Source organism: Furipterus horrens, unplaced genomic scaffold (genome assembly GCF_987537825.1).
Source record: "Furipterus horrens unplaced genomic scaffold, mFurHor1.1.pri manual_scaffold_2, whole genome shotgun sequence".
NCBI lineage: Eukaryota > Metazoa > Chordata > Mammalia > Chiroptera > Furipteridae > Furipterus > Furipterus horrens.
The window spans coordinates 169,651,582-169,939,939 of record NW_028327172.1 but is presented as its reverse complement, the minus strand read 5'-3'; the positions used below and the strand labels follow the sequence as shown (position 1 = coordinate 169,939,939).

The 288,358-nt window shown below is 39.2% G+C and overlaps 5 protein-coding genes and 4 pseudogenes across 6 annotated transcripts; 2 read left to right on the top strand and 7 right to left on the bottom strand.

Moving 5' to 3' along the window:
• Positions 1-10,712: 10,712 nt before the first annotated feature.
• On the top strand, positions 10,713-11,813 carry LOC150019954 (uncharacterized; annotated as a pseudogene).
• A 17,603-nt stretch (positions 11,814-29,416) lies between these two features.
• Positions 29,417-112,451, top strand: USO1 (USO1 vesicle transport factor). Of its 2 annotated transcripts, XM_090266745.1 has the most exons (25): positions 29,417-29,664; positions 43,402-43,488; positions 43,563-43,627; positions 52,963-53,039; positions 61,320-61,420; positions 61,982-62,084; positions 62,235-62,290; positions 79,647-79,767; positions 89,300-89,478; positions 90,903-91,043; positions 92,559-92,647; positions 92,947-93,101; positions 93,501-93,712; positions 95,106-95,126; positions 100,723-100,833; positions 101,115-101,233; positions 101,367-101,548; positions 101,781-101,902; positions 104,842-104,980; positions 106,571-106,734; positions 107,420-107,500; positions 108,026-108,124; positions 109,724-109,831; positions 110,757-110,972; positions 111,459-112,451. In XM_090266745.1, exons 1-25 carry the CDS (start codon positions 29,599-29,601, stop codon positions 111,546-111,548), a joined length of 2,904 nt encoding a protein of 967 aa, XP_090122871.1. In that variant the 5' UTR covers positions 29,417-29,598; the 3' UTR covers positions 111,549-112,451. The 2 variants fall into 2 exon arrangements, with proteins under 2 accessions (XP_090122871.1, XP_090122872.1); XM_090266746.1 differs by lacking the exon at positions 95,106-95,126.
• Positions 112,452-133,123: 20,672 nt separating this feature from the next.
• LOC150019952 (uncharacterized) lies at positions 133,124-143,017 on the bottom strand. The gene is made up of 4 exons (XM_090268102.1): positions 142,976-143,017; positions 138,810-138,875; positions 134,908-134,988; positions 133,124-133,558 (listed from the first exon to the last, which is right to left on the bottom strand). The coding sequence occupies exons 1-4, from the start codon at positions 143,015-143,017 to the stop codon at positions 133,124-133,126; spliced, it is 624 nt and encodes a 207-aa protein (XP_090124228.1).
• Positions 143,018-168,186: 25,169 nt separating this feature from the next.
• LOC150019951 (peptidyl-prolyl cis-trans isomerase A pseudogene) lies at positions 168,187-168,860 on the bottom strand (annotated as a pseudogene).
• Positions 168,861-169,126: 266 nt separating this feature from the next.
• PPEF2 (protein phosphatase with EF-hand domain 2) lies at positions 169,127-205,694 on the bottom strand. The gene is made up of 17 exons (XM_090267382.1): positions 205,587-205,694; positions 201,042-201,130; positions 200,236-200,440; positions 200,025-200,082; positions 198,803-198,978; positions 197,282-197,396; positions 196,062-196,108; positions 195,091-195,257; positions 194,592-194,628; positions 194,350-194,499; positions 182,396-182,779; positions 180,322-180,507; positions 178,520-178,662; positions 176,054-176,160; positions 172,009-172,172; positions 171,179-171,266; positions 169,127-169,665 (listed from the first exon to the last, which is right to left on the bottom strand). Exons 1-17 carry the CDS (start codon positions 205,692-205,694, stop codon positions 169,412-169,414), a joined length of 2,478 nt encoding a protein of 825 aa, XP_090123508.1. The 3' UTR covers positions 169,127-169,411.
• Positions 205,695-217,728: 12,034 nt separating this feature from the next.
• NAAA (N-acylethanolamine acid amidase) lies at positions 217,729-238,074 on the bottom strand. The gene is made up of 11 exons (XM_090266744.1): positions 237,831-238,074; positions 237,025-237,189; positions 233,428-233,554; positions 232,134-232,224; positions 227,623-227,699; positions 223,911-224,083; positions 223,704-223,766; positions 222,906-222,972; positions 222,476-222,504; positions 218,860-218,975; positions 217,729-218,264 (listed from the first exon to the last, which is right to left on the bottom strand). The coding sequence occupies exons 1-10, from the start codon at positions 238,037-238,039 to the stop codon at positions 218,900-218,902; spliced, it is 1,077 nt and encodes a 358-aa protein (XP_090122870.1). The 5' UTR covers positions 238,040-238,074; the 3' UTR covers positions 217,729-218,264; positions 218,860-218,899.
• A 5,402-nt stretch (positions 238,075-243,476) lies between these two features.
• LOC150019948 (dr1-associated corepressor pseudogene) lies at positions 243,477-244,185 on the bottom strand (annotated as a pseudogene).
• Positions 244,186-253,154: 8,969 nt separating this feature from the next.
• SDAD1 (SDA1 domain containing 1) lies at positions 253,155-284,836 on the bottom strand. The gene is made up of 22 exons (XM_090266742.1): positions 284,614-284,836; positions 281,795-281,899; positions 281,239-281,337; positions 279,273-279,383; positions 277,272-277,343; positions 277,096-277,196; positions 276,292-276,349; positions 275,595-275,669; positions 274,427-274,528; positions 273,781-273,850; positions 272,703-272,806; positions 270,501-270,558; positions 267,686-267,744; positions 266,994-267,070; positions 265,733-265,830; positions 265,548-265,624; positions 264,361-264,490; positions 261,888-261,982; positions 261,562-261,752; positions 261,370-261,454; positions 260,305-260,466; positions 253,155-256,492 (listed from the first exon to the last, which is right to left on the bottom strand). The coding sequence occupies exons 1-22, from the start codon at positions 284,701-284,703 to the stop codon at positions 256,445-256,447; spliced, it is 2,067 nt and encodes a 688-aa protein (XP_090122868.1). The 5' UTR covers positions 284,704-284,836; the 3' UTR covers positions 253,155-256,444.
• On the bottom strand, positions 261,991-264,012 carry LOC150019947 (mitochondrial import inner membrane translocase subunit TIM14 pseudogene; annotated as a pseudogene).
• Positions 284,837-288,358: the final 3,522 nt, after the last annotated feature.

The window sequence follows — 288,358 nt, the reverse complement described above, 5'->3', positions numbered from 1 at the left end:
TGCTTCAAAATAATAAAGAATTTAGGGGAAGTGGGTACAGATATAGATAAAGATTAGCCTTAAATTGATAATGATTTAAGTTTGATTAACATATTAAATCTCTACTTTTATTTGTTTTTTTAATAGGTTTAATTTTATTGATTTTATTGATTTTATAGAGAGAAAGGAAAGGAGAAAGAAACATTGACTTGTTGCTCCACTGGTTTATGCATTCATTGGTTGGTTCTTGTATGTGCCCTTCGCGTATCAGATTGACGCTCTAGGCAGCTGAGCCATACCTGGCCAGGACTACTTTAATTTGTTTGACATTTCCCATTATTTAAAGTTTTAAAAAATAATGTATTTTTGTAAGTTAGAGAATACCTTATAAACAAAATTGAAAGGCAAGCAATAAACTGGGGGAAATATGCAATAGGCTGCACCGTTAGGGTTTACAGCCTTAAGAGACAAAGAGTTCTTACAAACGAATTATACAGCCTCACAGCTAATAGAAAAAGTATGTCATGAATGGGCAATTCACAGAAGAAATGCCAAGAGCTAATAATCATCTGAAAACATATTCAGCTTCACTTATTATGGGAGACAAAATAATGCCCCCCCTCCCAAAGATATCCATGTCCTAATGGGCACACATGTGAATATTGTTACTTTGCATAGCAAAAGGAATTTTGCAGATGTGATTTTTGGAATGGGAATATTATCTCAATGATCCCGGTGGACCCAAAGGAATCACAAGGGCCTTCATGAGAGGGAGGCAAGAGGGATAATGTTAGAGAGAAAGCGATGTGACAAAGGAAGCAGTCAGTGAAGTAAACTCAACAAGGCTATGTTACTGACTTTGAAGATGGAAGAAGGGACAGTGAGCCAAGAAATGCAGGTGGCCTGCAGAAACTGGCATAGGCAAGGAAACTGATGCTCCCCTGGAGCCTCCAGAAGGAAGCAGCCCTGCTGACACCTTGATTTTAGCCCAATCACCATGTCTGGAGGAAAACATAAAACAAAGCTATCTGACCTCACTTTAAATTCTTGCCTGCTGATTTCCAGAGACTCTACCTCCACCCTCACCATCGCAACTACCTGCCCAACATTTCCTATCAATTTACTCTCCTAGATGAGTAGGTCACTGTTTCTCTGCTCTCCTTAAATTTCGCAATTTACTTCTCCCTACTTACCTTCCCAATGCATTCCTTTGTTGTGCTGTTTGCTGGAGGGAGAGACTTAATCCCACAGCAGAGTTAAGAGCAATCAAGACACTTTCAAATTCTCCCACCTCTACCCATACCAGCAGCTGCACCTACCCACTCCTCTGTCCTACCCATTGCTTCCCACACTGTGCTCCTACTGTGTTCCTACCTAAACCCAATCCTCCCCTCTCACTTACTCAAAAACATCACTCCTGCAGTTCTTCAACATCAACAAATTTTCTCTCTCCACTGGATCATTAATATCAGCACATAAATGTACTTTAAAACAATAACAGATTTCCCCTGTAGCAACAACCCCATTTCTCTGCTCCTCCTTAAGAGTAAAACTCCTCAAAAGTTGTCTACTTGCTTTCTGTAATTCCTCTTCCACCCTTTTGGAACCCACTTGTTTGCCTGTTAATCCATTCTCAGCACAGATCTGAGCGGTGGGGATCATTAATCCCATTAACAAAAAAGCAAACTAAGCCTCAGAGAAGTTGGGCAACTTGTTCAAAACCACACATCAGTTAGCAGCTGAGACTAAAACCTCCCCTTATGATTGCTGCTTCAGCCTGGCTCTCTTGTTTTCTACTGTAAATTGGACAGCACAGCCAGCCTCCTATAATATTAGTCTTGTTTACATGTCATACAAAGTGTTTATGAGATTCTACTAACATTGATTATTTTAAAGTTGTTTTTCTTTTTTTAACTGATTTTTAGAGAGAGAGAAAGAAAAAAACATCGATTTGTTGTTCCACTTATTTAGGCATTCACTGGGTGACTCTTGTATGTGCCCTGATGGGGGATTGAACCCACAATCTTGATGTATAGGAATGACACTAACTAACTGAGCTACCCAGCTAGGGCAACATATTGATTTTTGAAACTAATATATTTCTGATTTTATCTTTCTGTGTCATGTCTTACATTGAGATAATGTTTCTTCTTGTAGTTACTGATTTTAGGAAAAATTCCATGAATATTTTCCTAAATTATGCAGCTACTTTACTGTAACTTATCACTTATTCATATATTTGTTATTTTCATTTTAAGTAATACCACATCAATATAAAACTGTAGAAAATGGGAAGCAAAATTATATCAGCCATAATTATGCACCAAATACAAATATTGTTAGCACTTAATTTCCTTTTATGTTTTCATATGTGTTTTTTTTTCTAGTTATAATCACAGCAAATATGGAAAAATAATCTTGAGTTATCTATTAAAATATGCAAGGAAATCAACATAAATAAAAACACAAGTATTTAAGAACAAATGAATGTTTAATTCAGCTTAGAAAAAAGCAGAAAATGACTTACATGTCCATCAATAAAAGAGTAGTTACATAATTTGCTTCCTCTTCTGTAAAGTTGGAATAATACTAGTACTCCATTGGATTGTTCTAAGAATTAAATTAGAAAAGTATGGAAAGCATAGAGTATATTAAATGACAACTGCTCAGACAGCATATTATTTTTACAACAGCTTATCTCCTCAACCCTATAGTATCTCAATTCAGCCCTTTCCAACTTAGGTCAAAGTTCTCTAACCTGGAACCAATATTCTATAAAGTCTCATTATTCTTTCAGTTTCTTCCAAAGATATGAGATTATTCTGTCAACCCAACACATACCAAGGAAATTTATTCTATGTCCTACTTCCCACATAGATAAGTTCCACTGCATTGTTTTGAATTTGTCTCACAGGTGAACCTAAATAATTTCTCCAGCTTCAGCCGTAATTCATCAACTCTAATGTTTCAAGAGTTAGGGCTGCTTGGCCTACGTCCCTGGTTTTTTCCTTTCTCTTTTGATGGCTACTTCATCAGAGTTTTCATTGTGCTGAACATATACTTATAAGAGTTTATTAGTGTCACCCTTAAATGGGAAAAGATTAATAAAATTGCACTAATAATTTTAACCATCTGGTTTCATTAAAATCTTTTCTTATCCCCGTTAATTTGTTAAAAGAAATCTTGTTGAGTAAGCAATATTTTACACTTGGAACAAGAGTCTCACTTAGACCCAGTAAATAATTTCCTAGTCATTGTATTTGTTTATATTTGTTTTATATTCTAGCCACTTGTTTGAAGGTTTTGGGCTCAAATGCAAATGCTGATATAATTTTGGAGAACAATTTCATCCAATTATCTGCTACATACTGGGATACTCTAGAGCAGCAGTTCTCAACCTGTGAGTCGCGACCCCTTTGGGGGTCAAACGACCCTTTCACAGGGGTCACCTAAGACCATCAGAAAACACATATATAATTACATATTGTTTTTGTGATTAATCACTATGCTTTAATTATGTTCAATTTGTAACAATGAAAATGCATCCTGCATATCAGATATTTACATTACGATTCATAACAGTAGCAAAATTATAGTTATGAAGTAGCAATGAAAACAATTTTATGGTTGGGGGTCAAGTCACCACAACATGAGGAACTGTATTAAAGGATCGCGGCAGTAGAAAGGTTGAGAATCACTGCTCTAGAGTATAAAGATAGACCATGAAGGGGTCCAGAACCTGCCTCTATAAAAATTATTTTGCGCAGGGGCACTTAAGTTCCTGCAATCGCTTATCTGCCTAAAAGCAGAGCCTTCCAAAAAAACTCAAAAGAATCCAATTGTCATAAATCAACAAGGGAAGATTGGTCCTTACCACCACAGATCTGAAAAGTCTCCACATCCCACTAAACAGGCATTGTCACAAAAACTATCATTTATACTTCTAAGGACCCACTTATCTTTGAAAAACCTAATTTTCTCCCCATAAATGCCCTTTCTCTCCCTCCCTTCCTTTTAAATTAATCTTTCATTTTTCTGTAAGCACCCTTCTCCCTATCTCCTCTCCCTATTAAGATTAAGATGGTATCTAACTGCCCCTTTGGGTACGTATGTACAAACATTAATAAAAATATGTGACTCAATTCCGTCTTTTCACTTGCAAATTCTTCTTTTGTCAGTTTTAATTTAAAGCCCCCCCAACAACTGAATCAAAAAGAGCAGAGGAAATTTTTTCCACCCTGGCAACCTTATGATCAAGTATTTCCAATACTTCTTTGCAAATGCTGAATTTTAGAGCTTCATCATGTGCCCCTGTGAGAGTACGCATGTATGGTTATTATATTAGCAGCACTATATTTGGAAGCTACAGGCAAGGTAATTACTGCCCTGGCTGACCCTGCCCACTCCACCCACAATGGAATTTAGAAATAAGATTGGAAACAGACACAGCAGAGATATGTCAAGTGACCCAGAAGAGACTTCCAAACGCTTCTATGAGGTAAACCTGGACCATAACCAGACTGAACATGTAGTATAGCTACAGAATAAGGAGTCTGAGAAGGTCAGTTGGTCAAACTTGAAAGAAAAAAAAAAGCAAGTCCAGGGCACAATCTTCGGGAAATTCCTGCATTATCCAGGGTCAGGGTCAATTGGCCACTTCGCTGGAACAGTATGGTCTCCCCAGCAGGGAGGAGCAGAGTCTCCTAAACTTCCTCAGCTGAAGACAGTCCTTAAAATCACATTCTTGTGTTCCAGCACTGAAGAGGCACTCAATAAATAAATGCATATGCTGCATGAAGGCAGAAAAGAACAAGGTTCCCACATGTAACCTTCTGATTGTGATCTGGCTTCCCTGTAACTTCCTGTGGGAGAGAAAGTGCTGACAAGGAGCCTCTTCCTCCCACAGTTAACATTTCTTTTTACATATTAACAAATGAGCAGAGGATGGTGCAAGGCTGGGTTCACAGAAGCTGGTTTCCCAGGGTTCCAAGAAATGTATAGATCAATTATGAGGACCAGGCTCTGACAGCACTCAGTGACCAGACAAGGTGACACGGTATGAGGGAGCAGCCAGCAGCCCCAAGACTCCACCTCTCAGTCCTCCCATCCACAGCGCTTACCAATCATGCAACTTCCACTGGTCTCCCAACACCTGCCCCATCCATTCCTTCATCAGTATTTACTAGGTGTATACAAGGGCCAAACACTAAACTGTGTGCAGGCCTGTTAAAAAGGGTCCTTGGCCTCCTGAAGATTGAGGTCTGTTTATCTGGGTACACAGATTAGCAAAGAGGTGAGATTAACACAGTGGGATAAAATCTATGGGAAAGGCATATGGGAGCCCAGATTCTGGTGGATGGGGGAGGTGTTTTCTAAATTAAAAACTGAAGAACAGTAAGAGCCAACTTTGTGGATGGGAGGTGGCCCAGGTGGAGGGTAAACAGAGGCAAACCCCTAGAAGTAAGAATATTTAGGAACTGAAAGATGTTTAGTGAAGCTAGACCTTAAAACAGGCAGCGGGGAAAGAGCAGGGGAACTGAAGGGAGGAAAGGAAGAAGACAAATTATGAAGTCTGAAAGGCCATTGTAAATCAAACATTTTCAATTTTATTCTGAGGGCAATAGGTGTGTTAGTCCAAGAGAGAAACCAGATGAGGGTTTCCTCTTAAAAATGTCACACAGGCTACAGCAAGAACAAAGTAGGGACAGGAGGAAGACAGATGGCAAGGAGCACTTTCAGTATCTTAGGCAGCTGGCATAATACCTTTCATTCATTATTTCCTCCCTCTTTTGCTAACCTTTTGATTCATAAGATGTTCTCAAGATCATTTCATTTTCTTATTATGACTTTAATTAAAAGGTCATTTTAACCTAAATGTAATTTCACATTATGGCAACATCTGTTGTCCATGTCAGAGGAAATGTTTCTCTCTCTCTCTTTTTTCTTCCTTTATTAAAAAAAAAAAACAAAAAACTGATTCTAGAAAGAGGGGAAAGGAGGGAGAAAGACAGGGAGAGAAACATTGATGTGAGAGAGAAACATCAATCAGATGCCTCTTGCACGCACCCTGACTGGGGACTGAACCTGCAACCCAGGCACATTCCATGACCTGGAATCACACCCGCGACCTTTCAGTTTGCAGGACGACGTCCAACCCACTAAGTCATATCAGTCAGGGCGTAAATGCTTTTCTTAATAAGTTTTGGATCTTGGGCAAAAATGCAAAGCCCTGTGTAATTTTTCTATACATTTTTATTTTTTTTACTTCTAGGCCTGCCCGGATATCTCCTAAAGTCAGAGCCAAATTCAGAAAGGAAATGTTCGGAGGGGATAATCCCCAGGGAGGGGGTCTCAAGTACACTTAACTGCCTGATGTCCCACCTGGAGTTCCTCAGAGATGCAAAGTACCCACTGGAGGAAAGAGAACAACCACAAAAGCCTGGGCTGCACCTTCAAGCTACCTAGGACCCAACCAGAGAAAGCAAGAGGCGGAAGCCTAAGGGAAATTGTTTTTATTCTCCAAAGTAAAAATACAAAGGTAGAAGCAACTGGGAATTCCACATTACCATTTCAACAGAAGTCAGGGATTATAGACAGGAGCCAAATTATGTCAATTCTGTACTTTCTTATGCATTTTTCTGAGATTTCCAGTTTCCCTGTAGTGATTAGCTACAAAGCTTATTTAAAAAACAAAAGGCCTGTGCTGGTCACACAGCCAGGCTGGAGAGCCAAAGAGTGTTTTCCACTTTCAAGCACTAAGCCGGAGGGACAGGTGTGGCCCTGAGAAATAGTAGAGGAGAGTCTGGGCAGAGGAGGCTGAGAGGCTAAGGAGTGAAAAGGCCCTGGACCCAGAAATGGTTCTACAGCCACTTAAGAGGCTCCTAAATGAGCATCGGCAGGGTCCTAAAAAGTGAAGTTCTGTTGAAGAGGGCTATGAAGAAGGAATGAGTATAAAAATTTCTCAGTATCTACAGACCATTCGATATCAGAAAGTATTACTGTGAAAACTCATAGATAATAGTTATGATATCTATCACTTATTGAACACAGGAATAGTGTTTAGAATAATGAGCACTTGCTAGATGGCAGGCACTGTTTAAAGTTTTATACACACAGAGACACGTGGATGAGAGGTGGACAGGTATATACAAAAATGCACACACATCACTACTCACATATTTAATCCTCATTAATCTTCACAGAAGTCCTAATCAGGTCAGTTCTATTATTATTATTTCCACCTTATAGATGAAGAAACAGACTCAGACAGGTTATATATGTAACAAGATATGATTCACATTTGAGTCCTTTGGAAATTCTAAGATTCTACTTACTCTTTTTTTTTTAAAAAAATACTTTATTAATTTACTTCTAGAGAGGGGAAGGGAGGGAGAGATACATCAATGTGTGAGAGATACACCTATTAGCTGCCTCTCACACGCCCCCAACTGGGAATCAAACCAGTGACCCTTTGGTTCTCAGGCCAGCACTCAATCCACTAAGCCACACCAGCCAGGGCTAAGGCAATACCTTTAACCAAGCCCAACTAGGACCCTAATGGGAATGGCCTTCTTTCTTAGAGCATTATAAGAGGTGCATCCCTGAGGGAATGAGGAAAGGAGTCCCTAAGCAGAAAAGACTGAATTGGGTGCAGGCAGTGCAACAAAAGCCCACAGAGGATCCCTCTGAATTTCTTGAAAGAATCTACCAGGTCAATAGAAAATATACTGATTTGGATCCACAAGCCCCTGAAAATATTAGAATGGTGAATATGAGCTTTATCTCTCAAAGTGCCCCTGACATCAGAAAGAAACTCCAGAAGTTAGAGGGAGGGATAGGCATGAATCCTTCACAATTAGTAGACATTGCTTTCAAAGTTTATAATAGCAGAGAGCAGAAGGCCCACGCAGCCACCATTTTCTTGGAACAGGCTTCAGGGCAATTCTATCAGTGGGCAAGAGGCACCCAGCCCTAGTCTAAACACTTGCCACCAATTAGTGTGCATACAGCAAAGAAAAGGGGCACTGGAAAAATGAGTGTCCCAAGCAAGAGAAGAAGGGGCCAGAGCCTGAGAACTTGAGAGTTATGCTGGGAAAAGGAAATTATTCCAATGATGACTGATAGTGCCCAGAGGTTCTCCCATTACAACGACCTATTAAAGTCACCCCCCAGGAACCTCGGGTAAGACTAACAGTGGAGGGACAAACTGTAGACTTTTTTTGATTGATACTGGAGCAACATATTCTGTGGTCAATAAACCTCTGAGTCCTTGCGTCAGGCTGTAATTACAACCGCAATTTCTGGAAGCACTAAAACCCAATTTTTCTTGAAATCCATGAAATGTGCCATGGAAGATACAGTTTTAACTCATAATTTCTTATATATTCCTGCGTGTCCGATAACTCTTCTGGGAAGGGACTTGCTGTCAAAAACTTCGCACCCAGATCACTTTTGCTCCAGAGGAACAACAGCTTCACTTGCTGGTCCCTCCAGAGCATACATGGCAATTCCTCATGCGATCATGCAGGGAGCAGGGAGAAGCACATCCTTGGCTGGAAGAAATCAGAAATCAAGAACCAGCCTATCACCATTTATGCACCCCACCAAGTGTTGAGCCTGCTGGGGCAAAAGGGAAATTTGTGGCTCACAGCTGGAGGAATGGGCAGGTACCAAGCAATTCCTGACAATCCTAACGTCTCCCTCAAAATTGTAGGTAAATTAAATCCTGCCTCCCTTCTCCCAGAGCCTGACTTGGCTGCACTAATACATGACTGTGCTGAGATAATTGATGAGGTTTATCTTAACAAAACTAATTTATAGGACCACCCTCTAGAAGAGGCAGACTGGACTCTATATGCAGATGGAAGCAGTTATATGGACAAAGGAAACGGAAAGGCTGGCTATGCAGTCGTGACTCTTGAAGGAGTAGTGGAGGCCAAGGCTTTGCCACCAGGAACCTCTGCCCAGAAAGCTAAACTGATTGCATTGACGAGGACACTGGAATTACTGCACGAAAGGAGAGTGAATGTGTATACTGACTCAAGGTACACTTTCCAATTTTGCATGCACATGGTTCAATCTGGAAGGAAAGAGGACTATTAACCTCCAATAAAAAAGGAGATTAAGCCCTGGCTGGTATGGCTCAGTAAATTGAGCGCCAGCCTGCAAGTGAAAAGGTCACTGGTTTGATTCCTGGTCAGGGCACATGTCTGGGTTGTGGGCCAGGCCCCCAGTTGGCACGCGTATGAAAGGCAACTCTCACACATCAATGTTTCTTGTCCTCTCTTTCTCCCTCCTTTTCCCTCTAAGAATAAATAAATAAAATATTTTTTAAAACGAGACTAAGCATGCAGCAGAAATTTTAGAATTATTAGAAGCTGTTCAGGTACCTTTACAGATGGCAGTTACGCACCGCCCCAGACACCAGACAGAGGACACTGCAATGGCTAGAGAAAATAATATGGCTGATCAAGGAGTGAAAGAGGCTGCTAAAAGAACACTTATAATGCCTTTGGTCCCTATTCTGGACTTGTCATAATTTGACCCTGAATGTTCAACTGCAGACTTAGAGAAAGCTAAGAGTTGGTGTTTTGATGGAGAAGGTGCTGACAGTGTATGGGGAAAGAATGAGAAAGGAGTTACACTGCTTCCTGAACATTTAGTAGAGCCAGTCGTGAAGCATTTGCAAGAGGCCACTCACTAGGGAAGAGACTCATTAACCACCTATATCAAGCTGTGGTTCACAGGATGTGGAATTTCTAAAGCCATACAAAAAATAATTGCTTGATGTGTTTTGTGCCAGAAGACCAACCCAGGGACAGATCCCCACCAAAAGAAAGAAGGGAAACAATACCAAGGGCCATGTCCAACTGAGGACTAGCAAATAGATTTGACCCGGATGCCAAGGGTCTAAGGGTAGAAATATTTGTTAGTCTTTGTTGACACCTTTTCAGGATGGGTAGAAGCCTATCCCACTCGAACGAAGAAATCCTCGGAGGTAGTGAAAGCCTTACTGAAGGAAATAATCCCTCACTTTGGCCTCTCTGGCAGCAGACAGAGAGATAATGGACCTGCTTTTGTTTCAGAAATTACATGGAAGGTTAGTAAATTTTTAGGAGTCAAGTGGAGATTCCCCAGGGCATGGAGACCTCAGGTTTCTGGGAAGGTAGAGGAGAAGAATCACATCTTGATGAAAAATATAGCTAAGCTGTGTCAAGAAGCTCATCTCCATTGGGATCAAACTATACCTATTGCCCTGCTCAGGATAAGAGTGGTTCCTTGAAGTGGGATTCAATTGGGTCCTTACGAAATTGTGTATGGGTGACCATTTCAGGCTATGATTAGGGTGGAGGATATCTATATAGATCAAGAAGTGAAGGTAAAGAAATATGTACAACAGTTAAGTCAAACCTTAGCTGTACCTAATGACCTTGCTTGTATTAGGGACCTCTCCCTCACAGGTTCACTACATTCCTTTGGGCCTGGAAACAAGGTTCTACTCAAAACATGGAAGACAGGATCTCCAGAGAGCCAAATGCAAGAAAAGTGGACTGGACTTTGGGATACACTCCTCCCTCCCCAACCAGGGTGAAATTAGCAGGAATAAAACCTTGGATTCATCACACCAAAGAAAGCACCAGAGGAACAATGGACCACTGAACCAAAAGAAGACCGGATAGTCATCTCTCGAAAACAATGACTTATGTTCTTTTCATTACTTTTTGTTTAACCCCATGTTATGGACAGCTCACCCTTTCAAACAAAATGAAAATGTTTGGGTATATTTAGCAAAATATATTCTAAACATTTCTGACTTTTGTCTTGAAGGAGGAACTTATGCTGAACAAGCTTTCACTTCATGTCTTGTAAGTGTTTATACTCTTTTGGAAAGCCTTTGAAATTATACTGTGAGCATATCAATAAGAAAATGACCTACTCTGGTATTTATAACTGGGGATCTGTGATAATTCTAAAGGACAGGGAAATGTTTTATTTAAAGCTCGCTAATGTAGCCCCAGATAGTGTGGAACTTTTGTCAACTGCACTAAAAACTGTTTTGTGCTTTCAGCAGATGTGAAGATAAATTGCACCACAACCACAAATGTATCTTGTACTTCTGCTCACGTTAAATTGCCTGAAGGATGGTTTCTAATATGTTGAAGAACTGCCTTTTTCTATGTTCCAGCAAACAGGTCTGGGGGGCTATGCTCTCTGGGAAGAATGACCGTGTTTATGCCTCAGAAGCCCCATCCCACCCAGGCTTTATGAGAACTATCCCTTGCACTTGATTGTAACAGTGATTTATACCTTTTTAGCACTGCTGATTATGTGTCTTTCACTGTATTTGCAATGCCAGCCACAATAACCTATCTGAATGTAGAAATAAGTAGATTAGCTTGTGCTACGGCAAAAACTTTGAATGCCACCTCACAAGCCATCAGTGCCATTAGTCAAGAACTAGGACAAGTTAGAGAACCAGTATTAAGAGAATCATGCTGCTATAGACTACCTCCTTTTAAGATATAATCATGGATATGAAGAAGTTAAAGGCTCTGCTGTTTCAACCTGACTGGTAATTCACAGCTCACAAAGCATAAAATAAAAAAAGTAAATGTAGTCATATCCAACATAAAACAAAGAGAGGAATTCTTTGGTGTTGATTTGTCTAACTAACCTCCTGGTTGCCTAGTATTACTGGTCTTAGAGAGGTATTTGTTGCTGTTTTTGTTTGTTTCATTTTTTTCAGAATTGTAGTTTACAGTATTGTTGCTGTTTACAATGTGCCCCCTTCTGCAATTAAATGTATTCCTAAGCCCCCCTACCAGATTGCCTAATGCTAAAATACATGCTCAACAGCAAAGTGAGTACTTCCATATGAAACTGATCTCATAGAAATAGGATAGTTTAAACTGAAAGGATGGGGGACTCAAATATTGGAAAATTTTTAAGTTGCAAGTAATAGCTAATAAACTTAGTAATCAATGTATATAAAAAGCTAATGTTTCATGAACTGAAGGTGTGACCCACCTTGACTCCAGAAGACCATAGCAGTTCCACCTTTGTGCCTCAGGAGGACTGCAGGCAATCAAGATGGTATCTGAGCCACTGTGCTCCAGGGTGAGGCTACCACCCCCAGGACACAGATAAAGCACAGATAAGATCATGCCCAAAACACAGATGAAAGAATACTGCACCTTTTATCTGATTAACTTTTTCCCTGAATTCCAACCTGTTTACCTAATCTTTTCTTCTCCTTATAAAAAGGTTCTATTTATAATGGAATTTAAGACGGTCTGTTAGGGTACAAACCTGCCTTCTTCTCAGATTGCTGGCCATCTGAATGAAGCGCCCATAAAGATTCGGTTCCTGTCTCTGCTTATTGGGTCTGGCAGATGACAGGCAGCACGAACACTGGCTTTTCCAGTTGCCTGAAGGGAAGTATCCTAAATTTCAAACCAGAAAACCAGGCACTGTGCCAGTGGGTCTGAGGAAGGTTGTCAGGACCTATCCCTTGCCCTGCTTCTCAGCCTGGTCTTGAGCAATCTAGGTGACTACTCCTCTCCCTCACTGGGCTTGTTTCTGAGACGGGACCTTCCATTTTATTCTGCCCCAGCCCCTAGCACCAAGCCTGGTAAATGATTCCTGGATGTTGGGAGGAAAGAGGGTCTAATCTGCATCAAGAGTCCAAAAGCTAGGGAGACAGGATGCCCAGTGAGCTGCAAGGTGGGACTCAGTATACTTTTCTTTTAAACCAGATTATCTAGATTCACATCACTCTCACTCTCTGTGTTTATTTCTCTGTGGTATCTCACAGATAGAACCCAGCTTTAGTTAGGCTGAGCCATAGACTTGATTGACAGCCATTAGTGAATGGTCCATAGCCTTGGAGAGGAAACAGTGCCCCCTAGAGGCCAACATGCTGGAGGTGGCAGTAATTTGTGAGAGATTTAAGAAGGCACATCTTTTGGAGAACAGAATATTACGATTCAGTTGATCCTCTCTATGGGAATCTTCTTAAGTTTAAAGATTCATTTTTATTTTAAAAGTTTCCTTATTTTAACAGATTCATATATTCCAAGGGTTGCTAACCTGTTAAATCATGATTACTTTTAACTCCACTAACTCACCTTCAACTCTTAAGTTGGTGCAATAGTCTGAACATTTGTGTCCCCCCAAAATTTATATTTTGAACCCTAACACCCAATGTGATGGTACTTTCAGAGGGAGCCTTTAGGAGGTTATTAGGTCACAAAGTCTCCAAATGGGATTAGTGCCCTTATATGGGAGGCCCAAGAAACCTCTCCTGTCCCTTCTGCCATGTGAGGACACATCTTCCCACCAAGAAGATGATAGTCTATGAACCAGGAAGTGGGTTCTCACCAAACACAGAATCTGCCTGCACATTGATCATAAGCCTCCAGTAACCAGGCTATCAGAAATAAATTTCTGTTGTTTATAAGACACCCAGTCTATGGTATTCTGTCATAGTGGCTCAAGTGGACAAAGACACTTGGGTAATAACAAAACAGCTCTAATGACTGTTGGCTTCGATTTTATGAGAGGATATGGCTAAAGTTGGCTATTAGGTTTAATGGAAAAACAAAACCTTAAAGCTTGTTGAACATCCCACTACTGAAACAGGTATTGAGCCAGGCGCTAAGCACTAAGCTATTATGGAACATTAATGATAGTTTATATAAATGGCAAAGTGCTTGGACCACTTCCTGATGGATGGTGCATAATTCAACGTAAGAAACCAAGATGGCAGCCTCTCCTTTTCTGCATATGTTCAGGCAAGATCACAGCTTTGTCACAGACTAGAAGCAACTGGAAAACACTGTTACTGGGTAGATCTCTGTAACCCATTCACTTTTCTCAAATTAAGTACTTCAAAGTGGGACAACTTAGCTGCGAAAAATAAGAACCAGGGAAAAGCTATGGCAGGTATCAGAAGCAGCCAATAATATGACTATGGATTGGTGTGGGGAAAAGCAGGAGAGGGCACAGCTCTCAGAAATCTCAGATCAAATCCCAGTAACTGAGCTTGTGACCTTGACAAGTTACTTAACTACTCCCCTTCAATATTTTCCTTTTACATTAAGGGGATGAAAGTAGGAAGGTTGAGAGAGTTAATGGAGATGATAAATGTAAAGCGCTTAGCACAAAAATCTGTCGGTAGTAATTATTGTTATTAAATAATACCAACTACCACTACAGTCAGGTAAAATAGAATATTACAAAGGATCTCACAACAGGATTCACCAAATCGCCTGTCCTTCCACCCCTCTTACACTCTGTAAGTCAAAATAAAGAGGAACACAGGCAATAATAATGAGGTACCACTTATTAAGCACAGCTCCTAACTGGACCAGGATGGACACCTGACCCGAGCTGAGCCAATTAGATTCCCAGAGTTGTCCTGAGTCAGTTACCACGAGCTGAGCTGTGAGGTTATGTTGCATTTAGGCTGGGGTCTGGGCAGTGACAAGCCAAAGCCACTTTCAAGCTTGGCAGCAGAGAGGCTGTGAATCGGCAGAGAAAGCAGGTCACAGAGAGAAGCAAGAGAATGAAACAAACTCATGAAAAAGCAAAGACAAGAGACTATGAAATGCCTCTCTCTCTCTCTCTCTCTCTCTCTCTCTCTCTCTCTCTCTCTCAGACACACACACACACACACACACACACACACACACACACACACACCATACCTGCATGTAACTCAGTTTTCATGAGGCTGGGCTGTACCTCCTGAAGATTTCCTTGAAGATTCCCCTGTGTCTTTACAATAGACCCTTCTTTCCCTGAGTTATTTTGTAAGATTCTGTTTCTTTAAACAAGAGGCCCTAGACTCTCACAGAATTTCTTCACAGCCTTAAGTAATGTAATTTCAGAATAAAAGAAATAAGAGGCAGCATTGTGGTTAAAGTGAAGGGTGAACCCGAGGGAGGATGAGGATATAGACATGCAAATACAAATGATGGTAAAACCTCAGCATCTACGTATTTTAAATTTTATTTTCAGAGAGCCAGAGGTCTCTGACAGATAGTGAACCAGCAATTAAAAATGTGATCAAGAGGCAAGCTACTGAGTAAACAGAGGACCTGCATTGACATCTCAATGGAATCGTTATTAATTTTTTCTTACTATTTATTTTTCTATTTGTATGTATGTATACATTTATGTATTTATATCTTGTACATTATGTGAGAGAGATGGCACACTCTAGGAGTATTTGACAATGTGAGGGACCTGGGAAAGTCACAGATATATCTCTCAGGAATGTCCTGGTTCTAAGGTATTCTTTCAAAAAACCTTGGCTATGAAAGGAAGGAGGAAGAGTGGTACCTAAACCACAAAAGACTTCTGGATCTTTCCCCAAGACAAAGTCACACGTTAAGGGTAAAATTTACCCCCAGAACCCTACCACTCCTATTTTTCTTTTTTTCTTTTCTTTTTTTTTTTTTTTTGCCCTTCTTAAGTTACTTCTTGCCACAGGACCCTCCTACTGCCAACTCTGAAATCCACTCAAGTCTACCCCTTCTGGATAGTACCTAATGGTCCTCTCTTCAATTAAAATGTTTATTCTTGCAAGCGTGGCTCTCATTTAGCTCCTGGGCTATGTGAGATAATTAATGATGATGCACTCTTTCCACTGATATCTGCATTTTAAAACAAGATGTTGTCAACTCAAAAAAGCTAAATTAGGCCTTTAGGGCATAATTTTAAGTATTGTAACTGATCCCGGGGTCTTTCCAGGACCTCCTAAAATCACACTGGTCTTCCCTCACTAGAATGTAAGTTTCACAAAGGCGATTTAAAAAAATCATTGCTGAGCCTCCAGTGCCGAAGACAGTGCATAGGATAGCTGCTCAATTAATATTTGTTCAATGACCAGGTCTGTCTGGCTCTAAAGTGCAATCTTCTTTCTACTATACAAAACTCTCTCTTTCTTATAATCTTTTCACCTACCTTACAGTAAGAAGAAAAAAAGAGAAAAGAAATAAAGAGAAGAAAGAATGAAAGGGAGGGAGGAAAATAACTGGCACCAAAGTAACGAAATGAAGTTCAGGCTCAGGCATCAGCTGCAAGCAATATGGAGCCTGTTGGGCCTCTCCTCCCAAGCACACTAATAGTTTTGTCAGGGCTCCAGACACTTCTCTTCCAAAACTGTTTCTATCTAATATCTTTCCTAAGTTTATTATTTGTGATTTTTTTAAAGGCATGCTTGTTAAAAAATTATCCAGTGTTAATTATGGAACAGTTGAAAGAAAATATCATCCAGATCCTTCCACCTAAATGTAAACACTCTGCACATCTTACTACATTTCCTTCTAGGCTTCTTTCTATGCATATATTTTAACCTTAACTATGATCATTTGGTATATATAATTTTGTATCCTGATTTATCACTTTTCTACCATGATTTTTAATTTCTGTCATGTATGATATTATTCTATGATGTCCAGGGTAAAATTCTTAGTTAAATGAAGTGAGATTTTACTGCCAATTGTTATTAAAATTGTTTTTTTATGCTGACTCTGTGACAAGGAAATTTTAAAATTTCAATTCCTGTCATTGGCATGAGACAAAAGATTTCTATAATTCTTTCCTCTCTGTCTGTTGTCTTTTTTAAAGTGCAAATAATCAATAAAACATGCAGTTGTGTTTATTTATAAGGCTGAGTAATCACCATCATTCTCTGAACATATTCCCCTCCCAGATCTTTCCAGATCATGATCCCTTGGGGGAATTAATAGTCATTGCCCAAAAAGAGAACTGTCTTGGACTATAAGGAAGTGAGCATGCCCGAATATAAAGAAATTTGAATCAAGTATAGAGAGATGATAGATGGATAGATATAGACGGATAGATACAATGCGGGCTTTACCTAGTAAATATGACCATTCTACAAATTGATGTGTAGATTTTTACAGTATAGAAGTAGTTATACTTGTACAGCTCAAAACATGCAAAAAGTTTTAAGAGATTACACAGAATTTCTAAAACCAGCAGAGGAAACTATGGTGTAGTGACTAGCCTAGGGTTTACAGACCTGTTTTGTCATTTACTAGCTATGTGACCACAAGTGATCAAAAATAAATAAATAAATAAATAAATAAATAAAGTAAAATAAAATAAACAAAATCCAGTTCCCACAGGCTGGGGAGGGATATTTTTACATAACCATGTTAAGGCTCCTCGGTAGATGTTTTACAAACATTATTTAATTTAATCCTTAAAACGATACTTTTGGGTTGGCAAGTTGCTTACCCAGTTTAATTTACTTCTCTTTACTAAAAGATCTCCAGTTTTCTTGGGGATAGCAATATGCCCATTCCAAAACAAAACAATACAATAGCACATTTGACAAGCTCTCTTGCAGCTAAGGCTGGACACGATGCTTAACAAAACAAGTGGAAGTCAAAAGATGAAGCTTCCTGGAAAGCTTTTTATACAAAGGCAGACTGGCAACCACCAATTATTCAGGCAAGAATATCAATGGAAGCTAAAACAGGAAGTGATAGTTTGATGAGAAACAGGATATTTATCATTATTAAAGCAGGCCCCGAAATAATCGTTATTAATTACAAACTGTACAATGGAGAAGTTTGGCAGATAACACCTTAAACAAATGATCAAAATTAATATAATTAATAATGAGACAAAAATGTTATCTATCTCCTGAGATGATGCACTGTGAGAACAGCACATCTGTGCTATTCCTGCCAGAGATGTCAGAGATAAACAATCTGAACCGAATCATGAAGCAAGATCAGGCCAACCCCAACTGAGGGATGCTCTACGAAGTAACTGATCTATCTTGTACTCTCCAAAATATCAAAACCATGAAAGACAAAAAAAGACAGAGGAACTGTTCTAGATTAAAGGCAACTGAAGAAATCTAACATCTAAATGCAATGTGTAATCTTGGATTTGATACTGGACCAAAAAATTGTTTTTCCCAAAAAGGAAATTAGTGGGACTACTGGCAAGATTTGAATAAAGTCTGTAGATTAGATAACTGCAATGTTTTCAGTGTTAATTTCCTGGTTTTGATCATTGCACTACATTATTTAAGAAAATGTTTTTGCTGTTAGGAATAAAACACAAGTATTTGAGGGGCAAAAGGGAGCTCATGCCTATCAATTCTTCTCCAGATGGTTCAGGAGGAAAATGTATATATTTAAGAAAAAAAAAATGATTAAGTAACTGGGCAAAACACTTGAAAAATCTGGATGAAGAGTGTATGAAAATTCTTTATACAATTTTTGCAACCTTTCTGTAATTCTGACATTAGTTCAATATAAAAGAGTGGGGGATGGGTATCAGTTGATGACAACTTCGCTCTTCACCTTTGCGCTTCTTCCTTTCCAGAATAAGGATGAAATGCTAGAGATGAAGCAGCTGGCTTGTAACCACAAAGATGAAAGCCTGAAGCCAACGATGGCTGAGCAGAAAGATTCCAACTTAGATCCTAGTTGGCAAATTAGAACCTCTGTATCAGTCTTGCACTGCCTAGTTCCTGGTTTGTTTAAGACACTCTGGTTTTCTGTTGCAAGGCATGAAAATCACAACTGACACAGCCAAGGGCTACATAGTCCAAAAACGGCAGAACTAGAATGAAGACCCATGTCTGTCTAGGTTTGCAAACAAAACATGCCTTTCTGTTCTATAGCATGCTGAAGCCCAGGCCTCTCTCTTTAAAATAATAAGAATTTCTAGCACTCCAGAATGAGATTACACCTGAGAGAGTACCTATAGCAGACAGAGCCTGGCACAGAGGACACAGGTTCAAATGTTTGCTGAATCAGTAGTTCAAGAAACCAACTACATCTGTTTTCAGTATTCTGCTATACTGAGCTATTTTTAAGTACCGGAAAAAAAACCCAAAAACTATATTAATGTGGGTGTAACACTCTAGAGCTGCAGATATTAGTCAGCAGTTTCATTCAGTTTCTTGTCTCTCTCTGCCACTCTCTCCCCTTCTCCTCTTTTGCCTCTTCTTTATTTCACATAAGTCCTAAAACCTTCTCTTTAATTTATCAGCTCCTATAACTCTATCTAACCCCCAATCTCCCCACCTACTAAACACAGATGCTGTTAGAGGGGCCCTGACCGGTGTGGCTCAGTTGTTTGAGCGTCATCCCGTAAACCAAAAGGTTGCTGGTTCACATCCTGGTCAGAGCACAAGCCTGGGTTGTGGGCCAGGTCCCCAGGTGGGGGCATTCGAGAGGGAACCCACGGATGTTTCTCTCTCACATTGATGTTTCTCTCCCCACTCTCTTTCTCCCACCATTTCCCTCTCTCTAAGAATAAATAAAGAAAACTTAAAGAGAAAACAAAAAAAGAAAAGTTCTCTGTGAGCAAAGTGGCTCATTCTGCTCGGGCAGGCAGGAGTTAGCCAACAGAAAAGACCATCCTTCCCAGATAGGTAGGGAAAAATAGAAAACAGGGAGCCCTAGCCTCTGGCCAGAGCTGAGCAGCTTACCTAGAGTCCAAGGTTCTAAAAAGCTCCAGGCAGAAGAGCTGAAGGTGCAGGAAGGCACTGAATCTGGGCTGACCAAACCCATCAAACAGTCCTTACCCATGTAGCTTCATTGGTTGGGCATTGTCATGCAAAGCAAAAGGTCACAGGTTCGATTCCTGGTCAGGGCATATATCTGGGTTGCAGGTTCAGTTTCTGGTCGGGGCACATACAAGAAGCAACCAATTGGTGTTTCTCTTTCACATTGATGTTTCACTCCCTCTCTTTCTACCTCCCTTACCCCCGCTCTAAAAATAAATAAATAAAACCTTAAAAAAAAAAACATCAGACGTGCAACTCTTCTGAAGCTAAAGGACGCAGAATTTGAAATGGCTAATTTCTATTAAAATGAAATGTGTTTAATATGGAGTATCACTGATTTGTTTTAAATGATATTAATTCTGAGCTTTTAAAAGTAAAAGATCTTGGTATTTATTATACCATGAAATCAGTACCAAAACACCAATATAGTAATTTTGCTCTGATCCAGACACTAGAACCAGACCTAGATGGCAATACTCCCCAGGAAGGAGACAGTCTGTGACAAGACCCATTGAGGTGTTGGATGCTGAGCTATTTAGGAGTCAACTACTTTGGGTCTCAAAGATGGTGGCCCTGCCCTGGAAAGGCCATGTGTGCATGTGGGTATTAGAAGGAGGGAAAGGGTGGTGGGGAGAGCAGGCTGGAGCTCTTCTAGGTCTATTTTTTTTTTAAAGATTTTATTTATCTTTAAAGAGAGGGGAAGGAGGGGGAGAAAGGGAGAGAAACATCAATACGCAAGAGAAACATCCATTAGTTGCCAAGTACCCCCCCTCAAATGGTAACCCAGGCATGGGCCCTGCCCAAGATTCAAACCGGCAACCTTTTGGTTCTCAGGCCAACACTCAACCCACTGAGCCACACCAGCCAGAGCTCTTTTAGCTCTTTATACTACCCACAACTAGTGTGATGTTTGTGAGGTCCTTCTTGGGCAAGGCAGCATCAAAAAACAGAGCAAAAGGAAGATTGCTTTGCCTCTCTGAGCTCATGATTTTCATATCTTCCATTCCTCTGCCCATGGACTCTTGAGCTGCTGGCAGAGAATTATGTCTACATTCAATTCCCTCTTCTTTCCTCAAGCCACCTGCCTATGCCAGTTCTAGACACTCTACCTAATAGCTGCAAGTTACTGAGCCCATCCCAATTATCTGGGTAGTGTGTTCACAATCACAGGCCACTGGCACTTTATAGTCAACTTCACTGAAGACCTAGAATTGGGAAGTGAGGGGTTCCATGGAAGTGTGGGCTGACTTTGAAAGTTCTGGTCCAGGTCTGCTACCATCCTGCTGGCCATGAAGCCTGATCTACCTTGATCTCAAGAGACAGACTACAGAGTTCCCTGTCACCTCATCGCCCCACCCATAGTCACTTGGGCGACTGACTCAGGCAAATGAAACAGATCAGCTACCACTTGTTTCGGGACCATGGATTACTGGTAAAAGTGGCAATGACTCCATAATAAATCATCTTCAGCTTCCATGGAATCTTGGCATCAGCCAGTAAAGTGAACTTCAAAGGATTTGGTCTCGCTTTGGAACAGGACAGTAAAAACTCCAATCCCGTTCTGGCTATTCGGGACTTGCCTGTTCAGCTAGCTGAGGGGGGAGGAGAAGGACAGTGGGTGTAGAGAGGTGACAGTCAAATTCTCCACAGAGGGCGAGAGTGTCAGAGCCTACATCTGATAAATCTGTCTCAGTAGAGTTTTATAAAAAGTTCTTTGAAACTGAAAATTGGATTTCCTAATAGAAGTGTTTCATAAGTAAGCAATTCTGTTTATTGTGTTTTCTCAAGAATAAAAACACAACTGGACTGTACTTTCTTAAAAAGGGTGTAGATACAGCTTTGCTTGCAGATATAAATATGAAGCGATATAAAAGTACTTCTATTAAATACTGCAACATGATCTTTTGAACCTTTTGCAGAGCAACAGAACTGATGCCAGCAATATGCTAGTAACACGGCTAGAAAAATATTTTTCAAAAAAATTGGCCAGCAATCAAGTCCATTAGGGGATAAAGCGAGCATCTTTTATTTTTTTCTATCCTGATAAACTTTCTCTTGGCAGAATATTACGGCTTTTTTATGGAGAAAGTCCCTGTTTCCATTTTTATGCCACATTCTTTGAGATGAGGAGAGTATTCCCACTCCTTGCTTTAGAGGTGGGCGTGTGAATCAAAGCCAATCAGAGCATCTCACACACTGGACTACAGAAATTGGCCCAACACAGGACAAAAGATCTAATCGGATCCAATAAATAAGGAGACTTTAGCTGGGATTCTAAGGAGAGAGGTTAGGTTTTCTTAATGAACTTGGATCTAGAAGATTACAGGTCTGCAGGTACTGACAGCAGCCATTTTGTCCTTATATGGAGCCTGAGAAAGAAACCAATAAAAAGAGTAGAGCCTAAAAACAGAGAAAGCCCAGATCCTGAGGAGATTGTCTTGATGTCCTAGATTAAGCCATACTAAAGTAATAGACTTTTCAGTAACATGAGCCAATGAAGTTTGAGTTGAGTACCGTTATGGGGTGATTTTTTTTTTAAGACTTTTATTATTTACTTTTAGAGAAAGGGGAAGGGAGTGAGAAAGAGAGGGAGAGAAACATGTGAGAAATACAGCGATAAGTTGCCTCTCACATGCCCACAACTGGGTGCCTGGTCCGCAACCCAGGCATGTGCCCTGACTAGGAATCAAACCAGCAACCTTTTGATTCACAGGCCAGCATTCAATCCACTGAGCCACACCAGCCAGGAAATGGGGTAATATTTTTAAATAGTTGTTAAGAAATTAATGATACACACTAAAGATGATCTGGGCCTCCATTGCAACTGTAATGGGGCAGGGGTGTGATCCCCAAAGTATCCACAGCTCATGGTTTTGGAAAGGAGATAGTACAGCTTTTAAGGTACTTTGCATATCTCTGGCACGCTGGTAGCTAGATAATAGCTGTACTATGGCCCAGGTAAAAGGCCGGTAAATGGTTTAAGATACTCTACATACCAATGACAGCCGAGCCTTTCTTGAAGGGAAGTAATGCTGTCACCTGAGTAAGAGGGCGGATGGTACAGCTTAAAAAACTTTCCGTAACAATGAGGTATGGTGCTCCGGGTGAGCATTTAAAAATGGGGGAGCCATGAGGAAGGGAACCGTGCTGTTTGAAAGGATGAAGGGCCCCTGTTTGCCACAAGAAGCATTATGGAAGCAGCATGTTAGAGGAGCATGATGGAGCAGCAGGTTGTAGCGGCCATGTGAGAAGCAGCCATTGCAGTTTTAGTCAGGATTCACCCATGCAGCCTAGGCTAGTAAGAAAGCAGGCATGCTGCTGCTTTGATTGTGCCTGCTCCAGCTGACTCCAAAGTCACCAAGGACTCTGTCTCACAGACCCAGACTCCATCTGGACTCTTGGGACTCAGGATACAAAGAGAGGGCACTCTCTTAGGACTTGTGCCCTTCCTGGACTTCACCATGATCCAGTGTAACACAGCACATTCTTTCCTGGACTAGTATACAGAGGCTGAAGACAGTGTACCCCAGATCCTGAAGGAGAGAGCTGATAGATAAGGAACAGGAAACTATTGGGCTTGGTTCTGTTTTATAGCCTTTTGCGGAGCAAGGGAAGTGCTGGGTGTTGTGGGAGAACAGGGCTCTCAGCTAAAGTGCTCCCAGTACTGCCAAAGTTGGAATAATGTAAATAAAGACCTGTTTTTTCTCAACACTAATTGTGGGTCTTACACCAAGGCACCATGTGAACGAGCCCTGCTTTGCTCAGTAACATAACCTTTAGTGCATACTTAACTATGTTTCATGTACTAAAGTGCTAAGCACACTAAAGATATCATCTAACAAAATCCTAACAATAACCACAAGAAAGTACTATTATTGTTCTCTTCAAAACAGGTAGAGCAGGAGTTTGAACCCTGGACTCTACAGCATATGAGAGACTTGCCTTTTCCAAGTCCTTGCCTTGGCCACATTTCATATCTCCTAAGACAGGTGGCTAACATTTTAGCCTCTGAATCTTCTCAAATGAAATAGGAAGTATAAACAAATGAAGCCAATCAAATGGAGCAGGATGGAGAGGGGCAGAACCCTCTTTCTTGCACCCTCCTCTCCCAAGGAACACCTAGGGCTTTAAAACATATTTTGGGAAAAAATGGTGATGGATGGAGACTTGTCTTGGGTGGTGAACACACAATACAGTGTACAGATGATGTGTTGTGGAATTGTGCACCTGAAACCTGTATAATTTTGTTAACCATTGTCACTCCAATAAATTCAATAAAAAAAACTTGAAAAGCACTTCATGGAACAGAACAAGAAAGGATAAGAAATACCTCTTTTGGTATGGAACAATTTTCAAGATATATTAAATACGAAAAAGTAAGGTGTAGAACTGTGTGAGCAATGTGCTACATTTATTTGTTTCTTTAAAGAGCTCATTTATTATATTTATATAATACATTATTTTAAATTATTTTCAGTTACAATCTAGAAACTATTAAATGAAGAAATATAAAAACATAAAGAATAAAAATTTCTTTTCAAATAGTAGAAATGGATATTGCTAAAAAATTCAACCAAAAAAAGTCTTTAACACTAATTGTCTTCAATAGGTGGTTTTGCAAAACATTTGTAACAGTCATCGCAAACAATCTGCTATGCTCAAGGCAGGAATACTTTTCACAATACTTGCAAAAATATTTTGATAAGTGACTCATTTTGGATGCACAGCACCTGACACATCTTTTTTTTTTCTGCTTGTCAAGGGAGCTGTATTGTGTCTTCATTAGAATTTTCCTTTAGTTTGTGTTTGAAATTAATGAAGTTGCACATCTGTAGAGATTTCTGAATGCCTTTTTATTTGTTCTGACACTAACTGCATTACGAGATTTCTAATAAATATTCTGTGCCTTATTTTCACATTGCTGTTCAGCATATAAATAATCTGAGCATTTATTCCTGCAATATTCAGAATTTTGTAGAATATAACCAGAGGCCGTCTTCTGGTGTTCTTGGCCACATTATATGTAACTATCATTTGGTCCACCGTGCCAACTTCTGACTTTGTTTGGTTGTAATATTATATTATCGCATGTGTTATAACCAAATTGATGGTTTAAAGGCTACGGTTTAACATTAGTCACATACAAACACGCAGCTAGTCATGACCTTGAACCTATGTACTCAGTAATGTATACATAACAATATTTAAGAAAAGTTTGTTAGTATCCCTCAGATCAGCTGCAACCTCCACAGGTCTAGAGATCAGACAGAAAAGTACCTCAGTGTACAGCCTTTGGAGTCAAACCACCAATTTATGTCTCAGCTCTGCTACTTCCTAGCAGTCTGACATTGGCCAGGTTATTCTGAGTACCTTTTTCACCACCTGTAAAATGGAACTGATAACACCATCTCTTAAAGTTGTTGTGAGGATTAAGTAAATTACTTTATGTAAAGTACTTGGAATAAGTAGAGGCTAGCATATATGAAGCACAAATATGTATTTGATATTGTTATTATTTAGTTATGAATTTCAATTGCTGCTTCAACTTTATTAACTTATTTTGCTATGTGCTGTTTGCTTAATGGATAGTAATGCATAATTGTATTGACTATATTTTTGGATTTCCAGTAACTAGTCTTTAAAATGGCCCTGGCTGGTTTAGCTCTGTGGATTGAGCGTCGGCCTGCAAGCTAAGTGTCGCTGGTTCGATCTTCCAGTCAGGGTACATCAGAGAAGGAAAACTCTGACTCCAAAAAACCTCCGCTGCCTTGCGGCATACCTCTTCAGGGGAAAGGCTAAGGGAGTAAACCCTGACAGAAAATCCGGAGCCGGAGTCCCTAAGGCGGTTTGACGTTGTAGTCAACACCGGCAACTCCTGCGGCGCACCTGAAGCCAAGCTGTATTGACTCCGTCTTTCCCTTGGACCCTTCAGCTGCGAAGAGAGGGGGGGTCTGCTGCATGGGCAACAGCAGACCCTCCATATCACCCTGCCCAGGCTGTGTAGCTTCAGCGTCATCGCAAGATGTCGATTCAACACGGGAGGAGACAGATACGATGTCACTCACGAGTTGGACTGCACAGCCATTCTCGGCGGTGCAGATAGACTCTTAAGAAGCTACATCATCGTCTCTCGAGACGGACGGCTGCCGACGAGTCTTTAAAAACCTGTATGTGGCTATTTACAAGAAACTCACTTCAGATCAAAAGACACAGACAGACTGAAAGTAAAGGGTTGAAAAAAAGATATTTCATGACAATAAAATGAAGAAAACAAAAAGCCTGTGTAACAATACTTACACCAGACAAAATAGACTTTAAAACAAAGGCTATAAACAGAATAAATCAGGCTGAAAATTATACCTAAGATAAACTTTGAATGTGGCTATTAGCACATGGAACTAATTGCAATCAAAGCTAAGAAGCCTACTAGGTTTTGGGAGAAATATTTAGCTGAACATGAAATAAAAAGCCTTTTATTGTTTAAAAAAAAAAGACAAAGAGACTAAGAAGGACCCAGCGATTCCACTTCTGGGTATTTATTCAAAGAAACAGAAAACACTATTTTGAAAAGATATACAAGCATGCATCCATATGTTCATTGCAGCATTATTTACAATAGCTAAGATATAAGAGCAACCTAAGTATCCATCAATAGATGGATAAAGAAATGATGCATATGTACAATGAATATGATTTAGCCATAAAAATTGAAATCTTGCCATTGTTATTGTTGAGTTTGTTATTATAAAGTAAGAAAGGATGGGGAAAGTGGGCGACTGAAGACAGCCACTGAACTAGGGGATTGTAAGGAAACAATTTAAAAAATGAATTTAAAACCAAAGGCTGTCCCTGGCTCAGTGGATTGAGCGTCGGCCAGCGAGCCAAGTGTCGCTGGTTCGATTCCCAGTCAGGGCACAGAACTAGGTTGCACGTCAGGTCCCCAGTTGGGGGCATGCGTAAGAGGCAACCACACAGTGACGTTTCTCTCCCTCTCTTTCTCCTTTCCCCTCTCTCTAAAAATAAATAAATAAATAAACAAAACTAACAAATAAATAATTTAAAAATAAAAATAAAAAAATAAAACCAAAGGCTTTTGCTAGTTCTCTGTTGCCAGGTTTAGTTTAGGAAAAGAAAAATCATTTTTACTTATCTAAGTTAAAATTTTGGATTATGTGTATTTTTATGATCCATGGCATTCTTATCCTAAGTGTTTAGATTTATGAAAGTCAGAAGTATAATGGTGTTAGTCAAGCAGTCACAATTTTTTCATATTTTTCCTCCTTTGTTTAACAAATGGTTCTTAAGCATCTATCATGATAAAGGAATTATGCTAGATGATTAAAGAGTACAAATAGAAACAGGAAATGGTCCCTGACTTTTCTCTATAAAATCAGTGGAAGTGAATTCTCTTAAATAAGGAGTCCATTTCACAGCTGTTCCGCAGTGATGATGCCTCTGCTCCCCTTTCAGACCCCCAAATGAGGGACAAATTAGCCACTGTATCTTCTCTGCCTCCTCTTGAGCCTAGAAGTAATGGGCAGGTCCACCCTTTCCCAGACATCAGGAGAAAGACAAGACTAAGAGGTCAGGAGGAAATCTAGGGGCTCTACCTCATCTCCTCTGCACCCAGTTCTCCATCCTTTCTGCCCACAGTCCCTCCCACCCAGCGAATGCTGTTAGGAAAGAACACAGTCAAATGAAGGGAAAACTCATAGTGACCTACTATATTCACCAAATTTAAAACAAAGCAGGGCATTTTGAAAAGGCCAGTGCCATTAAACAATTTTGCTAAAATGTAAAAGCACTGCTTTTTATTACCAAATAATAGATAGAGTAGACATCCAATGAGCCCCATTCCATCTTAGAGCTTTATTCCTGATGATGGGGTAGAGTGGAACAGAGGGAAGAGGTAAGGAGATGCTCAGGAAGGGATAGGCTTAGAGACTGGGTGAAGTTCTTTGCACACATTACTTGATAATAAAATTGCTGAGCATTGATTGGTTCCTTTTTTAGGATGCAATAGAATGCCCCTATGGAAAATGTCTGATGCTAAATGTCAAGTGTCTAGTTTTAAAGCAGTGGACAATGCTTAGTGCACAATATTTTTGGCAGCATGACCCCCACCATTATCTTAGCCACCCAGGATTAAAACCTTGACACTATAAAAGGAACTTTTACGATAGCCTTTGTGATACCTTACACATGAAAAAAGGACCCTCCTCCTCAGCATAATATTCATATATCCTTTAATGTTTTCTTCAGTTATCCATCAATATCACCTCTTATGAGATAGTGCTAAGCCACAGAGATACAAAATAACATAATCTTGCCCTTAACATAAGCATTTATTGAGTTTACCACATACTAACAACTGCAAAGTGCATATCTGTAGATTTTAGGGAAAGCTTTCAGAAGATGCCAGAGTTAAGTCTTAAGGAACTAGCAGGAGTTTCCTTGATGAAGAGGAGAAAGGGAAGGGTATATATATATCAAGACTATGTGGGGAAGGCAGGAGCTGTAAAGATAAGCAGGAGACAGAACATAACAGGCCTGTATAGCAAGCTAAGGAGTTTGGATTTCATTACGAAGAGAATGGGCAACCACTGGAGGATTTTAATACAAGGACTGTCATGGACAGATGTTTTGCCATGGCTTGCTAGGCTCACCGGAGCGTGAACTGGAGAATCGAATGGAGGGAAGTCAGGGTCTGAATAATGACAAACTATTTAAGAAACTATTGCCGTAATCTTGGAGAAAAATGATAACAACATAAACTATCTCAGAGGCAGAGAGATGGAGAGCACAGGACCTATTGCAGGAATACTGTAAACAGACATGACAGAACTTGACTACTAGACATGTGGGGGTGAAATCCAGAGTTTAAGGGTCTTCCCAGCTTCCTCCTTCTAGCTTAGGCAATTATTTGACTAGTGGTACTATTGATCATGGCAGGGCACAGGAAGCATATTGATTTTTTTCTTTAAGGGAGGTTGGGAAATATGAAACCTGTGGGTCATCCTAGTGGAGAGGTATATGAATCAGTTGGCTAACTAGACCCTGCGCTTTTATGCTCAAGAAATCTACAAGACTACTCCAGAAACATGTGTACCTGGCAATCTCATTTTGAAAGGAACAAGGCATACCGATTTGAAAATATTATATTTTTCATGCTATAAAGCCACTGTAATTCAGGGGTTGACAGTTAATAATAAAACATTATGCTATTGGCTGCCAAACTGACACTACAGATCAATGTATTTTCTCTCGTAAGCTAAATGCAGAGTTCGACTGGTTTCCTCCTCACACCACTTGAAAATAGCAGTGTACCTGTTAGCGGGTTTGAGGAGCAAGATTTGAGAAATGCGCCCTCCCGTGGCAGTGGAATAAGGGGGCTCTAGCGTCCTCTTTACCACCAAACAAAGCCCCGTAAAGAAACACAATTTACGGGGATCAGAAGGCCACAACGCTCGTACTGCTAACCGCAAAATCAAATAAACCCTCCCAGCGGCCGGGATCCCTTACCTGTCACGTTGGCCGAAGGAAAATCGCACTTTCGACTCAACAAAATGCGACCCCAGATTTGACAGGTTGCAGTAAGTGCAGCTCGGCGACAACCGAACACTGCAAGCCCAAACACGCACACTCTCGGGATCCTCTGTAGCCTGCAGGGCCGGGCTTCGACCACGTGGATGATTAGGGTCAGCGGTAGCGACCTACGAGGGGCGGGAGTAGGAGGCGTGTCCCTGCGGAGGAAGGCGGTGCCTGAGCAGTGGGCGGGGCTTGGGCGGACCCGGCCTGAGGGCCTCCTCCTGTCTTCTCGCCCCCTTTACCTTCGCCCTTCGAGCCGCCACGTAATGCCACGTCTTCGCGCGTGCGCATCGCGACTGCTGGTGTTTCCGGACTTAGGGGGCTGGAGCGGCCGCCGAGGAGGTGGTGGTCACGGCGGCCGCCAAGTGTCGAGTGCGGGCTTAGGGACCAGTCCCTGCAGAGAGCAGGAGAAGTTATTCTTTCTTTTCTGAAGGGGCCGGTATAGCCAGTAGCTGAACGACAAGATGAATTTCCTCCGCGGGGTAATGGGGGGTCAGAGTGCCGGACCCCAGCACACAGAAGCCGAGACGGTGAGAGGAGCGGCCGGTCCGGGACTTGGGAAGGGTCCGGACAGGAAGGGGGACGGCGGACTCCCACGCCCCACCGTGGGGTCACATGCTTTTGCCTCCCTCTTTCTCCTGAAACCCCCGAGTTATTTCCTGATGCCCCCAGCGCAGTCCCCACGGCGGCGGCTCGGCCCTGCTAACCACAGCCGTGTCCCCAAGCTCCGCAGGCCTGGCGAGGAGGGTGGGCCGTGGATGGTACCGGCCAGGAAGGGATCGATCCAGGGCAGAGGTGGCCTGACCAGTCTTCCACGCCCCTCGAGGCCAAGGGCCTCTCCCTCTTTCCCTTAAGCGGGTGTCTCCCTGGCCGAGAAGAACCTGAAGTCCTGCTCCCTCTCGCCGTCTGGAATGGGGCATTGGGAAGACTGAGTTTAAAACTCAGCTGTGAAGGGAGAGCATGTTGCTAGGAATAAAAAGATAGTTTAGGGTACAGAGCCACCTGCTCCTGAAATGCCATTTGGGAAATATTTGGAAGTTGTAGGGATCTTCAGCACTCCAACCTCTTTGGGGGACACATCCCCCGCTTTCCCTTCCACTCCCCTCATTAAGAAGTCTGAATTCGTGGTAACAGGATTTGCGGCGTCACGTTAGAAAAATTGTTAGCCACAGAAAACAGTCTGATAGATGGTTCAATTTAAGTTTACGATAAACTTTGTGAAGTTTGGTTAGTGTCTGTTAGAAATAAGTGTGTATGACTTTTTAGCAATAAACTGTCTTAGGTCTGCAGAAAAGTGACAGTATGACATTTTAAAGGCAAACTTTGGGTAGTGTTCATACACATAACTGGAATGTCTGTGAGCATAGATACCACGTTCTGTGTTACTAGGATCCTGAAGGGTAATAATAACTTATTGCCAAGCTCTGACCTTCCCTAACCACCGTGTAAGATGGGTGATAGTATCCTCACTTTACAAATGAAAAAATGAGGTTGAGAAAGGTAAAGTAACTTGACCAAGGTCACACAACGGAGTAGTATAGCCAAAATTCAACCAAGGTTTGCTTTATTCAGAGCCTAGGCTTTACTTCTGGTGCCATATTTTAAACTTATCTGGGAATTTTGGAAATCTATAGAATATTAAAAGTAACTTCACAGATCTGGGTTAGAACTGTTCAAAGCAGAAGTTCAAAGGTAATGAATCTTTTCCTCATCTGAAAATCAAGAGAATTCACACACTAACATACAACTGATGATACTTGGCTTCTCTTGTTGGTTCCCACATGGCTACAAGGCAACTGAGCTGGGCTATTAGAAGATCTATCGTGCTTCTTCAGATTACCATAGTCATAGTCACAGCCCACCTCTTTAGCTTTTCTTTTTCCTTTGTGTGTGATATTTTTTGTTTGGGGTACCAACTTTTAAATTGTGGTTTACTGCCACTTGCTTTGGAGTTGGACTTTGATTTATACTTGTCTTCCACCCCTAAATGGATTGCACAGATAAAAGATGGCTTATACCCTATGAGTAAAAGAAGGAAAATGCCTCTTCTTGTAAGTTTAATGAGGATTAGGTGAAAGAAGAAATAGAGCCTGACACTTAGTGTGTGCCCAATAAAGGGTAGTTTTTATTACATGTTTTTAGGGGAAGGATACTCTTTTGTTGTTTTTGTTATAGTTGGAAGATGGTCCATAATTGAGTATAGGATTTTAAAGCTGGAAGATCCTTTGCAGCTCTTGCAAGTTTAACGCCCCCCTCATTTTTCAAGTTAGGAAACTGAGGAACAGAGCACTAAAACGCTTGCACAGTATTGCAGGACTGAGACAACACTTTGATCTCACCGTAGTAAATGGAACAACATGCTTTTTATATCATGATTTCAAAACAAATTTCATCCACATCAAACCTTTCACATTTTAGAGTCAAAAACTTTTAATTTTTATTTCTTTTTAATTTTGGTAGAGAAAGGCACTGATTTCTGATGCTTAAAGCCTCCTAACCCTTGACATTCTTTGCTGGGTACAAATTATTTTTACTAATTATAGAAAAGTGCTACTCATTTTTTGAATGTTTGCACAGGCTTAATTTTCCATCTACCTTCCAACTAATGTCTTTTTAAAAGCTAGTTTTTTGAAAATCCCAGGGCAGGTGTTAACACATTTAATGATAAATCACAGGGAAGCTTTCCCTTGACTAGTTATATCCCAAGGCATGAAAGTTGGCTGAAGTCTGAAAGTATGCAGAGTTAACATGCTGTTAGGGCATCTCTTTTTAGATCAAACTTTGATCAGCTGGCTTCAAAAGGAAAAGGGCTAACAATATAGACACAGCTGTACTTTCTTTTAATAAAAACTTGAGTGTGCATTTAAATTTAGACATAGTTTTGGTTTTGTCAAGCACATTTTCTACCAGTGTCATAACTGGTATGTGTTTTCTCTCTTGACTCTTGCAGTAAATGTCAGAGAATAATGATTTGTGTTTCATCACTTTTATATCCAACCAAAGATGTCTCTTATATTTTTAAATAGTTTCTTTTGAAAACTACATGGCTTTTATAGAAATTTAATTAGATTAATTAGGGTGTTTCTAAAAAACTAGAATCATTTAAATTTTACATACCTCAGCTTTATCAAAGTATGTTCCAAAGAAAGTGAGTAGAGGTACTGGAAGGAATTTTGTTAACAAAGAAGTGTTCTGTGTGATGATAAAAAAAATGAAACAAAAACCTAACATTTATACAATATTTTATTAAGCAAGCACCATGTTATGTTTTCAAGTATTTTCAAGATGGAGATATAAGGTTGTGTTTGCCAAATTTATTTGAACAGACTCTTTCCTTCCCTCCTCCCCCAGAAAACTTTATGGATCTAGTGTTCTGATGCACATGCTTAGGGAAGAATTGTCCTAGAGGATATGTTTTTAAAGGAATGCTGTATTTTAGAAGTCCTTAATTGTTGTCAGATTATGGAGTTCATGAAGTATTTCCCTTTGAATACCTAAAAAAATTTTATAAAATAAGTCCTGGTACTTTATGATTTGATAAATAATGGTAATCACTCTTGAATCTGATTATCTTTTAGGAGAGAATCGAAGCATTTCTTTTATAAATTGTTAATAGCAAATGCCATTTCTCTCTTTTTATTTATTTATCTCCTGTTACTTATACTGCTTTGTCTGTTTGTTGCTTGTCATGGACAGAAGGCATCCTTATTTTCTATACTTCAGGAAGAAATGCCGTAAATTTTTTTTGCATAAGAAGTTACCCTTAATTTGAAAACTTGTAGTATTAGACTTTGAGATGCAGCATTTGTAATAGGTTGTTTGGTAGACAAGTTTCATTATTATGCCTTACTTAAAAGGATGTCCTTTTGGAAAGCATCATTCATTTCTTAGAGAAATAAATGAAGCAGTATGTTACCTGTTTGACTTATTGGTAATTGTAATGAAAATAGATTGTGTTAGATTCATGGTATTGATCTCCAAAGAGGCTGGTGTTTGACTTTGTAATGTTCTCACTTTTTTTTTTTTTTTTAATACAGATGTCTATTTTATTTAAGACGTTACAAACAGGTGGACTGCAGAATCATTCTACAAAATGACAAGAATGAAATCTATTGGAAAAATTTTACTTTTACAAATCTTTATAGGGCATTGTTCAATGTTTGTATTTGTTATTTGAGACTTTTTACCTCTCATTGATAAAGTTATAGTACATTAGATCCATGATAATAGGCTATATGATTTTTTTTTGCAGAGCCGTACTATAATGATTTGAACAACTAAACAAATGCCATAGTAAAAGACAACACATATATTGCACTTAATATTAATTTATTTCCCTAATAAGCAACTTGACATGCAATCTGTTGAGGAAGCTAAAATAACTTTTGGTCCTTTTTTTTTTTAATGTGCTCACTTTTTTTTTAAGATTATAATAATTTAGGTCAACTGGAAGATGACTTGCTTTTACTTTTGTGTGTGTGTGTCAAATCTCAGTTATATAGTTCAATTTTAAACAAATTAAATCTCTGGCTCTTTCTTGTATCCTAAAACAGTAATATTTATTATCCATTTAAACAATATAAATGAATATACTGTAGGTCAACATGAATTATTTTAGTCCTATAAGGAACCAGTCATGGATGGGAAAGTTCTCTCCAAGGAAGGTGAAACTATATGTTAAGTTTCATAAAGGCAAAGTTATATCATCAAATAAGTTGGTATTAAGGTTTGATAAATATTGGTTGAATAAATGACTGAGCTCTGGCCAGGTAGCTTCATTTGGTTAGAGCATCATCCTAATACACCAAGGTAGCGGGTTTGATTCCTGGTCAGGGCACATACAAAAAGCAACCAATGAATGTATAAATAGATGGAACAACAAATTGATGTTTCCCTTTCTCTCTCTTTCCCTTCCTCTCTCTCTCTAAAATCAATAAACTGAATAAATGACTGGATGGTTGACTTAAATTTCCATTTTTATATTTTATTTTATTATTGTTCAATTATAGTTGTCCCAGTTTTACCCCTGTTGCTCTCCTCTGCCTCTACCCCGCTCCCACAGTGAATTAAATTTCTTAAATTAAAATTCCTGCCCTTCATTTTTACATATCAGTCAAATAGTTACTGAATACTAAAATAAATATGTATTTATATTAGGAATTGTAAACAATTACTGCGAACTATATTATGTCAGTGTTTGTTAAAATTTTTTTTTAAGATTTTACTTATTTTCAGAGAGAGTTCAGGAAGGGTGGGAGAGAGAGAAAGAGAGAAACATCAGTCACTTTCCTCTTATAAGTGCCCTGACCAGGAATCAAACCAGCAGACTTTTGCTTTGCTGGATGATGCCCAACCAACTGACTCACACCAATCAGGGCAGTGTCTGTTAAATTTTAAATATTCCTTCAACATACTAGTTTTATGTCACTTTCTCTTTTTTTTCTTTTTACTTTTCAGTGGTTTTTCATTTTCACATTCCTCATCTCACTTTTTGCTTTTCCTAGCCTCTCCTATTCCCATTTTGGTCTCCCTTGTGTATCACTTTTTCTTTTAAATTTAATCTTTATTGTATTTTTTTCCCCATTACCATTTAGTCCCCTTAGACACCCTTCCCCCCATCTGTGTATCACTTATAAAAAAATAAGTGGCACCATTGGGTAGCAAAACAAACAAACATTAAAGTCAGGTTATTAGTTTGTAATTTTGGTTGTTAGTGGGATTATTTGCCCTTTTCGTTTTTCTTGGTAAGTGGAATTGTGAATCTTATATGACAATTACTGAAAATAGAGAAGAGTTTTAATACATAACCACTTGCATCTGCTGCATGATGTTATTTGATTAATAAGACTTCATTTTTTTAATTATATAAAATGGCAAATAATACTAGTAAAGTTTAAGTCGTCTTTGACTACTACCTCCAATTTCAGTTGTCTTTCAAAAAATAACCACTATTCTTTGTTGGGAATAAATCCTTTATGTATAATCATGCATTTGTGCAATATGGAATTATATATTTGTATGAGGATATGTATCTTTTTTTCATAAATGATATAGTGCTATATGAGGAGGGTGAGCTGGGTAGAGGGGGATGAAGGGGGGAATGGGACAATTGTAATAGCATAAGCAAAACATAAAGAAAGAAAGAAAGAAAGAAAGAAAGAAAGAAAGAAAGAAAGCTCACCCTCAATATAGTTTTCTGTAGCATATCTTTTTCATTGGTTGATATGTCTTAGAGAACTTTGCATGTTAAAACATAGTTACTTTCTTAGAAATTATTTGAAATACTAGATTTTTGATTTTGTTAATTATACTACACTGTCTTCTAATAGACTATAAAAGCATCTTTATAAAAGGTTCCATGTCTAATTCATCATTGTTTTTATCTCTCAGAGCACTTTATACCTAGTTAGCATAATATGAATTAGTTGAAGAACAGCTGTCTTTTTTCTTTTTTAATCCTCACCCAAGGATATGTTTATTGATTTTAGAGAGAGGAAGTGGGGGAAAGAGAGAGAGAGATGGAAACATTGATCTGAGAGAGAAACATTGATCTATTGCCTCCGCAAGCGCCCCAGCTGGAGATAAAACCCACAACCTTTTGGTGTATAGGATGATGCTCCTACCAACTGAGCCACCCGGCTGGCGCTGGTTGAAGAACTGCTTATCTCTTGAGTTTTCCTTGTTATCCCTTTCTGGTCCCTCTAAGTAAAACTAACTCTGGATTAAATTTTACTCAAAAATACTTTTTTCTCTTTAAAACTGCTTTTTGTTCATACATAGTATTGTATTGCTTAATGCAAGAGTCACAAACTCAAATTCTAACACTATCAGTTGGGTAACATCATGTTCAATGAAGCAGGTTGGATTAGAGAAGAGAGCAGAGGTCTGGGATCAAACTGGAGCCTGCATATCCTGACTTGAAAGTGTAGCTTTCAATGCCATCCCACTACTTGCTAGTTTCGTGAACTTGGACAAGTCACCCACTGTGACTGTTTCTCAGATCTAAAATGCAGATAGTAAAATAGTGTCTTTTTTGTTAAAAATACAAAGAACTTAAGACCACAGCTGGCATGTAAGTACTATATATTACAGATTATAATGATTCTGAGATGCACATTAGCATTTAAACATCTCTAAAATCAGGTTGTATCTTATAATTGGCATTATTTCTTGGTGATACGTTAAAAAATGGTGACTCTTAAAATTGATGGCTTTTTAAATTGTTTGAAATACAGTGTGAGCTATTAGCAAGCTGATAATTTTTTTCAAGAAAAGTGGAAATCTTTCTATTTCTATGAAATCTTTAGATTTTGAAATGTTGGCTTAAAAATTATTTTAAACACTGCACTACTATGTTCCTCTACTTACCAAAAACATTTTGCAGTCTCTGTGTAGTTTGCAACAGGACTCAGACCAACATTTCTCTGCATGGGAAGCAATGTAGGATAGTAGAAAAAATGTGGGCTTTGGAGTGATACATCTGAAGCTCAGTTAGAATTGAACTGTGCCACCAAATAGGCAGTGCATTTTTGGGTTCATTGTTTCTTTCTTTCTTTCTTTCTTTCCTTCCTTCCTTCCTTCCTTCCTTCCTTCCTTCCTTCCTTCCTTCCTTCCTTTCTTAATGTTTTGCTTATGCTATTACAATTGTCCCATTCCCCCCCTTCACCCCCTTTCACCCCCCTCCACCCAGCTCACCCTCCTCATTGCGTATTTCTGAGCCTAGTTTCATCTTCGGTAAAATTAGTTTATTAGTTCAGGTATTGGATTAGCCGCTAGAACTGAGGCCAGAAAACAGAGGTCTAACCAAGACAAAAGTCTGGCTTTCTCCACTAAAAGGCTGATTAGAAGGTGATCCATAGGGTAGGGTAGTTCTGCTCGTAGTTGCCTCTTATACATGCCCTGACCTGGAAGCAAACCCACAACCTAGACATGTGCTCTGACTGGGAATTGAACCAGCAACCTTTGCTTTTGCAGTATGACACTCCAACCAACTAAGCCACACCGACCAGGGAATTGTGTTTGTGTAATTACCTAAAGAAAGAAAAAATTGTGATCAATCATCATTCCCAGAAATAACAGGCATTTGAAATTATTATAAAAGGAAATGCTAATATTTGCCTGTGCAGGCTCCTGTAGCTAGAGACCATATCTCTATTTTGCATAGCACAAGAACAAATGTACATGTGTGGTCAATGTGTTTGACTAATACCTGTATATTATAACCTTAAAAATTTGTGCTTTTTCCTGTAAGCAACAAGGAACAAATTAAAGATTCTTTTTGTTATGGTAGTTTATTTTTATCAATTAAGAGCTGATTTTATACTCTTGGTCAGTAGAGTGAAAATAAGATCTTTAAAAGATAGATTTAGTTGTGAATATATCATAGAAATTCCAATAAAATATAAACCATTTCACTTTATTTCATTATTGCTCTTTTCTGCTTATAAAGGTAATACTTTTTATTATCAAAATTCAAACATCGGAAGTAATGTAGAAAATGAACATTTCCAACAACCCACTAAAAGATAGTGTGGTACATAGTCTTAATTTTTCAATATATATTCTAGTGGGTTGTTATTAATGTAGTTTTAAATCAAAATGAGCTCATGTTAAGCATAGTATTCATAGTTTTCTTTTTCAAGTGAATATATCTTGAACATCTTGTTAGTATACATGAATCTGCTTCATTCATATAGTGTACAGGGTGGGGCAAAAGCATGTTTATTGTTATGAGTACACAAAAAGTTTATTCTTGTATTATTATTTACTAATTATTGTATTATTTTAAGTATCTTTTATTGATTATGCTATTACAGTTGTCCCAGTTTTTTTCCCCTTTGCTCCCCTCTGCCCATTACCCTCTTCCTTCAGCAATTCCCATCCCCCTCCTTAATTCATGTCCATGGGTTGTGCATATAAGTTCTTTGGCTTCTCCATTTCCTTTACTATTCTTAATGTCTCCCTGTCTATTCTGTATCTATCACTTATGCTGCCTCTTTTTTTTTTTTTTTTTTTTTTAGATTTTATTTATTTACTTTTAGAGAGAGGGGAAGGGAGGGAAAAAGAGAGGGAGAGATACATCCATTGGTTGCCTCTTGCATGCCTCAAACTGGGGACTTGGTCTGCAACCCAGGCAGTGTGCCCTGACTGGGAATTGAACTAGCAACCTTTCAGTTCACAGACCGGTGCTCAGTTCACTGAGCCACACCAGCTTCTTGATCCCTGTACCTTTTCCCCATTCTCCCCTTACCCCTTCTTTCTGATAACTCTCCATATGATCTCCGTATCTGTGGTTCTGTTCCTGTTCTAGTTGGTTACTTAGTTTGTTTTTGTTTTTTAGATTCATTTGTTGATAGTTATGAGTTTTGTTTTGAGGTAGTTGTAATCCTTATGGTTGTGCAAGAAGCTGAAGCGTGTCTTAGCCACCATCTTAGCCATGTTGTATTACTTTTTATACAAACAATTGTAAACCTACTTTTGCCCCACCCTGGATATGTACCATGTGTTAGTTCACTGTTCTTTGGCTGATAGATTAACCTTTAGTGTTTTGTGTTTTTGATTTTAGAGAGGGTGTGTGTGTGTGTGTGTGTGTGTGTGTGTGTGTTTTAAAATAAACAGCAGAAATGTATTGCTCAGAGTTCTGGACGCTGCAAATCTGAGATCAGGGTGCCAGTATGGTCAGGTTAGGGCCCTCTTCCCTGTAGCAGACATTATTATATCCTTACAGGGTGTAAGGCAGATTTCCTTTTTAGCTATTAAAAATATTGCTACAAAGAACATTCTTGTATATAGTATGGTGTAGTTGTGGCCATATTTTTAAAGGATAAATTCCTAGAAATAGGAATGCCTGGCTGAAAGGGTCTGAACATTTTAAATTGTAATATTTTTGTCAAATTGCCACTTCTTTAGGTTACATTTCTTCTTGAAGAATATAAGCAGGTTCACTAATTTATATCTTTGTCCTGGATAGTTCTATTATAAAAATTTTATTGATGTAGATAGAAATGTGCACATGTCATATATGTAAACCTCAGCCCAGATAGCCATCACCCAGATCAATAGGAACAGAACATTGCTAGCACCCTTGAAGTCCACTTTGTGCTTCATTCAGTTCACTGCATGCCCCATGAGTAATCACTATCCTGACTTCTAATAGCATAGATTAGTTTTGCCTATTTTTTATTTCATAGCAATGGAATCATTTGGTATGTGCTACTTTATTTTAATTTTAATTTTGTGAGTCTGTTAGGTAAAAATAACCTCATTGCCATTTTATTTATCTTCATAATAACTGAGATTACTATCTTTGTGTATATTTCAAAGCTTAAAAAACAACTGACCATGCAGCTCAGTTAGTTAGAGCATCATCCCGATAGGCCAAGGTTGTGGGTTTAATCCCTGGTCAGGACACATACAAGAATCAACCAATGAATGCATGAATAAGTGGAACAACAAATCAATGCTTCTCTCTTTCTCTTTCCCATCCCCTCTCTCTCTCTTTCTGTCTCTCTCTCTCTCTCTCTCAGCAATAACTAAATGTTCAAATTTATTTTAAAAAATTTTAAGTATAAAACTAACTGCTGAAATGTTAGCATGTTAAAACACAAAATAAATGACTGAAAATAAAAACAAAGCAAATACTGACCCATCCAGTGTGGCTCAACTGATTGGGCATTGTCCCATAAAATGCAAAGTCAGTGGTTCTGTTCCTGGTCAGTGCACATGTCTGGGTTGCACATTCAGCCCCTGGTCAGGGCACGTACAGAAGGACTCAACCAATGCTTCTCTCTCAAATTTATGTTTATCTCCCTCTCTTCTTCCCTCCCTTACCCTCTCTCTAACATAAAAAATAAAAATAAAATTTAAAAAATGTTTTTTTTAAAAAGGAAACCCCTATACTCTAGGGTTATGATCATCTTCCTCCAGTATTCCTAAAGCTAAGTTTCTCCACCACCATTAAATAACTTTCACATTTCCACATTCAACAAACAATGATTGAAGAGCTTCTACACATGGAAGTTCATATTTTGACATAAGACTTTATACATCAACCAAAGATGGGGCTGAGGCTGGAGTTCAAGTCCTGCATTAGTATTAGGAGTAAGTATTGAAACGATGGTGGAAATCCCAGATCTAGAGCAAGTCTGTGCTTGAGGTTGAGGGTTGGGAAAAAGTAGGGACGCCTACAAAAGATTTCCCAGTCATAGTATCAGCTGTAAACTACCTAGAAAAAAATAATTAAAGATGTACAAGATCCAAGTAGAGGAAATTACAATCATGCTTATTAGAACTGTTTTGGCCTAAGAAACTTTTTAACCTGGGTGACAAGGTTTGTTTTCAAAAGATAATCTTGTAGTTTTTCTAATGGTTAAAAAAAAAATTATACTAGGAAAAGTATCAGCCAATTATTTAATAAAGAGAAAGTTTTATTATTTCCATTTTGGGGAGTCAGTATAATTATGAAAATAAATACAGTTTACGATAAAAATGATTTCTAAATGTGAGCAGTTAGAATGAATAAAATTTAAAAAGTAAAGCTAGGCTTGGTTATGATCCTGTTATCTGCTGTATGAAGAGATGCAAATCAGCATAGTAAAGACTTAGAAATCCTACAGTGCAGAAACCTATTTACTTTTCTATAACCTTGTGTTTCCCACTGGTTCTGTGGTCATAGGAAATCTATTAATATCTTCTGGACACTAGAAATCTGCAGAACATAATTTTGAAAATACTATTAATTCAGATACATACAGTACAAAAAATTGAGTGATATGCCAAAATCTTATTTATAAAATCTTAATAAGAACTGTCATTTAAAAATTAATAACTTCTAATAAAATAGTAACTGTTAGCACTATAAAGGATCCGAGTGTAGTGGTTTTAAAAACTTTTTTATCAGATGTTTTCCAAGTATTTTCATCCAGTCTGTGGCTTATCTTTTCATTCTCTTAACAGTATATTTTTAAGAGCAGAAGTGAAAAAGCCCAATTTATTATCTTTTTCTTTTTGGATTGCTTTCTTAATATATACCTGAGAAATCTTAATTAAAGGTCACAAATATTTTCTCCTATGCTTTCTTATAGAAATTTTATAGTTTTAATATTCCAAATTTAAAAAATGTTTAACTTACTGATTTTTAAAAATCTTTTATTGTATTTTTTCCGTTACATTTGTCCTCTTTATACCCTCTTCCACCTCCACCCACCCCCATTCCCTAGCAGTTACCACACTGTTGTCCATATCCATTTCCTTTTTCCTTTTTTGCTCAATCCCTCCACCCCCTAATCCCCATCACCAGAGCTATCATCCTGCTCTCTATTCTGAGTCTGTTTCTATTTTGCTTCTTAGTTCAATTTATTCGTTAGATTCCATATATGAGTGAAATCATATGGTACTTGTCTTTCTCTGACTAGCTCATTTCACTTAGCATAATGTTCTCCAGGTCCATCCATGCTATCACAAAGAGTAAAATTTTCTTCTTTTTTACAGCCAAGTAGTATTCCAGTGTGTAAATGTCCCATAATTGTTTTATCCACTCATCTACTGATGGACACTTGGGCTGCTTCCATATTTTGGCAATTGTAAATGACACTACAATGAACATAGGGGTACTTAAATACTTTCAAGTTAGTGTTTTGGGTTTTTTCAGATAAATTCCCAGAAGTGGAATCACTAGATCATAAAGCAATTTTATTTTTAAATTTTTGAGGTATTTCCATACTGCTTTCCACAGTGGCTGCACCAGTCTCCATTCCCACCAACAGTGTAGAAGGGCTCCCCTTTCTCCAGAACTTTGCCAGCACTTGTTGTTTGTTGATTTATTGATGATGGCCATTCTGATATGTGTGAGGTGATACCTCATTGTGCTTTTAATTTGCATGTCTCTGATGATTAGTGACATTGGGCATCTTTTCATATGTCTATAGGCCATCTGTATGTGCTCTTTGAAGAAGTGTCTGTTCAGGTCCTTTGCCCGTTTTTTAATTGGATTATTTGTTTTTTGGTGTTGAGTTTTATAAGTTCTTTATGAATTTCGGATATTAATCCCCTATTAGATATATCAGAGAATATGTCCTCCCATTCAGTGGGTTGTCTTTTTAGTTTATTGATGGTTTCCTTTGCTGTGCAAAATCTTTTTAGTTTGATGTAGTCCCATTTGTTTAATTTTTTGTGTGTTTTCCTTGCCTGAGGAGATATATCAGAAAAAATATTACTACGAGCAGTGTCCAAGATGTTATTGCCTATGTTTTTCCTTCTAGGGTTTTTATGGTTTCGGGTCTAATGTTTTAAGTCTTTAATCCATTTGAGTTTATTCTTGTGTGTGGCTTTAGAAAGTGATCTAGTTTCATTTTTCTGCATGTATCTGTACAATTTTCCCAACACCATTTATTGAATAAACTATCTTTAGTCCATTGCATGTGCTTGCTTCCTGAACTAGGCTCTCTACTCTGTTCCATTGATCTGTGTGTCTGTCTCCAATTTTTTCTTTTTTTAGTGAAAATTTACATACACATACAGTTCAATACTTTTGCTTCAGTAGGTTCACTATTTATATATAGTTTTACAGCTTCCTTTTACTTCACTATTTTTAAATCATAGTATTTTCATGTCAGTTCAGTTAATTCTTTTGAGTAGCTGCGTAGTATTCCACCAAAGAATGTACCACAATTTATTTAGTTTTTCTTCTTTTGCTGGACAGTTCAGTTCTTTTCAGTTTTTTTTTCGTTGTAAATAATGCTCAACGTTTATTTTAAAATCAATTTGAATTTTAATTCTTGTAAATTTATTAAAAGCTTTTATAATAGAAATATTTTTATCCTTGTAGATTATGAGGTACACTCAAAACTTACAGTTCTGTCTTTTCTTGTTCAAATATAGGGTGATTTTATGATATAAACAAGTATTGTTTACAAGTTTTTAGAAATAACTTTCCATCTTCTACCATAACCCTAATGGATTATGCTCTCCTCTCAGTTCATAGGCATGTTTAGAGAACTCTGGTTCTACTAATGATTTTTCTTAATTTCTCAATTTGTATGATTTATTTTATTTGACTTCTCTTTCACTACTTTTGTTTTTCAACTTTTTGTGAAAAATGTTTGATCTCTGTAATGAGATTATCTAGTTATTTAGATTTGTGTAAGGTCATTCTCATGACATCCCATTTGTTGGTTTTTTTTTTTTTAATTAGGTGGTATAAATTTGGGGAAAACTATGTTTTTGTTTGTTTTTTCTGTTCTGTTAATGCTTTTATTTTTTCTTGACAGATTCAAAAGCTTTGTGACAGAGTAGCTTCATCTACTTTACTTGATGATCGAAGAAATGCCGTGCGTGCCCTCAAATCATTATCTAAGGTCTGTAACACTTTACTAGTTATTAAGTTTATTAAATTGGATATTAGTTTCTTTAACATTTTTCTTTTGTGCAGAAATATCGCTTGGAAGTGGGTATTCAAGCTATGGAACATCTCATCCATGTGTTACAAACAGATCGGTAAGTCTCTTCAATGATTTTTCTCCCTAATTTTTCTTGAAACTTCAATTAATTTGTTTTAGAGTATCTATTCAAGGAATGCTGCATATATTACAGCTATTAATTATTACTTTTAGTTATTTCAATAAATATTTATTGGTGCAAACCACCATGCTAAGCATTAGGACAAACAATGTCAGCCCTCAAGGGTTGAAAACTTTCCATTATATAAAAATGGAATGAAGTATCTGCTAATTAAAGACTAAGCTCTTGAATTTGAATGGGCAAATGGATATTTTGAAAGACTAAGCTCTTGAATTTGAATGGGCAAATGGATATTTTGATATTCTTAGATATACTATAATGTACTGTTCTATAATGTATACATATTATGGTATATCAGTTATCCAGATTTGCTTTTTCTGAAGAAATAAACTGTACTAATAGAAGTGTTAAACCTGAACATGTCTTCACAAAAATATTACTCAGCTTATTTTTAGCTCTTTCAATTTCTCTTTTAAGAGATTATATGTGCATCTGGTTTTAATTAATAACTGCGTATGGATACCTTTCAAATTTTACCTCTAGTTAAATGTGTTTTATAAGCTTTAGCTGCACAATGGACATTTTTACCATATCAAAATCTCTCACAAGGATCTCAAATTCAAAATATTCAAAATTAATTTATCTCTAGTTGCCCATCTGCTAATTGCCTTCCCTCCACCCCATGCATCCCCTTCAACTTCTTTCGACGCAAGTTCATTCCAATTGATAGCACCTTACACTCAAGGAAGAAACTGGAGAACTTGTGCTGAACTGATTCTTCTTCTTAACCCATTATGTCCATCAAGCCCAAAAACCAGCTGGAATCCATGAACTTTTCTTAATTTCCTTTGTTGGTCTTACTTCTGGCTCTTAATATCAATCACTTAAATCATTTTCATAGCTTCTGTATTGGTTATCTTTTGCTGCATAGCAAATTACTTCAAAACTTAGTGGCTCCAAAAAAAAATATCCCACAGTTTCTGTGGATTGGAAATTCAGAAGTAGCTTATCTAGGTGATTCAGGTTCAGGGTCTCTCGTGAGATTTCAGTCAAGATGTCAGCTAGGAATGCAGTCATCTGAAGGCTTGCCTGGGACTGGAAGATAGTAATGTGAAGGTTCATTCACATTACTATTGGCAGGAGGCCTTAGTACCTCACCATGTTTCTCTGTAGGGCTGTTTGAGCATCCTCATGATACAGCAGTTGGCTTCTACAAGAGCAGGCAATCCTGGAGAGAGAACTAAAGGGAAGCCACAATGCCTTTTATAGAATTTAGTCTCAGAAGTCACATAACATCATTTCCACCACACTGTATCAATATTTGTTACAAGGATGTTAATAAATAAAGCCTACACTTAAGAGGAGGAGAATTAGGCTTTATCTTTTGAAGGGAGGTGTACCAAAGAGTTTTTGGAAATAGTTTAAAATCACCACCATCTTCAAACTGTAATCTTTGCCACTGATCTCTTTGACCTTCCATTCACTCTATATATTGTGAGAATTATCTGTCTAAAATGTTAATCTACTACCACTCACTTATTTAATGCATTTCACCAGCTCAGTGCAGTGTGGAGCCCAAGTTTCTCAAACAAAGCAAAGCATATAAGTTTTTAAAGAATTTTTTAAAAATATGCTTTATTGATTATGCTGTTGCAGTTGTCCCAATTTCTTTTCCTTTTGTTCCCCTCCACCTAGTGACCTCACTCCCTCCAGTTGCCCCCCCCCCTTAGTCCATGCCCATTGGTTGTGCATATAGTTCTTCTCAACATCTTCCTGTCTACTCCACTCCCTCCTACTATGCTTAATTCCTGCATCATCTCCCTCCCTTTCCCCCCTTCCCCCTCCCAGCTGACCTCCCCGCAATATGTTCCCCATACCTATAGTTCTTTTTCCCCTCTCGTTACTTACTTAGTTTGCCTTTGTTTCAATTCCCTAGCCTCTGTTCTTGGTTGTTGTGATACAGTTTTTATTTTAATGTTCATAGTTTTGATCCTCTTTCTCCTAAACAATTCCCTTTAACATTTCATATAACAGTAGTTTGGATCTGATTAACTCCTTCAGTTTTACTTTGTCCTGGAAGCACTTTCTCTGCCCTTCTATTCTGGATGACAGCTTCGCTGGATAGAATAATCATGGTTGTAGGTTTTTGCTTTTCATTACTTTGAATACTTCTTGTCAATTCCTTCTTGCCTGCAGGGTTTCTTCTGAGAAATCAGCTGATAGTCTAATTGGGACCCCTTTGTACATAGTTCTCTTCTCTCTTGTTCCTTTTAAGATCCTCTCTTTATCCTTAATTTTTGACATCTTGATTATAATGTGTCTTGGTGTGTTTCTCCCTGGGTCCAGTTTATTTGGAACTCTCTGTGCTTCCTGGACCTGTAAGTCTATTTCCTTCCCCGAGTTAGGGAAGTTCTGCTTCATTACTTTTTCACATAATTTTTCAATCTCTAGTTCTTCTTCACCTTCTGGCAACCCTATGATTTGGATGTTGGCCTGCTTATAGCTGTCCCATAGGTTTCTGAGCCTCTCCTCATTTTCCTCCCTTTTTGTTTCTTCTTTCTGCACTGGTTGACTGTTTGTTCCTTTCCTATGTTCTGATTTGTTGATTTGATCCCTGGTTTTCCTTCCCTCACCACTTATTTCGTATGTATTTTCATTCATTTCAGCAGGACTAGCCTTCATTCCTTCCCTGTCTTGTTTAAGATCTGCTGTTAGATCTGTAAGCTTTCTTATAACCAGAGCTCCGAACTGTGCCTCAGAAAGATTTCCTATCTGCTGGTCTCGTCGGCAGCCGTCCGTCTCGAGAGACGATGGTGTAGCTTCTTAAGAGTCTATCTGCACCGCCGAGAATGGCTGTGCAGTCCGACTCGGGAGTGACACGGTATCTGTCTTACGATGACGCTGGAGTGTCCTCTCCAGTGAAGCTGAAGCTACAGAGCCTGGGCAGGGTGATATGGAGGGTGTGCTGTTGCCCATGCAGCAGACCCCCCCTCTCTTTGCAGCTGAAGGGTCTAAGGGAAAGACGGAGTCAATACAGCTTGGCTTCAGGTGCGCCGCAGGAGTTGCCGGTGTTGACTACAACGTCAAACCGCCTTAGGGACTCCAGCTCCGGATTTTCTGTTGGGGTTTACTCCCTTAGCCTTTCCCCTGAAGAGGTATGCCGCAAGGCAGCGGAGGTTTCTTGGAGTCAGGGTTTTCCTTCTCTGATGTGCCCTGACTGGTAGATCGAACCAGCGACACTTAGCTCGCAGGCCGACGCTCAATCCACTGAGCCAAACCAGCCAGGGCTTCTGCTGGTCTAATAGATCATATATTTCCTGACTGGTCAGCTGTGTGATTGGGATCTCTGTCATGATCCCTGCCATCCTGACAGTTTGTGTTTACCTTTGTTTCCTGGGTGTGGCTGTCACATCTCCTGCCCTATAGGGGGCGGGGCCCCATGCACTCATCACTACCAAGCAACCCTTCTCACCACACTGTGGTGTTTTGTGTGGGGGCCGGTGTCCCAGATGGATTTCTGCCGTTCTCTCTCCACTGAGAAACTGGAAGCCGCCTCCTCCAGCCCCACGCCCTCTGGCCCTCACAGTCCAAGGCAATGGGGGTCTGCCTACCCCGGTGTTGGAATCACAAGCTGATGGGTTTGGTCTGCAGCCAGGGGTGCTCCCCAGGCGCTTTTCGCCTTCCCTTAAATACAGGTGTCTGTGCTTACCACCGTCCTGCCACCATCCTGTTGCCATCACCAGCACAGCTTGATCTCTCTGCCCCAGCTTCGCCCCTCCTACCCGTCTGGACAAGCACTACTTCTTTATAACTTCATATTTTTGGACTTCCATGTAGCTTTATTTTCTGGAACTTCTGGTTATTTCTGGTTTTGCAGTAGTTGTAGTCCTTCTTAGTTGTGGAGGGAGACGGACTGTGTCAGTCTAGGCCTCCATCTTGGTCGGACGTCTCAGTTTTTTAAAGAATTTAATACTACCTGTCTGTCTAACCTGATAGCCTCTCTTTCAGTTATATTTCAGGAATGCCAAGCTGATTGTTCATATCAGTTAGAACCTTTTCTCCACAAGAAGTATAAACCACATGGGTTACCTTTCAAAGCCAACTGGTTCTAATGTATTTGAATAAATGCATTGGATGTCTCAGGACTGTGTTATTAACACCTAAGTAGATAACTGTGGCAGGCAGAATAATGCCCCTCCCGCCCAAAGATGTTCAGATCATAATCACCACAGCGTATGAATGTTACCTTAGATGGCAAAAGGAGCTTTGCCTATGTGATTAAATTAAGGACTTTGATATAGGGAGATAGTGCTGCATTATGCAGGTAGGCCCAGTGTATATAATCACAATGCTCCTTAGAAGTGGAGAAGGAATGCAAAAGAGGAGGTCAGAATGAGGTGATCTGAAGTGATCTCCACCTGATTTTGCTGGCTTTGAAGATGAAGCAAGCCAGCTTCTAGAGCTGTAAAAGGCAAGGAAATGGATCCTCCCTGCCCCCTCCCCTCACCCAGCCTACAGAAAGAAAGGTAGCCCTGTTGAGACCTTGATTTTAGCCCAGTGAGACTCATTTCAGACTTCTGACTTCTGCTGTGAGATGATACATTTGTATTGTTTACATCACTAAGTTTGTGGTAATTTGTTACAGCATCAAAACTAATACAGCCCTGGCTGGTGTGCGAAGAATCGAAAGGCCACTAGTTCGATTCCCAGTCAGGGAACGTGCCTGAGTTGCATGCCAGGTCCCCAGTTGGGGACTTGTGAGACGCAGCCTATCAATGTATCTATTGCATGTTTCTCTCCCTCTTTCTTACTTCCTTCCCCTCTCTTTGAAAGTAAATAAATAAAATCTTTTAAAAAATAATAATGTATTAACCTAAGTTAGTTAGCTCTTAAACAGTATTCCAGGTTAGAGAAAATGGATCCTACTTCAAAAAAAGAAAATACAAAACACTTTAGTGTGATTATTATACATGCATATGATCTTTCTTTTTCATTCCCTGTATCTTTATGTGTCATGTTCTTACTGAGTCTTATAAAGTTAGTAATGAAATGACTAATATCTCAATATGAAAAATAGAATGCAACCTCTTACATAAAGTAGCACTTATCATTTTAGTGCACAGCAAAAAATAAATGTGCAGATACTTTTGATACAAAGGTTAAGAAATACATTTTTAAAAATATTTATTTCACATTTACTGTGTCCCAGGCACATATTTAGAAGTAGATAAATATACCATACAGTGTTGTGAATGTATGAACTAATAACTGTATCATGTTAAAGGTGGCGGGATGTTTTGTAGCTCCTCGTAGACAACAAACAATGCCAAACTTCTCTGAGCCCTCTTGTGTTTCATTCTCTTTCTTGTGCTAAATTTCTTTTTCCATTTGCCTCCCATACTTGTCCATTGTCTTCTGTTTTCAAAGTGTTTTGTGACTTTTTTAACTTCATTCAGTGCAGAGGTCTATGTTCTGTAGCCATCTCCTTGCACTTCTCATCTTCATTACTGTTCTGTGCTCCTCCTGGCCTGTCCAGCTAACACACTGTGATCCCCTTCACCACTGGTGCTGCCTCACAGGGAGCTATGTCTCCTTTCTTGGCATGGCTTAAAATTTTCTGTGGGTCTATGTGTCTGCTTCCCTTACGGCCACCTTGAGAAGAGCTATTTATTCTCCTAAGTCACACATTCAGGGCTTGAAAATTGTCTACTTCTCATTGCTGTTTCCAAAGCATGACACCTCAATGGTTTTTTTAAGACTGAGATATAATTTATATAACCATAAATGTCACCTTTTTTAAATGTTCACATCAGTGGGTTTAGTATCTAGACAAATTCATGCATCATTACTATCTAATTCCTGAACATTTTCATCACTTCAGAAGAAATCAGGTATCCATTAGTTGTCATTCCCTATTCCTTCATCCCTCAGTGCCTGGCAACTACTAATCCTTTTTCTGTCTATATATTTGATTATCTTGGACATTTTATATAGATGGAATCATACAATATGTGGCTTTTCTGTTTGGCTTTTTTCACTTAACATATCAACATTCATCGATGTTGTAACATATATTAGTATTTCATCATTTTTTATGGCAGAATAATATTCCATTTGTGGATATACCACATTTTGTTTTTCTGTTCATTTGTTAATAGACATTTGGGCTGTTTCTATTTTTTGGCTATTATGAATGATGCAGCTATGAACATTTATATACTAGTTTTTGTGTTGACATGTTTTATACCTAGGAATGCAATTGTAGGGTCATGTGTTAGCTCTGTGCTTAACTTTGAGGAATGACCAAACTCTTCCACAGAGGCTGCACCATTTCACAATACTACTAGCAGTGTATGAAGGTCCAAATTCTCTTCACCAACACTTGTTATTGCCCTTTTTTTTTTAAATTACCATTCTAAAGGGTATAGCTAGGTATCTCACTGTGATTTTGATTTGCATTTCCCTAATAACTAACGATGTTGCGCATCTTTTCATGCACTTATTGATCCATTTGTCTATGTGTTTTGGAGAAATGTCTATTCAAATCTTTGCCCAGTTTTAATTGGGTTATTTGTCTTTTTATTGTTGATTTGTGTTTATATTCTGGATACAAGACCCATTCTTTGAGTTACCTTTTCACTTTCTTGATAGTGTTCTTTGAATACAAAAGTTTTTAATTTTGACAAAGTCCAATTTATCTGTTTGATCATTTTCTTTTGCTTTTGGTGTCATATCTAAAAGATCATTGCCTAATTTCAAGGTTTTGAAGATTTATGCCTATTCTAAGAGTTTTATAGCTTTAGCTCATGTTTGGGTCTTATACCCATTTTGAGTTAATTTTTGCATATGGTTTGAAGTAGGGGTCCGACTTTTATCATTTGGCATGTAGATGTGTATTTGTCCCAGCACCATTGGTTGAAGAGACCATTTCCCCCCATCGAATGGTCTTTACATCCTTGCCAAAAATCAATTGAAATAAAAGGCCTTATTTTAGACTTTATTCTATTGATCTATATGTCTGTCCTTATGCCAGTGCCACATAGTGGTGATTGTTATTTCGTAGTAAGTTTTGAAATAGGGAAAAATGAGTTCTTCAACTTTGTTTTCTTTTTAATTGTTTTTAGCTATTCTGGATCCCTTGCATTCTCATACGTATTATATGATCAGTTTGTCAATTTCTGCACAAATAACAGCTAGGACGTTTATAGGGGTGTGTAAATCTGTGAATCAAGTTGGAGTATATTACCATCTTAACAATATTATATCTTCCTATCCATAAACACAATGTTTTTTCACTTAGTTTTGAGTTTTTTATATTGAGTATGTCACCTTCAACTTTGCTGAATTTATATACTAGTTCAAATAGTTTTTTAGTGGATTCTATAGGATTTTCTATATACAAGAATGTCATTTGTGATTAGGTGTAGTTTTACTTCTTACTTTCCAGTCTGTGTGTCTTTTATTTGCTCTTCTTGCCCAGTTGCTCTAGCTAGAAGCTACAGTTCAGTATTGGGTAGAGGTGGTTAGAGGGGACATTTCTATCTTGTCCTGATCTTAGGGGTAAAACATTTAGTTTCTCAGCATTGCATTTTCATAGATTCCCTTTGTCATTTCAAGGATGTTCCCTTCTATGCCTAGTTTCTCAAAAGGTTTATAAAAGATGTCCCACGAATTTCTCAAAAACAAAATGATAAATAATAATAATTTTAAAACCCACATTGTTGGAGATTTACATCCCCTCATTATGAACCCCTTTGTCCCTCATCTGTGCTTTCATCTATCACTCCTAATCACTTCTTTGTATTTGCTGAATCTTTGTGACTGGTATCTGATTCTTGTTTTTCATTCTAAATGCCATCATCATCCATCTTGCATTTATCAATGACTACAAAATATTATACTTCCTCTTGTTATAAATAGTACATGTTTACTGTAAGGTATTTTTATTTTTTTTAGAAAATAAAGTATGAAACAGGGAAACAAACTCTAGTAGTTCAACTGGAGATAACACTATTATGTTTATATAAATATTATGTATATCTGTCACAAAACATAGATGTAAATGTAACACACCCATAGCATTTCCTGGGTTGAACTAATTTTACTGGTTTAAAGTGTATTTAAACCCTGGCTGCTGTGGCTCAGTGGATTGAGCATCGGCATGCGAGCCAAGTGTCACTGGTACGATTCCCAGTCAGGGCACATAACTAGGTTGCACATCAGGTCCCCAGTTGGGGGCGCAAGTGAGAGGCAACCACACAGTGATATTTCTCCCTCTCTTTCTCCTTTCCCCTCTCTCTAAAAAAATAAATAAACAAACAATAAAGTGGATTTATTTTACAAATTTATGATTTTTTTTCAATATATAAAGACATAAATGTATATGTTTTGCTAGATGGGATCATTCTGTATGTTAATTTTTATATTCAGTATTTTCCTACTGGCATTATATCAAGGATGTTTTCAGTAAACATCCTTTGAAGTACATTTTTTATTGCTGTTATATGTATGGTTTTACCGTACTGTTTTTGTTGCTATTGTTATTGGACATTTAACTATTTAGCTTGCTTCTACTTTTTCACTATTATGAATAAACCTTTACCTACACCACTGTTGATGTTATCTATCATGTCATGAATGTGGTGGCCATCAGCATTGCAGCCCACAGACTGGGCAGTCCTCAAGATCTCTTTAATGGTTCTAGAGAGTTCTCTAGCTAAAGACCAGTGCCACATCTGTCGGGCAATGTTGACAATCTCATCAAAAGTGCTATTTCCACTTTCCTTAATTTAATTTTATTTTTATTTTTTGCTTCTTTCTGTTTTGTGGTGGTTCTTTGAGGGCTCTGATGCTTAGGGAAGAGGCAGAAGGCACTACATCAATCTGGGCTTGTCTGTTCTGATTGGTCAGTTTCACTGTAATCCTCAGACTCTTAAAATCACTGGTTGTTTTGGCGATAGCTATGTCATCACCAACATTTTTGGGAGACAGGCCCACGGGGCCGATCTGGAGGCTAGGGGAAATCTGGCAGCAACTACCCCGCCAATGTACCTCAGGTATATGACTTTGATCTCGTTGGGGTCTAATTTCGGCGGCATGGTGGAGGCGGCCGGTGTCTGATGAACCCGGATTCGTGTTCGAGACCACCAAAGAAGTTTGCACTTCGTCTGCTCGGAGCTGAAAGCAGGATAAATGTTTAGAAATGAAATTAGTGTTTTATAAAATTTTGCTAAATTACTGTCTTAACAATGGTCATAACAGTCCACACTCTTATCTAGCAATGTATAAATGTAATAATTTCTTTTTTCCAGTTCGGATTCTGAAATAATAGGTTATGCTTTGGACACACTATATAATATAATATCTAATGATGAAGAAGAAGAAGTTGGTAAGTTTTTTACTATGTTTTTTGTACATAAAGTTAACTATTGTACCAGTTGTTCTGGTTTTAAAAGTTGAATTTATTTTACAAATTTATTTGTGTTTCTCTTTTTTTTTAATCAGTAAAGGAAAGATATATGCTTAGTTCCAGAAAAGTATCTTTAAAATGATTGCTTTGTATTTAATTTGGAGATGGAATTAGATTCTACTCTTTTAAAAAAAAATATTTGGGTATTTAGTTTCAGGTAAACGTATGAATGTTAGTAATCTCTGAATTAAATAATCATTTTTGGCTATTGATTGAAAATCAGACAGTTTTTTTTATGTTATCTGGTGAGCAGCCTGAAGAATTTTTCCATAATAAATACTTAAACTTTTACCATAGGACTCATGTTAATTTATAAAGAATAGCAATTTGCTAATTTTAGAAAGTTTGGTATGACATGATATATATGAATCATTTTGAAATTCACACATTGCTTTGTACATCCTTTCTTTCCTTTTATTTTTCAAGTTACTTGCATACTTAAAATGAGGTAGTCTGTCATTAACTTTATTTTATTGTCAGTATGTGAAACATTTGACTGGAAATCTGTACATTCTGTTTATATATTGTAAAAAAAAAACATATGCATTGAATAACATTTCACAATGCTATTGAGGAATGCATTCCTCATAGCAGATTGGCTGTTGCAGTGGGACATAGTGGGTTTTTCATTATTCTAGGCGGTCAGAATGATGGACGTGTGCATGCATTTTATAAGTAATTTATACTGCAATTATAGGATCTTTTAAAAATACTTTATTTATTTATTTATTTATTTATTTATTTATTTATTTATTTGGAGAGGGAAGGGGAGGAAGAAAGGAGAGAAACATCAGTGTGTGAGAGAAACATCACTCTTGTCCGCCCCCAACCAGGCACCTGGCTGGCAACCCAGGCATGTGCCCTGACTGGGAATTGAACTGGCAACCTTTCAGTTCACAGGCTGGCACTCAATCCACTGAGCTATGCAAGCCAGGACTGAAATTATAGGATATTTTAAAATTCTGCATAAATGAGTCAGAAAGAAATGTAGATGATACTGAGTTTGCAGTTTCTTTTTTTTGTTTAATAAAAGGAGAACACTAATACATGGAGCTATTAACTTCTCAGAATATCAGTAATAGGAGCATTTGAAACTGGGTTGTGTTAAATAGTCAAAATTTCTTAGACGTAGATATCCTTTTTCTTAAACCTCATTCATTTGTGATATCTAGCTTGGAATTAACTTTATTAATTTCTCAGGGGTGAGAAATCTTTAGTAAATACAATTTGCTACCAATGGAAAAAGAAGCTGTCAGTCACATGACAGTACTTAAATACAGTACACACAAGAACATACTTTGAAGAAAAAGGTACTTATTTTGTCTAGTTATTTCTCTAAGAATATTAGGTGCAACACACTGTTATAACACATTAAAGAGCTTTTTTTTTGCTGTTTCAGATTAGAAATTATCTCTTTTTCTAGTTAGTGTATAGCAGGTGATTTTTCTGTTTAAAAAATCATATAGCAGTAATAATTTTAGTTAGGTGGTTTTCTTTGGTTATAAATTTATAACATAATCATATTCAGAGTTCAGTTTTTAGTTTCTCTTTATGTATTTTGGCTCTTTATTTTTAATTCAACATCCAAAAATGATCCTTGTGGAGAAACAGTACTAGAATCACTTACTTTAAGGAAAATTAAAATGGGAACTTAAATTTTTATCAGAAGGTAATTCTTACCTGACATAATGAATTTTATTTAAGAGTCATTTACCTTAGAAATATTTATTGGAAAAAATCTGTCTCATCATCCTGAATATATAGTATATGCTACATATCTTTAGCTATTGAGTAAAGTGAAGATGAGTCTCTTCTGTCAAGAGATTATATTGCTTATTTTACATTTTAAGCTTTTATTTATTTTATTGATAATTCTGCTACATAAGAAACTATTTTCATCATCATCCTTATTTATTTATTTATTTCTGTCTACCTTTTCAGATGATGTTGAAGGTAAAAGATTTCATTTGCATATGCATGATGCTTTAGGCATAAATTCTGGTAATACAAAAGGACACTGTCAAGTGATGTTTCTTCTGGCTGGTAGATTGAGATTTGTTTCACTGTATAAAAGTTCCTTTGTTTCACTATGTAAGAGTTCCTTGATTAAAGAGGAATATCGGATAATCTTACATTGCTGTTTTTTATTTTTGTGACTATTAAAATCTGTTGTCAGAACACAGAAAGTAGTCTCATGCCTCTAAAATAAAGCCATTTCTCTTGTAGAATAATCTATTTGACTTATTTTTTTTGTACTTCCTGGGAAAATTTGAGACAATTTATTTAAAAATAAAAATAGTATTTGAATATGTATGCGTAGGAATTTTACCCATATTCAATAAAAACTGGAAAATATTTCAGTTCAGATAATGTTTAAATGTTGATATTGACACTTTAAAATAATGCATGCACAATAATGTCTGGTTACTGACATTTTTTATATTATATTAATTCATCAAACTCACCAATATTGTCTTTCTTTTTTTTCTGATGGTCTATTTCAAGGTCCATTTACTTTTAACATTCATATTTCTTTAACTCAAAATTAAAGTTACCAAGTTTTATTTTATTTTGTTTTACCATTTTTCCTGAATCCTTAACTTTTTAAAATAAGGAAGGGAAGCCCTGACTGGGTTGCTTAGTTGGCTGGATCATCGTCCTGTACACCAAAAATTTGCAGATTCCATCCCTAATCAGGGCACATACCTAGGTTGTAGTTTGGTTCACTGTTGGGGTGTGTACAGGAGGCAACCAATGGAAGTTTCTCTCTCTCACCGCTCCCCCCCCCCCCAGAATCATAAAAACATATCCTCAGGTGAAGATTTAAAAATAATGAAAAAATAAAATAAGGAATGGAATATCCTTATCTACAGGAGGTTTAAAATGATATACAACAGAGTTGCCTATACCTAGCAAAAAACTAACGAAGAAACTAACTTATTAAGGTGTATATAGCATTATGTTTTGTGACATTTGAACCCCTTGTTTGAAAGCAGAAAACACCTAAGCGCTAAGCTGTTCCCTGTTGGGTAGCACAGGTCAGTAGTTTCTATTCTTGTTTCATCGTACTTGTATGGAACATTAAAATTTACAGTGCTTTTATGTCCATTATCTTATTCGATCTTCATAGGAGCCTTCAGGTATGTAGTATTTTTCTGTTTTCTAAAAACGGAAGCCCAGAGACCTGTAACTTAACGTAGTATCACCTAGTAAGTAGAATAACAGTTTGTTTGTTTTGGATACATCTTTTTTTTTTTTTTCTTTCCTTTTCATTTTTTGTGTTTCATAGATTTCAGATTTAATAAATTGTGGCCATTTTTCTAACTAGATTCTCTATTAAATCTTATAATTTACATAAAGAGTTTTTAAAGAATGCAGACAAACTTTAAAAAATATAGGGGTGTTTGTTTAACTAATAGACCACAGTATAAAAGAAGATACTTCCTTCATTCTGAGTTAGGACTACTTTTATTAGAATATCTCTTTTTATACAGTAGTTTTGCTCTCCATAATATGAGTTATGAACTTGATATGGGGTAGAGTTCCAAAAAGGTCCACAAATGTTTTTGAATATTGTTTATCCCTGTAAATGCAACTGTAAATACACATGAAGAGTAAGTGTATATATACATATATAATTAAAAGCCAATCATATAAATAGGTCTGAAATGTTTTCAGGGGTATTTAAGGACTTTTTAAAAAGCAATCATTAATTCTATATACCTCTCTTAGATTTATTTTCACTGTAGTAATAATGGGCCATTTAGTTCTTATTTTGTCATTATCTTACAATAAAAAGTCATTTACTTTTACAGGCTATAATAAGTATAGCATAGAGTATATAAAATATAGGATACAAAAATAGACATCTCTAGTTTTAAAATAAGTATATTGTTTATGTGTTTCATATCTTTGGTTACATGTAAAATAGATTAATTCTTCATGGGTCTAATTTTGATTTATAACTTTTAGATATAATTAATGTAGTAGCTTATAGTAGTTTTAGCTTCATTTACTGCTACACCAAAATAGCTAATTGCTTAGCTAATTTTTGTAGGACTCTAGTTCAGAAGTGCTGTCTTATACTTAAAGGAAGTAGTTTATCTAATAGCTTTTTTAAATTGACAATATTAAACCAGAAGGAACCCTAGAGCCTTAGAACAGGATTGTATTAAAAGTTTCCTTATACTTAAATATTTGTAACCTTGCTCTCCTCCTTCTAGTCTCTATTCAATCACAGATCTGCTTTTGTCACTGTAGATTACTTTGCATTTTTCTAGAATTTTATATAAATGAGATTATACAGTATATACTGTCTTTTTGTTTTTTTTGGTCTGACTTTTTTAGCATAATTATTTTTATTTTCATGCATGTTGTATATCAGTAGTTGGTTCCTTTTTATTGTTGAGTAGTGTTCATTTGTGTGAATATACAACAATTTGTTAATCCATTCCCCTCTTGGTGGGCATTTGGATTATTTCCAGGTTTTAGCTGTTCCAAGTAAAGCTTATATAAATAATTCATGTACAAGTCTTTGTGTGGACATTTATTTTCATTTCTTTTGAGTAAATACTTAGAAATATTATGGCTAAGCGATAATAGTAGGTGTATGTTTAACTTTATAAGAAAATATCAAACCTTTTTTCAGAGCAGTTGTACCATTTTACATTCCCACTGGTAATGTTTGAGAGTTCTAGTTCTTCAACATTCTCCCCAATACTTGGTAATGGTCAGTCTTTTTAAATGTTAGCTGTTCTAATAGGTATGAAATGGTATGTTATGGTTGTTTTCATCTGTGTGTTCATAATGAATAATGATATTAAACAACTTTTCATGTGCTTTTTTGCCATCTGCGTATCTTTCTTCTTTGGTGGAGTGTTTATGCAAATCTTTTTGGTTTTTTTACTAGGTCATTTACCTTCTTATACTTCATTTGTAAGTGTTCTTTATATATTCTGGATACAAGTCCTTTGTGATATGTATTTCACAAATATTTTCTTTCTGTCTGTGACTTGCCTTTTTATTTTCCTAGCATTGTATTTTGAAGATCAAACATTTTAACTTTTGATTATGTACAGTTTGTCAGTTTTTTCTTTTATAATTTGGGCTTTTTGCTTTCTATTTATGATATCTTTGCCAAACCTAAAATCACTAAGATTTTCTCTTATGATTTTTTAAAAGTTTTATACTTTTAATTCTTATTTTTAGATCTGTGGTCCATTTCTACTTTTACATTTAGGTCTATGATCCATTTTGAGGTAATGGGTCTATTTCTGGACTTCTATTCTGCTGGTGTGTATTTCAGTTCTTTTGCCTATTGACACTGTCTTGATTATTGTAACTTTAGAATAAATTTTGAAGTCATGTAGTGTAAGCCCTCCAACTTTTTCAGTCCTTTGTTCTTTTTCAAAATCATTTTGGCTTTTTTAAATTGTTTGCATTCCCATATCAATTTTAGAATCAGTTTGTCAGTTTCTGTTTGAAAAATTGACTTGAGATTTTGTTTGGAATTCTGTTGAATCTGTGGATTGAATTAGGGAAAACTAGCATCTTAACAGTATTGTGCCATCTAATACAAGAACACAGTATATACATTTATTTAGGTCTTTAATTTTTCTCAGTAGCATTTTGGAGTTTTCAGATTATAGGTCTTACACATCTTTTATCAAATATAGTCCTCCGTCTTTAATAATTTTTTTGCTGTTTCAAGTGGTATTGTTTTTTAAATTTCAGTCTCTTAATCATTCATTGCCAGTATATAGAAATGCAATTAATTTTGTATATTAACCTATTATTCCCCACAACTTTGCTAAACTCACTTTTTAATTTGAGTAACTTTTTTGTAGATTCTATAGGATTTTCTACATAGGTAAATATGTCACCTGTAATAAAGAAAGTTTTACTTCTTCCTTTTCAGTCTGCATGCCTTTTATTTCTTTTTCTTATCTATGGCACTAAGATTCCAGTATAATGTTAACTAGAAGTGATGAGAGTGGATATTCTTGCATCTTTCCTGATCTTAAGTGGAAAGCATTTAGTCTTTCATTATTAAGAGTGACGTTTGTTGTAAGTTTTTTATAGAGGTCCTGTGTCATCCAGTCTTGTAACATTTAAACATCATTTATATTTGCCATTCTAATGTATATATCCAACCCAAGCCTCTTCACATTTATACTTGTATTTATCCAGCTGCTTATTTTATATCTCCTCTCAGATTTTTATAAGGTGTCTCAAACTTAACACCAAACTAAACTTCTTATTCTTTCTGTACTCTTGAATTGCTTCTCCCACAGGATTTATAATCTCAGTAAATGGCAACTTCATCCTTTCAGTTCTTCAGACCAAAATCTTGGAATCAATCTCTCTCTCTCTTTCTCCCTCTCTCTCTCCCCCTCCTCCGCCCCGCCCCCTTTGTCTTCTTATACCCCTGTATGAAATATATTAGCAAATGCTGTTCCAGTTCCATACAATTATGACCACTAAGGTCTAAGCCCTTAACCTTGATTTTTTTTTACCTCCTTTTACATCTTCCCTTTCCCGTTCCCTGACATTGTATGCTCAGCACAGCGGCTGGAGTAATTCTTTTAAAACTAAAGTATATTTTGTTTTAAATAATGTAGTTTTAAGATTGAGAAACATGACTTCTTTTATGGGTACAAGAGATAAGGGAAATATTTCTTAAAGTTTCTGAAGGATAAACTCAGCATATTTGGATGCTTAATCAATATTGGAAAACATCTCCTTTCTACTTGTGATCTCTTATTGTTTCTCTCCTCTACAGATAATTAGATCCAGTTATCACTATCACTGTTGGATTGCTTTGCTTTTTTTGTCATCTGTTGGGGTTTTTCCATTTCTAAAGTATATTAATATAAAATCTTACATTTAAAAGAGAACTGTTTGAGGGATAATAAACAGGTTTGATTTTGATTGCTAGCTTCATTGGTTTATAGTCACTGCCTGGACTAATATGTGAAAAAGGATTCTGATGTGCAGCAGATGCTGTGAACAACTGGCTGTGTCTGGTGTGGGTTAGGGAATGAGGAATAGCGTATTTGCCATCTCTAAATTGTGTTTATAGTATAGACAGATTTTAAATGATAATTTGCTTTGGCAGCTGTTGCTTTAGTAATTTTTAGTGATCCTTTATATTTTTTTGACAATGTACACTGAAACAAGTAGTTTAATCTAAAGACTTTTAAGTTTTAAGAACAGCTAGAAAGCCCTTTAAAGAATAAATGAGAAATTAAATGTCAAGTTCTGATTTTATTGTCAAATAACTTTATATACATTCAGTTTGTTTGTTTTTGTAAAGATACTGAAGAATCTGCAACAGACTGGTTAATTTTATAACTTAATTATGTAACACAGTAACATTGTCAGTAAGGACTATATGTTTAATAATGTTTTTAGGGCAGGAAGTTCTGAGGCATAATTTACATACAGTAAAATTTACTTCTTGGGGTTTTATACTCCTGTGTGTTCAGGCAAATAAATGTACACAGTAGTATAACCATAATCACATTAGAGGTAGGATATTTCCATCACCTCAGTAAGTTTCCTTGTACCCTAATTAGAAGTTTAACCTAAAAATGTCCTTGATAACTATTTTATATTTAAATATTTAAAGAATAAAAATTAGAACATTGCCATTTTCAACAACATGGGTGGTAGATTTTGAGAGTATTATGCTAAATAAAATAAGTCAGATGGAAAAGCACAAGAACTATACAATTTCACTCATATGGGATCTAAAACAAAACGCAATAAATGAACAAACAAAACAAATAAAAAAACAAGCTCATAGATACTGACAACTGAATGGTGGTTACCAGAGGTGAAGAACAGGGAAACGAAAAGGGTAAAAGGGGTCAAATGCATAAAGACAGAAGGAGACTAGACTTCAGGTGGTTAGAACACAGTAGAGTATACAGATGTATTATAAAGTTGTTCACCCTGAGTTTATATAATGTTATTAACAAACATTACCGCAATAAATTTAATAATAAAAAAGAATAGAAATTTAAATGGCATTGAAAATTACTTTAAAGATATGTTTTTTCAGCATAATTGTGGTAGCATTACTTGCCACACTGTTCCAAGGAAATTATCATTTCTGCTTAGCTACTTCAAAAAAAGGAAACTAACATAACATAGCATCATATTGATATTGAAATGCTTTATCTTTAAATATTACAGAAGAAAATTCCACAAGACAAAGTGAGGATTTGGGAAGCCAGTTTACAGAAATTTTCATTAAGCAGCAAGAAAATGTCACTCTCCTGTTATCGTTATTGGAGGTAAATAAAGAACCTTGCTATTTTTGTCATCTTAATAAGCTTCTTCTGTCATCCTTTGGGCGAAGCATAATATGCATACCGGTGTTTTTTGTTTTTGTTTTGTTTTAAAGATTTTATTTATTTATTTTTAAAGAGAGGGGAAGGGAGGGAAAAAGGGAGTGAAATATCAATGTATGGTTGCCTATCATGCGCTCCCAACTGGGGACCTGGCCTTCAACTGAGGCATGTTTCCTGACTGGGAATTGAACCAGAGACCCTTACATAGCTTTGTAAGGTAGTGAAATTTGTTGGATCATTGCAAGAGATTCACATGCCTATTTTAAGACCTATATACTCTGTTAAAATGCTGTCAGCTTATTTCTGTTTTTACAAAAGACTGTTTAGTCAGTAACAGTGAATAAGTTTGATTAGTTTATAGTAACTTTTTTTTATTAATTTATTTCTTAAAGTTTGCTGAATTTTTGTTTGTAGTTTTTGGTACCACTGTTAAGTTGCTAAATGTTCTTGTTTGTTTTTACTGTAAATTATGGATGTTCAGTATGTTAAATTCTTATCTTGCAGGAGTTTGATTTCCATGTTCGCTGGCCTGGTGTGAAGCTTCTTACTTCTCTTTTAAAACACTTAGGTCCTCAGGTGCAGCAAATTATTTTAGTCAGTCCCATGGGTAAGTGACTCATCTTCCTTGTAACATTTTGATTTAAAAATGAGAATCATTCCTAAAGAAAGGGATCGAAATGATGTGTAATAAATTGTTTACGATTTGAATCACAACTTGTATTTTTGATCTTCCAGTATTTTTCACACTGTGTTCTAGGTGTTTCAAGATTGATGGACTTATTAGCGGATTCCAGGGAGGTTATACGTAATGATGTAAGTTAAATTTGAAAAAGACGCCTATGTGCAGCTTTTTTTCTCTATGTGCAAATGAAATATTTGTTGACCCTTATTTATAGTCATAAGAAGTTAAATTTGGACAGTTGAGGTGATGCCAGTCTTTTAGATGTTTTTAAATTATATACAAGACCACAGTATTTCTTTGTTTGCAGCCTACCCAGGATTTTGACTTAGAAAAATGAATTTGCTATTCAAATTTATGCCTTCCACAAGTTTAGGATTCCTTCCATTCTCTTCTGAAAGTTTACCTCCAGAAAGAGTAGGGGAAACATCCCCATTGTGTAAAGTTTGCACATTGAACTATGTAAACTTAAAGCACTATATTTGGAATCCTCCCTGATTTGATTGAATACATATTTTTCAATGGCTCTTTCTTATAATCTCTAACTATAGAGCATGATTTGCTCTGAAGTTATTTTCCATTCTGATTTATTTTAATATTTGCATAGAAGTTGAATATTTTCTATTTATGTGATTTTTTTTGTTACTTGAATTTTTTTCTCTTGATATTTACAGCTTTATCAAAACTGTAATACTTGAGACAGCAATTGGAAAAATCTTCTTAAAGTTAACTTCTAGAGCTAGGAGAGCATATCAAACTAATTTAATATCCAATTTTACCCTGAGATGCCCAGAACTCATGGAAACCCAGTGACAACTTCTTTGTTACTCCTCTTTGTGTTTTGGTCCCTGATTCTTTGCCTTTCTCATCCTAAGTGCTACTAAATGTCATTTGGATAGATCTTGGCCTCCCAACTGGTAGTAGCAAAGCAGAAAAAAACTGAAATACTCTTGACTTCTAGTCCATACAGACAGTTTTTTTAGCTTTGTGTTTAAAATTTGTAGTATGTTTGTCAGCACAGTATCATCAAGTGGTGAAATAACGTAGTAATGTGACTCATGAGAAGGGCATGTTTTATTCTTTAATCTTTTAAGAATTATCTTATTTAAATGGATATCAATCTAGTAGGAATTTTGAGTATCTTTCCTTGACTATGTATTGCTATTTATCTTAAACCTAAATTTGCTTCTCACTCTTCTCTTGGCCTTCAGTTTAAATAAGATGTTACCATACAAACTATTTAATAAATTCTTCCTGTATTGCTCTTAGTACCATTACCATTTGTTTTCATTTTCAGATAAATTTCTTTTGTTTTGCATAACTGCATTGTCCTAGTTCTTAAGTGTACCAATTTTTTAGGTCTCTTTTTTTCTTCTCCTAACCTTGTTTATGTTGTTTTTCATTAAATTTATAATTAGGGATTAACTTATTTTTGTTGTAGCATCTAAATTCTTGACTTTTACATGTTTTCTAGTTATCTTTTCTTTGATTTCAGTACAGTATTCCCTTACTTATCACGGGTATTACGTTCTAGATCCCCCCGCGAAGTAGGAACTTTACATTTATTCTACACTCTTAAACCTACGTGACTTTAACAACATACATATACAGTACCTCAAAATCCCACAATATAGCGAAAAATTTGCAATAAGTAATTAAATATAATATTTTTAAAAATCCCATGATACAGTGAGGCTGCGATAAGTGAACCGTGATATAGAGAGGGACTACTGTAAACTTATTTATTTATTTGAATATTTTTATGGATACTCACTGTTGCAAGATTACATAATGTTATACATTACATTATAGAATGTTATGTAAGCCATAATATACCACAGTTGACACCAGCAACCAGAGCCAATGAACTGAAACCTCTGGCAGTTATTAGTGTCACTGTGACTGTCTGGAACAATACACTACTTTTCCCCCCCTCTTTTGTGTCTTTTGTTTTCTTTAGCCTTCTTTAAAAATTCTTTTTTCTTTTCCTTCTTCCTTTTCTTTTTTATCAACTTTATTTACTTATTTTTACAGAGAGGGAAAGGGAGGGAGAAAGAGGGAGATAAACATCGATGTGCAAGAGGTAAATCAATCAGTTGCCTCTCACGTGCCCTCAAATGGGGACCTGACCCATAACCCAGACATGTGCCCTGACTGGGAATCGAACTGGCAGCCTTTCAGTTTGCAGGCTTATGCTCAATTCACTGAGCCACACCAGCCAGGGCTAATGAACTTTCTAATTGAACTCAATGACAGTTGTCAACACTGACTAGGCTCTCTGGGAGCATATTGGCAAAGATTTTTAGCCCCATTTTGTTTTCTATTTAAAACATTGACCTGGATTTAGAGAACTTATTGTCGTTTATCATAGGTGCACTGACACTATCATATTTATTTGTTACTTAGTGCTTAAAAATTATTAAGAACGTTTCAGAAAACTAATGAAATAACTACAACTTCAATTCTAAGTGATAGACTATAATTTTATTCTTAAGTGTAATTAAAGAGAAAACACAGACAAAACCACCCCCTAAATTCATCAGCTTTTAAGATTTTGTTACACTTGCTTTATTTGTTCCTCTCCTTATCACCATCTTTTGTTTTTGACTGGAGTATTTAAAAGGCATCAAACAATCAATATAATTTCACCATTACATACTTCAGTATACATGTCAAATACACACACACACACACACCCATACATTTCTTACATAACTATAATGTCATTGTCACATTTAACAAGTTAACAATGATGTCTAAGCCCTCAGTTTGAATAAGATAACCATTCCGTATCCAGGTTTCCCAGTTGTCTCAAAAATGTCTTTTATAGTTGCTTTCTTCATATCAGGGTCCAGACAAGGTTCTCTCATCACAGTTCCTTGTTATGTCTGTTAACTTACCTAAAGGGCTAATCAAGCTCAGGTTCCACCTTTTTTCTAGGATACTTCCTAGGTAATCAGTGCACTTAATTTTGCAATACATCAGGAAATGTGTACTATCTGGCTATCTCACTTTTAGTGATCACTGAGTTTGATTCAGGTGGTGATAGCCAGAACCCTCCATTGTAAAACTCTCTGCCAACCTTACCTCAGATTTATCCCTTACATCTGATCATCCATTGATGATTATTGCCTAAATTGGTTATTTTGTTAATAATTGAAAAAGTAATATTTATAATTATTTCACATTTATTAAGCTGTAATCTTACACAAAGAACTTTATTTCATCAATTAATCTATTTTATTTATTCTGAAATATATTTTATACATGAAAGACCAAATAAATAAGTCGGTCCTTTTAGTTAGTATTTAAAGTAAAGAATTGGTGCCCACTTATTTTCAATGACCAGTGAGTATACTTCTTTTTTTTTTAAGGTTGCGTCTGATTGAATAATTCTTTTTCTTTTAAAGATTTTCTTTATTTGTTTTTAGACAGGTGAAGGGAGGGAAAAAGAGAGGGAGACAAACATCAGTGTGTGTTTGCCTCCCATGTGCCCCCAGCCAGGGACCTGCCTGCAACCCATGCATGTGCCCTGACTGGGAATCGAACCGGTGACCCTTTGGTTCACAGGCTGACACTCAATCCACTGAGTCATGCCAGCCAGGGCTATATTTTTATTCTTAACAACATTTTAGTGGATGTGTTTGATTAGAGCAATATATACTTTTTAACAGATTTTTTAAAATCCTCACCTGAGGATATGTTTTATTGATTTTTGTAGAGAGCACGGAATGGAAAGAGAGAAACATGGATTGGTTGCCTCTCATACATGCCCCAACTGGGGATCGAGCCCACAACCTAGGCAAGTGCCCGACTGGGAATCTAATCCGGTGTAGGGGGACAATGCTCCAACTAACTGAGCCACCTGGCCAGGGCAGCAATATATTTCTTAATAGTCAAGTAAAAAAAACTACAGCAAGAACTTAAAAGTAGCATATGGGGTCTGTCCAGAAGGATTCCAGCCAAGTAATATGAAAAATAGAGACATTTATTGAAGAAGATACAAGATATAAAAACATTGTACATAGGACAGTGATGCCTCAGTCCCCTTCAAAGTAGGCACCTTGGGACCTCACAGTGTTCTCTCAATTGCCATCAGCTGCCCCATCGTATTTTCCTGAATCTCATCGATCATCTGAAATCTCTTCCCTTCCAAAAATGATTTTAATTTTGGGAAATGCCAGAAGTCACAGGGTGCCAAATCTGGATTAGGGTGAAGGAGCGAGTCACCTCGGTGATTTGATGTTTCGTCAAAAAACTCTGCATGAGACGTGATGCATGAGTGGGTGGGTTGTGAAACTACCAATCAGCAGTTGCCCATAGCTGCGGCCTTCTGATACTCGAATAGTTTCCATAGAGTAATATTCAAGCCTAACACAAAACTTGATGCAGATTCATTGTACTACTCACTCGGTCATTTTGAATGTGACAGCCACACAGTACACATACTCAGTGGTGTCTACCCCCCACCCCACTGACTAGTACAGTGAAGCTGTCATTGTTCATGTGTGCACATTCCAGTCCATTTTCCTTGGCTGCCAGGTAACATGGATGTTGCGCATACCCTTCTCATTAACAATGGCTGGACTTTTTCTGGACAGACCTCATATACATATGTACATAGTAGGTTCTATTAAAGTTTTTTTATGTCCTTTTGTACACCCTGTGACTTATTTTACACATGAATTTACTAATACTCAGAACTTATATAATTTTTTTTCCTTTTTTTTAAGTATATTTTATTGATTATGTTGTTACAGTAGTCCCAGTTTCTTTTTCCCTTTGCTCTCCTCCTCCCAGTACCCGCATTCCCTCCAGCAATCCCACCCCCCTTAGTTCATGTCCAGGGGTTGTGCATATCATTTCTTTGGCTTCACCCTTTCCTATATTATTCTTAACTTCCCCCTGTCTATTTTGTACCAATTGATAATGCTTCTTAATCCCTGTACCATTTCCCCATTTCTCCCCCTTCCCCCTCCCAGCTGATAACCCTCCAAATCATCCCCATACCTATGATTCTGTTCCTATTCTGGTTGTTTGCTTAGTTTGTTTTTGTTTTCATTTTTTTAGGTTCTGTTGATAATTGTGAGTTTGTTGTCATTTTAATGTTTATAGTTTTGATCTTCTTTTTCTTAAGTAAGTACCTTTGGCATTTCATATAATAATGGCTTGGTGATGATGAGCTCCTTTAGCTTTACCTTTTCTGGGAAGCACTTCATCTGCCCTTCCATTCTAAATGATAGCTTTGCTGAATAAAGTAACCTTGGTTGTAGGTCCTTGCCTTTCATCACGTTGAACACTTCTTGTCAGCCCCTTCTTGCCTGCAAAGTTTCTTTTGAGAAATCAGCTGATAGTCTTATAGGGACCCCTTTGTAGGTAACTCTCTTCTTTTCTCTTGCTGCTTTTAAGATTCTCACTTTATCTTGAACCTTTGGCATTTTAATTATGACGTGTCTTGGCATGGTCCTCCTTGGGTCTAGCTTTATTGGGACTTTGTGCTTCTTGGACTTCTAAGTCTATTTCCTTCACCAAATTTGGGAAATTTTTCTTCATTATTTTTTCATTTAACCTTTCAATTTCTTGTTCTTCCTCTTCTCCTTCTGGCATTCCTATGATTTGGATGTTGCCACATTTAAAGTTGTCCCAGAGGTTCCTAACCCTTTAGTCATTTTTTTCAATTCTTGTATCCTCATTCTGTACTGGTTGACTGTTTATTTATTCCTTATGTTCCAAATCATTGATTTGAACCCCGGTTTCCTTCCCTTCACCATTGGTTTTGTGTGGATCTTCCTTTCTTTCATTTAGCATAGCCTTCAACTCTTTCCTTATGTGTTTGCTGTACTTAAGCATATCTGTCAAGCCCGTGAGCATCTTTATCGCCAGTGTTTTGAACTCTACATCTGTTAGGTTGGCTGTCTCCTTGTCTGTTAGGTTGGCTATCTCCTCGTCGCTTAGGTTGGCTATCTCCTCGTCGCTTAGTTCTCCCACTGAAACCTTAATCTGTTCCCTCTTTTGGGCCATACCTCTCCTCATCTTGACAGGCTCCTGTGTTTGCCTCTTTGTCTTACGTAGAGCTGTCGCACCTGTCTGAATGCGAATTTCGTCTTTATATCTGTTTGTTGGACTTCCATGCAGCTCAGTTTTCTGGGACTCTAGTTTTCTGGTTGTCTCTAGTTTTGAGGTAGTTGTATTCCTTTTTAGTTGTGAAGGGAGACACAGCATGTCTGTCTAGGCCTCCATTTTGGCCAGAAGTCACAACTTACATAGTTTGCTTAAGCTTGCACAACTTATAAGTGGGACAGCCATTTTTAAAACCCACTTTATGTAACTCAGAGCCTCAGTATGCTTTCTACTGTATTGCTTTCTCCCTTTGTTAGCAGTTAAACTCAAGTTGGCAGCATAAAGTAGGAGAATTTCACATTTAAAAATAATCAGTTTTGCCTTTGTCATGTTAATGTTGAGACTTGAAAGGAAAATGAGTAGAACAGGCCCAATAAGGCCGTGGCTTTTTTTTTTTTTTTTGTCTTATATAATTACTTATCTGCCCAGTACTGATAGCCAATAGCTAATTTGCCTCTTTGGGACTTTGAAACTACCTATTTGCTGTTCCTTTTTCTTTTTTCTTTTTTTTTAAATGTATTTTATTGATTATATTGTTACAATAGTTCCAATTATCTCCCCTTTACTCCCCTCCACCCAGCATCTCCCTCCCCCAGCAATCCCCCCCCTAAGTCCATACCCATGGTTCGTAAAAAATAACTATCCCTCCCTCTCAGATATTAAGACCCTTTGTAATCTTGTAAAGGACAATGGACGAAGGTCTCAAGCTCCTCTAGCTGCTTCAAGCTGGACATGGTCGTCGTCCTACCTACCCTTGGGTCCAGAAATCCCTAATAATGGTGGGGGTGTGGAGGGGAGGGTGGCCTTCCCACATGGGGAAGGATCGTGCAGACTCCAGGTCAGTTGGCTGTCTCCGGACAACGGCGTGCTTGGTTTAACAGGCTGGCATCCTTGTTGTGTTCTGGGGGCAACAGATTTGGCAAAAAGAGTTAAAAGACATCATTCAATCCATAACTACTAGATGACAAAAGGCAGGGATTAATTTTTCAATGTTCCACATTAGGAGAAAAAAGAAAAAAAGGACTTCTTTGGTGGAAGGTGTGCTAGGCACATCTCACCTGTCCAAAATCTTTTTGCCCATTATACTTAGTTTGGGCTGAGGGAAATAGTTTAGGTTTCCCACCTCTCAGACCTCTGGGCCCTTTCTGTCCAAGCCATTAGGATAGAAAAGAGAAACCAGTTTTAAAGTGAAGCCCACAGACCACCCCATTCTTCACCAACCCAGACATTTAGTTCAGCCAAACCGTTGAGTCTCAGGAGGCAGCGCTGCAGAGAGGATTAAGTGAGGCTTATGAATACAGACAATCACTCAGGTAATGCGATCATAGGCTTACGCCCTTTGAAAACAGAAAACACATGTCAATTTATGTAACGTAACCCACAAACAAGTCTCTAAATCTTTAAGACTGTCTTATTGGAAAGACATACAGTTGCAAGGCACTTGACATTCTACTTGTCTGCAACTTGAATATCTTTGATGATATCACAGACATGGTTTAATTTTCAAATGAAACCATATTTTAAGTGAGAATAAACTTTTAAGATGGTTAGTTGCCCTACTTTATACTCTTACTACTGATCATTGTGATTTTCCTTGAATAATGATTTTTCTCCCTAAGATTACCCTCCTTGTCTTTAAAGGGACTACATTAAGTCCATTTTTAATTTATCCTGTTCATTTGCATAAACATAACAAGAGCAGCAAATGATCACTTATGATCTTTCATTCTGCTTTGCTGGAACTTATCCAAGGAACATTTAGGGTGACCCTCAGTCTGCTCTTCGGGGCACAAAAGCTGAGCCACATACAGCATTCAGCCTTGCATTCAGCCTTGCCTGTACACACCTGTCCTTTCCAAGTCTTTCTGGTTTTTCATTGTGCCTTAAGGTCCCTTCTAGCCATCTTTCAGGAAAACAACCTTCGTTCCTTCCCTGGAAATATTGCTGTGGACCGCACAACCAACGATGGTACCAGGCCTTTTATCTCGCGGGCTTTTATTACCTTTGAAAGTCATTCCCAGTTCCTCAGGGCTTTTTGGTAACAACCTGAGCCCAAGTACATCTCCTTTAGGCTTCACATTCCAGTAAAAGACTTGGTCAAAAAAAAGAAAAATACAAAAGAACCTCTATTAACAACTGGTCTTATTAGTTCTATGCAAAGAAACTTATGTCAGTACTTACTTATTTAGAATGCCAAACTCTGGAGGGATCAAATAGGGAGAAAAATATACAACGTGAAGGAAAATCTTTGTCCTAATATTCACTGAACTGGAATTTCCATTCTTCATATTTTCATTTTTCCCCCACTAAAAAAAAATTTTTGTTTTTCCATTACAGTTGTCTCACTTTTTTCCCCCTCTTGCTTCCCTGCACCCTGCCCCTCCCTTCCCCTACATTGAGTCCCCACTCAGTTGCCCATGTCCGTGTGTCATTTATACATGTTCTTTGACTTGACCCTTCCCCTTCTTACCCCTTTCTCTCCCTCCCACCTCCCCCCTTGTTACTGTTAGTCTACTTCTTGTTTACATAGCTCTGGTTCAATTTTGCTCATAGGTGACAGCATAAGGTATTTTTCTTTTCTTGCCTGGCTTATTTCGCTAAGCATAATTCTCTCTAGTTCCATCCATGTTGTTGCAAATGGTAGAAGTTCCTTCTTTCTTTCTGCTACATAGAACTCCATTGTGTAAATGTACCACAGTTTTTTGATCCACTCATCTACAGATGGGCATTTAGGTTGTTTTCAGCACTTGGCTATTGTGAATAGTGCTGCTATGAACATTGGAGTGCATAGGTTCTTTTGAATTGGTGTTTCAGGATTTTTCGGATATAATCCTAGCAATGGAATTGCTGGTTCAAAAGACAGTTCCATTTTTAGTTTTTTGAGGAAATTCCAAACTCTTTTCCATAGTGGCTGCACCAGTCTGCATTCCCACCAGCAATGCACCAGGGTTCCCGTTTCTCCACATCCTCTCCAGCACAAGTTGTTTGCTGATTTGTTGATGATGGCCATTCTGACTGGTGTGAGGTGGTATCTCATTGTGGTTTTTATTTGCATCTCTCTGATGGCTAGTGATGTTGAGCATACTTTCATATGTCTATGGGCCCTCTGTATGTCCTCTTTGGAGAAGTGTTTGTTCAGGTCCTTTGCCCATTTTTTAATTGGGTTGTCTGTCTTCTTGGTGTTGAGTCGTATAAGTTCTTTATATATTTTGGAGATCAATCCCTTGTCTGAGATGTCATTGGCGAATATATTTTCCCATATGGTTGGTTTCCTTTTCATCTTGCTGATGTTTTCTTTAGCTGAGCAGAAACTTTTTAGTTTGATGTAGTCCCATTTGTTTATTCTTTCCTTTATTTCCCTTGCCTTAGGAGATATATCAGTGAAAATGTTGCTACGTGGGATATCTGAAATTTTCCTGCCTATTTTTTCCTCTATGACTTTTATGGTATCGTGGCTTACATTTAAGTCTTTTATCCATTTTGAGTTTATTCTGGTGTATGGTGTAAGTTGGTGGCCTAGTTTCATTTTTTTGCATGTCCCTGTCCAGTTCTCCCAACGCCATTTGTTGAAAAGGCTCTTTTCACTCCATTTGATGTTCTTTCCCCCTTTGTCAAATATTAGTTGACCATATGAACCTGGGTTTATTTCTGGGCTCTCTATTCTGTTCCATTGATCTATATGTCTGTTCTTATGCCAGTACCAGACTGTTTTGATTACCGTGGCCTTGTAGTATAGTTTGATATCAGGTATTGTGATTCCTCCTACTGTGTTCTTCCTCAAAATTGCTGTGGCTATTCGGGCTCTTTTTTGGTTCCATATAAATTTTTGAAGTATTTGTTCTAGGTCTGTGAAATATGTTGCTGGTATTTTAATAGGGATTGCATTGAATCTATAAATTGCTTTGGGTAGTATGGACATTTTAATGATGTTGATTCTTCCCATCCATGAGCATGGTATATGCTTCCATTTATTTGTATCTTCCTTAATTTCTTTCTTCAGTGTTATGTAGTCTTTTACCTCCTTGGTTAAGTTTATTCCTAGGTATTTTATTTTTCTTGTTGCTCTGGTAAATTGAATTTTTCTTTCAGTTTCTATCTCTGATTTTTTATTGTTGGTGTATAAAAATGCCTTCGATTTCTTAATATTGACTTGGTATCCTGCTATTTTGCTTAATTCACTTATTAGGTTGAGTAGTTTTTTTGTGGATTCTATAGGGTTTTCTATGTACACTATCATGTCATCTGCAAATAATGACAGTTTTACTTCCCCTTTTCCAACTTGGATGCCTTTTATTTCTCTTTCTTGTCTGATTGCTGTGGCTAGAACTTCCAAGACTATGTTGAATAGGAGTGGAGAGAGCGGACATCCTTGTCTTGTTCCTGATTTCGGGGAATGCTCTCAGTTTTTGCCCATTGAGTATGATGTTGGCTTCAGGTTTCTCATATATGGCCTTTATTATGTGGAGGTATGCTCCCTCTATTCCCATTTTGCTGAGAGTTTTTATCATAAATGGGTGTTGTACTTTATCAAATGCTTTTTCTGCATCTATTGATATGATCATGTGGTTTTTGTGTTTCATTTTGTTTATGTGGTGTATTACGTTTATTGATTTGCGAATATTAAACCATCCTTGCATCCCTGGGATGAATCCCACTTGATCATGGTGTATAATCTTTCTAATGTGTTGCTGGATCCAGTTTGCCAATATTTTATTGACGATTTTAGCATCTATGTTCATCAGCGATATTGGCCTGTAGTTTTCTTTCTTTGTTGTGTCCTGACCTGGTTTTGGAATTAGGGTTATACTGGCTTCATAGAACGAGTTTGGGAGTCTTCCCTCTTCTTGTATCTTTTGGAATAGTCTGAGGAGGATAGGAGTTAGTTCTTTCCTAAATGTTTTGTAGAATTCACTTGTGAAGCCATCCGGTCCAGGGCTTTTGTGTGCTGGGAGTTTTTTGATTACTGCTTCAATTTCACTAGCTGTTATTGGTCTATTCAGACTTTCTGCTTCTTCTTGATTCAGTTTGGGAAGACTATAGGTTTCCAGGAATTTGTCCATTTCCTCTAGGTTGTCAAATTTCTTGCCATACAGTTGTTCGTAATAATTTCTTATAATCCTTTGTATTTCTGTTGTATCAATTGTGATTTCTCCTCTTTCATTTCTGATTTTATTTATTTGGGTGCTCTCTCTTTTTTTCTTGATGAGCCTGGTTAAAGGCTTGTCAATTTTATCTTTTCAAAGAACCAGCTCCTACTTTTGTTGATCTTTTGAATTGTTAGTTTAGACTCTTTATGTCATTTAATTGTGCTCTGATCTTGATCATTTCCTTCCTTCTACTTGATCTGGGCTTTGCTTGTTGTTCTTCCTCTAGTTCTTGTAGCTGTAGGGTTAAATTTTTTATTAGAGATTCTTCTAGCTTTTTTAGGTAGGCCTGTATTGCTATGAACTTTCCTCTTAGGACTGCTTTCGTTGTATCCCATAGGTTTGGGGTTGTTGTGTGTTCATTATCATTAGTTTCCAGAAACTTTTTGATTTCTTCCTTGATGTCATTGTTAACCCATTCATTATTTAATAGCATGTTATTCATTCTCCATGAGTTTGAATGTTTTTGAGTTTTTTCCTTGAGGTTGATTTCCAATTTTAAGCCATTGTGATCTGAGAAGATGCTTGATATAATTTCAATTTTCTTGAGTTTGTTAAGTCTTGTTTTGTGTCCTACCATGTGGTCTATCTTTGAAAATGTTCCATGTGCACTTGAGAAGTATGTATATTTTGCTTCTTTGGGGTGAAAACTTCTATATATATCGACTAAGTCCATTTGATCTAGAGTGTTGTTCAGTGCCTCAATATCTTTGGTGTTTCTTTGCTTCGAAGATCTGTCCATTGTTGACAATGGGGTGTTAAAGTCCCCTACTATGAGTGTGTTGCTGTCAATATCTTTCTTGGAGTCTCTCAAAATTTTCCTTATATATTTGGGTGCTCCTAAGTCGGGTGCATATATATTTATAAGGGTTATATCTTCTTGATGGATTTTTCCCTTAAGTATTACGAAATGCCCTTCTTTGTCTCTTGTTATGGACTTTGCTGTGAAACCTGTTTTGTCTGATATAAGTATTGCTACCCCGGCTTTTTTTTCATGTCCATTTGCTTGGAATACTTTTTTCCATCCCTTTACTTTCAGTCTGTGTAGATCTTTTGTTCTAAGGTGGGTCTCTTGTAGACAGCATATATGTGGGTCATTCTTTCTAATCCATTCAGCTACCCTATGTCTTTTAATTGGAGCATTTAATCCATTTACATTTAAGGTTATTACCGATAAGTACTTATTCATTGTCATTTTTCCCCTTTGTACTCGTGTTCGTCTCTGTCTCTCTCTGTTTCTTTATCTTCTTAAAGCAGACCCTTTAGCATCTCTTGCATTGCTGGTTTGGTGGAGATATATTCTTTTAGCCTTCTTTTGTCTTGGAAGCTCCTTATTTCACCCTCCATTTTGAATGAGAGCTTTGCTGGGTATAATATTCTAGGTTGTAGGCCTTTGTTTTTCATTGCTTGGAATATTTTTTGCCATTCCCTTCTGGCTTGTGGTGTTTCTGCTGAGAAATCTGATGATAGCCTTATTGGAGCTCCCTTGTATTTTATTAGTTGTTTCTCTCTTGCTGCTTTTAGGATTCTCTCTTTGCCTTTGAATGTTGCCATTTTAATTATGATGTGTCCTGAAGTGGGCCTGTTGGGGTTCATCTTCATTGGGACCCTCTGTGCTTCCTGGACTTCCGTGACTCTTTCTCTCGTCATGTTAGGGAAGTTTTCTGTCATTAGTTTTACAAAGAGCTTTTCTATCCCTTGCTCTTCTTCTTCTCCTTCTGGAATTCCTATGATACAGATATTATTACGTTTCATGTTGTCCTGCAGCTGTCTTAGAACCTCTTCAGTCTTGTTCATTCTTTTTTCGTTTTGTTGCATTGTCTGGGAGTTTTTGTCTAAGTTGTCCTCCAGCTCGCTGATCCGATCTTCTGCTTCTTCTAGGCTTCTTTTAATTCCTTCTACTGTGTTCTTCAATTCAGAGATCATATACTTTATTTCCTCCTGGCTCTTATTGATAGTTTCTATGTCCTTTTTCATGCTTGTGTAATTCTCTGTGAGTTCCTTGTAGTTTTTCTGGAGTTCTTTGTAGTTTCCGCTGAGCTCATTGAGCTTCTCCATAATCCATGTTTTGAATTCCATATCTGATATTTTGCTCCCCTCTATTTCATTTAGCATTCTCTCTGGGGATTCTCCCTTTCCTTTTGATGGGGGGTTGTTCCTCTGTCTCCCCATTTTTGTGATTCCTATTGTTTGTTGGTGCTTCTTAGAATGATCTGCTCTTCCTGGATCTGCCTCTGGTAGCATTAGATCATGTACCAGACTGGCCCTAGGCAGCCTGTTGGAGACTTCCAGGGATCTACTGCCTTTGTCTGTCTTCTTTAGTTGTTAATCTACTCAATCTGTGATTAGCCGTGAGGCTTAAGGACCGTGGATGTAGGCAGGGCTTTTATTTTCCCTCAGGCTGACACCACTTGGAGGGGAATGGTCTGTCTGCTGTGCTGGGGCTGAGTCAGCACTGGCTGGTCCTGGGAGGAGGTTAGTGTAGCTTCTACGTACTCCTCCGCCCTCTTGGATCTCCGTCTGTGTTGTCCTTGATGTTATTTCTTTAATCTGTTTGGTTGTATTTCAGCTACTCTTTGGTGGATCTTTTTCTCTGGTTAGTTGATTGAGAGTCACTCTGCCCACCTTGTCTTGAGATCTTTTGTGGAGGAGCTGCTAAAACATAATCACAGAACCCAGGCAAGAAACCCACACCTTCTAATATCTCCCCCAACTACAATCTCACTGTAGGCTGCAAATGACCCCGTATTAATATACTCGTGGAGATATTGGGACTCTTATTTCATAGGAGAAACAGATAGGAGTTGTTTTAAATGAAGGAAGGGTAATTTTTGAGCTGGAAGTTGATAGAGTAATAATATTAGCAATTGGGATCAAGGTTATGTAAGACAGCAATTAACATTTACACTGTATGTTTGAAAAGGAGGAGAGGGTTACAATGTGGAGTGAGAAAGTGGAAGTGTATAGTATTAGGATTATATAATCGATATATGCTATATGATTAGCGTGGAAGGGAGGATAGACACAACAGACATCCAGGCAGACAGACAGCCAGAAATTGAAGGAGAGGGCTGAGGAGGTTAGAAGGTAGGAAACAGATTGAGAAAGAATTTTTCAAGAATAAAAATACAGAGTAGAAAATAGCAAGATAGGAAGGGAGAGAGGAAAGAGAGAGAGAAAGTAGAGAAGAGAAGGGTAGGAGAGAGAACGAAAGAAGAAGGGGAGGGAGAAGAGCGGGGACTGGATTAAATTTTTTTAAATTATATACTATAAAGATTAGGAGATTAAAACATGATATAAAATTGCAAGATAGAGAGAAAGAGAGAATATATAGAGAGAGGAATAAGAGATGGGAAAGCAAGAAGATGGGGGAGGGAAAGAACACGGAGGAGGGAAGGAAATCAGGAGGAAGAGGAGATATTAGGGAGGGAAAGATTGAAATTGAAGAGTTGACAAAAGATAGGATGAAGGAGAGAAGTACAAGAGGTAGAGAGAGAAGTGAGGGGATGGGGTGGAAAGAGAGAAGGGGTAAGAATGGGAGGGTGAAGGGAGAGAGGGATAGATTAGAATTATAATTTGAATATTAAAAGATCAGAATATAAAGTGGGATAGGGAGAGAGAAAGAAAGAGAGAGAGAATATTTATAGGGAGAGGAGGAAAATAAGGGCAAGGGATGAAAGAAAAACAAATGTAGACTGAAGTGGGACAAAATAAAGAAAGAAATTTAATAAAATTGAAGGTGCTTAGCGCAGAGAAAGGAGAGAGAGAGAAAGGAAACGGAGGGAGGATGAGGATAGGGGAAGGGAAGGGGATTGGAAGAAGGGAATAGGAAGGAAAGGGAGAGAACTTAAAATTGAAAAATTAACAAAGAATAGGATGCGGGGGAGACATGCTAAGGGGAGAAAAGGGATGGAAGAGGAGGGGGGAAAATGAGAGAGAATAAGAAAGGACGGGAGGGGCAGTTAGAGAGAGAGTGAGAAATAAAAGAATGAGAGGATTTTAACTCAATTCAACTTTTAGGCACAGTCTCTGGGTATTTTTGGTTTGTTTGTTTTTTGGTTTTTCCTTGCTTCCTTCCTGAGTCTGCTCCTATTCAAAATTCCATGAGTTTCAAATCTTTTCTGGTTGGTTGGCTGGCTGTGGGAGGGTTCTGCTTGATTCTGGGGTTGCTAGTCTTTTTTTCGTGGGCCTACCACCGCTCTGCTGTGAGCTGCCTTTAGTTGTTCCCTCCTGAGGCAGCCTCAGCCCTCCTCAGGCTTGTCCAGCTACTCCTTCCCTCTGTTGGTCCAGCCTGTGCCTGCCAGCAATCCCCGCCCTGCCTCCGGTCCTGTCTCTATTCCCAGGCTACAGCTTCTGCTCTCTTCCTTGTCTATATCCCTGCGTACCCTACCTCTCTCCCTGTCTCAAGACCGTCCCTTTGTTCTGCAGGACTCTGGCACAGTCGGTCAAAGTGCCGGGCCCAGTGGCCCTTTCCTGCCCAGGGCCTCTCCCCTAGTCTGGAACTCTGCAGCGGCTTTCCTGCCTGTGCTCTTCTCCTTGCCCCAAAACTGTCTCTATTCTGATCTACAGCTTCTACTGGCTTCCCTGCTATAGGCCTGTGCGCTCTATCTCCCTCCCCGCCCCAGCACCGTTCCTTTGTTCTGCAGGACTCTAGCGTGGTCGGTCAGCGCAGCGCTCTCCTACCCAGGAGCTCTCCCCCAGTCCGGAGCTCCGCAGCAGCCTTTCCCTTCGGGCCCTTCTTCCCGCCCTAAAACTATTTCTACTCCAGAACCACCGCCTCCGCTCTCTTCCCTACTTACAGGTCCTGCATGCCCTAGTTCTCTCCTAGCCCCAAACCCGCCTTTTGTTCTGTGGGATTCTAGCGCGATGGCTCAAAGCGCCGGGGGCCTGCACTTTTCTCTTGCTCGGGAGCTCTCCCCCAGTCCGGAGTTCCGCAGCAGCTTTTCTGTGCGGACTGTCTCCTTGCCCCCAAACTGTCCCTTTGTTCTGTAGGGCCCTAGCGCAAGTGCTGTGCGCGCCCGGAGTGCCGACTGCAGCTGAGGAGGTTTCCCTCTAGACTCAGATCACACAGTTTCTCCCAGTCCTGGTTGTTCACTGTTCTCTCACTCCTCTGGCTTTTTCAGTGAAATCCTCTCCCTAACTCCCTACAAGAATTCACTTATCGGTGCGCCCCTGGCAGGGGGAGCCTCCAAGCAGCTCTCGGCTAGTGAGCTCTCCGGCTTGGTACTGCAGATGCACAGGGTCCCGGAATGACTCAGCCTGCAGTGTGTGGTAAACCCCTCCACCCCCCTCCACGCTGCTCCCATGCTCTCCTCCCCATTCACGCTATCGGAGATCCACACTCACTCAGTCACTCCTCTCTGCATTCGTTCCTGGAGTCTCTCCTTAACAGGAGCGAGCTGAGAACACTGCCCCTACTCCGCCGCCATCTTCCCCTCCACCTGTTCCTTTTTCTCTGAAGTACCGGTAATATCTGCTTTTTCTCATAAAAATACTTGGGTCTCTTTGAACATTGTGGTATTGTTGGGTTTTTAGGGTCTTATACAATACTTGTTGTTTGATAACGAAAGCCATTGAAATGGGTATCATTGAGTTTTCCTTGAAGGATAAGAGTTTGCAGAATATGTAAACAAAATCCAGCATAACAGAAGCCAAGGAAAGCTAAAACTCAAAAGCAAAAACTACTCTGAATTGTCTCATGCCAGATATGCCATTTATGAGGTGTGGATTCTCTTTTTTTTCCATATCAACTAATAATTGAGTTTGGGGAATTTGGGAATTCTAAGAATATCCAAATTTTCTCTGCTAGAATGTGATGTTTATTGATTTATATTTTTGAACCACATTTTCATGTAATTACATTGTGAAGCATGTGCAGAGGCATTCCTGAGGCAGATGTAATCAGACTCAACTCTTACACTACAATGAAAGTTATATAGTGATTGATGAATATACAAGAATTATTGAATACTTTTATTGTACAGTGAAAAGAGAACTGAATTAGGCATTGATAGACATGTATTTTAGTCTAGGCTCTGTCCCTTTGAGATTAACTTTAGGGAGGCACATTGCTCATTTTCTCTGTACTTGTTTTTCTTATCTATAAATTAAGGGGGATGAACTTGTGAAAATCCTACCAGTTCTAATATTCTATGGTGTTTTAAAAGTAATTTTTAAATGTCTTATAAAAGTTGTACTCCACTAAACATTATCTCTTCTCCATAAGGGTGTCTTACTACTACAAGCGCTAACAAGAAGCAATGGAGCAATCCAGAAAATTGTTGCTTTTGAAAATGCTTTTGAGAGACTACTGGACATTATTACAGAGGAGGGCAACAGTGATGGAGGTACAGTATGAAAGGATCCATTTGAAGTAATTCCTTTTGTACTCACTAAATCATTAACTTCTAGAGAATACAATTGGAGGGAGAAAGGAGGACTTCATATTCTTTCTTTCACAGTGGTGTGTTGAGTATGGATTTCTTTTTATTTATTCTGTTCGATACTTGTTAGGCTTCAGGAATCTAGGTTGCTATTCACCATTTCTGGAAAATCCCAACTGTATCTCTTCAAATATTGCTCTGCCACATTTTTCTCCCCTTTCTAAACTCAGATTTAACTCTGTCATATGATTTAACTCTCATCTCTCATCTTACTTTTTCTTCTGTTTTGTCTTCTTTTTGTCTCTTCAGGCTTTATTCTGGATTGTTTTTTCTAACTTGTTTTCTGTTTCAATAATTCTCTCTTCACCTATATTTAATTTGCTAATAAGTGTTCATTAAGGATTTTATTTCCAGTTATATTGAAATATAGTTGACATACAGCACTGTGTAATTTTTAGGTACACAGCATAATGATTTCATTTACATATATATTGTGAAATAATTACCACAGTAACTTAACATCCATCCATTGAGTTTTTAATGTCTCTTTTCTAAAAGTTCTGTTTAGTTCTTTGCTAAACTTGCTGTGTGATTTTTTTTTTTTAATTTCCTTTTCTCTGCAGGTATTTTCAATATCTTCTGTTTCTTTGAACATAAAAAACAGTTATATTGTAGTCTAACCCCAATATTCTGAGTCTGTGAGACTTGTACTTTTGCTCTGCTCATTCTTGCACATGGCACGATGTTTTCTGTGTTCCTGGTTATCTTTGGCTGTGTGTTGTGTTATACTTAACAGAGTTATGCACAGGAATTTGAAGCCTAGGTTGAAGGTGATTTCTTTCAGAGAAAGCCCTAGGAGTGCAGTGTATTTGGGATCACATTAACCCAGATTCAAGAGTTGGGATTTCCTAGACCACACAGGCAGTGCAAACCTAGGTTGCAAGACCTATGAGGACTAGTTAACTTTTGGTTATTCTCACCCTGAAGATAAAGCCTTTGAAGTCCCAACTTACTAAGTGGAGAGTTTTCTGTTAGATTTTCTTCCCACCTTGTATATGCTCATGGCTTTGATTTCTTTTTCCTGAGACTGTCTATATGAAAATTTTAGATTTTTCATGATTGAGAAATGTACTCCTAGCCAAAAAGTACTTTATACATGTTTACTTATCCAGATATTTATTTGATCTCCAGTTTTAGCCTGCTTAAACTCAACTCTTCATTTGTTCTAAGGCTTTTTTAAAAATCTAGCATTATTAGTAGTGTTAATGAGAAGTTGATCCAAAAACCTAGCACTGGGGTCAGAGGAGAAAATGAGTTTATTTTTATTCACTGAAACTGGGATTAGCCAGTATAGTAGTATAGTCAACAGTTGGCTATGTGAATCTGGAGAGGAGGGCCAGCCTGGAGATGAGGGCCAGCCTGGAGATAAAGATTTAAGAGTCTTTAGAATATAGATGATAGGTGAAACAATTAGATAAACAAGAAGGATTAAGTGAGTCACATAGGAGAGTAAAGAATGAGAAAGAAGAGCTCTGGCTGCTGTGGCTCAGTGGATTGAGCGTCAGCCTGCAAGCCAAGTGTCACTGGTTCAATTCCCATTCAGGACACATGACTAGGTTGCACATCAGGTCCCCAGTTGGGGGCGTGAGTGAGAGGCAACCACACAGTGATGTTTCTCTCCCTCTCTTTCTCCTTTCCCCTCTCTCTAAAAATTAAATAAATAAAATAAAAAAGAATGAGAAAGAAAGTGCTAGGATAGAACCTAAGGTATGTTAATAGTTATGGGATAGTAAAGGAGCAGTTGGTAAGAGACTGAGAAGAAACAGGCTGAGAGACAGGTGGAAAACTGCCTTTTTGGAAGGATCTGGGGGAGAGAGTAGCACTGTTAGAATTTGCTGAGACACAGACCAGATAAGGGCAGAAATATATCTATGGCATTTAGAATATGGACATCATTAGTGACCATAAGGAGAGCAGTTGTGTCTAGTGTTTGCCACCAAATCCAGATTGCAGTCTCAGAAGAGTGAGTTAGAAGTGGGAAAATAGAGTAGTAAATAAGATTCATACAAGGAATTTGGAAAAGGCAGGGGAGAGAGGTAAACAGGAACTGGAGGTTGAAACATGATTTTTATGTTAAGTTTTTGTATTGACATGAAATATTTCAAACATACAGAAAACAATAGAATATAGCATAACAAACACATGCATCTACCATCCAGTTTTATTAAATGCTTACATTTTGCCATATATATTTCAGATTAAAAAAAATAGAACACAACAGATAGTTAAGTTCTTTATATAACCGTTCCTCAAGCTTCCTTCTCTAAGATCACAGTGTTCTAATTTTGTTTTTACCTTCCCATGTGTGTCTTCACACTTATTTATTTTAAAATTGTACTTATTTATTTTTAGAGAGGGTAAGGGATGGAAAAAGAGAGGGAGAGAAGTACCTATCAGTTGTCTTTCTCTCACCCCCTCACTGTGGACCTGGCCTGCAACCCAGACATGTGTCCTGACTGGGAATCAAACCGGTGACCTGTTTGCAAGATGACAACCAACCCACTGAGCTACACTAGTCAGGGCGTTTTCATACTTTTAATATGTATTTGTGTGAGTCTGTATATACACATTATATATCCATAAACAGTATATATAGTATTATATAGATTAAAAATACGCTGCTGAATCTATTAGTAATTTTACAACTTGCTATTTTCATTCAATATTTTGTTTTTGAGATTTATTTATGTTGATTGTCACTCTATTTGCTTTAAGCACTGCATATTATTCTGTAGTGTTAATGTACTGTGATCTATTATTTTTTTATTGAGTTGACAGGTTTGTTTTTGCTAACATAAACTGTTGCTGTGAAGTCTTCATGTATCTGCTTGTGTATAAAGTTTGCCCAGCCCTGGCTGGCTTAGCTCAGTGGATTGAGCGTCGGCCTGCGAGCTAAGTGTCGCTGGTTCGATCTTCCAGTCAGGGTACATCAGAGAAGGAAAACTCTGACTCCAAAAAACCTCCGCTGCCTTGCGGCATACCTCTTCAGGGGAAAGGCTAAGGGAGTAAACCCTGACAGAAAATCCGGAGCCGGAGTCCCTAAGGCGGTTTGACGTTGTAGTCAATACCGGCAACTCCTGCGGCGCACCTGAACCCAAGCTGTATCGACTCCATCTTTCCCTTGGACCCTTCAGCTGCGAAGAGAGGGGGGGTCTGCTGCATGGGCAACAGCAGACCCTCCATATTACCCTGCCCAGGCTCTGTAGCTTCAGCGTCATCGCATGATGTCGATTCAACACGGGAGGAGACAGATACCGTGTCACTCCCGAGTCGGACTGCACAGCCATTCTCGGCGGTGCAGATAGACTCTTAAGAAGCTACACCATCGTCTCTCGAGACGGACGGCTGCCGACGACGATAAAGTTTGCCTACTTTATATACTTATACAAAGAATTATACTTTTTTTTAATCTTTACTAGATATTGCCGAATGGCTTTTTTAAGTCATTTGAATCAGTCTATTCATTAGCAGTGTTTCCTAGTTTCTGTTTTTTTCCACATCCTTGTTGGTTCTTGCTTGCCAGTTTGATGGTTGTGAGATTTATCTCATTGAGATTTTATTTTATTTCTTTTTATTTAAGATCTTATTTATTTAGTCCCAGCTGGTGTGGCTCAGTGGGTTGAGTGTCAGCTTGCAAACCAAAGGGTCGTTGGTTCAATTCCCAGTTGGTGCACATGCCTGGGTTGCTGGACAGGTTCCCAGTTGGGGGCATGTGAAAGGCAACCAATGTACCTCATACACTTATATTTCTCTTCCTCTCTCTCTCCCTCCCTTCCCATCACTCTAAAAGTAAATAAATAAAAGAATGCCCCAAACTAGGGGCCTGGCCTGCAACCCAGGCATGTGACCTGACTGGTAATCGAACCAGTAACCTTTTGGTTCACAGGCCCATGCTCAATCCACTGAGCCATACCAGCCAGGACTATTTTATTTCTAAAAATGAGATTAAGCATATTTCGATGGGTGTATTTACTATCTGCTTTTTGTTATTTGTTTGTTTGTCTTTTGCTCCTCTGAATTACCTACTTACCCATTTTAATGTAAGACCATTTTTCCTTTTCTGGTTGGTTACTAGGAGTCTTATATGTATTCTGGATATTAATCCTTTGTTGATAATACATATTCTAGTCTGCTTATAGTGTTTCTATTAAAATTTAAAATGTTAATATAATCTTTTATAGTTTATGTTTTACTGTCTTGTTTAAGACATCTATCTCTAACTCAAGGTTGTAAAGAGAATTTCCATCATTTTCTTCTAAAGACTTTAAAAGTTTGTCTTTTACATTTAATTAATATGGATTTTGCATTTGAACAATGGTATGAGGTCTGTAATTAAATTTTCTTATGTGTAAAGGTCTGTTTCTGAGTTCCGTGTTCTGTTCCAGTAGTCTATTTAGCTCTACACTTAAACAGCACTCTTAATTACTAAAACTTCATCATAATCTCGTATCTGTTAAAATAAAGGAAAAATCTCCTACCTTGGCTCTTTTCAGAATTGTCTTAACATGCCTTTTTTTTTTTTTTTTTTTTTTGTCCTTTCATTTGAATGAAACTTATTTGCTAATCAAATTCTATGAAAATCTCTGTTGGGATTTTGATTGGAAATATATTGAGTTTACAGGTGAAGCTGAATTGTCATCTTTAGTGTATTTATTTTCCCACCCATAAACCCTGGTATATCTCTTAATTTATTCAGATCTTATGTCTGTTGGTTATGTTTTATACTGTTGAGCAAAAGAATCTTACACCTTTTTCATTAGATTCATTCTTAGGCATCTTATTTTTTTGTTACTATATTAATACTTGATTTTTGTATGTTGATCTTATATCCAATCACCTTATTAAACTATTAGTTCTAATGGGCTTTTTGTGTAGATAATCACATATTCTACAAATAAGAGTAATCTTTTTTCTCCTTTTCAATTCTTCTACCACTTTTTATCTTACTGCACTAATTAGAATCTTTACAGTGTTGAATGTTGCTAACTTTAATGAGAATGTTGATGCTTTACCATTAAGTTTGATTTTTGTTGAGTGTTTTTATCGTGAATGAATCTTGAATTTTAGTAAATGAGTTTTCTACATCTATGGAGATTATCAGATTATTCTTCTCCTTTAATCTATGAGAGCTTTTTCTTTAAAATAGGAGAGACTCCGCCTTGGCAGGGTAGCTCAGTTGGTTAGAACATCATCCCAAAACACCAAGGTTGCAGGTTTGATCCCCAGTCAGGGCATACAAGAATCAACCAATGAATGCATAAATAAGTGGAACAACGAATTGGTGTTTCTTTTCCTCCCTCCCTTTCTTTCTAAAATTCAATCAATAAAAGTGTGTGTGTGTGTGTGTGTGTGTGTGTGTGTGTATGTATGTATGTAAAAAGCGGTGGTGGTAGGGAGAGACTCCAATCAACATAAGCAAGGAGAGAAGGAGGAGATACAGGAGAAAATGGATGATCAATCAGTGGTACATAATACCTGAAAAAGGAGGAAGGAGTGGAATCCAGAGAAAGGAATTAGCTTTTATGATAGGAGAAGGGGAGTTGCATTGAAAAGACAGTCATACTCAAAGAGTGAAAAGAGAAGGATACAGTTAATAATCATGGAGAAAGTTTGAAAATAATATTTTGGAGAATAGGAGAGTTAGTTGACTATTTTAATTAGGAAATTTCCAGATAGGGATAAAGTCCTCATTAATGGTGATTACCATGATTTTACAGCAGTGCAAACTGCTTGATTATGTGATTCCTGCCCCTCATCACACCAAATACTCAGCTGCCTAGGTGAAGATACAGAAAAAAAGCCAGATAGGCAGTTTGTGCCTTTTCCAAGAAGGTGCTACAAAAAGACAGTAAGGCAAGAGAGTTTAGCATATTATCTGTAGAGTGGAAGAAATGAAGATTTATATAATTTTATTTAGGTAGGGAAGGAAGTAAATACAAAAGAGGTTTCTGAAAAGCGAGGAAGACTTGGTGGGTTGAAAGTCTCAGGGAAGCCACAGAACACATATATATTGAGAATACCTGAGCTAGAAAGATAGGAGGTTTTAATAATAGAGTGAGAATTATCTCTGAAGGTGATGCCAAGGAACTGAGAGGTCCAGGTAATATAATAGATGGGTTGTCACTGAAATTGACATCAAGAATGACAGTAAACTTGGAAAAAGACTTCGGGCAAGAGGCTAGTGATGTTTTCAGTGAACAAAGAATTAGTGACCATGAACTTACTGCATAATTATAAGAGATGGTACAGCCAGACGGCCTGAGCCTCAAGTGAACAAGAGATTTTTACAAGAGGGTAGGGGGACTGTGATCTCTGGAAAGTATACTGTGTGGGAGGATCATAGATTCCACATCCTGACTCTTAAGATACATAGGATTGAGAGCATGGATTGCCTTCACTTGAGAACATTCCAGAGTAAGGCAGGTTCTTTAAAGAGAAGGAGCATTTCATGTTATTAATGAATATTTGGGAGTTTAAGGTAGCATCATGAAAGAGTCTGAGCAGAGCTTAAGTGTGGAGAGGAAGCCCAGAGCATTCTAAGATGAGAAAATGGAAGAGCGTAGGTAACCAGAGAGGTGCATATTTTCAGAGGAAAACTGGGTTTTAGGGCAAGGTGAAATTACCTAGACTTAAGGATCTCTAAGACAAGTTCCAATAGCTCCTTGTAACTAATACTGGCCTTCAGGTCTAGAATTCGTTTTGCACACTGGAAGGAAAGCCTGCCAGTTATAGTGAGGGCTTTGATATTCTGTTTCCTCCAGAGCCTTCAGATGGTCCTAATGGCAGATCTTATTTAATGGAGATTTGTGGTCCTACATAAGAGAAAGATGTAGTGGTTTCTCCTCATGAGGTGAGGATCAGTCACATGGTTCAGCAACATGAGGTAAGGAAGCCTCCAGTCTGGAGAGATCAGGGCTGGTTAAATTTGAGATTCTTTAAAAGTATTTAAAATATGCATCTTAAACATTTTACTTTAAATTAAATATAATAAATGCTTTTAAATGTACATTTTTGTACTGATCTTTTGAATTAGGGCCAGAACTTTTTCTTTGAACATGGATCTGCTGATTGGATTTTTTCATCATCTTTCTTGCATACATCACACCTATAATGCATCATGTAGGATTTGCATTTTGGTTTCTTTAAAATAGAGTGCAAGATCTTTATGGGTTTTTACAATTACTTTCCTTACTCCAGACTTATTTTACCCATACGTAACAACAGTCATTTTCAATGACTTGTTTCATTGAGTTTTGCCAAATGCAAACATAGTTTTCATAAAAATAGCTCCATCATCATATTTTGGCAGTCTACATAATTGTTGATTAATAACCAGTGCGAATAGCATGATACATTTGTGAACAAAAGTAATTTATTCTTAGATACAATACCAAAAGCATGACCCATGAAAGAGAAAAATGATAAGTGGTACTTAATTAAAATTGAAAATTTCCCTGGAAAACACACTGCTAAGAGAATGAAAAGATAAGCCACAGACAGGAAGAAAATATTTTTAAAACATCTGAAAAAGTGTTTGTATCCAAAATATACAGTGAGCTCTTTACAAACAACCCAATTTAAAAATGTCCAAAAGTGAACACATTACCAGAGAATATATGTACATGACAAACAGCATACGAAGAGATGCTCAAAATCATATGTCATTAAGAAAATGCAAATTAAAACAATGAGATATCACTACGCGCCTATTAAGGTGGCAAAAGTCCACAACACTGACAACACCAAAATCAGGTGAGAATGTGGTACTACAGAAGCTCGTTCATTGCTGGTGGCAATACCCAGTGGTACAGCCACTTTGGAATACAGTTTGGCAGTTTATCATTCAGTCCAACAGCCACTCTCCTTGGTATGTACCCAAATGAGTGGAAAACTTATATCCACACAAAATCCTGTTTATAGCAGCTTTATTCACATTGCCAAAACTTGGAAGCAACCAAGATGTCCTTCAGTAGGTGAATGGATAAACTGTGGTATATCCATACAGTGGACTATTATTCCACAGTAAAAGGTTAACAAGCCATGAAAAGACATGGAAGAACCTTAAATGCATATTGATTGCTAAGTAAAATAATCCATCTGAGAGATTACATACTCTATGACCCAACAACTGACATCTGAAAATGACAAAAGTGTATACAAACGGTTGCCAGGGATTTAGGGGCGGGAGGAAAAAGGAACGAATAGGTAGAACACAGGATTTTAGAGCAATGAAGCTATTCTCTGATAACTGTAATTGCAGTTACATGACGTTACATATGTCAAAACCCATAGAACTGCACAACACAAAGAGTGAACCCTAGTGTGAACTATGGACTTGAATAATGTGTTGATATTTGTTCATCAGTCTCAACAAATATACCATACTAACGCTAAATGATAATTGTAGGGGAAACTGGGAGGGAGGGATTATGTGGGAATTCCGCGTATTTGTTGCTCAGTTTTTCTATCAACCTAAAGCTGCTCTAAAAAGTAAATTCTGTTAATTAAAAAATAAAGGCATTGGTTCTTGTAAACATAAAGCTTAACTAGTAGTAGCAGAAGCATGGGTGTACTACACAAAGGAACCTATGAGCTGTGAGCGTCCAACATCAGTCATAGGCTTCACAGAGTGAAGTAGAGATCCTTGGTTAAACTAGCACGTGATAAAGTAGAGATCAGTAGTTGGAGAACTTCAGCTGTGATAAAAGTGTAACCTGTCATGTGGGTGAAACTACCCTGGAGTGTGTGTGATATGTTGTAAGCGAAGAAGGAAAAATGGAGAATAGAACCATGAACAATACAGGAAGGAAGCCTGAGGAGTGGTCATAGGTCCCAGGTGTTTTAGAAACCAAGGGAAGGGGAAGTTTCAAGGAAGAGACAGATAACAATGTTAAGTGCTTCTTCGAAATTAAGATGTGATTACTTTATTCAACAAATATTTAACAGTAACCTACTATGTACATACCTGATACATTTTTCTCTGCTGAGGATACAGAATAGGTCACTGTATCCTAGTAGGACTTTCACAAATTCCTTTCTTCGTGAATTATAATCCAGTGGCGAAGACAGACACTACACCATAACAAAAGGAGCAACCTACTGTGAAAGCATGTAGTTAGTGATGCTGAGTAACCTCGTCATTGGGTCTTGGTAATTATTCCTGAAGAAGTTATGTTTCACCTGGGATTTGAAGACAAATTATGAATTACTGAGGTAACTCATATGTGCATAGTTGAACATAGAGGTCAGGAGGTCATTGGAGGACCTGAAGGAGCACGCTGATTGTGGCTGTCAGGAGTCAGAACAAGCTCTCTGCCTTGCCATACTGAGAGATGTTGAGCATGGAGAGCTCTTTTTTTTTTTTTAATGTTTAGGGATTGAATTTTCCTTCAGGGTTTATCAGCCTTAACACTTCTATTTTACATTCTTTCCTCAGGTATAGTAGTGGAAGATTGTCTGATTTTGCTCCAAAACTTGTTAAAAAACAACAATTCCAATCAAAATTTCTTCAAAGAAGGCTCATATATTCAACGTATGAAACCTTGGTTTGAAGTTGGAGATGAAAATTCTGGCTGGTCTGCACAGAAAGTAACGAATCTGCATCTAATGCTACAGGTATACTAAACTTAGACATAAATGCGGTAGGAATTTTGAAAGTGATCCTTTCAAAGAAAAGTAAATGCTTGTGTTTGATGATAAATCTAGAATGTAGCTTTCAGGTGGGCTTTAAAAATTTTTTCCTTTTAATATGGAGATTTGCAGTTATACTCAGAGATAAAGATCCCTTTCACCCCTTTCCACCCCCCCACCCCCATCCACACACACACCCATCAGTCAACTCCAATAATTATTACATCTGGCTATTTTGTTTTACTTTTTTATTGGCTTCTCTTGCACTGTGGGATTATTTTAAAGCAAATCCAAACAAAGTTTCCTGATGAGTGTTATAACGGAGGATAGTCAGTTACAGTATTGATTTGAATTTTTAAATTGTGCTTTTTTTCAACTAAGGCTCTGATATAAATTTCAATATTCAGAATGTTAAGTTTAACAAATAAATTCATTCAGCAAACATTTACTGAGAGCCAGGCACTGAATGCTAGGAAATGAATGATAACGTGGTGGTAGCCATACACTGGGTGGAGGTGCGTAAAGGAGGGGAGATGGGGACATCTATAATAGTGTCGACAATAAAAATAAAGTTAAAAACAACAACAAAAAAATCCACAGAAATCTTAACTAGAAAGGTCCAAGGATAGAAACCAGTATATGATCCTAAAGCCTCTCTAGTGACATCAATTTATTAATCAACCCTCTTAATAAAGTATCCTCATAAATATCCTCATTTGATGTTGATATATAAGATTTTATACACACATATACCTGTAACTCTAGTTTTAAAATGCAAAGTGTATATTCGAAGTTGTAACTGTGCTGAACGCTTGTTTGGGATGACACTTTTTATGTAAATGAAATTTCATGTTCAAATTCATACTAATCATAGGATCGGAATTAGGGACTTAATTAACATTAACAAGCAATAAGGCCAACCCCTTGCTTATGCATGAATCTTCTACCATGTCTCCAGTTGTTAGTTTATCCACTCTTTCAATATTTCCAGTTTAGAAGGCATTTATCATACTTCCACCCATTCATTTTTTAGACCTGCTCTATAATGAGATTGTCATCCTTACTTCAATAAGAAATCTTACTTCAGTAGAATACCACCCTGTGACTTATTCATTCATTTGTTGAATATGAACTGTGTTCTCAATACTGTGCTTGTTGTTTGGGATACAAGAATGACCTCTGTGGGAGTTCACAGTCACGTGAAAGAGACAAACGTAAGCAGATAGCATCATATAGTACTGTAACAGCTGTAGCCATGATAGCATAGAGGGAAGCACACCAGATCTGGCTGAGCAGGTGAGGGAATCCTTCATGTAGATTATTTTGTTCCTATAGATCAAATTTGCCTCAAGACTCCTTGAAAGTCTTTGATCTTTAAAAGACAAATTTGTTTTTCCATTCTTTTGCAGCTTGTTCGTGTCCTGGTATCTCCCACCAACCCTCCGGGTGCTACCAGTAGCTGCCAGAAGGCCATGTTCCAGTGTGGCTTACTGCAGCAGCTTTGCACTATCTTAATGGCTACTGGAGTTCCTGCTGATATCCTGACAGAGGTAAACTGGACGAAGGCAGAGACTGCTTGGTAGAAGTTGAAATCCTAGGAATTATTAAAAAGAATTAGATATCAGCTGAAGGAAAAAGTAGTAGTTAACTTTTTATATATTAAATTCCTATTGATCCTACTAAAATATAATTAGCATAATGATGACATTGTCAGTTCCAAAAGATGGAGTCATTCCTCAAGTTTAATAATATATACTGTTCAAGCTTAGAAGATTTCTCATTAATTTTCTTGTGTTCAACTTTTCTCAGATTAACACATGCACATCAAAAGCACAGATAATAAAAGTTTTATAACAAAACAGCTGTCTTTGGTCTCACTCCTCCCTCCATTAGTCTCTCTACCCCTCTGTATGACCTTCCCACTTCCTCTGGTAATCCCCCTGATTTATATTTATATTTAAATCAATAATCAGTGTTTATAGTTTTATGACTATATTAATACTATTCCCAGGTAAACCAAAGAGAGCCCTGTATCTTTTTCTAATATCCCTTTTTCTTGTCTGTGTTATAATAGTGGGGTTTCTTTTCCATCTTATTTATTTTCAGTATTTCTATGCATATTAATCCTATGATATCCTTAATACATGGTTCCCCATCCCAGGCCTTTCTCTGGAAGCCTTCCATCATCCTGCTCCAACAGGGACTGATCATTCTCTCCCGCCGCACAGCTCTTGTCCTGGACTTCCATTCACCATTCCTCCTAGGTTTCTCTTGACTTGGATTCCTTAGTCATGGATTATTGTCTTTTCCCCTCCTCCTCATTTCATTATCTTATTTTACTTAACTTCCTGAAAAGAGGTAAATGGCAAGAGAATATGCTTTTAGCTCTTTATGTTATCCCTCTGCCTTCAGAGTTAATTTGAAATTTGGCTAGGTATTGAATTCGGAGTTGGAAATTACTTAATACTCAACTTTCAGAACATCATTCCAGTGTTGCTGAAGTCTGAAGCCATTTTAAATATTAATCCTTTTCATATAACCTGCTTTTTCTCTCTAAAACTTTTGGGATTTTTATTTCTGATTTTCTGAAATTGATTGATGTGCTATAAAGCAGACCTTTTTCTCTTCTAAGCAGAGACATATATCCTTCAGTTCTCGGAATGTTTTTGTGTTTCTTGATAATTTCCTCTTTTCTGTTTTTGCAACTCTATTAATAAATTGTTGGACTTTCTGGACCTAGTTTGGATTTTTTATTCTATTTTCTTGGAGGTCTTTTTATTTTAAAGCATTCTTGTTTTGTAGAACTAGATTCTGTCTCTTAGAGGATATTATGAATTTTAGTTTTTTGAGATTTTAAATGTAAAATGTTATTTTTAATTGGAGGCCCACACTTAATTTTTTTTAATGTTATCTCAAAAGTATTCCAAGATTATATGCTGTCACTGATCTTTTTGGTGTCTGAAATATGGCATTGAAAAGCAAAAAGCAGAGATTAAGTTTCTTCTTTTGAAAACAAGTTTCCTTCCTTGACTTACTTTCTCTAAATTATTTTTTCCTTTTAATAGACCATTAATACTGTATCAGAAGTTATTCGAGGCTGCCAAGTAAACCAAGACTACTTTGCTTCTGTAAACGCACCTTCAAACCCACCAAGGTAGGAAAAGTGAAATATTGAGATCTGCTGAGGAAGTAAAAGCTTACTCTGAGTTTTTAGGTTGTCAAATATATATCTCACTCTTTTAAGAACTTCAGTTGTGTGTTTTGAAACTAGAAATTATCTGACAAGATACATATGTTGGTATTTGAAAGGAATTATTGGTCTTTGGTATGTATGCATTACTTAACTTGCTGGTGTTCTGGTAATGGTTTTTCAGTAAACAAAAATGACTACTTATTGATTTGAGCACTAGGGTTGCTATGTTTCTTTTTTTATTTTCTCTTTAAATGCAACAGACCGGCAATTGTAGTACTTCTCATGTCCATGGTTAATGAGAGGCAGCCATTTGTATTGCGCTGTGCTGTTCTCTACTGTTTCCAGTGTTTCTTATATAAAAACCAAAAAGGACAAGGAGAAATTGTGTCAACGCTTCTACCTTCCACCATTGACGGTAAATAATTTAGTTATAATTCCTGTTTTAAAAAGTAAATAATTGTCTTTCCAACTTTTAATGGTAAACTATATCATAAATGATAAAAAGACCCTGGGTGTAGTAGAATATTTAAAATATGATATTTTCTTGAATTTGCTTTAGAAATGTAGTGTTTAAGGCAAAAAATTTCTGAAATATTACCATTATCAATTTGATGCCTAAAGTGTTCTAATATTTTTTGTCCTGCTACTTTTCCTCCAAGGTCTTTTTTGTTATCTTTCATTTTTGTTTTGAAAAGCAGACTTTCAAAAATGTTACTTAATACTACTAATTAACAATTTTTTTATTACTATTTTACACTGTAGAAACAACATAATTAATTTTTCTGTTATTATCATCTGCCTGCTGTCTTTGTAGCAACAGGTAATTCAGTCTCGGCTGGTCAGTTGTTATGCGGAGGTTTGTTTTCTACTGATTCACTTTCAAACTGGTGTGCTGCTGTGGCCCTTGCCCATGCTTTGCAAGAAAATTCCACCCAGAAAGAACAGCTGCTCAGGGTTCAGCTTGCTACAAGTATCGGCAACCCGCCGGTTTCTTTACTGCAACAGTGCACCAACATCCTTTCACAGGTAAAATAGCCCCTGAAACTTCTCTGGGGGGGGGGAAGAGGTTTGGCTATACATTTTGATGCCAGTGATATAAGATTTTAAGGGTATTCCTAGTAGATGCAAATGAAAAAGGAAAGAGGCAAGGACTTACCTGCTTATTAGCTCATTTATAACCCAAAACAATTTTATGCAGAAAAAGCTGTAAATATTTTTACAAGACTGGTTTTGCCACGTGGCTAACAAGGTCTGCATCCTGATGGAAACACATATTCTGGTCAGAATGATGTTTATTGTTTCTGTTTTCTTTTTAAATGATGCACAGTGTTCTTGCATGTCATCTTTTCTCTCTGCTCAGTAGCTTAATTCAGGTCAGTGTAAGAGGGAACAGAATAAAGTGGTTCATAGCTATGTACGTCCCTCTTTCTCTTCCCAGAGCAATTGACTTTTCTTTCAGAAAACGAAGATAAGAGTACCATTTCAATGCTTATATAGTTAAACTGTACACCTCTTGATATGGGTGAGCTGTCAAATTCTCAAAACCTTAAGACATATAATTTACCTAGTAAGATAGAGAGAACCTAAGTATAAGAACAGTAGTCTTTGAAGTATGGATGCTAAGGCACTTCGGAATATCACTTACTATTAGATGATTTGCCCACACATGCTAGCCTTGCTATTGAACAATTCAAGTTCATGCTTTAGCAATAGCATAAAGGCATCAACATTCAGAGTCACTTGGGGGGAGTAAAAATGTGGATAAGTCTAAATTGCTCTATCCACTGGGATTATCTAACCCCCTACCCATGATAATGCACCATATTCTCCTTAATTTTTGCTGCATTTATGGACTTGTTTTATTGTTAGCTTTAAAGAAATGTCAGTGCCATTCATAGGAAGTGACAAATGAAAGCTTAAAATTTAACTATAAATGAAAAGGGAGCTGAAAACTTCCTTTGTTGTTTAAAATTGGTTTACTTCAATTGAAAGTTTATATTATCTTTGATTTGTCATTTCTCTCTTTTTTTAAAAAACTATCCAAAAATATTCATATTTTTATTTATTTAATACTTGGCATTTTTATATTCCTCTCAGTTGAAAACAGCTTTTCTTAAGCCAACCAGTAATTAACTCCCTAACCACCAACACTGCAGACTTTGCTCTAACATTGTAAATGCAATTGATACATAATTAGAAATCCTCAAGACAGTGGTGTCTTCTCACTCCTAGTAATCACAGTGCTACTGCAGTATTCTTTCTCCTCTAAGATACACATGCATTGGTATGTAATAAAATATTAGAACTGTCCTAAATTGTTGGCTTGGATTTGTAGAGACTGTATTTGAGACATTTTTCTAGATTTAAATTTTTCTAAAGCAGTAATATTTATGAATAATGTTTAATGTATAATTTGCAGGGTGATAAGATCGACAGACGGGTATGTATCACCTGTGTAAACTTAGGCCTTTTCCTCTTACAGCAAGGCTTTTCTTTGTCTTGGGTTTGCTGACTTGTTTTTTAACTGCTTGTTTGAAGTTATATTCTACTTACACTTTATGTGCCAGCAAGTTGATCTCTATCATAAGTGGCTCTCCGGTTTTTCTCCTTGGGATATTGTAGTGGTTTTTCTAAGAACTGTGGGAATGACAGTCTGAAGCTATACTCTGCTTCCGCCAGGGATGCTTACACTTTCAGGAATTCCTTGGTTTTGGCTTTTCGGTGGTTTTTTGTTTGTTTGTTTTTTCACCCGAGCTTGCTTCTTTATTTCCCCTGAAACCATTTCAAAGGTAGTAAAATTTAGGATTAAGAATTTTGCCTTTAGTTAATCAGTATATGAAAAAATGTGATGGTTTCTGTATTAATTCAGTTATTGAAAATGTACTATAGTAAGTATAATTTTGTAATTTGAAATATCTTAAATTAAATATTATGGGTTTTTCTGGCTATAAGCCATATACTACAACTACCATTGGGGATTAATTTTTGATGTGCGGGGGAGGTTGGGGGGAGAGTGTGATTTGTTGGTTTTGATTTGTTTTGTTTTGTGGAGTGTTTGGCCAAAAAAAGGAATGTACCTTAATGTCCATGTTTGAGCATGTGTTCTGTTGTGGTGTGAGTAGTAACAACTGAGGTTTTGTTAGGAACTTTATCTTTGTGTATGAGCATGATTTAACATGTTAATAACTCATACACAGACATATTTGGCCTGCAGAATTTTTTATATTAGGTATTTTATAAGTATACATATCAGTAATTTAAGGGAATTTGTTTGTAGGTATAATTTACACACAGTAAAATGCAGACCTTAAGTTTTCAATCTGATGATTTTTGGTGGTTGAATTGAATATATCTCACAACACCCAAAACAAGATGTGTAACATATTCCTAGTCCCAGAAATTTCCATCATGCCCCTTTCCTATTAATTCTCTATCCCCAGAAGGCTCCACTAGAAAATGAATCTCATAATAGTACTATAGAATCTCACTTTAATACTTCAACACTAGAAGTTTGAAATACTGGCTTCTCATATTTTTTATAAAGAATAGAAAAATACTAGAAACTCACAATGTAGGAATAAGAGATATTTTTATTTAAATATAATAGAAAACATAATAGAAGGAAACATAATAACTTATGTTAAAGATAAGGTGAATTCAGCTTCAATTATTTTGTTTGTGGTTCTCTTCCATCCTGTAAAATATGTGATTTCTAGTAACCAAACCCTCAGGATGCGCTAAAATTATAATTTATGAGTCCATTTGTTTTTCCAGACATCTTCAATGGTTCATACACTCTAGGGGCCTAGGAAGAGATACATACTTTTTCTTGACTTAAACCTACCAACAAACATACAAATATGTAAACATTAACAAAATGATTGGTTTTAGTCACAAAGTGGGGTGTGGCTTTCTTTTAACTGTTCTAGGTGTTTAGTAAAAAATCCATCAGATGATTAGAAAGAAATGATATAGAAGTTTTGATAGCTTTTAATGCCCATTTTCTGACTTATTTTGAAGCAGTAAAGCACTTGAACAGAATTTTGTTGGAATGATATTATTTTTAACGTTTTATAATGGTACACTGGACAAATACTGTGGCATTTTTGCACTCATTAATAGTTTATTTTTCTTTTCATTTTGAAAAATTTAGAAAAGTAGAAAGTGGAAAAAGAATAATGTTCCTCATTCTACTACCCAAAGATAACTACTGGTAAAATTTCTGTCATTTTTTTTTCTGTAATGTTTATTTATATAGCAGTGATCATACATTATTCTGTTTTATATTCTGCATTTTTTCTTACAGATATTTGTCATGTTATTAAAGACTACACCAACATCACTTTATATGATTGTATAATATTTTACCAAATTGATATACCATAGGTTAGTTAACCATGTCCTTATTTTTGGACATTAGTTATCTCCCATTTTTCTCTATTATTATATGTATCATGGTTTGATGAACATCAGAATTATATAGTGTGCACAAAAGAGCATATTATATAGACCTTACTTGGCATGTTCTTGATTGCATGGGTTTCTGTTAAAGCAGCAAAGCAAGGACTGCTTGTCTTTAACTGCAGTAAAAAGAAAATTACCCCAGTCATTAATATTACAATTTTTTTTTTTCAGTTCAAACTTGATTCTGCCATCTATTTTAAATTTGGAGCATTAGTTTTGCTTTTATTATGCCAGGTAGAGAATCATAGAATTGCAGAGCTAGAAAGGATGATATAGTTTATATCATTTCTAGAGCACTTACTGTGTACCACACACAGTTGTAACTTCTTTATATGTGTTTGATCCTCTCCACAGCTCCATGAGATCTGTATTAACTATTACCCTTATTAAGGACAGAGAAGAGCAGTAAGTAAGGTTTAATAGCTGCTGAGTTTTAGAACCAGGATATAAATCCTGGATTCCTCTTAATGAGATCATTTAATCCAACTGCCTCTGTTTACTAAATGAGGCAATTGGGGCCCACATAGTATATTGAACTTGTACAAGGTAGAATAGTAGGAGAGTTGGTACCTTCAATTCCCAACCAAATGTCCTTTTTACTGATAACATACTACCACACGTAGAATTAAAGCTTCAGTCCTTTAAAAATATGTGTGTGTCTGTTTTAAGTGGGGTAATACATGGTTTAGAAATCAAAGTGATATAAAAAGGTATATGATAAGAAGTCTTGGACCCCGTCCCCTGTCGTAGTTCCCCACTTCCTGTTGTTCAAATGATTTGCCAGGTAAAGAGCATTTCTTCACTATTCTTAAGTGCTTCTTATGCATACCCACCGTTCTGCACCTTGGTTTTTGTTCACTTAGTGCCATTTTACACTTCCACTAGCTAACTGAAATAAGATTGCAACGTACTAAATAATCTGTTTCCCCACAGTCAACAGCGTGTTGTCAGACTTGTATTCTTGCCCATCTGATGAGAGGTGAAAAATGTTATCTTACTGAGTTTTAATTTGCATTTTTCTTACTAAAAGATTGAATCGCTTTCTATATGTTTACACATCAACTGAAGTTTTTCCGTGAACTCTCCTTACTTATAGTTCATCTGCCCATTTTTCTCTTGGGTTGGTAATCATTCATTGTTTACAGGAACTCACTTTATTTTTTTGTTTTTTAGATTTTATGTATTTTTATTTTTAGAGAGAGGGGAAGCGAGGGAGAAAAAGGGAGAGAAACGTCAATGTGTGGTTGCCTCTCACACACCAACTGGGCACCTGGCCTGCAACGCAGGCGTGTGCCCTCACTGGGACTAGAACTAGCAACCCTTTGATTCACAGGCCAACACTCAGTCTGCTGAACCACATCAGCCAGGGCTAGGAACTCATTTTATATTAAGGAATTCAACCCTTGTCTGTGATAACTTACAAATATATTTTTTCCTGAAACGTCATTTGTCTTTTGACCTTGATGTTTTGTTTTGGATTAATCTTTTTATTACTTCTACATTTTAAGCCATATTTAGAAAGGCCTTTCCCACTTCAAGATTTTGAGGAATTTGCCCGTATTTTTATCTTGTCCTTTCTGGTTAAATTTTGTGTATTTTTATTGTTGAACTATGAGATATGGAACCTCTGATCTTTTCTAGATAGCTATCTAGTTGTCCCAACATTTTAAAAATCCATTTGTAACCCACTGATGGTTATATGCTGGCTATATTCATGAGTTAGTATTACCACATTGCTCTTCTTCATTTTTTTAACAGTTTTCCTAGTTATTCTTGCTTGTTTATTTTTCTTTGTGAACTTGAGAACCAGGTTGTTTAGTTCCAGAAACAAAAATCTGTTAGTATTTTCATTTGGGCTACATTAACTTTATAAATTTTACTATTTTTCCTTTTTTAATTTTTAAAATTTTATTAATTTTATAAATTAATATAGAATTAATTTCTCACAGTATTGAGTTTTTCTATCTAAACATGGTTTCTTTCTATTGATTTATGTCTGCCTTTGTGCTCTTTAGGAGTGTTTTAAATTATCCTTGTTTAGGTTTTATACAATTTTAATTAGACTCATTCTTGTGTACTTTATATTATTTTGTTGTTCCATTCTCTCTTCTAACTGGTTCTAACTAGTTATGTTTCACTTTGCTCTTCTTATCCTTCTGTTAGACCTCTAAGAGCATAGTTCTAGAAGATTCAAGTTCTAATCTTAATTCCACACTTGTTTACTCAGACATCAGCCAGTGATTTGATAGAATACCTTGCATATACAGTGTGGGTACATTTAGCACCTACAAATGGTATTTCAAGTAATAATAAACTTTTTATGTGTAACTAGGAGAAATCAGTGAAACATTTGCATTTATGACTTGAGTAATTACATACTTGTAAGTTCTCTAGGATACATAGTTGACTGAGAATAAGTGTATATATTTTAACCATTCAATTTATTTGGTAACATGAAGATATATTGTGGGCACAGTAATGACTAAATTCATGCTAATTAATGCTTACTTTGAAAATTATTTGAAGAGGTCTAATTTGAATTTGTTTAAATATTAACTATACTTGAAAATAGATTATAGAAAGACCAAGATATTGACATCAAGATTCATTAAATTGGAACAATCTGGGTGCTAGAAATTTTTCAAAACACAGTAGTGGTTACTTTAAATTTATTCCTGTCTCTAGATCTTTGAGTAATTTTGTTTGGGATATTTTCTTTCTTAAATTACTCCCAAAAGTTATTCATTGTTGTGCTCATTTCCATTATTTTGTTTCATACAGATTTTTCTTTTTCTTAATAATGTTATATAATACAATATGGGCTGTGACAATATTATCAGCTAACAGAATGTCCCACAAAGGATATATAAATGTGTCGTATCAAAATTTAGGAAAACTGCAATTTTGATGGACATGCTAGTGTTCAGTATTGTTTAATTATACTTGGCGACAGTGTAGTTAGTGATTTGGAGTACTTAGCTAACTAGCTTAAATAAATCTTTTTCTTCATTACATTTGTGGTTTCTCATTATGTGGCATGTTAGTAAGTTTGTAATATGGTTTGTTTATTTTTCTGTTAGAGAATAAATTCTCTAATAGAACTTGACTAAGTAATTCAGGAGTTTATTTCTTTGTAATTTTCTCAGTGGTTTTTGAAGGAGGTAGAATTTGTTCTTTTATTAGAAACTTGCTTTTAAAATTTTAATTGAAACATCATAAATTTGCTTGGCAAATTTTTTTGTGAAGTGATTTAGGATTAATAGATTTTTTTAAGCATCTACATCATACACTTCTTCTTTAGCACCGAGGTTTTTCTACTAATAGTATTTTAGATAACCCAGTGTATGCTCATGAACATGAATCAATTCTGATTTCTTCTTACTATTCATTTTAGGAAGTTCAGCCCAGAGGGGACACAAGAATACATTCTCATTCATTTTTTAAAATCTGGATTTATAACACATCTTTTATACAATGTTCAATATCTTTTTTATGCAAACAGGGAGGGACCTTAGGACAACTTTAAATTTGAAAAAAATAAAATGTGATTTTTGCCAACTTATCTATTTCAGGGAAGCAAAATTCAGACAAGAGTTGGATTACTAATGTTGCTTTGTACCTGGCTAAGTAACTGTCCCATTGCTGTAACACATTTTCTTCACAATTCAGCCAATGTTCCATTTGTATCCTTTACATGGTAATAAGATACATGTAAGTATTAGCTATTATCATTTTTATTTCTTCCTCTAAATTATCGGTAGCTCTTTGTCCAAAATATTTGAATTTTCTTTATCTGTTTAACTGTTAAGATGGTAATGGTACTTATTAACCTGTGTGTGTGTGTGTGTGTGTGTGTATAGACTTTCTTATAGAGACTCTTAGGTGAAATACATGTCAAATTCAAATTATAAAAGTAAGTATTTTAGATATTATGAACTCTTAGTCTCCTTAACAAAGATTTCAGCTTACAGGACAAATTGCAGAGAATCTTGGAGAGGAAGAGCAATTGGTCCAAGGCTTATGTGCCCTTCTGTTGGGCATTTCTATTTATTTCAATGATAACTCACTTGAGAGCTACATGAAGTAAGTAAGGGGGAAGTGACTTGCTAATTTCATCAAGCGAAAGCAATTTTTTTTCTGCCAGAGTATAACATAGACCAAGTTTTATGTTTTGTTTGACTTTTTCTTAAGCATCTCAATATGCTTATCTCTATAGAGAGAAGCTAAAACAACTAATAGAGAAGAGGATTGGCAAAGAGAATTTCATAGAGAAACTAGGATTTATTAGCAAACATGAGTTGTATTCCAGAGCATCTCAGAAACCCCAGCCCAACTTTCCCAGTCCAGAGTGCATGATATTTGATCATGAATTTACAAAGCTGGTAAAAGAACTTGAAGGTAAGATAAGAACATTTATATTGGTATTCATTAGAAAGTACCTATGATTATATTGTGTACCTATATTCTGGACACATGCAGATTTTATTATGATAAGCCTAAAAATTGACTTTTAGCCTTCAGTAAAATTGGAGAGATTCTCATCTCTCATGCAATTAGGCCATATGTTTTTACTGATTATCTTAGTATTTGAAATGTTTAAAATAAATTTTAAATAAGCTTTCTTTTATAGGTGTAATAACTAAGGCTATTTATAAGTCCAGCGAAGAAGATAAAAAAGAAGAAGAGGTGAAGAAAACATTAGAACAGCATGACAATATTGTGACTCACTATAAAAATGTGATTCGAGAGCAAGTACGTACTGAGAAATTGTATACACTTTCTGATATACTATACTGATGCCTTTCTACTTTAGAAAAGAATTTTTCCTGGCATTTCAAATGCAAGAGGATACAGAGAGTAAAACTCATTATTTTCCTAAATAATTCAAAAGCATCTGCCTTGGCCAGGTGGTTGTTGGTTAGAATGTGATCTCATGCACCTATGGGCTGCGGGTACAATCCTTGGTCAGGTCACATACGGGACACAGCTGATCAGTGTTAATGTCTGTCTGTCTGTCTGTCTGTCTCTCTCCCTCTCTCCCATTCTCACCACCCTCCATCCCTTCCTCTTTCTCTGAAATCAATAATGTTTTAAGCATTGTGCAGGATGTTGTGGATCAAGACATGAATGAGACATGTTTCCATAATACAGTCTCATGGTAGACAAACCTATAAATAGAATATTATGACACATGGATTATAACATATTAAATCTAGTGATCGAGATAATCAAAGCTGTATGGCAGCACTGAGAGGTGCCTTTGAGAAAACAGAGAAGTTGAGTCCTAAAATGATGACTAGGAGGAAGCTAGGCAAAAGAAGAGAGCAGAAAGAAAGACAGGAGGTGTACCTGCCATGTACATAGAACATTCGGTGGCTGTATTAAGGGGAAATTTGAGAGGCAAGGCTGGAAGGAGGGAGCCCAAGAAGCAGGTGGTTGTGGAGGGCTGGGGGAGGAAATTGGAGCATTGATGATGATGATCGTGATAATGGCTGCCAGATTCTGTTTACACAGGTCTAGGTGATCACGAAGCACATTTTAAACACTATCTCGTTTAACTTTCACATCATCTGTACAAGTAGTTAATACCTTCAGTTTAAAATAGATGAGGACTCTGAGACAGATTTACCCTTGTCCAGAGTCACTCACTGACTGGTGGAACAGAATTCAAATGCAAGTGTTATTAGGACTCTAAAGCTAATACTTTGGAGAACAGCAGCAACCTGAGAAATGTGGAAACTAAAGAAGATAAAACTGGCAGGACTTGGTAATGATTGGATGCACATGTGAGGGAGCAGAAAGGGTCAAATATGATCCTTAGATCGATGTCTTACACAACTGAATAGCTGATAATGAGTTAGATAGAACAAGAAAGGGAGCTGATTAGAGTGGATTATTATGAACTAAGTTGAAACTACATTTTCAGCATCATCAGTTGACATTCTCCTTGCAAGATACCAGAGAACCTCCACATTTGATTTGTGTTGAGCACCTTAAATCTTCCATTATATTCTTTAAAAATATGTTTCTTAGTTTTTTTGCTTTTTTAATTTCTTATGTTACCTTGATTGGAATCCTAGAAAGTGCTGTTGTATTATCTGGAAAAGGAAATTACTGATGTTGTTAAAATCTCAATGTCACCCCGGCTGGTATGGCTCGTGGATTGAGCACCAGCCTGGGAACCAAAGGGTCCCCAGTTCAATTTCCAGCCAGGGCACGTGCCTGGGTTGTGGGCCAGGCCCCCAGTTGGGGGCGCATGAAAACCAACCATACATTGATGTTTCTCTCCCTCTCTTTCTCCCTCCCTTCCCCTCTCTCTAAAAATAAACAAAATCTGTTTTAAAAAATCCCAGTGTCATAAAAACAGTACACTGGTAGCTCACGTGCGACAACCTTCCTCTGCTGCTGATTGTGCACAGCCTAAGGCAGGTGTGGCAAGTCAGAGCTTGGGGACAGCCCTCCACAGAAGAATTGCTGCTGTGTTCTTTTCTTCCCCATAGTTCATCTATGTTGTTGAGATTGAAATTGTGAGCAAGAGTAAAAACAGTGTTATATTTAGCATTCAGTCTGAGCTTTTTCAGTTTATAAGCAAATCAGTAAATTAGAATCAGCTTTGAATGATCCAAATTTGAACTGTTAAACTTACCCATGGGCATTAGGATCTTTCATCTATATCTTTGTACAGATATGGAGTCATTTCCAGACAGTAAAATGTAAATGCCTTTAGAACACTGGAAAATAAATATGTGGACTGTGACGTTATATCTTACACTTGGGGCTAATAAATACTGTTGATTTGGAAGGAGAAAAAGTGATTTGACAAGTTACTGTGACTCTTCTCTAGAAATGTTATTTTTAAATGTTACATTTAACAATTTAAAATGCTACATTTAACAATTAGGCTACAAGCACAGAAAGCTATAAAATGTATACACTTTGACATCTGAAAATCCATCCTAAGGAAATTCTCGAAAATTCAGGACAATTATATGGACTAACATGTATTATAATATTTGTCATTTAGAAAAATGGAAAGGAGCCTCATTGTTGCTTTTGAATATAAATCATATTGCATCTATTGATTAGATATTAAGTGAGCATTAAAAATAATAATGAAAACAATTTGGGGAAATTATGATTGAATAGTATGTAAACTAAAGGTTACAAAATGATATATGGACTGGTTATGACAAGTTTAGGAACTTGGAAAAAAATTAGAAGAATATAAATAGATAAAAGTTTAACTAGCTATATTAAGGTGGTGAGAGTTGGAAGCTCTTTTCAGTCTTCTAAATGATCTGTTACATGATTGTCTTCTAATGTGAAAAGTAATATAGATGCATATGTATATCTCATATGCTACCTTTCTTAGTTTGGCATAAATTTCATAAAATGTTTTGATGGGCCATAAAATTGAGTTTTCTACTTGATCCTCTCCCCATAATTGCAATTAGGTTGCAGGATGTACCATAGTGCTTATTAGTGGGACTCTTCTTAAAATCTTACTTCTGCTGCACGTTAATTGGCCTTTGTGCATATATTGATGTATTACTGCCTAATTAATGAGTGATTCTGGAAGTGCTGAGTACTTTAACACCCTGACCCAGAGTAATCTCTAATTTTTAATTTGTTCATCTTCTTAATGCTAATTAGTATGAATGACAAAACGTGAATTATGTTTTGTTTCACAGGATCTGCAACTTGAGGAATTAAAGCAGCAGGTTTCTACATTAAAATGTCAAAATGAACAGCTGCAGACAGCAGTCACACAACAGCTGTCTCAGATTCAGCAACACAAGGATCAGTATAATCTTCTCAAAGTACAGCTAGGTAAGTGTGGCTGGCCGTCACCCTAGCAACATTCCCAAGAGCTGGACAAAGTCAAACAGATCATTCTGGTAGACTAGTCTTTCTCTAATCTTAAATCAATCACTGTGACAAACGTGTAAATCAGATTTTGAAGTTCAGCCACCTTGCTACTTGTTTGATTTTATCTGACCCATTGATTTTCAACCTACCTTCACATTAGAATCTTCCAAAAATTTTTAAAATAGCACCAGTACTTGTCACATGAGTACTGAGTTTATCGGGTGGTCGCTTTATGTGTTATATAAATACCTAGTTACTGTGTTGTACCCCTGAAACTAATATAATATTGTATGTCAACTGTAATTGAAAAATAAAAAACATCTAATTAAAAATGAAATAGAGGAGACTCCAACGGGCCCTTGGAGTGGACCGGGAGTTTCCCTCTTGCCTCTCACACCTTTCCCTCCCCTCCCTTCCCTCAATAAACCTGGTGTAAAATCATAAATAAATAAATACCACCACTGAGCCCGTACTGTGTTTTTTGTTTGTTTGTTTGTTTGTTTGTTTTTAGAGAGAGGGGAAAGGAGAAAGAGAGGGAGAGAAACATCACTGTGTGGTTGCCTCTCACTCACGCCCCCAACTGGGGACCTGATGTGCAACCTAGTCATGTGCCCTGACTGGGAATCGAACCAGCCCTACTGTGTTTCTGATTTAATTTGTCAGGGTTGGGTCCAGGTTCAGTAATTATTTAAGCTCCTCCCTAGGTGATTCTAATGTAGAGCCAGTTAAGAATTGAATGCTCTAACTTTTCAATTTCCTTGTCTGCAAAGTTGAGCTGATGATAACATCCATGTCATCTGGGTATTAAATGAAATAATGTTAATAAAATTCTAGTTCTGTTCCTGGCACATGAGAAGCTCAAATTCTTGTAAATAGTATCATCTTATAATGCTTATGATTGGAATGCAAGCTATGTAGAAGTATATTTATATCAAAGAGACTAAAATTTTCAGAAAAAAACATCTCCTTATGACAATAATTTGTTGGTTTTTGTAGTTTATATAGAAAGCTATTCCTTTGGGGAGATCTTTTTTATGGGATTTTATTTTCTCTTAAATCAACAGAATTGGCATTAAAACTACTATAATTCCTTAATCTTATATCACCTAAACAGTTTAGTCATACTAAGACTATGCTGTTCCTCCCAGAAACCCTGAAAATATCATCAGTTTACTATTTTTATCAATACATTCTTTTGCTAAAATGAATTGTGCTTACAAAAGTGCTGCCAAAATAAATTAGGCAAATTATATATTTATATTTGCATCTTCTTTTTTTTTTTTTTTTTTAATTTTATTTTTTGGTCATTCAATTGCAGTTGTCCCATTTTTCCCTCATTGCTCCCCCCTCCCAGCCCATCCCTTCTCCCACAATTATATCCCTCCCCATTGTCCATGTCCATGAGTCATTCATATACGTTCCTTGACCCTTCCCTTACTTATCCCCCTTCCCCCCCCTCCCCCCTCCCCCCTATTGACTACTACATCTTCTAATTCAAAAAGTAAGACTTAAGTTTCGTGCAAGCTTTTCACATTTTTGCCTATCTCATAGGAAAAGACAATCAGCATCAAGGTTCTTATGGTGATGGGGCGCAAATGAATGGCATTCAACCAGAAGAAATTGGGAGGTTGCGAGAAGAGATAGAAGAATTAAAAAGTAATCAGAAACTTTTACAAAGCCAGCTGGCTGAAAAGGACTCTCTGATTGAAAATTTGGTAAGTAAATGTTTAAAAATTTTAAATAAGAGCACAAGACTAGTCCTCATTATTCTGCTTGTTTATTTTTCTGCATCCCTTAAATTATCATATTAAAATTTTAGAATATAAGCTGTGTCAGACTAAAATTTCACTGCTTCCTAGCTAATTGAATTTAAGCAGTTTAGTTAATCTCTTTAAACTTATCTCCTGATCTACAAAATGATGATTATATGATCTATAAAATGATGATTATATCTATTTCACTGTTGTGAGCATTAAATGAGATACTCTGTATAAAGGTCTTTAATACATGGAAATTGCTCAAAAAATACTTGTTTGTATGCTGTTTCTTCATATGGCATCAGATAAGTGCTTAGATTTAATAAAGTATTTGTTATAAGTATAAATTTGTTAACCATGGAAAAGTTATAGACAATATATGCTAAATTGAAATTTTATCAAAATTAAAATGTTGATATGAAATTTTTTGGTAAACATCCATAAGACCTAACTTATGGAGTGGGCAAAGTAGGTTTATAATTGTAATACAATAAATAATAAATGATAATAAAAGAGTAAGTCTTTCCCATACTTATAACTGTAAACCTACTTTTGCCCACCCCATATGTATATAGTCTGTTTTGTTTTTTTCTATTTCTTTAGACTGAATTTATTTCATAGTTTATTTCTATGCTGTTTGTAGAAATCTTCCCAAAGATCCCCAGACACAAATGAAGCAACAGCTTCAGCTAGAGATTCTGAACAAATTGCAGAGTTAAAACAGGTAATTTTCCAGCTTGATCCAAGTTCTGTTTCATCTTGTTTTAATTGTAATAGACTAACCACCTTTCAGTTCCAACAATCTAGAACTGCTTTGTCAGGTGCAAGCAAAAATTGATAGTGACGACAGCCATTTGAAAATCCAGAAACTGTTTCAATTGTACAGTCACGGTATTTGCTTTTTATTGTTTTTTAATTTTTTAATGGTGTTCTTTTTAACAGATTTCAGCATCTTACCCAGATTATGTGTAGATTATCAGTGACCTAACAATTAAGGAAAATATAAGTATATTTATAAGATGCAAATATAAAGATATAAAGTCTTATGCCTAATATTCATACACTATTGACCATAATTGCTTGGTTAAGTGTTTTGGGTATTTAAACCTTTCTGTCCATAAAAATGTTGGTTTTTAGAATTGAAAAGAAAAAAAACAGGAGGTAAAATTGTTTATATGTCCTGTAAATTAACATTTCCTTGACAAAATTAATGCCATTTATATTACAATGCAACTTTTTTCTCTCTTAGGAACTGGCAACATCAAAGTCTCAGTTAAACTCACAATCTGTGGAGATCACCAAACTACAGACAGAAAAACAGGAGCTGTTGCAGAAAATAGAAACATTTGTAAGTTAATTAATTTTTTTTCTCCTGAAAAGTAGTAAACACAAGGTTGAAATGTGGTTTCTCAGCCACTGTGGAAAAGAAGCAGAATTGTCAAAAAGCACCTTCTCTTTAAGTTACTCACTAGTCAGAGTTCTAGTCGCATCGCCTTCTTGTCCTTGGTGGTGGTGATATTATAGTCAGACTCACCAGGTCAATTTAATCAGTTACTTACTGGTTCATTTCGCTGGTATTTTGTGTTTCCTACTGTCTCTCTACCCTTTAGTCCGAGTTAGCAGGTTTACTCCTGGCATAAAATTGTCAAAAACCTTGTTGGCCACACATGCAATTCACAGGGGTCCAAGCCATCAGACAAGGAGGCCCTTCTGGATCCTGCCTGGATAACCACATCTTCATTCCAGCTTCTGCTGAGGTGGTTGACTGGGTCCATGAGTCACACAAGCAACCTGTTCACAAATGCTTGTCTAGCCACACCCGTGATGTTTCGCCAGAACATGCCTTGTCATTTATTGCAATAGAGATAGGCTGTGAATTTTCTAACCCTTCAGGTTCTGATTCCCTTTTGCTTAGCAATTCCTTCTTCAATTCATCCCTCTCTCACATTTTATCATAAGCAGCAAGGAGAAACTAGACCATGCCTTTAACACTTTGCTTAGAAATCTCTTCAGCTAAATATCCAAGTTCATCACTTACAAGTTTTACTTTCCACAAAACACTGGAACATAATTCAGCCAAGGTCTTTGCCACTTTATAACAAGAATCGTCTTTCCTCCACTTTCCTCGTTTCCATTTGAGACCTCAACCAAAAACACAAACCCACATTTAACCTCCATATTTCTACCAGCATTCTGTTCATGAGGCTATTTGTCTTCTCTTAAGACCAGAGAAGCTCTCTCTGCAGCACTCCTTTTTTCCTTCTGAGCCCTGGTCAGAATTGCCTTTAGTGACCATATTTCTGCCAACAGCCTCTTCAAGGCAGTTTACGCCTTGCCTAACATGCACCTCAAAACTCTTCTAGCCTCTAGCAATTCAAAAGCCCTTTACACATTCTTAGATATTTGTTAGACCAGCACCTCACTTCCAGTATTTTCTAGGAAAAAAGTGGGAAAAGACTGAAAAACTGATTTAAGAATACTTTCCTATAACACTTAAGAAAATACTTGCATGTCACCAATTAATGGCATTTAGCTCCATGTCTCCCCACCTGTCTCTCTGAAATGATAGTGTCAACTAAACTTACAGAAATTTTATGAGGAAAAGGCTTTGAAAATATTCTCTGCTTATTAAATGCTACGTTATAGCTGTGCTAGAGCTGTCTTGTTTGGTTACCTTTCTGGTCTGACCTTGAGGCAGCTTAACCAAGCCGTCCTCATCCTGTGATAAGAGCTGATGCCCCACCACCCTTGTCTCAGCCTCCGCTTTACTGTAGGGACAACTGGTCTTTCTGGGGAGAGCACTTTATTCATGTCACTATGTAAGGCAGCTGTATTTTCTGTCATTGGAAATAAAATTTCAAAATAGCAAGAAAATTAAATCACCTTTGGCGTTTCATATTGATCATAACTTTCAAGAAACTTTTCTCACCCTAATGTCTGCTTTCAGTCACAGTCAGTTCCTGTACCAGGAGAGAGTGAAACTGTAATAGCTGCAAAAGCGACTGATGTAGAAGGAAGACTGTCTGCATTATTACAAGAAACTAAAGAATTAAAGGTTGGTTTTGGTGAAATTTTTATTTACTGCATATTATGTGAAATGAATTCCAGGAAATTAGAGATTATTTCATTTAATTTCTCAAATCCTTAGGTTTATAAAGAAATCTAATCGGGTATATCTTACAACCTTTCTGTTCTGTTACTCGAGATGGCACAAATGAAGGTTTTTTAATGCCTTTTCAAATAATTGTATCAAATGTGTAAGATACTTTGAAGTAAAAATCATTGGAAATAGTTTTCTTATCAATCTCTAATCACAATAAGAATAGGGATACAAGTTGGGCTAATACACAGCCACATGAAGGCTTTCCACAAGAGTAAGGAACACAGGCACATTAAATCCTGCCAACGTATTGTGTGACAGAGAAATCAGAATAAATAACATGAGAAAAGGAATGAGGTAACAGTAATTAAAAAGGCATGAAGGAAAAAGATGGAAAAAGGAAAATAATATGTGATTGTGGTCAAATTATTTTTAAGCCATTGATTTTATTTGAAGCTATTTTTTCCCCATTTAATTATATGTATGAAGTTGGGATGAAGTTTTTTTTTTAAATACTTGAGTTCTAATTCTGATGCTAACCAGACTTTTGCTATAAAATGTTTTATCTCTGTATTCCTCTGAATATCTGAAATTATATTATCTCTTAGGATTTTTTGAGGAATAACTAATTAAAACTAGCTTTTTAGATGTTAAACTCTTTTTTTCACAATAAGCATCTTTGTTGCGTAGCCTTACATAAATTCTCATTTTACTGGATGAGTGTATGTGTGTTTTAAACCTCCTGTCCTCCCAACCCCCACCTTTAAACTCCTCAGATTGGACAAGTCCAGTGATTTGTCATAGAAAGAACCAATTTGTTAAAACCTGAGGAGAGTGAATACTAATTTTAGATTAGTGATTTTCACCTTTCTTTTTCTAGAATGAAATTAAAGCTCTGTCTGAGGAAAGAACTGCTATTAAAGAGCAGCTGGACTCATCTAACAGTACCATTGTCATTTTACAAAACGAGAAAAACCAGCTCGAGGTGAACATCACAGATTCTAAAAAAGAACAAGATGATCTCTTGGTGCTGTTGGCGGATCAGGATCAGAAAATATTGTCATTAAAGCAAAAACTCAAGGAACTTGGTCACCCAGTAAGATTGAAATGTTTCCAAAAATGTTATATGTTATGTTTCTTTATAATGCATTTTTTAAAATTATACCATACCGTAGAAATGTTGTACCTGTATATCTATAATACGGGCATAGATATGTTAAGTACATGAATTCAGTATCGTCTGCACTGTTTCCAGCATTTGTTAACTGTTCTCTTTTGGGCTTAGAAAGTGAATTGATTTGATTGTTCCAGTGATAACAAGACTCTTCACCACCCAAATGTGACATTTTATTTTGACATGTTAGGTTCAAGTGAGAGTTATGACCATCTGCCAGCAAGTTAACCTGTATATCTCATCTCATATTAAAAATGACAGGGAGCCTTAAGCATTAAATCAAGGAAATCAGATGGCATGTAATCTAGTATAATTGCTAGAATAAAGAATTTATCAATAGATATGTCATTATGTATTGAATGTGAAGTGAACAATGTTTATAATGTTAAATGTGTATTTTCCGTTTAGGAAGAAGAAGAGGATGAACTTGAATCCATAGACCAGGATGATGAAGATGATGAAGATGAAGGTGATGACAAGGACCAGCGTGATAATTAGCTTTAAAATCTCTAGGAATGATAGAGATCCTGTTGTAACATGGAGTCTTAATACAGTGCTTTGGCTTGCCTCCACAGAAAATAAAACTTAAGCCAAGTGGAAAAACATTTACTGATAAGACTATTGATGTATTTTTTAAACAATGCCACCATGTTGAAAACCCTTAAAACTCTTAACTTTATGCAAAACACATCTTTTGTTGACGTTCATCCAAGCTATCCCAAAACACAATTTTGAAGGAGCTTCTGACACCAAAAATATACGATTTTAAGGCATGTGGTGGCAGTGCTATTTGCCTTATTTAGTTCATTGGTTGTTTACATAAGTTCTGTCTTTGTATATTAGTTTCAGTTTCCAGAATTTGTGACTTTAAGTACTAACACATTTGATTGAATGTGTATTGGAATCACTGTTTCTGAATTCAGTATTGGAGTTCTTAGCTAATGTTTTCCTTTTAAAGAAATGAAGTTACTGAAAGGCAAGATAGCATGGGCAGGAGATGAGGGGGATCTTATATATCATCAGCTCTCCATCTTGGCCTGCTCCTGAGATAAGAAGGACTGGATTTTTCAGGATGAGGGCCTGACACCTGATACTGCCTAGGGAGAGCAGCTTCTGAGAACCTTTTGCAATAGTGTATCAGTATGCGGTTGGTTTTGTTTTTAAGCTAAACGTTAAAACAAATTACAAATTAACCACTTATACAACTCAGCTTTAGTATTGTTTGATTATCATAAAGCATATTATGTACCTAGTTTTAAAAAGTACCAAACCATGATCTATATAATTTATTGGCATTTTTGCTGAATAAGTTTGTCAGATAATAGATTTTTAAAAAGCAAATGAAGCAATGTGTCAAAATTTAATGTTTTCATAATAAAAATAGATATTATGTTCACTTTATCCCTGGTCATGATTTCCTTCTTTTTAGATTTTGAGAGAAATATTTTATTCTTAATAAAAGATAAGGCAAGTGGAAATGGAGTTCTTCTCTTACTAGAAGTACATTACTGCATCTGAATGTTAAAAGCAATTGATTCAGAACTAATGATTAGGATTCCCTAAGGTTGGGGGAGGGGGGGCTCATTGGAGCAGAAGCAGAAGAGGATGGAAGCGGGTTTAGATGTTTCTAAATGGAGCGTTGGAGTGCTTCACACTGATTTTCCTTTAAATAAGTAGGTTTACTTAAAGGCAGGGCAGCAAGAACTGGAGGACAAGCTATATCATCTGTCTCCTGCCTTCAGGAGTCGTTTGAGCCATCCACTGCAGGACACAGACTTTTGAAAGAGGAGAAGAGTCTTTATATATCTGGAAAAAGGAAATGGTTATGTTGTTACCAAGCGCTTGTGAACTCAGCATTGTGCCCCTGTCCCCTCTCACCGCCACCACCACCATCCTGACGCCCTTTTCATCAGAGAAACACATGACTATTACTGGACCTGCTTAGACTGTGTGACATCTTGCTCAAGTTGACACCACATAATAAACAACTGGTTAATGACTTCATCTCAGGCTAATACTATAAGGATAAAGGAAAATGAGTCAAGAGTTAAAAATGAGACTTCCATAGACAGTGGGGTACCAAAGATCTTCAGAAAGGGATCTGCGGGATCTGCAGAGTCAGTGATAGTTTGTCAAAGTTCAGCTACTCAGGCTGGCCTGGAGCAGAGAAAACATGAGGAGGCGTCGAAGCTGCACAGTTGGCCTGGAGCCCAGAGGCCCATCTTTCTCACCACAGCCATACTTTGTTGCCTGGATTGCTCTGAAGCTTCGTAAACCAGCCTCTGTCTGCCTCCAGTCTAGTTGTTGCCTCTCTACCACACCTTCCCAGCGTCCTTCATATTCACCACAGAAATTTTCTAAAATACAAATAGGAGAAGAAATTGCAGTTGCCTGCTGTTTGAAGTCTTTGGCTGGGTGCATTAAGGCCCTTCGTGCTCTGCTGCTCCCTAGCTTTATCTCCCTTCAAGTATATTTTAGAACCATCCCAAAATACTTGCTGTTAGGGCATATATCCTGCTTTTTCAACCCTCACTTTATTTTTGCATGTGCTCTTTCCTCCGCGCATTTGTTGGCCCTCTAATTAGAGGGTGTTTTTCCGTGTACAGAGAGCTACAACAGTGGAGCAGTCGCCGCGAAGCATAAAACATATTTGTCTGATTTGAAATTTTATTCAAGAGTAGTTTACATCTCTAGCACCTAGAATCATCACCCGGAATTACTGTAGTAGGTAAAGTAGCAGCTCACATTTTGAAAGTTACTAGTCTGAAATTATGCTAATTAAAAAAACCCTTAAGAATGTTGTTTCAGCCAGGTAAGGCCTCATAAGGCTCATTCATAATGTAACAGTAAAATTAGTTCATCCCATGAATATTGGGTGTATAATAATGCTGGATAGTGCTGTAGATGGACACTGGAGATAGAGTGGTGAGTCGTCGTCGTCGGCAGCCGTCCGTCTCGAGAGACGATGGTGTAGCTTCTTAAGAGTCTATCTGCACCGCCGAGAATGGCTGTGCAGTCCGACTCGGGAGTGACACGGTACCTGTCTCCTCCCGTGTTAAATCGACATCTTGCGATGATGCTGGAGTATCCTCTCCAGTGAAGCTGAAGCTACAGAGCCTGAGCAGGGTGATATGGAGGGTCTGCTGTTGCCCATGCAGCAGACCCCCCCTCTCTTCGCAGCTGAAGGGTCCAAGGGAAAGACGGAGTCAATACAGCTTGGCTTCAGGTGCGCCGCAGGAGTTGCCGGTGTTGACTACAACATCAAACCGCCTTAGGGACTCCGGCTCCGGATTTTCTGTCGGGGTTTACTCCCCTAGCCTTTCCCCTGAAGAGGTATGCCGCAAGGCAGCGGAGGTTTTTGGGAGTCAGAGTTTTCCTTCTCTGATGGTGAGTAAGACAAGAATAAGTCCCTTCTCCATGTGACTATTCTGGAGTAGACAAGGTACAGAAGACAATGTCAAGTGCTATGTAGCTTCTGGAAAGGTGTTTGCATCTTACATTGAGCTTGATGGGGACAGAGAAGTGATTAGATCTGATTTCTGTTTCATAGATTATTCTCTGCTATGTCGAGAATAGTCTAGGGTGAGGAGTCTATTGCCATCATCTAGATGTAGCCATCACACTACATTGTAGAGGTAGAGATGTCTACAGTGGTAGGATTTGGGACAGGTAGAACAAAGGATTTGACGAAGCATGTGTCTGGGGAGTAGAGGAATAAGAGGTCAAGCGTAACCCCTGGGAAAGAATGGTGCCATTTTGTTGAGTTGAAGACAGGAGCAGGTTTGGGGTGGTGACCTGGAGTTGTGGTTGTGTGCTTGCTAAATCTGAGACCCAGTAGATAGATCTACACATTGGCATGTTCAGTAGGCAGATGTATATAGAAACTTGAAGCCCTGACAAATGTGGCTGAGTTGGTTGGGCGTCATCCTGCAAAACGGAAGGTCATTGGTTCAATTTCTGGTCAGGGCACATGCCTGGGTTGCGGATTCAGTCCCTGGTCAGGGTGGGTACCAGAGGCAACTGATTGATGCTCCTCGTATCGATATTTCTTTCCCTCTATTCTCTCCCTTCCCCTCTAAAAATAAATTTTAAAAATATTTTTTAAAAGAAAAATTTGGAGCTCATTGGGGTTGAAAAAGATGGTATTTAAGTCTTATCCAGCAGGATAAGTTCTTACAGGGAATGAGTGTAGAGAGAAAGCAGCCAAGAGCTGAGCCTTTGGGCAAACTCTAGTGGTGCGGAAGGAACCTTAAGTAATATTAAATGAACAATGAAATAACCTTACCCCCAGAGCAAATTTGAGCCTTAGAATTAAGTGCACAACTCAGAAAGCAATGATCTTTGCACTGATTTGCTACTGCAATTTTGGAAAATGAAAACTCTTCAAAACTGCTTGAATGAAACATTCTATTGATGCAGAGTAGTTATTTACCAGTGAATCTAATTAAACGTTTTTTGAGACATCTGCCCTGCTAACCAAATAGAAGATAAATATTTGAAGAAAATTTTATTTATAATTACGTACCATATATTATTTGAAACATTTTTGAGTGTAACTTATTTTATCAAATTGCCTCTTTTGTGGATTAGGGACTTGCTTCTCTGCCAGAAACTCTAAAGAGAAGTTATTCTTGCAGTTCTGTATGTCTACAGCTCAGAAACTAGGATTTCTATAACCTTTCAAAATGAAAAGCCAAAGGGAAAACATTAAGGTGTGACATACCTACCTTAAAATGTGGTTTCCTTTCCTGCATACTAACTCATTTTGTCTAGACAGTTTTTTTTTCATACTCACTTTGAGCAATTATAACTAGTTTTAGTTTCAAAAAGCTTTGTACATCAACCTTGCTACAATTATACATTACTTTTAGTTTTACTCATTACAAAAACATGAGACCACTTTGTAATTATATTTTTCCACCTGTGAGAATGTAAACACATGAGTCTCTTAATACCTGATTTGCTAGTCTTTCCAGCTCTGGCTTTTCATTCTAGATTTATCTAAACTTATTCTCTAAATCTAATGGGTTATCTGTAGTAATAAAGCTTGTCATTTTTGTGGCTCTTAAATTTTTCACCTCTCTGTGACATTTCATGCTCCTAGTACCCTCATAAAACAGTTTGTTCCTGACCCCAAATGAGGTTGCAGAAAGCCCATAAAACAAAAAAGTAGGCACCTGTCTTGCAGCACAAAAAGATTAGCATATTCAAAAATAGGATAAACTGTTTTTTGAATGTTTATGTTGTCCTGACAACTTGGGAAAAGTTTATTATATTTTGAAGCAGATTTTCAAAAATCACCTATTTGAAAACTTGGCATAGGATAAGAGCAGTTCACAGCAAATAAAAAAAGTTGCCCAAGTACTCTCAGATGTTAAACTTGACCAACAATTAAAGTCATGCAAATAAAAAACAATAATGAAAAAAAAATATGATGATCCGAATAAGCCCTTTTTACTTTGGTTTCTATACTGCCTTATAAATTTCTGCATTTAGAGGCTTAAAACAATGCACATTTATTATCTCACAGTCCCTGTGGGTCAGGGCACAGCTTAGGTGGGCTCTCAGCTCTTGGTGCCAAGCCTGCTATTAAGGTGTCAGCCAGGTGGTGTTTTCACCTGCAGGCTCCACTGGAATGTTGGTGGCTCCTCCTGGATGTTGGTAGAATCTGTTTCCTTACGGCTATAGCACTGAGGGCTTCGGTGCCTTGCTGGCAGTTGGCTGAAGCTTGCCAGCTAGTGGTCCCCCTAGTTCCTTGCTGGCTGGGCCCCCTCACTTCAACCAGCCAGCCAACCAAGGGAGTGGTTAGCCCCAGTCAGCCTGCCAGACTGAGTCTCATGTAAAGTAATATAATCACAGAAATGATGTGTATGACCTTGCCATATTCTTTTGGGTAGAAGCAAGTCAGGTCCTGCCTACACTTGGGAAGGAATAACCCAAAGGCATGAATACCAGGAGGTGGATGGAGATCATGGGATTTCACATACTATTCTTGAATCCTATTTTTAATCAAAATAAGGTGTATGGGGTGGTGGGGGCGGCTGGTGCAATTGGAAGGGAGTAGCAAATGTTTGTGTTAAACTCTAATTCTAGGCTGGGATCCTTGCCAATGGACAGCTATAGATAGAGGTCAGAGTAACTGTCACATTGGTCAATAATATAACACTATGAAGCTACCAACCACAACCTAGACATTAGTTTCACAAATGTATTATCTTCGGGCCAGTTCTCTGAGCTTCATATCCACTTCATTGTCTCCCAATTGGTGTCACAAAGGCACCTCAATACAACATTTTAAAAATCCAATTCATGTTCCTCCCCTCCCTAAACCAGGTCCTCTTGTATGCTTATCTCAGGTGAACTGGCACCATCCTTTTATCCAGTTGTACAGATAAGAAATCTTGGACTCATCCTTAGTACCTGTCTCTCAATTTTAGTTTTAACTCCTAAAAAGTTCTCATATCTGTCCGGTTTTTTCCATTTTGCTGGTATTCTTTCCCTGGGTCTTCTCAAGTGCTTGCTCTGAAGGAGACTGATGGAGAGGGCCACAGGGCCAACTGAGGGCAGCCTTCAAACAGCAGCCAGCCAGGAACTGAGGCCCTCAGTCCCACAGTCCAGAAGGAACTTAGTCCTGCCCAACAACTACTATGTGGGCTTGCAAGCAGCTCCTGCCTCAGCTGAACCCTGAGAGTACTGCAGCCCTGAATGACACCTTGATTGCAGCCTTGTGACAGACCGTGAAGAAAAAGGCCTAGCAAAGCTGTGCCTGGATATGGGCACTGGGAGATGGTATGTATTGTTTTAAGCCACTGAGTTTGGGGATAATTTATTATGCAGCAATACATAACTACACTTGGTATGATACGTAGTATTGTACTTAATTTCTTTTCCTTTCTCATGTCTCTTCCAATTTTGGTAGTTTTTATCATTACAAATTTCTGCCTATGCATTGCGATACAATCTATTTTCCTGTGGCTCTCTGTTCATTGACCATAGTTTGAGTCATTAGGGGCATGCAGTCTCAAACAGCAACCCTGTATCCCCCTACTTTGCTCTCTAGGCAATCTTCTCTGCTCCCTCAAGTGTACCCTTATGGCTCTCTGGATAAACTCTATGTACGTGGTGTCCAAACTGAGTGAAAAGAACAATTACCTCCATGTTCTGCGTACTTTCCTTGTCTGACAGCTGCTTACTCTACACAAAGCAAGTCAGGTACGATACTCAGTAAATGTTGGCCAAGTACAAAACTCAGGTTTTCAATTCAGCCCAAGATTTTAGCATCTTTTTAGGAGACAACATGACATCGCTGACTCTTGCCTTGCTTGTTTTCCACAAGTGCTGTTGTTAAGCCATTCTGTACTTGTGCAGTTGTTCTTTTGGGCTCCCAAAGACAAGATCTTTTAGAGCTGTTTAAATTTAGACTTGTGAGATTCACCTGCATTACTGCAGCCTTTGGGGATCTTTTCCATAACCCAGTTTTTATCATAAGCACTTCACTTTTCCCATCTCTTAAAAAATGGTGGGATCGGTAACTTATTTGTCTGGCTTCTCAAAGGCTCCTCTGTGCTTGTCCTCAGGTGGCCTATCGGTGTCATTCAGAAAGTGGTTAGTTTATATGACTTGTCATGGAACTTGTTCTAATCATTCTACCACATGGCAGAAAGAAAGGAAGGAAGGAAAGGGAAGGGCAGGGAATGGAAAGGAAGGGAAAGGAAGGGAAGGGAAGGAAGAAGAAAGGAAAGTAAAGGAAATAAAAAGAAAAAAAAATGGAAGAATTATTTTTGCCCTACTGGCCTCAGCAAGTTATTGCCACAGTTCAATATACTCATGCATGGGAAACATCATAAAATTTCAGGTTTTCTTTTTCTTTAAAGATTTTACTTCTTTACTTTAGAGAGTAGAAAAGGGAAGGAGAGAAACATCAATGTGCAAGAGATACATTGATCAGTTGCCTCTCACACCCCCAACTGGGAACCTGGCCCACAACCCAGGCATGTGCCCTGACTGGGAATCAAACCAGCAACCTTTCAGTTCCCAGGCTGGCACTCAATCCACTCAGCCACATCAGGTTTCCTTAAGAGAAATTATAACACCATGCAACTGAGATCGCTTATTAATTATAACAGTTAGTAGATATATAATAAATATATATCATAATAAAGATATATAATGAAGATAATACAGTTTTGAACATCATTTTAAACTACCTCAATACATCACTAATATCTAGATGACTTAAATTTTCTAATCTTGTATAATTAATATCTTTTTGTCAATAAAAAACTTAAAAAGCATTCAATGTTCAAAGAAATGATGAAGCATATACTTGGATTGCAAAAATAACGTTTTAATTTGTCCTGAACTATAATCTCTAATATCAGCCCAGATTAGAACAATATATCAGTTATGAAAAAATATAGATATTAAATTCAAAGAAGTAACTTCTCTGTTCACATTCAGATATGAGCATTTCTTTAATTTGTTCATATTTGAAAGGTATTCCAGCATGCTGCTGTTTCAGTGATGGATTTATCATATTGAAACACTCTTGCTCCCAATTTAATAATCTTGAGTCATAATAACAATCAGTATTCAATGGAAAAAAAGTATTGAGTTTATAAATTTATAATATTTAAGATAACTTGGGCTACAAGCAAAAGAAAACTCAATTCAGAAAAATAGAATAATTGGAGACAGCAGACATAGAAAACTCTTTTGAGATGTTTTACTATAATGGAGAGTAGAGAAATAGGCCATAGTTGGGTAGGATGTGGAGTCAAGTGAGAGATTTTTAAAATAGGGAGTACTGAAGGCTCTATGCTGATGGATAACCAGCTAGGGAAGAGGAGGGTTTACATTTGCTAAAGTCATGTCCTTGGGTTAGTGGGCACAGGAGCTAAAGTGCAGGCTGAGGGTGTGGCCTGAGAGTGAAGTGTGGACAGCATATTCACAGTAGGAAGAGGTGAGGTGGAGAATACGGGTAAAAAAAGGTAATTGTTTGGTATGTGGTGGCAGGAAAGTGTAGACGTTTTCTTATTGCTTCTATTTTCTCAGTTAAGTAGGAAGCAAGAAATCAATTGACAATAAGAATTGGGGAAGAGAGTTGAGGAAAACAGAGAAATTGTGAAAATAGATGTCTCACAGTAGAGCTTGGGAAACTAAATGCACCAGTAAGATGTAATCCAAGCATCCCCTTCAGTCACAAAAATGTCTGCAGGAACATGATTTTATCTTCTTCTGTTTCCCTTCTTGAAAGCCTGGAAACCTTTCCTTGAAATCACCAGCAAATTTTTTCTTGTGAAAAAGGAGTAACATCAGGCCAGAGCCTCCAAACAGATTCGCACCTCTCTTGGAAGCTGACCTTGGCTCTACCTTTTCATAGGATTGTTTCCTTGGCAACTACCATGTGAAGCTAGAGAGGAATGCTTTGTGTGGAAGCTGACTATCTTCCTTGTCTGCTGTGAAATCCTCCATCTGTGGAACTGCACCTGCAGAGAGAGAATGGTAAACTGGGCCCCAGGTGGACACTGGTGAGAATCCATCAAGTGAATCTGTGCAGCCCCATCTTCCTGAGCAGCTGTACACGGCCCGGTGGGTAATGGGGGCCAAGAAGCCAGTATACATGGGTAGCCCCTGAGCCTCCTGCTGATGCAACAAAACTGTACACTCGGTATGCCTGTTTTGTGTCGCTCTATAAGATTAATAAATGAGGAATTAGAATAAAGTCTGTTGAATCTTGCGAGTTTGATTTATAATCAAAACCTGAGACTACTTCTGATGTAGGGCAGAATGACATTTGAACAGGATTGACATTCAGATCCTTAACTCAATTTCTTTCTTCCTGTCTCATGGCCAGAATTGACTCTCAGACTCATTTCCTGGCAAACCAATTACCATCAAAGGAAATAAGACCACAGTGACTGCCTTGACTAATTGCAATTCACCCCTGGGGTGTGGTGGGTGACTAGACAGCACCTCTTAAAGCACACAGCTTTGTGGGAGTGGGCAATATTTGAACAAAATTAAGGTTATGTTAAGAAGAAGGAAAGATAGAAGCTAGGATCTGGCAGGAAAAGGCTATATTGGACAGGAAATCAGTTGCATCTGTTGTGCGTATGAGTACATTATGCACACACACAGGATAAAATAGAATGTTCACTCAGGTCTCATAGCTGTTTGCTGTGACAGAAGGATTGGTGTCAAAGAGTCCTCTTAAAAGTTGTCTGTTTCAGCCCTGGGAGCATCACCCCATAAACCAAAACGTCATGGGTTCAATTCCCAGTCAAGGCACATGCCTAGGTTTTGGGTTCGATCCTCAGTTGGAGCAAGTACAAGAGGCAACTGATCAATGTTTCTCTCCCTCTCTCTCCCTTCCTTCCCTGCTCTCTAAAATCAATAAGCATGTCCTTGGGTGAGCAATGTTTTTAAAAAGTTAACTATTTCATGTTAAACATGAATTATATCACAGACCAGATATGTAACCTAAGCACCAAATTCAATCTTCCCATTTTCTAATATAATTTTCTTATTTATATGAAATTCACATTTTTATGGTTTTAATATTTGGAATGCTAAGTTTCATCAAATAATGTCTAGAGAAACAAGATAGCGGAGGAGTAAGTGAAAGCTACACTAACATCCTCCCAGAACTAGTCTGGATTTACAACTTAATTTTGGAGAAATCATCTGGAATAACCAACCGAACACTAGCTGGAGAGAAGTCTTATAACCATAGAGAGACAGAAAAGGCCACTACATCACAACGTGACCAGTAGGGAGTGCGGAGACACGGAAGGGCTGGCTGGGCCCACACGGGTGGCAGCCGAAGGGACTGAGAAGCAGCTCAGCAGCCGGGGATTCCTCCTGAGAAGGGCAGGGTCTAAACCCCCAGCTGAGCTTCCCAGCCTACAGCTACAGAGTGGAAAGTAAAATAGTATCAGCTGAGAAAAGCGAAAAGCCACAGGGTTTCTTGCTAGCTGGAGAGAAACAGCTGGAGAAAAAGAGCTCTTAAGTGGATCACATACGAGAATATTTTGCCCCCACTTAACCTGGGCTCAAGCAGAGGGAAGACAGGACTGGAGACGCTTGGGGAGAGTTTGGTGTGGTGGCTTTGAGGGGAGAGCTGGGGGAGCAGCCGACTGGGTCCCAGTGCTGACTCATCCCCACACTGCAGGCAGACCATTCCCGGCCAAGTTGTGTCAGCCTGAGGGGAAGCAAAAGCCCTGCCTACAGGAATTAAGCTGCCACACCCATGGTCCTTAAGCCTGATGGCTAATCACAGATTGAGTAGATTAACAACTAAAGAAGACAGACGAAGGTAGTAGATCCCTGGAAGTCTTCAACAGACTGCCTAGGCCCAGACTGGTACAGGATCTGACGCCACCAGGGGCAGATCCAGGAAATGCAGATCATTCTGAGAAGCACCAACAAACAATAGGAGTCACAAAAATGGGGAGACAGAAAAACAAACCCCCATCGAAAGGAAAGGTAGAATCCCCAGAAAGAGTGCTAAGTGAAATAGAGGGGAGCAAACTATCAGAAATGGAATTCAAAACATGGCTTATGAAGAAGCTCAATGAGCTCAGCGGAAACTACAAAGAACTCCAGAAAAACTACAGGGAACTCCAGAAAAACTACAAGGAACTTACTGAGAATTACACCAGCATGAAAAAGGACATGGAAGCTATCCATAAGAACCAGGAGGAAATGAAGAATACAGTCTCTGAATTGAAGAACACAGTAGAAGGAATTAAAAGGAGCCTAGAGGAAGCAGAAGATCGATCAGCAAGCTGGAGGACAACTTAGACAAAAACTCCCAAACAGTGCAACAAAATGAAAAAAGACTGAACAAGACTGAAGAGGTTCTAAGACAGGTGCAGGACAACATGAAACGTAATAATATCTGTATCATAGGAATTCCAGAAGGAGAAGAAGAGCAAGGGATAGAAAAGCTCTTTGAAAAACTAATGACAGAAAATTTCCCTAAGGAGAAAAGAGTCACGCAAGTCCAGGAAGCATAGAGGGTCCCAATGAAGAGGAACCCCAACAGGCCCACTTCAGGACATATCATAATTAAAATGACAACATTCAAAGACAAAGAGAGAATCCTAAAAGCAGCAAGAGAGAAACAACTAATAACATACAAGGGAGCTCCAATAAGGCTATCATCAGATTTCTCAGCAGAAACAATACAAACCAGAAGGGAATGGCAAAATATATTCCAAGCAATGAAAAACAAAGGCCTACAACCAAGAATACTCTACCCAGCAAGGCTCTCATTCAAAATGGAGGGTGAAATAAGGAGTTTCCAAGACAAAAGAAGGCTAAAAGAATACATCTCCACCAAACCAGCATGCAAGAGATGCTAAAGGGTCTGCTTTAAGAAGATGAAGAAACAGAGAGAGACAGAGAGGAACACGAGTACAAAGGGGGAAAATGACAATGAATAAGTACTGAAAGAAAGAAGGGACTCTACTATTTGCAACAACATGGTTGGAACTAGAGAGAATTATGCTTAGCGAAATAAGCCAGGCAACGAAAGAAAAATACCATATGCTATCACCTATTACAGGAAACTAATGAACAACACAAACAAATAAGCAAAATTGAACCAGTGGTATGTAAACAAGGAATAAACTAACAGTAACAAAGGGGGAGATGGGAGGGAGAGAAGGGGGTAAGAAGGGAAAGGGTCTAGTCAAAGAACATGTATAAATGACCCATGGACATGGACAACTGGGTGGGGACTGAATGTGGGAGAAGGTGGGGCAGGGTGCAGGGAAGCAAGAGGGGGAAAAAAGTGGGACAACTGTAATGGAAAAACAAACAAAAAAAATTTTTAGTGGGGGACAAAATGAAAATATAAAGAATAGAAATGCAAGTTCAGTGAATATTAGAAGGACAAGGATTTTCCTTCACACTGTATATTTTTCTCCCTATCTGATCCCTCCAGAGTTTGGCATTCTAAAGAAGTAAGTAATGACATAAGTTTCTTTGCCTAAAACTAATAAGACCAGTTGTTAATAGAGGTTTGTTGTTTTTTTTTTGTTTTTTTAACTAAGACTTTGACTGGAATGTCATGCCTAAAGGAGACATGAGTGGGCTTTGATTGTTACCGAAAAGTCCTGAGGAACTGGGATTGACTTTCAAAGGTAATAAAAGTCCACGAGATAAAAGGCCTGGTACCTTGGATGGATGCGCGGTCCATGGCAATCTTTCCAGGGAAGGAATGAAGGTTGTTTTCCTGAAAGATGGCTAAAAGGGACCTTAAGGCACAATGGAAAACCAGAGGACTTGGAAAAGACAGGTGTGTACAGGCAAGGCTGAATGCCAGGTATGTGGTTCTGCTTCTGTGCCTTGAAGGGCAGACTGAAGGTCACCCTAAATGTTCCCTGCATAAGTTCCAGCAAAGCAGAACTAAAGATCATAAGTGATCATTTGCTGCTCTTGTTGTGTTTATGCAAATGAATAGGATAAATTAAAAATGAACTTAATGCAGTCCCTTTAATGACAAGGAGGGTAATCTTAGGGAGAAAAATCAAGATTCAAGGAAGATCACAATGCCCAGTGGTAAACTATAAAGTAGTGCAGCTAACCGTCTTTAAAGTTTCTTTTCATTTAAAATTTGTTTTCATTTGAAAGTTAAACAATGTCTGTGGCACTATCAAAGATGTTTAATTTACAGGCAAGAAGAATGTCAAATGCCTTGCAACTGGATGTCTTTCCAATAAGACAGTCCTACAGATTTAGAGACTTGCATGTGGGTTATGTTACATAAATTAACATGTGTTTTCTGTTTTCAAAGGGCATAAGCCTACAGTCTCATTACCTGAGTGACTGTCTGTACGAATAGGCCTCACTTAATCCTGTCTGCATTGCTGCCTCCTGAGACTCAATGGTTTGTCTGAACTAAATGTCTGGGTTGGTGAAGAATGGGGTGGTCTGTGGGCTTCACTTTAAAACTGGTTTCTCTTTTCTGTCCTAATGGCTTGGACAGAAAGAGCCCAGAGGCCTGAGAAGGGGAAAACCTAAAATATTTCCCTCCGCCCAAACTAAGTATAATGGGCAAAAGGGTTTTGGACAGGTGAGATGTACCTGGCACACCTTCCTCCAAAGAAGCCCTTCTTTTCCCTAATGTGGGACATTGAAAAATTAATACCTGTCTTTTGTCATCTAGTGGTTATGGATTGAATGATGTCCTTTAACCCTGTTTCCAAGTCTGTTGCCTCCAGAATACAACAAGGATGCCAGCCTGTTAAATCAAGCATGCCGTTGTCCAGGGACAGCCAGCCAACCTGGAGTCTGCACGATCCTTCCCCATGTGGGAAGGCCACCCTCCCCTCCACACCCCCACTCTTATAAGGGATTTCTGGACCCAAGGGTAGGTAGGACGACGACCATGTCCAGCTTGAAGCAGCTAGAGGAGCTCGAGACCTTCTCCCATTGTCCTTTATAAGATTATAAAGGCTCTTAAGTCTGAGAGGGAGGGATTGTTACTTTTTATTGTTAAAATAATTAATTAATTATTTATTTTTTAAAAAAGAAAAATATATGAAAGGGTGAGGCAGGAGAGCTTGTATGTACGACCCGTGGGCATGGACTTGGGGGGGCGATTGTTGGGGGAAGTGGGGTGCTGGGCGGAGGGGAGCAAAGGAGAAAAGATTGGAACTATTGTAACAATATAATAAACTATACTTAAAAAGTCAATTTAATGTATTTTTTGTGATTGTCTGACATGTATAAAATGCTGTAAAATTACCAATGTCTGAAAGTTAGTGAAAAAGTTAATTATATCAGGGTCTTCCTAAATAACTTACTTCTTAACTCTTTTTCTAAGCAAGCAGTGATTCACTAGCAGACTGAGCTCGTTAGAAACTGTGTGTTCCACGGCTGACAAGCTCTGATGTCAACTCGTTTTCCCATTTACCCTATATGGACTTTTAATGCAGATGAGCAAATAGGTTTGATATTGAGGTAGGCAGACCTAAGCTCAAACCCTTGCTCCTACACTTCTAAACTTCTGAGTATTTTAATCAGCTCAGGCTACCATAACAAAATACTATAGATTGGAATTTTATTTCTGAGTTCAGGAAGCTCGGTAGTTGAAGATCAAGGTGCTGGGAAGGGAGGTTTCCCTCTGAGGCCTTTTCCCTTGGCTTGCAGGCTGCTGCCATCTGACTGTGTGCTCAAAATGGCCTCTTCTGCACCAGGAGAGAGAGACTCTCTGGTGTCTCATATAAGGGCACTAATCCTATCATGTGGCCCCACTCTCATGACTGCATCTAAACCTAATCACTTCCCAAAAGCCCCTACCTCACAAATATTGGGCTGGCCAAAAAGTATGTTTAGTTTTTTCTATAAAATAGAAGACACATTTTTCATTACACCAATATTAGTGATTTGTATATTTTGAGTATATCAGCTGTCTCCCACTATTGGCTTCGAGTGGGTAGAGGCCGGGGTGCTGCTAAGCATTTTCAATACATAAGACAGCCCCACAGCAAAGAATTATTTGGCCAAAATGTCAACAGTACCAAAAAACTTCACAAACCACTTTTGATACATTCGGTCAGTCACAGCACCTTCTTCATATATGGCACAAATCTTTTTTTGTGTTTCAGTTGCATTTTTACCTTTCTTTTTTAAAAATATATTTTATTAGTTAGGCTATTACAGTTGTCCCCAATTTTTTCCCCTTTACTCCCCTCCACCTTGTACCCCACTTCCCTCCAGCAATCCACCCCCCTTAGCTCATGTCTATGGGTCACACATATAAGTTCTTTGGCTTCTCCATTTCCTATACTATTCATAACATCTTCCTGTCTATTTTGTATCTACCAATTATGCTTTTTAATCCCTGCACTTTTCCCCCATTTTCCCCCTTTTCCCTCGCAGCTGGTAACCCTCCATATGATCTCCATATCTATGATTCTGTTTCTATTCTGGTTCCTTAGTTTGTTTTTTTAGATTCATTTGTGGATAGTTGTGAATTTGTTGTTCTTTTAATGTTCATAGTTTTGATCTTCTTTTACTTAAATAAGTCCCTTTAACATTTCATGTAATAATGGCTTGGTGATGATAAACTCTCTTAGCTTCACCTTGTCTGGGAAGCACTTTATCTGCCCTTCCATTTTAAATGATAGCTTTGCTGGATACAGTAATCTTGCTTTTCATCACCTAGAATACTTTTTGCCAGCCTCTTCTTGCCTGCAAAGTTTCTTTTGAAAAATCAGCTGATAGTCTTATGGGAACTCCTTTGTAGGTAACTCTCTTCTTTTCTCTTGCTGATTTTAAGATTCTCTCTTTATCTTTAACCTTTGGCATTTTAATTATGATGTGCCTTGGTGTGGCCCTCTTTGGATCAATTTGTTTGGGATTCTCTGTGCTTCCTGGACTTGTATGTCTATTTCCTTCACCAAATTTGGAAAGTTTTCCTTCATTATTTTTTCACATAAACTTTCGATTTCTTGCTTTTCCTCTTTCTCTGGCACCCCTGTAATTCGTCTGTTCGTACATTTGGAGCTGTCCCAGAGTCTTCTTATACTATACTCATTTTTTTTTTAATTCTGTTTCCTCATTCTGTTCTGGTTGGGTGTTTATTTCTTCCTTATGTTCCACACCGTTGATTTGAATCCCAGTTTCCTTCCCATCACTGTTGGTTCCCTGTCGATTGTTCTTTATTTCACTTAGTGTAATCTTTATTTCTTCCCTTATATTTTTGCTGTAGTCAGTGAGTTCTTTGGGCATCCTGAGCACCAGTGTTTTGAATTCTGCATCTGATAGGTTGGCTATCTCCATTCTGTTTAGTTCTTTTTCTGGGTTTCTTTTCTGTTCTTTCATCTGGGCCATATTTCTTTGTCTTCTCAATTTGGCAGCCTCCCTGTGTTTGTTTCTGTGTATTACATAGAGCTGCTTTGACTCCCTGTTTAGTGGCATGGCCTATTGTAGAAAAGTCACCTGTTTGGATGAATGTGGCTCTTTAAATCCTTGTTGTTGGACTCCCATACAGTTTTATTTTCTGACAATTCCTAGTGATATTTGTTTTGAGGTTTAGTTGTAATTATCTCTGTGGTTGTGCAAAGAGGTGAAGCATGTCTACCTATGCCTCCATCTTGACCAGAAGTTGCATTTTTACTTTTCTTGAAATAATAAAGCATAATACACTGAAAATGTTGTGTGCGTATTTTCTTCCATTAAAATGGCTCCACAAAAATTAACCAATTTTGAATATTTTTAAATGCACACTGATATGACAGCTTTCACAATACAATCTAACAAAATCGTTTTGAATGAAGTTAAAGATAACTAAGCACTACTAGAACCATTGTATGGGAAAAACTAAACAGCCCTGGCTGATGTGGCTCAGTGGATTGAGTGCCAACCTGCGAACCAAAAGGTCACTGGTTCAATTCCTAGTCAGGTCACATGCTTGGGTTACGGGCCAGGTACCCAGTTGGGGGCATGCAAGAGGCAACCGGTCGGTGTGTCTCTCACACATCATGTTTCTCTCCCTCTCTATCTCCTTCCGTTCCTCTCTCTAAAGATAAATAAATAAAATATTTTTTAAAAAAACTAAGCAAACTTTATGGCCAACTCAGTAGGTACTGGTCAAGTGTGAAGACTTAGGAATCTGCAGTGTAGACTTCTATGGCTATGAAATTAGGTTTAATCAGGCTTAGTATGTCTAGGCAGTAGTAAACATTTTCTTTTCAAAGTGTGTCTAGTTCAGAGCAACCCCCTTCAATGCCTCCTTTAGCTAGGGTTGGGTCCTGGCTGCTATGTTTGTACCTTGTGAATTATAGAAGCAAAACCTGACATTGGGCCCTGCTCCTAGTATGACTGAGCACTTTATATATCACATTCAGAACAAACAAAGCTTTGCACTCCAAGATAAACCAAAAATACTGAAGTCATCCTGACTGGTTGTGATCTCCAAAATGATAAAACCTTGACTATTTCCTGTAAACCTTGACTCACTAACCAAAATAATTTTATCCATGATATTTGCTATGCTGATATCTACAGAGACATTATGACTTTTGTGAAACTTTCCCATGTGGAAAAGTTACTGCTTTCCCATCATAAGCAGACTAATGTAACTGTCATAATCTTGGTAATTTAAGTTTCTTTAAAAAAAGCACACACAAAACCTTTGTGGCTTTTTGTTTTGTTTTGTTTTGTTTTAATTTGGGAGGTCTGTTCCCTTGTACTCTTTGTATGTAAACTTTATCTTTCCTTTTCTAAATGATTCTGTCTTGCTTATAATTGATTGGACTAGGGTTTGCACCTCTGACCCAACATGGGCCAAATTCTCCCACCAGGAACTCGTATTTGTTTTCTTTTTCAGCTCTTAAACCAGGAAGATGTGAACTGGAGGACTGTGGAGTAACAATCTTCATCAGAGGGAGAGAAAATTCATCCTGAAGAGTAGAAAAAAGCAGGGATGAGGTGGGGTGGGAATGAGATAGAGATGAGGGGACCACCCTATCACCCAATACACCAGCAGCCTCCATCTTATCACACTGTTTTACTTTTTTAAGTTTAATTTATTGATTATGTTGTTACAGTTGCCCAAATTTCTTTCCATTCCCTCCCCTCTTCCCAGTACCCCCCTTCCCTCCAGCAATCCCACCCCCCTTAGTTCATGTCCATGGGTCATGCATATAAGTTCTTTGGCTTCGCCCTTTCCTTTATTATTCTTAACTTTCCCCTGTTTATTTTTATACCAACCAATTATGCTTCTTAGTCCCTGCACCATTTCCCCATTTCTCCCCCTTCCCCCTCCCAGCTGATAACCCTCCAAATGATCCCCATATCTATGATTCTCTTCCTCTTCTGGTTGTGTGCTTTGTTTTTGTTTTTATTTTTTAGATTCATTGTTGATAGTTGTGAGTTTGTTGTTATTTTAATGTTTGTAGTGCTGATCTTCTTTTTCTTAAATAAGTCCCTTTAACATTTCATGTAATAATGGTTTGGTGATGATGAAGTCCTTTAGCTTTCCCTTGTCTGGGAAGCACTTTATCTGCCCTTCCATTTTAAATGATAGCTTTGCTGGATAGAGTAATCTTGGTTGTAGGTTCTTGCTTTTCATCACTTTGAATACTTCTTGCCAGTCCCTTCTTGCCTACAAAGTTTCTTTTGAGAAATCAGCTGATAGTCTTATGGGAACTCCTTTGTAGGTAACTCTCTTCTTTTCTCTTGCTGATTTTAAGATTCTCTCTTTATCTTTAACCTCTGGCATTTTAATTATGATGTGTCTTGGTGTGGTCCTCTTTGGGTCTAGCTTATTTGGGACTCTGTGCTTCCTGGACTTGTATGTCTATTTGCTTCACCAAATTTGGGGGTTTTTCCTTCATTATTTTTTCACATAAGCTTTAGATTTTCTGCTCTTTCTCTTCTCCTTCTGGCACCCCTATGATTCAGGTGTTGGCACATTTAAAGTTGTCCCAGAGGTTCCTAAGGCTTTCCTCATTTTTTTAAGTTCTTGTTTCCTCCTTCTGTACTGGTTGGCTGTTTTTTCTTCCTTATGGTCCAAATCATTGAGTTGAAACCTGGTTTCCATCCCTTCACCATTGATTTTGTGTGGATTTTCCTTAGTTTCATTCAGCATAGCGTTCACTTCTTCCCTTATGTGTCTGCCATACTCAAGCATATCAGCCAAGCCTGTGAGCATCTTTATCACCAGTGTTTTGAACTCTTAATCTGTTAGGTTGACTATCTCGTTTGTTAGGTTGGCTATCTCCTCGTCGCTTAGTTCTCCCGCTGGAACCTTGATCCATTCTCTCTTTTGGGCCATACTTCTCTGTCTCCTTATCTTGACAGGCTCCTGTGGTTGTTTGCCTCTGTGTCTTACGTAGAGCTGTCATACCTATTACATTGTACGGGGTGTAGCCTTAGGTATTGGTTGGACCTGTTTTACTACATTGTGATGCTGTGTATGTGGGGGGGTCTGAGAGCGAAAAATGATGCTTGCTCAGCACTTGCCCCTTTTCCAGGCACTTCTCCCACTTCCATATGGGACTGGCGCCTCTCGGGCTGTTGCCCTGGCCATCATTCCCAGAGTGGGTGGGTTTGCAGATGTTCTAGGATTGTGGGGACCCTTTAAACAAGCAGACTCTGCAGAGAGACAGGAAGTTTCTTCCTCTGCCCCAACCCCCACTGGTTTGCACAGTCAGAAGTAATGAGGTTTGGTTTTCCCCAGCGCTGGAACCATGAGCTCTGTGGTCTGACCTGGTGCTGGGAGCACTCCCAGGTATCCCTTTTGACTTTTTTAAATGTTTGACTGTGCTTTCCACCAGCCTGCTGCTGCCTCCACTGCTGCCACCACCACCATACCGTGTCCTCTCTGCCCCTGCTCTGCTCCTCTACATGTCTGGATGAATATTTCTTCTTTATATCTTTGTTTGTTGGACTTCCATGCAGCTTGATTTTCTGGTACTTTTGGTTGTCTCTAGTTTTGAGGTAGTTGTATTCCTTCTTAGTTGTGGAGGGAGATGCAGCATGTCTATCTAAGTCACCATCTTGGCCAGAAGTCCTTATCACATTATTTTATTAAATTCATAACACAAGTCACTGTCTACAGATGTTTTTTTGTGTCTCTGTTACTACAATAATTAATGTAAGCATTGCGAGGGCAGGACAATTGTCTTGCCTATCATTGACTCCCAGTGCCCAGATCAGTGCTTGGCATATAGTGGAAATTCCATAAATACTAACTGGATAAATGATTCTATTTACTTGTTCATAATCAAATTAAGAACCTGAGAAATTGATAATGCCAACAGCTTGGCTGATGCCAGGAGGAAGGAGCACAGAGCCCCTTTAAAAAAAAAGAAGCTTGAGAACTTGTGTCCCATTGTTGCAAAAATATTGTTATCTGCTTTGAGTTATTACAAATTGAAAAGAATTAGGAATAGAGACCAGATGGTACAATATTCATAAATCAATAAATGCAATACATTACATAAACAGAAGGAAAGGCAAAAATTATATGATCATATCAATAGATACAGAAAAGGCATTTGATAAAATCCAGCACCCATTAATGATGAAAAACGCTCAGCATAGTGGGAATATACGGAGCATAGCTCAATATAATATAGGCCATATATGAGAAACTTACTGCCAACATCATACTCAGTGGGCACAGTTTTGTGACCCACTCATCTGCTGATGGGCACAGACTGTTTCCAGATCTTGGCCATTGAGTATGGTGTTGTCAGCTATCTTCTTTGTGTCATTTGCTGCACACCAGACCCCACTAAAATCTTTGAGTGAGTCTCTCAGTCGTATCAGATTGAATAGTTGCTGAAGCTCTCCTATAACAGTTGTCTGCCTATAGTTTTTAATTTCTAATCTGCTCACTATTCTGTATCATCTCTACCAATTCCCTGTCTTAAGATGCTTTGTCAGTGCAGTTATTTCCACTAGGAGGAGAATCTGTTAGATTTAACTGTGAAGAAAGCTGGTATATTTAAATATTTTGCTGCTAAAACAGTCCCTTCCTGAGCTTTTTCCTTTAAGAATGTTCCAATTTAGAATTATTCTGTTTGTTTCATTCTGGGCTAGCTCTGTCATTCTGGAGTCCACAGCTCAACTGTTAGAAACCAGCGAAAGACATCAGGATTATCACAATAGTCTGAAGAAGAGCCACTTCAGAATCTCCAGATTTGGCAAAAACAATCTGGGAACAGAAGATTCCAATCCTACGGCAAGAAGAAAATGCAAAAATAAAGACATGACAAGGCAACAGTTGGCAGATTCCTATGCCTTCCAAATTTTGGCTCAAATTTGCTTTTTAAAAAAATCTTAAAACATTCAGAGATGATTTAGAAGCTGTGTTGCTTTATTTTTAGGTAACAGTGAGAAATAGCCTCAGAATTGTAGGGCACGTAGCAACATCACTTTTCCGGGTCTGTGAGGCTTCTTATGGAAGAATTTCATTCCTAGAGGAGCTGGTGACTGAGGTGAATCCCATTATAAAAATAGTCGGGTTCACAGGATGCATTACCAGGGATGATTGACTAGAGCCTGGCAGGTCTGCGTTTTCTCCCAAGAGAGGGGGGCACTTCAGCTTAAACGTCTCCTCGGGGCTCCTTAGTTGTGGGCGAGGTGGGGAAGCTGGCGCTGTGAAGTGGTCCCTTTGTGGGGAAACCTGGAGTAGTCAGAACTTGGGGTGTCAGGGAAAACCTGGCTGACATGCCGCCGTAGGTTCCCGAGTTCCCAGGTGCAGAGGTCGCTCCATTGCTCTCCAGTGTCTTGGACTGCGTGGAGAGTGTGAGGACAGGGCCTCTCAGGGCTGTGCTCCCCGACACGGGAGGAGGAGTCAGGGTGGATGGGCTTTGTCTAGGAATGAGGCACACTGGCGGGAGCTGGAAGCTTGCCACCCTGTTGACACTGGGTCTAACTTTATCTTGCACTCCAAAAACACTGGCAGTCTGCATAGCTAGCAAGTCAGCTGCCTTCCCGGCAAAAGCATTCTCTGGTTTCCCTTTCAATCTTTGAATTGGCTGTAAGTAGAAGGACAGAGACCAAGTTAGAAAAAGCACTTCCTGGCTGGAATACACAGGTAGAGCCATGCTAATTGACAGAGTTTGGGCCTGAAAGAGCCTGAGGAAGAGGGTGGAGGCAGGGGGTGGACCATGCACATGTAACATCTGTAGAAGATAAAATAAAGGGGACCCTAAGGCTGGAGTGACATGCAACAGGTAGGTGTGGCTGAAGTCGGGCTAAAACCAGGAGACCGGTTTGGCTTAAGCCTGATTTGCCTACATTTTGAACGTCATCTGTCCCCTCAGATGCAAATTTAGAGCATAGGGAAATGAGCCATGGCATGGGTCCCTATCAGTGTAGCCAAGTAGAAATGTCCTAAAGTATCCTTAGACCCCTGCATATCCTGGCCACTACCACACACCCCCTGAGTCCTTTCCATGCTGGTGCTTTGACTAAACAGTTAAGATGGGCTAAATATTTTCTGTCCTTTTGTTTTATTTTTCCTTTTATTTTCAATGTGACACAATGCTAGGATATTTTCAACAACTAAATTTTTTTTTTTGTCACAACTCTGCCATCTTACACACACCCCAGGACCAATGAATTTGGCTTAGTATTTTTAGATCCTTCTTGTCTCTGTTGACCTGTTTATCATCACGGGTCAAATGCCTGTGAGAATAAGTAAGTGCCACAAGCAAATGCGAGTTAAGTCAAAGCTGTTCTTGAGCCCAAGTTCTGTTGGCTGTGCTAAGGGAGCCGCTGAGCTTTTTAGGCAGGCGTTAGAGCCTACAAACATCCTCATCATTATGCCCCGGATGTCTAATTGTTTTGTTGGTGGTGGGTGCTATTTTAGTCTTAGGATTTTTTTCAGGATGGTATTAGAACTCAGGTGGTTAGTTTCACCTCTGTAAATTCTAAACTTAATGCAATATTGAATTTTTCTAGTATGACAAAGTTATGCCATATTTAAAAAATGTTTTTAGGATTCAGTACACAAGAGTTTGAAGAATTCAGACACATTCAGATTTTACCATTCCTTCAAATACTACCATTGTACTAAGTTTCTACAGTTCAAATATGGACTTATTTTGTAAATTATCTAAACCAAGGGTTCTAAATCAGGAGCAATGCTCCCCCCCCCACCCCAGTGAACACGTGGCAATGTCTGGAGACATTATTTATCATCATACATGGGGGGAAGAGCATCTATAGGGGACAGCCCAGGGATGCTGCTAAGTAACCTACAACGCATGGAACAACCCAATGAAAAAAATTATTCAGCCCCCAAAGCAATAGTGCCACTGTTGAGAAACCTCAATCCAAGGTAACTTAATTTTTTAGGAAAGGTAATATGTTACTCACTTACCAATAGCTGAAATATGTAGTAGCTTTTTCTGTGCCCAGGACTGCTGTCACTGCTCTCATCTGACAAACCGACCCCTCCTTTCTAGAGAAGAAGAATAACATTGTCTTAGAACCCCAATTTTCTTTCAGTCTGTTGCTTCCTTTCTAAAAACAAGAGTTGGAATACTCCATCCATACTTTGAAAATAAGGTGTAAAAACATCTGTCTCTGCACTCTTAGAAAATAGGTGATTATAAATAATTTATCTAAATTACAGACTTTTATCTGCACTGGTATTTAGACATCTTTAGATTTTTTTTGAAATATCTGTAAGTGCTGCACACTTCCAGCCTATCTTAACTAGAGCACACTAAACACAGTTTGCATTTTATTGATCCCTCAGGGTCTCTGTAAATACCATCCAACCACTGCAATACTGTGACAGCCCCAAGAGGACATTCAGGGTCAGTCCACCTGCCCCTGCTCTAAGCAATCCTAGGCTGAAGTTCAGTCAAACAGCTTTTCTGATTTGTGACAGCAAGGGGAAGGAGCAGAAGAGGTGTTGAGTTCTGCTTTGTGTGTGTGTGTGTTTGGTCTCCTAACAATAAGAAGCTCTGGCTAGGAATTGACACAGATATTTATGGGATATAATTGATTACCCCTTTAAGGCCAGTCCTAGTAACCTGACTGAACGTGTTCAGTAAGAGATTATTTGATTACAAAGAGTGAAGAAAATGAATGAAGTATTAGATGCAAAATGCAGCTGATACATAAGATTCTTTAAACATCAAACCTCTGGGGGAGGTTGTAGCTAAAAGGCAAAAAAAGAAGTCCTTTTTGGCAAAAAGATTGAAAATATTGCTTCTAAGTTCCTTTCCAACACTGATATTCTATGAGGCTATGATTCCATTTTCACTGAGGGGTTCCCATTGCAACCATAGGCGATCAAGACCCCAAAGGCTGTTTTCCCAAGAATGTAGTAATGGCTAGAAGCTATTTAAAAGCAGAAAAGAGTATGTCTGTGTATGTGGAGAAGATAATGAAGCAGAATCACAAAACAAGTAGAAAACACACAATTACTATAGCTCTTTTTTCTAGAGGAAATTTATAAGTTGATACTAGAAGTGCTTCATATTCAGTGCCATAGATTAAAGCACAATAGGATGTCAGTCTAAATAGTTATATAATTTTTAGAAAGGAAAGAAAATGGCACAGGGCGTGTACACTATATGTATGATATAAATTATTTTTTTACTTCAAAAATACAAAATACTCATTATATATAAATGGCAAAAGGATATGGATAGTTCAGGTGGTTTGTGTGAAGAACAAAAATTTGGAAAGAGAATTCAATTGCAAGTTATACTGATATCTGCTGTTTTCTGGATTATTTGGGTTCCAGCAGTGGGGAAAGCTATCAATATTTAACATAGTGACATTGCTCCGATATCCTAGCATCCTAAGAAAAAAAATGAACAGGTGCTCCGTTCCCCACTACTGCCTTTCTTGCTTCTCCCTCCTTTCCTTCCCCCTCCTCACAAACTGAAGGAGGAAGCTCTCATGCAGAATTTCTACCTGCCAGGCTACTCTAAGACACCTCGTTTTTGACATTACAGAGATGTGTGTGGTCACTCAGAATGCTGGCTCGAGGCTGGAAAGAGAGTGCCTGATAGGTCAACTGGGACCGTGAGAGAGGTGTGGACGTGAGCGAAAGTTCTCCATGTTCTACCTGTCAGTAGGTGGACAGTAGTTGGCCTTTCCATAAGGCAGCAGTCCTGAATCTTAGAAGTCCAGGGACTACTGGAAGGTTTGCTTGGAATTTTATGCAAAATGTACATGTGGGGTGGGCTATCCACAGAGATTCTCAGAGGGGTACAATAACTCCCAAAGACATGAAGACAGCGTCGTGGAGCATGTCAGAAAACCCTAGTCCTCATCATGTCCTTAGACCCTATATGGTGTCCCCAAAGTACTGCCTCTTGAGTCTTCTCTGACGACTAGAATGAAGTACCCAGCCTTGCGAGAGTTCAGTGAGTGAATCTATGAAATAGCAACTGCTAAATTATCCAATTCCACCACTTAACCCCCCCCTTTTTAAAATCTATCAGAAAGAGGAGAGGAACCTGTGTTTTATTTTACTCTGTGCCCATTAAAGGATATTTTCAAAAAGAAAATATAATCATATTTTTTACAAACATAAAAGGAACACATGTCAAGCATTATATTTCACTCATTAATGTGGAAGCTGGCAAGATGTTAAAAGAGTTTAAGAAGAAAACTCAAAGCACTACCCATTTATACTTGGGTACAGACTGTCAAAAGGAATTTACAAATAGAGCAAAACTTGTCAGATCCACAAAGAGATCATCAACTGCATCCCACCAGACACAGTCTGCCTTTTTATGCACAGAATTTAATCGCTTTACTATCAGCTTTGTACAAGTTAACTTCTATCTCTCCCATGCTCCCAAAATGTCAAAGACAAAGGAGAAACTAACAGGGATAAATGCACTGAATAGCAAGCAATCTACCAAAATTTTTTCTTATGGTGTCTTTGTTCTTAAGATCTTTCTTTGAGACAGGCCTTATATGTAAGTGGGCACCAGTTTGGTGTGATTTTGGGGAACATTGAGAAGACCCTTTGTTATCATCCAATTCTTACTTACCTGCTTGCAAGGTACCTGAAGTTCCACCTCAGGAGCTTTAGTCTTTGAGTGCGCCTTGATTTATGCAATTCAGTAACCCTCCTCCCCTAAACAGCCATGCTTATAAGGTGTCTTGGAGTGCACAAAGCACTTTCATGTTTATTAACACATTTGATTCTCACAACAGCTCTTTTTATAACTTATGAAACTTGGAGGCTTGCCTGAGGTGGCACAGACCTAGTGAGTGATGCAGTGGGGACTTGCACCCAGTTCTTGTAATTTCAGAAGATGCCCTCTTCCTGCTGTGCTAACTTGCCTTAAAAGGCCAGCACTTCTGAGACATGTCCATTGAAGGCAAACAGAGGCACCGGAAAAGGATTCACACTTGCCCACAATGCCCCTTGCACAGAGTCGAAAATGCGAAGTTCATTCAACATTCATACCTCATATGTGTATTGAGCACCTACCTTGAGCCAGACACGGGAGTCATAGTATTGAACAAGGCAGATTCCCTGTCCTTGAGAACTTACGTTCTAGTAAGAAAGACACACATCAAACCACAAACAACACTATGAATTGCTCAGGACTGTTAAGAGTGCCACACAGAACCGAGGAAGGTGGCATGAGCTCATCTGGGATGATCTGAGTTGAGGTGAGGGTGGGGAGGGCGGGTCAGGGAAGTGCTATCTCAGGGCTGGCTAGATAGTAACAGGTTGTTGGGAGAGGACAGGGGCCACTATGAGGGAGGGGTGCATGGAAAAGGTATTATTACACTCAAAGAGAACAGCAGCGTGTTGGAGCCTCTGAGTCAGACACTCAGATATCTATCCTTCTCCTCTTCCATCTCCCTCTGTGCCTTTGGGCTCTCCTTTCTGCATCATAAAACAAAAACTTAAACCTAAATATTCTCCCAGGTAAAATGTGTTGTGTAGATATTCTTGAGCAGAAGGGCCTCGCCCTCATCCAGTTTAGACTCCCTCTCTCCCCACCTTAAGAAGAAGTAGAGTCAGTAAGTTAAACATGATTTCTGAAAATTTACTGGCTCCTAAGTAACTTTTAGTCACCTTTGCTTTACCAAAAATGAATTTAGATCCTTTCTTGAAAGAGGGAATGGATATAAAAGGGTGCAAGAATGGGGAAGAAACTGACATTATTAATCTCATTTCCAGAATATCACAAATTGGGATGCCCTGGACCCAGCAGCTCATGACTGGGTTCCCTCTCGTTCACCTGCCAGACCCACAAGAGCAAGCAGTGGGGCGGCAACAGCATCACTCACCATCTGAAATGTGAGAACTCCATGGAGAAAGACCAGCAGACGCACACACCGGGCCATGCTGAGGTGCTGAAAGCACAGGCGACACTTCTTTTATTCAGAGAAACAAACATGCATGTACATACATACAGGATCCCTTGGTCATTCAGTCTTTTTTTTTTTTTTTTTTAATTTTAAAAGATTTTATTTATTTATTTTTAGAGAGAGGGGAAGGGAGGGAGAAAAAGAAGGAGAGAAACATTGATTTGGGAGAGACATCGCTCAGTTGCCTCTCACATGCCCCCAACCGGGGACCTGGCCTGCAACCCAGGCATGTGCTGTGACTGGGAATTGAACCAGCAACCTTTCAGTTCGCAGGCCAGCACTCAATCCACTGAGCCACACCAGCCAGGGCACAGTCTTTATATTTTTAAACACCAACTGTGAATGAAGCAGCAGTGCCCAGAGGTCCCTAGAACAGGTTGGATTTGAAATCCCGACTTTGACACTTGATAGCTGGGACAAATTATTTCACCTTTGTGTGGCTCATATTCCTCATCTATAAAATGGAGATAATATTGAAAGCTATTTTAAAGTCGTTATGAAATTGAATGAGGTAGTGAGTGTGAAGCATTTAAAATAGTGCATGAAACACAGGTAACCCTCCATGTTTTTAGCTTTTATTCTTACTACCATGCCCTGAGCTGAGCACCAAATAGGTAGAGAGAAAAATAAAACAAAGGCCTAGCAGTAAGGGAATTCACAGTCTATTTTAAGCGTTTAAATAAAAAGAGCTGATTTCTGCCTCTACTGCATTAGTCCTTATTCACGGTGGTTACTCATAAAATATTTGCTGACAGAATCCATAAACTGGATGCAATTCAGGGGGGCTTGGATGTGAACAGTGCCTTGCACAGCTGTCTAGGTCAAAAGATGGAACTTTCCAAAGCAAAAACGTCTAAAGCAGAAATAACTAGTAATCATATGGGTCCTACCAAATCAAGCTCTGGTTGACTAGACCCCATCAACATCCTGGTTTCTTCTTGACCGGCATCACCCCAGCTCATTGCAAGGCGGTGAATGCATTTAGTTTGTCATCCACAGAGGCCCTTAAGGTATTTTCCAAGGATTCTGACTCAGCAATGGGGTGGGTGGCTCTGCACCTCCCCCAGGAGCCACTAGAGACCTGCTGAGTCCTGTGAGTCAGGGAGCCGGGTTTCCAGAGGCAAGAACACACAGGACAGCCCCCAACTGGGCTTGTTTTCTGGTGCTGGGGGCCCTCCAGGTCAGCCCTTTGGAAGCAGGCACCACCTGAAGAGCTCTGATGTGAATATTTGTTGACTACCGAAGGGTATCAGAATATGCCACCCCAGGATACGCCTCTTTGGCATCTGAATTTTTTTTTCAGCTTAACATTTTTAATGCTAAATTTCAAACAAAATACATAGTAAATATAATGAGCCACCGATCACGCACATTAAACAGTTATCAAAATTTTAATATATTTGCTTCATCGATATTTTCTTTGTTCCTCATCTGTTAAATAAGGAAGCAAAACCCCTGACACGCCCATTTTACCCCCATATACTTTGTTTTGCATCTGAATTATTTTGAGCTAAGGCCATTGAGAACCAGCAGATGCAGGAGAAATTCTGAAAACAGGGCATAGGTGTTCCTTGTGTAAAGGAAGTTTCTACTTGTGAAAAGTGTGCCCTCTCTCTGCCGGGAGAAGGATTCCTGACAAGTCTTACTAATCCAGAGGGCAGTGATGTGAATCTGCACACTAAGCCTTACTAAACAACCCTCTCACTAACCTTTCCCTGGATACCTTCCCATAACTTACCTCCCCAGGCCTTGGAGGCCCCAAACCCCTTTTTTCTTGGTTTTGACCTAACACCGTGTATGAGCCCAAGTTCTAACCACCCCCTGTGGGTAACTCCTCGCTGGATATGCATGAAGCACATGTTGGTAAACTGTTTTTCTCCTGTTAATCTATCCTTTGCCAGTCTAATTTACAGGGCCCCACCTCAAGAATTTATGATAGGCAGAGGAAAAAAATTTTTTCCTTCCCTGCACTATTTCCTGCCTACCCATTACCCCAAATCCTTTATAGTCCAGGCCCCGCATAGAGTGCTTTACACACGTTATTTCATTTAATCCCTGCAGTATGGGCATCAGGTGGATATTCTATGCCTATTTTATAGATAAGGAAGTCAAGGTTTAGAAAGGCTAATAATTTCCCCAAGGTCACACCAAAGTAGGTGATAGAGTCAGGGTTTCAATGTCTGTCTGACTCCACTTGATTCTTTCCCAGTGGCCCAGATCCCCAGGCCTCTTCCTTCCTTGGCCCCTCGGGGTTAGACAGGATAATGGTCACATGTGATTACTGTATCATTTACACAGTACTTTTCTAGAAATAGCTACCCAGTCCACGGTGTTTTGTTATAGAAACCCAAGCTGACTAAGACACAGGGGGCCCCCTGCGCCACTCCTAAGAGGTGACCTTCAGGCCCCTTAGTTCTGTTTGTGGTACAGCTCCAGGTTCCAGGACACTTCTGCACCTGGGAGCTGACTTCCTGTCATGTACAATGATACTGTCTACTTTCATTCTCCCATGAAGTCTAGGGTCTGCCTTCGGCATACCCCTGACCAGCACCCCGTCCCCAATACTGGACCTTTACCCCTTTCCCACCCACCACTCAGGCTCCCATATTGAGGAAGGAGAACAACTAGATAGACTTTATGTAGACAGATTAAGCTGATACTCTCTCTATAGTATCATCTGAGGAATAGTAAACCCCAATGATTTCCTCTCCACCCTTCCCTATGGTATTGTCTGATATTCTCCCTTTAGGGAGTCATTCTTTTGACTTCAATTACTGCCTCTCCTAATATTCAACTTATTGAGCGCTGTGCAAGGGGGCAAGGACACAAAGAAGAAAGATATTACCTTTTATAATGAAGGTCTGTCAGGCCTGCTAGTTACACTGGCCCTTTCTGAAGGAAAAGCAACCTGGCCAGTATTGCTGGCCACATCAGCAGGAACCTGCTCAGTAAGAATGGTCCATATTAGAGGAGAATTAAGCACCCAAGTTGCAAGAGACAAAGGGAAGTGAAACCAGGCCTCTCTGGAGAGAGGGTTTCCCAGGGTCCCAAATAACCTCAGATATCTAGAGAACCATCAAGAAAGTTAGGTCAAGTGGGAAGCTATGTAATGATAATAAATTTTTTAAAAAAGTAATAAAACAGTAATAATGAAACTAATCCTTACTGAGCCCTCAACATAGGCAAGGCAGTACACTATCTCATTTTATTTTCACCTTGCTAAAAAATAGGTTTTCATAACCAGTAAATGTTTAAATAAGTAACTAATACATGTTTAAATTACCTGCACTTCTAATTTTTTTTTAAGTTTGGCTGAATGACTTTAGAAAAGACAGTAAACAATGTGAGTAAAAATGTCCCTTTATCCAATAAATTCTAAATTTTAAAACAGGTCTTGTAGACATTGGGTTGTTTCCATTCTTACTTCAGCTCTCCTATTCGCCTCCACACTCCTTTAGCGGTCCAGCAAAGGAAAACATAGATTTTGACTATTGTCTTATTTCAAGTTCAAAACAACAGAGAAACGTAAGGAAAACTCTTCTCCAGTCACAGACTTTGCTGATTCTGCCACTGCCGTTTCCCTTCAGCGAAACTGCTCAGTGAGATCACGAGGGAGAAAGAACTCGAAATTGGGAGGGCTCATCAACAGGATCACTCGCCTTACGGATGTCTACTACCACGGCTCCATTTGTTTTTGTTTTTTTACCATGCATACCGTCAATAAAAAAATTGTTTCCTGAGCATGTACGCCTTAAATGTATTAATATTAGTTATTTGTCATGTTATTTTAAAAATCTGTTTTCAGCATATTCCACTGGGTATTATGTACATTATAGAACTCACTTAAAATAAATCTAAAAGTATGAAAATTCAAAATATAAAAATTCTAAAACCTTCTTCTACCCCCCTGGGTCTTCTTTCCCACCACACAGACACAAGCACTCCATTCGGCTTGTGACCATCTCACATTATCACATCCACCAGAAACAGCTCCAGCTCCATCCGATGCCTGAAGGTTGACCAAACCCCGAATAAATCAATAAATCAGAAGCTAGGCATTTCCCTCCAGACCCCACGAGACTTACCTGCTGCCAATGCAGTGTTCTAAGACAAGCAGGAGATTCCATTAGGTCGCAGCAAGGCACTCTCTTAATCCTACAGAATGCCCTGGTAAAGACTTCTGTGGTTTTGTGTGTTTTCTAGACAGGAGACCTCACAAAACATGATGTCAGATAGTCTGTTTTCAGGATTTGTTTTTGAGAGAATTGCTTACTCCTGGCTTCGCAGCCAACCACACACCTCTCCTTGCACAAAATTACAGAGAAGGTGGAGGGGGAAAGGCATTTCAGCAGGCAGGTGAGGCCAGAGCTTTCTGTAAACATATTCATGAATTCCTAACCACCAGAGAAGCCTCAGACAAGCAGAGCCAAATACTGTAGACAAGAAACATTTGAAATGTGTGCGTCAATTTTATTTTTTCAATCAACTGATTAAGAACTTACAACTGTCAGAGAAAAATATAAGACAGATGGCAAATTCTAATTAAACGAACCTAAGCTATATCAATCATATCTTCTTTTGTGCTGGCCTTTGTCTCAGGCATTATTACTCAGAGTTAAAATCTAGATGCTGTGAATTGTAAAAATTCTCCCACTTCAGGACGTAAACAGCACATGCTTTTCGTTTCCTGTGTTCCTTTCAACAAATGCCAGGAAGACACAAAGTTCCAATGTTGTGCTTGGTGGGTACATAAAGATGAACCAGAAAATGTATACTTCCCACGAGGGCAGTTCATTCAACAGAGCTTCCTTGGGACAGCAAAGGTGTTATCCCGCACACATGTGTGTGAGAAGTACTTGATTGCTGGCAGAGGAAGCTGAGGAGACCTGTACCCAGCCCTGCCTCAAAAGACTTCCCAGAGTACTTCACATCAGCAAATCCTACAATGGCTGCCCCACCACCACCACCACAGCTGGCGAACCTCTCACCCAGCTGTGCTCATCTGGGTCTGCTGGCTGAGCCAGGCTCTGCCCAGTCAGAAGGGCACAGATCTGTACTGAGAATTCCTGTCGAGCAGCTGTTCTCAGACCTGGCTGCACATCAGAACAACCCCAGGCATTTTTAAAATGCAGATGCTCTTGTTCCTTCCACACCAGAAATTTTCAATTCAATCAGTCTGGGGTGGGGCTTTGGTGTATTTTTAAAACATCCTGCATATAAATAAATGATAGATAGAGAGATAGAGAGATAGAGAGATAGAGAGGTAGATAGATAGAAGGTCCCCTGATGATTCTAAAGTGGAGCCAGAGCTGGGAAGTTCTGGGTCACATTTCCCACCAGGCCCCAGCTGTCAGGATGAATAGAACTGTACCCTCAATTAGCCATGTAAATATTTGTTTTACTAAGTACTTTATTGGTTCACAGTGCTTTGGTCATGAAAATGAAATTCCTAGCCCCTGAGGTATCTGCTAAACATTCAGATATTTTATTATTTTTCACAGCACCCTCCCAAGTGTAGCAAATACTGTTTCAAAGCAGTGAGAAGCCCAGGCGGACAGAGGCCCAGGCTCTCTGTTCTCTTCTGTTTCCCTAATGTTTGGAACCAAAGAGACATATGAAAATTATTTGTTGAACGGGTAGATGGGTGAACAGAGAAAGCTAAGACCATATTGGACTACTGAACTCAAATATACTGAATGATAGAATCCAGATAAAAAGATCTCTCTGTGTGTGAGAATGCTGAGCTGAGTCTAATCAGATAAGTGGTAACAGAGGTAATGTCAGATTCAGGTCTTCAGTCTAAGGGCACAGGTACAGAAAATACCAAACATGTTCTCAGCAATACGTGAAAAGAACTTAGTGATTACCCAGAAAGATAGTTATAGCCCTAGGTCATATTAATAAACGTAGGATCTGGAATGCAAGAGATAATCATCTCATTTTTGTTATTTTCTAGATCACGTCTGTGATATGTGCAGTTCTAAAAAGCATCATACGTAAAAACCAGAGAATATTTGCAGACATCTCCTAGGATACTGGGAGAAATCAAGCCATGTCACAAAGAGAATGGTTAAAGAAGTGGAGAATTTTTGCTTGGAGAAAGTTGGGACTAAAAGGGTTATCTTCATTTATTTGAAGGTTACCATTGAGAAGACAAACTAGAATTATTCAATGTGACTCCAAAGAGTTAGACTAGGATCAAATTCTAATTCCATGCAGAGAATATTTTTCCAAGAACCAAGCAACCCAAAGAAGGATAATGGAAAGGGCTATCTTGCATAGAGTGAGTAGCTGTTGCTAGAGGTATTCGGGCAGATGTCTATATGTCAAGCAGATGTCTAGATGTTGTGGAGACGCTCTGGGGCTCTTGTTTAGATGCAGATAGTGCTTTAGTAGGTGCAGAGTGGAGCCTGATCTTGCCTGCTTTTCTAACAAGCTCCCAGGTGATTTGATTCAATGGCCTTTAAGGACTTTTCCAAGCCTGAGACCTCAGTCTCTGAGAAATAGATGCATGTTCTCTCCTACACAAACTCCATTCCCTCTGACTTCTAGGTATGGCCCTGTTGTAACCAGTTATAAGAAGAAAGCTTTGAGTAACTTCCTAAAATAGGCCAAAGTCCCATATGAATGACATGTATCAACTTTTCTACCACAGAGGAATAGATGGGAGAAATAGATTCTGATCAGTGTTCTTAATTAAGAGGTGAAAAGATTACCATTCGCTATTCTGAAAAACGGGCCACATATTTATAGAGATGGACAACAAGTAACACCTGTAAAATCTTCATTTTTCGTTTTTGCTACAGACATATTAGGAAGAAACAAAAGGAAATTTCAGTGTATTTCCCAGGGTTCATCAATTTCTGTTATAATTAAAAGGGTCAGAACATCTATTTCTCTTGCTGGGAACATCTCAGTAGCCTTTTGCAGGCTTGAATGTAGGCTGGGGACAAAATCCTCTGTCACCCACCACATACCCAAGTTTGACAGACACTGCAGGCTGCATGCCCCTCCCCAAAATTGTTTTTTCTTTCTTCCTTTGTTGTAGAACCTCTGTCTCAGTGAGGCATACGACTTCCCAAAGAAGAAAAGAACCTATTTCCTAGATTACTTTGCTTATCTTCCTGATCCCTCTTTAAAATGCTAATAATAATGAGAGAAAATGACATTCTACTTGGACATAACAGTGATACAAAAATTTTCAATAAAACATTGTCATTTTATTCAGGATATTGAAAAGGGTACATAGAGTGACCTAATATCTTTGCTCTTCAGCTGTGGTATTAATGCCTGGAGGGAGAAGCTGCACTAGCTATGAAGTTCTACAAGAATCAAGAATCTCCCCGTCCCTTGGTGGTATGAGGGGCAGGTGGATTAGGGGTCAAAGGAGAAGCATTGTCCATTTTTGGTGGAGACGGTGTCATAGGTATCATGGTAGTTCTTCTGTTCATTGGTGGGTTCCTCTGATAGAACAAAAATCAAGACAAAAATGCATTTATACAATAAATACTCAACATATAAATATTGCATAGCTATTATTACTTACATAAATAGTTTTAAGTTTATATAGATAGAAAAGGAAGAATGTTCAACCAATAGTATATTTAAAAATTTTTTTCATTAACTTGGTAGAAGAGGATAAAGGGGGGATAAATGGTGATGGAAAGAGACTTGATTTGGGGTGGTGAGCACACAACTCAATATATAAATGATGTATTACAGAATTGTATACCTGAAAACATATGTAATTTTATTAAGCAATGTCACTCCCAATAAATTCAATTAAAAAAATAAACTTAAATTTCATTAACTTATTACTGACTTCCTTTACTTCTTTGTATGTATATACAGTTAATCAGTGAAATTTCAGAATTTTTCATTTGATCTTTAAAAAGATAATCAAGATAATCAACTATTCTCCTTCCAACCTTATTGTTCCAGCCAGTCTCCCTGGCAAGAACAACTTGAAGAAATGGACCAAAAAGAAAAAAAAAAATTTAAGCACCCACTGAAGGTAGCAGAGTTCTAAGAAAAGTGAGGCTTTATGGACTAAAGATTGCATTGAGGCAAGACTCCCAAGGAGGCACCTGACTACTCTTCTCAAGGCAATTGGAAACCCCAGAAGTAGTGGCTAAAAGGCTGAGAAGCTGAGAAGAGCATTAGACAAACTTGTTGGGCTGGGGGATAAAGCTCAAGTTCAGGTGCTGCCAGAGGAAAAGAGGACCTGGTAAATAACCAGGCCAACGCTTGGAATCCAGAGGACCTCATCCTGGGAATAAGAGTCAACCAGGGGGACTTGTTCTAATCATCTCAGTCTCTGGTGGAAATAAGGTAGTCTTTGAATGTTGTGCCCATAGCCCACATGCTCAAGAGAAACAGGAATAAATCTTCTTGGAGGAAGACAACTTTATCCAGGACCTAAGTTGTCTCTATAATTTTTAAAAACAATGTTCAGTGTTCAATCAAAAATAACCAGGCTAAAAAAAGGGGGATGGGTAATCCAAAGGTGTGGGGATAGGAGGAAAAGACTCAACTAAAAAGAACAAGAAAAAAGGAAAAAGGAGATAATAGAGGCACACTCTCAGGAGGTCAAAAAAAAATTGACTTATCAGACACTAACTTTAAAAGAACTATGCTTAAAACTCTCAAGAAATTAAAAGATAGATAGTGACTTTGACATCAAATGGATATTTTTGAGCTGAAAAATATAATAACTGAAATTAAGAATTCAATAGACTGGTTTGACATCAGAGTGAATACAACTGAAGGCAGAGTTAGTGAACAGAAGATAGACTGAAGCAGAGAAAAATAAAAGGATGGAAAACAGAAAAGAGCACATAAGACATATGAGAGTCAATGTAAAGGTTGTTGTGAGTTTGAAGTTCAAGAAGAGTACATAAAGAATGGCACGGAAGCAATCTTTGATCAGATAATTTTTTTAAAATTTCCAAAAATGATGAAACATTCAAGGAGCACTGTGATTCTTAAGCAAGATAAATAGAACCAACTACACATTAGAGTAAATCTTCTGAAAAATAGAAATTAAAAAAATGCTTTTAAAACTATTTTTAAATAAAAATGAAGTATATTTAAAATAAAGGTTGTTGTTGTTTTTCTTTAAAACTTTCCTTCTCAGGTAGTTTTAGTAGGAAACACGTAATGGAACTTTAAGAGGACTATTGGTTAATAACTGTCTTCAAGAAATTGAAATTTTTTCAGTCACAAGTTTTCATTCTTCCATTGACTAGTAATTTTATTAGTCTGTGAAACAATTGTAATTTATAACTAACGACTTAAAGTTTTTTAAAAAATAAAAGGCAGGAATAGCCAGTATGATGCCAACAAAACTTGCAAACACGATTTCACGCTTCCTATGTCTTTCCCTTGTTTTCTTGAAACTTCACTCTCTTTCAAGTCTTGATAATAATAGAAAAATCAAGAATAAAAACTTACACAGGTGTTCAAGTAGTCAATTAACCGCTGCAAGAAAAAAAAAAGTTACATGACATTTAATAGGAAATTTTGTTTCAGTTCAAAACTATTTTTAAATGTTCTGCAGAAAATAAGATGCTTCAAAGACAAAATGCAAAAGTCACTTTAAGATTTGTGATTAGTAAAGAAGCTTGTTGTCATGTAAATGGGACAGTCACATTGAAGTGAAGGGAGCTAGGAGTCAGCTGAGATGAACAGTACAATAATTTCCCAGAGGCCCTAGAAGCAGTGATTTATCTTTGCCTTTCTATTGAGACTGAGAAGAAAAGAGAGCCAAGGTGGGGAGCAGAGCTGTGTGCTTTGGCAATCTCTCTGAGCAGAAGCCTGAGCTTGCAAAGATAACCCAAGCGCCTTCGGAAAGATGCAAAGCAGCAAGCAAGAGGTCACAATCTATAGATCAAAATCAATGCTAAACATAAGTACTGAAAATCAGTATAAAATTATCTCAGAGCAGGCTTTGAAAAAGTAGAAATTTGTCAGTTGAGATAAACTCTTCTAAAAGGAATTAACACATATAACTTTTTTATGAGGAATTTTGAATATTATAATGGATGTATTTAACAAGTTTAAAGTGATACATTAATATTCTACGTGGTATTATTCTTCAACAGACCCTAAAAAGTAATGACAAAATATTAGGTTACAAAAAACAAAATATTCTGGTGAGTTCTGGGTTCTAGTTAATTGACTTCTCTTTAAGTCATATTATGCTAAACTTGTAAAAGAAATGTCATGACTTATGTTATCACCTTATTTTCAAAAGAGAAGTATCTAAACTAGTTGTTTATTGAGAAAGGTGTTGTTCACCCAAACAAGAGTTGCATCGGGATGGTGTGGATAACTTCCACAGGCCTGAAGAGGGTCTATTTCTCTGAAGATGATTCTCCCAGCAGGCAGGGACTGCCCACAGAATTCCTAGCTATGCCACTCAGGCTATTTCCTATGCTTTCTACCTTAGATTTTTAGTTTCTACCTTAGAGTAAATCTTGTAATCATACTTTATGTTCTCAAAAATATTACTTCTTGAAAATGTCAAATGTTTTCTCCCTAAGTCAAATCTTTGTAGGAGACAGCAAACATTCCTAATTTAGGTTTCTAAAAAGGAGGAACAATTACCTTGCAGGAGAAGAAATGATGATGATGACCTCCAGGATGAAATTTTCGTACCTGTGAAAATTAAGGGAAGACCGGAGACTGAGGATTGATAGTAATGATAATAAAAGTAATGAATTAGAAAATTTGGACTCTGAGTCTTGCTTAACCTACTACCCCTGAGCTACTGATTGTCTTAAACTTTATCAAGGGCTTCTCCAGAGCTATCACCACTCCCTCTGAGTGCTCCTTACTCACACTGATTCTCAGCATTGGCTGCCCAATGGAATGGTCACCTGGGGAGCTTATAAAAATCCTGATGCCTGGGTCCTAGCCCAGGCCACTTAGGTCAGACATTTTGGGGGGGGGGACCCAGACATCAGGACTTTTTTAAGTTTCCCAAGCAATTACAAAGTGCAGGCAACAATGAAAACCACGTCTCTGCTCTGCGCTTTCCCACTGCACTTGATTCAAATTTCTTGCTTTTTTAGTAGGAGTCTTCAAGACAGGTTGAAAGAGTTGATTTCACCTCAAAAAGAAACAAACAAACCTTAAAATGGACATTATGATAGATTCCAATGAAAGCTTTTTTTTTTTTTTTTTTTTTTTTTGAGGATTGAGTATAACTAAAAGTTCAGAATGCATGAACCAAGGCTGGTTTGCAGAAATAAACATTAAGAAGTTACTTACTGGTGTGCAATGAGCTGTGACCAAAAGGAAAGTGATCAGAAGCAGCACTTTCATCTTTTGACTCTGTTTACAAGTAAAACAAAAGTATTATTTCTTAACTTGGGAAATCTAGATCCCTTTCCTACTTATGTAGCATGACACTGGCTTAGGCATGTTATTCATGTTATTAAGAAGCTTGGCTGAAGGCCATGCTATTGGGAACCAAAGGATGTATAGATATTAAAAATTAGAATAGAGATTATAATGCAAGCTTCTTAAGAATGGTGTATGTCTTAATTCAGGATATACATAACACACACACACTCAAGGGCAGTATAAAACATTTAATGCTTTTTAGGAATATTTTGCCAGTGAGTTATAAAGAACATTGTTCTATTCTATGAACTGGTTATAAAAACACAGCTTTAAAAATATTTATCATTTCATTTGATTCTTACAATGACTTTGACAGGTAGACATGATTAGTATAATAGCCACTTAGAAGTGAGTAATTTTTCCTGTCTACACACCTATAATGTAATGAGGATTGTTTATTCAAAGTATTTGTAAATTCCCATAGCTATAAAAGTTTTCTGTTTTCTCCATATCACGGTAACTTTTATCTTATTTCAATCATTTTCATTTTTCATGGAAATAAGAAAAATTCTAGTGTTAATAATTCACCTTCTAAATTATATACAAAATGCCTTTTTTATTGTTTTGAGAAAAAAGGAGAGAGATGAGGCATTCTAAAGATAAATATAATTGCTATATTTCTTCATTAACAGAACACTATCATTTTCATCAAGAGTATATTAACTGATTCATTTTTGTAAGACATGTCACTTATGGTAACTGCTTATTATAAAATTAATTCTGCCATCTGAAATACTTTCTACAAAAAGGGCTGAAATGTAATATTAAAACAAATCAAGACATAAAATAACAACACATACCCCACAATCTTAGATTTGCAAAATGCTGTGAGAGAACATATTCTGAACCAAATTGCCAATGTCTGATTTTTAAAAAATCCATCTTCAAGGTTAAACAACATTTGAAATGAGAAGAGAGACTTCAAGTGATGATATGAAGATCAAATTTATTTAACTATTATTGCCTATCAGGAAAGCCTACCTTCTTCACATTCCTCTCTTATAAGTGCTGATGTTGCCCTTATTTTTCCTTACATTGCTAAAAATATGGAGGAGAGCAGGACTGTACATTTGCAGAAACCTTTTAAAATTTCAGTTATGTAGAATTTTTGTTACTCTTCTTTTTCTGCAATTTGTTTTCAGTCATTAATTATTTTAAAGCCCTAACATAACCCCAGAGCAAACATCAGAGTAACATATTTAAAATAAACATACATGTGAGCATATAAAACAATAAAGAATCAAATAAAAACATAGGCCATACTATAAATGTGAACTAAATGTTAGCCAATACATTAAACTAAACTCTTTAATTTGCATCCTTTCCACTTGCCCGTGTCTTTTACAAGATAACATAACTTATAATTAGAAAGATACTACCTTGTATGCCAGGAAGAGTGAAATGTCCAGTATCATTAAGATTTCCTTTGAAGTTTCCCTTCCAAATGATCTGGATAATTAAAAGATATTTATATATGTAGAAATTAATGACGTGTAATATTGGCACATTAAAAAATGGATTCTGATGACCCTCATTTGCATAGGGATGGGACAAAGATTTCCTATTAACACCTTATTCTTTGTGGGGCTAAAACCCTTGTCTTTGATCATAATACATTTTTGTGGTTATTCAAGAGACACGAATAATTCTTTCAGGAGATTCTAGGGTTTTGCTAATGAACAATGAGGACAAATAATTGCAACACCTAGAAAAGTACCATAATGAATTCATAGTTTGACTAGGAGATACACCTTGAGAATTTCAACTTAAAAGACTTAAAATAAATCCACTAAAATGCGTGAATCATGCATTTACAGAGGTAGTCTTGCTCTCCCACCTCATTCAGTGGGAGAGCAGCCTTTTGACCTGGATAAAGGGAGGGTGCAACAGCCTGAGAGTCAGCCCTCAGTGTGCAAAGAAGCATGTTTACACAAAAGAAAACATAGCAAGGGGCATTTGAGCAACCAGTGTCTGGTTAACCCATTAGGGGACACCAAGGCTTGGGAAGAGAGGTTTGAGCAAAAGAGAAAATGTCTGATTCCAAGCCTTAGCAATGTGGAAGCAGACCCAACAAGGGGATGGGAGTAGGGGTCCTGACTGATTTGTTAGGATAACCCAGCCATGAGGAGACTTTCTCTATCCCCTCAGAAAGGCAGGCAAAATACAATCAGTGTAACTTAGAAAGATCTTGGATGATTGAATCCTATTCTGTCAACACTTGGAAAATCCATTAAGAGAGGCAGAGAGTACTCGGGTCTTTGACATGTATTCTTCCTGGGTTAGATTTTAAGTGGATTTAGACAGGTGTTACAGACCACTGGATGTACTTGCTGAGACCAGCACAAGGTTGGTGTTCTTGAGGTTAGTAGATATGACTAAGTCAAGAAGCCAGTCTACAGTGCTAATCTACATTCTCTTCAAAATAAAAAAAGGTGTATTTAATTTTTGAATAAAATTTATTTCATCTTACAAAACCAACACATGCCCCTCAGTAAATTTGGATCATTAAGAAAACAGCTACAATTCAGCAATTTTACTTCTGTGTATATCCAAGAGAACTGAAAACATATACATTAAAAACATTAAGAATGTGGTCTTCCGGCCAAGATGGAGGCCTAGATTGACACACTCTGTCTCCCTCCACAACTAAGAAGGACTACAACTACAGCAAAACCAGAAATAATCAGAAGTTCCAGAAAATAAAGCTACATGGAAGTCCAACATATGAAGTTATAAACAACTGGTGTTCGTCCGGACAGGTAGGAGGGGCAAAGCTGGGTGGAGAGATCAAGCTGTGCTGCCAGCGGCAGCTGCAGCAACGAGCGGCGGGGCTGCGGTAAGCACAGACACCTGTATTTAAGGGGAGGCGAGAAGCACCAGGGGCGCGCTGCTGGCTGCAGTTCAGACACGTCAGCTCGCGATTCCAACGCCGGGGAAGGCAGACCCACATTTCCTTGAACTTTGAGGCCCATAGCGCATGCTGACAGAGGAGGAAGCTCCCGGTCTCTCAGTGGAGAGTAAACAGAAGGAATCCATCTTGGACACCCACCCCCACACAAAGCAACACACTGTGGTGAGAAGGGTCACCTGGTAGTGACAAGTGCACAGGGCTCTGCCCCGATAGCATAGGAGGTGTGACAGCCCCACCCAAGAAGGAAAGGTAAACAAACCTGTCAGGATGGCAGCGATAATGATAAAAGATCCCAATCACGCAGCTGACCAGAAAGTAAACACACAAATTAACAGACGAACAGATAGACAATCTTTCTGAGGCTCAGTTCAGAGCTATAATTATAAGATGGCTTACATATATAACAGTGGGACTTAAACAAGACGGGGAAGGAATGAAGGCTAGTCCTGCTGAAATGAATGAAAACACATACAAAACAAGTGGTGAGGGAAGGAAAACCAGGGATCAAATCAACAAAGTGGAACATAGGGAAGGAACAGTCAACCAGTGCAGAAAGAGGAAACAAAAAGTGAGGAAAATGAGAAGAAGCTCATAAACCTTTGGGACAACTATAAGAGAGCGAACATCCAAATTATAGGGTTGCCAGAAGGTAAAGAAAAAGAACTAAAAATTGAAATATTATGTGAAAAAATAATGAAGCAGAACTTCCCTAACTTGGGGAAGGAAATAGACTTACAGGTCCAGGAAGCACAGAGAGTTCCAGATAAACTGGACCCACCAAGGGAGAACCACACCAAGACACATTATAATCAAAATGTCAAAAATTAAAGATAAAGAGAGAATCTTAAAAGCAGCAAGAAATATTTAAAGTAATGAAAAGCAAAAACCTACAACCATGATTACTCTATCCAGTGAAGCTGTCATTCAGAATAGAGAAGGGCAGAGAAAGTGCTTCCAGGACAAAGTAAAACTGAAGGAGTTCATCAGATCCAAACCACTATTATATCAGATGTTAAAGGGACTTATTTAGAAGAAGGAGGATCAAAACTATGAACATTAAAATGAAAACTGTATTACAACAACCTACAACAGAAGCTAGGAAATCAAAACAAAGGCAAACTAAGTAGGCAACGAGAGTGGGAAAAGAATTATAGGCATGGGGAACATTATGGAGGGATGTCAGCAGGGAGGGGGAAGTGGGGAAAGGGAGGGAGATGGCACAGGGATTAAGAAGCATAGTAGGAGGGAGTGGAGTAGATAGGAAGATGTTGAGAAGAACTATATGCAAAACCATTATGGGCATGGACTAAGTGAGGGGGACAACTGGAAGGAGGGGGGTCACTGGGTGAAGGGGAGAAGAGGGAAAAGAAATTGGGATAACTGTAACAGCATAATCAATAAAACATATTAAAAAAACATTAAGAATGTTTATAGCAGCATTATTCATAATAAACAAAAAGTAGGAACAATTCAAATATCTATCAACTGATGAATGAGTAAACAAAATGTGGTATATCCACACAATGTGATATGGTTCAGCAATAAAAAGGAATGAAGTACTGATACATGTTACAACATGGATGTACTCAAAAAACATCATGCTAAGTATAAAAGGAGTCAAAAACAAATGGCCACATATTAATGGTTCTGTTTATATGAAATGTTAAGAATAGGCAAATTCATAGTGACAAAAAGTAGAGGAACAGTTGCCAGGGGCTGGGGAGAGAGAGATGGGAGTGACTGCTAATGAGTATGGAGTTTCTTTTGGGGTTATGAAAATGTTCTGCAGTTGGATGGTGGTGATGACTCTGAACACACCAAACCACTGAACCATGTGTGCCATAAAAGCATAAACTTTATGGATTGTGAATTATATCTCAATAAATGTACATATATATACATGTGTGTGTGTGTGTATCTATATCCACTCATGATCCTAATACTCAGAGATGACCTCGAGTAACTTTGATGCATTTTCTTCTAACCTTTTCTCCAGCATATTACTTATGTAGCAAAAATCTTAATGAAGTCTTGCCTTTCTTTTTTAATGGAATATGGCAACTATGTAACTACAAACTCTTTGTAAACACTAACTTTAACAGATGCTTAATAGTTAACTGTCTAAAAGACAATAGTGAGAGAAGAGGGGAAAGGGTGTGATGAAATGTGGCAGACCAAAGGATCAGGAACAACTTGGGGAAGGAAATAGACTTACAGGTCCAGGAAGCACAGAGAGTTCCAAAAAAACTGGACCCAGGGAGAACCACACCAAGACACATTAGAATCAAGGATACAGAGAGAATCTTAAAAGCAGCAAGAGAGAAGAAGAGAATTGAGTATAAAGGGGTCCCAATAAGACTATCAGCTGATTTCTCAAAAGAAACTGTGCAGGCAAGAAGGGACTGGCAAGAAAGATTCAAAGTAATGAAAAGCAAAAACCTACAACCATGATTACTCTTGTCTGCTACCCTGTTCCACAGTTTTCCCACCTGGCCAGGTTCTTACCTGCAAAGAAATGTGTAGTTATTATATTAGAAGGAGGGAGTTACTCCTGCTGACAAGTGACAAGTGGGAACTATTCTTATATTGGGTCATTCCCAGAGTTTTAAGTATGTAACAATTAGATACAAATCTAATTGTATTGATATGATGAAACACATTATTAAAATAGCCATATAACCAAAATAAAACTTTTATGGAGAGGCAGAATAGAGCAGTAGAAAGAGCCCTGGAGCCCTGGCTGGTTTGACTCGGTGGATTGAGCGCAGGCCTGTGAACCAAGAGGTCACCTGTTCAGTTCCCAGTCAGAGCACATGCCTGGGTTGTGGGCCAGGTCCCCAGTTGGGGGCATGTGGGAGGCAACCAATGGATGTTTCTCTCCCACATTGGTATTTCTCTCTCTCTTTCTCTCTCCCTTCCCCTCTCTCTAAAAGTAAATAAATAAAATCTTTTAAAAAGAAAAAGAAAAAGAAAGAGCACTGGATTTAGAGTTGGAAGGACTGGGTTTCAGTCCTGGCTCCATAGGTAAACTGTTCTGTGACCTATAGCAAGTAACTAAAATTTCTCAGAGCCTCAGTCTCTCCACCTATGAAATGGGGTTTCTATCACCTTGTTAAGTTACCTCTCAGGGTGTTGTGAAGGTCAACTAAAATTTATATGCAAGTGATTTCTAAATTGTAAAATTCTATAGAAGAGTAGAAAATATAATAAATTATGTAATGTCTGCTACGAATTACGAGCTAAAGAAATATTTTACTTCAGTAAATGCTATAATATGGGGTTTTAAAAGAAAGAAATAGGGATTGAAGAATAAATGATTTCTTTGTATTGCACAGCCCTATAATGTCTCAAAGGACTACCTGGGGACATAAGAAGGTGACAACTTTCAAATGTCTTTTGTGTACCTGAAGGATAAGCCACAGAGGCGAGGAAACAGAAGGCAGAGAGCACTAGCAGGGGAGTGGCTCAGGGGGCTGGCTTAGCCTTGACTGCCTTTCTCCTTCTCCTTTTCTTCTCGTCCTTTCCCTTCCCCCTCCTCCCCTCCCTTCCCTTCCCTTCTACTTCCATCCTTCCTTCCTTCACACCTTCCTTCCTTTAAAAAACATTTATTGTGAGCCTGAAAATACAAACTGATAGGTAAGGTATGTTTTCTTCCCATTATGAAATCAGTTTAACGGGAAAGACAGACTCATGAATAATTAAAATACAGTGTGGTAAGTGCACTGATATAGATGCACACAGGATGTTCCGGGATATAGAAGAAGAAAATCTAGCTCAGAAGGCTGGAGGGAAAGATGACTCCCTGAATCTTGAGTGAGAAGCAGTATTTACCCAGGATTAATAGGAAGGACAAAAAAGACATTCCAGGCCAAGGGGACAATATGAGTAAGATCACGGAAGTGAGAAATAATACGGTGGATTTATGGAACCACAAATAGCTCAGTCTTACTGAAGGGTGATGAGGCAGGAAGTGGCAGGAAAGTCTGCCCATGCAGTGATGCTCTAGGAATCCTGACCAGTGGATGATTCTGAAGCCAGAACAGGTGAGAAAAACGGTTAAGTGCTTACTTCTACCTTAGGAGAGAGATAATTTAATAGTTAATAAAGTCAAAAGAAAAATGTTAAAATGGGGGTGGGAATCTCAACTCATATGTCAAATGCCTATTTTTCATATAAAAAAACTCTTAAAATAAATTTAAAAAAAGATGAGTGACTCAATAGAAAAAACAGACCAACATGAGCAAGCAGTGCACAAAAGAAAAAATACAAATGGAAGGCTAATTGACATTTGAAATGCACCTACCCTTTGACTCAGCAATTCTACTTCTCGAAATTTGCCTTGCCAATGCAAGGGGGCAAAGAAAAATGGACAAGAATGTTTACTGAATTATTACTTATAATTGCAAAAGATTGGTCATCAAATATCCATCAGTTGGGGACTAATTAAATAAATTATGGTAATCCATGTAATGGAATATACTAAACAACCGATTAAAAATAATGAAATATGAATATAAAAAATTACCAAAATATATTGTTTGGTGATAAAAAAGCAAGGAACAAATAATATAGTTTTACATGTTCTTTTAAAAAGATACATACTGGTATACTAATATAAACTTTTAAAGAAGTCCAGAAGGATGAACAAATTATTAATGGTTTCTCTCTAGAAGAATTGAGACCTTTTTCATTTTATAACTTTTTATATTGTTTAAATTTTTTACCCTATATCTCACCTGCATGAAAAAAATTAAAATATATGTCAGTAATTGTTGATGAGTTTAGTGTGTTATAAAGGACTATGTTTATCCCAAAAGCGAAGATAATTTGCTGAGTAATATTCAAGAGACCTCTTTAGAGTAAAGATCTAGAACATTCTGCTGCTGATATTCCAAGGGTCACTTTGGATCCTGAAATATTGCCCCTCTTCCCAGTTCCAAGAGGAATGATGCCAGACATTTCCGCTCTTCCATTCCAGCTCTCTTATTGTTCTGCCTGTATCTTTATAAGAAATCTTCTCTCTCAGTTGAGTTAACAAGAGTTAGTTCCTTTCAACCAGAAGCCCCCAAGTAAAAATGTTATTTTAAAAAACTAATAGTTTGACTTTCTAGGTTCTTAAACATATAGACTACTGGTATATTTTCTGACCAAGACCATAGGAAATACACTATTGTATTAACCAGTTCTCAACTCAATTATATCTAAAGAGACATTTTGATTAGTAAGGGCTTATAACCAAATTATTCTCCACGTAAAATGAGAAAAGTGGAAAACAGAGACATTCAATAAATATTTATGATAAATAGAATAAAGAAAAATTATCTGGGGGAGTGGAGGGGAGGAATGGCAACACAGATGGAGACAGAACCATGAGGCTTTCGTTAGAAAGAAATCTAGGCTGGAAATGGGAGACATGGGATGGAGAGAGCCTTTGACATGCAGCAGTGGTTCCCAAACGACCATGGATGGACAAGCTGCCTCAGACTTCTCTGGGGAGCTTTAACCATCTGTTAGGGGCAGGATAATAGCTGTCCCCAAAGAGGGCCAGGCTCTCCTCCCCAGAACCTGTGAAGATGTTACTTTACATGGCAAAAGGGACTTTGCAGATATGATTAAGTGAAGGGCCTCAGGAGGTTGTGATGATCCTGCATTACGCAGCTGGGCTCATGTAACAACCAATGCCACTAAAAGCAGAGGGCAGAGGCAGAAGAGAAGGTCAGAGTGCAGTGGCGTGAGACCACCTTTCACTGCTGGCTATCAAGATGGAAGAAGGGGCCATGAGTGGAGGAATGTGGGTAGACTCCAGTAGCTGGGAATGGCAAGGAAGCAGATTCTCCCCTAGAGCCTCCAGAAGGAAGGCAGCCCTGCCAAGACCTGGATTTTAGCCCAGTAAGACCTATATTGGATTTCTAACCTTCAAAATTGTGAGATAATAAATTCACATTGCTTCATTGGTTACAGCAGCAATAGGAAAAAAAACTCACCATTCTGAAGTCCCATCCTGGGTAAGTCTGATTCAGCATTTTTTTTAAAGCTGATATTTGTACAAGTTTGTGGAACCCTGCTTAGAATATGTCTTTAGATCCATTAAGGAGAATGTCACATAGAGAAAATCTTTTGTCTTTGGAGATCTCATTTTTCTAAAGCATGTTCCAACATATACTTCTGATATATAAAGAGGTCTCCTGAATATTACTCAGCAAATTATTTTCTCTTTTTATCCCCAAAGTCCCCTCTCCTGATAGAGGTGACTGTAACTGTGGCAAAGTGACCAGGAAACACAAATATCAAATTTTAACCCATATTGATTTTAAGTGAATTTGGTAAATGTGTTAACACGTTGCTGAGTTCTATTATATTTGTTATTATCTACTTCATGGAACAGTCTGTTCCAAACATCTCTCAGGTAAAGAGATAATTTTTGAAATTCTCTTTTATAGTTAAAACTCTTTTTATTTCAAAACTCAATACACGCCGAGGGTGTTTGGTGAGCCTTTCCCATGAACAATGCACACCAAGCCTCAGGGACAGGTGAGCGGTCCAGGGCTTCCCAAGGGCGCCTCTGGCCGTTGGCTCTGTGCTCTCACCTAAGAGCCAGTCACCCTCCTTCTTGGAGTAAACGCACTTACAATGTGATTACAGTGGTTAAAGCTGCTTAGTTCAGACATGTGTTCACATTTTGTCATAAAAACCTTGGAGTCTTATGTTTTGCGATGATCATAGCTCCAGCTTTTGTCTCCAACTATAATTTTTGCTCTGATTAAGGTAAAAACAAAACAGAAACCCTGTAATGTAGAGGTTTTCAATGTGGCCACGCATTAGACTTACTTTTAAAAGTAATTGTTCATGCCCTGGTCCTACCCCCAGATATTCTGATTCAATTGATCTGGGATGGGACCCAGGCATCAGTATTTTTAAAGACATTCTAATGTGGAGAACCCCTGTTCTAAGGGACTCAAACCCTGCGGTCCCTGCCCTGCCTCTTTCCTTAGGAGGCTCAAGACCCCTGAGAATTCCTGCCACTGGTGGTTGCTGAGGTATCCCACTATTGGAAGGGCCAGTAGCAGGCACCTTGGCCTCTGCATCATGATTTCTTCTAAGAAAGCTGACAGGACAATTTTATTTTGTTTTTAACTTTTTCGAGTGGAGTTAAGGATGGCTCTAGGAGTGCTATCTTATACTTACTCCCAATGGCTTATGAAATGAATATGTTACTGCAGGATTACTGCTGAGTACTCCGAAGAAAGATGGACAATCACGACGGCCCAAAGTTTAAACCTGCATGAACGTCTGGTACAGGAAACAGGCGTTAGCAAGTGCACTGATAGCTTATGGAGGACACATGTGGAGAACTGCTGTCTGGGGTGATGTTGACCGTGCAGCTCACACGGTGCACTTGGGAGCTCCCAGCTCTGTTTTCACTCGCTGATTGGCAGCAGTGACAACTAAACAGGGCCTAGGGTTCCAATAAATGTCATGTCACACACTCCACAGACATGGCAAAGCAGTTTCCATTGTTCCTGTCTGTAAGAAGGTAAACACAGAGGAAATGTTTGAAATGCCACCTACCATCCTGGGGGGGAAGGTCAGCATCCAATGGGTGAAGCAAATGCTCCCTAGTTAGGCTGGAGGGCTTATCTTTAGCCAGAACCATGAATATAAATGGAGAAGGCACAGCCTAAGTTGATGTGGGAAGTATTTGCGTGGGAGATTTGCCCTAAAAAAAAGCAGTCAAAACAAAAAGTGAAGAGGCCATCAAGTAAGATCCCATTTGCTCAGAGAGAGACAGCCTTGTCAACTAACCACCTGTCAACCACGCAAGACAAGGTGTGTACAGGTGGGGAAGGACCAAATTTGTGCTAGATACAGCACCATGTGCTTTTGCTGAGAGGGGACACAGAGACAAGGCATATAGAAAGGCCTTAGGGAAACTGCCAAGCGCAATACAAATTTGATGGTGGTGCTTCATGACCTTGCTACTCAGTGTTGTCTTCAAACCAGTATCATCATCAGCCTCACCTACCTGTTTTCTAAAATGCTACTGAATGTGCTTTTGTTTAAAAAATGTAATGTGGTAAAATGTCCATAACATAAAAATTGCCATTTTAACCATTTTTAAATGTACAATTCAGTGGCATTAAGTACATTCCCATTGTTGTGCAACCTCATCTCTCCATCTTCAGAGCTTTTTCATCTTCTCTCTGTACCCTGAATGGGCTTTTAGACAAAGTCTCCAGATGATTCACATGCACATAAAAGCTAAAGAAGCGCCGGGCTAGGGGCTTTCTGGGTGTAGATCCTGTAGTAAACATAATCATAGTGGTGGACGCTGTGCTATGCATTTTTTCTCTCATTTAATCTCACTTAAGCTTTACCTCACCTAATCCTCCCAGCAACCTTTGATGGAGGTACAATCACGAACCCCATTTTACAAACAGGGAGACATCTAAGCTCCTTACTCACATTGCACATCCGGTAAGGGGTGGAGCTGTGATATCACTTGGCGTCTGTAATTCCAAAGTACATGCTTTCCTCCCTCTGACTGCCTCTGGGACCGGAAAAATCCCATCCAGGTGCTTGCATTTGAGAATGTGTGTTGAGAAAGAAGGATGGATATGTAGAGGAAAGAAGCAAAATAAGATCCCACTGCAAGTACACCTTGATTGTCACGGTTTTACACAGCTCGTGCATGTAGTCAAGAGACTTGGAGAATCTGAACCCTGCTTTCACAGTGTCATTTTATTTTTTCTGTTCAGAAACTGCACTCTCTTATTCCAGAGTTTTTGTCCTTTCTTAGGGATTTCAACTGACCTGTTTCTCTTATTACAGAACGTTCAGGAACAAACAGGAAGTTACTGCTGGGGAGTTCTGTGCCGGGGGGAATGGTGTGGCCTGCTTACTACTCTGCAGCCTCAAACTCCGTGGTTTCGCGGCTCAGCATGACTCCCGGCAAACTCCGGAAGGCCTGACTTGGAACATGAATCAGGAACTTGGATCTGTCTCTCTGGCTCATATCTGAAACTGGGAAGTTTTATAAAAACCCCAACCTTTTATAATCAGACGTCTCCTGTGAGGAAGGAAACCACAACGGAAAAATGCCATGAGAAATATCTGAAACTGCCCAACTCTGGTGCTGTCAGCGACTGGGAGGTCAGAAGCGGTTGGATGACCACAACAGGGTACAGCTCGACAAGCATGTCCTGCTAAGCAGTGAACACCTAGAGGGTACGCCTGCTCATTAAAAGTTTCTTGAGAACCACATCGACCAAGACCCAGTTTCTTAATGATTATGCAGAATTAATTGAAAGATCAATTGGACAAACGGTTGTCAACCCTGGCTGTACAGTGGGATCAATCACTTGTGAAGCTTTAAAAAAAAATCCCTATTCCTGATGAACATACATGATAAAATCCTCAACAAAATATTGGCAAACCGGATCCAGCAATACACACATCTCTGGCCGTCTTAAAAATTGTTTTCTTTGATTAGGGAGTCTAAATAACTTCTATACTTCACAGTTGCTTGAAATAGCTTTAAGCCTCTTTTAATCTGTAGGTTTTCCCTTTATCTCTTTTTGTCTCCTTGTAATTTATTTGTTGAAAAACCAGATCATTTGTCCCGTAGAATCCCCAGTCTGGATATTGCTGATTACAAACGCTTGCTGACACTTAACATACTCCTCCAGGCCCTCTAGCTCCTATCATTTAGTAGATAGATCCAGAAGCTTCTTCAAATTTGGGTTGGATTTTTTTTTTCAAATTCCTTTCTAGGTGCTGGAAAGGTTTTGTGTGACGGGAGACAATTTTAAAACAAAACCGATTGTTAAGGCTAGGTGGCTAACACACATGAATTCAAGGCTCAGAATTAAGAAGCTTGCCTTTGGCCATGGTGTGCCCAACTTCTGCTGGGAGCATCCCTTCCCTAAGTCTGGGTACAGGTTTGATCCTGCCCCTCAGACATGTTGCCTCCACCTCTTTGTGTCTGTGTCTCTGCAAAGGCAGCACCTGCAGGTGTTCTTTGAGAGTCACTGTTCCCTGAGACCAGATAACATCACAATTTCCAGGGAGCTGGTGATGAGGAAACCAGCATTTTCTAGCAGCTATTGTTATCCCACACAGCATTTGCTCAGAGTGACATCTAGTGGCTTTAAAAAATAATTTATTGAGGTGTAGTGGCCCTTTTAAAAAGGGCAATCAAATGTAGTTTGGTTTTTCAATATGTATTTTATTGCGTTTTTCAATTACAAAAGTATCTCATAAGCATAAGAAAAACCTCAAAAGATACTGAATAATAGTAGCCCTGGCAATTAGGTTTGTTTTCAAAATTCCACTCAAAATTTCCTTGGTGCACCATGTAAATAGAAAGTGAAAATCCCACATGAACCCACACCCAAGACTAACCATAAATAATGGTAAATTATTCTCTTTAAAATCTACATATTATTTCACAGAATTAGGGGAGGTCCTAATTTATTCATCCCATCCCTCATTAGCGGTCTTTAGGTTCCAGTTTTTTTGTTTATTTTTTCTTTCTTTTTTTATATCACAAACAATGCTGCCAAAAACATCTTTGTTCATGGGGTTTTTGCACTGTGAGAATTTTTCTGACGATAATCATCTGAAAGAGGAATTACTGGGCCAAAGAGAATAAGCATTTTTCACACCAATCTATAACTCAAACATTAATGTGTGATGGTGCATCTTTCCCTACATGCTCACAGTACCAGAATACTGTCACTTAAATAAAAATATTTATGCAGCTTGGTTTTTTACCTGTTAAAAAAAAAAAAGATATTTTTGTTGCCATGACTAGGATGGATTCTATCTGATACACTATTTTTCTGACCATTAATCTTTCTAGAGACATATAATACTGAATTTGTAACCTGGTGGTGTATTCCAACTAAGGAACGAGGATATTTTTTCCTTTACTAATATTCATTGAATATTCATTATACTCAAATGCTATTTTTGAATGCCAAACTGCACCTGGCCAGTTGACAGAGACACAGTGGTGAACAGGACATGAAACCTGCTCTCTGTTAGGGAGCTTGCAGACCCTGGTGGAGACTGGCATGTAAGCCAGTTACTGCTCTCAGACTCCACTGGAAGGACCCCAAGGCAAGCTGGTGGCCAAGGGAAGGAAGCGAGGAGTGATGGGTCAAGGAAAGGCTTCACAGAGGAGAAGGCATTTGAGCTGGGTCTTGAAAAATGAGGCCAACCCAACCAGGGGGAGGGCAACTCAGGGACAGAGAACCAGAATGTTAAAGGTATGGTATAATTTGGGGACCATAGGAAGATCCAAGTAGCTAGAAAGGGGTTGGGAAGCAGCTCAGGTTTGAAACTGTGGAGCAGAGCACAGGTTATATTATGGAGTTTGGACTTTATCTGCAAAAATGATGTTTCTCAAAGTCTAGACACTTTTATTTTATTTTTTAAAATTCCATTTATTTTTAGACAAAGGGAAAAGGAGGGAGAAAGAGAAGGAGTGAAACGTTGATGTGAGAGAGAAACATTGATCATTTGCCTCTAGTTTGTGCCCCCCCGAATGGGACCCATTACTCCAGCATGCAGAATCTGATAGGCAACCTTTCATTTTATGGAACAACGCCCAACCAGCTGAGCCACACCCACACCGATCAGGGATGGACACTTTTATTTATTTTTGTAAGTATATTTTATTGGTTATGTTGTCACAGTAGTCCCAATTGTTTTTCCCTTTGCTCCCGTTTGCCCAGTACCCCCCTTCCCTCCAGCAGTCCCACCCCCTTTAGTTCATGTCCATGTGTCATGCATATAAGTTCTTTGGCTTCACCCTTTCCTATATTATTCTTAACTTCCCCCTGTCTATTTTGTACCAACCAAATATGCTTCTTAATCCCTGCACCATATCCCCATTTCTCCCCCTTCCTCCTCCCAGCTGATAACCCTCCAAATGATCCCCATACCTCTGATTCTGTTCCTATTCTGGTTTGCTTAGTTTGATTTTGTTTTTATTTTTTAGATTCAGTTGTTGATAATTGTGAGTTTGTTGTCATTTTAATGTTCATAGTTTTGGTCTTCTTTTTCTTAAATAAGTGCCTTTAAAATTTCACGTAATAATGGCTTGGTGATGATGAACTCCTTTACATTGAAGTAGCTTTACATTGTCTGGGTAGCACTTTATCTCCCCTTCCATTCTAAATGATATCTTTGCTGGATAAAGTAATCTTGGTTGTAGGTCCTTGATTTTCATCACCTAGAATACTTCTTGCAAGTTCCTTCTTGCCTACAAAGTTTCTTTTGAGAAATCAGCTGATAGTCTTATAGGCACCCCTTTGTAGGTAACTCTGCTTTGCTCTTGCTGCTTTTAAGATTCTCTATCTTTAACCTTTGGCATTTTAATTATGATGTGTCTTGGTGTGGTCCTCTTTGGGTCTAGCTTGTTTGGGACTCTGTGCTTCCTGGACTTGTATGTTTATTTCCTTAGCCAAATTAGGAAAGTTTTTCTTCATTATTTTTTCTTCCTCTTCTGGCACCCCTATGATTCATATGTAGGCACATTTAAAGTTGTCCCAGAGGTTCCTAAGCCTGTCTCATTTTTTCAATTCTTGTTTCTTCATTCTTACTGGTTGACTGTTTTTTTCTTCCTTACATTCCAAATCATTGAGTTGAACCCTGGTTTTCTTCACTTCACCATTGATTTTGTGTGGCTCTTCCTTCATTTCATTTAGCATAGCCTTCACTTCTTCCCTTATGCATTTGCCGAACTTAAGCATATCTGTCAAGCCTGTGAGCATCTTTATCACCAGTGTTTTGAACTCTACATCTGCTAGGTTGGCTATCTCCTCGTCGCTTAATTCTCCCACTGGAACCTTGATCCGTTCCCTCTTTTGGGCCATACTCCTCTGTTCCCTATTGTGACAGGCTCCTTTGTTTGCCTCTGCATCTTAGGTAGAGCTGTTGCACCTGATACGTTGTAAGGGGCAGAGCCTTGGGTATTTGTCTGTGTGAGGCAACATGTTTCACCACTTTGTGGCGCTGTATGCAGGGAAGGGTCTGAGAGGGACCAGTGCTGCTTGCTCAGCACTTTCCCCTTTTCCAGGCAATTCTCCCACTTCCCATATGGGACTGGTGCCTCTCTAGCTGTTGCCCTGGTTGTGGTTCCCAGAATGAGTAGGTGTTCTAGGGTCTTGGGGGCACTTTAAACAAGTTGACTCTACTGAGAGATCTGCAGTTTCTTCCTCTGCCCCAACCCACACTGGTTTTCACAGTTAGAAGCAATGAGGTTTTATTTTCCCAGTGCCAGAACCATAGCTGTGTGGCCTGGTCTGGTGCTTGGAGCACTCCCCAGGTGTCCCTCCTGACTTTTTAAAACATGTGACTGCATTTTCTCCTGGCCTGCCACTGCCACTGCTGCCACACCGCATCCTCTCCGCCCCTCCTACCTCTTTGGATAAGTATTTCTTCTTTATATCTTTGTTGGACTTCCATGCAGCTTGATTTTCTGGAAATTCTGGTTGTGTCTAGTTTTGAGATAGTTGTATTCCTTCTTAGTTGTGGAGGAAGACCTGGACACTTTTCTTTTAAAAGAAAACATTATCTCAATACTGTAATAAAAAAACTGATTTCATTTGCCATAAGACACCAAAAATATATTTAATTAAAGAAAAAGAAAGAACTCAAGTAGATTTGAAGCAGCTTAAATTAAAATTAAATTAAATATAATAATGAACCCCAACTTTTTATAAGAAATGCATGCCTAAAACTATCTTCATCTGGGGAAAACTAGTTTATGATCAATGAGTAATGTAGAAATTCAGCTCTGTATCATTTAGTTTAAGACTAAGATGGGAGTTATGTCAAGATAGTTCTGTCTTTGTGTTTATGTTAATTAGCTCCCAAAATCTCAATGCATCTGTGTAAGTAGTTGGGCTTCTCCCTGCCTCTTGAAGGGCAGAGTGCAGGGAGTACAGGGTGGCTGCTACGGCTCAGATGACCTCACAGATGCCATAGCCTGAATTGAAATCTATATCTCTGACTCCAGATTCTCATACTAGGCTGATGCTTAAGAAAAGGGAAAACTTTCTAACACACCTATCTCCCCCAAATTGGAACTAGAATGTCTCTAGAGCAGTGATGTTCTCCCTGGAGCACTCTAGCGGATACCTGCAAGGGATGTGGTTTTGAGGTTGCACTTAATGTCTAAAGTCCCTTATAAATGTCTGGGAAATATTTCAAGACACTAATCCAGACATTAAGAACTTTATACCTTTCTTTTAATCACTAAAATACTGATAAAAGGAGGTTCTGAGTTCTACAGAAATTAACGTTCAAATTTTAAGCAATTATTCTTAGAGATTAATGACACCCAAATTATACCTGCATGTGAGTTCTACATCTAGCGGAAGCAGTAATTGTTTAACACACACACACACACACACACACACACACAAATAGTTGTTTATGTCAAAAATCCCAAAAGTTGTTTTCATGGCTGCCAGATGGGAGGCAGGTGTAGGGGAATGGGTGAAGAGGTGAGGGGATTAAGAAGTACAAATAGGTAGTTACAGAATAGCCATGAGAATGTAAAGTACAGTGTAAGAAATGGAGTAGCCAAAGAATTTATACACGTGACCCATGGACATGAACAATGGTGTGCAGATTGCCTGAGGGACTGGGGGGTGCTGGGTGGAGGGGGGAAAGGGGGAAAAATAGGGACAACTATAATAGCATAATCAATAAAATATAATTAAAAAATTAAACTAAAAGTTTTTGTAGAACAAGCTATATGCACAAAGTTATTAACCACAGTGTTACTTATAATAAAGAAAAACTGGAAACAAAACACATGTAGAACAACTGATGAATGGCTGAGTAGATTTTAGTGCATCTACCTGATAGAAAATTATGTGGTCATTAAACTAATAATCTTTTGTTGTTGTTGTTTAGTTTTTATTTCATAATCATAAACTGTGCAATCCAGCTAGACTTGGAAGGGGTAAGGAAAATATGGAACCCAATGAACTGCGGCGAGCATGAAGATTACAGAACATTCCAAGCAGAGAGGGGTGAAGGGCTGCTCTCCTGAGCTACAGAAGGAATGGTCTGGTGGTTAAGATAAAACCCACGTCAAATGTATTAGAGTTGTCCACAGTCAGTAATGGTGGTCTTCTTGCTGGTCTTGCTATTCCCGGACCCATAGCGCTCCATGGCTGTCACAAAACCCATGCCATCTTTCACCTGACCGAAGACCACATGCTTGCCATCCAGCCACTCGGTCTTGGCCGTGCAGATGAAGAACTGGGAACCGTTTGTGTTGGGTCCAGCATTTGCCATGGACAAGATGCCAGGACCTGTGTGCTTCAGGATGAAATTCTCATCATCAAATTTCTCCCGGTAGATGGACTTGCCGCCTGTGCCATTGTGGCGTGTGAAGTCCCCACCCTGGCACATAAATCCTGGAATAATTCTGTGAAAGCAGGGACCTTTATAACCAAATCCTTTCTCCCTGGTGCTCAGAACATGAAAGTTTTCTGCCATCTTTGGGACTTTGTCTGCAAACAGCTTGAAGGAGACATGGCCCAAGGGCTCGCCGTCGGCAGTGATGTCGAAGAACACGGTGGGGTTGACCATGGCTGGATGCAGAAATATCTGGGGCAGTGGTGGCGGCATCTGCAAGGCCTAAACTAATAATCTTGAAGACTATGTAGCAACATAGGAAAGTATTTATAATTAGATGTGGATTTATTTTTAAAAAGTAGAACATTAAATTATATAATACTATAGTATAATAAGAAAAAGTGAAAAATAAAAAGAATCCATATGTTTGGGTCATGGGATTACATAAATAATTTTCCATAACTTTTCTTTACCAATATGACATTTTAAAAAACAATAAATAAAAGGTATACAATGGAAACAATGAGGGGGTTAAATTATCAGTGATTCATAACTGGATAGACTTCAGAATTAAAAAATACTTATAACTGGGTCCCACCTTGTGAAAATTCTGAGATGGGGTTACAACTATATATTTAAAAATACACGACACACACACACACACCACCCTGCACTCACAAATACACAGGTGATTGTGATGCATGTTGGTCAGCAAATTCTCAGCATAAAGTTCCACAAATCTATAGAGAATAAGAGAGCTGGCCCAGTGGCGAGCGTGGCATCGCTTATGAGGCAATTTGGGTAATAGAAACCAGGCTCTTTAGTGTGCTCCTGGCCTGTTGGAGCCATTGTCATTAGTGTTTGGGGCCTGTGGACAGTCTGGGTCACTGCCGTCTGAGTACGATTGCTCCACAAGGCGGAAGGCCTCCAGGAACTCATTGATGTCGATGTGGCCATCCTTGTTGAAGTCCATACTCCGGGCAAGGTCACAGATACAATCATCAGCGATATCCATCTTCATATGAGAGCTGAACAGCTTCCAAGTCTGCCTGAACTCATCCAGTGAGATGAACCCTTACCAGAGAAGGAAGTCACTGCAGTTAGTCTGTCCACTTTTCAGTGGTCATTCCCTCTGACATTCTTACAAGAACACCTGTTCCCTACTATTAAACAGACAAAAAGAACCAAGGCCTACTGTCTAATTTAAACCCCAAGGAAATAGTACAAAATCAACAGTGGTTCTCAGCTGGGAGCAGTTTTGCTCTCCTCTCTCTAGAGATATTTGGCAATGTCTAGAGTTATTTTTGATTGCCATGACTGGCGTGAGGGTGGGGTATTACTGATTCTAGTAGGTAAAGGCCACGGATGCTACTAAGCATCCCATATTGCATAGGATGCACCCCAAAACAAAGAATTATTCAGACCAAAATGTCAATAGTTCCACTGCTGAGAAACCCTGCATTAAATCATCCCAAATATATATTAATTTATTCTGTTTATAAAAAGCCTTTGCCCCTATATATCTATGGTCAACTGATATTTTTTAAAGGGTTCCAAGACTATTCAATGATCCAGCAACTGTATGCCTATGAATATATCCTAAGAAAATTGAAAACATGTTCACACAAAAAAGTTGAACATGAATGTTTATAGCAGTATCATTCATAATATCTATAGTGGAAACAATTCAAATGTCTGTCAGCTAATGAATGGATAAACAAAATGTGGTATACCCATACAATGGAATATTATCCACTACAAAAGTAAGAAAGAACAGATACATGCTACAACATGGATGAACCTTGAAAAGATTATGCTAAGTGAAAGAAGCCAGGTATCAAAGGCTTTATATCATAGGGATCCATTTATATAAAATGTTCAGAATGTGCAAATACATAGAAGTGGAAAGCAGGTTAATTGTTGCCAGTGGCTGGTGAAGAATGAACAGGGAATGGGAGTGACTACTAATGAGTATGAGTTCCTTTTCAGGGTGATGAAAATGTTCTAAAATAAATAGTGGTGACAGTCACACAAACTTGTAAATATACTGAAAAACACTGACACTTTAAATGGGTAAATTATATGGTATGTGAATTACATATTTAAAAAAAAAGGACTAATAACATTGAAAAGGGCCTTTAGACCTTTGAGGAAACAGGGTGAAGATATATAGGGCTTCCCTGTACATTTTTTGGTAACTTTCTGTGAATCTATAATTATTTCAAAGTTTAAAGGTTTTTAAAAATACTCTGGGAGTGAGATCACAACGGCCTTTCTGTTCTAGGCACTCTTCACTACTCTGTGGCTACCTTTGATAGAACTATAAGGGCTATCACATCTACTAATAATTATTCTTCCTATAAGAAGTTCTGAGTTTGTCTTCATTCTTTGCTCAAACCCTCTTCTATATAAGCTGTTGGCATTGTTCAAATACTTTTCTAAATTCTGCCCTTTATAAGCATTGCCATTATTTATTTGGCTCCCAAAGTGCTTGAGCAGAGAGCTAAATAATCAGGAAGGAGGCCAAAGGGTGGGAGGTAAAATACTTGCTATGTGTCAGAAGTCATAGGATAATGAATATCCTTACCTGAATGATCACTGTCTATGATCCTAAAAATGGTCTCCAGGTTGGATCGATTTTGATACAGTGTTTCCAGCAAACTTGATTGTATGTTCTGCAAGAAAAAACTCATTTTCCTTCTATACCTTATGGTTAGCCTATCCTAACATATAATCAACACACAATCATTCCTGACAATAAAACACTTAAAAAAAACGGAAGATGTTTTACCATCTCTTCACCCTCAAGCCCCTTCAGCCTACCAAATAATCTAATGATTTAAGCGCATTCAGCCTATGATTAAAACGTTCTAGAATTGACTGTGGTGATGGCCACATATATCTGCAAATATACTTAAAACCATTGAATTGTACATTTCAAATGGAAGAATTGTATAGAATGTGAATTATATTGCAATAAAGCTATTTTAAAAAGTACCTAGCCCAAGGCTTCATATACCTTACTCATTCAATAAATATTTATTGAGTAAATACTTTTTTAATGGAGAAAGCAGCATGAAGCGAAGGAAGTCTGACTTGGGTATAAGTCTCAGTTCTATAACTTAGGAACTCGGTGACCTGAGGCAGGTAGCTCAGCCTCTGTGATCAGTGTTCTCTTAGGTATGATAGGGCTGATAATACCTATCTCTTGGGGTGATTTTAAGGATAAACTAAAGCAACATTTGTAAATCCCTTAACGTAAAGTCTGCCACATGGAAAGTCAACAAACAGTTGTTCCCTTTTCTCATCCATCTTCCTCTTTGGGTTCTCAATATTTGGTTGTTTCTGATTCAAAGTTCCCCAGAGGGGCCTTCATGGTCCACAGCATGCCCTCATCCACCATTTTCTCACCATTACCTTGTAACTTGGTTGTTCTTTGGCCAAGTCCTCCAACCAGAACTTGTACTCCAGCATGTTATCTGCTGAGCTGTTCACCAGCTGTGGCCTCAGCATTCGCCATGGCAGTCTGAGGTGCAGCACAGACTCCACGGCTGCTGCCCATTCGCTCAGGGGGATTAAACCTATAAGGAAGAGCTAACTTGCTGACTTGTCACCTACAAGTGCAGTTTTCTGCCCAACAGTGCATACCTTTTTATCCCAACATTCTTCTTACTATCGAGGTAATAGAAATAATGGGCACTGTCACTATTTTTGTTGGTCATGGGAGAGAAATAGAGTTGGAAAATAGAGTTGCCAGATAAAATACAGGATGTTCAGTTAAATTTGAATTTCAGACAGACCACGAGGTATAAGTATGTCCCATATACTGCATGGGACATACTTATATTTAAAAATTATTTGTTACCTGTCTGTAATTCAACTTTAATTAGGTATCCCATTTTTATTTGTTAAATATGGCAATACTACTGGAAGTCACAAAGACTCTTACAAATAACAGTATAAACCACTATACATATACAGTGTCAGTCGTTTATTTGTACAGGAAAATATATTGCTATGACTATATGACAGTAACTGCTGTCTTATAATATAGGTACATGTAGCCAATGTTCATTATACATTCCACTGAACTGAGAAAAGACAAAATTTCTAGCTTGATAATAGAACATGGAATATTGGATTGGCCAAAAAATTCATTTTTTTTCTGTAAGATGGCTGTAGTAGCACTTAGTTGTCTTAAACTTCATTTGAAACAATTTTGTCAGATTGTAGTGTGACAGCTGTCACATCAGTGTGCATTATTAAAATCTTATCAAATTGGTGAATTTTTGTGTAGCCATTTTAATATTGAAGATAGAAGAAAATATGCAACACTTTCAGCATGTTATGCTTTATTATTTCAAGAAAGGTAAAAACACAACAGAAAAGCAAAAAAAATATTGGTGCAGTGTATGGAGAAGGTGCTGTGACTGATCAAAAGTGTCAGAAGTGGTTTGCAAAGTTTTGTGCTGGAGATTTCTCACTGGATCATGTTCTCTAGTTGGGTAGACCAGTTGAAGTAGATAGCATCATATGAAGACATTAATTGAGCATAATCAACGTTCTACCATGCAGGAGATAGCCAACATACTCAAAATCTCCAAATCAATAAAGTTATTGGTGAAAATGAAAAAATGTGTCTTGGACTGCCAGTTAAGATGCAGGTGTAGGTAGACACGTTTCACCTCCTCTCACAACCACAAGAAGAGTTACAACTAACCTCAAAATAAAAAACACCCAGAATTGCCAGAAAATCGAACCATATGGAAGTCCAACAACCAAGGAATTTAAAGAAGCCACATTCATCAGATGGGTAGGAGGAGCACAGTAGCAGAGTCAGGGAAGAGACGTTGTGGTGTGGTGTGGAGAGGTGGCAGTGGCAGAACAGGCAGTCCCAAATTCACGTGTGGTGGATAAAAATCAGGAGGGATACCTTGGGAGTGAGCGATCCCAGCCCCAGGCCAGACCTCACAGACCAGGATTCTAGCACTGGGAAGATAAAGCTTAAGTTCTGGCTGTAAAAACCAATAGGGGTTGGGGTAGCAGAAGAAACTGCTGGTTTCTCAGGAGAGTCCATTTAAAGGGCTCACATGGGCCCTGGCTGGTGTGGCTGAGTAGGTTGAGCGCTGGGCTGTGAACCAAAGGGTCACTGGTTCAATTCCCAGTCAGGGCACATGCCTGTATTGCGAGTACCAGTTGCAGGCATGTGAAAGACAACCACACATTGATGTTTCTCTCCCACTCTTTTTCCCTCACTTCCCTTCTCTCTAAAAATAAATACAATCTTTAAAAAAGGGGAGGCCCCACACGGTCCTAGAACATATGCAAACCCACTTACTCTGGGAATCACCACCCAGAAGGGCTCCAGTCACATATGGGAAGTGGGTGAAGTGACTGGAAATGAGGTGAGAGTACTGGGCAAACCTCCAGAAGCCAGGCAGCTGCATTGTACCCTCTTTAACTCCTCCCACCACACAGAGTCACAAAATGGTGAAGCAGGTTGCCCTGCCCTGGAAAATACCTAAGGCTGTGCCCCATACAGCTTAACAGGTGCACTAACATAGGGAGTCAAAGCAGCTCTACGTAATACACAGAAACAAACACAGGGAGGCTGCCAAATTGAGGAGACAAAGAAATATGGCCCAAATGAAAGAACAGGAAAATAACAAACAAACAGAAAGAGAACTAAATGAAATGGAGATAGCCAACCCATCAGATGCAGAGTCCTAAACACTGGTCATAAGGATGCTCAGAGAACACACTGAGTATAGCAAAAACATAAGGGAAGAAATGAAGGTTACACTAAGTGAAATAAAGAAAAATACACTGGGAATCAACAGTAAAGATAAGGAAGCCAGGATTCAAATCAATGATTTGGAACAGAAGGAAGACATAAACATTCAGCCAGAATAGAATGAAGAAACAAGAATTCAAAAAAACGAGGAGAGAATAAGAAGACTCTGGAACACCTCCAAAGGTGCCAACATCTGAATCATAGGGATGCCAGAAGGAGAAGAGGAAGAGCAAGAAATAGAAATTTATTTCAAAAAATAATGAAAGAAGACACCCCTAATTCGATGAAGGAAATAGACATACAAGTCTAAGAAGCACAGAGAGTCCCAAACAAGTTGGATCCAAAGAGGTCCACACCGAGACACATCATAATTAAAATGTCAAAGGTTAAAGATAAAGAGAGAATCTTAAAAGCAGCAAGAGAAAAGAGTTACCTACAAAGGGAGTTCCCATTAAGACTATCAGCTGATTTCTCAAAAGAAACTTTGTAGGCAAGAAGGGACTTGCAAGAAGTATTCCAGGTGATGAAAAGCAAGGACCTACAGCCTAGATTACAAAGCTATCATTTAGAAGGGTAGATAAAGTGCTTCCCAGTCAAGGTAAAGCTGAAGGAACTCATCATCACCAAGCTATTATCACATGAAATGTTAAAGGGACTTATTTAAGAAAAAAAAGATCAAAACTATGAACATTAAAATGGCAACAAACTCATAACTATCAACCACTGAATCTAAAAAAACAAAAACAAACTAAACAAACAACTAGAATAGGAACAGATTCATAGATATGGAGGTCATTTGGAGGGCGAAGGGGGAATGGGGGAAAAGGTGCAGGGATTAAGAAGCGTAACTGGTAGGTATAAAATAGGGGGATGTTAATAATAGTATAGGAAATGGAGAAGCCAAAGAACTTATATGCATGACATGAACTAAGTTTTGGGGGCAGACATTGCTAGAGGGAAGGGGGGTTCTAGGAGGAGCAGGGCAAAGGGAGAAAAATTGGGACAACTGTAATAGCATAATCAATAAAATATACTTAAAACTGGTCTTGTATTTTATGGAAAAAAATAAATGGACAAAAGGACTAACCCAATACATACTTATCAATAACCAGAAATCAAATTATCGATATTTTGCTTGGATACACTCTTGTAACCTGCTACACCTGTTGCTTTTATTTTAAATCCTCACTTGAGGATATGTTTTTATTGATTTTAGAGAGAAGGGGGAAGAGAGAGAAAGAGAAACGTTGATGTAAAAGAGACATTGACTGGTTGCCTCCTGTATGTGCCCTGACTGGGGATCAAACCCCCAACCTAGGTATGTACCCTGACCAGCAATTGAACCCATAAAATTTTTGGTGTGTGAGACAACACTCCAGCCAATAGAGCCACCTGACCAGGGCCACCTGTTGCTCTTTGCTTAGTTCTTGCCTTGTCACCACCCTTCCCTTCACTCCATTTCTTTTCATCAACTCCATCTATATGTAGCCAAGTTCATATTCTGCTAAGAGCATGGAATTTTAAAATTTAGAAAAGATAACAGACCTTAAGTTGAATAAAATGGAGGAAGTAGTCATTCAACAAACATTTATTTGCTAACAACTGTGACACAAACATTTTGGGGGCCAGCTTCCTTCCCCCATGAATATTTTACTTGGTTAGTCTTACCAGTTTTATCTTTATCATGCTTTTTAAATTCATCAAGAAGATCTGAGGAATGAGCAAATAATTTTTTTCGCAGAGCTCTTAGAGCTGACTCTTCTACTTGGCTAATCCTGGGACAGAAGAAAAAAAGAAACATTTGCTATAGAAGAAATAGTCATGATTTTTTACTACATTTCACCTCTCTTAATATCTCAAAGCACCAAGGGCTCAGTTTTTGAGGGAAGAGCTCTACTTCTTATTTTTCCCCACTGCTTCCCCACTTTTCCGTACTGTGCACAAGCAGGATCAGTCTGTGGAATGCTGCTGTACTTCCCAGTATAGAATAGCAGTTAGAGCAGAAGTTCTGGAGAAAGGCCACCTTTGTGGTAAGGTTATATACCTGCCCATCTGCAAAATAGGGATAAAAATGGTACCTACCCGATAGGATTATTGTGAAGAATAAATGAGTAAATTCATGTACTGCATTTAGAAGAAAACCTGGCACATAGAAAGCACTCAGTAAATGCTATCTATTATCAAAATCATGCTTTCCTTGTAATTTATTATTACAGTAAACAGTCACAAGGCAAGATTTATGAATAACAAAATAACACTAATTTAGTTTTCTCATTGTTACCATATCCACTGAGGCAGATAGGGTTATTATGCCCATTACAGAGTATGTAACAAACCCAAAGTCCCATAGCTACTTAGGGGTGGGACAAGGAATCCATCTTCACAGATGGACTCCAGGCTGGCTAAACTATTATTGTGAGATGTGGTTTTAAACCAAATGTAAATAAAATCTGAATGAGGGTCCTTCTAAGAAAAACACATGATCTTGAGTTCATGTACATTAAAACATCAGTTTTGGTTGGCTGGAGACATTTCCCCCTTCTTTCTAAGTTCTCCATTGTGGTCCAGATAGTTGCAGTTGCTGGGCAAGTGACTTCTGGATAAATTAGGTGATATTATACTTGTTTTGATGTAATCAATGACTATTTCAAAGAGCTGAGTGATCTTTAATTATGTTATTAAACATGTTATTTATAGGATTCCCTACAGTGACTCCTTTTGTAGTGACAACACTGGAATCGTATGAAATCAAGGCATTTCAGGTGCCTGGGACCATTCTTGGATACTCTAATTTGGGAGGACTGAAATGAGGCTCAGATGGCTTATTGTTTTTATAAAGCTTGACATGATTCTGCTGCACAGTAGGTTTAACTATTACTTGGTGAGTTTAAATTTTCATATAATATTTCTTTTTATGTAATGCTGACTTAGGTTTTTTAAGTAACTTGAGTGTTTCATAACTCAAAGAGTGATTTAAAATATTGCATAGTCCTTGGACAAAGCAGATGTCAAATATTAATATGTCCTTTCCACTGGATTTATGCTAACTTTGTTTTGATTTCTAATTTAGTTGATCTAATAAATTAAAAATCTTCTTTGGTACCACTAAAACTGTATCTGTTAGTAGCTTTATATTCTGGGGACACCTTCTTGATAGGAGGCAGTGTTGTTTAGTTGGTAAGTGTGTGAGTTCTAAAATAAAACTGCCTGGGTCAAGGCTAATTTTCATTGCTTATTAGCTGTGTGACAATGTACCAGCTCATTTAACCTCTGTTCCTTAATGATCTCACTTATAAAATTGAAAATTATTAACATGATGTATTTCATAAGTTCATTATAAGACATAAATTTTTTATAATAACATTTAATGTGTGGTATGTTCCAACAAAGATTACAATTCAGAATCACGGCAACAGAAGCCATTTAAGTAATATTATATACAGTAGTCACTCGCTATATCACGGTTCACTTATCGCGGCCTCACAGTATCGCGGGATTTCAAAAAATATTATATTTAATTATTTATCGCGGATTTTTCACTATATTGCAGGATTTTGCGGTACTGTATATGTATGTTGTTAAAGTTACGTAGGTTTAAGAGAGTAGAATAAATGTAAGTTTCCTACTTCGCGGGGGGTCTAGAACATAATACCTGCGATAAGTGAGGGAATATTGTATTGCCTTCCTAGGAGGGAGGGCCATTATTAACAAATGTGTACTTTGAAATCCACCTGCCAAACCCAGATACTGAAAGAACTTTTGTCAGGACTTACTAGGTAGCACAAATTCTTTAAGTATGAGAAAGACCAGGAAAGTGACCCTGAAAAGAGTTGGTGGCCTGGTATATGGACTTTTACTCAAGATATACCCACTGAAAATAATTTTAATAAAGTCAAAATTTCAGGAAGCAAATTTGTTTCTTCCATTAATGATGGGTAGGCAGAGATTTTAGACTGTATGGAGAAGGAAGAGAGCCCTGTCCATAATGTCTATTATAGATTGGCTTTACTGCTGACAGAGCTACATTCTGAATTATCACTTAGAATTTAGATAAATGTAAGAACATTTGACACTTCAAAGAGTCTATAAACATTAATTCTGTTTTTCTGAAAATCACTCATTGAAAAGTCTTGCCTTTGCCTCATGGTCAGCATGTGGGTCACCTTGGTAGCCTGATACTGCACGATGTGTGGGGTCAAGGCTGGCCCCAATTTGACATAGGCCCCTCTGTTGCTGCCAACTTCATAGTAGTTGGAGGCAGAGAAGATGGTTAGCACCTAAAACAAAAGAGAAGAGAGACAGACATTCAAGTTCACTGAAGAACTCTTGGCCCTCATCCTAGAGGGCCCGGTCCAATTTCAGGGGTTGCTATTTCTCCTGAACCTCACCTATGGGTCTTTTTTTTTTTTTTTTAAGTCATTAATGCTTGTAAGCAGGAGTTGGGACTCAAGTAATAAAACTTGAATTCTGGTAAAACATCCGCAACATATTTTCTTTACCTTTTTTTTCCCAAGTAAAAATAGCAGGGGTCATAGAAAACATTTCATTGATTCAACTTAGAGGGAAACTGAGTCTAACAAACTGGGATGGCCATTACAACTGGCAGGCAGATCAATTATTAGCTAGTGTGAGGTCTCAAAGCAGTTTCCTACAGTGTTGCAACCCCTGAGATGCTCTGTGAAAAAGATTCCATTGTCAATACATTGGGAAATCCTAGTCACAGCATCTTTTCTTGGAGATTCACAATAAATATAGAAAATTAAAGGTTCTCAGAAGTCCTGCAATAAAGAAACATATATAAGCATTTAACCAAACATTTCTTACACTACTTGATCTCAAACTTTTTTCGCACGGAAGCCTGTTATTTTCCTGTAAGGTTAGCATTCCTGGGAATATGCTCACTTTAATGGCATTAAGCTAGGCAAACATTGTAGGATTTAGAGATGTGCAAAGATTAGTCAGGATGTTAATTAGATTCCTGAGGGGGCAAACTATTTAGAATCCCTGCCTGGGGCAGTGCTGAAATCCTGTTACCCATAGTCTTTTTTGAGACATGTGACAGTGAACAATGTGACTTAAACAATAGAGATGTGGCTGGGAAAACACCAGGCCATTTGTCCATCCATTAAATGGGAGCATACTTCCCCTTACTCACCTCTCAGAATATTTGATGGGTCCTCCATCAAATTGTGAGTTTTAAAGAGGCTAGTGATTCTGCTGCTGGAAATACACTCTAAGAATCCAGAAACACTAATTCAAAAGAACTACACACCCCTATGTTCATAGCAGCGCTATTTACAATAGCCAAGTGCTGCAAACAGCCTAAGTGCCCATCAGTAGATGAGTGGATTAAAACACTGTGGTATATTTACACAATGGACTATTACGCAACAGAAAGAAAGAATTCCTACCTTTTATGACAGCATGGTTGGAACTGGAGACTATTATGTTAAGTGAAATAAGTGAGTCAGTGAAAGACAATACCATCTGATCTCACTTATAAGAGGAATCTAATGAAAAAAATAAACTAACGAGCAAACAGAACCAGAGACGTGGAAACATGGAACAGACTGACAGCTGCCAGAGGGGAGTGGAAGGGGATAATAGTGGAAAGAAGGGGAAGAGATTAGTCAAGAAATATGTGTAAATGACACATGGACATGGACAATGGTGTAGGGATTGACTGTGGGAGTGGGGTGTGGGCTGGGCGAAAGGGGGAAGAGGGGAACAAACTGGGACAACTGTAATAGAATAAACAATAATAAATAAATAAAAAGGCTATAAAAGTCAAGGATAAATGATTATAAAGGACATAGTTACTTTGAACAAGTGGATAACAAATACAAGGCACAGTTGACTGTGAAAAGCCTTCGCTCATCCAGGCCTGGGAGGAGCAATAGGGATCACTCTTGTGATACTGCACAGGGTCCACCCACCTTGCGGCCGTGGCAGAATTCATAGCCTTCAGGTTTGCACTCATGTGAGCGGATCAGGAATTGCAGGTTGTATTTCTGTAGCAACTGTTTTGTCACATTGGGCCCAAAATAACAGCCTCCTCCTCGAATGGTGTTGGCCTTGCAGCCCTCCTGAGCCATGGGGTCACTCCACAGTATATCTACGACCTGGAGAGAACAAGAGACAGTGTCTTTCCTAAAACCTAGACACATATTTATTGAGAGTCATTCCTATGAAAGAAGGAAGAGGAAGAAGAGGAGGAAGAGCAGGAAGAGCAGGAGAAGACAAAGAAAAAATATTTGACTAGAAATAAGAGAATAAATTTCCATGCAATCAATATTTGACACATATAGTTTTGGACCTCTGTTCCCAGATTTGTTATCATTCACAAAATGAGCATGTGTATGTATGCATTGTTTGACAAGCATACATCCACTTTCTTGAAAATAAATCTTATTTGAAAGCTCAATACGTGTAGCAGATTAAAAAAGGAACTGCTCTGATAGAAGCTTTGATCTGGGTCAGTACCTGTCAGTCAGCTCCTGGACATTTGCCCCAAAGAGAAGGCAGAAGTCCTGGGACTGACAAGGGCGTCTCTCATGCAGTATTCACAGGGCCCAGACATTGTCCTGGGAAGGCACAATAGGACATTTTATTTATTAAAGTAATTTCAGAATTTTAAAAAGAATTTGCACAGGAACTAAGCAATTTTTCTAGCAGTTCAGATTCTAATGTGGCCTATTGTTTCTGCTCAGAAAAACAGGAACTGCCAGTCTTACCCAACTCATAGGAAATAATTGGGTGTATTTGGGTTGTTGACACCTAATACTTTCTTAAATGTACCTTTAAGGGGAAAATGCATTTGATATGTAAATATCAGCACATTATTATTGAGTCATGTTTTGCAAAACAAGAGACTTGCATTTTAAAATGTCAGTTCAAAGTTGATATTGAAGGCCATATCTATAACTCAGGGAGAATATAACTTAAACTCACCCTCTCTTTCTCTGAGGAATTAGTTGCAACTCCACTTCTTTCTCACTACCCTCCATCCAGTCAATCAGCAAATTCTTCTAATGTTAGCCCTTAAATAATTCTGAATTATTTTCTTTTTGTTATTGGATGAATCATAAAAAATTGACATTTATATAGGTCAAAATGGTTGAATACCAGCATGTTCACATAATTCTACTAATGCTACTACACAAGACCACCATCTTAACTCCCTTTGGATTACAGTAACAGCTTTTTAAGGGGTCTCCCTCCCACAAACTTGCCCTAGTGAAATATGCCTTCATTTGCCCACCTGAGAGATACTGCGTGTTTGGCTCTAGACCACCACAGTGAAGTGAGTTGTAATCTTTTTGCTGATGGAGGGTTTTGTCTTCAACTGGTTTAAAAAAAAAAAAAAAAAAAGCAACATCTGTGGGACAGAATAAACTGAAGTGTAATAAAATGAGGCATGCCTCTATTTTGGCAGGCACCATGAATACCTCCTCAATATCCATTTATTTTCCATGCTAGCAAAACTCTGATTGGGTGTCGGGGCAGCAATGTGCTGAGCTACATACTTGATTTTCCATTCTTCTTGCAGCTAGGGGTAGCCATGTGACACAGTTCTGGAGACTTTGGAAAAGCCTTTGATTGCCTGATAACAGAGGAGGACAGAAGCCACTGACATAGCCCTTCGGTCTTTGAGCTACAGCAGCCACCTTTCTGACACATTAAGAACCAAATTAACAAAAAACAAAACATACAATAGCAACCAAGAAATCGTGGCTTACCTTTTCACCCAGTGATGCCAGGTCACTAAACCAAGTTTACTCAGGCAATAGAGCCTACCTGCCACATCTTCGCATCCTTCATAAAGCTCTAAAATGAGTCACTAGGCAAATACTACAATCTCTGGGGGATGTTCTAACTCCATTGACGGAGAAAGAGGGGGGCAAAAATCTTGAATTTACATGGAAAGATGAGATTTGATCTGTTTTTTTAAATCCTTGATCCCTCCCTACAGCAGCCAAATTCTCAGAAGCAGCCCCTGGCCACACCCACCTGCCTCCACTCGTCCTGAGTGGGGTCAAGCAGCTCTGTTGCTTCAGAGTCGGCTTCTGCAGTGAAGAGCCAGGGTTCCTCCTTCTCCTTGATCACTAGGAAGCCGGCTTCTTGCCGGCACCTCTCCAACTCCAGGTCCACGGAGCGCCTCCCCTGCCGGGAGAGCTCTCTAGGGCCCAGGGGCCCACTGCAGGGGACGCTGGAGGAGCGTCCAGCTTTGTGGGTCTGGTGGGAGCTGAGGTGAAGGGGCGAGGCAGGGAGAGAGTGGCTCTGGGGGAGAAACCATGGGGAGGGTCTCCCTGCAGGGCTCTTCTGCTTGGCTTTTTCCTTCTCCACCTGCTTCTCAGTCTCTTTCCTTGTTTTGCACCTCAAGGTGGAAACAATCTACAAATTTCCAGAAAACACACAGATGGTGAACGAAACCCCAGGGCCTTGTAGAGGAGCACTTTGGCATCACGTCAGTGCTCCTCACACTGAGGTCCACAGAGAAGTGCTGGCCTGTGAGCGGTTTGTTCTGGGTCCAGACATGACAGTCACAGAGCTTGAGAGTGAGCCTTTAGAAACTTTCATAATAGAAGAAACAAGGACATAGTGACTCCCAAACCAGTAGAAAGTCATTAGTAACAAAGGGCAAATGTAATTAAAGGGTCTCAAGGGCAAATGTAATTAGAGGATCTCTGAGAGGGGAGCTGACAGCATTAGCATATTCACAAATCACAATAGGGGCATTTAGATGATCAAGTTAGATTGTAACTCCGGAGTAACCAGTAATGGAGAAACGGGGAAGGAGGAGAGGGGTGGGGAGGAGCTAATTGCGTTAGGGCAGGGAAGTTAATCACATTCAGGGCAGGAAACTAATCACTTCCAGGGCAATTTCAGGGTGGGGAAGCTAAGACTATAATACCAGCCATCTTTGTCTACTTAGCACGCACATTCTCCTGGCTGAGGGTGCGCCCTGCAGACTCGTGAATAAACGCCTCGCTTTACTGCTCAAGTCCTGTGTCCCGGTTTTTATTGTGAGCGTTTCTCACAATAGCCATTTGATATGGCTATGAAATTCAAGAACATGATCAGTGGCTTATATTTTTTGTTTGAACTTCATTTCTAGTAATTCATATATATATTATATATGTTGTATGTGAGAAACGCTCACAATAAAAACTGGGACACAGGACTTGAGCAGTAAAGCGAGGCCTTTATTCACGAGTCTGTAGAGCTGGGCGCACCCTCATAGCCAGGAGAATGTGCGCCCCAAGTAGACAAAGGAACCTGGTTTTATAGTCTTAGCTTCCCCACCCTAACGCAACTAGTTTCCCCTCCCCTCTCCTCCTTCCCCGTTTCTCCATGACTGGATACTCAGGAGGTACAATCTAACCCGTTCATCTAAATGCCCCTATTGTGATTTGTGAATATGCTAATGTTATCCACTCCCTTCTCAGAGATCCTTTAATTACATTTGCCCTTAAGACCCTTCAATTACATTTGCCTTTTGTTACCAATGACTTTGCTACTGGTTTGGGAGTCACTATGACCTTGTTTCTAACAATTTCCCCCTGTCTCTTTTGGAAAATTGACTACTCAAACCATTCTATTTATTCCTCCAAATTTAAGGAGGATTTCTTGACTTTCTTCCTCATGGTTAGGATTCCCTTTGGTCTCTCGGAGGAGGAGATTATGAAAAGTTGCTGCATCTGTTTAGTTAGTGCAGTTTCAATTAGTCTTTGAACTAAACCTCTGATGCATGGAATACAGCAGCCTAAAGCTGTGAGGACACCTGTTACCACTATGAGGGATACCAGAGCTGATGAGATTATTCCTTTCCAGTTGCCAAACCAATTTTCTAACCATTCTGTTATGGGATTGTCAATACCTGAGTTTTCTGCTAGCTTATTTGCTAAGGTAGTTAGTCCCTGCAGAGCCTTAGTGATAGATTCATCAGGGGCTGTATTATTAGGGATAAAGGTGCAACACTGCCCCCCAAGCATTACACATACACATCCCTTTTCTGCCAGCATCATATCCAGTACCATCCTGTTCTCCCAAGCCACTCAACTGGTGGCATTTAATAAATAAATCAACAGAAGAGCACTGACTCAAACACTGCTGCTATTTGATTTCTAGCTTTAAATTCATTTGGAACTCCTCTGGGGACCCCAATTGCGTCAATATAGATATGAGGATCAAAGGATCCACCAGGCACCACTGACCTCTTTTCCCTAACAGGGGCAGTCTAGTCTGGACCAGTTTTGGAAATGCTAGGGTAAATGGGATAGCCAATTGAACCAGGGCACAGGTTCCACTCCACCTGTCAGGTAGGATTTTCCAGAGACTCCTTTGCCCACAATACCACCAGACATCTGCTCTGGGGACTTGGAGGGGAATATAGTCGCCGGCCCCACTGTGAAGGTGGCTCGCATTTCTGGTATGAGTGCATGTTCGGAGTTCTTCTGCAGGGGTACCCGAATTCGCTTCCCACCCAGAGAGGCAAGAAGAGTAATTCATGGGCCCCACTGAGTATGAAGGGAGGGATTGAGTCCCATTACTCCTTATAGAGGGAAGAGGAGAGACAAGCTTCTGCAAGTCCCATTTCCCCATGCATTCTCATCCTGGTAGAGAGCGAGCATACAGGCGATTCCCGAGGGGTCAGAGTCCCAGCCTAGTGGAAATGGTACGACCTGTGCCTGGGGTCTCCCTGTGGTACAAGCATAACAGTTGCTTTTATTCAGGGAATTAACAGCAAATTTGACCCATTCTACCCAAGCATTTGCGTCTCCGTACCCAGTCTCTATCTCTAAGGTTTGTCTGAGATCTAATACCTTAAAAACTTTTACCTTGGCTGTATTATTCTGGAGTCTTTTCTGAGGTGTAGCTGAGAGAAGTTAGATTTTCTAGGGAAGGAGTAGCTGTCACTAAGTGAAGACCTAGCCACCCTACTGGATTTATGTCAGATACATTAGCTTTTAGGCCATAAACTCTGGCAGCCACATGGGGTTCCTGACTTAAGGTCTGTGGCTGGTTCAGTGTCAGAAGAAGAGGGTTGCACTGGAGAGGCTGGCAGTTTCGGGAAGGAGCTCCTTGGTGAAAGTTATTTTAAGCAAAAGAGAGACCAGTTTAAAGTGAAACCCACTGACCAACCCATACTTCGCCAACCCAACCACTTAGTTCAGCCGAACTGTTGAGTCTCCGGAGGCAGCAATGCAGATGGGCTTTTTAAGTGAGGCTTCTATGTACAGACAATCACTCAGGTAATGAGATTATAGGCTTATATCCTATGAAAACAGAAAGAACACACACATGTTTATTCACACAACACAATTCACAAACCAATTTCTAAATTTGCAAGACTGTCTTATTGGGAAGACATCCAGTTGCAAGGCATTTGACATTCTTCTTGCCTGTAAATTAAGCATTATTGATAATGTCACAGACCTGGTTTAACTTTTGAATGAAAACAAACTTTTAATTAAAATAAACTTTATAGACACAGCTGCACTAGTTTATAGTCTACCACTGATCATTGTGATTTTCCTCAAATCACGATTTTTCTCCTTAAGATTACCCTCCTTGTTATTAAAGGGACTGCATTAAGTCCAGTTTTAATTTAGCCTGTTCATTTGCATAAACACAACAAGAGCAGTGATTGACCACATAAGATTTTTTAAGTCTGCTTTGCTGGAACTTATACAAAGACTCTTCAGGTTGACCTTCAGTCTGCCCCCTGGGCAAGAAGCTGAGCCACACACCTGCCATCTGGCCTTGCCTGTAAAACCCATGCTTTCCCAAATCCTTTGGGTTTTCCATTGTGCCTTAAGTTTCTTCCTAGCCATTTATTAGGGAAGCAATCTTCGTTTTTTTCCCTAGAAAGATTGCCACGGACCGCACAACCAGCCAAGGTGCCAGGCCTTTCCCTCATGGGCTTTCATTAGCCTAAGCATGCCTCCTTCAGGCATGGCATTCCAGTCAAAGCCTCGGCTGACATAACCACCATTAGCAACTGTCTTTTTAGTTTTATGCGAAGAAACCTAATGTAATTACTTACTTCTTTAAATTGCCAAGTTCTGGAGGGATCAGGTAGGGAGAAAAATATACAGTGTGAAGGAAAATTCTTGTCCTTCTAATATTCCCTAAAATTGCATTTCCATGCCTTATACTTTCTTTTGTTCACTTTCCTACATGTGAAGTTTTTTTAATTTTCTCTGGGAAACCTCAATTTTCCTTTCAGATTATATGGCCAGTACCAATACAGAGAATTCCAGACCCTTCCTAGGCCTCAGAGAATTCTAGGTCTCCAACAGCTAAATGCCAAACCAATACAGGGAATTCCAAATGACCTTTCATAGGTCCCCAATGGCTTAATGCCAATACAGAGGTACAGTAACCATACAATTAGACCACAAGTAGTTGAGGTTTCCCTTTTCCCAGGTTTAAAAACTTTCACAACCTTTCTATACATTTTTATGACTTTCCAAAGACTTTCTGCAACATTCACAAACTTTCCATATATTTACCCATTCAGATTTAACCATAACCCATTTCCAATTCTTTTCCACACTGTAAAGGACTCTACCCAAACTCAGTATTTAGCAGCTAAAATTTCCCTAGATTTGTAGATATTCTGCAGTTTTCTGAAGCTTAGACCTTGCAAACACCTGTCATGCAGCAATGACTTGAATGTTTAGACATATACCATTTTGCAAACAAAGCACATCACCTTAAGAGCATACCTAACCCACCATTTTGCCCACTTCAAAGATGGCGGCAGCATTACATGCAGCATCTTTGAAGTCGGTGGCACCCATAAGTACCACCCACAAGATGGTGGCAAACCCACGTGACTTATCCACCATGGTGGAGCACTCACGTGGCTTACCCTAAATGGCAGTATACCTATGAGGCTTAGTGTCCAAATCACAACCTTCATGCAGGCTCTGGAGGGAGAGACCCATTTCTCCTCCTGCAGAGGTGGAGTCATTGGCTTTGCAGTCACTTCAGAGGCCATAACCAAAAGGCGTGCTGAGAGGGAAGTCCCTTGAATCTGCAGACGGGTGGGCACTGCAGAAGCCACGCTCACCTGCAGAGGGGGCTGCGCCCCAGGAGCCTCCGATGCTGCCGCGGGAACCGCCCCTAACTGTGGAAGGGGTGGTGCCATGGGAGGCGCCTTTACCTGGGCGCAGTTTGGCGCCAAAACAGTTTCTTTGTCTGCCGGATTTAGAGAGTTAAAGAGGGCTACTTCCTCATTTTCCTCCTCTCTTCTAACATACACTTTCTGAGCTTCCCTGAAGAGTTTTTCAGTTGCTTTAATTGGCCCATTCACTTACTTTTTGCAATTTCTTACAAATATTTGGCCAGTTTCTGTTACAATGGTGACTTTTAAGAGTCCCTGTCCCACAGCATTCTCTGGATTTAGACCAGAATACTTCCTCATTTTGTCCCTGAGCTTCTGCAGGGATCTGATGGAGCTGTATTTCGAATGCCTTGGAGACATTCTGTGCATGGGGAACGGACTCCTTGATTTCCCTGATGACGAAGCTCCTAAGGTCTTTCATTTGAGCCCTAGCCTCCGGCCTGTTATCCCATTCAGGGTCTATACTGGGAAACTTCTGTTAGGCCGGGACAATTTCCTGACTGGGGTGGGGGGGATGTTCCCTTTCCCATATCCTCATAGCAGCCCGTCTGATCACTCCCTTCTCTTCCCCACTGAAGATGTCTAGTATAGACATTAATTCTGTCCACATGTATATGCTGGGTCCGGGGAACTGGTCTAGTTGTTCCACCAGTCCAAGGGGGTCCTTTACCAAGCGCTTCATAATTGCGTTTGAAGTTTCTAACTTCAGTGCTTGTTGAAGGAGCATTTGACATATCTAATATGTCCTGGACCCCTGGAGACTTCCCTTAGGGGAAACCGGCTGCTCTGAGGGAATGGGGAAGTTCTTTAGGTCTTGCTTACATTGTTTCAATTCCTTTCTTAATTTAGATAAGTTGCCACCAGCGCCTTAGGTGTCATGGGGGCGGATACTGGTGGGGTATCTGCTAGGTGTTCCTGGCCTCTTCCGTCTGTACTGTCCGTCCACGGTGCCTCTGCCCAGTTGGCCGCCGGCTGGCCAGGGCTATAAGGCACTGGGAGACAGGACAGAGGGTCCCAGGCCTTCTCTTTTTCTTTTTTACAGGGAAGAGACCTGCGGATCTGCTGGTAGGTGGTGATCAGCAGAGAGTATATTCCCTCTCTTCCTTAAAGGCTGATGCCTGGCCCTGGCTGTTGTGGCCCAGTGGACCAAGCACCAGCCCGCGAACCAAGTGTTGCCGGTTCAACTCCCAGTCAGGGCACACGACCAGGCCACACGCCAGGTCCCCAACTGGGGGCACGAGCGAGAGGCAACCACACAGCGATGCCCCTCTCCTCTTTCTCCAAAAACAAACAAACAAACAAACAATCCAAAAAAACTGAACACACATATAAGACCAGGGCTTGACAAACCCAACATTCATCAGACCCAAATAGGGGCTAGGAGACAGATTTCCCCTAAATGGGTTCCTTTGGCCAAAGGAAACAACAATAATTTACCATTGTCTGTTCTTCCTTACTTTTGGTCCCCACCCCTCGGCCTAAAATTTCCATTTCCCATCCTCAGCTGATTCCCGTGGCTGAATCCGGCTGTGTTCTCAACCTAACGGACCCAGCGGAGGGGCACTCCACACTCGCTTACTTGCACACAGACCGAGATGCTTCGTTCATCTCCGGCCGCTTCCCTCACAGGACAATGGACCCAGCGGAGGTGCACTCCGGCCGTTCCCTCACGGGAGAACGGACCCATCGGAGGTGCACTCCGGCCGTTCCCTCACGGGAGAACGGACCCAGCGGAAGTGCACTCCGGCCGTTCCCTCATGGGAGAACGGACCCAGCGGAGGTGCACTCCGGCCATTTCCTCACAGGACAACGGACCCAGCGGAGGTGCACTCCGGTCGTTCCCTCACAGGAGAACGGACCCAGCGGAGGTGCACTCCGGCCGTTTCCTTCACGGGACAACGGACCCAGCGGAGGTGCATTCCGGCCGTTCCCTAACGGGAGAACGGACCCAGCGGAAGAGCACTCCGGCCGTTTCCCTCACGGGAGGACGGACCCAGCGGAGATGCACTCCGGCCTTTTCCCTCATGGGACAACGGACCCAGCGGAGGTGCACTCCGGCCGTCTCTCTCACGGGACAGCGGACCCAGCGGAGAGGCACTCCACACTCGTACCAGTCACACACACAACTCGTACCAGCCACACGCACAACTCGTACCAGCCACACGCACAATCAGCTTCCCGAGGATGCCCAACCACCAAGGCAGTACTTAAGTCCAATTTTCCTACCTTGGCCCGTGCACGAGGTTGCCTGGTTGCCGCGGTGTTTGCTTTTGTTTCCCCCTGCGTCGATCCACTGCTGTCCCAACAAGAAGTCTCGGGTCGTTTCCGGACACTGAGGCGGGTGGGCCCTGGGTCAAGCGGGCCACCCAAAAGCAGGTAGGACGCGTCTCCCCACCTTGGCTCAGAGCCCTTCCCGCACACAGGCGGAGGATCCCGGACGAGCCCCCAAATTGTGAGAAACGCTCACAATAAAAACTGGGACACAGGACTTGAGCAGTAAAGCGAGGCCTTTATTCACGAGTCTGCAGAGCCGGGCGCACCCTCATAGCCAGGAGAATGTGCGCCCCAAGTAGACAAAGGAACCTGGTTTTATAGTCTTAGCTTCCCCACCCTAACGCAACTAGTTTCCCCTCCCCTCTCCTCCTTCCCCGTTTCTCCATGACTGGATACTCAGGAGGTACAATCTAACCCGTTCATCTAAATGCCCCTATTGTGATTTGTGAATATGCTAATGTTATCCACTCCCTTCTCAGAGATCCTTTAATTACATTTGCCCTTAAGACCCTTCAATTACATTTGCCTTTTGTTACCAATGACTTTGCTACTGGTTTGGGAGTCACTATGACCTTGTTTCTAACATTGTATTTTACAACATGCACATATATGTTGCATTTTACAAAAGTATTAATCTTTCACAAATAGGAAATGTATAAAAAACCTCATCCTTCACCACAGATAATTTGATAAATGCTAACCTGTGTCATGATTTCTTTCAGTGATTGTAAAACAAGGATGAGAAAGAGCACCCCTCTCTCAGGAAGGTGAGGGCTTATCAACTTTTCTGCTGGTTCACAGATACTAAAAGCAGAGGAGAAGATACAGCTTATGGTTGAGAAATGATGGAATAGGAAAAACTTGACCCTTGTGGGATCCCATTTATAGGATGTCGTATCTTACCTGTTTGAGGAAGGACAGGGGATGGGAAGGGAATACCTCTTTTCAGCCTAATTGGGAAGAAGGAGTGAGTATGTTTCCTTTCACTGACTCAGTTGTTATGGTACTGAGACCAGGCTAAGGACGTAGAGGACACAAGCAGAAAGAATTTCGATCAAAGGAAAGAGAGAGGCCAGGCCCCAGAGCAGAGCTGTGGCATCAGCAGCCATCCCTGGCATGCCTGAGTGCCACAGGGAAAACTGAGGGGCAAGCCTTCCACGAGGATATCAATGACAGAGGTCTGGTTCACAACGAGATCTCTGTGCAAGCGTGTAATCAAAGAACAAGAATGTTCTGCAAATAGAGATAAGGACTGTGATACCAGAAAGCCATGTCCCAGTGTGGACTGGCTTAGGGCAAGAACAAAGGACATGCAGAGAGGGTCCGCAGAACCTGAGTGATGTTTGAAGAGGATTCCAGATCAAAGAGGACAGAACAGAGGTTATTCTGTAACATTGGCCAAGTGCTAAGTATTTCCTGGGCAGTCCCAGCCCTGGGCTCAGAGAGTTAAGGGCTACAACACGTGACTGGACTCATAACCACCTCCTGCTCTTCTCATTGCCAACGTTGTGGGCCAGACCATCAGTCCCACCCCCTTGGACCCTCAAGTAACTTTATTCTAAGCATGCTATTATCTGCTCTAATAGGCACCCCTAACTTTGATTCTTAAGGAGAATGACACTGTTAATATAGAGAGAGCTCTTTCCAAATAGGTGCTGTTTGGGGCACCTCACATGAACTAGCTGATGAACCCCGAGGCCACTGCTATGAAATAGCATCCTCATTGAGTTTTACATAAATTAATTGATTCATTCTCACATAACTATGAAATAGCATCCTTATGTATAGTAGAGAGAAGACAATCGAGGCACAGAGATACCAAGACTGTACCAGGACTGAATCCAGATAACTGAGGCCAGAATCCATTTCTCTTTGTGCTTTCCTCCCAGGTAGTTCCAGGACTCTGTACAGATCACTACATCTCCTTCCCCAGACCTTTGCAAACCAACTGTTGGGAAGTTTGCTTTTTGCTAAGCTACAGAAAATACACTGTAGGGGACGGGGAAAGCTAAAGTTACAAAAGGAAGGCCAACTTGCTTGGCCTGGATCAGGTATTTGCAAGGTCTTGCCTGACTGAATACGTCTGCAACATGTAGCATTTTGATAACGAAAGCTGGAGCCATGGGGGCTGGAAACAAGGTAGGAGCAGGGAACATCCTGGCTATTAGATTAGATCAGGAGCTGCTTGCAAGATATCTGAGAACACTCCACCTACAGTTTTTTCAGCAGCTTCTCATCACTTTCGTTTCTTAGAAGTTTCACTTGTTAGTTTTACTTCCTGACTGCTGATGTCAGTAGCTGATGTAATGGAACATTATAAATAAACTTGGTGGACTCAGGCTGGTGTCATTGTCTCTCCATCCTAGGGCAATGGACCACCTGACCCCCACTTTGCATTAATCTTCTGTCTGTGTTTTTCTGTTAATCTCCATCACGCCCCCCTCTCAGGTACCTTAGGTTTGGACATGGAACTGTGTGGCTGTGGCAATACACTGTCCTCTAGCATTCTTTCCCCAAGTTCCTGCTTCTCCTATGTTTACATAATTAAATGTGATTCCCATGAGATAATCTGCTCTATCATGACTTGCCATCTCTACCTGGATGCAGCTGAATAGAGTGTTTGAATTGAAAAAAAGAAAAAAAAGAAAAAGAAGTACCACACAACATGCTGAATAAACAAAGGAAATAGTAAGAGCTGGTTTCATATCACCTGAGATCCTCCCTCTCTGTCAAGAATGTAAAAGGCTTGAGATTGTGGAGGCGCTGGAAGGCGATTTCATGAGGAGTTTTGGAAGCAGCTATTGAAAATGTTACAGGCCTCCCCTCGTCCTCTTCTGCTGGAGGGTTAATCTTTTCCCTTTCCAACACTGAGTTTGGTGTGCAGGGACACATAACCCATCCTTTAGTCATCAGACCACAAGGAGCCATAGCCAAACCTAATAGATAGGACTTGAATCCAGAAACCTCAGACTTTGAGCTGGATATAAGTATTGGATGAGAATGGAGTGTAGACTCCCCAGGGGAGGGATAAGCATGGTTTTATGTGTGGGAAGAAAGGTGTGCATCAAAATCTGGGGAACTACAAAGACAGACTAAGCAGTGTTGTTACCCCAACATCTGTCTACCCTTCTTCCTTAGTAATAGGAACCCAGATTCTTACAGACACCACCTGAAATAAAGACTACACTTTCCAGCCTGCCTTTCAACTAAGTATAGACTTATGACAAAGTTCTGAACAGAAATTGTGTGTACAAACAAATGTCCTTAAAGGGAAGAAACATGCCTTTCTTCCTTTCTCCTGCTCTCTAATTTATGCCAGCTAGGATAGGGTCCTCACAGTGGGAGCTCAGATCACCATGTTGGGCCACGGTGCAACTTGGTGGAGCGAGCAGCAAGCCAGCAGGAACCGGGGTCTCTTACGGTTTTGTGGTGTTGCTATACCAGCCCTGGACTGCTTGCCTCCAGCTTTTATTTACATGAGAAAAAAATAAACATTAAGCCATTGCTATCTGAAGTTTGCTCAATAGGTGAAAATCCATGAAGTAGGAAACTTACATTTATTTTAGTATTTATATATACTAAAATAAATGGCTTTATAAACCCTTCCCACACACTTATAAACCATCCCCAGTCCCTCATTAACCTTTCCCACTCCCTTATTAACATTTTCCACACTTTTATAAACACTGCTTATGTTCTTAAACATATTCTACACTCTTAAACCTACGTAACTTGAACAACATACGTATACAATACCACAAAATCCTGGGATATAGCAAAAAATCCGCAATAAATAATTAAATATAATATTTTAAAAATCCTGTGATACAGTGAACCGCGATATAGAGAGGGACTACTGTATATATTTTCATTTAATTCTCACGACATCTGTGATATAATTACTTATATCCCTATTGTACAGATTTAGAAACTGAGGTTACACTAAATTAAATAACTTATTCAAGGTCACATAACTATAAGTAATAGAACTGTTTTCTTTTAATCATAGACTCTTACACTTGAATGGTATCTCATGAGTTCTCTACTCCCACTGTTATGAAATCAGGGATGGAAACACATGGCACTCGTTCCCCACTATCATGTCCATGGCAAACATCACTAATTGGTCACAGCGTGTCCGCCCTCTGAGCCCAGTTGGGGATTCTCAGTCCTTCTCCTTTTAATGATCTAAAGCTGGGATTTTCAACCAGTGTGTCGCAAGAATTTTAAAACATGCACTACCTATTTAGTCAAGGGCACTGACCTCTTTTCCCTTAGATTGTCGAATAAAAAAATGACAACAGCCAACATAACAAGAGCCATCTGCTGTGAAAGAATCGAAATTATACCTAGTTTTTGTCAGATTGGTAAAAAGCTTTTTTTTTTTTGGTGTGCTGCAGAACTTTAGTAATTAGTTTATGTGTGCCATGAGATGAAAAATGTTAAAAATTGCTATTCTAATGGCTTATCTTAACAGCTCTTTTTTAGCCTACTGGCATCAGCATGCAAGATGACATTATTTTATGCTGACAGTGAAACTGGGCCCATTCAGTACCTTGTGCCTGTCTAGTTTAGACAAAAGCTCTAGGTCGGTCACGTCAGACACTCCGCCATGAAGAATCAGGACTTTCTCATCAACCAGAGTGGCCAGTGGAAGCCAACAGAAAACATCTTGCAGTATTTTTAGTATTTTCTTGCCATGCATCTGAAAAATGATATGAACAAGATACAAAGCTTCAGATAATTCACTTAGCTTTCCTAAACTAAGAGAAACTTTTGTTTTTAGAGGCAGCTCACCTTGTATTTATGCATCACTTCCTTGGTGAAGCCGTATCTAGATTTAGAGGCAAAAATAGATATTAAATTTAGCAACAATAGTTATGGCACAATTGCATTTTTATAAAATGCGTATTCTATATACATGCACTTAACTATGTAGAAAAGAGATTAATTGCCAAAACATTTACAATTGTAACATTTTTCTCTGGGTAGACAAATGATCGTACATTTTAATTTTCTTTCTTTTGCTTATCCATATTTTTTACTTTTTCTATAGTTAACCTTTGCTCTTTATATGATAAAGAGTATGGATATGTGAAAAAATTTAATGATTTTATTAGAATAGTAGGGTAATGTGTACTTAAAAAATCTTTTAAAATATTATGTGTTGTGTATGTTACTTTATAAAACTGAAAAACTACTTTTAAAAAGCATCTAACAAATAAGTTCTGACAAAGTAACTTTTTACAATTGCAACAAATAAATATCAAATACCCAAGCATGTTTTGGTTTGTACCGTAAGTTCACCATATAGTCCTCATGGTTTCCTCGGTTAAGATGGAACTCTTTGGGATAAACCAACATGAAGGCAAAAAGAACCATCAGGATCTCAACTGAATCCTTGCCTCGATCCACAAAATCGCCGTTGAACACATAGGCTCGCTCTGGTGATGGGAGGCCATTCTTCCCAACAAGGAGACAAGTCCGAGAATAGGCAGAGAGAGAAGGGAGCAGGGAGTCAGGTTAAGCTGCTGTGCATTTGACAGTTACATCAGATCTAACACCAATTCTGAGCTTTCTGGCTTTCCTCCAAATGTGAAAGGTCAGTAAAAGATGGAAATAATTTCTACTGGTTTTGTATTTCCTTTCCAGTCAGGCTGAGGTTATGACATACTCATCAAAATAAATACTTGATACAAAGCCAGAGTGTTGCCATGTGGTATGTGCAAAGGGCACTGAACTTGTGATGCAAAGGCCAGTTTTAAGTTCTGGCTGGACTATCTTTAATTAACAATAACAACTGCCATAAAGTCCTCAGGATTAAACAAGACAATACATGGTAAAATGCTTTGGGAAATGTAGTATATATATATAAGGTTATATTACATTAATAGAATATTATATATGTTGTTATATGCTCTACATTTTATAACTAAGTGGCTATGAAAATAGCTTTCGGTTGCTTTGATAATAAGTTTTGTTGTTTAAGAAAAATCAATTGCCTAATAATGATTGCTTCTCTTTATTAACCTCAGAGCTTGTATTTTTTTTAAACAGTGTACAAATATGTAGTACAATATAATGCAGTGCTGGCTTTTATATTATATATTTGCTACTATGTGTCCTAATATTTTATATATGTATAAATATCTATATATATTTAATATTTTTAAATCCAAGCAATACTAAATAATTTAATACCTACTGTATTCAGCCTCCTAAATTAAACCTCAGAGCAAAACAAGAACTTAAATTGAATATTCATACCTTATAAAATATAAATATTAAGTCATCCAGCTGGCCATGTAAATCTCCTAACAAAATAGAAAAAGAATATCAGTTTTGATTGGTTCTTACCATTGTTTCTCATTTTTAACTATAAAAGAAGAGTATACTGCCCCCAGAAAAACAAGATTATGAAACTTACATAATCACTGGGATCACTCTCTCCCAGGGTATCCCTCCCAAATTCTATCCACCATACATGAATGTGGAACTGTCCATTCCATTGCCACTTATCTGAGTCACACTGCCTCTCCACCCCATCTACCCGTCTGGATGAATGTCGTTTCTTTAAATTCTTGGTTGTTGGATTTCCATTTAGCTTGATTTTCTGACAGTTCTGGTTGTTATTTGTTTTTGAGATCTGATTGTAATTCTTTCTATGTTTGTGAGAGGAGGACAAGCATATCTACCTATGCCTCCACCTTGACCAGAAGTCACAACCTATATTCTTACTGAAGCAAAGATGAGACAGAATTGCAAACCCAGATGAGAAGGGGGTAGATTTTGCCCCATTTACTATAGGAAGCTGCAACTCACTTATGGGCCAGTCTTATATGATTTTTCAAGAGAAGTTGGAAATCTGGATTTTAATATGAAATCCTCTAATTTTCAAATATTGAAAACTGATTTTCAAAATTTAAGACCATTTCAGGGCCTATCTGTATGTTCTAGGTGGCTTAAAAGTGCCAGTTTATACATACCTGATGTACCACAGTCTGCCTCCCCTAAGGTAAAGTGTGGGGTGTCAATCTACAATGGATGTTAGAACATCAGTGAAAACATAAGGAGACGGGGAAATTGTCATTAACAGGATTTCTGTCTGGGAGAATATATGTGGTTGGCAAGAATAATTCACAGGCCTTGGGGCCTGGTCAAGTAATAATAAACTATTCTAACAAGAGAGGGTCTGGCAATTTGCAGGGATTTTGTTCTGAATGGAGAGCATGAGTTTGGGGTTAAATATATATTGCTTTGGAAAATAAAGCTGAGGCTGGGCCCTGTGGCCCCATAGTCCTTCACTGCACTACCTCTACTTGAACTGTGGAGCGTATCTGTGGTTGCTCTCAGTGTGAAGGAGTGAACTTGGCCCACCCTTTTGGCCACTGAGTCTCCCCAACAGCCCTGCCTTTCCTCCTTCCCCATTCAGGCAGAATTTTCTTGTTTGGGTCTAGCATATAAAACCATTTCAGACCAGCTCTTACCACACACTGTGATCTCCTCGCTGTAACAGGTCGAGACCCGGTTGATGTTTGGCAGTTGTACCAGATGTTTTCTGGTTTCATGCAAAAGATTCAAGACATAGCGAGCATGTAGCTGCTACTAGGAGGAAGAGAAGGGAAGGAACAAAACAATACCGATATTTGTGAGGGGAGACAGGCCTTCTCAATCACCCAAGACCCCAAAAGTAAACTGCCCCTGGGACCCTATGCACAGACCCTTTCTTTTTCACCCACTTTCTACCATTGTTTCTGTTTTTCACTGTCACCCAAATATTGAGCTAATTTCCTCTATCTGCTCTATGAAAGCCTCTCTTGACTTTAGCTGGGGAGAAACACATGATCATTTCAGTGAAGTATGAATAGGTGTGTGCATGCTAATAGTGCTGAGTAATCCTGACATTACTGGGACAATCACCCTAACTCCTCCTGCAGTGAATTAATTCATACGAAAGAGGGGAAGCATTGGAATCTAGACTAGAGCCAGAATCTGACCACTTCTCACCACCTCTGCCTCCACCATCAACGTTTCAGGCTACTATCACCTTTCGCCTGGACTATTGCAATAGTCTCTTGGCTGTTCTCCCCGCTTCAGCCCTTGCTCCCTATACTCTAGAAAGCAAACAGAATGACTACTTTAAAGAGCAAGCCAGATGATATCATCCCTGTGCTATCATCTCTTTCAGAAGAATAAAAGTTCACCCCGTTTTCTCTTGGCCTCCATCTCCTTATACTCTTTCCCTGGCTCCCTCCTCTCCAGCCACAATGGCATTCCCAAGGTCCCTGAGCCGTCCAGGCAGTTCCTGCCTCAGGGTCTATCCATCTGTTGCCTCTGCCTGAAATGCATTTTCCCAGAGGTCCACGTGACTCATTCGCTCACCACCTTCGACCTTTGCTCAGAAATTACTTTTTCCAGTGACGTCTTCCAAGACCACTCTATAGAATTGCCATCTCTCCCACTTAGAACTTAGTTTATTCTTTTGCTTAGCTCTTACCACCTTCAGTTAATATACATAACTTATTTGGGGCCTGGTCAAGTATTAATAAAGTAACTGTTCTAACAAGAGAGGGTCTGACTATTTGCAAGGATTCTGTTCTGATTGGAGAGAATGAGTACAAAGGTTACTCGTTTATTGTTACTTATTATTTGTCTCTCTCCCCACTAGAATGTCAGCCTCATGAAGGCAGGGATTTGTCTGTCTTGCTCACTGCTGTATCGCCGGTGCCCAGACAGTGTTGGCACATAGCGGTGCTCAATAATCATCTGTGGGATGAACAAACAAAGAGAGATTACATGATTAGGGGAAGTTTTCAGTGCATAGAAACTGGTGATCGATCACAGGTTTTGGCTAAGCAAAGGGGGGGAGGGGCGAGTAGAATTTCTCTAGTGGGCCCATGACACAAACACCCTAAATCTGGGGCTATCCCTTCTGTGCTGGTCTGCTCTCCATCTGCTCATGACTTGGAGGGGAGGGAGTGCTGACTCAGGTTCCCAGGTGAGCTTACTTGTTTCAGTCTGAAAGCTTCCACCAGGGTGGTTGCATGGTCAGGACGGAGGGGAAAGGAGAGGCGTGGCCCTGTGTAATCATCCGGCACCTCTATAGATTCATAGTCATTGCATCTCTCCATGTTGGAGTCCTGGGGAACTCTCTCCTCAGTGAACATGCGCTTCAGTAAATCCCCTAGTCAGGACAGAAAGCGGCCAGCTTACTAACAGACATGCAGTCAGTCCACAGGCAACACAGAACAGTCTTTCCTTGGATTGTACAGTGCGTCCTCACTTAATATTGTCAATCAGTGACTTTAAGTAAAACAACATATAACAAAACCAGTTTTTTACCACAGGCTAATTGACATACACAAGAATTAAGTTCTTACAGAATCTCATCAACCTTATAACAAAAGGATGTTGAATAAAAGGACACTATTTGAGGACCAGCCTGGCATCAGCTCCAACACGAGAGAGGAGAAAGAAAAGAAAAAAGTGACGACAAGTTAGGATGGGCAGGAGGCCACGGTTCCGTTCTTATGTCAACTTCACTCTACTTTTGTTTTAAGAGATTGAGATTTGTCAGACTTAGAAAGGATGGAAATTTAGAGGCCTCAGTACGTTAAGAAAAAAGGGAAAAGCCATGGTGGAAAAAATGTTCACAGGCACTTACCGTGCACTTAGTGAACGTGGCAAATGCCTCAGATCCTTCCAGCAAGTTCTAACTTCCTGGCCCTGCATTTCCAGCCTCGGGGCTTTTTTCCTGGATCCACAGAGAGCCCTGCTTGGCAGGCCCCAAATGCTTCGGAATTAATACCCCTTCCAGTCTGACCCTCTCAGTAGCTTCAACCAATGACTTTGAGGAGCTGCCATATAGACTCTGGTCCCCTCTGCCTTCAGGTGAGATCACTCTGAGGAGTCTGTTTTGCACTATTTCCCAGGCACATAGAGTGGCTGACTTAGTCCACCCTTTCTTGGATGCCTTCCCTTCCCCGAGTCCCTCCCCACCCACCCTGTTTCCTGTAATTAGCAAATAAACTCCTTGCACTCAAACTCTTGTCTCCAGGTGTGCTTCTGGAAGAACCCAGTTACAAGTCCACTCTGCTATTTATTATCCTCCTTGCTCATCCTAAGCTGTCACCAGATTCATGTTTTTTTCGCTCCATGTGTAGCCCCCACCTCATCCCAGACCTTTGACCCTGAGACAGGAGGACGTGCCATGTGACAGTTCATACTCACTCTCATTGTGACTGCTGGGGGTGAAGTGATCCACAAGGTAGCTGAAGAAATCATGGAGCTGCAGAAGAACCCAGAGACTTGGCTTTAGAGGTGCATAAGAGGAGAACCCAGGAGTGGTCCAGATTCACTACACCTTCTGGGCACCTGGGTCTTGCTGCCCAGGGGCTGGAAGGCAGAACTGGAGGCAGCCCCGTCCCACATCCTACCACACCTTGACCTGGTCTTGCTGCCCAGCGTACTCTATGGACTGGAAGATGCTCCAGGTGCACTGCCGCCTCATCTCCAGGCGTGCCATGTAGCGCCGGTACCACCTCTGGATCAGGGCCGCTGCCTTGAAGGCTGTGACATGGATGGAGAAGCAAGCTTGTGAGTTGGGGTTCCCTGGGCCTGGGGGGAGGTGAGGGGCGCCTCTCCCACTGTAACATGAGACAACATGGTAGGGAAAGCACTACTCATTGCTGCTGGTAGAAAGGAATTGCCTTCCTGCTGGCAGAAAGGATTTGCCTTCCTGCTGGCAGGGGTGCTCTTTGTCCCATTCATGCCCCCAACACCAACTCCATTCTTACCTCTTGGTTATATTCTTATCACTGGAGGTTTATTGGAATTCCCACTTTTTTTCTCCCAAGATTTTATTTATTTATTTTTAGAGAGAGGGGAAGGGAGAGAGAAAGAGGGAGAGAAACATCAATATATGGTTGCCTCTCACACTCTCCCAACTGGGGACCCAGGCATGTGCCCTGGCTAGGAATCAAACCTGTGACCCTTTGGTTTGCAGGTCAGTGCTCAATCCACTGAGCCACACCAGCCAGGGCGGAATTCCCACTTTTTAATGAAAACAGTTATATGAGTAGTGATGAAAAGGTTGGACTATCAGGATTCTGAGAAGGACAGGAAAACTGGAGACTGCCAGGCCGCAGCATCCCTGAAGAGTGGGATAATGCAGCGGCTGGGGGTGGGGGACACTTTGATATTATAACTATAGACTGGGTGTTAGGAGAGCTGGGTTCTGGGCCTGACTCTGCCATGACCAGCTGTGTGGCCTCAGGTAAGTCACCTTCAGGGGCCTCAATGTCCTCATCTGGAAAAGGTGATGAGCTAGATGATGACTGGGGAACACAAACAATAACAAAATACACAAATTACCACACGTTATAATGTCTGGTGGTGGTAAGTACTTGCTGGATCTCCCCCTGTTCTGATATCCCTTCAGGCTGTAAGCATCCCCATAACAATACTTCCATGACTATGCCGACTGTCACATACATAGGCAGGCTTTGGGCTTCTCCTTTTGCCCGGAGCTGTGCTAGGTGACTGTGACCACAGGATGGCATGAGTACATTTAATTCTTCACATGGACTTTAGGGCCTGTGGTCCAGAGAAGAGGACAGCTGTCCAGATAAATAACTAGATTTTCCTTAAGTTCCAAGGCCTGGATGAGCCACTGGTGATGAATGAAGTATCTGTAGATAAAGCTGGACTACAAAGGAAAGCCTACAGGTTCGCTCAACTCATCCTCGTGAACAGTAGACAGACTGATTTAATATATTTATCTTGCATTAGAGAGCAAATACAATTCTTGCCAATTTCCCTAAGAAAGAGTGGGAAAAAAGAACCTGGGAGGAAATTAAGCAAAGCTGAATTTGATTTCCTCTGAGAGAAAAAAAATGTCATACTTAAATATTTCCCAAAGGCACTAACTAAAAAAATAAGTGATGAGGTTGAACCTCTACCAATTGAATTCTGTAAGTCCATGTTTAGAATAGTGAAAGCAATGCTCAGGGTAAGTGCTACAGACCCTTTAGGAACTCTTGGGAAACACATAGATATCTGGATGTCACCCTAGATTTACAGCATCAGAATCTCTATGGGGAACCCAGACATTTGCAGGTTAAGTAAGCTCCACACATGATTCTTACTTGTATTAAAGTGTAAACTACACTGAGGAATATCATGACCATCAAGGTTCCCGGAAATGTTGCTTACTGACACCTTACCTCAAGCACTTTAAGGCAAGTGCTGCCAACTAGACACATGAGGTCTACCCAGAAAGTATCCAGCTACGCAATATGAAAAATAGAGACATTGATTGAAGAAGATACAAGATGCAAGAAACATTGTACATAGGACAATAATGCCTCAGTCCCCTTCAAAGTAGGCACCTTGCAACCTCACCAAGTTCTCCCAATTGCGATCAGCTGTCCCATCGTATTTTCCTGAATCTCATCAGTGGTCTGAAACCTCTTCCCTTTCAAAGGTGATTTTAGTTTAGGTAAAATCCAGAAGTTGCAAGGCACCAAATCTGGGCTGTAAGAGGGACTGAGTCACCTGGGTGATTTGATGTTTCACCCAAAACTGCACAAGAAGTGATACATGAGCAGGCACATTGTCATGATGAAGCTGCCAATCACCAGTTGCCCATAGCTGCTGCTGGTTTAGTTGTAGTGCATCTCTCAACCAACAAAGAACATTGAGGTAGTTCTCCTTATTAATTGTTTGGCCTAGAGAGGTGTACTTGTGATGGACAACACCTTCCCAACCAAAACACACAGTTAACATGGTCTTGATCTTGCTACAATTTTGTCATGCCTTCTTCAGGCTGGAGAACGAGGCAACTTCCACTGGGATGACTGGGCCTTCATTTCTAGGTCATACCCACAATTCTCTGGTTAAGACCTTCTTTAAGAAATCTGGTTCATTGGTAGTGGTTTGAATCAAGTCATTAGCCACTGCAGGACAATGTTCCTTCTGCTCTGGTAGCAGAAGCCACAGAAAGAAATTTGCCATGATACATTTCATGCCAAGATCCTGCATCAGAATCTCAGACACAGTAGTTTTCGGAACCCCTAGACCAGTTTCTAGTTCTCACACTGTCTATCACTGATCTTTGTTGATTGCAGCCCAACACGTTCAACATTCTCAGGAGTTCTGCCAGTTGCAGGCCTTCCAGAACATGGATCATTTTCAACAGATACTTGACCATCTTTGAAGCATTTGTGCCACACTTCTATTTGCACCACACTCATTGCATCATCCCTGAAAGCCTTCTGAATCATCCACGTAGTTTCCGTGGAGGAACAGTTGAAGCTTAATGCAAAATTTGATGCAGATTCGTTACTCTACTCACCCAGTCGTTTGGAATGCAATGGCCACACAGCACACATGTTCACTCAATGGCAGCTACCACCCACAAGTCGTCATCGTTCACACATGCTCATTACAGTCTACTCTCCTTGGCTGCCAGGTTACATTGATGTCACGCAAACCATTCTCGTTATGTTAACAATGGCTGGACTTTTTCCAGACAGACCTCGTACTTATATCCTGTGACTTGCTCCAGCTGCTTAGGGCAGGGGGAGCAGGCAATGTCTCTTTCTCCCTCTTTGTTCTCCCTTCCAGTTCTCTCTGGGGCCTGGATGATCTTTAACTGAGATGGGTAGTGTGAAGTACAGGATAGTTTTAGATCCTTTCCCCACATCACAATACAATATACTTGAGCTCCTCTTATTCTGGCCTGTGTAGACTAAATGCTAGAGTGCAAGTTACAAATACACCTTGTTGCTAAAACTCCACATTAAGAACCAGGCAACCACGTGGGGAAAGAGAGGCCAAAGGACACCAAGGTATCAGATACTGCATGAAGAACTGTCTTAAAAGTAAAGCCTCCAGCCCCAGCTGCCCTGAGGATCAGAGACAAACCACCCAGCTGGGTTCTTTACAAGTTTCTGACCCATAAAATCATGAGCAGAATAAAAAGCTTGTCTTAAACCACTAAGTTTTGGGATAGTTTGTTATGTAGCAGTAGATTACTGGAACAACAGGAATTGTATAAATGTTTTACAAAATTATAAAACAAACTTAAATCAAAGTTAAAAATATCAATATCTAAAAATCAAAAACAAAACAAGTGAATATAACCGTGTATAAGTTGGTGGCATCACCACACTGAAAGCAGTAATTTCAAATGGCTTGAAAGTTCAGTAATTTTTACATCTCCAGCAAATAAAGACAAAGAACAAAAATACTACAAAGAAATCTTAGAGTTTTTAGTAGTCAAATTGTTTATAAAATAGTATTGTCATTATTATTCAGAAACTATTACGTATCTATTGTGGCATAGATTAAATAATTCTATATTAATGTCATTAGGGATAAAAAGAAAATAGATATAAATATAGTATCAAGGCTGTTAAGTAAAAATATTGTTATTCTAAATACAAATTGGTCATGATGATATTTTCATTATTTTAAAAATAAACAATACATATTTTTTGGATCTGTTCACTAAAATCATGTGTCGTCGGCAGCCGTCCGTCTCGAGAGACGATGGTGTAGCTTCTTAAGAGTCTATCTGCACCGCCGAGAATGGCTGTGCAGTCCAACTCGGGAGTGACACGGTATCTGTCTCCTCCCGTGTTGAATCGACATCTTGTGATGACGCTGGAGTGTCCTCTCCAGTGAAGCTGAAGCTACAGAGCCTGGGCAGGGTGATATGGAGGGTCTGCTGTTGCCCATGCAGCAGACCCCCCCTCTCTTCGCAGCTGAAGGGTCCAAGGGAAAGACGGAGTCAATACAGCTTGGCTTCAGGTGCGCCGCAGCAGTTGCCGGTGTTGACTACAACGTCGAACCGCCTTAGGGACTCCGGCTCCGGATTTTCTGTCGGGGTTTACTCCCTTAGCCTTTCCCCTGAAGAGGTATGCCGCAAGGCAGCGGAGGTTTTTTGGAGTCAGAGTTTTCCTTCTCTGATGTGCCCTGGCTGGAAGATCGAACCAGCGACACTTAGCTCGCAGGCCGACGCTCAATCCACTGAGCCAAACCAGCCAGGGCAATAAAATCATGTGTAAACAATAACCAACCTAGTAGCAATGAATACCCTACACCCTATTCCTGGTCTGGGGCCAAAAATGGGCAAGATGAGCCTGGGACATATTGCCAAACTAGAAAACAAGGAAGCCGCAAGCTTACAGATGCACTGGCCCTGTAAACAAAATGTCGTCCCCATTTCCTTTGCTTCCTCCCATACATCCCACAATCAGAAGCAACTGATTGATGTTTCTCTCTCACATTGATATTTCTCTCTTTCTTTCTCTCCCTCCCTTCCTCTCTCTCTAAAATCAAGAAACATATCTTTGGGTGAAGATTTTAAAAAAAAGAGTTGCATAAGGAGAAATATAATGGTTTCTTGCTTCTATCCTGACAAGTCCTTCCCTATGCAACATGATCTTTGGGGTACCTAGAGCTAGTTTGGGAGGTGGGAAACACATACCTTTCTCTGCATTCTGGAAAGCAAAATGGTGTTGGGTTGAGGCACCACTTCCCATGGTATAAGAACAATATTTCTTCAGAACACAGACAGAAGGTCCAAGGGAAAGTGAATTGTTTGCTGATAAAAGGGGGGGGGGGATCTGCAATAGGGAGATTTAGACAGAGTATTAGTTCAGGTGGAGCAAATTATCTATGAATATTGTCTCCCACATCATAAAAAATTTTGAGACTATCACCTCCCCAGTCTTAGTGCATAAGGTGCTCCTCCCCTGAAAATTTCCTCTATTTGTCACTACGTACCTCTTCTGCATTTTCAACCTTTCTACTAGCTTTTCCCTCACAGTCTAGAAACATACTGAAATTTCTTCTCTTCTCAAAGTAATTCTTCATCATCATCATCATCATCATCATCAATCATCTTTTGACCTCCCATATACCTCCAGGTATAACTCAACCTCTCTTTTCTTCTTCTCCAGGAATAGATTACATATTTCCTCCTTAATTCCTCTGAAGACCACCTTTTTTTTTATATCCTCACTGTTGACCAAAACCTTTGATGCTGATGTCTCCAATGCCTTCATCTTTTCAGTCCTTACCTTGCCACAACAGAAAGGCCATCTGCCTTGAGTCATGCCTTGATTATAATTCTATTCCTTGGGCTTCCATGAGGCCAGACTCTCTCTTATTTACTCCTGCCTCGCTATTTACTCTTTCTCCTTCTTGAGCTCATTTTTCTCTGTCTATTCCTCAAATGTTGACTTTTATTTGTATTCTTTTTTCAAATGACAGCTCTCACTTTGCACAAACTCCCTGGATGACTTAATCAATTCACATTTTCAACGATCAATTCCCACCTATCAAATCCATACCCCATTGCAGGCCATCCCTAAACATCAGTCCCATATACGCAGCTTCCTGCTAAACTTTCACTAGAGTGCCTTGAATTCCATGTATTGCAAATAGAACTCATCTTCTCAAAAATCTTTTTCCAGCTTTATTTCTCTTCTCTTCTTTCTCCAAACTCTGCTCTTTGACCACCAACGAAATTCGTATTTTTGTTCTTACCTGGAATAGTCTTCCTATTCCACTGCTAACTCAGCTAAATCTTCTCATTTCTTAAGGCTCACCTTAGGCATCACCCTGCCCCCGAGCTCCTGAGTATCCTATTCACACCTCCATCACTGCAGTACCATATTAAAGTTTTCTACTGTGTGCCTTTCTACCATTGGACTGTGAGTTCCTCGAGAATAAAGACCATGTGTAAGCAAATTCACCATTTTTATATCCAAGATTTAGCATGGTGCCTGACACATAATAGGGACTCAATAAATACTAATTGAATTAACTTGATGCCATACGAGTATTTATTTTTACACAAGCAAGAGGGATCTTTCTTTAGCTCCTCTTCAGGAATCAATGTGAGATGTACCGATAATGTCAAAAGTGGATTCCATTTCAATACTTTCCCCCTCCCTCACTTCTACCTCACTCTCCTTTCTCTACTTTTGAAGGTTATATATTGGGGATTGTCAACAAGTTGCTATCATTTCCTTTGCAAATTCAAATAAAAGGCCCACCTGACTTTTGCTGATTGACTTTTTAAAAATAAATAGTCAAAGAAAAGAAGACTATAGTTTCTTTTCTTTTCTTCTTTTTTTTTTTTTTGTTGAGCAAAGTAGTTCCCAGATATGAGATGTCATGTAACCAGAATCTGAGCATGAGGTAAAGTGAGGAGTCATCATGAGCAGATCAACCAAATCCCACACCATTTTAGAGCTCGAATGGACATCAACAATGATCCAGTTGACCAAAGACTCATAAATTGCTTTGATAATTAGTAAAATGTCTATAGAGCTATGTTGCACATTGAAGTACTGGTATTTGAAAGAGCACAGATGGGGTGAAGAATTCCATCTCAGCTTCTCACTAGGTCTTGGCCATTTAACCTCTCATAGACTTTGTTTTCTCATATATATATATATCACTGAGAATAATAAATAATATATTTAAAGTGCTCTCAGTATAAAGTAGAATTTCAATATATGTTGAAGGATTGAATCTGATATCATATATATATTTTTAAATATGAACAATCAAAAACATGTCCCTGCTCAAATTTAGGAGGCAGTAAAAGACATGCTATCTAATGCAGCATTTTTATGAACTGAATGTGTCCCCCTTAACCCACATGTTGATGTCCTAACCTCCAATGTGATGGTATTTGGAGGTGGGGCCTTTGGGAGTTGATTAGGTTTAGATGAGGTCATGAAGGTGGAGCCCCCATGATAAGATTAGTGTACTTAGAAGAACAGGAAGAGAGACCAGAGCTCTTTCGGTTTGCCACATGAAGACCTAGTGAGAAGGTAGCTGTCTGCAAGACAGGAAGAGAGCTCTCACCAGGAGCCAAATCTACTGGCACCAGAATTTTGAGAAATAAATGTTTGTTGTCTAAGCCACCTTGTCTATGGTATGTTACAGCAGCTTGAGCTAAGACAAGCATAAACCAATGGGATGGATACTGATTATGGGTGGGTCAAGGATTGTTGTTATTACCTAAGTTCTCTTTTACCCTTCAAATACCTTGTTTCTTGAGCATTTATAAATCCAAATATGGTGGTAGAATAAGATAAATTTGTCAAATCATCAACCCTATAAAAAAGAGTTGAAGGTAGAAACATGGCATTGCTAAAGTAGTAACTATCACGAACCAGTAAGAAATGTAAAACAACCTCTAGGAGTGAAAGAAGTAAAGTCTCCCATCAAGCAGCATATCCAGTTGTAACTAAATCTGAGTCCCCAGGGACAAAACAGATGTGCTTTCATATATCATGGGGAAGAAGAGAGGGGCACCCAGTTATCACTAAAATAGCCCAGATGCATAGGATCCCTGCTTTGGGGCTCCATGGCCTCATCTGGTTCTCTGTTGTGTATGGATCGTGGTGATTCCATTACTTTGTTGCTATAACAGTGAAATGAAGTTACATATGAGGAGTACTTTGCAAATGTTTGTTATTGTCATGAAGAACATAAAGGAACTTTCAGTAATGTCTTTAAAATTGTCCTTCCCCCAAATAAAAAGCTCCTTAAATATTTATCAGTAAAGAGTTGACAAAATACATCATGGTACATTAAAAACAATGGAATAGCATTTAGCCATGATTAGCCATGACAAAGAATAAGGCAAGTCTATATGTAATAGCACAAAATATTTCTAAACTATATTGTCATCTGGAAAGCAATTGCAGAACTTCTGGTGAAGATGGCTGTGTAGGCAGACATAGCTCACTTCTTCATACAAACACATCAAAATACCAGCTAAAATATAGAACAACCATCACACAGAACCATCAGAAATCAAGTTGAATGGAAGTCTGACAACCATGGAATTAAAGAACCCACATCCATCCAGACTGGTAGGAGGGGTACAAATGCAGAACAGGCTGGTTTCTCACCCACGTATGGTAGATAAAAATTTGGAAGGATATCTCAGGAGTGAGGAGTCCCAGCCCCGGGATCCAGTGCCAGGAAGATAAGTTCCCACAACTTTTGGCTGCAAAAACTGGCAGGGATTGTGTCAGTGGAATAAATTGCTGGAGCCCCAAGCAATTCTTCTTAAAGAACACACACAGACTCACCTACTCAGACTTGCTCCCTCTGAGCTCCAGCACCAGGGTAGCAGCTTGAAAGGCACCAGTGGCATACAGGGAGGAATGAAGTGTCTGGTATCAAGGTGGACAGAGGCCATTGTCCCTTTTATAAATCCACTCTCCACAGAGCTTGTAAGCTGGTGCCATATCTGAGACTCCATCTAACACTGTTTGACCCACCTCAGCGATCCCCAGACACGACACCCCACCCAACTTACGGGACCACCCAAGCTGCTTTTTGATATGAATGGCTAGTCTTGGCTTATGCTTCATAACTTTCTAAATTCTATGAAACAAGCAACAGCTGGCCTCAGTGAGCCCCAGGCATGACACTAGCAGCAGCGAGCCTAGTTTCACAGCTTGGCTTCTCCTGGGATCTCCAAGCTCAGCATAGGTAGCAGCCATCTCAGATTGCTTTATAGCTCAGACAGGGTGGCTCCAGGAAAAACACAGGTAGGGGCTGACCTTGGCCTGCACCACCAAGGAAACCCCAGGGCCAGTGCACCAAGTGGACAGCTACAGACCACGTTGGAGTACCACCACCCTGCCCCTGAATAGCTGTTCCTCCTTGGAGGGTAGAGGTTAGTGGAAAGCAGTCACAGCCAGTCCTTACAGCTGACTGGCCTGGGTAAATCCCTCCCATTGACCTTCCAACAGCAACCAAGGCTCAACTACAAGAGGAAGGTGTACTCAGCCCACACAAAGGACACACCTTGATAGAGGAGGCTGTGCCACTGGAGCCTACAGGACACCTATTATGTTAGGCCACACTACCAAGATATGGAGTCAAAGCAGCTCTACCTAATACATAGAAACAAACACAGGGAGGCTGCCAAAATGAGGAGACAAAGAAACATGGCCCAAATGAAAGAATAGATAAAAACTTCAGAAAAAGAGGTAAACAAAAGGGAGATGAGTAATCTATCAGATGCAGAGTTCAAAACACTGGTTATAAGGATGCTCATGGAACTTAGTGAGGACCTCAACAGCATAAAAGAGATCCAGTCAGAAATGAATGATATACTAATTAAAATAAAGAACAATTTTCAGTAGAGTGGATGAAGCTGACAATCAAATAAATGATTTGGAACATAAGGAGGCAAAAAACAACCAATCAAAACAACAAGAAGAATCAAAAAAAAAAAAAAGAGGAAAGTATAAGCAACATCTGGGACAATTTCAAGGGGCCCAACATTCACCTCATAGGGGCGCCAGAAGGAGAAGAGAAAGAGCAAAAAAATGGAAATCTACTTGAAAAAATAATGAAAGAAAACTCCCTTAATTTGGTAAAGTAAATGGACATGCAAGTCCAGGAAGCACAGAAAGTCCCAAACAAGATGGATGCAAAGAGGCCCACTCCAAGACACATCAAAATTAAAATGCCAAAGGTTAAAGATAAAAAGATCTTAAAAGAAGCAAGAGAGAAGATAGTTACCGGCAGCAGAGTTCCCATAAGAGTGTCAGTTGATTTCTCTAAAGAAACTTTGCAGACTAGGAGGGATTGGCAAGAAATATTCAGTCATAAGTAGCAGGACCTACAGCCAAGATTGCTCTATCCAGCAAAGCTATCATTTAGAATCAAAGCGCAGATAAAAGTGCTTCTCAGACAAGGTAAAGCTAAAAGAGTTCATCATCACCAAATCATTATTATAGGAAATGTTGAAGGGACTTATTTAAGAACCAGAAGATCATAACTATGAACGATAAAATGGCAAAAAATACAAATCTATCAACGATTGAATTTAAAAAACAAACTAAGCAAACAAGAAGAACAGAGACAGAATAATGGATACAGAGAACATTTTGATGGTTACCAGATGGTAGAGGGGTGTGGGGGAATGTTGAGGAGGTGATGGGATTAAGAAGTACAAATAGTTAGTTACAGAATAGCCATGGGGATGTAAAGCACAATATAGGGAACGGAGTAGCCAAAGAACTTATACACATGACCCATAGACATAAACAATGGTGGGGGGATTGCGTGAGGGAGTAGGGCATACTGGGTGGAGGGGGGCAAAGGGAGAAAAATCAGGACAACTGTAATAGTATAATCAATAAAATATAATTAAAAATAAAATAAAATAATGCAAAAAACAGAAGCAATTGTGAACAGTATATTTAATGTGATCTCATCCACATAAAAAATATGTCAATAATAGTATACTCAAAGAGCATACACCTGTTAACAGTGATTACCTCTGGAGAACAAGAAAGTTTCATTTTTAACTTATACAGTTCTATTGCAACTTTTATAATTAAAAATCAGTAAACTATTTTTCAATAATTTTTACATACAAGGAAAAACATGAGAAAATGACTGACTAAATAGGTATCACATGCAGCTGCCGTGAGAGAAGAACGTGACATTGTGTACAGAACAGCTGAAGATATTTTAGAAATTCATTAAGAAAAATGAATAGAAAAGAGAAATAAAATAATTCTCAAGGCAAAAAGTGAAAAATTCATAAGCTCAAGCATAAAAAATTAGCTTCCTGGCTGGTGTGGCTCAGTGGATTGAGTGCTGGCCTGTGAACCAAAGGGTCGCTGGTTCGATTCCCAGTCAGGGCACATGCCTAGGTTGCAGGCCAAGTCCGCAGTTGGGGGCACTCAGGAGGCAACTGCACATTGTTATTTCTCTCTCTCTCTTTCTCCCTCCTTTCCCCTCTCTCTAAAAATAAATAAATAAAATCTTTTAAAAAATTAGCTTGCTGTAGCCTTAGATTGTTGAACGGGTCATCACATTTTGGTAATGACTAGCTGCTTCTCCTGTGGGTGAGTCCCCAGCTGAGCCTGCTTCTCAGGTAATTAGCACATCTACATTGCATGGTGAGACTCCTTGACCCTCTAGGATCTGACTTAGCATCAACCATATCAGACATCATCATTAAATAATATGATGTACTTGTTTATCTGACCACTAAGTGAACCCAAAATATAGAAGGAAGATTCATCACTCAGGACTTAAAGACCTCAAAACACACATGTACAGCAAAGACCTTCTCTAGGTAAGTCAGTAAGATAACAAAGGGGCTTTCTCTGACCTCTGCCCCAAACCAAGCCTATGTATATTTCCTGTGTGGAAATATGTTTGTTGCTTTCATAATCTCATCCATTTCTGTACTTAGGTTAGAAAGAAAGCTCTTACCTTCTTCAGTATTTTTCACTATGAAACACCAGGCAGGAACCACTTTAATACGCAGGTATGGTCCACATCCCGTTTTCAGAGTTGGCTGAGGGATCCTGGGGTTGATCTAATTTATTCCAGATCTGGAGTACAGTAAATAAAGTGCAGGCCTAGTCTGACATGCCTTCTCCGGGAAAGGCAGTGATGATGCCCACTGCCCTGGGCAAGCCTCGGGGCTCCCCACCTCATGGCAGTAGGCACCCCTTGGCCTTAAATCAGGCATGCAGGAAGATTTGAAAGGGGAGACTGCATAGTTGGGTACCTGTCTCACACTCAAGCCCAGCTACTGAAGACAGCTTCTCCACGGCTCACTCCCGCCCGTTCAGAGTTCTAAGCCTTCTTACTCTCCTGGATTAGAAGCCTGTGTTCCTCAAGCCACATCTGAGAAGCCTAAGCTCCTTAACCCAGAGACAGTAGAGTGCTGATGTGGCAGAAGGGACTGGGGGTTCTAGAGACGGAGGCTGGAGGGGTCCTCACTGAAACCAAGCAGGAGACCAAGGCATTCTTCCTTGCGGCTGGCTTTTGTTTCCCATAAAACTTGATTAAATATCCTGCCCTTCCTCATTTACTCCTATTAAGGACACTTTTTCCCTCAGATATAATCTAAATTGTTGTAAACCACTATTCCCAGAAAACACAGGTTTTTAATAAATCTTAAAATGCTCATGTACACCCTGGTAGTTACTAAATATTCCATGGGAATGTGCAAAGAAATCTACATTCTGCTTGCTTACATATATTTAGTAGGTCAAGCTTGTTAATTACATTATTCAAATCCTCTTTATCCTGTTATTTTCCCTGATCTGCCCATCTTTGAAAAAAAATGGTTTAAAGATTTCTGTAAATACAGATTTAGCAATTTACCCATGTATTTCTGAATCTTTCCTTTATGTGTGTTAAAGCAATGTAATTAATTAGATTAAACCATATGAAATTGCCATTGGCAATTTTATAATACATGAAGGCTTATGGTTGTTTTATTTTTTTGGTAGAGGGTGGCCTATTAAAATAAAATAAAACCACTAAAAATCCCTTTGGCCTTGAATTCTCTTTTGTCTGATTTTAGTATTTTCACATTTTCTTACTGCTTGTTTGTGGTTGATAGCTAATATTTTTTTCTCCAAACTGCCTAAAAGTTAAAAGACTGACACGATGCTGTACTATTGAGAGTATGAGAAAAAGGACTCTCTCCATACACTGCTGGTAGGAATATAAATTGTTTCACTTTTTTGGAATTGAACTGGATTAACTTTTAATTGTGACTTATTAAATTATATATTTACTTTATTAGATTACAAATTTGTAATATGTAAACCTTTTGGTCCAGAAATATCATTTAGGAGTATCTGATAAAAACTATTCTCCCACACAAAGATGTATGTAAAGATTTTCATTAACCTAGTTCGTAATCATGAAATATTAGAAACAACTTAAAAGTTCAAAAATTGTAGAACGTTTAAATAAATTATTATACATGCATACAGGACAATACTGCAGTCTTTTGTTATAAAAAAAGCAGATCAGTATCCTCTGTCATGAAAAGATGCTCATATTTTAAGGGAAAAGGCAAGCCACTGAAATACAGGGGTGGGCAAGAGTAGGTTTACAATTGTAATAGAAATAAGTAATACAATAATTCATAAATAATAATACAAGAATAAACTCTGCTTCGCATACTCACAACTCTAAACCTACTTTTGCCCCACCCTGTACTACTGCATTAGCTTCACAATTTATCTGTTGACTATATCTCAATGATGGTAATTTTCTCTTAAAGGCTTAAAATATGTTTCCTGTTGGGCACAAATGTAGAAACTGAGCCTCCTATTAATCACCTGCTCATCCAATTGCCTTTAATAGAGATAAAATTAGAATCTTTTTCAAGCCTTTAGGTATTATTTTTTGTAACTAGTGCAGCAGTAGCTTTTGGTTTTGAAGTCCCTGCAGCCATAGGTTTGACTCTTATGACATGAATTTTTGTTCAGTATACATGAGTGTGTGTGTGTGTGTGTGTGTGTATGTATGTATGTATTAAATCTGCATTTATTCAAGATCTTCTTGATGGCCTGTCTCAGCCAGAATTCGCTAGTAGGTTTTGCCTTGTGTGAATGTTACCTGAAGGAGACTAGGCCCGGAGCGGGTGGGTAGTGTGTGGGTTCCTAACTTTGCACAGGAAAGATTTCACAACATGAGTTCAGTTGATCTTGACAGGATGTTTACTAAAGCTGCAGGGCAGTGAAACAAGGAAGGGCTTAAGGCAGAAGCAGCAATAGGAGCGTGACCAAGTGGGGCTGCTTTGGCTACCTGGAAACTTATGGGAAAGAAATGAGCCAACATGAGGCTGCTGTCAGCTCACTGAGAAGTCACAGGAAAGGGGGCCTTGGGGACAGGTTCAGAGGGTTAGCCTGGGAGGAGCTGCTGCTGCCCACTGCTCCCCTGGTTGCAAGTTTCATGGAGTCCTTCAGAGTTTAGGAGGTGTGTGCCCATGGGGAAAGCAGAGAGGGAAGGGAAGGGCCTGGGCACATTCCAGAGAGAGAGAGCACACCACTGGAACCTTTGGTTTGAGAGTTTTGAAAGTCTGGGAGTTTAGGGGAAGTCTTAAGAGAGATTTCAATAAAATATTTATCAGCTTTTCCAGGTATACCCTTTTATTTTTAAAGATTTTATTTATTTATTTTTAGAGAGAGAGGAAGGGAGAGAAAGAGAAGGAGAGAAATGCTGATTGTTTGCCTCTCATACAAATGTCCCCCTGACCAGGGGCCAAACCTGCAACCTGACGGTGTTGCCCTGACTGGGAATTGAACCAACGGCCTTTCACTTTGTGGAACGATGCCCTGCTAACTGAGCCACACCGGTCAGGGCTCTAGGTATGCCCTGATTGGTCAGCACCAGCACAGGGGGTCCTTTTGGCTGTTTCTGGTATAGCCCAAGTGGTTTTGCTGCTTTTCTGGGAGTGGAGCTAAAGTACAACTGAGGTCTAGATGTTATCTCTAGAGAGGAAAGGTCAAAGGTGGTGATATGCCAGGGAGAAAAGGCCACCCTGAGGGCAAGGCCTGGCCCCGTTGCTAGGCAACCGGGGCTTTCTACCCAGGTGACCTTCCGTATCTGGCTGTAAATTGCTTGGCCAATTTGTTCAGCTATTTGTCTCAGTTTCCCCATTCCACTTGCCAAGGAATTTTCCTAGCTTCTTACTATCTCACCTTAAAAAGACAATAGGAATTGGTGGGAGAACTAATGAAAGGTCAGGATTATTTTAGTAGTCTGCTAAAGGCCTCTCCGTGCTCCTCCCATGGGCCCACCTTCATCAAGGCAGGCAAGGGGAAGGCAAGAGAACTCTTTCTGTGGCTGTTGATTCTCAATTGCCTTCAACTCAAAATAATCCTCATGTCACAGTGGTATATTTTGAGGTGGCATATTCTGACCCCCTTCAAATGCTAACTTTTTTTCTCAGATTAGAAGATCGCATGTAATTGTTTTCCCAGCTCCTGAACTTTGATTTTGAAAATCTTTTCTCCTCTCAAATCACCCTTGAAAGTCAGCAAATCTATAAAGCAAATGAATTAATTCACATTTCTAAATTTGCTTTCTCTTTTCCTTCCCCTCTCTCTAAAAATAAAAATAAAAATAAAAGAAGACTCTGAAGGACAGCCCTGGCTGGGTGGCTCAGTTGGTTGGAGCGTCATCCCATATACCAAAAGTTTGCCAGTTCAATCTTTGGTCAGGACACATACCTAGGTTGGGAGTTCGATCACCAGTAGGGGTGCGTACAGGAAGCAACTGATTGATATTTCTCTCTTCCTTCCCCTTCTCTTAAAAAAAAAAAAAAAACAAAAAACTTATTTATTTTTAGAGAAGGGAGAGGAAGAAAAACATCATTGATGTGCAAGAGAAACATTGAACAGTGCCTCTTGCAGGCCCCCACAACCCAGGTATGCGCCCTGACTTGGAATCAAACTGGCAACTCCTTGGTCTGCAGGCCAGAGCTCAGTCCACTGAGCTACACCAGCCAGGGCTCCTTCTAAAAATCAATAAACATATCCTTGAGGATTTTAAAAAAATGTCTCAGCCTATGCAGGGGGTGGGGCTCTTTATGAATTTGTAACAATAGGTCTGCCCTCAGACAATATAAATTAAGGCTTCAATTTATATTACTTGAATGTGCTAAGAAATCATAAGCTGAGAAATTAACAAACAGATCCTCACTGGGTGGTGCACCATCAAGCCAGGCCTTCAAGATTTTCCAGGGAACCAAAAATTCACAACCCAAAATTACAAAACACTGGAAGCCTCAAATAAGTGAGTCAGCAAAAACAAAGAGCAAAATTGGATACCTGAACAGTTGATGGAAATTAGAAGCAGAATATAAAATAAGTGTAGTGTAAGAAGCTTAACAAAATATACCAAAGCAAAAAACAAGATGCTATCAAAGAAAAAAAAAAAAAAAAAAAAAAGATCCTGGCAGGTTTGAAGAAGTACCAAATAGTCCATCTAAAATAAAAATACTTTCCTTGATATTTAAAAAAATCTATAAATCAATTGAAGATATATTTCTGATTTACTGGAAGGAAGACCTTTAAATAACTGAACTACATCATTGAGAGAGAAACCCATTCCTCTTACTCACCCCCACCCCCAAATTCCAGAGGGGCTGAGACACAGGATAGAAAAGGAGTCACATACATACTCAAGAGTTCAGAAGAGGATGCACGAGAATGTAGGAGAGCAATTCTTAGATGATAATCAAGCACTTTCTAAAACTGAATGAAAGAAATAAATTTGAAATTTGGAGAGCATAACAAATCCTTACCAGACTTAAAAAAAAAAAACAAACACAAATCTATACCTAGGCTCATCATAGTGAAGCCACGGGGCACAAGGGACAAAGATCTCAGCAGCAGCCGGAGATTTAGATTAGTTCAGTGACTGTCCTGCTTTAAAGCTCTCAAGAGCGTCACTTCACCCAGTTAAACTGAGGGCATCCCCCAAATTTCCATCCAAAACTACAGTATAGTTTCAAGAAAACCAGAAGGAACTGTGACTGATGCGTAGAAACTTCTGGTTAATCGCAGTGTGATGTGTCTGGCAAGAGTAAAATACTCTTGTTATTTGATTTTAAAAAGGGCAGGGATGAGGGAAATTTAGGGTGTTAATCCAACACTGCCTAAGAAGAGACATGAATGTTCTGGGTGTCCATAGAGGTGTGCAGCACCACAGACGGGTGTGCTCTGTGCCTGGCAGATGCTTTGCTCCAGGTGTGCCGTTACCTTTCCTTCTGCTGGTACACTAAACAGGAACATCCAATCAACTCCATTGCTCAGGCTTTTAGATTTTATGACTGCATCTCCAAAGAAGTTTCTTTCATATATATGTCAAAAAAATAAATAAATAAATAAGGAGCTGTGCACTCCTTTGAACCCTGACACTTAACATCTACAGGACCTGCTTCCTCGGAGAGGTGTTCAGAATACAGGGCGAAAACAGCACTAAATAGTTTGGAAATTTTTAGTTTCCTAACCAACATCTTTTTCAGTATTTTATTAATTAATGGTAAGTGACCATCAGAAATTATTTGATTGCATATTGCTTTTAAAAAGCAGTAAGAAAGCAGCAATTTAGAAAAAGGAGTATACCATGTTAGAAACATTATAAAAAACGAGAATCTCATCACATGGAAATACATGATCAAAGGTTAGACTAACAAATATTCAAACAAGCTCTATTCAAACGAGAGCTCTCCATTTCTTCAAGAAGAATCTTTTTTTCTCAGATTCTTCCATTAACACTTCATAATGAACAAAGAGCTCATTTCCTTGTAAGCTGAGGTATGGCAACATAGCTATGTTATGGTGAGAGGCTGGGCTATGGTTTGACTTCTGAGACCAATGATCTTTGAGTTGTTCAAGCCAGGAGAGACGAAGCTTGGGGAGGGGCGGGGTGCGGCAAACCGTACAGGGAAGCAAATGTAAGATGCCTGTTACTCGATTTACCAAAACAAGCTCCAAAGTGATCCTCCTGTTCCCCAGTTCACAAGGTTGAAAAGTTTAATGAGGAAGGAGGCTGTATTGTTCATAAAATAATACAGTCCTTTCATTTTGTTTTATTTTTTGAAGTGCAGTTCTTCAAGAATTTCATTTTTTAAAAAATCACCTGTAAGGGAAGAAAAAAATAAATACACTCAATTCAAACACTAATTTTTAACATTCCCATGATACGTGAATGACTATGTTTATTAGGCCAGGTTTACAAACTCCAGAAGATTGTTGCAATAGGCAATGGTGTCCATCAGTAGCTGGCTGTCCAGGTTTCAGGGACAGCAGAAAGGATTCCGGCTTTTTCCTCAAGTCCTTCCTCTCATTGATAAGCTCACTGATGCCCAAAACAAATTCTGTTGGTGTCCTTTGCCCTCAGTGTCTGTCTTATGCTGCAAAGGTGATGGGCCTACCTCACTGTTATCCTGGGGACACAGAAGTCTTACGAGATATTTTCCTCTCCATATAAGTGAAGAGATGACACCTTGCCCTGAGAGTAGGTTTCAATAAGGCATCAAAGGGCACTGGGCACCATACAAACAACTCAAAATAAATACCTAATATTGACATTCATCTGACACAACTGACAATCATATGTGCCAGAAGCCTGTCCAAAAATATCACATGTATATACATGTTAAGTATGCTATCATCTTCTGTGAGAAATACCAGCACACACCCACCCCTTCCCCACCAAATAAACTTTAGCAAACCTTTCGTAGCAGGTGAATTCACTCTTCTGCTTATTTCCTTTTAATCCAAGTTTCTGATCCTTGTCATGTACTTCTCTGGGTTGGCAGCGCTCATTACTGTAGTATAAATCGTGTAGCTGAAAATAATGAGAAACTTTTACATACACATCATTCCCCTAATATCCCAAAGAAGAAAAAAATACCAAGCCCTTCCCTAACACTTGGGACCTAGGACAAGAATACAACTAGAGGCCCACATATATTGGAATATTTAAAATTTTTAATTCAAGCAACCACACACTTAAGGTGTTCTTTTCTCCTATTAGACAACACTGTGAAAGGCCAAGTTCAATTAAAAACTCTCACGCGCCTCAGAGTTCCATGCTGTGGCAGTGAGGAAGAGCAGGCCTTGGCCCTCGCCTTGCTCTGCCCTACACTACAGGGGCACATATGTGGACACCTCTGCCTCTGCATTCAGGCTTCATGCATGGCCCCAGCAAACATCCTTGGCCCCCCACAAGGCACAGGATGTCCACCATGGCTGCATTCCACCCACAGACGTGGACCGCAAGGGCCCTGGAAATGGGCTTAGTGCTGTTTAGGCAAAGAATTCCAGGGTCCTGGGTACTTGAGCCAAACTGGTGGGCAAATGCCCCTGACCCAGAGGAATCCTCATATCTAGGGAGGGTCAGAGGAAGGCCAGGGCAGAGTTTCTAAAGCTCAGAGATCAAGACATGGGGCCCACTTGCCCAAATCTAAGGATGAAAAGTACAATGTCATTTACTCCAAATTCTGCATAGCAGGAAACCTGAACAACATGAGCCCCGGTGCGCGCACGCACGCGCACACACACAGGCCCCTTCCCTTCTCACTCCTCACCTAATTCTTGTGCTGCACACCAGCTGGAATGCATGTTCAAAGTATCTGGAGCTGGGTTGCTCAGGAATAGGCAGAACTAGTAGCCCTGGGCCCTACAGCTGAATCATATGTCCAGCTGAAAAAAGCACTATGAGCACATGCAGAGCTCGTCCAGGTGTAATGGATGTCCCCTGAAAAGGACTTTGGCTGCTTATTTACCATAGTTATAATTCTATTCTCCATCACAGTTTAAAATTTTTCTGTTTTCAGCCACTGGAGAAGACGGAGTTCTATTGCAGGTGAGTGTAATTTTGTAGCACAGCACAAGAGGGAAGCATAGAGCTAACTTCTGTTCAGACTTACTTCTATTAACCTCATATACAAAGGACCTGTGTTAATTCTGGCTCAGTAGTGATTATCCTTTAAATGTAATTCCTTGTGGGCTTTCAATTATACAATAGAGAAAAATGCTACTTTGTAAGCTGTTTATAATTTCTAACAATTTTCATTTCGACAAAACATTTCAGATGCCATTTAAACATTCACAGCCTTTAACTCAGTAACCCCACGCCTGGGAATTTAGGCAAGGGAAATATCCAAAAGGGGGGAAAATGCACAAATATGTTTATTTCAGAGCTTTAATAGAGAAAAAACTAACAACTGGGAAATCCTTAACTCAATTATACTACATTCAATTAGCTATGCAACTTTGTAAAATTATAGGGGTTATTGCTCTGGCTAGTGTGGCTCAGTTGGTTGGAACATCATTTTTTAAACTAAAAGATTGCAGGTTCGTTCGATCCCTGGCCAGGGTGCATAGGAGGCAACTGATCAATGTCTCGATGTCTCTCTCCCTCTCTCTTACTCTCCCCCTCCTTCTTCCTCTCTCTCTAAAATCAATGATTATATCCTCAGGCAAGGATTAAAAAGAATTATAGTGGTTATCTGCAGCATGGAAATGCTTTATTAAAACACAGAAAAATATTTTATTATAATACTAATTTAAAAAGATATAGTCATAAATTTTCACAACAGTAAGAACACAAATACAGGCTTTTAATCCCTATTTTTCAAATGAATATTAAAAAGGCAAAATTGTGCCCTACTAGAAGGGGTCCAGTCAGTGGTACATTTGGAGCTGGCTCCTACAGGCTGGTGAGAGCCAACTGTTAAATACGAAGGACGTTTACGGGCCAGTTGTAAGCTTGAAATAGGCCAGGTAGGAGTATTTACACCCTGGAAGCTAATAAATTAATAAATGCTACAGATTCGCGGGTTTTTGTTTCTCGCTCCCCACCAAACAGCTAGTTTACTAGCTTACCACCAGGTACCACTTGTTCCTCAAGCACCTCACTTGGTAGAGTGATAAAATACTGACGGGCCGGGTAATTTGGCTTTTCTGTATTTGGCTGTTAGAATACTGTTTATGGAATAAACATTTTAGCATTAATCTTTTTATCAGGCCATTGCAAAGAAACGTTCAAAGAGGTATTTTGAAGATATATTCCTATTATTGTACAAAGGAAAAAGAATAACTCCAGTTTTGAAAATGTCATTATACATAAGTCTTAAAGCATCCATATACAAAAGTTATTCTAGAGACCATCAGGGAAACTCCTATTTTGTGTTTGTGTAAAAGAGGATTGTTTCAAAGAAAAAAAATCAATTGGGTATTTGAAACTAAAAATCACTTTACAGGTTTTATCTGCATTAGGCTATTTCTTGAAGAATACTTTTTTTCTATCCTCACCTGAGGACATTTTTTTGTTTGTTTGTTTTAGAGAGAGGGAGGGAGGGAGAAGAGGGGCAAAGGGGGAAGAGAGAGAGAGAGAGAGAGAGAGAGAGAGAGCGAAACATCATTGGGTTGCCTTCTTGTACACGCCCCAACCAGTGAGCAAATTCACAACCTGGGAATGTGCCCTGACTGGGAATTGAACCTGCAACCTTTTGATCTATGGCACAAAGCTCCAACCAACTAAACCATACCAGCCAAGGCTTGAAGAATACTATTTTGATAGTCTTACTTTGGAGAACGCAGAAGTGAGAATGCTAAGTAGGAAATGCTGAATTTGGGAATTTACTGAAAGGAGCTAAAACTCTGTATTGACTTGCTTCCTCTTTTATTCTAGCATGTTAAGTCCTATCGCAAAAGCAAAAGGTGTCAGCGCTCCTAATGAGCTGGTCTTAGGTGTGAGTAAGGCCATCAGGCAACGCCTGGAGGGGGACAATGACCAAGCAGGCTAGTGGGAGACCTTCAGAGTTTCCTATACAGGTTTGGTGGAGGCTGCCTCTCAAATTTAACTAAGAGTTTCCTGTGGCTGTGGTAGTGACGGTCCAGTGGTTCTCTTCAGAAAAGAATCTGGGTAAAATCCCAGGTTGTAGATTATAAAGGGCATAAGAATTTAAATACTTAGCTAGGTGTGGGATGAGCATGGGGTGGCAGAACCTCTCCAGGAAGACCAAGGAAAGCCAAAGCTGTCTAGTTTAGTTCTAACAGTGAAAGCTACCAGTCCCGAGCTACCAGACTGCTGTAGGATGAAAACATCTCTTTGTTTTTCTTTACCTTTTTCTTCATGGACTTCTCACCTGACTTATATTTGTTTTCCTACCCTCCCCGTCCCCCCTTCCCGGCGCCAGCAGAATGCTAGTCCTGTGAGAGCAGAGACTGCTTTGTTCACAGCTGTTTCCAGAGCTTGGAGAAAGCCTCTTCCATAGGAGCCCTCACATCCCTGCTGAGCCAAAGAGCCCATGAGTCCACCTTCTGGGGTGCGTCACTTACTTGTTATAAACCGGAAACACAGACAAAACCTGCACAGGAAAATAATCATGTAATAATAACAATTAAAACAGGGAAGAAATACATGTAGAACATCCATAGGAAGAATAACACCACTTAACACTCTATCTCAGAGTGACAGACTTTTGAATCCTTTCTCCTTTGAAACAATGAACACACATTAATCACATCTGGACCTTTTTCTAACATGCAGAAAAACTTAGGTGACGATGCATACTTTGACCTATGCAGAAACAAGTTCAGAAAATGTCACCTGACATTTTTTTTAATGCTTTCAACCAGGTAAAAATTTTACTCTAGCATTTGCATTTACCACATGTGCTTGATTTCAGAAGAGAATATTTTCTTAAATCACTTTTAATAAAGACACCAAACATTCTGAGCAAAAACTGGACATCCCAATACAAGTTACCTGGAAAAGGGCCTCCAGGGTGAGGTTTGCCTGGCCCGTGACATTAAGGGCTTTGATGGCAGGTGTTCTGTAAGGACAATGGTCAAATGTCACTTGGCATTTCAGGAAACTCTGAATCCCACCAGTTCTCATTTTGGGAGTCTCTGGGCCAGGCCTAGTCTCATTATCTTCCTTTCCCCAAAACAGATCCTGGTCCCCAAGCAAGTTTCGTCCCTCATCCTAGACCCCCATAGTGGAATTAATTCAACCACCAGGCCCATGAGTCCCATCTGCTCAAGGAAGCTGGGCTGCTGAAAATGTATTGCTGCAGACTGAACAGTTGTTGCCCAACCCCGGGAGGGCAGGAAAGCCAAGGCGAAATGCCTGTTCTTTGGGGGCACACTGACTTACAATTATAGAAGTTTCAAAATTAGAAGGGACAATGAAAGCCCCTAAGTGGTTTATTTATTTAAACATGAAATATGTTTTCCTTCCCCCAAAAAGTCTTACATAGAAAACCATGAATCTTGCTCTGTCTATTCCTTTTACAGATGGGTGAACAGAGACCCAAAAGGCCACCCAGGTAGCCATGAACAGAGCTGGTGATAGAATTTAGGACTTCTGACCCTGAGGCCGGGGCCAATCTCACCCTCCCCAAATCTGACCAATTGCCAAGAGGCTCTCCCTTGTGTTCCCCACCACACACTACACTCTCCCATTCTGACTTAGCACTGGCAAGGGGTCCTCGTCAGTTCCTGTAATAGGAGGAGAACATTCTTCTGGCCAGAGGCAAATACTGCAAACCAGACAGGGGCCTACCTTCTGTCATCTTTCCGAGGTGCAGGCTTCCAGTGGTCATAATTTGTCTCAACTCGGAACCACCTACAATAGAGCATGTCATCTTATCTTAGCAAGGTCATTGGAGACATAACTAAAGACGGAATATATAAAAATAGAAAACACCGTTTCACCTATTTAAAAAAAGATTATTAATATAAAATGGCCAGAGCCTTTAATTCTACTTACGCTCCATTTAAAGGATCCAGAGGCCAAATGTCCACTGGGCCACTTCTGTTCCTCGTGATGACCACTCCTTCCCGGGGTGACGTGCCACCAACAATATAATATACATCAGCAATAAGGGGAGTCTTGGCCAATTTGTAAACAGCTGCTTCAAAGTTTTCTGCTTCGCTCAGAGTCTGAACAGAAAGACAAACCCACATTAGCATCATCATACATGTGAATATATTAAAATCAGTGAGTTGTATACTCCAAAAAGATTAATTATATTTATATACTTCAATTAATTATGCATTTACCTTATGACCCATCGATTCCATTCTTAAGTACTGACTCAAATGAAATGCATACATATGTTTACAAAAAGACTTGTACAAAAATTTCTATAGCAGACTTTTCATAATAACCTCAAACTGGAAATAACCCAATGTCTACTAACAAGAAAATCGATAAACTGTGGCATATTCATAGAACTGAGTATTCTCCAATAATAAAAGGGATGAACTAGCAACACAAAAAACATGGATGACTCTGAAAAACATTATGCTGAGTGAAAGAAATAAGGACCACATACTATGGTTTCATTTACATGAATTCTTGAACAGGCAAAACTTTCCTGTAGTGAAAGAAATTGAAGAGTGGTTTCCTGGGGGGAGGTTGTGAGTCAGAGGAGGTTTGGCATTGATTAGAAAGGACAGTAGGGAAATTTCCAGGGACTTAGAAATGTCTGAAGCTTATTTTGTTGGTGGTTACGGGGATGGCTATGTGAGTGTGTACAACTGTCAAAACACATTGAACTAAACTCTTAATATCTGTGCATTTCACTTTATGTAAAGTATATCTAAATTTTTAAAAATCATTTTGGTGTTCAGATTCCACTGGATAGATTTAAATTATAGTTTTATTTTTAAATATCAACAAGTCATAATACACTGGTTTTTCTGCAGCTTTTTAGTCTTCTGATGAAAAAATTTGGAAGTCATTTTAAAAATGTGTAAAGGACGCATAGTTTGTCAACATCTTTAAGGGAGTACCCAAGTAAAAAGTTTAGGAGAACTTTAAGTCCAGAGAGGCTAGATCATTTAGAGTAACACAAAGAAGGACCAAGCAGGCTGAGCCAGGCAGAGCCACATCCTTGTACCAGAGATGTGCTCTTGAAGACAAGCTTTCTGTGGCCAAATGACAATTTATATGTGGCGTGGAACTCTGCTAATAGGTCCTGTAAAGCAGATGTTCCTTTTATGTGTGTGTATAGCGCTACCTTCTAATGCATTTGTTTTACTAATTCAAAGTATTTGCCAATGGAGATTCTAAGCAGGGGGAGGGGACACACATCTAGAGCTGTAGAAAAGCATAATATTCTCTCTCATCTCAATCAGCTATTGTGGAAAAGTCTGGCCTACGACAAAGATTCTCTCCTTGACCAAACTCTAGCCAGTCCCCTCTGAGCCCTCCTCTTGACCAGGCCTTCATCCTGGTCATGAAGACTGGAACAAACACTAACATAGTTTCTAACAGCTCAAAGATACATCCCTATGATGACCCTAGCCTGGCTTATAGTGACTCCCCGAGAAAACTCAAGGCTGCTGTAGGGGAGCAGAATCTGCCACCCCAAAATATGTCCCTTTTCATAAGGATTATTTTAAGCTGCTTATTTTTAAGGAACAGCAGACATGGCAGAAGCTCTGAAAACCAGGTAGCAGTTACCCTTTTGTAAGAGACATTTCCATTTGCACGGGAACTCGCCACTTGTGAGGGTGTCTCCCTGACTGTGCCAGGACGAGAATATCTGAATCTCTGGAAACTGTTAGCAGTAGAGAAGGCTTGGACTTAAATATGCATAAAAATCTTACTTTTTTTTTTAAATTAAAAAAAAATATTTCAATTGCAGTTTATGTTCAATATTATTTTGTATTAATTTCAAGTGTACACCATAGGGGTTATGTTACAGAAACAGGGGAGTCCAAAAACAAACCCCAGAGTTTGCGGCTGGGAGATAGGGAGCAGGAAGCAGCTTTCAGGATGCCCTTGCATGCCTGGAGCTAGTGGCTGGAAACATTGTTGCAAAGATCCACTTTACTTCCAAGACTCAGGAAGATGGGAGGGATCTTGGACTGTGGGCTTGTACGGAAGAAGCAGACAGAGCCTATGTAGGGTTCTGTGAATGGTCAGAACTGTTTGCAACACCCACTGCGTGAGAGGACGGAGGGGGAGAGAGGAGGCAGGGAGGAAGAGAAGCAGCTGTGGACATATTTTGTGCTGGCTCTGGCTCTAGGAGGCTCTCTCTCTCTGGCTCTCTCTGGCCCTCACGCCCTTACTCTCTGGCTCTTGTGGGCTCCCTCCATCTGGCTTGGAGAAGGGATCTCCAGGCTGCTTTAAGAAGAGGCTGTTGCCATGCGGTTTTGAGAAGGAGAGGAGATCCATGCGGTTTGCAGGAAGAAGGCAGTTTACAAGGAGGCTGAGAATCCAGGCGGTCCTGCATTGAGAGCTGGAGGGCACCACAGCACAGAAAGGACCTCCCCAATCAGAACTGAGTGATTGGCAGCTACTGGTAAAGCTGAACTGTGCCTAGGAAGTAGGGAAACGGTGTTTCTGACTTTCCTAAGACTGGCCAGGTCTGGGAGGGGGAGGCAGGACTATGTGTAAATAAACAATTCTTTTTCTTTTCACCAAACTCTGGTATTCAGAGTTATAATTCTGGCGGCGGGCAATCGGGCCCCTAACTAAACAGCCCGTGGGTTTTGTTTCAATCAAAGCAGCCCAAGGGTTCTGTTACAGTTACACAGTCATATACTTTACAAAGTGTTACCCCTGATATTTCCAGTACCCACTTGGCACCACACATAGTTATTACAGTATTATTGACTATATTTCCTATGTTGCATTTTACATCCCCATGACTATTTTGTAACTGCCAGTCTGTTAAAAATCTTAACTCTTGTTTGCTGTGCTTTTCCTGGTTCCCTCCCATAACTGAGTCCCACCCCCAACATTTCCTTTGGTCTTAAGTTGAATGTGGTATTTAAGGTAATGGCTTCCACCATTTTGGTAAGAGTCACATATTTTTCCTGGGTGTCTTCTGTGTACACAGGAGGTAGAGAAGTTACTAAACTTTAATTTTTTTTTCTCCTGCTAATCTGTCTCATGCCAATTTGATTATTACATCAGTCAGAAGAATCTAGAAGAGTAGATGGAAATTTTTCCTCCCTGGACATTGCCCAAAAAACTTACTGTTTATTCCAGCCAACACCTGAAGACAGGGCCCCTGTCTCCCAGTCTCTGCCGGAGGGAAGGCGCCTAAGAGCATATTCAGACAGGTTTTATAGGAACAGCCTCTGTTTTCAGCTTTCTGTAAGTTGTTACTTCTCTGACTGTGCTGCGCTCCCCCTCACCCCTCCCTATCCTCTCATTCTACCTTTAAAACACCAAGGCACCTCCGTACAAATTGAAGTTGAGTTCAGTTCACGCTGGACACCTTTCCCTATTGCAGTGTTATACTATAGACTAAAATCTGTCCTTACCAGTGTCCGGCTTTGTCTATCTTTGATACGCACGATCCAAATGGTTGTTAGGCACTTCGCAAACTTTGAGATGCTTATCCTTTTCAGGAGCTTCTTCCATTAAGAACAACATTGTGCAATGACAGAGGACCACAGCAGGAACACAGTTTAGAAAATGAAGTTAGGGGTGAGGTGAGCTCAGCAGTCAATATACTCACAGTGCGGATAAGCCAACTGATCGGAGAGTGTCTCTGAAAAAAGGCAGCGATCACATTCTCCCACCACCAGCCATTATCTGCCGAGTTGAAGGAAAAATAAATATACACACAAATTGCTGCCACTTAAAAAAATTCCTTACATGTATTTTCTTTCCCGTAGCATAAGCTGGTGGGGGAGGAAGGCTGGTGGATGAAGAGTGATTTTACTAGCATCCAGTTTTTGAAGATGAAGCGAAAAGCATTGTTTCCAGGCACCAAAGATTCTGTGTTCTGTGTATGTGCATGTGCCATGTATGTGGGTATCACATCTATATACAGGATTTCTGGCGCCTGGACACAATGATAATTATGTTAAAGGAAATCACTCTATGAACTACCTCAGGCAAAATAAAATGATAGAGCTACCAGGAGAAGTGGCTCAGTAAGTATCAGGAAGAATGTAGAGAAGATATTATCTTCCAGAACCTTTAAGTTTGATTTGGGCCCACATCTTTAAAAAAATACAAATTTACAATTATTTACCAAAATTACTTTTTAACATCTTTAAAAATCTTTGTAGGGAATTTACTTTCAAAGAATAGTTTTTATTCAAGAAATAAGCATTGAATATCGACTACGTGGTTGTTCAGACAGAGCTGACTCCAATTTGAAAAGCTGACTCCATTTGAAACTAATCTGCCAGAACCCTCAACCCCCTGCCCTTTTCCCTGGGGGGACTTGGGAACGTATACAGAGGCTCCCGGTTATTCACGGACTGCCATTAACCTTCCTCCACCATTTAGTCCTTCCTCAGAGGCAAGGTGCCCAAAGGGCAGATTGTCCTCAATGTTATCTGTTAACTCACCCTGGTGCACAGTGCCCACTATCTGGTCCCTTTGTTTCCCTAGATCACCACCACATTCCTTTTGGAGTATGCAGGTCCATTTATTAGGGGTCAAAAACAGGGGGTCTGGGGGATGATCCATTTTTTCCTCTAACACCCTGGACAACATTTCTGTAAGTTCTCTATTAAAACTCTTTAAACAAACAAGCTGGACTTGTCTGCTTTATTCTCTGGCCTCTCAGCTCCTTCGGCATTTGGGGGCTACATTCCCTATACATCTTTTTTATGAAACAGTGCCATACCCTGACTTGGTCTAGACTCTTAAATTTAACAGTGAACAGAAGAAAGTAGTATACTGGGGAAAGAGTGGAGAAATAAAATGGAGTCACTATAGTCAAGCTGCTAAATTACTAAAACGAAGTAGGCTGAGGCATGAAGAAACGATTCTGTTCCTACTTTAAGTAGCCAGGGAACTTAAACTTTTGAACTTTTTAGTAGTGTATCAGTGCCGGGGTAGATAGATAGGTAGGTAGATAGATAAACAGATACAGACAGACAGACAGACATAGGTATATAGATATATACTATAGATAACCCTGTGAAGAACTTAGAAAAGAATGTCCACATGTCCAGACAGACTGACATCCATTATCCAGACCCTGACACCTATAAGATAGGCATCTCTGACCAATCCAGAAGCTAAAAATGCAGGACTCATTCTTCTCAAGAATGTACTTTTTACTATAAAAAAACTCTTTTCTTTCTTCTTCAGAACACTCTGGGTGTTGTCTAGCTGTCTACCTGGTTTGCACCCTTGAATACATTTTTGCCATTTATTTCTAAAAAGCCTCCTGACTCTTTTGTGCTCAGATGACCCAACCATTAAACAAACAAGATTTGAATAACTAACAAAGAAAATAAGACAGAATAATGTAATCATGAGTGACAAAGGAAGATTTCTTTCAAGGAGAATGTAAGGACAGCCTCTCTGAGGTGTGGACATTTGAGCTAAGATGAGCTGAGCATTCTGGACAGAAGGCATGGGTGTCAGGGAGCTGAGGAAGGAACAAGGTTGACAGATGTCAGGAACAGAAAGAATGCTGGTGAGGTGCAGGTGGAGGGAGGGAGAAGGAAGCAGACATAAGATGAGGTACAGAAAGTGATCGTGTGGAGCTCTGAGTTCAGAGTCAGGACTTTGGATTGGTTATAAGTGAAATGGAAAGTCGCTGTAGATTTTAAACAGAGGAACAGCCTGATTGTACCAGCTGCTAGACAAAGACATAATTATATCGCTGGTTCGATTCCCAGTCAGAGCACATGCCTGGGTTGCAGGTTGGGTCACCAGTTGGGGGTACACAGGAGGCAACCACACATTGCTGTTTCTCTCCCTTTCTCCCTCCCTTCCCCTCTCTCTAAAAATAAATAAATAAAATCTTTAAAAGAAAGAGAAAGAAAGAACAAAAGAAAGAAAGAAAGAAAAGAAAGAAAGAAAGAAAGAAAGAAAGAAAGAAAGAAAGAAAGAAAGAAAAAGAAAGAGAGCAAAGAAAGAAAGAAAGAAAGACAGACAGTAACTATAGAAGGGTGAGAAGTAAGGAGACCAGAGGAGCAGGGGCTGCGCAGAACAGGTGTGATGGCCACGAGCCTAGCAGCGAAAGTAGACAGAATGTGCAGGGACAGTCTAGTTTTGGTGGCAGAGCTGCAAGACTTGAGGAGTGAGGGGTCAAAGAATTCTCCTGATACAATTAGCTGAGTAGAAGGGAAGAACAGATTTGGGGGGACACAAGAAAAGAAGGAAAGAAAAAGGCAAGAGATCTGTTAAAGCACGTTTGGTTTGAGACTTAGTAGACACCAGAGTGGAGATGGTGGTTGGATGCTCTAATCTGGGTGTCAGAGGAGGTTGGGCTGGAGATGGGGCAGTAGCAACACCTGCTTCTATGGCCCTGACTCTGTGCCAGGCACTGCTCTTAGTACTTCACGTACATGAACTCATTTCATCTGCATTCCAGATGAGGAAGCTGACTACAGACAGGGTAAGCACCTTCGTCATGGTCACCCAGCAAGGAAGTGATGGCACCAAGATATAAACTGAGGCAGGCTGGCTCGAGTCTGAGATTTCAACTGCTGGGTGGTTAGTTAGGGCTCCTCATACTCTACACTGTTAGTCCTCATCTCCTTCCCCAGCATGGTTAGAGGCACTGATGGCACTCTCCATAAAGCCCAGAAACTGAACTGAGTATCTTATCTCCACTGACCAAGAGATGTTCCCTTATTGTTCAGGCATTTCAACTCAATCTTAGCAGATTAAAATACAGTTTTCATTCAAACAAAGTTTTAAAAAGTTTTTAAAAAGCAATTTGACAGTGTTTAATTAACTGCATACGTTACAAAATAACTCGATTATTTTAAAATTGCTCATACCATCGGTTCTACCAGTTAAAACAACTTGAGTTGCAAAATGACGAAAACAAAGCCCATCTTTTTACTAAACACACATGTGTTTACAGACATTCTGTGTAAAATCTTAATAACTGTCATGCTGTGGTTGGAGAACCACTTGAGAACCAGTCTCACTCATAGCTGACAGCTGAGAAAATGTTAAAGAAGTACATTAGAATAAAAGAACTGATGACTATACTCAACCAGTAAAGTCATCAGTAAAGCCTTATTTATGTCTGAAGATAAGAATAAACCTAACCAAAGGAAACAACAACATCAGTGACCAACACTAAACTTTAAGAGATTCCTTGTGTATGTCTTTTTTACTCAGCTGCAAGTTCCTGAAGTCAGAGACAAGAGTTTGTCTGTCTCTAGGCATCGCACATACTGTGGAACTAAATGACATCCCTGAGATTCTGAGAATGGCAGTGGGACTGTATAACAAACAGTGCTTTGGGCCAGGACCCGTGATATTGATTTGGCAACCACCTGCCCCACCTATTAGCTGTCATTCCTTCTCATAGCCTCAGCTTCCTCCTCTGCACAATGAACGGGCTTAATAATATCAGCCCTGCCTGTTGCAAGGCTCTAACAAGGAAACTTATGAGAAAGTACACAGTAAATGTAAAATGCTTTCCAGATGTTGCCTATGGAAAGCCATCATGTAGCCTCTAGATTACTGCAATAGCTTCCTAACAGTCTTCTGCTTCCAACTTAAGCCAATACAGATTGTCTCTACAGAGCAGCCTAAGTGATAGCTAAAAATAGAAATCAGATTTGTTCACTCCCTGGCCTAAAATCCTTAAGGGCTTCCATTGGGCTTAAAATCCAAACTCTTCCCCGTGACACTCACCATGGCCTCAGCCTTCCTCTCCGCCTTTCATGTCACTCTCTCCTTACTCCATGCTGTAGCCACACCACTGGGATCCATCAGGATGGTCTTTCCACAGCCGATACAGACCTGGCTCCTGGATCACCTGAGTCAGTCCTTCCCTGACCCTCTAGCTGTAGTTACCATTCTACCTCCCCCCTCCCTGCACTCGATCACATCGTCCTGTTTTACTTTCTTGGTAGTGCTTACAACTGCCTGAGTCATCTTCCTTGCTTGCATGCACACTGCCCGTCTAACCTCACTTGGATGCAAGTCCCTGCCATCAAGTGTAGTAGGTGTTCTTCTATGTGGTTGGTTGGGTGAGTGAACGAAGGACTTGGATAAAACTGAACAAGGAAGTAGCTTGAAATGCTTGATTACCTCGTTCATCGCCAGAAATTGTAAACTTGTGTGGACTCTGACCAGTCCATAACCCCACATAGCCAATAAAAGTGGTTCCTGTGAATACAATCTGAAATCAAGAAATAAGGCATCATTTTATCATTCCAACCAAATACACTTGAAATCACCTTATTTTGCCCCATCATTTCATGGATTTTTCTTCTTCAAAGGTTCCAACATAATAGAATAAAAACTCTGAAATAGCCTTCTAGAAGATTTAACCTTGGTTAGATCTCAGTGGACCTTGGGTGGGAAAAAAAAGGGTAAATCTTTATTTTCACTAACCTCTAACTGAAATTTCACTTGTTCTGTAATAAATACATGCAACATACCATGTCATCATAGCAGTGTCTGTGATTCTGTCACCAGCAGAAATTGCAGATACTTTCACATATGTAATGGTATCATATCTATTTTGCTATGCTGTACATACCATTCACACTTATCACCACCCTGAAATTATGGTAGTTATCAGAGTCACTGCCAAATTTACTATTTAATGTGTTAAGAAAAAAATATAATATTGAAATGGCTATATTTCAACATAATGGGTTTTCTTCATAATCCCATGCATTTTATTTTATATATTATAAAACATAATTAGGAGAAGGACTCAACAGGCTTCACCAAAGGGGTTCCCACAAAAAGAAGATTAAAAAGCTCCATCCTAGAAGTAGCAATATGTGGGAAACCCTGTGCTGTTTGAAATTTTTAATGAGAAATAATTTTTTGTTTGTAAAAGCAGATGACCAAATGAGTATCTAGAAAATGAGTTTTTCATATTTGTGACTCAACCTCTAAATGTAAAGAATAAACGAGCCTTGGCTGGTGTGGCTCAGTGGGTTGGGCATCCTCTGGCAAACCAAAAAGTCACCAGTTCGATTCCCAGTCAGGGCACAGAAGTGGGATTCAAAGCCAGGACTCTGAGACCGAAGTTGGATATTTCTAGCCCTTACACCATACAGCCCCTCCCTATTCCAGAAGCAGCCTGAACATGGGAAAGCAGAGGAAAGAGCTAATTAGGCATCACAAGTGGGCAACAGATCAGATCCTCATAGAGATTTCCATAAGGAATATGGATTGACCTCTCTAACTAGATGCTTAATAATAATAGATGACACTTCTTTCTATAAGCATAATTGATGTAAACTTAAGATAATTTACATCAGTTATCTTAAACTGATAACACATTTAAATAGCAGGCCACCCTAATGATTGCTAGCTTGAGTTAGCAAGTCTCAGATTTTGGAATCTCATGCTGTACAGACCATACCTGCCCATTCTTTAAGAACTGCACATTCAGGGTCATCTTGCGTAAGAAATCCCCAAATGGATAATCCAGATTCCGGCCGTGGTAAATGTGGCCTCTGGAGTCTTGAGCCACAATACTGGTGCAGAATCTGAGAAAAGGGGAAAGTCCAACAGGAATGAATGAGAAAAATAAGAAAAAAGAAAAGTTTTCCATTTTTAAGATAAGTCCTTAAAATAAAACACAATTATTACTCCTTACAATGTGCACATAAGCTATATAATTCCTGGACAAGACTATGTAGTCACAAATTCAAGATGAAAATATAATTGGACACAGTTCATCGGTGTTTAAAGTTATTAGAACTTTGCCCTTGGCACATACGATATTGAAAACATACTGAAGGAGAATTTCATTCTAAATCTAAATTTGAAATTGAACCATTCTGGGCTCAGCTAGAACTGAGCTTTGCTTATTCCTCCGCATTTCAGAATGTAGTCTATTTAACACATCATTCAAAGCTTGCTCAAGATCACCTCTCTGGTCCATGAATTTCTAAAAGCAAGTAGAATGATCAACTCTTAGCAGCTTGGCACTTTTCCTGTCCCCTTTAGAGAAAAGGATCATTTAAAAAATCTCAGCCAGAGAGAAGTAGTTTGAGGAAAAGAGGAAGAGGTGTGGTAAGATGTCTAAATGTTCATATTCTCTGAAGATATATGTGAAAAAATATTTACAAACAGCACCTCTAATCCTGGGGTTGGGGGGAAGATGTATGTCCACACAAAACTGAGGGGAAAACCTGGAAGAACTGATGGTCATTTGTGAGTAAAAGGATGTGGTTAATTTCACTTTTCTATACTCACTAATTTTCTAGAATGATTACATATTACCTTTATAATTAGGAGAAAACAAATGTTACTAAATTTTTTTGTTTGTGTAAAGAAGGAAGCTTGGTTAGGTTTTCATTTTTTTCAAGGTTTCTGATCTCAATTTCAGAGTTCATGTCAAGGAGGAAACTGAAAAAACACCGGCTGTGGCTAAAGCAAAGTTTGTAGGATCTCTCTCAAAGATGATTTTTCAAAACCGGCAAGACTACAATACTTCCATGTCATGCTCCAATGTTTTTGCATGAGGTAGCCCACAAGCGCAGGGGACAAGGGAGCCGGGCTCCACTTTGGGAGAGGCACTGGAGACACACGTGCTTTTAGCAGCAGCTGGGACCACTCACCACGCACCTGACTTTCAGCAAGTTGTTCCCCTGAGGCTTGGTTTCCACATCACCACAGGTAACACCATCTCCAGTGCCTGTCACCCAGCAGGCTCAATATAGGGTAGCTAGTCTTATCCTGATTCAAAAAGCTTTACATCAGAAATGATGATAAAACATCTCCTTTGTTAATGCTAGTGGAGTCTCACTGTGTTTTGTATTGTCAGACAATTCTATATATACTGAATTTTTCACTCCATAATATGCACTTTCTCCCCGCAAAAAAGTAGGGGGAAATGTTTGTGCATCTTACGGAGCAAATATTGCATCACATACCGTGGTGTATATTACCTGACCTGTCATCTGTGGTGACAGCTGTTAGAAGAGGAAGCATAGGGCCATGTGAAACCTCTGGGGATGCTTTAATGTCCCACTTTACTGCTGAATCTCAGGGCATCTGGTCAGTTGCCATCCGCCTCTGCCCATCACCCGGGACCTGGGAGAATGCAGAGAGTCGCCTGACTCTCCCAGCTACAATGCTGACCTGTTGAATCAGCTGAGGCTGATAACAGGTATGAGGCACAGTGCCAATTGTCTTTGACACTGGGTGGGGTCTGTGTCAGTAGAACCACCTCCAATCACCAATCACTGTGTCTTAAGCTCCACCAATGATGAGAGACAGATGGGTGGAGCTGAAGTAACATGTTCTTGGCTGGTTACTGGCGCCATTAGATGCTACAGCTGTCTCGTGTACCTCCATACTGTTTCCAGTGCACACCAGATTTCCCTGTGAGGAGGCCAGCAGTAACTGGGTGAGCAGTCATAAATGCTGAAGTTTGTAGTATATAAAGGGAGTTATGGTGGGGTCACTATTCTAGTGGTAACACAGGCACTGAGGGGATTAAGGGGTATCACTAGCCATAACAGGCCCTAGGGGTAGTCCGCCAAAACCTTTAACTAGGATAGTGATACTCTCAGTGACCGTTACAACTAGTGATGCCTCTTAACTCCCTCAATGCCTGTTATTAAAGGCCCCTATAAATTCTGACACTAGTGATGATGAGTTCTTGAGGTTCCCAGAAAACTAGAAGAGTATGTGAACCTTAAAGTCTCTCCTCATTTGTTAATGTCAGTGATGATGGTTCTTAATACCGCAGTTGACTGATGTTCACTTCACATTGTTGAAATATTATTGTTCTATTTTATTAAATATTTTAGTATACCATTTGGTTCAGAATATTTTTTTTCTTGTTTTCCTCTTATAAACCTAGGTGTGAATTATGGTCAGGTGTGCCTTATAGTGCAAAAAATACAGTACCCTAATATCACATCCCAAAGTTAGAATGTTCTTACTAGTACTTTTGCTTCAGTGACTCCAACAAAAGAAAATGAAAATGAACATGAAAATTGATTTTTTTTTTTTCACTGAGAAAACCAGAACAGAGAGAAGGTGGGGGTAGGGGATCAAGAATGGCAAGATTAACTTAGTTCCACTGAAAAGCACTTTAACAAGTTTGTGTCCTATCTGTCTTAAAACATGTTCCTAAAAAGAAAAGCAGTCACAGTACATCTGAATCCACTCTGCCTAGCCCGGGTGGCATAAAGTTTTATTATCCCAAGAACTTTTTTCATCATCTTTTGGCAGCCAGAAACAATTAAATATCTCCAAGATGTTACCAGATAAGGCTGGTCTGGTAGCAAAACAGTTAAATCCTGAAGGCAAAAACCAGGTCAAACCTCTTAATTCCAGGACCTGTTAATGAACCCCTGGAGACTTCAGCCCCCACCCCCACTCCCCCACAACCCCCCTGCACTTTGCCTAGGATCAGCCAGGTACTGCGCAGCGCTTTCCTGTTTGCGGGTCACATTTTCTCACATCCACTCAGCCTACCAAATATTAGCTGGTCTTATTCGCCATAACCATGTTCCCTGTGACCCCAGCCCTGGAGGAAACAGACTGGGAAAGAGGAGTCAGGGTCACTAGCTATGACAGATGGCGGGGGGTGGGGGATGCAGGGGACAAATCAGTGCTAGGACAACACTCTGCATTATAAGGCTGGAGGGTCACTGAGTTAACTAGAAAGTCCAGATGAGAGTGGGCGTAGTTTCAAAAACTTCCTGGAAAGTACACCTTGAGCAGAGTTTCAGAAGTGGGCGCTACCTGGATTGGTGGAGGGAGGAAAAGGGGCTTCGGGTAGAGGAGAGGTTCAGTGTTGAGGTCAGAGAAGCTGCTTGAAGCGCATGCCTGAGCTGCAGCTCAGATTTACCCAGAGAAGGAAAGAGGAAGTGTTGGGGGTTTCTGGGCAGCTCAGTCACCTGTTTATATCACACTGAAAACATGTCTGTTCCCACCCAGATGTGGCAGGTGATACTGGCAAGCCCACGTTTATCACGCAGCGGGGGCACTCACTCACGCGGTGAACTCGTAGGCCAGGTTAACGAGGAGGCAGTCGGCCAGGCTGAAGTTCAGGACATCGCACATGCCACGGATCTCGTCGGTGTAGGGCTGGGGCAGCGAGCCTTCCAGCTCCTCGACCGCCTTTCGCATTACTGCGTGAACCCACTTGGGGACCGTATCCCTAGAAACGAAAAGCAAGCCACGATAGTGTCTGGGTTCAGACATTGGAGGGGTGCGAGTGCGTGTGCCTGGGGGGTTGGGGTTACCTAAGGCTCTCATCCTTAGGGGTGAGTGCTCGATTCCTTCCTCCCCCAGGGAGCAGACAGCTCAGGTCCTGCATCACCCGACTCACAGCCCCCAGGAGAGAAAAAGAAAACTTCCGCATTAGTAGAGAGGGTGACAGAGCATGGTCCCCAAAGGGGCGGACTTGGGGGGCCCGCGAAGCCCGCAAGGAGGGCGTGGACCGCGTCCCCTACGCAGTAGCTGAGCGGCCAGGGCAACATCTCGCGCGCCACCCTGTCCTGGAATGTTTTGAGGACGGGCGTGCCACTGGTGACACGAACCTGAAAGCCAAGCCCGACGCTCCGGATCATCCCCAACCTTGACGCTGCCTAGAGCAGCGGCAAATGCCAGTTCTGGTCTCCGCCAACCCCTCCATACCCCAGAGGCCGGGGTGAGGGGGGTGGGGTGCAGGGCAAGGCTGTCTCAGAGGGAGGGAAGGGGTGAAGAGTCTGGGTTCAAGCACACTGGGCCGCGCGCGTCTGGGCTTTCCCGCACTCGGACCCGGGCCGACTGTCCCGGCAGACCTCGTCCCGCGCTCACCCGAGGATGTGCGCCATCGTGGCGCGCAAGAAGTCCAGGTCGAAGTGCCGCAGCACCGGCAGCCAGCGCAGCTCAGGGGCTACGTCCAGGCTCACGTTGAAGAGCGGCGGGGCTGGGGGCACGGCGGCGGCAGACACCCCGGCCTCGGCCAAAAGCAGCAGCAGCAGCAGCGCCGGCACGGGGTGCGCCCCCAGGCCCGCAGTTTGCATGGCTCCGGCTGGGCGGCCACAGTTAGGACCTCTGCGGCCACAGTTAGAACCTCTACGGCCACGGCCCGCGCCCCACGAAGCACTGAAGGAGGAGGAGCCGGGGCGGTGCCGGGCGGGCTGGAGGCGGAGCCCGTGCTCGGCCTGACCAGCCGGGTCACCCGTGACCCGGATCGGCCAGATCCGCTGCTACAGCCCTGCTTCCCCGGAGCTTCCACCCCTCCCGCCCGCACCGCGGCCGGAATCCCGCTGCGCTCTCCCTCCCGTGGGGGCGCTAAATTTTGAAGGCTGAGGCTGCTCAACCCCACTCCCTCCCTACTCCTTCTCACCCGCGTGAGTCAGGAGGCTGTAACCTGTGGCCTCGAGAGGGTTAAGAAAATGATTTTCAGTAGCGAAGTGGCAGCAGGAGAGTCCTAATGTGGTAGAAGGGGACCAGTCCCTCTCTCTTTGCCTCATTTTCTCATTTTAAATTCTAAAAATGTTTATCTGGATTTTATAAGGGGAAAGTGTGTGTGTGTGTGTGTGTGTGTGTTCACTTCTTTTATGTTAAAAAAGAAAAACTTTAAAAGTTACACTGGCATGCCAAGTATTTTTGCTGACTCTATCTCATGTAACCATCAAAGAAAGCCCTAAGACAGGTTCCACTAACTCATTCGTTTTTCTGGTGTGGAATGTGAAGCTTGTAAAGGTTAAGCTGCTTAAGGTCACACAGCTAGGTGGTAAACCTTTGCACTGGCCTCCACCCAGGTTGTCAGAATCCAAACTCCACCTGCACAGTCTTTCACCTGTAGGGTCCTCACCAACTCTTTGCATCTCCAAGGGAGACAGAAAAGTTGTCTTGGGAAAATCACCTTACATAAGTAAAGGATGAGACATTTTTAATGGTTAGCAGGGTCGTCTGTGGGTAAAACAGAGTAACTGTGTAGAGGAAACTTGGAAAGTCCCCCCTCCCCCAGGGCTTTTCTCCCCCTGTCAAATGGAACACACCATCCCTATCTCTGATTTTTTTCCTGTTTTTATGGCCTGCATGTCACTGGGTTAAAATTTCACATCTTTGTTGCTGCTTCTTCCTGGTTTTTGCTTAAAATCTTAAGTCAAAACCCAGATCTTAATTTATTTGCAAAGCCTGAGTAACAGCAGTTGCCTGCTTAAGCTATAGGCATATTGAGAGAATCACCAAGAGAGCAAACAGATTAGCAGAGTTAAAGCAAACAAACAAACTAACTAAAACAGTGACTCCATTTAGAAATTGATATTAAAAAAATAAAAATTAAAAAAAAAAACCAAGGTTTTAAAAACAACCATAAAATGTATCGAGTGAACAGAACAAATTACAGTGTGGTTAAATAGGTGTTATTCACAATTAGGCTGAGCTAAATTTAATTTTATATAATTTATTTGTCCACTACTCAATTTTTATAGATATAGGACAATTTAAAACAAAGACATAAAGGAGATCTGAAATTACAAAACTCTGAGCCTTCTCCTTTCAGCTGTTTCTATGCTGTGCAGACTTCAGAGATGCTGTACACTGAGTTCATGGCTTACTATGGGCCAGAGCCTACAGCTTAAAAAATACTTCTGTGGGATGAGAGAAGGTAGATGACTGTATCAAAACATTAAAAAAAAAAAAAAAAGGCTGGCATTTCATTTTGTTCAGTTTAAAAGCAGTGTAGTATAGCCCCTCTCCCCGCCCCCCATGGGCTATACTTAGTGACTTGCTTCTAATGAATAAAGCCAAGGTGATAGCTGACATCTAAGACTAGGTAACAGAAGACATTTCGGCCTCCTCCTTCACTCTCTTGGATTGCTCCCACTGAATATCTGTCATGTGTTGAGCACCCTGAAGAAGTCCTATGACAAAGACACTAATTTGAGGAACTGAGACCTCTACCAAGAGTCAGAGAGTCTTCTTACTAATATAATTATCACAGATTAACATTGGGGACACATTTTGAGAAGTGATTTAGATGATTTTGTCCAGATTATGAAATATTACTCAGCACTAAAAAGAAATGAGTGATCCCACCATGAAAAGACAAGGAGGAAACTAAAACGCATAGTACTAAATGAAAGAAGCCAATCTGAAAAGACTATATACTGTTATGATTCTAAGTCTAGGATATTTTGGAAAAGGTAAAACGTTTTAAAAAGTTAAAAGATCAGACTTCCAGCCAAGATGGAGGTGTAGACAGACACACTACATCTCCCTCCACACTAAGAAAAAGTACAACTATCTCAAAACCAGAAACAACCAGAAGTTCCAGAAAATCAAACTGCATGGAAATCCAGCAAACAAAGGCATAAAGAAGAAACACTCATCCAGACAGGTTGGAGGGGCGGAGCCGAGGTGGAGAGGACACAGTGTGGTGGTGGCAGCGGCAGCAGCAGCAGCAGTGGCATGCCAGCAGAAAGTGCAGTCACACATTTTAAAAAGTCAGGAAAGACACCTGGGGATCATTCCAAGCTCCTCACCAGACCTTGTTGCAGCTCAAGGTCCCAGCACCAGGGAAAATCAAGTCTCATTGCTTCTGACTGTGCAGACCAGTGGGGGTTGGTTGGAGGCAGAAACTGCCAGTCTCATTAGAGTCCACTTGTTTAAAGGGCCCCCACGGTCCTAGAATGTCCACAGATCCACCTACTCTGGGAACGACAGCCAGGGCAGCAGCTAAAGGGATGCCTGTCCAGTATGGAAGTGGGAGAGGTGCCTGGAAAAGGGGCGAGTGCTGGGCAGGCGGCATTGTTCCCTCTTGGACCTCTCCCTCCCACATACAGTGCCACAACGTGGTGAAACAGGTTGCCCTGTACTGAAGAATCCCTAAGGTTCCGCCCCTTACAACGTAACTGGAACAACAGCTCTACCTGAGACTTGGAGGCAAACAAACACAGGAGCCTGTCAGAGTCAGGAGACATAGAAGTAAGGCCCAAAAGTGGGAATGGATCAAGGTTCCAGTGGGAGAACTAAGCAACGAAGAGATAGCCAACCTAACAGATGAGGAGATAGCCAACCTAACAGATGAAGAATTCAAAACACTGGTGATAAAGATGCTCATAGGCTTGATAGATATGCTTGAGTACGGTAAATGCATAAGGGGAGAAGTGAAGGCTATGCTGAGTGAAACAAAGGAAAATCCACACAAAACCAATGGTGAAAGGAAGGAAACTGGGGTTCAAATCAATGATTTGGAACATAAGGAAGAAAAACACAGTCAATCAGTGCAGAATGAGGAAGAATTGGAAAAAATGAGGAAAACTTCCCAAATTTTTCTAAGAAGATGGACATACAGGTCTGAGAAGCACAGAGGGTCCCAGGAAAGCTGGACCCAGAGGGGACCACACCAGGACACATCATGATCAAGATGTCAAAGGTGAAAGATAAAGACAGAGTCCTGGGGTCAGCAAGAGAGAGGGGGAGAGTTGCCTACAGGGGGGTGCCTATAGGACTATCAGCTGATTTCTCAGAGGACACTTTGCAGGCAGGAAGGGACTGACAAGCAGTATTCAATGTGATGAAAAGCAACCTACAACCAAGATTACTCTATCCAACAAAGCTATCATTTGGAATGGAAGGGCAGATGAAGTGCTTCCCAGACAAGGTAAAGCTAAAGGAGCTCATCATCACCAAGCCATTATTATATGAAATGTCAAAGGGACTTACTTAAGAAAAAGAAGATCAAAAGTATGAACACTAAAATGACAACAAACTCAAGACTATCAATGACTGAATCTAAAAAATAACAACAAAATCCAACTAAGCAAGCCAGAATAGGAACAGAATCATGGGTACGGGTTCATTTGGAGGGTTATCAGCTGGGAGCGGGGATGGGGAGAAATGGGGATATGGTGCAGGAATTAAGAAGCATAATTGCTTGGTACAAAATAGACAGGGGGAAGTTAAGAAAAATATAGGAAAGGGTGAAGCCAAAGAACTTATATGCATGACCCATTGACATGAACTAAGGGGGGGTGGGAATGCTGGAGTGAAGGGGGGTTCTGGGCAGAGGGGAGCAAAGGGGAAAAAACTGGAACTACTATAACAGCATAATCAATAAAATATACTTTTTAAAAATGTTAAAAGATCAGTGGTTGTCAGGGGGAAGAGAAGGAAGAACAGGCAGAGCAAAGAGGATTTTAGGGCAGTGAAATTCCCTTTATGATACTACAATGGTAGATACATGTCATTATACATTTGTCCAAACCCATAGAATGTACAGAACCAAGACTGAACTCCAGTGTAAACTGCGGACTTGTGGTGATAATGATGTGTCAATATAGGCTCATCAATTGTAACAAATTTAATACTCTGCTAGGAGATAGACAATGAGGGAGGCTGTACAAAGGTGGGTGGAGCAAGGGATACTATACATGAGAACTCTCTCTACATTCTGCTGTGAACTTAAAACTGCTCTCAAAAAGTCTATTTTTAAATTCCGGCCAAGATGGAGGCGTAGACAGACATGCTGAGTCTCCCTCCACAACTAAGAAGGAATACAACTACCTCAAAATTAGAAACAACCAGAAGTTCCGGAAAATCAAACTGCATGGAAGTCCAGCAAACAAAGATATAAAGAAGAAATACTCATCTAGACAGGTAGGATGGCCAGAGCCGGGGCAGAGAGAACATAGTGTGGTGGTTGCAGCAATGGCAACAGCAGCAGGCTGGTGGAAAGCACAGTTACACATTTTAAAAAGTCAGGAGGGACACTTGGGAGCATTCCCAGCTCCTCATCAGACCTCGCAGCTCACCAGGGAAAATCAAGCCTCATTATTTTTGACTGTGCAAACCAGTGAGGGTTGGGACGGAGGCAGAAACTGCCGGTCTCTCAGCAGAGTCTGTTTAAAGGGCCCTCACCTAACTAGAACATCCGCAGACTCACTCACTCTGGGAATGATGACCAGGGCAGCAGCTAGAGGGGCGCCAGTCCGATGTGGAAGTGGGAGAGGTGCCTGGAAAAGGGGCGAGTGCTGGGCAATTGGCATTGTTCCCTCTTAGACCCCTCCCCTGCATACAGTGCCACAATGTGGTGAAACAGGTTGCCTGTTACTGATGAATCCCTAAGTCTCCGCCCCTTACAATGTAGTAGGAGTGATAGTTCTGCCTGAGACACGGAAGCAAACAAACACAAGAGACTTCTGGCCAAGATAGAGGCCTAGACTGACTCGCTCCATCTCCCTCCACAACTAAGAAAGAATACAACTACTGCAAAACCATAAATAACCAGAAGTTCCAGAAAATAAATGGAAGTCCAACGTATGAAGTTATAAAGAAGTGGTGCTCATCTGGACAGGTAGGAGGGGCAAAGCTGGGGAGGAGAGGTCAAGCTGTGCTGTCCATGACAGCAGCAGCGACGGAGGCAGTACAGCGGTAAGCACAGACACCCGTATTTTTTTTTTTTTTTTTGACACTGATGTTCCCTTTATTTTTTTAACAAATTTAAGAATAGCTCTCCTCCCCCCAGAACAACTAAAACCAACTAAAAGGAGGCACGGCCCGGGGGACAGAGAGCGCTAGGAGTCATAATCTTCTTCGTCCTCTGCGTCAGGTGCTGAGGGGCCCGGGGGAGCCGGGGGCAGAGGCAGAGTCGAGGCGAAGGGCATGAACGGTGCCGTGGGGCTCTGAAAGTGGGCAGGGGGGTGGCTGGACTGGGGTGGGGCCTGTGGTGTCTCCTCTTCCCCATCAGTGTCAGTGTCCTCAGACTCATCCTCCTGCTCCGAATCTGTCCCCGACAGCTTCTTGTCTTTGCCTTTGCTCCCCATCCCGCCATTCTTCCGGCTGCTGCTGCCTGGCTTCCGTCCCCTGCGGGGACCCTTGTCCCCGTCCATGTGGTTGTCTTCCCCATCCCCCTGCATGTCAGGCACGGATGCTACCAGGTCCTTTAAGAAGTCAAACTGCTGCTCCAGCTCAATGCACTGCTTCAAGTGGGATGTGGTCATGGTCTTGGCGTTTCGGGACTGGGTCACCTGGCAGGCCTTCTTCAACAGTGACTCCAGGAAGAGCTCCAGCGCCCGGGAGATGATGACAGGCACAGCCGCCGCCACCTTTCCAATCTCTTCGTCCGTCTGCATGATCTTTTTGATCTGCGCCGGCGGGAATCGTGCGTTGTACTTCTTCTTCTTGCTCGGCATCTCCGGGACTCTCTCACAGCACCAGGCCCCAGACACCCGTATTTAAGGGGAGGCGAGAAGCACCTGGGGAGTACCTCTGGCTGCAGACAAGACCCGTCAGCTTGTGATTCCAAAGCCAGGGAAGGCAGACCCCCTATTGCCTTAGACTGTGAGGCCCAGAGGGGTTGGGGATGAAGGAGGAGGCTCTCGATCTCTCAGCGGAGAGTGAGCGGCAGAAATTCATCTTGGACCCCCACCCCCGGAGAAAATGCCACCGCGTGGTGAGACAGATTGCCCAGTTGTGATGACTGCACAGGGCTCTGCCCCCTATAGTGTAGGAGGTGTGACAGCCCTGTCCAGGAAGCAAAGGTACAGTCAGGATGGCACAGATCATGATAGAGATCCCGGTGACGAAGCTGACCAGACAGCAAATATCTAATCTAACGGCTCAGCAGATAGGAAATCTTTCTGAGGCTCAGTTCAGAGCTTTGGTTATAAAAATGCTTACAGACCTAACAGCAGATCTTAAACAAGATGGGGAAGGAATAAAGGCTAGTCCTGCTGACAGGAACAAAAACACATATGAAACAAGTGGTGAGAGCAAGAAAACCAGCGATCAAATCAACAAATCAGAACATAGAGAAGGAACAAACAGTCAACCAGTGCAGAAAGAGGAAATGAAAAGTGAGGAAAATGAGAGTTTCAGAGACTCATTGGACAGCTATAAGTGGGCCAACATCGAAATCATAGGGCTTCCAGAAGGTGAAGAAGAAGAACTAGAAATTGAAAAATTACGTGAAAAAATAATGAGGCAGAACTTCCCTAACTTAGGGAAGGAAATAGACTTACAGGTCCAGGAAGCACAGAGAATTTCAAATAAACTGGACCCAGGGAGAACCACACCAAGACACATAATCAAAATGTCAAAAATTAAGGATAAAGAGAGAATCTTAAAAGCAGCAAGAGAGAAGAAGAGAATTACAAAAAAAGGAGTCCCAATAAGACTATCAGCTGATTTCTCAAAGGAAACTCTGCAGGCAAGAAGGGAGTGGGAAGAAACATTCAAAGTAATGAAAAGCAAAAATCTACAACCACGATTACTCTATTGAGCGAAGCTGCATTCAGAACAGAAGGGCAGAGAAAGTGCTTCCAGGACAAAGTAAAACTGAAGGAGTTCATCAGATCCAAACCACTGTTATATGAAATGTTATGGGGACTTGTTTAGGAGGAGGATCAAAACTATGAACATTAAAATGAAAACTATCACAACAACCAACAACAGCAGCTAGGGAATTGAAACAAAGGCAGACTAAGTAGGCAACGAGAGTGTGAAAAGAATTATAGGTATTTGGGGGAGGTCAGCAGGGAGGAGGAAGGGGGAAAGGGAGGGAGATGGTACAGGAATTAAGAAGCATAGTAGGAGGGAGTGGAGTAGACAGGAAGATGTTGAGAGGAACTATATGCACAACCAATGGGCATGGACTAAGGGGACAACTGGAGGAAGGGGGGTCACTGGGTGGAGGGGAACAAAGGGAAAAGAAATTGCAATAACTGTAATAGCATAAACAATAAAGCATGTATTTTTTAAAAGTCTATTTTTAAAAGGATCTAGAACTGGTTTTGAAAGTTCTCAAATCCAAAGTATACATAGGAACTTAGTTTATCACAGAGATGGCATTGCCCATCTGTGGAAACACTTGCAACATAAGTAATTGACAAAGAATTGGTATACAGAAAATATAAAAGACCCCTGCAAATCAAACAAGAAAAATGAAAAACCAATGGATATAAAAACAGGGAGATTGGCGCTTTCCCTCTCAGAACGAGCCCACACCTTTCTTCCCTCTCAGCTTGCATCTTTACTTTTCTCCCCTTAACTCTTAAGGGTCCCCGTGAGCCTTGCAACCAGGGAAGCAATGGCCAGCAGCAGCTTGTTCCAGTCTAACCCCCTGACTTTTCAGTGAGCTGACAGCAGCCCTGCCTTGGCTCACTTCTGTCGCTGGGACTTTTACTTCCCAGTGGGGCAACAGCAGCCCCACTTAGGCTTCCTCCTGATGCTTCTATCCTAAGTCCTTCCTTATTTCATGTCACTAGCTTTAATAAACTTACTCTCAAAACAAAACAGGAAAATCTAATGGCAAAAATCCACATAATACCATTTCATCAACAACAGATTGTCTAGAGTTTTAGAGTCTAATAATACCAAGTGTTGACATGGATGTGCTAAAATAAGAGCTCATGAGTTGTTGGTAGAAATGTGAAATGCAGCGTTACCTAGCAAAGGTGAAGAAACATGGATCCTACAACCCAGAATTCAATTTCTAGGTTTCTATGTAAACTTTGGATAAAGAAGAATCTAAGACACATACTCAAGAAGACATGTGCAAAGACATTTATTGGGGTACGATTTTTAAATAGTGAAGAGGTGGACACAATCTAACTGCTCTGCCTTAGGGTACATTGTGGATTTATGAATAAACAATGGAAAACTATACAACAGTTAAGATGAAAGCATCTTCATTTATCAAGAATCTAATGTTGAGTTAGTTAGCAGAAGAATATATACAATGATACCATTTATGTTAAATTTTAGAAGATACTTAATGATACTGTCTACTATATGCATACACATGCACAAATTAGTAAAATATAACTAAAGGAATGATAGGCATGGATAAAATTGTGATTATCTTTGAAAAAGGAGGAAAATGGCTGAGTGGGGCTTTAGCTATACTCTTAATGTTCTAGTTCTTTCAAATAAAAAAATATAGTAAAAATTAAAATTAAATAAATCTGGGAGATTGATATGTTTTATTGTTTTCTATATGTTTCTATATATTCAAAATGGTAAAATGTTTATAAAGTTTTTCAAAAGGGAAAGATTCAAGTATCCTTAAAGTAAGGAGTTGTGAAATATGATTTCTTCTTAGTTTAGTTTCCATGTAATTATTTCAAACTTCCCCTTTTGTAACATTTCCTAGAATTCTGTTCCTGTTTTGTCCATAATTTACCTTGCCACTTGGTCAAATTCCCTTTTAAAGCATTCCTAAATCTGATTTTAACTTGGATATTAGGAAAAGAAGGTACTCCCAAATTGAATCTTGCTAAGAATGGAACTAGAAGTAATATATTAGGTTTTTAAAAAAATGTTTAGTATAAACATTTTATAGCAACATTACAAAATGTTTTGTGATGGTTAATTTTGTGTGTCAAAGTGACTGGGCTAAGAAATGCCCAGCTAAATAGACATTATTTCTGTGTGTCTGTGAGGGTCTCTCTAGAAGGGACAGCATTTGAAACTGTAGACTAAGGATCACTCTCACTAATGCGGGTGGGCATCATCTAGTGCTTTGAGGACCTGAATAGAACAAAAAAGGCAGCGGGAAGGCAAATCTGCTCTCCTGCCCTGGGACGTTGGAAGTCCTGGTTCTCAGGTCTTCAGGCTCTAACTGAATTACATCACCACTTCTGCTTCTCCAGCTTGTGACAGCACATCATGGGACTTCTCAGCCCCCATTTTCTCATGAGTTAGTTCCCATTTTGAATCTATCTATCTGTCTGTCTGTCTACCTACCTACCTACCTACCTACCTACCTACCTACCTACCTACCTATCCATCCATCCATCCATCCATCTACCTGTATCTCCTACTGGCTGTTTCTCAAGAACTGTAATATTGTACATGCTTAATATGTACAGGCAAAGAAAACTCAATCAGCTATTTCTCAGCACAAGAACCCAGCAACTATTTTCATATACATACTATATTTATAAAATTGTTAAGTTGTGAGCACCATTATTTTATGTATCTCAAAGAAAAATGTGCTGCCATTTAAAATACAATGCTTTCTCGCTAGAATTTAAATGTATATGTATCAAAAACTCTCTTAATTCTATGATCACAGATATTTAAAAATCATATTTATGCTTGTGTTTTAAAAAGTAAAAGTGTCTTTGCATTAAAAATTAGACTCTTCTGAACCATCCTGCTTGGCTTAGCATCATAGATGTCCATGTTTCTCCCCTCATCACTCTCTGTGCTATTAAGAATCTCTGTTGCAGCATTTCTTGAGTTCTGCTCTCAAAAGGGGAGCCTCCAAGGTGTTGGTAATGTTCTGTTTCTTGATCTGGGTACTGATAACAGGGATGTATTTATCATGTGAGAATTCATTGAGCTTAAGTGAATTTAATGGTACTTGTACTTTTAAAAAAATCATAATTTTACATCAATGTAAAATTTAAAATAAAATTCCACTATTTTTTTCCTAGAATTTTCTTACAAGCTACTGACTCCCCTTATGCAAACTTTGATGCTGGTCCTTGCTTTATATTGGGTCATTTAGACCAAGTTCATTAATGTGCAGGCCATGACATTTATGTCAACACTATCATTTGTTACTCTACCCAGCAAAGCTACCATCTAAAATTGAAGGAGAGCCCTGGCTGGTGTGGCTCAGTGGACTGAGCGCTGGTCTGCAAACCAGAGGGTTGCTGGCTTGATTTCCGGTTGGGGGGTGCATGTCTGGGTTGGGGGCCGGACCCCCTGTTGGGGGTGCTTGAGAGGCAGTCATGCATTGATGTTTCCCTTCCTCTTCCTCTAAAAATAAATAAATAAAATAAAATTGAAGGAGAAATAAAGAGCTTCCCAGACAAGAAAAAGCTGAAGCTGTTAAAAGACCTTCTTAAAGAACAGAAGAACATAGTTAAAAAAATAAAATGGCAATAAATCCACACCTATCAATAAGCACTTAAAATGTGAACGACTTAAATGCTCCAATCAAAAGACAAAGGGTACCTAAATGGATTAAAAAAACAAGACTCATGTATATGCTGTCTCCAAGAGACCCATCTCAAACAAAAGATATACACAGACTAAAAGTAAAGGGATGGAAAAAGATATTTTATGCAAATGCAAAGAAAAAAAAAGCTGGGGTAGCAACACATATCTGACAAAATAAGACTTTAAAACAAAGGCCATAGTAAGAGACAAAGACAGACACTACATAATGATAAAGGGAGCAATCCAACAAGAGGATACTGCAGTTCCTCTCTATATCGCGGTTCACTTATCGCGGCTTCACTTATTGCAGGATTTTAAAAAATATTATATTTTATTATTTATCGCGGATTTTTCACTATATCACGGGATTTTGCGGCATTGTATATGTATGTTGTTAAAGTTATGTAGGTTTAAGAGTGTAGAATATGTTTAAGAACATAAGTAGTGTTTATAAAAGTGTGGAAAAGGTTAATAAGGGAGTGGGAAAGATTAATAAGGGACTAGGAACGGTTTATAAGTGTGTGGGAAGTTTATAAAGTCTTAAAATATATATAAATACTAAAATAAATGTAAGGTTCCTACTTTGCGGATTTTCGCCTATCGCGGGGGGATCTAGAACGTAATACCCACGATAAGTGAGGGAATACTGTATAACCCTTGTAAACATTTATGCCCCCAACACAGGAGCACCTAAATGTATAAAGCAAATCTTGATGGACATAAAGGAAAAGATTGACAGTTGTAGTCGGGAATTTTAACACCCCATTGACATCAATGGATAGACAGTCCAGACAAAAATCAACAAGGAAACAGTCACCTTAAATGACATAATAGATGAAATGGATTTAATTGATATCTTCAGAGCGCTTCACTCCAAAGCAGCAGAATATACATTCTTTTCAAGTACACAATCAACATTATTTAAGATAGGTCACATGTTAGGACATAAAACAAGTCTCAATAAATTTAAGAATATTGAAGTCATGTCATCTTCTCTGATAAAAAAATCAACCAAGAAAAGTTAAAAACAGAAGGACGTGGAAGCTAAATAACGTGTTAGTAAACAATGAATGGGTTAATAATGAGATCAAATAAGAAATCAAAAACATACTTTGAAACAAATGAAAATGAGAACACAACCCAAAATCTCTGGGACATAGTGAAGGCAATACTAAGAGGGAGATTCTTATCGTTAGAGGCCTATCTCAAGAAAAAAGAAATATCTCAAGTAAACAATATAACTTGACACTAAAGGAACCAGAAAAAGAAAAACAAAGCCCAAAGTGAGAAGAAAGAAAATAATAAAGATCAGAGCAGAAATAACAAAATAGAGTCTAGAAAAACACTATAAAGATCAACAAAAACAAGAGCTGGTTCTTTGAAAAGATAAACAAGATTGACAAACCTTTAACCAGACTCATCAAGAAAAAAAGAGGGGACCCAAATAAATAAAATCAGAAATGAAAGAGAAGTAATAACTGACCCCAAAGAAACACAAAGGATTGTAAGAAAATATTACGAACAACTATATGCCAATGAACTGGACAATCTGGACGGAATTCCTAGAAACATACATTCTTCCAAAACTGAGTCAGGACAAATCAGAGAATCTGGACAGACAGATTACAGCTAGTGAAATTGAAGCAGTAATTAAAAAAAAAAAAAAAAAAAATCCCAATAAACAAAAGCCCTGAACTGGAATGGCTTCAGAGGTGAGTTTTACCAAACATTGAAAGAACTAACACTTATCTTCTGAAACTATTCCAAAAAATTCATGAAGAGGGGAGACTTCCAAGCTCATTAACAAGGCCAGCATTATCCTAATTCCAAAACCAGTTAAAGATACTACAAAGAAAGAAAATTAGAGGCCAATATCCCTGATGAACACAGATGCAAAAACCCTCATCAAAACATTAGAAAACGAGATACAGCAATACATTAAAAAAAGATCATGCAACATGATCAAGTGAGATTTATCCCAGGGATGCAAGGATGGTACAATATTCTCAAATCAATAAACATAATACACTACATAAACAAAATGGATAAAAACAACATGATCATATCAGTTTACGTAGAGAAATCATTTGATAAAATCCAGCACCCATTTATAAAAACAAAAACATTAACTCTCAGCAAGATGGGAACAGAAGGACTATGTCTCAACATGAGAAAGGCCATATATGACAAAAATACATCCAACATCATATCAATGGGAAAAAATTACAAGTGTTTCCCGTAAAATCAGGAACAAGACAGGGATGTCTGCTTTTACTGCTCTTACTCAACATAGTACTGGAAGTCCTAGCCTGATCGACAGGAAGAAATAAAAGGCATCCAAATTGAAAAGGAAGAGGTAAAACTATCTTTATTTGCAGATAGCATGATACTGTGTATATTGAACCCTAAAGATGCCACCAAAAAACTACTAGAACTTACAAATTTGGTAAAGTAGAATACAAAATAAATATCCAGAAATCAGTTGCTATTTATACACCAATAATGAACTACCAGAAAGGGAAACTAAGAAAAGAAGCCCATTTACAATAGATCAAAAACACAAAAACAAAAACAAAAAAAACCTAGAAATAACTTTAACCAAGAAGATAAAAGACCTGTACTCAGAAAATTATGACACTGAAGAAAGAAACTGAAAAAGGTACAAATAAGTGGAAGTGCATACTGTATTCATGGGTGGGAAGAATTAACATCATTAGAATGTCCATACTACCCAAAGCAATTTATAGATTCAACACAATTCTTATCAAGATATCAATGGTGAATTTCACAGAACTAGAACAAATATTTCAAAAAATTATATGGAACCACAAAAGACCCTAAGAAAGAACAAAGTTGGAGGAATCATGCTATCTGATCTCAAACCATACAAGGCCATAGTAATCAAGACAGCATGATACTGGCATAAAAACAGACATGCAGGTCAATGGAACGGAGCCCAGAAATAAATCCACACCTTTATGGTCAATTAATACTTGACAAAGGAGGCAAAACACACAATGGTGTACCAAAAAAAAAAAAAAGAGAGACTATCATTAGGTTGCAAAAATTTTGAGGCATCCCAATTTCATCAACTGAAAATGTGAAAACGGTCTTAAAATTACTTTATTCTTTGCTATTAAAAATAGCATAACTTTTTTTCATACTATAGTGTTTACCTTACCTTTAAGTAACTTTTTACCAGTGATTGTTTAATGGTTGAATATTCCATTTAGTAATGATATCCCAAGCTGCTTAACTATTCCATTTTAAGTATTATCTTGCACCCATTTTTCCCACTATAAATTATGTTCCTACAGATAGCCTGTTATAGACTTTTCTAGTTGCCTATCCAAAATCCATGTCCCTCTCTTCCTTGCTAACAGAAGCCCAGCTTTGTTGGGATGGTTATGGTGTAGCTAAGCTGAAAGGCCAACAATCCTATTTCTTGCTTCCCTGGCTTTCCTTGTTGGTAGGGTAGCCATGTAACCCAGCTCTACCTGGACCTGAAGGCAGGCTGCTGCAGGGATACTGTGAAGCTTTTGTTTTCCTGGGAAAAGAAGTAGATGTGACAATGCCCCTTCCTGTTGCCGTAAACACAGAAGCATCTATGAAGATAAGGGTATTGTCATTATGTCCATTTTTACAGATGAGGAGACTGAGACTGCGCGGCACATGAATGTTGAGTAACTTGCTGGAGGTCACACAGCTATGCAAGCCAGCATTTGAATCTGGAATGTGGCTACAACACACTAAGAATGACAAAGCAGAAAAGGAGCCCCCAATCCTGAGGGCATCGGTGAGCTCAGACCAGCAGCTGTCTTCCTCCAGTTTTCTCATGGGAGACTCCGATTTGGTTAGACTATTTTTAGATGCATATTCTGTTACTTGGAGCGAAATAGACCCAAACACACCTCTTGCCATATTTTGAACCATTTTCTTTGACAAGACTTGTAGACATGAATTTGAGTCAAAGATTATGACTATTTTTTTAGGCTCTTGGCACATACTACAAATTATTTTCCCTAAGAATTATACTAACATTGCACTTCTGCTAACATCGGGTATTGCTGGGTAAGGACAGGACCCCATCTAGCGCCCTGTCAGTACACAAGTGAAACACAGTGGTTAAGAAGGCGAGGCCACAACTCCTCTGGCACATTTGCACATCAATCCTTGCCTTGGTGCAAGTGCACTCCTCTCTGATTAAAAAAAAATTCACAAGAGTGAGTCTTAAGGTACCTTTATTCTCCAACCTCAAATAAAGTTGTTTCTTATACAATTACATAAGTAAAAACCATGTAACACTGTAAAAGATTCAAAAAGTAGAAAGAAAAAAAAATGCTCACATTAATCCAATACCAAAGAAAACCATGTTTAATATTTGACATATTTCTTGTACTTTTATTACTCCCCATTCTCTCATGTGTAAATTTTACTCTACATACTTTGTTTTGTTCTTTTCACTTACAAGCATTTCCTATTGTAAACATTTTAGTGGCTACATAATATTCCACCAGGTGGATAAACCATAGTTAAACCATTTCCATATTGAGATCAAATTGACAAAACAATAAAAGCAGAATTTTCAGAAAGAAATAAAATTACCACATAAGGTGTGCCTTATACAAATATATGGTATTTAAATAAATAGTATAGAGTTAGCTGTGCTCTCCATTCTTGCTTTCATTTTAAACAAGTACAGACCAAAAGCTGTACTGAGAGAAAAGGTTACATCCTTTACAAAAAAATAAGGATCCATGTCAGTAACCTACCTTCCTATTTATATTCAATATTTTAAAAAAATATATAAGCAATAGTTAATTTTTAGTTTTACTTATATACAATGGAAGGATGTCACTTAGTAAAACAGTTAAAAAAATATTTATCTAAAATAGTTTGAAAAACAGAATATTCCAACTGATTAAACTCTGTATTCTGATTAATACAGACTTGCCCTACAATACTCTACACAGATTATAAATTTTCAAAGAATTGCAATATGAATAAAAATAAAATTTATATTAACCATAACCTTTACAAAGTTGTACCAATTTTTAAACTGTAATTTTTTCTTTTATGATTCAGGAACGCATGTCCTATGGTGCCCTGTTCATCCTAAGCATCAGTTTTGTTAGCCAACAGGCATTTCACCTTCCTGCCAGCTGAACCGCCCCTTCTTCAGGAGGCCCCTGCCCGAGGCTGTGCCTTTTCTGATAACTCTATAAGTAGCCTTGTATTATATAGTCATTTTGTAAGTCTATTTCCTTCACTGGACTCAAAGTTTCTAAATAGCACAAACATTGTTTGCAACCCACATAGCATCTAGAAGGGTGCTTTGCATACAGTAAACATTCAATAAACATTTTTATATTTCAATTAGTTCCCCCCAAATAGATGAGGGGCAAAACCAATATGTCTAGCAACTGCAATTGTCATTTCAAGTATATTAAGCAAAAGATAAAATAAAAACTTAACTGATATCTAACCTTTGGTGAGAAATTTACTTAATGCTCACTTTGAGGCAAATACCATGGTAAATTCTTATAAATATCAGTTCTCAACACTCTCAAAACAATGAGGTAGGTCATGTTTCAAATATTTGCTGAGCATTGGGGATATAGCAGGGAACAGGCTCTGCTTTCTGTGCTTATTTTCAAACGGAACTTGCTAAGATCACATATATAATACTTCAGCATTCTAGATTTATATATCACTTTATATATATTATGAGTTTGGACAATGTGACTTCATCCCAGACACGAATCCATCCTCAGTGCTGACATAAATTTGAGACTGAAAAGCTGAAGCTGAGACTCTGGTGACTTCTTCAATGTAAAAGAAACCCTGAAAGGTCACTCTGCCTTTGCAGGCAGCAACCAACCTTGTGAGAACGTTATCTTCAAACTTATAGTAAACAGAAAATATTCCCAAGAGATTTATAAAATAATAAAAGGAACCACAAAGAGATATCATGGGATTAAAGAAATAAAACAGAGTTAAGACTGCACCTCTGTAAGCCAGATAGTTTTCTATCTTGCATATAAAGTTCAGTGAGAGAAGGGTGAAGCCAAAGCAGAAGAACGCAAGTCAGAACAGAGACTGGACTTTGGTCTCTTGGCATCTACTTAGGGTGGGAAAGTCTAGCAAAAAATTACATTTCAGGCACCATCACAATGCATGCAGCAAAGCTGTGGACCTTACTGCTATGCCATTTTGATTTTATTTATCCCTCTCTGGAGCTAGACACATGAGACACTCAGTTCAAAAACACAAAAAGAAAAGAGGGAAGTTTCCAGTCTGGACCATTCAAATTTGCATCAGACACGGTCTGTGAAACACTGAAGTTGCTGAAGTTGACTGAGGGCTCTCCGCACTAGGCCACTGCAATTTAATCATTAAACCTCAAGGTCTTCACAACTAGTCACCAGTCACACGGTTTCATTCTCTGAAGTTGAACTTACAAACGAACAGAAGGTAATGAAAAGGGAACAAGAAAAGTAGTTTTAGAAGCTGCTTTCTAATTCAGAGGGGGCAGAAAATTGCTTTTTACTTAAAGTACTCTAGAGTAATTTTCTCATCTATCACAATATTATCTAAGAAATCTGTGGTAAAAGGCACCAAACCTTCCAAGTGCAATAACTTACAAACAGAAACTGACCACGCTTTCGTGTCCCCTGAAGTCTACTCAAGCATACCTAGGGAAGGGAGGCCAACACAAGTCGCTCAACACATTTTCAAGAGTACCTACCTATCGATATTAGAAACCTTTTTATGAACACAAGGCTGAAAATATTCCAGGGTGAGAAAAGAAGGAAACCAATTTGATTTCTTTTCCCTCTATGGCAGAGTGAATACTCCAAATGATAATGAGACTCCAAAATTACTATTTATACTTAAGGCAATAAGAAGCTAGGTTTTTACCTGGCATTCAAAAAACAAAACAAAACATAAATCTGTTGGATGGATTAAAAGAGCTAAACTGTTTACCCAAAATCTGTACAGCAGGGACCTGTTTTCAGCAGGTAAGCCTATTTACAAGTAAGAACCTCTTACTCTTGTAACATTGTCCTGTTTTAAGAGAATATGTAACTCCAGTCCCCCGCAGTTAGTCTATAGGGTCTCTGTGACCCCACAGAAATATGGACCTATCTTTACTAGAGAACTATTTACACTGCATTGTAAATACACATATACACCTGACCCCCTCATCCTCGAAATGGATGCCTTGAGTGAGGGATTATGGTCATTTTTACATCTATAGTGATGATTAATAGGCACTCAATAATTTATGCTTCGCATGAATGCTAAATAAAAATGATTTTACGATATCACTGCTATTTACATTTCAAACATTCCCACCATTATCCATTTCCAAAATAAAAACACCAAATTGCTACCAAATTTACTTCTGTCTTCACAATATAGTGTTTCTGGACTTTTTAATGTAAACATTCTTTATTAATTCTCAGAGTAATGACACACATTGAGCATTCTCCTTGGAACAGAAAACTTGCTTGTCCAGGTTACTTCATTCTTTTTCTCTTTTTCAAAAGTGCATCTCGTAGTGCCAACTGGAAAATAAAAAAGAAACTTCATCTAAACATGATAACTCTTGGGTACCCAATTATACTAATTTGGTTATATGAAAGTGTACCAAAATTGAATAGCTAAGTCAATCAATCATCCTCAAAAACTACCACTAGTGAAATATTCAACAGATCAGATCTGTAACCAGGCTAGGGCCTCCTTACTGCTAGGAAACTGGCAAAGCTGTTGAGTGCTGTTCCCATCTCATATGACAAAAGCACAAAATAGAATCAGCTACAGAATTCAGAGGTGGAGCATTACCTGTCTCCAGGGATAATACATGGCATTTCTCTGGTCTATACAGCTCTTAATATTCTAGAGTTGTGGGTGGAACAGACTGTCTAAATTAAAGCCAACAGGAAAAGAGATTTTTTTCACAATAATCTTTTCCAAGATCACATATGTTCCACTAAATGTGGCACATACAAACCATATACATAACTCTATAATATATAATTTGGAACACAGAAAAATGTTGCCTTGTTTGCAGATTTTCAAATGGGTTTAACGCAGTAAATAAACTAAGAAAATTTTACAGTAATTACTAACACTTAACCTTTAGAATGGCCCGAATATGAAGAAATTAACTCAGAATCAAAATCCTGACAATTGTCTTTTAAGACAAAAATACTCATCCTACTTACTATGAACTAATCTGTAAGTTGTTTAATTATTCTGCGTCGAATGTGTGAACCCTGAAAAAGAAGGTACCTACTAAGAAGGGCTCCTGGTGGCTAACTGAGCTCAAACTAAACAACAACAGAAACAGAGCCTAGCAGCCGTCTCTGCTCAGGGGCCTCTCCCACAAACAGTACTTCAGGAAGAAGCCTGCAGTGACCTGCCTGCCCGCCCTGTTTTGCTGCCATCTGAGCCAGTCTTTATGAAAGAGTTCCTGGAATCCTCCTGCAACCAGCAGGACTGAGGCTTTCCCCATCCAATTGGAACTATGCAGCTCCCAGCAACCAGAGTGGCTCTATTCTAACCAATGACAGGGCCTGTTGAACCAAACTTTGAGGGCTTGGAGACCTCATTTGCATAAGGACAGACCAATCAGGGACAAGGTTGTGGAGGGAGGACTTCTGTCCATATAAGCCAGCTTCCTTCTGGCTCTGGGAGTGCACTTTCCTTTTCCACTGAAGACTGAAGACCTCGTCTCCCTGACTGAACTGGGACACTGAGGATGCCTCCCCGGAGCAGACCAGCATGCAGCAGAGTGGGCCATCCAGAAGCACAGCAGAGCCGTCCGGTGGGAGAGATGCCCGGCCCCAGGGACACCCAGCCTGGGGCTGCGTCACAACTGAGCTGTTTTGCACTGAATAAAGTTTCCTTCTTCCCCGCACCCCAAATTGGAGATTCCTGCCGGCGTTGACTTGACAGCAACAACCAAGGGTTGACAGATGTATGTAAGATGAAATGAAAGTGGTGACTGTAATATGTATTCTAATGCAACTGGTTCCAGGCTTCTATCCCATGGATTCCTTCCCTAACCACAGGAGCTGGGGCCTAAACCTGAAAACGAAGAGCTTAAGATCTGGAGAAAAGAAGCCTGCAGGACCAATGTTCAAAGTGAACATTATAAAGCCCTTATAAAGTTTTACATTTCCCAGAAGACAATAAACAGAGTATGAAGTAAAACATTATTAAGAATAAACCCAGTTAAAAAAAAAAACAAAACCAAGGACAATGTACACACCTTAAGTGAACCAAGCACCACTCCTTGGTTTCTAGAAACCTTTAAAGTTCTCTAGCTTTTCAATTTTAACAAGATGAATGTGTTCCTTATTTTTCGGGGTGGGGGTGGGGGTTGGAAGTGGCCATGTAAATGTTCAAAGTTTTAAAATTTTATGATTTTAAGTTATTGACTCCTTGCCTTTAACTCATATCTAGGTCTCGGTATTTCTTTTTTTCCTTTCTTTTTATTTTTTTATAAATAATTTATTTATTTGTTTGTTCGTTTATTTATTTTTAGAGAGAGGGGAAAGGAGAAAGAGAGGGAGAGAAACATCACTGTGTGGTTGCCTCTCACTTGCACCCCCAACTGGGGACCTGACGTGCAACTTAGTCATGTGCTCTGACTGGGAATCGAACCAGCGACACTTGGCTCGCAGGCCGACGCTCAATCCACTGAGCCACAGCAGCCAGGGCTCTTGGTATTTCTTTGTATATCGACAGAATAGCTAACACACTTAAGGTAGAAAAACCTTAAGCTCAATTTAATCTAATTTGCATGGCTAAGGAGGTAGTTCTCAGACTCATTTATGTGTCTTATTTTCTCATATGTAAAATGGGTTTAATCACAGTACCTGGTTGGGGTGAGTGGGTAGAGGAATTGAGCAAAATAGGAAAAAAAAAAAAAAGAGAGAAAGAAAAAAATTCATGGACATGGACAACAGAGTGGTGACTGCCGGGGGAGGGTGTTGGGAGGAGTTGGAAGAGGGTGTAGGGAAATAAATGGTGATGGATGGCGACCTGACTTGGGGGTAGTGAACACACAATACACTGTACACATAATATGTTATGGAATTGTGCACCTGAATCCTGTATAGTTTTGCTAACCAGTGTCACCCAATAAATTCAATAAAGAAGGAAGGAAATAATCACAGTACCTGCTCATATCGCTGTATGCTGATTAAATTAACATGCTAACAAGGAACAAAGCCAGGCTTGCCTATCACACCAAAAAGGGCATGCTAACAACAGAGCGAGTAGAGAATGCAGGAACACTCTCAGCTAAAATGTAGTAAGACCACAAAGACCTCACAATGAAGCAAGACCTATCAACTATTACTATTTCCTCAACCAAAGGGCTGATGAAGGATAAACTAATGGAATTAATAACCTCAACTATGAATTTAAATTGAATTAGGATATTTTAAATCTTAAATGGCACCTTTTCATTTTACCTCAGTTTCAACAACTTCTATTCAAATTGCTATCATTTTACTATTTACATAATGTTGTTAAACACAGTTTAGAACTAGAAATATTAAATAAGACAGTAGGCTTTAAAATGGCACCTTAAGTCAGTTACTACTGACTTGGTTCCCACACAGACAGAGCACTGCCCTGGGCAGCTGGCCATCACATTCAGGCCTGGAAGGCTAGTCCTGGGCTAGCATTTTGAAACACTGGTTCAGAATGTGGAACTAGATTACTACCCATAACCAGATTCCCTGGAGATTCTCCAGAATACAGTTAGAAACACTCTGGTACACCCCCAGTAGCAAAAGACATGAAAATATAAATTTGTTTTACTATAGTGAATTACTGAACTAAGCAAGCCCAGCACAAGACTACCCATCAAAGACTAAAATGGATGAAATGAAATCCCAAAGACCTGTAAACATAAAGGCTTTGCAAAAGGGAACTATTTGCAACAAAGGGAACTTTGTAACAATAGAACTATTTAGTTTGCACTGCTTTACTGTTTCTGAGAGATTACCACACATAACTACTGCTTTTAAAAAATGTATCTGACTTATAATAAGCATTCAAAAATTCTTATTCAGTTAATTTTAATATTTCACATAAACATCAGAGAATTTTAGCAAAGAAATGATTTGCACCCCTTTGCTTATAGAGAAAAACAGACTCCCCTTTGGTCACACAGATCAATCTCAACCAAGTCAGGTCCAGGGTTTACATGCCCTACCTTCCACCTCTCCAAAAACACCCCCCATTAATCCTAAGATACACATAATACAAGGTCTTCAGGAGGCACAAGTGCATCCCAAATCTAAAGGCATCTTAGAATGATAGTACTATTCTGGCCAGTCAAGCCTGAAGTTGAACTCACCTGCTTTTCTCGGAAGGAACGCTTATTTTTTGAGCGGACATTATGGCTATACCGCATCATCATAAAGTTTTTCTGTTTTTTCTTCTCTTTATTTGTAGAACTGGAAAATGGATTCATTTTGGTTTTCCTCCTCACAAATTCTTTTCGGTCTGTCTTTCCGGCCTATCAGTACACACACACACACACAAAACACTTCAGGAGTTATTTAATCAATATACACCTCTCCTCTATGCCAGGGATTCTACTGGATGCCAAGAACACAAAGAGGAGTGGAACACAGTCCCTGCTCTCCAGTGACTCAGTCCCAGGGACATGGACCATGATGTACTATAATGGGGCAAGGGGAGCTCAGTGCAAGGAAGGTCATAATTCAGCCTGTTGAGGTCTAAGGAACTTCCTGCTGTTTTTTGCAGAATGAAGACACTCATGATCAGGGGAAAGGAGAGGAAGGGGTAGAGCATTTCAGAAAGTAGGATTAATGGTATATGCAAAGGTATGGAAGAGAAAGAACATGGGCATGTGCTATAACTGGGAATCAAATGGGTGACCTTTCAGTTTGCAGGATGGCACCCAACATACTGAGCCACACCAGTCAGGGAAAGAACATGAGTTTTTAAACTTATCTAAACAGGTTTCAGTACAAATGGAATGCAGAGGGTTATGTGGAGCCATTATGGTCTGATGCCCAAAACAAATAGAGGCACAGAAAATAAAGGTGGAAATGTAGGCAGGCAATTGCCAGAGGCAGAATCTACCATCTGGCTGTTCATTAATGACTGTAAACATACCCCTGCTTTTCTAACAGCTTTTAGAAATGTACTAAGCCTCCCCGGTACCACACAGGTCATAGTACTTTCTGTGCTCTACAACATGTTTTAGAGGGTGGCTATCTAGTTGTTAAACTCATCTAACTGAACATCTGCATTTTATTCTATGCTCAGTATGCCTTTACTTAAAACATTAAAATCAAATACTACATATCATCCATGCCTATACTAGTTCTGGGTCACATTCCATTTCTTTGATTTTTGTATAAAGGACTAGGGAATAATATGCCTCACTTACCATCGCAGTTGCCAGTCTTGTCTCCTTGTCAGACTTGGGCTTTTTATGAAGGTGTTCAATGTCCCGAAGAGAAAGTAACTCGCCCCTGGGATGAAGGAAAAAATATACCATGAAACAAGGGTGGAATTCCCCTCCCTGACACTTTCACTACCATGTGAGCTGACTGACGACCTAGGGTATGTGCTGTTGTACCTGGGATCTTCATCACTGTCTATTTCGATATATTTCCTCTTTTGGGCTTTCCCGGGGGCAGCGTCGAGTTCTTTCCTCATTTGGGCCAGGCGGATTTTCTGGAAGTCTTCCTGCGTTAAAACTCGGCTGGTGCTGACAGCTGCAGCTTTGGCTTTCCGCTCCTCTGCAGGCATGCTGTTCAGCTTCTCGGCCTTGAGAGCACACAACAAACACTTACATGGCTACTAGCTCACATGGGAGCTTAGTCCCCTAACAAGGTCCAGCATAAATTAAGTGTTAAGGAGCACCGGAGTGGTGCACTTACAGAAGGAAATTTTGGAACTTACAATTTCTTGCTGTTCTTCATCAGAAGAGTGGGGCACATCAATCCACTCGCCACTGTCATCTGCCTCCTCACTGAGACTGGTGCTTTCCCACCCATCTTTGCGAGACAGAGCACACTGTTAGTCTATCACTTTATGTTGAGCACTCATGGCAAATGAAGATAAATCAAGTGAAAGACAAGTAAGGTCATGAGCCTCATAACCTTACTTGGCTCTATGAACCAAAAACTGAGCAATATATATTGTTAAATATGCCACATCAATTTAATTAAGGAACAGAAAACAAGAACTGACCAAGTAACTACCCTGAGCCAAAACCATGTGACTCCACAGAAGAGGAGCAGACTCTCAAGTTGAGTAACCTGTCCCAAGACAGTTACAAAATGCAGCCTACACTGAAATCATAAAAGTCACGTGACTCCAGAGGCCAACTTCTTTCCACCAAACCATGTACATCAAAACTGAACTTGTACAGTTATCTTGGTTATACAACAAGAATCTATCTCTTCTAAGAATATTAATAAATGCTGTCAGAAACAGTCATTCAGAAACTGAGGTGGGAGATTTTGGATGTTAAAAAACCTTGTAGACACCACAACAGATGGGTCGTAGAGTTATTAATGGAGCCACCACAATAAGTTTTCAGAATCACAGACACTTGCAATATCAGTGGTCCCTAATGTCCCAGCCCTTTGGTATGACATATACAACCATTCATGATAAGGCTCCAATCATCCTCTAGTCAGCTATTTGGCTATATTCTACCTTGTATTCTATACGATAATAGTTTCCTAAGTCCTTCAGGATTTTGTTCATAGTTTGCCTGGAAAGTCTCCATTGTTCTACTATTCTTTACTTCCAATTCAAAATACAGTTCATGAGTCACCATTTTCTTGGGGCCTTTTTTTTTTTAATCAAGTTTTTAATATATAAAATCTGAATTTTGTCAAGTGACATATACATACCTACATCAATTTTTTTAGGTCAAAGTTGTGGCTAAATTCACTTTTAAATTCACCGTTCCAAGCTCTCTGTACCTTGACAACCTTTCTTCCCAATGAGATGAGTCTTCTATAACAACCTATACTAATTCCATTGTAGTATTTATCACACTGTAGCTGAATTACCAGTTTATCAGTCACCCGTTAGCTTGGGGTTCCTTGAGAGTAGAGACCTTCATGTTCACTTTGCCTTGCTAAATGAGTAATGAACAATATTTCTATTCAAATGGTATGTATTTACCCGTAATTGTTAAGCAGTAAGCTCCAAATATTCTATAATCTGATTTAAAATCCTCAAGTTTAAACTTACACAAGGCTTTGACTTAGTTTGTACTAAATCATTTTTAAAATGTGCAGCTTCGGGACATTTTATAAAAAGCTGGTACTTATACACATAACTAAGAACTTAAAATTCATCATTTACTTCATTTTTTAGCTTGACCTTGTAGTAAATATTTAGCTTCATTAATTTTGTCTGGGTGATTTAAAAGCATAATTCGTTGATGAGCATCCCTTATTTTTCCTTTATTGGCAGTAGGGCTTACACCTAGTAGTAATGCTGCTACCCGTTTTGTCATTTTGGGTTCAATCCCACCTCTATAATAACTACCACTGAAGGCAGATTTTGGTAGACTGAGATACCTATCTGCCTTGAGGCTCCATATGCTTGAAGGCTTGCAAAACATAGCGACCTGCAAATCCAGCAGCAGCAATGGTCAGTCCAACTGCTACCATTGTACTGGCCATGGCTCCGGCTCGGCTCCACTGTCTCCCGCAGAGCACGGTTCATCCCAGCCCGCAGGCCACAGCCACCAAGTGCAGGCCTCTACCGGAAAGCAAGGCAGCCACCCCTTGGGGCCTTTTTTGAAACTTTGAGGTAGACATGACCTCTCTCCTGTCCTTATGCCCCACTCCAACCATAAATCCTATTAACACTTTATTCTCAGCTGTTCATGAAACGCTCTGAGGGCAGGAACCACACCATTCATCTTTGTGCTGACAGTGGCCAGCCCACAGTTAATGCTTAAGAAAGCTTTGTTGAAATCCTGAATGAATGAACAGGAAGAAAACAAGCCTTTAGCAACCAATGTAATAAAGGCTAACCCTAGAAATCAGAATGGAGTTCCTCAAGCTTTCCTCAACAAATTCAAAAAGCAATCTTGGACGATTGCTAATCTTCATTTTTTGTCCAAGCAACAAACAAAAAACAGCTCTTTCCCAACTGACCAGCATACCCTTGATAAGGGGCAGCCACCCTGAAGGACATGAAAAGGTATCTCCTACACTAGAATGTAAGTTCCTAAGAGCGGAAGCCATGCCCATTTTATCCCCAATGCTTATAACAGTGCCCAGTATGTATTCATTATGGCTTAGTAAGTATCTGCTGAATGAATGTACAAACAGCATAAAGATTTCAAGGTCAATACAGATATTGGAGAGATTATATCCTGAATAATAGTGAAATAAAGATGAACCTTCATCATTTTCAGCATTCTCATCTTCTTTATCAACTTCCAGAATTTCTGCTCCCGGGATGTAATCTTTAGCATCTAATTCTCCATATTCCTGAATTCTTGCTTCTATGGAGGCCTCTGTAGGCTTACCCTAAAGGAAAGGAAATCATTTTTAATATGGTCCTGAGATTATAAAACATTATTCATGAAAAGGATTCTCTAGGATTATGAATTTAGAAAGGAGAATCACAAAAAAATTTAAGTAATCTAATGACAAGAAACAATCCACTTATGTCTTGAGTCCAAGTAAATCCCCCAGTTAGAACTCTGTTTACTATTTTCCAGCTTTCTTCTGACCCAGCTCTGGAAACTGGGAATTATTAGAGAATAACCGTTCCAGTTCTTAAGTCCTGAGACCACCATCTCTCTGCCACATATACACATCTCTTGTCCTTCCCAAATCCCAAGAGGTGGTACCTGGCTGGAGATAGGCTGTTCAATACTGGCATCAGTTAGTGACTGATGTTTGGGATTCCAATCTGTTAATGACGTCAAAAGCTTTCAAGATAAAATAGACTGACTGGTCTATGAGAGACTCAGTCATCATCAAAGAGTACATGTCAACTACAGAATACTTAAGGCAATGGTATTCAATTAACTGTATTCTGAGCTTAAAGAATAAAACTATGCATATTACCAATACAGTAGTCCCTCTCTATATCGTGGTTCACTTATCACGGTCTCACTGTATCGTGGGATTTTTAAAAATATTATATTTAATTATTTATCACGAATTTTTCACCATATTGTGGAATTTTGTGTAACTGTATATGTATGTTGTTAAAATTATGTAGGTTTAAGAGTGTAGAATATGTTTAAGAACATAAGTAGTGTTTATAAAAGTGTGGAAAAGGCTAATAAGGAAGAGGGAAGGTTAATAAGGGACTGGGAATGGCTTATAAGTGTGTGGGAAGGGTTTATAAAGCCTTAAAATACATATAAATACTAAAATAAATGTAAGGTTCCTACTTAGCAGATTTTCACCTATTGCGGGGGCGGGGGGTGTCTAGAATGTAATACCCGTGATAAGTGAGGGAATACTGTACTCATAACATAAGCATCACGAATACTAAAGCTCAAACTGTAGGATATTACTCTCACCTTCTGAGACTATAACCTATAGATCAACGTATGCATGCTTCACCTACCCGTAATTTCTTCTGTAACATCTGAGGATTCAGTGTTCGGAAGAGCTGAATCAAAGTTCTGGCAGACATCATTACATCTGTAAAATAATACCTTTAATTTAGAAACTCCAGGGCAAAGAGTCTACTGAGATAAAAAATGAACCACTCTATATTCTTTGGTCTACAGAAACTAACATGCAACTTACTCTTATCTTTGTGAGTTTTATACTGAACCAGGTCTTGGAGAAGTTCTTCAGTCATAGCTAGAGGACATCGAGCTGTTATCTCTTTTATAGCATTGATTCTAGAAAAGGAAACATGAGTTAAAAAACCTGAACAGCAATTTCATATGGTTCAACCTCAGAATGTTTCCTAAAAAAGACTAAAAAGGTACAGAAGTTGGGTTTTATTGAGCTTAGCTCTCTAAAACTGCAGCATGGTATACAGAATGTGAGGGTGGACAGCCTTAGAGGGCTTTTGTTCCAGATTGTTTACTGCCATTTCCTCTGCTAGTGAAGTAAGAAACAGTATCTTCTTTGTAAAGTAAATAATGGCAGCATTTACTCCCCAGCTCTAAGTGGAGAAGGGACTAGGTCAAGTAAGAAAAGTTAAAGGTCTTTAGGGCTGTTATCCCAGCAAGAATTCCACTAAAAGCAGTTCCTACCTACTGCTTAGTTACCAGGGCAGATTAGATAATTGTGAAACCAGTGCTCACACTCATTAAGCATTTTTGAATGAATCAAAAGGGTTATTGAAATGTCTACGAATTAAAGAGTGATTCATACATGTTCTTTGACTAATCCCTTCCCCTTCTTTCCATTATTCCCTTCCTCCCCGCGCCCCTCTGGTGGCTGGACCAAATGTAATAGAATAAACAAGAGTAATAATTTTAAAAGAAGATGAAGAAAAGAAAGAAGAAAATTTATAAAGAGTGATTCAATAACAAATCATTTGTTCCAGGGGAAGATATGAATTCAGGGTACAAATAGGAGAAAAACACTTAGATTGCCAAACAATCACTCATTTGAAAAAGTAAAGCTTGTAAAAATCAAAATGCTGATTGGAAAGATAAATATCTTTTCTCTGACTCCCTCCTCAAAATTCTTTTTTTTTTAAAGGAGTTTATTTATTTTTAGAGAGAGGGAGAGAAACATCAATGTGTGAAAGAAACATTGATTAGTTGCCTCTTGCCAACTGGGGACCAGGTCTGCAACTCAGGGGCGTGCCCTGATGGGAATCGACCCAGCTACCTTTTAGTATGTTGCAACCAAGCGAGCCATGCCAGTCAGGGCTCCCTCCTCAAAATTCTGACCAATAAAAACATCAAGCTTCCTAGGAAGACTTAAGTATGTTTTAACTTGCTTTCCTAGAAAACACATTAATAGCTGACACCTTACATTTTGGACATATAAAGCAAACCCAGTACGTTAAAGACATACCCAGCGCCTCTAGCCACGTTCTACATACCCTACTGTCATGACTTCCCCAGAGTTCTTCTCGGTAACAAAATTGTTGGCCACAGTCATGAGCAATGATTGAATGATCTGAATTGGGAATAAAAGAAGAGTGCTGGTAAAATATCTGTACCAGTTCAAACATTTGAGGATGAAGAACAATAGATTATTCACAATAGGAAAATAACATTCCACCTTCAGTTTGGGAGCTGGAAAGAATTAAGACTGAAGAAGACAGATAAAAATATTCCACTTTTTGAGTTTTAGTTTTCTTGACTCACTTCAGATTAAATTTTGCTCTCCTTTAATATTAGTTTCCAATATAGATTAAAGAAATTGCTTTGACCGAGGATAATACAGCCCAAATACTGTTTTAATCAAAGAAAGGAATTATCAGCTTTGAAAAATAACCACTATAAATTTACTGATATTTTTGACCCCATCATAAAATTTGGAGATGAACATCAGAATTCTCAATAATTTGTCCAAAACAAAGTTTACCTTCTACAGAAAATTTTTTTCAGTTTCTACAACTGAACTGTGTATATCTCCTTTAGAGTTAAAGTTTCTCCTACTCACTTAAAAATAAGAGGGGCTGGGGAGACAGTCATCCCTGTGGGAAAAGCCACCATGATATACTTAACAGTAACACTGCCATGCATCATGCTCTAGATCCAGAAAGAAGTAAGGTTTAAAAGTTCTCACCTCGGGGGGTACTAAGTGATGAGACGCTTGTGCAGCAAACAGAAGGATCTTTGTTACTTCTAAAAATACAAGAGGTCAGAAAGGTCATAGTCGGTTTGTTGCTCTGCTCTCTGGACTACAGTAAACATGGCAAAGACATTCTGGCCTAATGCTACTGCTGCTTCTGCTGCTTACTCCACAATGGAACACCCAACGCCCTGATATATGCGTGGCTCCCTTGCTTCCTTCAAGTCCCTACTCAATTGTTGCCTCATGAAAAGTCTTTCCCAACCACACATAATCTAAAATAGAAAATGCCCCAGCACTCCCCATTGTCCATATTTCGTTTCTTTTTTCCTCAAAATCCTTATCTTCACCTGGACATATACACAGCACTCACTGGATCTCCTTCTAGAATGTAAGCTATATGAAGGTAAGGATGTTCACTATGAAATTCTTAGTGCCTAATGCAGTGTCCAGCCTAGAAATTACTAAAATGAATAAATATAAACATACATATAACACATACTATTCCTACAAAGGGGCAATATATGTAAAGAACACGGCCTTTGGCAAAAGACAGTGAGGTGAATCTTAATTTGCTATTTATTTGCTGGGGTGACCTTGGCCTCTCCCCCCCACTCCATACTTTGCAAGACTGAAGAAAGGATTAGATGAAATTACGTATGTAATGCACTTAGCACAGTGCTTGGCTCATGTTAGACAGTCAAGAAATGTTCAGTTCCATCCTTCCTTGGTTCAAGTTCAAAGGCAAAAGCAACCATCTCTTTTTTCCTGCTTTCATGTTGTTTTTAATTGAGAATACAAGAGGGCAACGAAAACAGTAAGATAAAAATCCTACTATCTACTAAAAAATTACAGCAGAAGGTCAAACTTCTTTTTTAGAATTTTCCACATTATTTATGGTATTACAGTAGTCCCGGCTTATCTGCAGGTGATGCATTTCAAGGGCCCTTAGTGGATGACTGAAACCTCACAGTAACTGACCCTGCATGCACTATGTTTTTTCTTACATCAACTATCCCTCGAACAACATGGCTTCAAACTTTTACGTATACATTTTTCAATAAATACAGTAAATGTATTTTTTCTTCTTTATGATTTTTTTTTTGTTTATTTAGTTTTTATTTGACTCTCTATGGGATTGGAACTTCTTTTGTTCTTGTAAGTTTTTCAATGTATTGATCTTATTTGTAAATCAAAAAGAATAAAGGAACTCAAGTAAAACAAAGATAACATTTCTATCTGATGTCTTTAAACCCCTTTCCTTCAGGACCTAGGAGAACATATGTGGCTTTTCTGTCTTTCCTACCTTTTCCTTTCCTTTCGTCCTCCCTCCTTTTCTTTACATTTCCGCCTGAGTCATCAAGTATCACCAGGCTATGTTCCATTACCATGGGGTTTATGCTGGTAGTTTTGGGAACATCCTATGTTTAGTAGATACTGTGGATTTTCTCACATCCCGGGTGGAGGGAGATTGGAGAGAGTAATGTGAATAAAAAGAGAAGAATCTCTCCATTCTGGAAGGGACCTCAGCCAAAGCCCCATCCCATGCAGGTGGAGGACCAAGGGAGAGCCACCTCCTCCACTTTCTTTATACTTTTTAAAAAACTTCATTTATTTTTAGAGAGAGGGGAAGGGAAGGAGAAAGAGAGGAGAGAAACATCAATGTGCAAGAGAAACATCGATAGGTGCCTCTCGCACTCCCCAGCCAGGGACCTGGCCCACAACCCAAGCATGTTCCCTGATCGGGAATTGAACTGGAAACCTTTTGGTCTGCTGAGTGACACCCAACCCACTGAGCCACGCCAGTCAGGGCCCTTACATTTTTCTTAATAACATGGTCTTTTCTCTAGCTTACTTTATTTAAGAATATAGTATGTAATACATATAACGTATAAAATGTGTCAATCAACTGTTTATGTTATTGATAAGGCTTCTGGTCAACGGGTTATTAGTAGTTATGTTTTTGTGGAGTCAGTTATATAGGGATTTTCAACTGTGTGGAGAGTGGGTGTCCCTAACTCTCACATTAAACTATAATAAAGTTTAAGTTATAAACCAGGCACAGTAAAAGATTAACAATATAAATAATAATAAAATAGGACAATATACTGTAATAAAGTTATGTGAATGTAGTTTCTCTCAAAGTATCTTATTGTACTGTACTCACTTTTTCACTTAAAGGAAATACTTGCACTTAAAGGCCCGACGGCACTTTTCAGCATCACTACTCTTGTGCTTTGGGCCATTACTAATTAAAACAAGGATTACTTGAACACATGCACTACGATACCTGACTGTCAATCTGATAACTGAGAGCTACTAAGTGACTAACAGGTGGGTAGCATATACAGTGTGGATGTGCTGGAAAAAGGGATGATTCACATCTCAGGCAGGGCAGAGCAGGACAACACAAGATGCTACTCAGAATGGGGTACAACTTCAATTTATGAATTGTTTATTTCTGGAATTTTCCATTTAATATTTTTGGACCTCAGATAACTGAAGTCATGAAAAGCAACACTGCAGATAATGGAGGACTATTGTATAAAAAGATGACTTGCTTTGAAAAACTTATTTATCGGACCCGCCCCCCCCCCCCCCCCAAATAATTGTTTTTTAAAGTTGATGAGCAGAACAATTAACACATGGCAGGCTCTGGAAAGAAAACATATGGGCTCCTCTCCCCTTCTCTGTAACAGAACACACTTTACCCCTAACTCTTTGTCTTTACTAATTCCAGAAGAAAAAGTTCTGGATGGTTATTTTAACCCCAAGGCCACCAAAGGAACACGGCAAGTAGAAGGCTTACCTTTTTGGTGGGGCTGCAGAAACCTTTGCACAAAGGGATAGAAGTTGAAGAGAAAAAGCTGTGGGGAAAAAATGCACTGACTTTAATATTTATGTAACTAAAGCAATTATGTCACCAAGTTCAACTAACTGGGAATCATTTTTTACTTTTCTTCTGAACAAGCATTTGTGCCCCAGGATAATTCAAAGTGCTACATTAGCCAAAGAAAAGAAGGCCATGCTGCTATCCTTATTATGTCAAGTAAGAGGAAAGAACTTTATTCCGCATGTAGAATAAGCCAGGGGGAAAAAAGTGACAAAAATGCAACATTCTTCTACTTTTAAAATTGGTGTGGCTGCAGAGTAATTTTTTAGTCTTCAAAGATAAAGAGGGTTATAGGAAGGAATAGGATTCATATAAAGGCTCCAAAGCAATGGACAAAATAAGTCATTCAAATCTGAATAGCATCTAGTATACAGTGGTACTCATTATTCGTTTCCAGAACTCAGGACAAGTGCTGAAACTGACAAGTACCAAATGAGGAAGCACTTTTTCTTCTTGAGCGGCATCGTGACTCATACGAGCTCTAGCAAGTGCAAGAGTCCCAGGGAAGCGCTATGTGCTGAAAAATTTTCTTCTCATCAAAAGGAAATGAGTACAGAGTTATGACTGTAATCTGATCACCAAAACCATCCACAATTCTGGTTCTGTTATTAGATACCAGGCCAACTACTTCGGAGAAATTACTCTGAGCTCTACTTTAGAGAAAAAACACTACCACTCTGAAGTCTACCTATTAAAGGTGACATGGATCTAATTATTAAAGCAATTTGCAATTTTTAACTTCAAGAAGGGAAACCTTGAAGATGGGTTGGTCTTTTCAAAGTTCATCACATGAGAATCTTCTTTTTTTCTTTTTTTTAGCTACAGAGCAAAACCACAGCCAGAGAAGTAATAGGGAAGACTTGGGATCAATATAAGGATGGATGCTCAACTGTAGTCAGCTGTAAAACACTGGTATCATTTCCATCAAACTATGCTTAAATTACAACCCACTTCTGCTTTCTTACCAAGCTCAAAGTCAGGTCGAACATAAAAGTACCGAACAAATATATCGGGGATTGACTGTAATCCTGCTTTAGGTGTGTGGACCATGGAGAAAAAACAATTTATTCACCAAACTGTTGTTTTTCTTAGAGAAAGGGAACGAGTACTTGCACTCAACTGAACTTTCATTTTTAAGCTGATATATTGTTTATACTGTTTGATTTTCAATAAACAAGTCAAGCCTGTTTTAACTTTTTTCACTAAAAAATTTTTTTGAAAAAAGCAACATACTCAATGATTTTCAGAACAGCAATAGTCACAAGAACAAAATGATAGGGAACAATCTCAAGGGTCATTTCTTTATGGTCTAAATATTTGGCAATCTCTTCACAATAGCATTTAGTCCAAAAGTATGTCTGAAGTTTCCATATGTATACACAATATATATACATTGTACCACCAAGGAGCTCTTTCAATCTAATTTAATGTAAAATTACTGAGCACAGAATTCGGCTTTGCAAACATGACAATCTCCCACTAGAGTGATCTGAAAACAGGAAAGCTGCGAAGGAATAAACCAACTGCAAAATGTAGTAATAGTCAATAAAAAATATGTAGGTTATGTTGGCTTAGAAAAATGTATCATATATGTGGAACAAAAATGAATAAAAAGTAGAAGAACAGAACACAAAATAGTCTGTCCATAAACTGAGTATATATACATATACATATATATGTATATGTATATATATATAATTTAACTTCCATAACTTATTGATAATAAAATAAAATAATAAAAATAAATATTTCCAGAGTAGATTTTATTCTCTTCTAAATTGTATGGATTTAAATGTTGTGGGTGGATAAAATCAAGCCACTCCTCTACCTCAGTGACTTTCTTTTTACCAAGAATAATTCTATTTCTGCCCTGACTAGTGTGGCTCAGTGGGCTGGGTGTCATCCCACAAACTGAAAGGTCACCAGTTGGATTCCTGGTCAGGGCACATGCCTAGGTTGCAGGTGGTCCCCAGTTTGATGCAAGAAGCAACCAATTGATGTTTCTCTCCCTCTCTTCCCCTCCCTTCCCCTCTCTCTAAAAATAAATAAATAAAATCTTTTTAAAAATATTAATTCTATTTCTAATATCCACCAAGAAAAACATAATGCAATTCAAACCTCGTGAATTCCCACCAGTCTGGAAATGAGGTTCATGAGCATCATCTTCACTTCAAACCTCTCCTTGGAGCTCTCTAGCTGCTTTAGTAGTTTTTCTGCAAAATCTAGAAAACAGTATCAGAGAAGTACATGGTGGGTCCATGGTCTGTGCAACATTATTTAACAGATGGAGAGAAAGGCAGTAGTTACAATAGATCAGTGACTCTGATACGGCTGTGCCTGAAATCACTCTGAATCACGATGGTAAAAACAGCTGTATGACAAGGTGAAAAGATACACACAGAGGTCAATATGGCTTTGACAGTGCCCAACATTAAGTTTTTAAGGATACCTGAGATTTTTAGCATCAACATGTTGAGTGACTGTTTAATAGGTGTTCCATGTAACAGTGCTTTTACAACTCCAGCTTTTCAGCATGTGGTCCACAGATCACCAGCAGCTGGTCCACATGGCAGCTTATTAGAAATATAGAATCTCAGGCCCCACTCCTGACCTACTGAGTCAAGCTGCACTTTAACAGGATCCCCAAGTGAATCATATGTACCTTAAAGTTTGAGAAACAATGGCCTAGAGGAAGGGCCAGCAAACACTACTGTATATTAGAGTACGCAGAGCATTTAAAAGTCCCAATGCCCAACTGCACCCAATATCAACTCATCAGTCTCTGCGGATAACAGAACTCGAGCACCAGTATAGTTTATCTATTTTCTAAGTGTTTCTAATTTGCATTCCAGTTTGAGAACTAGTGTTCTAGAACATGATTTCCCAAGCTTGGTTTCTACAGCTCAGTTTAAAAAAAAAAAGACCATTAAAAAACCATCAATTTTTCATTTGGTCAAGCTCAGTGTCCTCCCACTATTGTGCTTATTAAAGATAAACATTTTTCTTATTTTGTTGTGGACTGACAATCACTGCTTCAGAACATAATTCTCTAGGCTACAACCAACTAATAGCAACTAAGTATTGATTGCTTGTCTATTAAGCACCAGGGAACTTATGTTCCCTGGTAGCTCTGAAGGTGGAACTCAACAGGCAGAGATCAGACCAACAAGGAACTTGTAAGTCATAGTTATAGTACCTTGGGGATCATGAATCAAGTGAATAGCTGAAAAGTTAAACACCTCTGGTTTTTTCTTCTTCTTTTGTTTCTGAAAGAAAGGGAGAGGAAAAACATTTACTTTCTGAATTACAGTAATGAGGTCTTTGGGGTTAAAAGTGTTCATGTACTAAAAGCTGTTATCAAGTCCACACTATTAAAAAAAAATCTTTGTTCCAAAAGCCTTCCTTGAAACTAAAAGAGGTACAGATGGTTTTTGTCTTTGAAGATCGACCTATTAGTACCTGTAAGACTTAAAGGAATTTGAAAATATAAATATTAAAAACTACATAAGGGTCAAATTAATGATTTTCAGAATAATAATTACAAAATATAAAACGCACTTTTTTCGTGTTTTCTTCTGAGAAGACATGCCTACCAATGATACCCTAATACAGATCATCTCAATCAGAACTAGTGAAAAGTAAATTTAATTAAATTAATTTATTCAAGTCACAGATTTTGCAAGAGCTAAAAATATTTATCTGAAAATTAGTGCTTAAAAATTGATTACACACTTCTAAGATTTTCAAAAACGTGATTTATTTCAAATTCTTAAAAGCTTCTGCTAAAAACTTTTTCTACATTCTAATGATTCCTACCCTCAGTTCCCAGGTACAAGTCTCACCTTGAGCACCTTCATAGCTTTTTCCAACTTTTTCTTGTGTTTGGAGCTTTTCTTCCCTGTGGCATACTGCACTAGCAGGTCTCTTGCTGTTGGTCCCTCATCCTAAAGAAAAACTACTTTATAAAACTGTAAACATTAAAGAAAATATGCCTAGAAACAAAGAGTAATCATTTTAACCACTTCTTTGTACTTGTACACATAGTCACTAAAAATAAACATAATTTCTAAAATTCAATAAAAATTTTTTTCTCATGTGCACAAACAGGCACATACAAAGATTTTCATTGCAGTACTAATTACTTTTGTATTTTCCTTTTAATTTTTACTGAAGTATAATATTGGCAGAATGCCAATTTGTTTTTATTTGAAATAACTGGAAACAAATATTTATCAACAGGAAAATGCTTAAATACATTCATATTCAGAAATATCATGTAAAGATTAAATGCATAAGATACATCTAAATGCACACATAGAATAAGACCAAAATGCATTGGTACATCTATATATATAGACACAGAAAACAAGTTGCATAATAATCACATATTGTTTACACATGTTTAAAAAAACCTACTACACCTATCAGGTAATATATATACATACATACATATATAAATGCAAGGGGGGGACAAAATGGCTGTTAAGAAAGAACTGGAAAGTGGAAATAAGACAGTCACAAAAACTACTCTTTATCTGAAATTTTTTACAATAAAAATGCAGTAAGACTTAACAAAATAAATTACAAGATATTATTACCTATTCCAGTATTCTTGCTATCAAAATGCTAAAATGGGAAGAAAACTGTTTTTCTCCTTTTAAATTTTAATAAAAAATATTTTTAACAAAGAACATTTCATAACATCACATATCGTGATTTCTACTTTAAAGATGCCATGATTTTAGACCTCTCTGTTACCCCACTCTGAACTTCTATGAGGTTCGACACTTGCCCCAAAAATGTTAGTGGCAATTGTCATTCTAAGTTTATATAGTGAGATACAGGTATTGCTTTAGAACTAAGAACAACTAAACACTGCAGAACTCAATAAAGGATAACGGTAACATGTAAGTTTCTTTCTAACTTAAGCAGTTAATAGATTTCACAATAATGACAACAATAATGAAATAATTAAATGTGAAATTCAGAAGCATCTGTGGTCAAACTAACCTCGGATTCGGAGTCACTGTCCTGTTTCTCCTCTTCATCTTTCCCAAGGAAGAATGTCAAAGCAGCAACTAGTATCTAAAGGCCAATCAGAACAAAGCCAATTACTCATCCCACCTTACAATAAAGAATAAATACTTGTCTACACTTTATACACGCATACAAGCTAAAATATAAAGAAATAAAAATCAAAAAGTGGTGGGATTTGGGCTCATCTGTCTTCATCAGAACATAATGTTTTTATAACATTACTTGTCCTAAATATATATATATAATTAAAAGAATCTTTAGATAAAAACATCTAGGTTCTACAGTTATTCTTTAAGCAAACTGTCAAGAATTTCCACAAGTCCCACAAAAAAGTGACACCACAGCCCCTCCAATAGAAAGCAAATATACCCATGAATTTCCTTCAGCTGTGTCTGAGCCCAATAAAAGAACAGTCAAGAATTATAGGAAAAACATATATGCCAAAGCTGCTGTTTAATGCACAGTGTTTTAAAACACTCAGGATAATTTTGTCTGACTTCTCTCAAGCACAGGCTGATGAACCAGGGAAGCAACCTAAGCACAGAGAGCACTGGTAACGTGAACTGCATGCCTGCACACTCCCTCTTCCTCACACCTCCTCCTCTTCCCCCTCTATCGGGAGAGCAGCCACTGGCAGGCAGTGCCTTCACACAGCACTGCAGGCACTCACCTTGGTGACCTTAGAAAAGCACGCAGTTGTGATCACATTGACAGTTTTGGCATCGTTCCTGGGGGAAGACAAATGAATGTTTTAGTGACATAGGAACCTACTGAAGGGAAGTGAAACAAATAAAAAACACAGAATAAAAAATTATTAATATAGCAAAATTCTAACAGTAAAAATTCATGCTAAAAGACAGAAAGAATTATGGTAAACTATTCAAAGTGATTGTCTCTAGATGGTGGGACTATCGATAATATTTTTTAAAAAACTTTTCCAGCTTCTCCAAATTTTCTGTTGCAATGAATGCTACTACTGCTATAGTTTAAAAAAAATGAATAAGAAAAGCAAAAGATATGAGATGGAGACACTGTACCAACAAATCAATGTTTATAAACCATGACGTTTCCCAAAAATATGATAAATTGACTTGAAAATCTTCAGCATGGCAAAGTAGAAAGAGCATAGATTTCAGAGTAAGACAGATTGGGTTTGAACTCCGGCTCTGCCCTTTATTAGATACTAAACTTAAACTCTATGAACTTCAGATTTATTACCTGTCAAATGAGAATAATTTCAGATAAGCTACATTACCTTGTTCTGAAGGTAATATTAAGTGCATGTGCTCAAAAAGTGGTAGCCTGTGTTGTTGCTAGTTATTTGGATTGTCTCTGTAGTTTTACTTCCAACTTAATCTATGACAGAATTATACAGAAGAGCTCAAGATCAAGAAAAATATTTGTGCAATGCTCTGTAATAATTACAAATGAACAAAAGATTCTATTTCTCAAGAGACAAATACATATATATTACCAGATGTTTCTTCTGTAGAGTTCAATCATCACATCCAAGGACATCTTGGCTGCAGTTGCATTGCTGTCTCTTAACATGGTGTACATGAAATTCTGCAACACCTTAAGAAAAAAAGACGAAGCCTTAATTCACTGATGGTACAACACTGCAAACATGGAAAATGAAAGGGTACTTACTACATTCACTTTATTGTTCTTGTGTTTTGCATTTATATTCTTGATATCAGTCACGATATGTGTGTATAAAGTCTGAGGAAAAGAAACAAAAACATATATACATTAACCAACATTTCAAACTTTGTTTTATTTGGAGAAAAATATAAATGTTCAGGGGGATTTAATATTATCTACTTTTTATTTTATTACAAAAGAGACCAAAGCAAAACAAAGAGCAGCAGCTAAAATGCAAAAGGAAAACTGCCCGAAAAAGTTTAAACACGGAGTTACCATATAACCCAACAATTCCACCTTATATACCCAAAAGAACTAAAAACATATTTCCATACCAATGTTCATATAAATATGCGTAGCAGCATAATTCATAATAGCCAAAAAGTGAAAACAACTCAAATGTCCGTTAGCTGATGAATGAATAAACAAAATGTGAAATAACCATACAATGGAAAGTATTTGGCAACAAAAAGGAATGAAGAAATACTGATAGATGCTACAACATGGATAAACCTTGAAAACATTATGCTAAGAAGCTAGATACAAAAAACTACATACTGCATGAGTTCATTTATACAAAATATCCAGAGTAGGCAAATATATAGACCAAAAGCAGATGGATGGTTGCCTAGTGCTGGGAGAGAAGGGGTGGGGGAATGATTGCTAATGGGAATGGGGTTTCTTTTGAGGGTGATGAAAATGTCCTAAAATTGATTTTGTGATAGTTGCAAACTCTGTGAATATACTAAAAACCACTGAATTATACACCTTAAATGGATGAATTACATGTGAACTGTATTTCAACAGTTGTGGCTCAGTGGATTGAGCGCCAGCCTGTGAACCAAAAGGTCACTGGTTCAGTTCCTGGTAAGGACACATGCCTGGGTTGCAGGACAAGTCCCCATTTTGGGGGTGTGTAAGAGGCAACCTATCAATATTTCTCCCCCTGTCTTTCTCCCTCCCTTCTGGTCTCTCTAAAAATAAATAAATAAAATCAAAGAAAGAAAGGAGGGAGGGAGAAAAGTTGTGCCCTGGATGTTGTGGCTCAGTTCGTTGAAATGTCTTCCCATAACCAAAAGGTTGAGGGTTCAATTCCCAGTCAGGGCACATTCCTAACGCATTCACTCCCTGGTCCAGGTACGTAAGGGAGGCGACCAATTACTGTTTCTCTCTCCCTTCCTTTATAAAAGCAATGAAAACATATCCTCAAGTGAGGATTAAAAAAAAATAAAAAAGGAAAAAAAGGAAGTTGCTCTATTTACTGAGCCCCTAACTCCATGCAAGATTATATTGGTAATACAATTATCGCTGGTGTCCAAAATATGCTCCCATGGACACCTTTTATCCCACAAGTTAGACCAAGAACTACAACTGCTAAAACCAAATGGTGGCAGTCTCTAAACACTTTGAAAAAAAATTATTAAGTTAATATATGTGAACTTAAGTTTTTCTTTTTAAAATTTCTTTCATAAACCTTCAGCTTCTGATCTTATATCAGTGGTAATAACGAAAAAGTTAGTTTCCTGGGGGGGTAAGGCTGGGCAGGTTATAGCTATGAGCATTCAGTCCATGCTCTGATTTAGCTAGTCAGTAAGTGCAGCGGGAAAGGGCTTGGGTCCTGGAGCCAGATGCCTGGGTTTATATTCCTGCCCCGGCGCTGCGAATCTGTGTGAGTCCAGACATGTTGCTCTACCTCAGCCTTTTCATCTATAAAATACTACTATTATCACCACTACCACTACTATTAATAATAATAAACTCTATATAATTTTGTGAATAAACAAATAAATACTTACAAAGCTCTGAGAATTGTACCTGGCAAAAAGTAAGCATTCAATAAATGTTTAGCTATCACCACCATATTGCATGCATATATGGTTGATATTTTTCCTATTAAAATTTTCTTAACTGGATCCAATAATGTGAAGCATCAAGAATTCACTCTACAAGTTTTATGTCACTGCCAGGAAAAATGAAATATATGGAAAAAGCAATTTTGCTCTTTACCTTTCGCAGCAGCTTATCATGGCAACGCAGAAGTTCAAAGAAGAGTTCTAGCAAACTTGATGGATTGATGAGATTCTTATTTCTCAGCAAGATCAAAGCTTTGCAAAATGTCTTAGGAAGGAAAAGAAAAAATACAATAGGATAATGATAAAGGTAAGAAAATGGAGCATGTCTCCTACTAACCAGGCATTATTCTAGGCTTTGAACAGAACAGAGAGTCTCTGTCCTCGTGGACCTTACACACAGGGGGTGCAGCAGAAGAGAGGGCAGACAAGCAAGTAAGCACATGAACAGGAGTAGCTAAGTGTCACGAAGGAAGTAAAACAAGATAATATGATCGATATATTGTGGCTACTTTACACAGGCAGGTCAGCATATGACTAAACTCGAGTGATCGATGAATCAAAACTATAAGAAAGGTGGGGTAACAACATAATACACTAATATAGAATAGTCAATCTAAGTTTGTGACCTTACAAGGCATTCTTTCGAAGTATTATTAGTACTAAGAATGGTCCAACAGCAGTTATAGCACTCTTGTAGCCCAAATTTCCTTCACTTCTCTTCTCCATTAGATAGTACAAATAATCCTTGGAGAGTATTTGATTTCAAGTCTTGGGGCAGAGAAAACAGTAAGAAAGAGTTTGTAACTATTTTTGCCAGAATGCAAGGATGCTTTCAAAAACACCAGGGGCACTGCTGAAAAAAGAAGCTCCCACTTGGCTGGGTGGTGAGTCTGAATATAAAATAGTAAAAATAATAATGCTTTAAAAAGAAACTAATAAAAAGTATATTAAAAGGCAGTTACACTGTCAAAGAAAGAGTAATATAAAAATTTCATTTTACTGATTTTATTAATAAGTTAATATACATGGGTATTTTGTTTTGTTCCCTAAGAAAAACGGTCTGCTTCTATCTGCAATCAACAACAAAAAAAACAACAACTTGGGAATGATTCATAAAGTCCTGGAAAAATAGCAAATATACCAGGCAGAAAATAAGTCCAGAGGTTGATAGAACTGGTGGGCATCACAATAACCAATTAAAAAAAGGATTCACCAGTGTGTTCTAAATGATTCTCTAAAGAGAAATGCTTATTACACACTCAATCCCTTGCTTCCTAGCAAAGAAAATTTTTACTAATTATTGTTTTAAAAACCTACTAATTATCATAAAATACCATAAAGAAACATGCACACATGTTATTTATTTAATAACGTGTGTTTGGTTTGGTACTGTTAGCCACACAAAACTTAAAGAAAACCTATTACATGGAAAGAAACTAAATCTCCATACTCAAAATCTCAAATCTGTACAACCAAGAGGAACTTGAAAACTTTGTGACATAAGTAAGTCTCCTAATAGTTTGAGTTTGAAGTCTCTGGGGCTGGGCTGCTAGCTTCTATAACCGAGAAAGTTAACCAGTTGACAACTCTAAGCCTACAACCTTGGTCTGTTTGAGATGGTATTATTTTTTGGGGGGGCCTAATCAAATTAATAAAACCTTAGAGAAGTATAAACAAAGTTGAATATATGGACTTCGCATTTTTATAAGTTTTTGTACAGGATATCAAGTTTTGTGATCATAATATTTATATAAGTCCTACTTGCTATAAAGATATTTAAAAAGCTAATGTATAAAATTTAAAAGACCATCCTGGGAGGGTAAACATCTTGGAAGAACACAAAGATCAGAGAGAGGAGTATAGCAGAAGACCCGATGAGATAAAAAAAAAAAAAAAATACAGGCTAGAAGCAGATCATGTAGGGACTTACAGGTAATGGTGAGTTTGAGTTTTAGTCTAAGTATTAATAAGAAGCCACAGAACGGTTTTAAGGAAGGGGTGACACATTCCGTTTTACATTTTAAAAAGATGTTTAGGTGAGAGGCTATTTTCATTTAAACACATATTACACGCATACAAACGAACACAGCACAAGTTATCCATAAAATTACTGGCCCTACCATTCGAAGATCTGGATCCAAGACAGTATGATTGTAGGAGAGAAGATCTTTCAACTCTTGAGGAAAGTTACGTAAATGTTCTGGGTAGCAGTGACCAATCTGTAACAAAGCAAATACTCTTCTAAAGTCTCTCTGTCTCCTATAATTCACATGCACATATTTCAGACATTCTGTAAAAGGACAGTAAAGGCTATTTCATAGAGGTAGATGGTTCCAAATCATGTCTTTTACTTCGACGTGCCAATTTCTCTGAGCACTTTCATATTTCCTCTAGTCTTATTAAAAGATGTGTTGACATGATTTAGAATCTATTTTATAATGAATTTAAAGAAAAACAAATAGTTTGAAAGTTTTGCTCTGGATGGTTCTGTGAAAAGCTCTAGCAAAATCTTCTAATTCACCATAAAGAGAAAATAAAATTTGTAAAAAGGTTAAGTTAAAAAATTTTTTTTAAAAATAAAGCTTCCATTGGAATGGGGTTGGGTATTACTGGAATAATAATTCTGTAAACTGTGTATAACAACTGGTCTTTTGTTTTATACACAAATTATCTTACCTGTGCCATAAACATCACCAGCTCTGCCAGTTCTTTGCTGGGTTTATTTGGTTGTAATTTGAAAATCTCCACATTGGATTTGTAGTGATTATACTGCTGCAGAAACTGTATAAAAATAAATTTTAAGTTGGTCATCTTTTATTATATGACTTGCTCAGTACAGAATGCAAAATTACTTAAGTCTTTGACAGCGGCATGGAGAAAAAGATGTGGCAAAAGTATGTACAAACACTACATTTTCCTTGCCTGCATTCTTCAAAATAAGTTCTGAAAACTTTCTGCACATCATAAATAATTTAAAGATCCTTTACTTTATCCTTAGAAATTCAGGTGATGTAGTGTAAAGAACGGAGAAGCCAAAAGTCAAAAATTCAGATTTTGACCCTATTTTGACATTTATTATTCAAATGACCCCTACTACATTGTCTATGTAAACAGAGCACTCATATCTGTGATCTGAAAAATACAGTGTCAGGAAATGTAAATTATGTACAGTAGTCCCTCTCTAATATCACAGTTCACTTATCGCGGCCTCACTATATCGCAGGATTTTAAAAAATATTATATTTAATTACTTATCGTGGATTTTTTGCTATACCGCAGGATTTTGCGGTACTGTATACGCATGTTGTTAAAGTTACGTAGGTTTAAGAGTATAGAATAAATGTATGGTTCCTACTTTGCGGGGGGGTCTGGAACATAATACCCACGTTAAGTGAGGGAATACTGTATCTCTCAAGTACATGAAGTGCTCCAGTCAAAATTCCCTTCTTTTAAATACAAATTAAGATTTTATTCTGGAGTTATAGATAGGGTGTATTAACAGCCAAAAGCAATAGACACACAGAATGATAATAGCTTCCTTTTATTCAGCACTTGCTATGTGCCAAGCTCACTGTGTACATTATCTCATTTAATTATGTTTAATCCTAACTATAACTCAACAATGTATGCGGAAACACCAGACATCAGTTAGTTCCATGTATTTACTCTCCATTCCTAGACCACAGCTTTAAGGAGTATGTGTGTGTATAGAGAGAGACAGCCAGAGACACTACGAGAATGAATATTTCTTAATATTTTAAGCCGTAAACAGTCTAGTGAACTCCAAATTCATACATCCAATTACTTGTCTAATATCTCTGTTTGGATGTTTACCAGATATTTTAAAACATAACTCTTGATCTCCCCAACAAAATTGGTAGGCCTTCTGCTTTCTCCAAGAGTAGGAGTTAAGATAGAGACCTGTATGCAGCCCCTACATACTTCAGATAAGACCCTATCTCTCTTAACCCCCTACCAGCACTGACAGAGTGAGAATACCCCAGAACTCAGTGTGCTCCTGGCAAGATCCTTATCCCACCTCTTCCCCAATCCCTCACCACCCAGTCACCTTTGTCTGCCTTGAACTGATGGGGGCATATTTGCATCCAGTTTTACTTTCTTCATACTCCTCATCACTATATACCCACCATCACTAGAACGTAAGACCAAGAGAAGAAGGCTCTCCTATCTGTCTCACTTGTATCCCCAAAGCCTAGAATTATGCTCACACACAGTAGGTACGATGTGCGTGGATCTGCATACGTATTTGTTACATGAATAAAACAGCAATTCTCTGAGGTAAGAATAGTACTTTTTACATATTAAAACGGGCTCAGGGATTAATGCCCCCTAGCAACATCACTGGTCAGCAGCAGGTCCAAGATTTAATAGTTTTGAAACTGATGCTCTTAAATACAGCACTACACAGACTCTCAACTATTACTTTGTCAGTAGTTGTGTATAGTGCTTTACACAGGTTAGAGTCTTGCCTATATTAGTTAATTTCTTGTTATTTGTTCCTTATTCTTTATTTTCCTTGGAAATGCTCTCTATACACTGGTGACCTAAACCAATGAAACCGCTATTTGTTAAAAACCATTCAATTAAGTATTTCTAAGTGAAAAGCTGGGGGAGGAGGGAAATGAGAAGGGCAATCAAAAGATGAGGAATTTTGTTAGCCTTTGAACCGATCCCAATCTAGTGAGGAAGAGGAACAAACCACTGCAGCAAATGCCTAGCTGACACCTCCCTAATGCCTGTCAGGCAAACAGGTGTCTGAAGAACACACCTGCCAAATTAATGCCAAACCCATCACTTTCATTTTGTCACTTCGAGGCTCAAACACCCTTAATGTTCACAATCTGTATGAGGTCAGTGTACAAAGTCCCTCGCAAGCTGGACCTAACCTAATTTTCAACCTCATCTTTTCCCGAAGCAAATTCCCACATCCAGCTCATGCAAGCTTCCAACGAGACTGAATCCTGGCTTAACTAGATACACTACGCTCCTGGGTCTGTCCCTCATACTTGAGAATGCCACCTCCTTCCCAACACAGCCCGCAGTAGAGCGCAGGCTCTCGGAAACAGACGTCGGTCGAAAGCGTCCTAAAAGACGATTCATCAAGTGTTACCAATTAATTCAAGTTAGGAGTTTCTGAAAAGAAACGAGAAAGCTACATGGAAGTTGGAGATCGGGGCGGGTTATTCGTCTCTCCACCGGTGAGGTACGGAGATGAACTCTAGAGCTAGTGAGATCTTTGAGGGTCAGTGACAGCGGGGTCTACAGAGCAGGTATGAAAAAATCCAAAAGGACAGCAAATTTCCTAGAAGTGAGGAATGAACCCTAAGGCATGTCCTTCCCCAACCCCCTCTCTCTTCGAGAAAGTAGAAGACGCGGCCAGCCAGGATCCCCCCTCCACTCCACGCCTCCCCAAATCCATGGGGTGTCTCAACCAGTCGCGTCTCGGCCTCTAGTGTCCGGCGCCGCAATCCCACCTCCTCCACATAGGCCGGCGGGTCCCTCTTGATCAGATTCTGTAACTGCGGAAGGTTGCTGGGCAGCTTGTTGTTATTTCTGTTGGACATATTGGCTGCTGACTGGCTCCGCAAGGAGCAGTTTTAAGAAAACCTTCACCTCTCGAACCAACCAACCGCCCCAGCTGCTGCCGGGAATCGTGCTTCCGAGTACGACCGGAAGCAGCACATGGGACACTCAGCAGGCGGCGCCATCTTGCTTCTTAAAGAGAGCTAGACTACGGGAGCCTCAGAGTATCAAACTTACTCTCATCGCCGAAATGCTCAGTGGTGGTTTTCAGGACATTTTTACTCCTTGGCCAACTGCAGCTACTCGTATAGTTCCCGAGGTAGTCAGAAACGGAGTTTTTTCATGCAAAGTAGTTTATTTCATCCTCCCGACAAATTTGTGAAACAGATGAGGATTACTCGTTTTTTGTTTTTTTGTTTTGCTTTGTTTTTCCTTGTTAATCCCACAGTTTAGAGTTAGAAGCTAAAATCTTTGGGGAGTAGATAGTATTATCCTATTGTTATGGGAGGGGGCGGAAGCACGACGAGAGGCGTAAATTAGGTTTGGGTTTTTTTTGGGGGGGGGTATAATTTTAAATACCTCTTTGTTCTGTTTTTGGGTTGTTTCAACTCAGCGTGATCCAGGTAAGGGAAAAGGGTGTGGACTGGGTAAAAAGTGGTGTGTTGTTTGGTTTAAAATGCAAATTAATTTGTGCTTAAATATCAACTACTGTTATAACCTTTGTAAGTAGGCTTTAGCGGGAGTTTTAAATTCATATCCAGGTAATCTGAAGAGAATACGTTTATACAATCTTACAGTGCAAAAATAAATACGTGGTGAATGAATGTGTGAGATAGGGTGTTGTTAATACAAAAATACACTTGATCACTCACCCTATGCCAGGCACTGTTCCAAGCACTTCAGGAGTATTAACTCATTTAATCCTCAGAACAGCCCTCTAAAATAGGTGCTATAATGACCTACACTTTATAGATGAGGAAACAGTCTCAAACAAGTTGACTGCCTAAATTCATAGCTGGTGAACTATGTTCAGAAAACCCTGGCACATGTCCGTACTTTTCTAATAAAAATATGTTTTAAAAAACTGTTAGTGTACCACTGGAGGGAGCTCATGCTTTTCTTTTTAACAAGAAAATTACACAATTTTACAATATGACCCAAATTATATGAAAATTGTGGCAAGATGTTCTCAAGGATCCACAACCTCAAAGATCCTTTTTACTTCAAGAAATAATTAAAAGTGGTGCGAAAACCTCTCTCCCCTCCCCTGGTTATACTATCCTCAGGGACTTAGTTACAATAGAAACAGCCTCCCCTCCCTTCTCTGTCCCCAACCTGCAAGACCCACAGGGGTAATTGAGTGATCAGAGAATCTTACCTTGAAGCAGAGGAACAGAGCGATATGGAAACTACCTGGACATTATTTGGCATTGCATTTGATAGAGAATAAAGACCTTTTGGAGTGTTCTGATTTCCATCTCATTGTTATCAAAATAATGTAAGCCTAGAGAAGTGGCCTGCTTACATTCTGGCAGTCCTAAACTAGTTCCAGGTGGCAATTATTTTTAAAATGTAAACATATTTAAAGACGTACAGGGAGCATCATTATTAAAGGCAGTCAAATTAAGCCATGAGGTGTCTATTAAGCAAAAACTATGGTATACTGGACAGACTGTGAAAGGGGATAATATGCTGGGAGAAACCTTAGAGATCATAGTCTCTCATTCTTTTTTCTTTTCCAAATTATAAGAGAAAGTTTATTGAAAATTTTCCAGAGGTACTAGAAGTGAGCCAGCTGGGCTCTGTAGGCTCAGGAAACAAGTTGCAGAGGCAGAAGAAGTGCCCTTTGAGCTTAAGAGAGAGAAAGGTAAAAGTAATGCACCTGAGGGGAATTAGAGGGGGGAGGGAAAGGCCTGGCTTGCTTCCTGAGAGGGAGAGTGCCTGTTGTTCTTTAGTTTTCAGATGAGGAAACTGCTACTCAGGTCAAGACTCTTGTCAAAGGTACTCAGCCGGTGAGTGGCAGGACCACAAACATGCTCCAGTTTCTTGATTTCCAGGCTCTTGTGGCACACCCATCTGTACTGCTTCTCCCACTGTTAAAATGTGTGTTTGGGACTATATGAAGTAATAATAATAATAATGGCAGCTAATACTGCTCAAAAATAAAAAGTATTATTATATATAACCTGTATTATTTGGGTTCTCTTGAGAAGTCGGCACTGAGACAGAATCAGATGCACAAAAAGTTTATTGGAGGTCACCTTTATGAAGATAAAAGTGGGAAAAAGCAGAATTGGGCAAAGACTGCCTGTGACTGTAATGGAGGTCTGAGAAAGGCTTAGTAACCCCAAGGGGGAGCACATGATTAAAGATTGCCTGTTAGAGGAGTCCTGCCTTGAGCAGAAATGATCAGGCCCTAGTATTTCTGCTATACTCAGTCACTGGCTGGAGACTGCTTGAACCAGGCCTCAACTTGAAACCTGAGGAGAGTCTCCTCTCTGGTGCAGCAGCTAGAGGGCGTCAGCTAACTGCTTTCCTTGTGGCTGAACAGTAAGTTCTTTGTTCAAGGGTGATCCAAGCAGGACACCTCCATGGCTGCCACATAACCCAGGTGTCCCCAAAGTTTTCTAGCATTCTGGAGTTACCTTCAGTATCCAAATAAAGTGGCTTAAGCCCCTATTCCAGCAATGATGAGGAATCTAAAACTTTTTCCAATATTTCTAGAGTCTCAGGAAGGCTCTCATTTAAAACTGAATGTTGCACAGCAGTGTTTTAAAGCTGGTTGTTCCACCACAGGAAATTTCTCACTGGTCTCCTTTGCCTTTACGCCAGCTTGCTGTCCTTTTCACAGACCCCACCCCCACCCCCCACCGCTCCCCGCTTCTTCCACTGCCTCCTCTTTTTGCTCTAATAGGATCTCCAACATACTCCCTAGCGGCCAGAGGTAATTCCTTTTTCCTTGTCATTCAGAGAAATTTTAGCTCACTTTTGCTTTAACTTACATTTCATAAAAACTCCTCGCCAGTCTGGTCCTAATCAAAGGCCACAAACGAGATATATCTGCCCTGGCCCTGCACAGCAGCTCAGTTGGTTAGAGCGTTGTGCTGATAGACCAGGGTGCAGGTTCGATCTCCAGTAAGAGATCAATCAATGAATGAATAAATACAGGTATTGGGATAAAAATTGATGTTTCTCTCTCTCTTTCTTTCTTCGTCTCTCTAAAATAAAGTAGAGAGAGAGAGAGATCTGCCCTAAGGTAAATTCTGCTGCTTTTAATATTGTAGAAGTGATTGCTGGCATTTCTTTTTTGAAGTAACACATTTTTTTCTCTCTCTGTTATATGGTTTATTTTGACATTTCTCCTCTCACACTTAATGATCTTGATGTTTAGTTACTTCTTCTGGAGTAAGTTCAGGTTGTTTGCTCCAATGGTTAAGAAAAGCTACCAGTAGCTGGCTGGGCCTGCTTGGTCCTACACTCCACACAGAGGCAGAGGCCAAGGCCTGGTTCCCTGGAGATGGAGATACCGGCAACTTTTACCTTTTTTTTTTAACTCCCCTGGGGGTGGGAAAGAGAAGGGTGACAAGAAAGACACCACTGGATGTGCTCCCAAGAGGGAGAGTGCAGTTACTCTTAAAAAATAATAATAATAATTTTAAAAATTTTATTTATATTTTAAAACATTTTATTAATTAT

Coding starts and splice junctions, on each gene's coding strand:
- PPEF2 (XM_090267382.1), bottom strand. CDS start 205,694: ATGATGATGATGATGATGATGAAGAATTACTTTGAGAAGAGAAGAAAT. Junction 201,131..205,586: donor AGGTTGAAAATGCAGAAGAG/GTACGTAGTGAC, acceptor TGTGTTCCCCAG/TCATCATCTAGCTCATCACC. Junction 200,441..201,041: donor ACACAGCTGGTCATGGCAGA/GTCAGGCCCAGA, acceptor CTCATGTTACAG/TGGGAGAGGCGCCCCTCACC.
- NAAA (XM_090266744.1), bottom strand. CDS start 238,039: ATGCAAACTGCGGGCCTGGGGGCGCACCCCGTGCCGGCGCTGCTGCTG. Junction 223,767..223,910: donor CTGGATCCTTTAAATGGAGC/GTAAGTAGAATT, acceptor GCTCTATTGTAG/GTGGTTCCGAGTTGAGACAA. Junction 222,973..223,703: donor CCTCGGAAAGATGACAGAAG/GTAGGCCCCTGT, acceptor TTGTCCTTACAG/AACACCTGCCATCAAAGCCC.
- SDAD1 (XM_090266742.1), bottom strand. CDS start 284,703: ATGTCCAACAGAAATAACAACAAGCTGCCCAGCAACCTTCCGCAGTTA. Junction 261,455..261,561: donor GACAGTGATGAAGATCCCAG/GTACAACAGCAC, acceptor CCTTCATCCCAG/GGGCGAGTTACTTTCTCTTC. Junction 260,467..261,369: donor CAAGACTGGCAACTGCGATG/GTAAGTGAGGCA, acceptor GTGTACTGATAG/GCCGGAAAGACAGACCGAAA.
- USO1 (XM_090266745.1), top strand. CDS start 29,599: ATGAATTTCCTCCGCGGGGTAATGGGGGGTCAGAGTGCCGGACCCCAG. Junction 29,665..43,401: donor AGCACACAGAAGCCGAGACG/GTGAGAGGAGCG, acceptor TTTTCTTGACAG/ATTCAAAAGCTTTGTGACAG. Junction 93,713..95,105: donor GCACCAACATCCTTTCACAG/GTAAAATAGCCC, acceptor TATAATTTGCAG/GGTGATAAGATCGACAGACG.
- LOC150019952 (XM_090268102.1), bottom strand. CDS start 143,017: ATGGAATCTCCTGCTTGTCTTAGAACACTGCATTGGCAGCAG. Junction 138,876..142,975: donor GAACACTGCATTGGCAGCAG/GTAAGTCTCGTG, acceptor CTGTGCTTTCAG/CACCTCAGCATGGCCCGGTG. Junction 134,989..138,809: donor GAGTTCTCACATTTCAGATG/GTGAGTGATGCT, acceptor CTTCTTCTCTAG/AAAGGAGGGGTCGGTTTGTC.